This window comes from Epargyreus clarus, unplaced genomic scaffold (assembly GCF_041222505.1).
Source record: "Epargyreus clarus isolate Ecla_fem2 unplaced genomic scaffold, WU_Ecla_fem_2.2 ptg000016l, whole genome shotgun sequence".
NCBI lineage: Eukaryota > Metazoa > Arthropoda > Insecta > Lepidoptera > Hesperiidae > Epargyreus > Epargyreus clarus.
The window spans coordinates 6,454,600-6,742,957 of NW_027332224.1; the positions used below are offsets into that span (position 1 = coordinate 6,454,600).

The following is a 288,358-nucleotide window of genomic DNA, read 5'->3' on the forward strand; positions in this document are numbered from 1 at the left end:
AAACCCCTGACGTTTTGATACGCAATCTTAAACTTTAAGTTGGCCATTTTTTGAAGTAGAAGTCATGTATTCGCCTACAATTTATGAGCTGTAATCCATTATTAGAACTTAAGTAATAATAATCAATAGTATAATTAAAATGTTGTTTGGCTGCTATAAAAACAAAACTTGATTCTAAACTTAATATTAAGTACACTATACTTCTATAACGAAAGTATCTCAAACAAAGGATTTTAATTAATGTTACTTCATACAAACATATAATTTTTAATCGTATAAGAAATAACTTAGTGCAGTAACAAGTTAGACCGTGGATAATACGAAGTGACTTGCATATTTTTTGCGCCTCACAGTGAAACTTAACTACACTAGATATATAAGTGTTATAACCATTACACAGATAAGCTGCATATGAATTACAGGATAGTCACTTTATCTTGGGTATATCACTCTCATTAGAAATATGAATTATTTTGCTTGTTTCACTTTTACGAAGAAAAATTTTGCAGTCTTTTACCCAAACGAACTTATAACCCATTTTCTTACTTGCATCTCTAACGTTCTTCAAAAGTAATTTGTTGCGTGGTGTTAGGTGTTCGTTGATAAAGACAGGCTTAGACGGTCCGTTGAGTCCTAAGTCCGTGGTGTTAATTATACCTCGTTTTTTGTAAGCGGCGAGAAATTCATTTTTACGCCTACGGCTGGTGAGGTGTAAAACAATATTAGGTGGAAGGCTAGCGTTATTCTGTGTGGTGGACGTCGGAAATTTACGGACTCTGTGAATGTGGTCAATGTCTTCTGGGGCTAGGTTCACACCAAGTTTTATAGTCATGGATTCGAGAATTGTATATAGGTTTTCACTCTTACTTATAGGTATACCAATAATTTCCAGATTGTTCAACCGGTCGCGTTGTTCCTTTATGGCAGACTGGTGTTGCAAATAGTGTATGTCGACGGTTGAGTCCTTAAGCTGATTTTCCAACTGCAAGTTCTTGTGTATCAGATCCTTTAATTTATTTTCTTGTTTCCTAATACTATCCGATAAGTCTTGTTGATTCTGATTCAAATCCATAAATTTTGTGCTAATGTCCTCGATAATTTTTTCGAATTCCAAATTTTTTATTTTCACTTCCAAAATGTCACTTTTGATTTCACCTATATCAGATTTTATGTTAACGTAATTATTTTCCTGTTCCTCCTTCATTGCGCTTAATAAACTGTGAATAGATTTTAACTCGTCACGAAATACGTTTAACGTTTCATGTATGCTGTTAAAAGGCGAGCCTTGAGGGGTTTTATAACGGCTCGTAGTTTGCGAGGTGTCACTATCCGAGTCTTTCATCATTTCGCGTTTCTTTTCGTTCTTTTTGTTCCGTGAGCTAACCCAGGTTTTTTCAGGTGCAGGCTGAAGTTTGGGGTCTATCCTAGTTTGAGAGGAATCGCCGGGTAAACGTTGCATGATATATATTGCGCAGTAAAAAATATATTATAAAATAAGCCATGTAACTTTTAAAACTTATAAAAATACCTAACATGGGTAGTTTTATTTAGTATAAAAGCAAAAATCTTCAATATAGATCGCAATACGATCATTGTTTTAGTATTTTCAGCTATATTTTAGTGTTTTCAGCTACTAAAGATAAACATTTATTGCAAGAGTTATCTACTGCAATTATTCCCACGCAGTTTTAACACTTATTCTTGTCACGAAACAATAAAAGGCCAGCAAAGGTATTTAAGGAGTTCAAAGGCAATATTAAACAATAAATTCATGTATAAATAATTATTTTTATTCATATTATTTATTTACAAAAATTTTATACAGCTTTCTTCTTTGACTCGCTTGAGATATCCATTTCACAATCTTCTATGTCTTTATGTTTTCTTTTTTTCTTGGGTTTTTTAGTAACTGTACTCAACTCGCTTCCTTCCTCTGCATCTTTTTTTAACTTTTTCTTTTTCTTTTTAGATACTCCATTTTCATCTATGGCAACACTGTTAGATGTCATTTCCGTATCTTCAAGCAAAGATCTCACATCTTCTAAGTCCAAACTATCATCTACATCTTCCATAAAACAATTTTTATTTTTCTTCTTTTTAACAAATTCTTCTGCATTAACCTCTGAATTATTCTCATTATTTTCTTGTGCAAAACAATGTTTTCTTTTCTTTTTCTTCTTTTTAGATACTGTAGGACCTTCATCACAAGTTAAGCTGGCTTCTTCGACAATTTCATTATCATTTTCTGTCTTCTGTTTCAACTTCTTAGCATGACTGTACCCACTAAACTGTGGTTGCTGGAGCAATAATTGTTCCTGTTGTTCTATTCTTGCTAGTTTCCCCAACGCCTTGAGTCCGTGGCGGGCTCCCCTGTAAATAGAAACATCATTCTGAATTTATAAAGAAAAAATAATTATAGTCCAAAAACTAAGAACCATACTAAAATTGCACAAGGAAAATCGTTAATCCTGATTCCTGATGATCCTGATCAGGAGAATGGGATGAAATTATTAAAATTGCGTATTGTCATTGGTTCTTGATAATTGTTCAAAATTTTAAATTAATTGCATCATTCAAAGTGGGTAAAAATCGATTTCATAGATTCCTTTACATACATACATGTATAGATACAACCCAAGCTAATAAAAGCGAAAGCGAAAAGCAACTCTCTATTTCTTCTTTCCTGTCATTTAAGGAAAAAATCATTGAATCTGTAAAAATATTTTCTAAACACCTTCGATATGATATAGTTTATAAATATTTTTTTATTAATTGGCATAACAGACAAACATGCAATGCACCTGATGGTAAGTGGCTACTGACCCCATGGACATCTATAATCAACCCCAGAAAACATTAGATTCCTATCAGAGTTCAGGCACAGATGCGCCGTTATCCCTTACTACGCTGGACTCCCTCAAAAAAATATGTCTCCCTTACCACACCCTTCAAACCAGAACACAGCAGCTTAACACTGCTGTTATACCGAAATAGGTGTGGAGGTGGTGCCGTCCGAACCACAAAAGTCCCGAACCTTCAGTTTCTTTTTTTTAATTTAACCTTATGGGAGCTCTTTTTACACCTCTCTTGAGTTATACTTACTTATGCGCGGTCCGTCCACCGCACGCCGCAAACAGCTCTTCATCTGTCATTTTGACCACATTCTTGTCTTCACAATCCTCCTCATCCTCCGAAGCCCTCACCCTCTCAACCCTACTCCCTCCGCTCCCCAGCACCGCGGTTCTCACAAAGAAGTCCTTATACTGCTCCTGCGATTCTGATTTATGTTTCTTGTGCAATTTCCAGGTACTGTTGGTGATTTGGAAGTTCGTGCTATCTTTTGCTTTTATCTTTTTTGTGCTGCCGTCTTTTTCTTTGACCTGCAATCATTAAGGGAATATAGCACGACCAGAGATGAACTGAGCAAAAAATCAACGAGTTGCACTCACGGAGAGCTGGCAGAAGTGAAAACTTTCGAAACCTAACCTGAATAATAAAATATCTACACTAATATTATAAAGAGGAAAACTTTGTTTGTTTGTTTGGTTGTAATGAATAGGCTCAAAAACTACTGGACCGATTTTAAAAATTCTTTCAACATTCGAAAGCTACATTATCCATGAGTAACATAGGCTATATTTTATATGAAATATATTTGATAAATAGATTTCGAGGCGGTACAAAGTTTGCCGGGTCAGCTAGTAATAAATAAAAATGGAACTGACATCCATTGACATATTTTTTCTATGCAGACACCGGATGACACCTTGTCATTTGCAGTTTATTTTGCCGTCTTACAAATTTTGGTCTGGATAATGGAGTTTCTACTGTTTTAAGAATTATATTTACTTAACTATAAAAGCATGTTTTAGTTTTTTTAAACTATTTTGTATAGATAAATAGATAAGACTACTAACCTCTATATTGCTAGCAGCCTTATCGTACAAGGCACTCCACCAATGCTCAGTGAAGTCAGCGGCTGCGTCATGACCTATACCGGTCATGCTCCGTTTCAACTTCGGTTTTAATGCCTCCGACATACCTGTCTCGTATTTACCCAGGCCTTTACCTGGAGACAAATAAATTATATATGTTAGATTATGGTTATAGGTGGTTTATGTCCGTAATTCGCGCCAAACTGCTAGTCCGCTCTGAAGTTGTTGCGAGCAGGTGTAGTCATACAATTTGCTATGGCGACGCGATTCATTCCTATATTCAGAGCGGACTAGCAGTTTTACGCGGACTATACCTGACGCACTTGTTGCTGTGTTGTGGTTTGAAGAGTGTGGTAAGGGTTCTTGCTTAGTCCTCAGGGATACCGACTAGTGGCGCATCTGTGGTGTGAGTGTAGTTGTGTGGTCGACTTCGGGTAGGAATCTATTCTTATCTGGGATTGATTACAGACATCCATGCCACTTATCATCAGGTGGACTGCATGCTGGTCTACTACTTTTATTAAAAAAAAACCGGAACTCTAAAACATATTCTACATCCTATGATGAAACGTTGACCATCTCGGATAAAAATTAAGATAAATAACTTTGTCCATAAAATATGTAAACACTACACACTTTCAGAAAACAAATTTTAACATAATTACCGTCAGTCCAGCCATATTTCTCCAGTTGTTTCCTAGCGAAATCCATGATTATTTAATATAATTTAATAACAAAACAATATTTCTAAACATAACCTACAAAATACACATTGTATTTAAGTTCGCAATTCGCACAAAACTTTAAAACGTCAACGTCAATATGATATTGACAAGTTTCGTCGTTTATATAAGAAATAATAACAAAGGTATAACCACAGTATAAGGATATACAGTATTTTATCTTCATACAAACGCACGAAACGCAAGCCACGCCTACTCGCCTCGGGCCGGTACTAACTCGGTACACGAACATTCGTGAATGTGCCACGGTGACGAGCGGGTGATGTGACGGTTTTGTAAGATATTTTGTTGTTTCAAGAATAATATGGCGAAGAAAAGTTATAGATTATATTGTGTTGTTTTTGGTTGCTTCAATTCGTCAATAACACATCCAGATATAACATTTTTTAAACTGCCTGGAAACTCCGAAAGGTAAGACAATTACAATGATTTTTATGTTAATACTAGATACTTAATCTACTAGGTACTACTACTACTAAATTAGATTAGTTTTTAATTAATACAATTTGATATTTTAAAAAAATACGTATGATTGTTGTAATTTTGGTTCAGTAGACAGATGTCAGAGCTTGTTATTTGAGGTTATCCCTCTTCTGAATTAATAGAATAAAACTATTTCTTCGACCAATTTACAACTTTTATTATTCCCGCGCAAAATAAAACTCGAAACTGTTGATAAACGAAGGGCTTGCTTGCACAACGCACGCGTCGTATTTATTCGTCGTCGCGCGGCGCAACAAAGGCTGAGGGCGTGGCCTAGCGGCCTTTCGGCACCCGTTTGTTCGCGCGATATGCCGCCGAGGGACTATTCTGAATGAGGTAATATAAATATTAGAAAATGAGAATTGATCTTAATTTATTTAGATCAATATTTTATTATTGTTGTATTATTTTAAGATCGTCAAAAATAAGAAACTACCATTTGAAAGGTATTTTCTTGATAGGTCAACACCTTTGTTTACATTTTGGATACCCAATTATGAATCGGAGTATAGATTATAATTAGAGATGCGCCGAATATTCGTTTGGTATTCTGTGAGTGTGAGCTGTGCCCCGCGGTTTCACCCGCGTTAAAAGTGTAAATACTCTGAAGTTTTCATGGGATTTAACTTTTTTGCGCTTATCCCTAATTCTTTTTCCAAAATTAATGTAGCCTATGTTACTGTCTATAACATCAGCTAATTGCCAGTGAAAGTCTTAAAGATTAGCCGGAACAAACCAAATTTGAAATAATATTTTTTTCGTTATAAGTACCGTATGTACCGTATATTTTATATTTTCCTTTTATGTTATATGGTCTTAGTAAAATGTGTTATTTTGACATTACAAACAGACACTTAAATTTTAACTATTTGTATAGATTCTAAAGTTAGTATAGTTAACATTTATTTTAAACCTCAAATCAGTATTTCTTTTTACAACTTAAATCAAAGTTTTAATGAACACAGGTAACTGGCAAATTGACAATAATGGACACTATACAAGAAATATTAGAACCTGTTTACGCGGCAAAACAATGAATTGGTAAACCGAATCATTCGGCCGAATATCCAGTTCGGTGAAAGTTAAACCGAATAATATTCGGTATTCGGTTATTTGGTGAAACCACTATTCGGCGCATCTCTAATTAAAATTATTATTAAATATTGTATTAAATATTTAAACTAAATTTTGCATAATTTATGTTAATTTATAAGCTATCATGTCGAACATATTTCATATTTTATTGTTGTAACTGTCAAGTACCCAATTATAAGAATAGTTTTTATTACGTAATATATACATATTAAAAAACATAACATGCATTTTCATTCAACACTTTCTATATAATTAACTATAGCATTCATTTGTATAAATAAAAAAATACAACATTTACAATCAAAAAATTAAAAAGAAAGTCAAGTATGCAGATGTAATTAAAAAACTGTAGGCAGGCAGCCCTAACGCGTTACCGTGCCCAGCGCAACCGTAGGTATCTAATTCAAGGACAGGGCCGAGTTAAATTACTGTATATCCTTATACTGTGGTATAACTGATTATGTCTACTTTACAGATCGTAAAACGGAATGATACCTATCACTAAAATATTTGAATAAACTACTTGTCGTCCATTACTTTTAGAAGTAATAACGCGTTAATAAATTATTTATTTCCATAATAAAGTTGCAAATATTGAAACATTATAAAGTGTAAATATAATGTTTAGTAATAGATCGATTCAGTAAATCGATATTTCATCCTAAAAATCGAAATTCAATTTTTAAATAAATATTACATTCTTTTACAAATGTATTAAACATTTTTTGCTGACAGATACGTATTTGTAGCGATTGTTTAGTTAAAGGATAGCCTTTTTTTTATAATAAACGAGTAGCAGACGAGCATGCCGTCCACCTGATGGTAAATGGCTACTGCCGCCCATGGACATCTGTAATCAACCCCAGATAGGATTAGATATTCCTAAGCTGGAACGACTCTGAAAAGTCTGTCTCCCTTGCCACGTCCTTCAAACCGGAACACAGCAGCGGCTAACACTGCTGTTATTAAGTAGAAATAGGTGTGGCGGTGGTGCCTAGGGATAGCCTACAAGAGATAGGTTACTATACTCTTTGCACAAGAGCTTGCTCTCCCGTGGAAGCTCTACTACGCCCTTCTCCAACCTTTATAAGGTCTTGGAGGAGGATACAGGATCCTCAGTTGAAGAGGTTTATAAACCACATCAGTCTTGCCCACGCACAAAAAAGAGATTAATGCCGCAACCATAGATTAGTAAAGATACTTCGCCGCCTTGAAATTGAATGAAGCCACAAATGGCTTATTATCGTAAGTTCTTTTTTGAATTCTTGACAAATAAAAACATTTTTAGAGAAAATTTACGAATAAATAACTAATCCTGCGTAATTCACATGAATTTACATAATAAATAAATAATTATTTCAAATATTTTAGGGATATTTTAGCACGGAGACGGCAAAACTTTTTTACACAAGTATTTCAATTCTCAAAACTGGGCACATTTTCTAGTTAGGAGTGAGTAATCTTTACTAATCTATGACCGCAACAATAAAAAAAAATACATCTTAGTCATTTATTCCAAATAACTAAAATTTATAAAGAACCAACAGGAATGATAAAATATCACAAAATATTTAAATATTAGATATAAATATTATTTACAAAAAGTATATTCAATTGAATTAGTCAATTAGGTATTAGGTACATTGGTATTTGCACTATGGTAGCATTTTAAAATTAACGCGCGAATTGATGTTGAAAATTTATTTTTTAAAAACATCATCCTCATCCAAATCGTCTAGAGTAGATTCGTTGTTACTGTAAAAAAAGAAAAAAACTTTAAAATAATAATTATTCGATAAAACTTTTAAAAATAAATGCATTCGCGTGCCTATTAGTGCATAGTATGTATAGGATCTTTTTAATTATATATTATACTAGTGGTGCCCGCGGCTTCGCCCGCATTTTATAGAAATAATATGACATACATAAAACGGAAAAATTGTACCTGCATTGGAATGACAGTGGTGCCATCTGTCGAAAATTGGTCTTACCAACTCCCAAACCCTCGTGGGCTCTTGGACAACAACTTTGCTAAAGATCATCACTTGATCAAATGCATAGTTTCCGATTCTATAACTACTTACGAATTAAAAATTAAAAAACCTTTTCCCACGGACTAAATTGTGAATCTAAACCATTCTCAAGTTCCCTTGAACACACACAACAAATTTCATCAAATCAGTTCAGTCGTTTAGGAGGAGTTCAGTGACATACACACGCACATAAGAAATATATGTATGCAGATAATACACATATTATTTGCAAATAAATGATTACAACTTACAATTAATCTTGTTGAGTACAATACCAATTCATATAGTCTTTGGATTGTTTTTTAATGGTAATACACCAGGGTAAATCCTGGGGTACCGCTGCCACACCTATTTCTAGGGTGAAGTAGTTCTGCGTTTCGATGGAAAAGTGTGGATAACTGACCTATGAGCCAACTACCTTAGTCCTCACGAATGGCAATGCATATGATCGGCTTTAGGTAGAACCTGTTCTATATGGAGTTGGTTACAGTCCATACAGCACCACTTATCATCAGGTGGACTGTATTTTGAAGGGTATGAATGGTGTGGAAGGGAGACATACTTATCTGAAGCTTTCCAACTTAGTCCTCAAAGGTAACAATACATTTACAGTCAACTTAGGTACATTCCTCAAGGAATGCATCTAATGCCAACTTAACAACGGAATCTAATCTTATCTGGGATTGGGCGACAGTAGCCACTTACCATCAGGTGGACTGCATGCTCATTCACTTCTGTAAAACAAAAAAATAATATAAAAAAATGCCTTATAAAAATCCATGCCTGATAAAATCTGTCTATATCACATCAAACCTTAACTTCAGGATAGTAATTGTAAGTAGGATCTCGTTTAGACCTTTCCATGTAAGGCAGGCCGTGGGTGTCGGAGGAGGAATAGTTCTCAAACTGCTGTTTGTTGAGTAACTCGGGCTTGAAGTTCATCAGGAAGTATACCCAGCAGCATACTACTTCCTTCTCCAAGGACCTACTGTAAATTTAAAATGAAATTTGATTAATATTCGCGCTTGACGACCCGCGTGGCGGAGCGGACACCATACCGGTCTGACGCGCAAAGGGTCCCGGGCTCGATCCCCGGCCAGACAGATATCTAAATGATGAATTTAAATTTCTGTTCCTGGGTCTGGGTGTTTGTGTATTTGTCTATGTGTGTGTCCATGGCAACCACGACACAGGGAATCCTAGTGTGGGGCTGTGAGTGTAGAAAGCGTTTATTCGTTATTAATAATCTATCTATCTTTGGGGAGGGGAGATCTCCTGCTGTACTGCCGTACTGCAGTACTGCCAGTGATCGTGTCTGGACAGCGGCTGTGCTCCGACAGTTTCAGTTCGGAGCCTATATATATGCAAGATGATGAGAAAACTTCGATTGCGTGATTCAGAATACGTGTAGCGCCATCTCTTGACGAGTAGCGGGAAGTCACCAAATGACTGTGGTTTTTTTAAAGTTCTGTGTGTATTAGAAATAAATTATCATAATGTAGAAAAACATAATTACCAAAATTTCATCCAAATTGGTTCAGTAGTTTTTGAGAAAATCGCAGGCATGCATATTTACATACATAAGGGTTGAATAAAGAACCTCCTTTTTGAGAGTTCTCAAAAATATGTGAAGTCTACCAATTGGCCCGGCCAGTATTATGGTCAATGACCTATATACCTCACTCTGAGTAAAAACCAGAGGCCAGCAACGGGATCCTAATGAACAACGAAATAACTGTATCCTCATTTATCACACTTACTTTCTCTCAATAATGATATCATCCATAGTTCTAATATAGTAGTTGGGGTGGTCCTCCAATATATCCAGTTTACTCAGCATCACATCATCAACTTCGTACACCTCACCTGCCAAGAACACACACAATTTTTATAACACTATAAGTATGTAGAGAATTTTGAAGGTGGTAAAATTCTCTGTGGTTCGACTCTGGCGGCATCACCGCCACACCTATTTCTGCCTAGTCACAGCAGTGTGAAACGCTGCTGTGTTCGTTTTAAGGGAGTGGACCACACCTATTTCTGCCTAGTCACAGCAGTGTTAAGCGCTGCTGTGTTCTGGTTTGAAGGGTGTGGTAAGGGAGATATACTTATCCGAGGCATTCCAGCGTAGTCCTCCGGAGTAGCGGCACATTTGTAACCGAACTCAGAAAGATATTTAGTTTTATTTTATTTTATTTTTGACGACCCGCGTGGCGGAGCGGGCACCATACCGGTCTGACGCGCAAAGGGTTCGATTCCCGGCCAGACATATATCTAAATGATGAATTTAACTTTCTGTTTCTGGGTCTGGGTGTTTGTGTATTTGTCTATGTGTGTGTCCATGGCACCCACGGCACAGGGAATCCTAGTGTGGGGCTGTGAGTGTAAAAAGCGTTTATTTATTATTTATTATCTGGCATTGATAACGGATATCCATTGGAGGCAGTAGCCACTTATCATCAGGTGGACTGCATGCTCATCTGCTACTCCTATGTTATAAAAAAAAGATTACAGCTGTCCATCAGCAGCAATAAGCACTTACCATCAAATTGATTGCTTGACTGTTACTCCTGTTAAAAATAAAAATAAGAAAAATCAAGATGAATCACCTTTAACATTACATCCATTCCCAGGACTGAACAGCAGGAACGGTATATTATATCTCGTAGCAATGATCAGTGGGTATTTAGTCTTCGTGACTCCTGGGGCTACGAACCTGGCCACACCGTGATTGGGGTTCGTGAGCCAGTGGTGATTAGGCTCATGTTGCTTTAGCGTGCCGTAAACGAAGACTTTGTGAGCCATCTAGGTGTAGCATAAGAGTTAATATATAAGTTAATAATTAATTATCACATACTTTAATCGTTAAAGTGAATTTTGAAGAAAGCTATAATCCTCGCCAAACTGCAAGTCCGCTCTGAATATAGAAATGAATCGCGTCGCCATAGCAGTTTGTTTGACTACACCTGCTTGCAACAACTTAAGAGCGGACTAGCAGTTTGGCGCAGACTATACATCTCTAAGCTGGGCTATTTGGAGGAATGCCTGCCCACTCAGAACACAAGAATTTGGGGGTCCAAGGGAGTAGTAGAAATAATATATTGAAAAGTAAAACACGATTAATGAAAGATCACCATTTAAATTTAGTAATATTGAACATATAACTTGGCGTGTTGTGTAAACGAATATATCGGCTTTCCGGTAATTTGGCTTTAAGGTAAAGATGGAATAACTTTTGTGAGTCCTTTTTATCTCGAACCTCGAACCTCCCGATTAAGGGTCGTATTTTTAACCACTATCATTACTTTAACTATCTACCCTGCTATCTACTTCGAGTGGTAATCCCTATAGTCCGCGTAAAACTGCTAGTCCGCTCTGAATATAGAAATGAATCGCGTCGCCATAGCAAATTGTATTACTACACCTGCTCGCAACAACTTCAGAGCGGACTAGCAGTTTGGCGAAGACTATACTTTTAAATATACATACTGAATAAGTGCTTCGGACATTGTACCGTTTTGGATTCCGAACAATAAATTCTGCCAATTTAAACATTAATCTGAAATATATATCTCTGATTAGTATTTAAAAAAATATATTATCACATACTTCACAATTAAAGTTGTTCAAAAAATCCGCCTTTCGCAAAATATTTATAAAAAAATCAATTTTGACACAAAAGAATTTTGACCCCAATTGACATTGACAGTAGTGACACGAGTAATTACGTTCGAAAAATAAAAGAGAAGACACGATCGAATACTTTGATCAATTCAGCAGACATTACTTCTGAAATTAAAAAAATAACTGAACTATACCCAAAAACTGAAGCTAGATATAAAATAATAAAATTTACATAAGAAACTTTACTTTATGCTACAAAATTTTGAAGTTCATTTATGAGACATTAATCGAAAAAAAGTCACTCGATATGATTAGGTTTCCCATGGCACCATTAATGTTGTAAAGAATACTAAAAATATTAAAGTTTAATTAAATATTTTACGCTTTATCTATTGCAATAGGCATTTCCGATAACTACTTTCAATCAAAATCAACATACAACGAAAATGATAAATCGTTTTTCATTTTCCCTCGGGTATGATCGAGCTGTTATTAATCATTCGAGTTATTCGAGTGAAGTTAATTTCACTGACGCTTGATGACGCTGTTTAATTATTTGTCAAAGCAAAGTCACTGTTACTGTTGTCAGTTGAACGTTTTGCGCACTTATGAGGGGTTATCGCGTCCGTGCAAATAAATATTTTGTTGATAGTATGGTTTATCGCTATGTTTGCTAATATCTAGTGACTTGTTGAATATAGTGGTCGCCGTTTTACGTTTTTGTTGTGTAAAGATTTATCGAAAAATCACCAAAATGAGGCTCGCAGGGACAATTTTCACCAATGTGACCAAAATGCTGGACTTCTACTCACAATTCAACCCTTCACCGCTGTCTATAAAGCAGTTTATAGATTTTGGTAAGTGTACATTTGAATTTCGAACACGTTTTAAAAAAATAGTGTCGATACATACTGCTGCCAAATTAGATACAGCAATAAAACATAGTAGGCACATACCATATAAATACACGATAAACAAATATATTATATTTCATATTGGAACATATTTATTTTATAAAAATAATAAAATCGATTTCAGTATTCGCTAAATAATTCTCAAGGCCGATTGGTCAACCCTTTTGGTTTTTATTCCACTTACGCAACATATCCGACCTTATATCGTAAGACATCGCAAGGCGGGAAATGCATTGTGTAAATGTGGAACACTTGTATGTGGCATTTGGACATTAATTTATGTAATTATATTGGCTGCATTTTGAAACCAGTCTTTGTACAACATTAAGAAAGATTAAAAGAAAAAATGTGATATAAACTTTATTTTTTGTGAATAATTCTTGGCATCCAATAATTAGAATTTAAATTAGAACAAAAATTAATAATCATAATACTTTAAGTTCATGGAAATAAAATTAGTCTTACATCTAAACAACAAAAAACCTTTAAAAGGAATATGTAATATTTTTCAAAATGATACTAAAGTAATAAAGTGTTTGTTAATTATTTATATTATACCTTTTATAGTTCCAATTGGATCCATATATTGTAATATAAATAAAAAAATCCTAACATAAAATATTTCATTTAAGTATTTATATGTTATATAAAATAATTATTACTCTTTTCCCATAAGTTTGTTGTTATTCTTTCATAAGATTCAAAAAAATATATGTTTTTTTGTTTTTTTTTGAAAGCTGATGCACCAGAGCTACAAAATAATGGCAAACATACATTGACAAAGTAAAAAGAGCAAGTCACTTAAATTTTTTGGACTTAGTCACCTTTTTCTGTTTAAATAGTTAAATTAGTAAATGATAACATAATCACTAACAATTAAATAATTTTTCACAAACATTGTAGATAATTTATAAATTATAGCTAATGATAATTAAATAGATATTTATACCACTGCCTTATCTTAGTATGAAGGATCAGAAATATGTGGATGTCTTGAAAAAGTAGATTTCATCACAGATTTTTAAATAATACAAAAAAAAATTGCAAAAAAATATCCATCCTATTTTTTTATAAAAAAAATGCATATGTGTTCTTATGTATGTATTTTTGGAAGTGTGAAAATGTGTGTATCAATGTGTAATTTAATCCTTACTAATCCTTACTAATATTATAAATCTGAAAGTAACTCTGTCTGTCTGTGTCTGTCTGTTTAATGAAATTCTGTACAAAGATAGTCTGAGACCCGAGAACGGACATAGGATAGTTTTTATCCCAGAAATCCCACGGGAACTAGGGATGGCGATCTAAGATCTATTACTTAATCAGAGAATCGATCTTTTGGACCAAAAAAAAACGATTATTTTAATCAATATTAGTAAGGATTGAATCGTAAACTATGCATTTGATCAAGTAATGATCTATAGCAAAGTTGTCATCCATGAGCCCACGAAGGTTCCAGAGTTGATACGACCAATTTTCGCCAGATGGCGCCACTGTCGTTCCAGTGAGGGTACGAATTTTCAGTTTTATGTATGTTAGTATGTCATATTATTTTCTTTTAGACACGGGCGAAGCCGCGGGCAAAAACTAGTAAAAAATAAATTTACTGTTTTATAAAACACTTTTAAAACAATTCAGTAGTGGCAATCCCTACAACACTGTTTTTTGGTGGAAATCAAGTCTTGAAGAATATTAAAAGCTAGAAAGAAAAAGTTAAAAAAAGAAAGAAAATAAATATAGTATAAAAAACTAAAAACCACACTTATAAGATAAAATCAACTAAAAATTATAAAATAATTTTCAATCTAGGAATTAATTAAGGAACAGTAAATAGTATAATTGTGAAAAAAGCATGGGTGATCCATTTAACAGTTTTCAAAAAGCGCCTCACACTTTTTCCTATTGATAATTCTTCAAAATTTTGTATTAAATTGAACGTTCAAAGTGGATAGAAATCGGGTTCAAAGATTCCATTACGTAGTTACATACATACATACATACATACTAGTCAAGCTAATAAAAGCGTGTTAAAAATAATCACACTCCAATTCTTTACTTTTTTTTTTTATATAATATAATAGTAGCAGACGAGCATACAGTCCACCTGATGGTAAGTGGCTACTGCCGCCCATGGACATCTGTAATCAACCCCAGATAGCATTAGATATTGCTACATGAGGTTGGCCGCAGATGCGCCGCTACCCCTGAGGACTAAGCTGGAACGCCTCGGAAAAGCCTGTCTCCCTTACCACACCCTTCAAACCGGAACACAGCAGCGCCTAACACTGCTGTTGTTAGGTAGAAATAGGTGTGGCGGTGGTGCCGCCGGAGTCGAACCACAAAGGGTTCTACCACCTTCAAAATAATTACTAATACAATACTATACTGTAAGATAAGAAAGTATTGCATCATAGTGTCTTGTTTACATAACTAAGGCTAAGTTCATAATACTGTAGCAATGTATAATACTGGCTATTGTCTTAGATGAGTAAAGTACGTAGATTGATCACTCCTAACAAGAAAGAGTAACTAATTTTGAGAATTGAAATTATTGCGTAAAGTGTTGCCATGTCTCCGTTCTAAAATGTCTCTAAAATGTTTGAAATACTTATTTATTGTTACGTAAATTACGTAGTATTAGTTATTAATATGTAAATGTTCTTTATTTGTCAAGAACTAAAACAATAAATGATAAAATCATATGTTTGTGCCTTTATACTATTTTAAAGCGGTGAAATACCTTTCTAACACAGAGAATTGGGAATATTATACCTTTAGGTCTATAATATGCAGAGCTGCTTTACGCTAGAAGTAGGTGTAGCTATAATACCTTCTTGATTGAACTATATTGTTCCTACCACCATTAAAAATATATATAGTCTACCATATATCCGCGTCGTCATCTACCCAGAACACCGCCTCGAATCATTAATCCCGATGATCCTAATAAGGCCAATGGGACAATATTATTAAAAACATCTATTTTCATCAGTTTTCGATAATTGTTCAAAATTTTCCATTAAAGTAAAAATCGAGTTCAAAGATTCCAATACATACCTAGATACATATAAGTAATTAATAATTACTTTATGTGTAAATCAAAAAATGAAAAAGTACTTAATCTTTGAGTATTTTAACGACGTAATTTATAATGATATCTAATGTTGATAATAAATTGCATAATTCATATTACATAATGGTCTATCTATTACGTTAATTAATATTTTTTTCTACCTTATTACATTACCTAACATTAAAAAACAATTATGTTTACTTGCAGATTTTTTTAACTAATTAATTAATATATTTTTAATGAGATACCAAAATGCCTTACAATATTACATAATTAAAAAAAAACTAGCAATTATTATAAAAATAAAAATCCGACTACTTTAAAATATAACCTATGGTTACTCCCATAATTTAGATTTTCCATATAATAGAGATTTTCCACATATTAATTAACATGTCGTTGAATCCAACGACACCTCAAATGTAAAAATCCGTCTGACTGCAGGGCGGGCCATTATTTTTTTGTTTACGAGGGGGAAACCTTCAAAAAGTACCCTATGCCGTGGGAGCGAAAGAATGAGATATACATATATACGCTCGCATTGAACATTACATTACCCTCCGCAGACGTTAATTGTTATAAAATAAATTATGTTTAAGATTTAGGCTTAGAACACACGGGACGTTTTTCACCGCGCGCGAGGAAACGCATCACGTGATAGTTCCTTTCATGGCGCGATTATTTCCGATGTGTGCGCAGTTGTCTCTGGTTTCCGATGCAATATTTTAATAAGGCTGAAAGCCAAAAAGCCAAGGCCGTAAAACACCATTTAAAAAAATATATATTTTAATATAATATCAATATCAATACTTGAATATAATAGGAAATAGGAATAGAAGACGAGCTTGCAGTCCACCTTATGGTAAGTGGCTACTGCCGCCCATGGACTTCCGTAATCAACCCCAGATAAGATAAGATTCCTACCTGATGTCGACTACAAATGCGCCGATACCCGTGAGGACTAAGCTAAGCTGTGAACGACACGGAACAGTATGTCTCCTTACCACACCTTTCAAACCAGAACACAGCAGCGCTTAACACTGCTGTTGTTAAGCAGAAATAGGTGTGGCGGTGTCACCGCCGAAGTCGAACCACAGTAGGTTCTACCACCTTCAGAACCACTTACTTAATTGGTACCATTTTACCGCTTACGATAAAAAATACACTCAAACTAAATTTACATAGTAAATATACAACGTAGGTGCGTGCCTTCATTCATGTCAATTGGATCAAATGATTTTCGCGTGACAATTCTTTCGTCATAGGTTACAGACATGTTAATATATTTGTTTACATTAATAATGCATCTTGTCTGGAGTGTAAATGACGTAATTTTTTATAAGATTGAAGTCGCAAACGATTGCAGTCCACCTGGTAGTCTGCGCCAAACTGCTAGTACGCTCTGAAGTTGTTGCGAGCAGGTGTAGTCATACAATTTGCTACGGCAACGCGATTCATTTCTATATTCAGGACTAGTAGTTTCATGCGGACTAGAAGTGGCTACTGCCGCCCATGAACAACTGTAATCAACCCAAGATAGGACAAGATATTCCTACCAGAGGTCAGCGACAGATGCGTCGCTAACCCTGAGGACTAAGCTGGAACGCCTCGGAAAAGTATGTCTCCCTTACCACACCCTTCAAACCAGAACACAGCAGCGCTACACTGCTGTTATAAGCATAAATAGGTGTGGCGGTGGTGCCACTCGTGTCAATCCACAGAGGGTTCTACTTAAAAACTGACCTTCAAATACTACAACAATTTGCTTTATAGTGTAAATACGTCTGATTTATTTGGCATTGATCGCAATATTACGAAGGATATTATTGATAAAATACTGCATGCAATTTTTACTCTTAAACCAATACAAAGTATGGTAACATTTGCTCATCAACTCTCAATATAAAATCAATTTATGAGCTATTACGGTAGGCACGACTTGTAAGTATGTCATTACAATGGCGTCGTGCATTACTGTCCCACTGCTGGGCAAGACTTCTCTCAGAGTGTGGGGTATAGGCCATAGTCCACCGGTGTGGTAAGAGAGACACTTTTCCGAGGCGTTCCAGCTTTGTCCTCAGGGGTAGCGGCGCATCTGTGACCGACCTCAGGTAGGAATATCTAATCTTATCTGGGGTTGATTACAGATGTCCATGGGCGGCAGTAGCCACTTACCATCAGGTGGACTGCGTGTTTCCTATTTCCATTAAAATATTTAGTTTATTTTTATCATAGCATATGTATTTTACGATTTTACATATATGTTATTTTACGATTCACAATTCTACCTTGACTGTAGGTAAATGTGACCACAGAATATATAACACCCGTATATACCCGTATATAATACTGTTATTATGATATTATTTATATTATGTTTAGTATGTGTCGTTAGGTTAGGTGTGAAGTTACTAGTACAGTTCTAAAGAAAAGTGTTTGACAAATAAATAAAATATGATTTGTACACAGTAGCTTAACATATGGAATTATCCTTTGTCATGGATGCCATCATCATCAACCCATTGCTGTCCCACTGCTGGGCACGGGTTTCCTCTCAGAATGAGGATTAGGCCATAGTCCACCGCGCTGGCCAAGTGCGAATTGGTATACTTCACATACCTTTGAAAACTTTTTTTAAAGATTTCTAAGGTACGCAGGTTTCTTCACGATGTTTTCCTTGAAGTTCCTTGAAATACCTTTGAAGCAAGTGATAATTAGTTTTTGATGGTGCCATGGTTCCAAAATTTCAAGTGTAAATCTAGTACGGTTCCAGAGATGAGCTTTGTGACAGACGGACAGACAGCGAAGTCATAATAATAGGGTTCCGTTTTTACCCTTTGGGCACGGAACCCTAATAAAAACAAATAAAAATATAAAGCACTTTCGTAAACAACAGTACGTAATACAATAGCGGCCTAGTTTCAGACAGACAGATAAAACTGTTTGTGGCCGGCTCCAGTATAACAGCACAACGATGTATACAGTAATAATAAATGTTTGTTTGTTTGTGCTTATTTACCATACAGGCGCTGGTTTTGATACCTAACGATTACGGTGTGAGGCTTTATTTAAGTAGTGACGTCACACATTTTTCTTTTGTTATCAATATATATATATCAATATGTATAGGTGCGAATCCGTCATATAAACGCGTTAAAAAATGTCAATTACTAGTATGAAGAAATTATCAAATGTATACGTATGATCTTTAGCAGGCAAAACAATGGATAGATTGATTATCAAAAACGAATTTCTACTGTTTGGGTGGGTTGTTAGATGACTAAGGACCCCTGAGGGCGATGTTAGGAAGCCTCGGAAAACTATGTCTCCCTTACCACGCCCTTCAAACCTGAACACAGCGCTTAACACTGCTGTTATGACAGAAATAGGTGTGGCGGTGGTGCCGTCGGAGTCGCACAAATAGTTATATCTCAACATATGTTTATTAAATGTCATTTCATTAAATTAAACTTAGTATTTCCATCACGATGGTTGCAAAAGGTAACGTACCGACCTTACCCAATTTAAGAAGTGGTTAATGGTTGTACGTGCCGAATTAGTTAAATGTGGTACTGACGTCACACTCATCGATAAGAGGCATACAGAAGAAATATTTCTATACATTGTTATATGTAAAATATTCTACGTATGGTTTGATACCTTCGCGACACTTATTTCTTCTACCTTGTAAGAGTAGTGCAGCTAGGGTTGCCACCTTTATAGGGCTACGGTATCCCCTGCCTGTCGTAAGAGGCGACTAAAAGGGGGCTTCCGGGGTTGCGGGCGGCAAGAGTGGGTAAGCGACCCCGGGAAGGGCGGCGGTATGTGTGGTCGCATACCGTCGTACGCACCAGACGGTGTGGCGAGCGTCAAGCTCACCTGGGCAGAGCCCGACGGGGCAACGCGCTAAGAGGACTCCGGTTGCGTTCCTTTGGAGATCCCGGAGCCCTCTACGCAGCGCCGAGGACGGCCACCGGGGGGGTTTTAGTGCGGTAAAAATCCCACATAACCCTGCGTCGCTCCCACGGCGCCGGGTACTTTTTGAAGGTTTCCCCCTCGTAAAAAAAAAAAAAGGTTGCCACCTTTTTTTCTACAGATAAAGTATATTGATTATTATAGGTAAGAAAAAAAAGTACATAATATCAAAATAAAGTACACTTTGTTTTTCTTTATTAATATATTTAAGGTAAGGGATGTCGCGCTGGCGAGTGACGACATCGATTCAGCACCAATCAATAAATTTCGTTTAAAGAAAAATACTTACAACTAAACTTTTAAATCAAATCATGCGAATTAAAGTATTTTCGTGTACTTTATTGTTCTCATAAAGTATAGAGTACAATTACCTGAAATAACGTACAATACTTTATTATAAAGTACGGGTGGCAACCCTAAGTGTAGCGCTGCTGTTTTCTGGTTTGTTATGTGGTAAGGGCTCGCCCTTTGTATCGACATTTATTCGTGGTATTCCGATTTAATCTTCAAGGGCAGTAATACATGTGTGGCTGCATCTTTACCACAACACAGCTGCCCTACTGCTGTTATAAGGTAGTTTAGCGGTGGTGCCTCCTGATTCGAACCACGAAGGGTTTTGCCATGTTTTAATTCATGTGGATCCCTATAAATAACCCATTACTGTCCAAAAGGATTAGGCCATAGTCTACCGCGCTGGCCAAATGCCAATTGGTAAACTTTACATGCCTTTTGAAAACTTTTTTAACTCCTCTAAGTTGCAGGTTTTCTCGCGACGTTTTCTTTATTATTTAATTAAAAATTAATTAAAATACATTAATAATTAATTTAAGTAGTTAATAATTAATTCAAAAATCTGAAGTGTATGCCTGGGATGCGAACCTTGGATCCCTCGGTCGAGAGGCCGCGTTTTAACCACTACCTAGTGCTTTTTTGCTCCAATTCAAATGGGTCGATATGAGATAAAAATCCGTGTAAAAAACCGGACGTCCACATGCAGTTCAAAGCACCTGTCGCATTGATAGCATCTCAGTCCAAAGTCCAAACAGGTTTCGAAGTAAACAACCCGCGATAACCACGTTCTTGCACTGTATGAGATAGTAAGCATTCTGTTTTTGTTCGGTTAGATTCTGCAGCTGTTTTCAAATGATTCATTAAAGTGAGTAGTTTATTTCATTTCATTAAAGTTAGTAGTTATTAAATGAGCTTCCTCTTTGATTTTAAAAGCGTTTATTTAACTGGTTAGGGAGATATACTTTTCCGAGGCGTTCCAGCTTAGTCCTTAAATGTAGCGGCATGTTTTTGGCCGACCTCAGGTAGGAATATCTAAACCTATCTGGGGTTGATTGCAGATGTCCATGGGCGGCAGTAGTCACTTACTATCAGGTGGACTGCATGCTCGCCTGCTACTCCCATATACAAAAACACAAAGCTTGACTTGTTAGTTCGTTTGTACTGAAGGTCAAATCTTGCGACTGAATTAAACCAATTAATTTCAATCGAATAAGTTGAAAAGTTAATAAGGATAATTGAAGTCTACCAACGTAAAGTCTGCCAATTCGCACTTGTCCAGCGCGGTGGACTATGGCTTAATCCTTCTCACTCTGAGAGGAAACCCGTGCCCAGCAGTGGGACAGTATTAGGTTGATGAAGGATGTGGTAAGGGAGACATACTCTTCCGAGGCGTTTCAACTTAGCCCTCAAGGATGACAACGCATCTGTGGCTCACCTCAAGTAGAACTATAATCTTATCCAGGGTTGTTACAGATGTCCATGTGCAAAAGTAATAACAAAATAAAGAATAATCTTAAAAAAGGCACGGACGAACCGTCAGTGGAAAAAACGTTTTATTAATAAAAAAAAAAGTAATTACCATCAGGTGAACTGCATGATCATGAGCTCCTTTTGTATTATAAGCTCAACTGAATTCTCGTAAAGCGCACATTTGGCAAATCGCTCCAGAAATACCACCCGGAAAACCAAGATCTAGTCATCACAAATGACTGGTCCGAATGACCGGATGTTTCATCTTACGGTGTAAGACTGGACGTATAAATCTACAAGTCAATTAGTTTTGTCGGTACTTGGTTATGTCATGAACTATGACTGCCGTACAACCGCATTTATCAGATGTACTTCATCAGATGTAGAGTAGACTATATAATCTTTACCTCGGAAGGTAGGTAGTCGGTAGAACCTTTTGTGGTTCGACTCCGGCGGCACCACCGCCACACCTATTTCTGCTTAATAACAGCAGTGTTAAGCGCTGCTGTGTTCCGTTTTGAAGGGTGTGGTAAGGGAGACATACTTTTCCGAGGCGTTCCAGCTTAGTCCTCAGGGGTAGTGGCGCATCTGTGGCCGACCTCAGGTAGGAATATCTAATCCTATCTGGGGTTGATTACAGATGTCCATGGACGGCAGTTATCACTTACCATCAGGTGGACTGCATGCTCGTCTACTACTTCTATAAAAAAAAATGTATATATTTCTTATGTGCGTGTGTATGTCACTGAACTCCTCCTAAACGACTGGATTGATTTTGATGAAATTTGTTGTGTGTGTTCAAGGGGACTTGAGAATGGTTTAGATTCACAATTTAGTCCGTGGGAAAAGGATTTCTTAATTAAACAATTCTCGTGTCACAATGTTAGTTACCGTACTCCCCCGAAACGGCTTTAACGATTTTCACCAAATTTGATATGCATATTCAGTAGGTCTGAGAATCGGCTACTCTCTATTTTTCATACCCCTAAGTGATAAGGGTTTTTCACCCTTAACATTTTTTTATTTATATGGCAACACAACGTTTGCCTGATATTTAAAAATATAGATAGGCTACGTGCCCACTAAACGCCAAGTAGTCCATCTCGCGCTTGGACTCGTATAGTTCCCGCCAAACTGCTAGTCCGCTCTGAAGTTGTTGCGAGCAGATGCAGTCATACAATTTGCTATGGCGACGCGATTCATTTCTATATTCAGAGCGGACTAGCAGTTTAACGCGGACTATACTCGTTACTCGAGTAAGACATGGGGTGCCAAGACGATTATGATCCAGATCTAAACTGTAGTTTTCTAGAGAGCCCTTACCGTAGCTCCGATTAAAGAAAATGTTGTTGGATTGTTTAAAGATCAATTTTTTATCGTTTTTTTTTAATTAGGGTTCCGTACCTAAGCTCAAAACGGAATTATATATTATTTGCTGTCTTTTAAACCGTCATAAAACGCACTTGATTTTTTACAGGGTATATAACGGTGGCGGCTATAACAACAAATTTAATAGTGGAAAAAAAACTTGAATATAAATGGGGGTCGTCATACAAAAAACCGGTACTCCGTGTTCGAGTTCGACTCGAACTTGGCTATTTCTTTTAATTTCTCTACTCTTCTTCACTAATACTTATCTCGTAAGTAGTTTACCATCAAACACCTATTCCCGCGACGTAGAAATATATAAACAACTAGCTGACCCGGCAAACTTTGTACCGCCTCAAAATCTATTTATCAAATATATTTCATATAGAATATAGCCTATGTTACTCGTGGATAATGTAGCTTTCGAATGGTGAAAGAATTTTTAAAATCGGCCCAGTAGTTTTTGAGCCTATTCATTACAACCAAACAAACAAACAAAGCTTTCGTCTTTATAATATTAGTATAGATTCGCCATAATTCGCGCGGCGACGTGTTTATATTTAGTACGCTGTACCGACATTGACCTAGAGGAGAGTGGCGACTCGCCAGATTTAGATGTTCCGTATGGAAGATTTTAGTTTTCCAGGTTTAGCTGGTTTTGAAGGTGAAACCCTTTGTCCGATTGTCAACTATTTAGTTTTTACTCTAAGGGCACAGGGCCCCGATGTACTAGAGGCTTCAAAAAGCCCATAAAATCACTTACACCTAACATTTCGAAATGTAAATGATGATCATTGACCAAATTAGTTTTTTATTGGAATTCTGAATGTCGGGTATAGTTTTCTTTTAAGGATTAGGCCATAGTCCACCGCGTTAGCCAAGTGCGTATTAGTAGTCTTCACATACCTTTGAAAACTTTTTTTCTCAGACATGGTGTCCTCACGATGTTTTCCTTCACCGTTTAAGCGAGTGATAATAAATTTTTAATACGCACATAACTTTGAAAAATCAGAGGCCTGGGATTTGAACCTCGGACCTCGATCGAGAGGTTCAACCACCAGACTATCAAGGCTTTAGCGATCACATCACACCGGCATATTACGCAGTTTCAACATAATATTTATTTTAAATACGACACGGTTACGTATGCCCTAACTATAAATAATTACGTTCTTTATAATATTATCGTTTCATTACGACGAATCTTGAATTTTCCATTCTCTTATACGTTTTGTTATCGAATTTTCGAAACATATTATAAACATACTAGCTAACCCAGCAAACGTTGTGTTGCCATATAAATAAAAAAAAATTAGGGTTGTACTACCCCTAACATTTAGGGGGATGAAAAATAGATGTTGGCCGATTCTCATAGATACCGGATAAGCACAAAAAATTTCATCAAAATCGGTCAAGCCGTTTCGGAGGAGTATGGCAACGAAAACTGTGACACGAGAATTTTATATAAACATTTAGGATCCCAGCTTACTCCTCGGGAGTAGCGGCGCATTTGTGGTCGACCTCGTCTTATCCTGTCTGGGGTCGATTCCAGATGTCCATGGTCGTAAGTAGCTACCAACAAGTGGACTGCATGCTCGTCTGCTACTCCTACGAGTATATTATAAGAAATACTTATCCGAGGTAGTCCAGCTTAGTCCTCAGGGGTAGCGGCATTTGTGGGCGACCTCAGGTAGGAATCTAACTCTATCTAGGTTGATTACAGATGTCCATGGGCGGCAGTAACCTTACCATCAGGACTGCTCGTCTGCTACTCCTATATTATAAATGTCCCCACTGCTGGGCACACGTCTGATAGATAAATAAAAGTTAAAAATAGTATATTATTCTATACAAAAACAAGATCGCCTGATGACGTCGCTAAATTAATTTTGCAAACCGGTCTATATGTTATTTGATGCCTACAATCTACATATAATGACAGTAACACACGTTTATATGTCTCGTGTGCGAAATTTAATTAGGCTGTTGGGCCGGAAATATCTTTGTTTTTATTTTATTACTTGTAGGGCCCGTGGCTTCGACTGCGTTTTAAAAAAATAACATGACATACAATAAGTGAAAATTTGTACGTTCATTAGAATGACAGTGGCGCCATCTGTCGAAAATTTGTCGTACCACCTCAGATACCTTTGTGGGCTCATGCCTAACAACTTTGTTAAAGATCGTCATATGATCAAATGCATAGTTTACGATTATATACAGGACATATAGACAAACATTCATTTTTTATATATAATATATAGATGTAGAAGCAGCAAACGAGCAATATATTACAAAGTTAAAAAAACAGTTGAATAACATCTGTAGTCAATTCAAGGTAGGATTAGAGTCCTACCTGAGATCGGCCACAAATGCGTTCCTATCCCTGATTACTAAGTTGCAACGCCTCGAATAAGTATATCTTCCTTAGCATACTTCAAACCAGAACACAGCAATGCTACACTGCTGTTATAAGATGTGGTTGTGTCTCCAGAGTCGAACCATGAAAGGTTCTATCACACAAAAAGCGAAATATGTTTACCATTTGCAGGTGGTATTTTTGAAGGTGGTAGAACCCTTTGTGGTTCGACTCCGGCGGCACCACCGCCGCACCTATTTCTACCTAATAACAGCAGTGTTAAGCGCTGCTGTGTTCCGGTTTGAAGGGTGTGGTAAGGGAGACAGACTTTTCCGAGGCGTTCCAGCTTAGTCCTCAGGGGTAGCGGCGCATCTGTGGCCGACCTCAGGTAGGAATATCTAATCCTATCTGGGGTTGATTACAGATGTCCATGGGCGGCAGTAGCCACTTACCATCAGGTGGACTGCATGCTCGTCTGCTACTCTTATATTATAAAAAAAAAAAAAAAATTAACGCTAATTAACGTTCTAAAAAAAGGTTTTCCTCATAACTTCTCAATTTACTCGAAAGTGTCTTCAAAACAGCAGTTTCCAGGATTATTACGTTCGGAATTGCGTTAATGTGTTCTCCGTATCACAAAGATGACTGTACCCAAATCCAGGTCATTGTCTGGTGCCTACGTGTGGTCTGTCGTGTCGCTGTTTATTGGACCAACTGTACTATTTATTTATACTATAGATACGAGTACTAGCTTTTGCCCGCGGCTTCGTTCGCGGTCAGAGTTTTCCTATCCTTCGGGAAAGGTATGAAAGGTATCCTATGTCCTTTGCTGGACCCCTGATATCGTGTGTACAAAATTTAATGATAATTGGTTGTGTCTAAGACAAGAATGTGTTACAAACAAACAAAGTCACATTCGCATTTATAATATTAGTAAGGATAAGTAGCAAACGAGCATAGAGTATCTGAGCATATACTATCTTTTGCACGACTCATGATGCGAAGCATCAGAGAGTGCTTTACGATCGAAAAATTTTTTTCGCTTCATTTTGGCGGCTATTTTTATTATTATAGCCTTGATAGTTCACGGAATCAAGATATTTTGCATACTATTGTCGAGATAATTTAATGGAGATTAATTCCATACTTTTTAAAAATTGATTTACTGCAATAGAATTGGAAAAAAACACCAAAATAGGTCAAAAAATTTTCCTGTCCGTCATGTGTGAAACCTGAAAACACTGTAACTTGTGAAAAAATCCATCATTTGAGTTAATTTTTTTTTAAAAAATTCTAATCGACGATTGTAGGTCACTGAATGCGAATGATTAATTAATTCAGTGTCGTTTAATTGCAAATAATAAAAAACGAAAACTACAAGACTGTATGTATATCTATAGATATTATGTACATTTATTCCACCAGGGGCGCTTGTGCAGTACCTTCTTCCTATTACAGCTGTTTTTTCGGCAATTAATTTTGAACGACTTAAGTTTTTTTTTTTTTTTTTTTTTTTTTTTATATATTTCATAATTAAATAAGCATTATGAGACGTGCACTTTTGGATTTTCCAAACTTTTTTTTTTTTTTATCTTACTATAGGCTTGCGTTTGGCTGCAACGTTACCTGATGTTAAGTGAGACGCAGGCTTGGGTAAAACACGCTTGCCTAGAAGTAGCCTATTCACCCTTGACTTGAACAATGCCAGGTCGTATGTATCGGGATACAACGAAGGCGGGAGTGTGTTCCATTCTTTGGCGGTTCGCTTATCTGATGGTAAGTGGCTACCGCCGGCCATGGACATCTGTAATCAACCCCAGATAGGATTAGATATTCTTACGTGAGGTCGGTCACAGATGCGCCGCTACTCCTGAGGACTAAGCTGGAACGCCTCGGAAAAGTCTGTCTCCCTTACCACACCCTTCAAAACGGAACACAGCAGCACCTAACACTGCAGTTATTAGGCAGAAATAGGTGTGGCGGTGGTGCCGCCGGAGTCGAACCACAGAGGGTTCTACCACCTTCTAAATCGTCCATAAGCGGCCACTTACCATCAGGCGACTTGCATGTTAGTTTCTTTGTTTGCCACTTAAATTAAATATCTTAAAATCGCACGGGGCCGCGCGGCGTGGGGTTAAAACATTAAGATACGAGTAGTAGATAAATAAGTTATTTACTCGTACAATTATTATTGTAGTATGTTATCAGGCGGGCATATTTTTTTATGATAACAACTGACGTGCCTCCAATGATAGCGAATATTCAATGACAATGATAAACTTGTTGTTGAGAACAATCTGTATAAATAAAAAAGAAATAATCGAAAAGAAAATTTAAGTGCTTACAATATGAAACTAAAATTTAATATAATTGGCCAAGTGCGAGTCGAACTTGTACTAGGAGGGTTCCGTAACAACAAAACTCTTGTTTGGCGATTGGCCACCAATTTTTTTTTATTGTTAGTACATATTTGTTACTGTAACCATTGTTATTCATACTCTAAAGAAACAAGTCTTAGTGTCTATCTATTACGTTTAAAGAGAGGGAGAAAGAAAAAAGAGCCCTATGACAGATAGACATCAGAGGCTTAGTAATAGGATTAAGGTAAAGGTAAAGGTAAGGATAAAGGTGGTAGAACCCTTTGTGGTTCGACTCCGGCGGCACCACCGTCACACCTATTTCTACCTAATAACAGCAGTGTTAGGCGCTGCTGTGTTCCGTTTTGAAGGGTGTGGTAAGGGAGACAGACTTTTCGGAGGCGTTTCAGCCTAGTCCTCAGGAGAAGCGGCGCATCTGTGGCCGACCTCAGGTAGGAATATGTAATCCTATCTGGGGTTGATTACAGATGTCCATGGGCGGCAGTAGCCACTTACCATCAGGTGGACTGCATGCCCGTCCGCTACTCCTATATTACAAAAAATAAAGGATTCCGTTTTTACCCTTTGGGTACGGAACCCTAAAAAGGCAACAGAACAAATTTAGTGTGCGTTTCGGATTAGGTCCTATCGAAATCCCATTGCGCTTATCAACGTATCTAAAATGTCTATATCGAAATTATCAAACTCAATAAGTGACAACATTATCCACTTTAGTTGTCCAAAGTCCATACATATGACAAATAAGTATTGTATCCAGGTTTTACTATATTACATGTACTGCTTTTATTTACTGGTTCTTTAATAATATATGAGTAACAGAGAAGCATGCAGTCCACCTGATGGTAAAACTACTGCTGCCCATGGACATCTGTAATCAACCCCAGATAAGATACTTCCTACCTAAGGTCGACCACAGATGCGCCGCTACCCCTGAGGTCTAAGCTGCAATGTCCCAGATAAATGTCTTTCTTATTACATCAAAGCGGAACACAGCAGTGCTTTAACACTGCCGCTATTAGGCAGAAATAGGTGTGGCGGTGGTGCCGACGGAGTCGAGTCACAAAGGATTCTCTACCATTTATTTATTATTTTTTCTTTGTTTGCCATTTCATTCAAATAGACAGACAAATATCAAGATTTTAAATAGATTGATAAATATTTATCTAGAGCTGAGACAAAACTCGTTGGACTTCGGTCTTTGGGGGTATAAACCACTCGTTGTAGATACAATTTTCGATAATGCCGAGTAATGCTGACGTCACATCTCATGAGACATTTCTTTGTCGAAAATATTTATCTAGAGTAGATAGTTACGTAGACTTTGGACTGAGAGGTGTTTATATATAAATTTGATGTTGGTATATACGGGGTCGTTAAACTATTTATTATTAAATAGTAGCCGACATATGCCCAACTGTTAGTAAGCGGTAGGTTTTGAAAGTAAAACCTCGGTGGTTCGACTCCGGCGGCACCACCGCCACACCTATTTCTGTTATAACAGCAGTGTTAAGCGCTGCTGTGTTACGGTTTGACACCCTCCAAACCGTAACACAGACAGACTTTTTCGAGGCGTTCCAGCTTAGTCCTCAGGGGTAGCGGCGCATCTATGGCCGACCTCAGGTAGGAATATCTAATCCTGTCTGGGGTTGATTACAGATGTCCATGGGCGGCTGCATAGCAACTAACCGTCATGTGGTCCTCCTCTGTTGCTTATATTATTGAGTACAAAAGTATCGGTACATAAAGTACTCAATACTTAACCGTATCGATACTTTTTCGTGTCTAGGATGGTACCACGCGTTGCATACGACGTCCTACCATTCGCGTCTAAGAAGACATATAGACATAATATAGGTACATACGCCTTATTATATTATGCACTGTGACCTTCAGATTATTTAAATAGTTGTGCAATTGATAGTTATACTAAAAATAAAAATAAAAATGAAAAAAAAACAAAAGAAAATTTGGTGGCATAGAACAATCTGTGTGCGATCGACTTGCACTTTGCCAATTATTTCGTGTCTAGTAGGAACGTATCATCATCAATCTTCATCATCATCAACAACCCACTACTGTCCCACTGCTGGGCGCGGGTCTCCTCTCAGAATGAGAAGGATTAGGCCATAGTCCACCGCGCTGGCCAAGTGCATCAATATGCACTACCAATGTAGACTTCACATATCTTTGAGATTTTTTTTGAATCAAAAGGAACGTATAGTCCGCGCCAAACTGCTAGTCCGTTCTGAAGTTGTTGCGAGCAGGTGTAGTCATACAATTTGCTATGGCGACGCGATTCATTTCTATATTCAGAGCGGACTAGCAGTTTGGCGCGGACTCTACTGCGCGTTGCATACGATGTAGGCCATTCGCGACTAAGTAGGCATATAGACATACATACGCCTTTGTTATTATGCACTGTGACCTTCAGGTCATTTAAATGGCCGTGTAATTGATCACGTATGCACTAATGATTGACGTCCGAATGAGGAGACTGTTCTGTCACAGTCTAAAGTAGGTTTAGGATAATCTTTCTGGAATAATCTTAGGGTCGTAATCTTAACATCATTCAAGTCTTAGTCGACAAATCTAGCCAGGGATGCAATCTTCAAATATAGCCAGCGGCGTAACATAATAATCTTGGTAGGATTACAATATTTAAATCTGACTATAAAAGCCTAGCCAAATCTAGCCAGAGAAGCAATCTCCAAATCTTGCTGGAGGTGCAATCTTCGAATCTAGCTGGGGCAGCAATCTTTAAATCTTACTAAAAGAGCAATCTTCGAATTTAGGCAAGGACAAGCACCTTGCCACGAGCTCTTGCCACGAGCACAATCTCCAAACTTGCTAAAAAGGCAACCTACAAATTCCAGGAGCGTAATCTTTAGATCATACCAGGGAAGTAATCTTCAAATTTTACCACGGGCGCAATCTTCAAATATTGCCAGGCGTAATTTAAGATTTTTTTAAGCTCAATCTAAAATTATTGTCATGCCGTCATCTACAAATCTTGTCAGGGGCAATTTTCAAATCTAGTCAAGGAGGCAATCTTAAAATATTGCCGGGTCGGCAATCTTCAAATCTTGCCAGGGGCGCACTTGACCCTATCTGCTACTGATAGCGAATAACAAAAGCGTGTAAAGATTAGCGAAAAGGCGATTTATTATCACTTAACATTATCAATAGCCTTGATACTTAGCCTTTTGTTTCAAAGATAGATTAAATAACAAGATAGCTGTCGATATCTATATCGAATCTTCGGATACTACGCAAGATAATGTAGGTGGTGTATTAGTATTGCTGCGTTGGGTTTATCCAAGGATAACGTAAGATATAAATATGTTGGGTGTCCACCCATTTATAGGTGATTTTCATTTTTACAATTTTTTGGCCGACGGCGAGGGTAATGTTTTTGAGCATATGCATGTTTATTTCTTTATTAGGCATGCTATGCAGGCAAAACGGCTTGATGAATTTTAAAAAGTGGTGTCGTTGGATTCTTGTCAATTATGAGATTGACATAGACTGAAGTTTTAAGCAGTCGGACTTTTTTTTAACAACAATTATTTGTTTGATTTGTAATACTAGACACCATGGACTTACAAGGAGACAAATTGGAAAACCATTTAGTAGGGGAAAAGTATGCACACTTTAGAGTTCTCCAAAAAAATTTATCTCAAAGATTTGACAGGTCTACGAAATCTTGGTCAAATTTAGATCATAACATAGAGTCTAAACCTCTCTTATTTTAGGAGATCTGTGCCCAGAAATAATGATGAGTTGATGATAAATGAGGTGAATCCCTAAATGAGTGTGAATTGTAGCGCGTAGAATATGACACGATGCGCAAATAACAAACATCGTTGTTGTCAAGTTATTGTAGGACGATCAACAGAGTGAAGTGTTTACTACAATAGTTATAGATGATCTTGAGAACTTAATATGATGGTTTAGTCTATACTAATATTATAAAGAGGAAAACTTTGTTTGTTTGGTTGTAATGAATAGGCTCAAAAACTACTGGACCGATTTTAAAAATTCTTTCACTATTCGAAAGCTACATTATCCACGAGTAACATAGGCTATATTTTATATGAAATATGTTTGATAAATAGATTTTGAGGCGGTACAAAGTTTGCCGGGTCAGCTAGTATGTAATAAATCGAATCAAAAATATTTTATTGAAAGTTTTTTGAACGTCAATTAGTCATGGAGAAGAAGTGGCGAAAGAAACTCCATATCACACATCTTTTAAAAAAAATGTTATCTACAGGCATAAATTTAACGTAATGGGACATGTGGACATGGAGCTACTTCAGACCACACCGTTTTATCAGTCAAATAATCGAGTTTATAGCGTTTGTTTAACGACTTGTTTAAACTAACGAATCTAATGATAAAAGAATCTGACGACACCGTGTATGTTAAAATTTGTGAAGTGTTTGGGTGGTATAAAAACAATGTGAGCCGTCACGGGACGCCTGGCAGATGTGAAACATCGACATTATTTTGTAAAAGTAATATGCAGAAAAGAACATATTGTGATAGGAATTAAATATGTCATAATGATAAAAAAAAATATAACCAATTAAAAAATAAATAAATAAATAATAAAATATTACGATTTTTGCGCGTGGCGTCGCCACACCGTACACACTACTGCATATAGACTGTATATATATACCGTCGCCGCGGCATGCGTCGCCTCGCCAGAAATCGGTTTAACGTGCGGCTATAGATGTTTCACATCAAAAAACCCGACAGCCTAAAGATAATTTGACGGAAAAGGAAACTTATGTAGCATATGTCACTTCCACAATTTAGACGAATCCAACGACACTTCATATTAAAATCCGTCAAATCGTTTGGGCGTATAGCGTGTCAAAGATCATGTATTATCATACATACTCAAGCACGAAAAACATTACTCTCCGCAGTCGGGTTTAAAGTGATGTGAATCTCAAAATGTATGCGAAGTATACCGCGTATATGATGTGCAAATAACAAACATTCTTGTTGTCAAGTTATTAGGACGGTGAACAAAGCGTGAAGTGTTTACTACAGAGGCTACATATGATCTTGAGCTTAGTGTGATGGACATATGAATCACGAGTGGAGATAAACACATCTAAGATTAGAAAAGATTTACTGAATAAATCCATGTCCCAGAATTGGATCCTTATAAGCAACACTATCAGATAGGGAAATAATATAGAGGGTGATTTCTTTTTTCAAAATGACCTCGTTCGAGTCCCGGCTAGGAAAAAAATATTTTAAAAAGTAATCAGTTTTAGTTTTTATCAAAATCGGCCTCGTAACTTGTTACAGCATTTTTCGCTAATCCTTATAGTTTCGGATTTGGCCCTGAAGGCCTATTTGAATAATTCACCCTGTGTATTTATACCTAACGATAAGGCAGACGGACTACCTGATGGAAAGCAGTCAACGTCGCCTCTGGACATTTACAACACCAGAGGAGTCGCCAGCATCGCCAGGGCTTCGGAGGAGAACTCTTTTTGCACCCGTCTTAAAGAGCCTCATGTCATACCAACTCCATGCTAGCAACTTAGATCATATAAGGAAATTGTGTATTTGACACGTTGAAACAAAAATAATATTGTGAAATGGTAGAACCAGCTCATTTGAAATAATATCTATTGCGTTACTTTTATCCTTCTCATTCTGAGAGGAGACCCGTGCCCAGCAGTGGGACAGTAATGGGTTGATGATGATGATGATGATGATGCTTTACTGTTTAAAAAAAGTTATAAATGAAATGAATAAATAAGCCTTTGTGTTCCGACTATGGAGGCACCACCGCTACCTACCTAATAACAGCAGTGTTAAGCGCTGCTGTGTTCTGGTTTGAAGTGTGGTAAGGGGACTTATCTAAGCCTAAGATTCTAAGGTGTTCAAACTTAGTCATCAGGTGCAGCAATCCATCAGTGATTGACCTTAGGTAGGGCTCTAGTCTTATTTGGGATTGATTATAGATTTCCATAGGCGACAGCGGCCATTTACCATAAAGTGGATTACATACTTGTTATACTCGTACATTTAATAAAAAGTGAGGTAAATCCCTAATTATAACATAATATGGAATGTGGTAGAACCCTTTGTGGTTCGGCTCCGGCGGCACCACCGCCACACCTATTTCTACCTAACAACAGCAGTGTTAGGCGCTGCTGTGTTCCGGTTTGAGGTGTGGTAAGGGAGACAGACTTTTCCGAGGCGTTCCAGCTTAGTCCTCAGGGGTAGCGGCGCATCTGTGGCCGACCTCAGGTAGGAATATTTAGAATCCTATCTGGGGTTGATTACAGATGTCCATGGGCGGAGTAGCCACTTACCATCAGGTGGACTGCATGCTCGTCTGCTACTCTTATATTATAATAAAAAAATGTAGATTATTATGAGTAAATAATAAACATCGTTGTTGTCAACACTGTACCTATACTATACCGTTCTCTTCTCTCGCCCGAGCGTACCCTTGAAGCCGGCGAAATACCGACACCGATTGTAGGGCTCCGGGGGCTCGCAGCGATGCTTAGGTGAAGGTTTGTCGAATTAAACGAGGTTTTATTACTTATATTGGGAATCGGAGAAAAACAACGTTCCTTTATTTTCTTAGTAGTCAGAAGTAGTGACATATATTTTCTTTTTAAATATACAATAAAGTATAAAAATCGTAAAAATATATAAAAACCTGTCTATTGTCAGCCAGCAGCCTGCATCGCCAACACCGATCGTAGAACAGGCGAGCGCGAGAACGAGAAGTCTAGAAAGCTATCACATTCACGCTTCTCGGGTGTTCTCGGCGTGATTGTGTAGCCGGTGTAAGATAATCGTGAGATCCTTCAATGGACATATGAATCACGAGTGGATTAGATATTTGGATAGATAGACATCTCAGGGTAAAACAGATAGGCTGTTGATATGTCGGCAAAAATTTCTTTGTACTTACTTATAGGGACAAATTTGATTTATCGTTCATTCTAATCCGTACCAAAATGGTAGAAACGGAACTATTATTACAATTACTAAGCTGTCTGTCCGTCCATCACATACCGTTTTTAGGGTTCGGTACCCAAAGGGTAAAAATGGAACCATATTACTAAGACTCCTATGTCTGTCCGTCTGTCACAGGGCTCTATCTCGTGAACCGTAATAGATAGACACTTGAAATTTACAGAGTATGTATAAAGGTGGCCGCTATAACAACAAATACTAAAAATAAAAAAAAAGATGAAAACAAATTGGGGTCTCCATACAGGAAACCGCTATTTCCCGACTTTTTCGCTTTATCTATTGAACCGAACAATGTATTTACTTCAGTGGCTGCTATAATAAGAAATATTGAAAATTAAAAAATAAACTGTTGGCGGTACGGAACACTCCGTTTGCGAGTTTGACTTGCACTTGGCCAATTATTACTTCAATAACGACCCGCGTGGCGGAGCAGTCCTGGAGCCGCGCGAAGGGTCCCGGGTTCGATCCCCGGCCAGACAGATATCTGAATGATGAATTTAGATTTCTGTTTCTGGGTCTGGGTGTTTGTGTATTTGTCTATGTGTGTGTTCATGGCACCCACGACACAGGGAATCCTAGTGTGGGGCTGTGAGTGTAGAAAGCGTTTATTTATTTATTTATAATACGGAACCCTATAAAATGCAAGTATGGATGATAATTTACAATGTGTTTAAGAGAAGGGTAATTAAAAAAAATTGTGAGCCGTCACGGGACGCCTGGCAGATGTGAAACATCGACATTATTTTGTAAAAGTAATATGCAGAAAAGAACATATTGTGATAGGAACTAAATATGTCATAATGATAAAATAAAATATTACGATTGCGCATGGCGACGCGTCGCCACACCGTACACACTACTGCATAGAGACTGTATATATATACCATCGTATAGCGTGGCGACGCCACGGCATGCGTCGCCACGCCAGAAATCGGTTTTACGTGCGGCTATAGATGTTTCACATCAAAAGTCGTGTGTCGTGTTAGTTTTTAATTAATTTATTATTAATTTTGTTCTCAATTAGAACATCCGTAATTCTGTAATATTCACGGGATGTAAACAATTACCTCAATTTGTTTAATCAACGCATTAATTATATTTTAACCTTTAAACAGATGTGTTTAAATACTAAAATTAATATAAATATAGTAGTATAGTCCGCGTAAAACTGCTAGTCCGCTCTGAATATAGAAATGAATCGCGTCGCCATAGCAAACTGTGGCTACACCTGCTCGCAACAACTTCAGAGCGGACTAGCAGTTTGACGCGGATTATACGGAACTCGACGGAGGACGATTGTTTTGTAAGATTGAAGTGGCAAACGAGCATGCAGTCCCTCTAATGGTAAGGCCATTGTATGGACATCTGTGACCAAGTCCATATAGACCAGGTTCTACCTGAAGCCGACCACATGCGTTGCTACTGAGGGCTAAGGTCACCTCATATATATTCAGGTATATCTATTAACGAGCTTCGATAAACCTCCTACATAGAAGGTGGTAGAACCCTTTGTGGTTCGACTCCGGCGGCACCACCGCCACACCTATTTCTACCTAATAACAGCAGTGTTAGGCGCTGCTGTGTTCCGGTTTGAAGGGTGTGGTAAGGGAGACAGACTTTTCGGAGGCGTTCCAGCTTAGTCCTCAGGGGTAGCGGCGCATCTGTGGCTGACCTCAGGTAGGAATATCTTATCTTATCTGGGGTTGATTACAGATGTCCATGGGCGGCAGTAGCCACTTACCATCAGGTGGACTGCAAGCTCGTCTGCTACTCATACATTATAAAAAAAAAATACACGATATTCTATACAAATAAATAAAATCGCAAAATCTGTCTGTAATATCAAAATAACAGCTTTTTCATAATTGCATATCAATGTATATGGATGTTTAAGGAATGTTTGACTAATTTGAATTTTGTATGTAATTTTAATTTATTAACAATTAATATTAAATTTGATTATCAATTTTAATTAATTTGTTTTCACTACACTAACGCCTTAGGTTAGCCTGTAATGTTATATATAAGTTTTGAGTAAATAAATAAATAAATGTATACGATATTATAACATAAAAGAAAACAAAAATAAAATTCTTGTCTAATTATGTGTCTGTTTGTTCTGGCTAATCTGCGAAACGGCTGTTCCGATTTTCACGGGATTTTCACTGAAAGTTAGATGATCTTATAAGGAGTGACTTAGGCTACTTTTATTGTAGAAAAAGCATTAGGGATCCCCGCCCTAAAAATAACATAAAACCCATGGAATCTTAAGTATTTAAAAAAAATAAACGCGGGGAAAACCGCGGGGCATAACTTGTCTACCATATAACTCAAACTTACTTAAACTATAGTTAATTAGGTAACTATCTTGAACTACTTAATACCACAATCCAATCATGTAAGAAACTCGATCCGTCGTTCAACCTTGGCACCTTCTATGCTAACGATAGGTACCAACCTATCTATATATTACCTACGCTAGTAGCTTTTAGGTCAAGGAGAGGTTTAACATATACGAGTAAGATTGAAGTTTATGGTCCCTCGAGCCGGATATAAGAGAGCCGGATAGAAGAGAGGGATGATTTTTTTTATGATATAGGAGTAGAAGACGAGCATGCAGTCCACCTGACGGTAAGTGGCTACTGCCCATGGTCAAGTAATCAACCCCAGATAAGATTATATTCCTCCCTGAGGTCGACGTTAGTTGCGCCGGAACCTAGGACTAAGCTGGATCGCTTCAGAAAAGTATGTCTCCCTTACCAAACCCTTCAAACCAGAACACAGCAGCGCTTAACACTGCTGTTATAACGGAAATAGGTTTTGCTGTGGTGCCACCGGAGTCGAACCTCAGAGAGTTCTAACACCCTCGTTTTGTAGTTTTGGAAAGGGGTTGGGGAAAGGAGCTTGAGCTCCATTAGTTGGTGCCTCAATAGGTGAAAAACAAATTTCTATATCCTCGTTACATAATTATTTCATTTAATTAACCCACTTTATAATCGAACAATAATTAACATTAATTTTAAGTTTAAATTAAATGCTTTCATTATTATGTGTCCTTCTTTCAAGTGCAGTATAAATTACATGAAATAATTATAATGTTATAAAGATAGACGTACTACTTAAAGGTCGAACCCTTCGTTCGACTCCGGCGGCACCACCGTCACTCCTATTTCTGTTATAGCAGCAGTGTTAAGCTGATGTGTTCTGGCTTGAAGGGTGTGGTAAGGGAGATATACTTTTCCGAGACGTTCCAGCTTAGTCCTCAAGGGTAGCGGCGCATCTGTGGCCGACCTCGGGTAGGAATCTAATCTTATCTCGGGTCGATTACAGATGTCCATGAGCGACAGTAGCCACTTTGTATATGGCGGCTTGCATGCTCGTTTGCTAAAGAAATAATGAGTTGCAAATTAAGATTGCAAAAAAGATATTTGAAATTCTTTTCACACAGTAAGTGGAAATTTTGTGTATCATTGATGGAAATCTGCCAACATTCAGGGAAAAATGTTAAATGAATTTAAAGGTGAATAACTTTTTCAAACAATGATCTGATAGACCTTCGATAAGGTCAAGTTCTTTTGAGTTTTGTGTAAGTAACTAGTATAATACAAAGTCATTGAATTATAAATGAAGGTGGTGGACCCTCTGTGGTTCGACTCCGGCGGCACCACCGCCACACCTATTTCTGTTATAACAGCATCGTTAAGCGCAGCAGCGGTAGATTTTAATATAGTTTACTTTCTCCGCCCTGAAACGTTTCTGATTTTAAATAGTATTAATGATAATTGGCCAAGTGTGAGCCGGACTTGCACACGGTGGGTTCCGTATCAACAAATTTTCATTTATTTTTAATATTTATTGTTATAGCGGCCACCATTATAAATCCGAAAGTAACTCCGTCTGTCTGTCTATCTGGTTGTCTCTTCTTCACGCCTAAACCACTGAACCGATTTTAATGAAATTTTGTACAAAGATAGTCTGAGACCCGAGAAGGGTCATAGGATAGTTTTTATCCCGGAAATCCCACGGGAACTAGGGATGGCGATCTAAGATCGATTTATCGGAGAATTGATCTTTTGGACCAAAGAAATCGATTATGTTAATCGATATTAGTAAGGATTGAATCGTAAACTATGCATTTGATCTTTAGCAAAGTTGTTGTCCACAAAGGTTTGAGAGTTGGTGCGACCAATTTTCGCCAGATGGCGCCACTGTCATTCCAATGAAGGTACGAATGTTCAGTTTTATGTATGTTAGTATGTCATATTATTTTCTTTTAAACGCGGGCGAAGCCACGGGCAAAAACTAGTTTGTAATAATAGGGTTCCGTTTTTACCTTTAAATACTATATTGTAAAAAAACATCAAATTTTAACTGTTTCTGAGGACTTCTTAGAATGCCTGTTTAACGTATTCATTGACGCGACTAAAATTTCGATCGGCTATTACTGTAAATTATTAGCGGGCCATAAGACATTTACGTTTACGTCAAAAGTGTAATAAAATAAACCAAATCCTGTGAGAACTTCTATATTCGTAGTTCTAAGGCAATATCTGTTGAACTGATATTGATTTTAGGATAAAAATATCGCGAAGACGGCTTTAGCCGACTGACGATAAAAATATCATCGCATACTAAGAGGCCAAACCCGGAAATCGAAACATTTTGATAAAATATGACGACTAACTTTACTACGCAATATTTATATTTATATGTCATTTATTTTTAAATTAAAATATTCTAAAACGGTACGTGTATCCGAACGCGAAATTGGCGCGAAGTCAACGACATTTAATTTATAATACAGATAAAACAAACGGAGTTGACGTGCAATAAACAAAATTGTATAGAATGTGTTTTGTTTTTATTTTTGTTCGATTGTAGCGAGGGAATTACGTTATCATCGGAGCACATTAAAATTTTAATAGAGTCTAGATTTTTGGCTCACGATTCGAGGTGACCTCTATTGGATACAAGACACGTTTTGTAGTTTTACTCGTCAAATGGATGTCTAAAATTTAAGTATAAAAATATGTGCATACATTTTGCATACAATGCACACTAAGACAGTCTTTAAAAATGTCATCCAAAAGTTAAAATCAATAGGGAATTATTTAATATTGCATATAATTTTTATTATTTTTTAATTTCACTATATGTTCACGTTTTATAAAAATAAATAATGTTAATTGATGAAAGCGTTAGTATTATTTAAAAAATAAAACAAGTAAAATATTGTTTTAAAGGACAATGCCCATGAAAGTATGGACCGCCGTCCAGAGTTGCATCAATATTGAAACTTGTTGTGGACGATGTATAATTAACCAAATACTACCACCAATAATTATTTTTTAGATCAGCACCCGGGCTCTGAAGTTATTTACCGAAATGTTACATAACCTCAAAATCGAAATTATCCGACGATAGATTGATGGTCGGTTTTAACTGATAGTAGGTATCTATAATGTAGTTCGACTAACATATTCCATTTACTTTTAAAGGTAGTAGGTAAAAAACCTAAAATAATCCTAAAAACCTAAAATAATGAATTCCGAGTATAAAATACCGCCATTTTAATGTTTAAGAACAACAATCAACATTTCATCTTATTTTTTCTTAAATGGAATCCCCTGTTCAAAGAAACTATTTTGATCGACAAATTATGTAAAAAAATCAAAAAATAATTTTAATATTACTTTCATTTTGACGCATGAGAAAAATCAGTACCAAGAATGGGCATTCTCCTTTGACATGTTTCAACGCCTCCATGGATTGCGCGCTTTAGGTGACGTCACAGGGTGCTTATAATCGGGGATGACCGAATAAAAAACATGCCAAGTGCTAGTCTAACTCGCACACAGTGGGTTCCGTTCTACCAAATTTTAATTTGTTTTTAGTATTTGATGCTTTGTGAATTTTTAAACTGAATTTCATCCACAATTTCTTAACATTTTTTTTACGAAACATTTCCTGCTCAAAATCAGTTTTTGATACATATTGAGTTACATACACACAAAAATATATATTTTTCTATAGATTGTCCCACCTTCAACATACTAACGATAAACATAAATGATGACTAAAATATTTAGAACATTCAAAGCAGTCGTCCTTATTGCGAAATCGATTTAAATTCGCGCGGTTTTCGCATTCGCAACATGGGGCCATCATGTTTCGTAAGGCCAGACACATATTGGTGTGGTAAAGGACAAATCTGTTTATAAACACGAGGAAGTACAAAGTCCAATGGAATTTACAATGAACGACGTTAGTATTTATGTACGTTTAAAATTGAGGAATGACTGGTCGAATTTTCGGACTTTGTCATATAAGTACGAAAATTTCTAATTATAAACTTAGAAACTTTCGCAGATGACAAAGTCCGAAAATTCGACCCGTCATTCCTCAATTTTAAACTTATTAATATACGTTTAAAATTTACGTGAATTTTTCGGACTTTGTCATCTATGAAAATTTCTACATGTATAATTTTTGCGCATAAAATGAACGCCTTTTCAGCCGGGATACATATTATTCGCTATAACAACGCTATAACAAACTATTCCATTATAATCTTGCACAAAAAATTGTTAGAACTATTATCTTATGTCCCAAACATAGATTAGTAAAGATACTTCGCCGCCTTGAAATTGAATGAAGCCACAAACGGCTTATTTTAGTAAGTTCTTTTTTTTGAATTCTTGACAAATAAAAACATTTTTAGAGAAAATTTACGAATAAATAACTAATGCTGCGTAATTTTCATGATAATTAAATAATTTATAATAATAATTTCAAATATTTTAAGGACACTTTAGCACGGAGACGTAGCAAAACTTTTTTACGCAACTATTTCAATTCTCAAAACTGGGTACATTTTCTTGTTAGGAGTGAGTAATCTTTACTAATCTATGGTCCCAAATTGGACTATCTACCATTGTGGATTGTATTTTTACACGCTTTTTATTAGCTTCACCTGTATGTTTGTATGTTTGTTTGTATGTTTGTTTGTATGTTTGTAACCGACTTCTTTGGGCGCGATTTTGACCCACTTTAAACGGCCAGATTTCGTTCAAACTTTGTAGATTTATTTCACAATTATACTATTTACTGTTCCTTAATTGATTCCTAGATTCATTTAGATTTTCTACCGTTTAGTTAATTTTATCATAAAAGCGTGTTTTTTAGTTTTTTGAACTATATTTATTTATTGTAGACTAAAATTAACAATGTTAATAATGAAAAAAGATTAAAATTTGGGAACAAACTTTCTTTTATATAATAACTATTTTCTGGTCATTTTAACATAGGGTTATTAAGGGAATTATTTCTTTGCATTATTTTTTAATTTAATTTAGAAAATGTACAGCTTCCTCCACTCCTCCAAACTGCATAATATTCCATTATGGAGTTTGTTTTATTGATACAACAAACGAGCATGTAGTCCACCTGAAAGTAAGTGGCCCCTGTTATTATCATCACTGTACTATAATCAAACATAAAGAACTATGGGTGGTCTATCGGAGAATGGCTACAAAGACGCTGTTATAGTTCGCGCCAAGCTGCTAGTCCGCTCTGAAGTTGTTGCAAGTAGGTGTAGTCATACAATTTGCTATGGCGACGCGATTCATTTCTATATTTAGAGCGGACTAGGAGTTTTACGCGAACTATATACACTAAAGTACTTATTCGTGATCGAACTTCTTAGGGCCCCAATGAACTTTTCACGGGTCATACGATTAAATTGGAAATTGTTCTCCCTTACCCTTCAAATGTACACATCGCGATGCGGCTATTAAAAGGCAGAAATAGGGGAAATTCCTTATTTAATTCCCAATCCCGTCATAACGCGATCTCGTGTAACTCGTGGAAATTTCACACGTTGGCAACGGTACGATGGACGTCACACAGCTGTTTCAGTGTTTAGCGTGAAATGTATTAATCTAGCTTTTTATAGAAATGCCTAAAGGGTATGCGGTCTGTCTGATTAGAGGTCACTCCCGCTCGTAGACGCTATAACAACGAATACCAAAAGAAATAAAATAAAATAAATGAAGGTCGGCGACCCGACCGCAATATTCGGTCGTTGTTCGCTTTATCTCATCATCAAACACATTATTGTCCCACTGCTGGGCACGGGTCTCCTCTCAAAATGAGAAGGATTAGGCCATAGTCCACCGCGCTGGCCAAGTGCGAATTGGAAGACTTCACATATCTTTGAAACCTTGTTTTTTAAGTTTTCTCAGGTATGCAGGTTTCCTCACGATGTTTTTCTTCACCGTTTAAGCAAGTGATAATTAATTTCTAATACGCACATAACATTGAAAAATCAGAGTTGCGTGCCTATAATTTGAACCTCGGACCCCTCGACCGTGAGTTATAGGTAGACAATTAAAATGTTCACACTTCATTGCTCTTCATCTCCGCTTGACATAAAGATTGACTGGTAGAAAATGATCAAGCATTAAGTCAGTCGTTGTACTATCTTCTAGGTATATGAATAATTGTCCCTGTAGTCCCGGGACCAGAATAGGGCTATGGTATCCCCTGCCTGGTGGCAGCTCAAATCGCCCAGCAAGCGACCCCGAGAAGGACAGCGGTTTGTGTGGTCGCATATCGCTGTAATCACCAGGGGATGTGAGAGGAGCGTAAAATGCTCTCCCCAGGGCAGCTACTGCTAACCCCTTGCTTGCTAGCCCACATGGCAGAGCCCGATTTAAGGGCATCGCGTTAGGAGGACTCCGATTTTGTTCCGTTGGAGATCCCGGAGATTTCCACCAAACGCCGAGGACGGCCACCGGAGGTGTTTAAGTGCGGTAAAAGTCCCACATAACCCGGCGTCGCTACCATGGCGTCGGGTACCTTTTGAAGGTTTCCCTCTCGTCAACAAAAAAAATGTATATGAATAATAAATAAATCCATTTGTTTCTACGGCTGATGATAATATTTTTTTTATAATATAGGAGTAGTAGACGAGCATACAGTCCACCTGATGGTAAGTGGCTAATGCCGCCCATGGACATATGTAATCAACCCCAGATAGGATTAGATATTCCTACCTGAGGTCGGCCACAGATGCGCCGCTACCCTCGAGGACTAAGCTGGAACGCCTCGGAAAAGTATGTCTCCCTTACCACACCCATCAAAACAGAACACAGCAGCGCCAGTCACTCCTGTTATTAGGCAGAAATAGGTGTGGTGGTGGTGCCACCGGAGTCGAACCACAAAGGGTTCTACCACCTTCCAACACCTTCCAAAGTATAACAAATACTAAACAATACATTAAAATTCGGTGGTACGGAACCCTCCGTATGCGTGTTCGTCTCGCACTTGGCAAATCATCGGATAACGTATTTCTATTTTCCGAATCGACGGCTCGGAAAACAGCTGGTTTATTGTTTAAAGCCATAATCCATTGTCTGTTTAGGGCGATGAATTATAGGGTAATAGATTCTACGTTATTCAATCTGTTTTATGGAAGAGTGTCAGATTGTGGGACTAAATTGAATCTATGAGACCATGATATACGAAGTACGAAGGTGGTAGAATCCTTTGTGGTTCGACTCCGGCGGCACCACCGCCACACCTATTTCTACCTAATAACAGCAGTGTTAGGCGCTGCTGTGTTCCGGTTTGTAGGATGTGGTAAGGGAGACACTTTTCCGAGGGGTTCCAGCTTAGTCCTCAGGGGTAGCGGCGCATCTGTGGCCGACCTCAGGTAGGAATACCTAATCCTGTCTGGGGTTGATTACAGATGTCCATGGGCGGTAGTAGCCACTTACCATCAGGTGGACTGCATGCTCGTCTGCTACTCTTATATTATGAAAAATATAATAGAGAGACTGAAGGAAACGGTTTTATTTTATTGAAAGGTAGAAGTGTAGAACCAAGATGGTCTGACTAGGCAGGTACCCATATTTCTAGCGTGAAACAGCTCTTGCGTTGCAGTGGAAGGGTGTGGATATCGGTTTACACATGAAGGGTGGTTTGAAGGGTGTGGGAAGGATACATACTTTTCAGAGGCGTTCCAGCTTAGTTCTCAGGGGTAGGGCCGTATCTGTGGACGACCTTAGGTAGGAATAGGTATTTAATATTATCCGGGGTTGAATACAGATGACCATGAGCGGCAGTAGCCACTTACCATCAGGTGGACTGCATCTTCTGCTCCTATGTTAAAAAAAAAATGTGAGCCGTCACGGGACGCCTGGCAGATGTGAAACATCGACATTATTTTTTAAAAGTAATATGCAGAAAAGAACATATTGTGATAGGAACTAAATATGTCATAATGATAAAATAAAATATTACGATTTTTTTTTCCAGATAACGATGACTATTTATTGAATAAACATTTATTTTCATTAAATACAAAAATTTACGAATTTATTTCAAATCGTGACTACTTAATTATCGCACAGTCGATTGCGCATGGCGACGCGTCGCCACACCGTACACACTACTGCATATAGACTGTATATATATACCATCGTATAGCGTCGCCACGGCATGCGTCGCCACGCCAGAAATCGGTTTTACGTGCGGCTATAGATGTTTCACATCAAAAATGAAGCGACCATCTTATTCCCCAGAAGTGATAACGCCTTTGTCATCGGCTACACGTTTAACCACGGACCTTGTCATGGACGTGCAAGATGTAAAATGAACTTCCTCCTGAGGTATTCCCAACGCGCTATGACATGGGGCTCTTCAAAAAAGGTGCAAAAAGAGCTCTCATACAAAGCCGGCGATGCATTGGCAACTCCTCTGGTGTTGCAAATGTTCATAGGCGACGTTGATACTTTTCATCAGGTAGCACGTCTGATTTATCGTTAGGCTCAAATATAAAAAAAAATGTGAGCCGTCACGGGACGCCTGGCAGATGTGAAACATCGACATTATTTTGTAAAAGTAATATGCAGAAAAGAACATATTGTGATAGGAACTAAATATGTCATAATGATAAAATAAAATATTACGATTTTTTTCCAGATAACGATGACTATTTATTGAATAAACATTTATTTTCATAAAATACAAAAATTTACGAATTTATTTCAAATCGTGACTACTTAATTATCGCACAGTCGATTGCGCATGGCGACGCGTCGCCACACCGTACACACTACTGCATATAGACTATACTATACTAGACTATACTATATACCATCGTATAGCGTGGCGACGCCACGGCATGCGTCGCCACGCTAGAAATCGGTTTTTCGTGCGGCTATAGATGTTTCACATCAAAAATGAAGCGACCATCTTATTCCCCAGAAGTGATAACGCATTTGTCATCGGCTACACGTATGATCACGGACCTTCTTGTCATGGACGTGCAAAATGTAAAATGAACTTCCTCCTGAGGTATTCCCAATGCGCTATGACATGGGGCTCTTCAAAAAAGGTGCAAAAAGAACTCTCATACAAAGCCGGCGATGCATTGACGACTCCTCTGGTGTTGCAAATGTTCATAGGCGACGGTGACTGCTTTCCATCAGGTAGCGCGTCTGCTTTATCGTGAAAAACGTGTTCAATATGAAGTTAGTTACCTTTATATGTCCACTTAGCAACTTAGCTTAGTCCACTTAGCTTATAAAAAGCAGTGATAGCCTAGTGGTTAAGAAACGCGGCCTCTCAATCGAGTGGTCCGAGGTTCAAATCCCAGGCACGGACCTCTGATTTTCAAATTTATGTGCGTATTACAATTAATTATCATTGCTTAAACGGTGAAGGAAAACATCGTGAGGAAACCTGCATACCATGAGAGATTTATAAAAAAAAATCTTAAAGGTATGTGAAGTCTACCCATACGCACTTGTCCAGCGCGGTGGACTATGGCCTAATCCTTCTCATTCTGAGAGGAGACCCGTGCCCAGCAGTGGGACAGTAATGGGTTGATGATGATGATGATGATGATATGTCCACTTACCATCAGGTGGACTGCAAGATCGCTGCCTACGTTAGTCTAACTATAAAAACGTTACCGGTAACTGTAATTAAACAGTTAGCTGTCCGTGGTTGTATAACATCATGTCTAGGTATCATGTTAATTAGCTAATGACAGTATTGACTATTGATAGTGCGGGTCAGTGCATAATGAGTTGTGACGTCACACGAATTGTTTACCAATGGTATAGGGCTGGCGATTGATTGGTTATGACTAAACAATTTTTTTTTTATGAGCGTTATATAGTTCGTCTATTAAAATAGTTGGCAAATTGCCGACAAATTTCAATTTATTTTTTATTTTCAGTTATCATAGCAACTATAAAAGTAAACGCATTGTGAATATTTTAACTGTTTACTTATAATGGTTTATTGTATGTTGACCCCCACTTATTATCGACATTTTTGATGTGAAACATCTATAGCCGCACGTAAAACCGATTTCTGGCGTGGCGACGTATGCCGTGGCGATACGATACGATGGTGTATATTATTATATACAGTCTATATGCAGATAACTATTACCGAAGTCACTGATTAAACGAATTAAGTAGTCACGATTTGAAATAAATTCGTAAATTTTTGTATTTAATGAAAATAAATGTTTATTCAATAAATAGTCATCGTTATCTGGAAAAAAATCGTATTATATTTTATCATTATGACATATTTAGTTCCTATCACAATATGTTCTTTTCTGCATATTACTCTTACAAAATAATGTCGATGTTTCACATCTGCCAGGCGTCCCGTGACGGCTCACATTTTTTATTTTTAGTATTTGTTGTTGTTGTTGTTAGTCTGACGCGCTGAGGGTCCCGGGTTCGATTCCCGGCCAGACAGATATCTAAATGATGAATTTAGAGTTCTGTTTCTGGGTTGGTTGGGGGTGGTTGGGGTGTTTGTGTATTCGTCTTTGTGTGTGCATGGCACCCACGACACAGGGAATCCTAGTGTGGGGCTGTGAGTGTAGACAGTGTGTGTGTGTGTGTAAACGTTATACAAACTGTAAGAAAACAAGTTTTTATCTATTAAGGTTCAAGATATAGAGCCCTGTGGCAGACGGAGACAGCGGAGGCTTAGTATTAGGATTCCGTTTTTACTCTGGTCACGGAGCCCTTAAAAACCTTGTAATTATCTGTACTACCCATAGATTAGTAAAGATACTTCGCCGCCTTGAAATTGAATGAAGCCACAAAAGGCTTATTAGTAAGTTCTTTTTTTTAATTCTTGACAAATAAAATCATTTTTTGAGAAAATTTACGAATAAATAACTAATACTGCGTAATTTACATAATAAATAAATCAGTATTTCAAATATTTTAGGGACATTTTAGCACGGAGACGTGGCAAACCTTTTTTACGCAACTATTTCAATTCTCAAAACTGGGTACATTTTCTTGTTAGGTGTGAGTAATCTTTACTAATCTATGGTACTACCTATGTATGTATATACCTAACAAACATAGCCAACCTTTGGATACGGACCCCTCATAAAACTTGTAATTAAACAGCAATACATCTAACGTGGCCCTTACGAAGGTTATTTTATTCTCCGGTCGATACCGTGAGCCGTCCCGTTTTGGCGGTAAAAGGCCCTTGACCTTGTGACGGCTTATAAATGTCAGTCAGACTTATACACTTCTAGCTAATTTTGTATATAAGTACCCTTTGATATACCACTAGTAGAAATATACTTTTTTTAAAATATAGGAGTAGCAGTCGAGCATGCAGTCCACCTGATGGTAAGTGGCTTCTGCCGTATGGACATCTGTAATCAACCCCAGATAGGATTAGGTATCCTACCTGAGATCGGCCACAGATACGCCGCTACCCCTTAGGACTAAGCTGGAATGCCTCGGATAAGTATGTCTCCCTTACCACACCATTCAAACCAGAACACAGCAGCGCTACACTGCTGTTGCAAAGCAGAAATAGGTGTGGCGATGGTGCCTGTAAAATCTAACCATGAAGGACTAACAAAAGGGTATAGTTATTACCCGACCGTGGAGGGTCATGTCTTTCGAGCGTACCCATAGATTAGTAAAGATTACTCACTCCTAACAAGAAAATGTACCCAGTTTTGAGAATTGAAATAGTTGCGTAAAAAAGTTTTGCCACGTCTCCGTGCTAAAATGTCCCTAAAATATTTGAAATAATTATTTATTTATTATGTAAATTGTACATTGTAATTGTAAATTACGCAGAAAATTTACGAATAAATTTTTATTCGTAAATTTTCTCCAAAACTGTTTTTATTTGTCAAGAATTCAAAAAAAGAACTTACTATAACAAGCCGTTTGTGGCTTCATTCAATTTCAAGGCGGCGAAGTATCTTTACTAATCTATGAGCGTACCTATGTATGTAAATATAAGTCAAATAAAAACAATTTATTTTTTTGTCTCATTCTTTCACACGACCTACAGCGCAAACTGCTTGACGGATTAACATGTAAGGTGTAATTTCTTCTAAGTTGTGGGAGTGACATACGACTACGAGTAAGCTATACCTATTTTTAAGCTGTCGTGTATTTCTTTTTTTGATGTGAAACATCTATAGCCGCACGTAAAACCGATTTCTGGCGTGGCGACGCTTACCTTTAACTACATAGACAAATGTTCTATAAGGGACAGAGCTATTAGAACAATGTGATAAAACAAGTAATTAATTTAAAAAATCAAAAACCCGACTGCACCAAAAAGGCTAAAATAGAATTTCCAAAAGCAGTGAAATAGGCATTTCATTATTTTTATCCAGAAAGCCAAATACAAAGTTTCATAGTAGGTGTCTGCTTCAAAAACAAAAGATGTTCAAAAAATATTATCCTATTTTATCCTCGTAGTGTTCATTTACGCTATATACAGAACCTATGTGTAAAATTCCAGCACGCTTACGTTCAGCGGTTTCCCTTTGCGTTGATCTCTGGCACAGCAACTCTCTCATTTAGTCAGACAGTCATCTCGATGTGTATATACGAGTATATATGTACTAGCTGACCCGGCAAACGTTGTGTTGCCATATAAATAAAAAAAATGTTAAGGATGAACAACCCTTATCACTTAGGTGTAAAAAAAAAGATAGTGGCCGATTCTCAGACCTACTGAACATGTATATAAAATTTGGTGAAAATCGGTGAAGCCGTTTCGGAGGAGTACGGTAACTAACATGAGAATTTTATATATAAGATATATTATATAATGTATCTGTAATCTCCTCTTAATTTCCTTTATTTTGACACCCTACTCGATAGGTTTAGTTAACTTTTTTTAAAACGTGTTACTATTTTGCGAAAAAATTCACCATTTACGGTCTATAAAATATATAACTTCAGTAAATCAAAGTTTCGGTCATTATTTTACCTCGTTAGAGGTAGTATTTCATTATTTTTATCCAAAAAGCCTGATACAACATGTCATAGTGTTTGCTTCAAAATTGACGATTGTTCAAATGAACTTTTAACCCTTATTTTACCCTCTACGGGGTTGATTTTTCGGAGGGGGATAAATAAGTGCGTCCTTGTTCCTGTCCAGAAAGCCAAATACAATTTTTTATAGTAGTTGCTTCAAAATTAAAGGATTTCAAAAAAAACTGTTTTCCCCTATTTTACCCTCTTAAGGGTAGAATTTCCAAAAGGCCTTTCTTAGTACTTATTCAAGCTATATAGAGAACCTGTGTGCAAAATTTCAGAACTGTAAGGTCCTTGGTTTAGGCTGTACGTTGATTTCTGAAAAATGAAAAAGTCATTTAGTTAGTCAGTCAGTCAGTCATCTTACTGTTTTATATATATACAAATATGTTTTTATAATCTCCGTTTAATTTCCTTTCATTTGATACCCTACTCGATAGGTTTGGTTAACTTTTTTTTTTAAATGTTTTACTATTTCGCGCCAAAAATCCGCCATTTTGATTTTTTTTTACTAACACCTATCTAAGGACACTCGGGTCGTTGAGACAAATATAATGACACTTTAACTGTTGAAATTGATCCAGCCATTTGTTAGATCGGATCAAATAAAGAAAGACAAACATACAAGATACGCGCGAAAAACATAACCCTTCCTTGGCAGTCGGGTAAAAAGACAACTAGTGTTTGACCTTGCGTTTCAAGTGTACGCAAACGTAAATATTGACCATGGAATATAGTGACCAATGATTTATTTTATTTTATCATTATGACATATTTAGTTCCTATCACAATATGTTCTTTTCTGCATACTTTCTTTTACAAAATAATGTCGATGTTTCACATCTGCCAGGCGTCCCGTGACGGCTCACATTTTTTTTTTAAATTTTAACATGTTTTTTTCTAAACTATGCGAGAGTGAGATATACACTATATTTTAAATAATTAGCCTTTTTTTGTTTTTATAATAATTTTGGAAATATCCTTGTTTCAGGATTGAACGCGTGCGAAAGGAAATCATACCTCTTCTTGCGGAAGGAACTTCCTGTCAGGTTAATAGTTTATTTTTTCCTCGTTACTTATAATTCTTTAACAGCTGGCCGGTCACATGAGTAGTATGTATGTGTAAGTAGTAGGCATTTGGCGAAATCGGGTTTTTAATTAATTGCCTAGACATATGATTAAAAGCCGGATAGTGATAAATCTTTACTCTATTTTATCTTATGTATAACATAACGTTTTGTTCATAATATGAAATAATAGTCATAAACGTTACAATGGAATTAATAGGTGAATTTCATAAAAGATTTTTGTAAAAAAAACCTGTTTAAAGCTTTTGCAAAGAAAAATATGTTAACCATATTAGTAATAAATTTAACTGATAATTTTGTAACTACTCGTATAAACCAATCTAAGGATTTGATTATATGATTGGATATTTTATGTGGGTAAATAACAATATAATATTAAAAACAGGTAAATAACCCTCAATAATATTAATGACAAAATTGAATAGATATGTAATTTATTTATTTATTTTAAAATGGCAAACCAACTAAATACACAAACGATTAAAAATAGACACTACACAAAGATAGTTATTATATTATGCGTGCACAGCATTACAAGATACATGTCAATCACAAAAATTAATTAATAATCACAATAAGTGGTAGAACCCTTTGTGGTTCGACTCCGGCGGCACCACCGCCACACCTATTTCTACCTAATAACAGCAGTGTTAGGCGCTGCTGTGTTCCGGTTTGAAGGGTGTGGTAAGGGAAACATTCTTTTCCAAGGCGTTCCAGCTTAGTCCTCAGGGGTAACGGCGCATCTGTGGCCGACAAGTAGAAATATCTAATCCTATCTGGGGTTGATTACAGATGTCCATGGGCGGTAGTAGCCACTTACCATCAGGTGGACTGCATGGTCGTCTGCTACTCCTATATTATATAACAAGAAGTATTTTTGTCATACTTCTCATATAATACCAGATTGTGACATATACCTGCAACATAGAGGTACATTATATGTATGGTCACGGCTAAGAGTGACTCAGTATTAAGGACTCGCACAAGGTTGATTACTGTTGATTATTAACGAATCTTAGATAGGAAAACATAGACAAAGCACCAAAAATTGTATTAAAGCATCTACACTACAACTTGCACTTGTGTGAGTGAGCGCAATAAAAAAAAAAAAAAAGTTTTCAAAGGTATGTGTAGTCTACCAATACGCACTTGGCCAGCGCGGTGGACTATGTCCTAATCCTTCTCACTCTGAGAGGAGACCCGTGCCCAGCAGTGGGACATTAATGGGTTGATGATGAGTGAGCGCAATACTGTATATAGTGTGCCTTGCGAATAGGAACTTTTTATGTGACGTCCTAATATATTTACACTGTAACGACTCACTATATATTTTTTAAATCCTTCTTTAATGTCATCGTCACCGTCATCCAAGATATTGCTTGTATCTGCAATCTACAATATTTACATGATTTATATTGTGCCTATGTATAGTCCGCTCTGAAGTTGTTGCGAGCAGGTGTAGTCATACAATTTGCTATGACGACGCGACTCATTTCTATATTCAGAGCGGACTAGCAGTATTACGCGGACTATGTTTACCTATTTCTGCTGAGTTCCTGTACATTAAATACGCAAATCAGCCTATATTTTCATTAGGATTGTCTACTATTTTAGTCTGAGAAGGAATATAATAAAATTAAAGTACTAAGTCGTGACAACTTAGTAGTACGAATTTAGGTCATTTTCATTACGGTAACAGAATTTAAAAACATTTTCTAAATTTAGTTGAACTCTACGTGGTTATCTCCGGAGGTACCGCCGTTGTGCCTGTTCTTGCCTAATAACAGCAAAGTAGCGCTGCTGTGTTCTGCTTGTAAGTGTTTTAAGGGAGACGTACTAATTCAAGGTGGTCCAACTTGGTCCGCAGTTTAGCAATGCTTTGACTGACCTTTTTTTTTTATAATATCGGAGTAGCAGACGAGCATGCAGGCCACCTGATGGTAAGTGGCTACTGCCGCCCATGGACATCTGTAATCAACCCCAGATAGCATTAGGTATTCCTACCTGAGGTCGGCCAGGTGCGCCGCTACCCCTGAGGACTAAGCTGGAACGCCTCGGAAAAGTCTGTCTCCCTTACCACACCCTTCAAACCGGAACACAGCAGCGCCTAACACTGCTGTTATTAAACCACCACCTGAGATCACCAAAACATTAATTATATTTGGAGTCGATTATAGGTGTCCATGTTATACGAGTAGATGACCACTTACCTTCAGGAGGACGGCATACTCGTTAGCTGCTTCTTCATAAAAAATATCTATTAAATTATTACGAAGTAGTTTTTAACACGCTTTTATTTGCTTGGGTTGTATCTATGTATGTATGTATGTAACGAAATCTTTAATCTCGATTTTTACCCACTTTGAACAGTCCGATTAATTTAAAAATTTGAACACTTATGAAGAACAGATGACAATACACGATTTTAATAATTTTATTCCATTCAACTTATTAGGATCGTCAGGAATCAGGCTTAACGATTTTCCTTGTGCGATTTTAGCGTGGGTTTTAGTTTTTAAACTATAATTATTACCCTAACTTTAACATACGTACTCCAAAGATTGTTTATTAGAAAGAGTGTTTATTAGAAATTCATTATCATTTATCACTTTAACAATGAAAATAACTCAAAAATAATCTTATTCAAAATATTATCATTCGCTAATTCAAAAACATTGTGCCTTTTTATCATTGAATTGCCAACAAAAACTTTATTACGTGAACATAAAAACACCGCTTCATAACAAAACAATACAGAAATAACTCCGGACTTTGTTTTATAAACAAAAACTTTATTCAGTTTTGAACCATTGATTTAAGTTTATAGATGTGGCTTCGAGCTGACTTACAAATGTTGAAACCTTAAAGAATAAAACTATTTTAATCTTCGATCACTAATAAGAACTAGATACACAATCCCATACAAAAATGAACTTAAAAAGTGGCGTCAAATTGACGGTAAAAAAAAAGAAAAAAAAAATTGACGACCGTGGTTTGTCACTTGGACAAGGAATTAGTGGAGACGAACTGTCATTACTTTTAATATTTTTATTAGGTCGAAGTAATTAATTTTAGTGAACATAATAATAATTTATCAATGAAAGTAAGTAATATGCAGTCACAATTTATTATAATAAAAATATAATAAGTTTAAAATTAAAATATAACCGAATACAAGTAATTTAATTAAAAAATCAACAAGCTGTTTACGCCGTTATCCAACGAAATATATTGCCCACGACTAAATAAATATGTAGTAAACCAACATTTATTTCAATTATTTTTACCTGACTGCCAAGGAAGGGTTATGTTTTTCGCGCGTATCTTGTATGTTTGTCTTTATTTATTTGATCGGATCTAACAAACGGCTGGATGAATGTCGACAATTAAGGTGTCATTATATTCGTCTCATGACCCGAGTGTCCTTAGATAGGTGTTAGAAAAAAAATCAAGATGGCGGATTTTCGGCGCGAAATAGTAATATTTCAAAAAAAGTTAACCGAACCTATCGAGTATGATATCAAATGAAAGGAAATTAAACGGAGATTATAAAAACATATAATTTGTATATATATAAAATAGCAAGGTGACTGACTGATTGACTGACTAAATGATTTTTTCATTTTTCAGAAATCAACGTACAGCCAAAACCGCTTAATTTAGAGTTCTGAAATTTTGCACATGGGTTCGCTATATAGCGTAAATAAGTACTAAGAAAGGCCTTTTGGAAATTCTACCCCTAAGAGGGTAAAACAGGGGATGACAGTTTTTTCAAATCCTTTAATTTTGAAGCAACTACTGTAAAATTTAGTATTTGGCTTTCTGGATAGGAATAAAGACACACCTATTTATCCCTTTCCGAAAAATCAACCCCATAGAGGGCAAAATAAGGGTTAAAAGTTAATTTGAACAACCGTCAATTTTGACGCAAACACTATGAAATTTTGTATCTGGCTTGTTGGATAAAAATAATGAAATTCTACCCCTAACGATATAAAATAATTACTAGAACTTTGAATTACTGAAGTTAGATATTCTATAAATCGTAAATGGTGGATGTTTTTCCGAAATAGTAACACGTTTTAAAAAAAGTTAACCAAAACTATGGAGTGGGGTATCAAAATAAAGGAAATTAAAAGGTGATTACACACATATTATATGATATATACATGTGTATAACACATCGAGGTGACTGTCTGACTAAATGCGTAAGTTGCTGCGCCAGACACCAACGTAAAGGGAAACCGCGGATCTTTAGCGTGCTGGAATTTTACACATAGGTTCTTTATATAGCGTAAATGAGCCCTACGAAGATAAAATAGGATAATATTGTTTGAACATCTTTTGTTTTTGAAGCAGATACCTATTATAAAACTTTTTTTTGGCTTTCTTGCTAAAAAATGATGAAACGCCTATTTCACTGTTTTTGAAAATTCTACTTCAGCCTTTATAGTGCAGTCGGGTTTATTATTATTTTAATTAAATTACTTGCTTACTTTGTAGTGACAGAAATCCGTTGTATATTTCTTCTTAAATTTAGAGTTTTTTCCAACACCTATCTAAGGACATTTGGATATTTGAGACGAATATAATGACACCTTAACTGTCGAAATTCACCCAGCCGTATGTTAGATCCGAGGGAATAAAATGCAGTGCAGCTAAAGTCCGCTTATAAAGATACATACAAGATACGTGCAAAAAACATAACCCTTCCTTGGCAGTCGAGTAAAAATAAAAATATGGAATCAACAGGATGCCATTAATTCCCTTGAATAAAGTGAGTTTATTGGAAAACAGTCTTTTCGATGGATTTTTATTTTTTTTCCGTATCTTTTTTGGCTATGTTAAGCAATCTTATTTTAGTGTATCTTTCGACAATAGACTTTATTATAATAATTCTATGACTATTGTCGCGGCAGTTGGATGAAAAGACATCATAAAATATATTAAATAATAATTTAATTTCACTCATTTACTATTTACTCATTGCCTATGTTTAATTATTATACAAAACAAATATTTTTATATAACAAAAAAAAGAAAAAAAAATAATTAAATTAAAGAAAAAAATATAAAACAATAGCGTCTCCATTCAAGTTAGAACAGAGTCACCATGTAACCCGAACAAATCAAGTGGGCTTGCAATAGTAAGAATTGTACGTTTAGTAACAGACTTTACAATTTAAATGGTTTATACATTCTGTTGATTTTTGTTGATAATTTTTAAAACTTAAAAATAAATTATTTACGAACGAAATAGCAGTATTTATAATTGAGTGATAGCAATTACCTACTTATATAATACTTACCGAAAATACGATATTCCATCATTTGTTAGCGTACTAGACGTGTGATTTTTGCAGTTTTGAACGAGCACTGAGGCATGTTTATTCTCCGAACGTTCAAACACTACTAACCTAAAAGCGCACCCAAATGTCTATTTGGGTGCTCTTTTCGTCGCGCCATTTTTTGTCGCTGATTGTGTATCTAGTTCTTATTAGTGATCGAAGATTTTAATCCAATTATTTTCTTTTTTATTCCCACGCGAAATACAACTTAAACGTCAAGAGCTTTTTTTTCTTTTTTTATGCTAACTCATACAATCGTACCTGCCAGTGATTATATAAATAAGAACTTAATATTATAAAAAATAGCACATCACGAAAATAACACGAAATAATTTGAATGAATTTCTAACACTATATAGAAGAAAAATAGTTTTTTCTGAAAAGTCTAAAAATTTAGTTGGTATTTTTTTTAAAGACAATAAAAACAATAGCACACTTTTTATCATATATTTTATGTGTTTTGTATTCGTAGTTTGGTCATGCATTTTCTACGTTTTTTCTTTATCTATTCTTTTAAAAAAAAATTGGGAGCCAGATCATATTAATCTTAAAAGAAAAGTTCTGAAAGATGTGTGAAATTTACCAATCATATCTTTGCGGGGTTATGGCCTAAATATCTCATTCTGAGGTTTTCCTTCACCTTAACGGTGAAGCAAGTAATAATTAATTTTAAAAATCAGAGGCTTTTGGGATCGAACCTCGGACTTCCTTATTGACTGCAAAATGTCTATGTCTACTTCTTACCACTAGGTTATCACTGCTTTTTGCAGTAATTAGTAATCAATTTATCTAATACCTTTAAACGAGCAATTCTTGTATATAAATTTATACCAACGATCTCGGAAACGGCTCTAACGATTTTCTTGAAATTTTGTATTTAGGGGGTTTCGGGGGCGATAAATCGATCTAGCTAGGTTTTATTTTCAGGAAGTGCCGTTTAAAAAAACATATACAGTCGAATTGAGAAACCTCCTGCTTTTTTGAAGCAGGTTAAAAAATCCCGAGCAAAGCTCGGTCATCCAGGTACTAATTAATTAATTAAGCTACTTATCTTTGATAATTCATGTATAATAATTTCGTTGTGTCATTCAAGGCTTATCCATTTATTTATATCAATGATAATATGTCAGTATAGTTATTATCTACGGAGTTGCGTCTTACGTAATAATAACAATGTAATTATCCATCTCCTGTATAAAATTTGCATCTTGTTTATATCTTGTTATTGTAATGCATGTTGATGTTTTAACACGTTTCGTGTCTTCACATGCATTATACATATTATATAGTTATATATTTTGCATATTATATATTTAAATGTACTTAAAATAATAACAATAGTTCGAAACTTTTTTTATAATATAGGAGTAGCAGACGAGCATGCAGTTCACCTGATGGTAAGTGGCTACTGTCGCCCATGGACAGCTAATCAACCCCAGATAGGATTATATTCCTACCGGAGGTTGCCACAGATGCGTTTCTTCAAATAGAACTTCAAAAAAGACGCGATCCTTCAAATCATAACACAGCAGCGCTTAACACTGCTGTTATGACAGAAATAGGTGTGATGGTTGTGCCGTTGGAGTCGAACCACAAAGCGTTCTACCTTAAGTATGATCCTTCGAGCATATGTGTGTGGGCGCGCCGGTAGGTAAATCTACAATGGTATTTCGATTCAACTAATTTAACCAATATTTATAAAAATATAGTTAAAATAATGAAATGAATAAGCGTTAATGCCACCATAGTAACAATAACACCCAAGCAAAACACCAAACAGTTCAGAGCACCACCGTGCCGTGCCCACTATTGGACAACTTCTGATCTGTTGACAGTTGCGCGCCCCTTTTTTATACCATGATACAGGTAGCCAATTGTTAATACGGAGCGGTAGTTCGAAATTAATATCATGTGATTTTAAAAACGGAATATTTATATATGAAATGAAGCATTCTCCCACATGTGCCAGAGTGTTTATTTTTTTATTCAACTGCGTAGGTTTGTTAAAGTTTTTTGTATGTATGTCTCATTCTTTGTCACGCTGCAGCCCAAACGGCTTGACGGATTAACACATGAGTCGTTGGATTCGTATAAGTTGTCGGAGTGACATGGCTATATTTTTAAGCAGGCGGTTTTTTTGTTACTCAAATAAAACCTTATCAATGTACTATCTTAGTATTAAATGTTATCGATGCGTTTAAAGAATGGCGACTTGCGAAAATCGTGAAAATGATTGATCATAATCTTCTTCATAATAATACATGTAAAATTGAATTTTGCTTGTTCATTGTGTGACATTTTTTGTTCAGACTTAAATAAGATAGACTTCTCCAACAACGTAATACAAACAAGATACGAACGAATAAGAACATAATACAAACAAGATAACAACACAAATATTATCAATAGTGTGTAAAGTCTACCAATTCACTTGGCCTAATGTGGACTAGAGCCTGATACTTTTTAGGCTTCCGTATGTAAAGGGTAAAAACCTATTACTAAGTATCCGCTCTCTGTCCGTCTGTCACAGGGCTCTATCTGTTTAACAGCAACAGATAAACAATAGTTTTTTGTAAAGATTATGAATAACGGTGACCGCTAAAACAGCTAGAAGATGGTAGAACCCTTTGTGGTTCGACTCCGGCGGTACCACCGCCACACCTATTTCTACCTAATAACAGCAGTGTTAGGCGCTGCTGTGTTCCAGTTTGAAGGGTGTGGTAAGGGAGACAGACTTTTCGGAGACGTTCCAGCTTAGTCCTCAGGGGTAGCGGCGCATCTGTGCCGACCTCAGGTGGGAATATCTAATCCTATCTGGGGTTGATTACAAATGTCCATGGGCGGCAGTAGCCACTTACCATCAGGTGGACTGCATGCTCGTCTGCTACTCCTATATTATAAAAAAAAATACTAAATAAAAAGTTCGTGGTAACGGAACCTTTTGTGTACGAGTTCGACTGGCACTCGGCCAATTTATTTTTCTTGTTAAATCTCCCAAAAAATTATAACTCCTAACATGCCTTCATAAGTAAACCCATGATTTTTTGACAACCATTACCCCAACTTTTCTACTTTACGCCAGAACATGCGTTACGTTTAACAGACCTTTATTACTAACCTTGCCGGGAAGTGAAATTAAACTATTTATAGACGCGTATCGGACGCGTCCGTGGTCGGCACTAGCGGTGGGTCGTTGAAGTTTTTTCCGTCAACGAAACGTCAACGTTAATTTCCGTTGATCAACTAGTTAATTTCGTCAACGAGTTAACGTGTTACTAATTTCAACTTGCATCAATAATAAACGGTTTTTAACCATGCTGCAACGATCAACGCTTCTCTACTGAAGTGCGGTAAATGTTATTTTAGAAACAATTTGACATAGTGCGTGTTATTAAATATCAATATCAAGAATTGATATAAATATCAATTCTTGATATTTATGACTATTAGGAAATACTTCGATATGTTCTACATAATTGGAGTTCAAATTATGCTATTATACCGACAATCAAGCTTGTCTGCTACTCTTATATTATAAAAAAAAAATTAACGTAAGTTTAATTCTAAACAAAATACAATTTTACGTTGAAAATAACGAAACGTTCCGTTTACGTCGTTGACGTAACGTTGATCCGTTGAACGGTTGATTTAACTTGTTTGTTGATTCAACGACCACCGTTACAAAATACAATTTACGTTGAAAATAACGAAACGTTCCGTTCAACGTCGTTGACGTATTTAACTAGTTAATTTCTATTGGATTAACGTTGATTCGTTGAAAGTGAATCAACGGTTGATTTAACTAGTTCGTTGATTCAACGACCACCGCTAGTCGGCGCAAACGTGTGTGCTATGGCGGTGGCCACCCATTCTGTTTTTTTGGGATATTTCCAAAAATGATTTATTATAGACCTTGTTGAAACATGAAATAGAAGTATCAAAACGAATTCATTAATTCTGAAGGTAAGAAAGTAGTCACTGCTGCTCATTGTTATAAATTTCAGGGTTAGTGTCTTATCTGAGGACCCAGGGAGGATTCTATAAATGTTGCGTATGTGATTTTTTTTATCATATCAATTCATAATCTTGAAGGTGGTAGAACCTTTTGTTGAACAACTTTGGAGACACTACCGTCACGACAATTTCTACCTAATAACTGCAGTGTTAGGAGCTAACGTGTTTCGTTTGTAGAGCGTGGTAAGAGTGATAGACTTTTCCATTCCAGCTTAGTCCTCAGGGGTAGCAGCTAATGATGTGCCGAGTCGGCCATTTTTGGTATTCGAGTACTTTAGTACTCATATAAAAAAGAATCGAGTCAGTACTCGAGTCCAAAGTGTTCACAAAGTACTCGAGTACTTTGCACAACACACAGTCCAATAGCACGGAAGAGCAAAAAAAAAAAAAAAAACGCCACTCACTACACAAAATTAAACAAGTTTTTACTTGTACGAGTAGTAGTTGTAGTGTACGAGTATCGTCAGTATTCGAGTATTACTGGTACTCGAGTATCACTATTGGTACTCGAGTATGCGAGTTTATGTAAGTACTCGAGTACTGATTCGAGACTCGGCACATCTCTAGTAGCAGCACATCCGTGACGAACCTCAGAAATCAAATCATATTTGGGATTTATTACAGATGTCCATGGGCGGCTGTAGCCAATTACTATGATAGTTGGTTGCACACTCGCTGGCCACTTCAAAATTATTATAAGTACAAAAAATATATCGGCAGAATTAGGTCTCAGCATTTTGTCCGAGTGACTAATTTTATATTTTTGTTTGAGCTCGGTGATAATTGTCAAAAAAAATCTGTCAGGATCTGAGACAGTCCCCCATTTGAAGTAATCATGGTAACCCTACACGGAGGTCCGTATTGTAATTGTTGCCAGGATGACGCATACGCGAGCAAGTGCGTTGTGTTAGTATGTGTGTAGGTTTGTTTTGATTTCTTGTTTGTATTGTGACGTCATTTGTTTATATTGTAATGCCGCGTGCACTTGCCAAACCAAAACAAACCGTTTAATATTCGAATGTTCGGAATGTTTGACTTGGTTTGTGTATATTTGCAAGCGCTTGTAGCTGACCCAAAGCAGTTTTTTTTAGCAAATTGTATTTCATTGTCATTCGCTTTACGTATGCAGATGTATGCAGAGATTCAGCTTAATTGGATACCGGGAACTGGGTTAAACTCTATTATTATGAATCAGATCTATTATTTATTACCTCGCTTTTATCAGCTTGGCCTGTAAGTATAGGTATATGTATGTATCGGACTCTTTGAACTCGATTTTTACCCACTTTTAACGGTCCGAAAAATTTAAAATTTTGAACAATTATGAAGAACCGATGACAAAGATTTTCATATATCTTTTTTTAAAAACCATAATTATATTTCAATTATGTATATCAAATACATTAAAAACATAGGTACATCATATACATACATATTATGGAATAATGCTATCTTAATTATTAAAATATATCTAAAATTATATATCTGGCTTTTTATTATTCACAAGTTAGCGAATATAATGAAAGAGAGCGCTGTTGCAACAGAACCTGCTGCAATTTTCGTTACCTCACTTTTCTAATTCATACATCTCTTTCTGATCCCCAGGTTAGCGAACATTATGAAAGAGATAGCGCTGTTGCCAGAGAACCTGCTCCGAATGCCGTCCGTCGGCCTCGTGAACCAGTGGTACGAGAGGTCGTTCGAAGAGATCATACAGTTTGAGAAGATGGAGCCTGAACCAACTGTGTTGACTCAGTAAGTATCTGTTAAGATAATATCATCAACCTATCACTGTCCCACTGGTGGGCTCCTCTCAGAATGAGAAAGATTACGCAATAGTCCATCGCGCTTGACAAGTGCGTATTGGTAGACTTCACACATCCTTGAGTTTTATTTGTATAAATTTCAGGTGTGCAGGTTTCCTCACAAGGTTTTCTTCACTAACGAGTGATCATTTGTAATACACATATAACTTTTAAAATCTAAGGTATTGGGTTTTAACCTAGGACCCACGGACCCCTCGACCAAGAGGCCGAGTTTACTTAACCACTAGGCTACTAGTTCTGAAACACAATCAGCTGTTGCTTCCAAATAGCTTCAAACCCCCTTTTTTGCCTTATTAGTCTTAGCTGCCCTGCAGGCTTCCTGCTCCCTCAAAGCTTATCCTCTCAATGAAACACTGCTCTAAATACATTTTAAACATTAATTCCTTCCTTCCCATTAAACATTAATTTCTGCCTTCAAAAACTCTTCAAACACCTTTGGTTACTTCGCCCTTCACAGATCCCCTGCAGGACTTCAGAATTATGTACTAAAACAACATATATTTGAATTATTTTTACTTTGTAGTGACATAGAAGTCGGTTGTATTCTTTGTTAACTTTTTTATTATGTTTTTTTTTTAATCCGCAGGTTCTGCCAAAGACTGGTCCACATCCGCAACCGCCACGCCGACGTGGTGCAGACGATGGCGCAGGGTGTGCTGGAGCTGAAGGAGTCCCACGAGGTCGACACCGGCACCGAGAACTCCATACAGTACTTCCTGGATAGATTCTACATGAGCCGCATCTCGATACGGATGCTTATAAATCAACATAGTGAGTATTTATATATACAGGGCGAAGTTTTCAAATGGGCCTTTCAAATTTATTAAAAATGAGACTTCCTTTGCTTTGTCATTTATTATTACTTCCCAGATTTTGATCCTTATAAGCGACACTATCCGATTGTGGAATTTCGGCTTTCAGCATTTTCGATAATCCTTATAGATTAGGATTTGGTCCTGAAAGCCCATTATCCTGTATAGTGTATACCGTTTACACATTCAGAAGGGATACCAAAATTTTCTGAATCATGCGAAGGAAGTTTTCATAATATTTTGTACATAATTAGATGTACGAGCTCCGAATTGAGACTTTTGGAGCACGGCCGCTGCCTGGACATGTATAAGATTTTGAGAAAACTTCGATAGCGTGATTCAGAAACGTGTAGCGCCATCTGTTAACGAGTTGTTGTGACTCGCCACAACTAATACTTTTATTTTCATCTTACAGCATTACTCTTCGGCGAGCAGCTGGGTGCTAAACAGGCATCACTTAACGGCATAGGGAACGGCGGTAGACACATAGGGTCGATAGACCCGGCGTGCGACATCGCGGCGGTGGTGCGCGATGCGTACGAGAACGCGAGGTTCCTCTGCGATAGGTACTACCTCGCCTCGCCCGAGCTGGAGCTGCTGCAGAATGGAGGTGAGTTGGTGTATTCATTATTTAACATCGAGTATATTCATTTGTATGGTCCGCGGCAAATTGCTAGTCCGCTCTGAATATAGAAACGAGTCGCGTCGAATAGCAAATTGTAGATATGAGCGTGACGTAGATAGCGCGGGACCCCTCCCGGCACCCCCCGCTGCCCGCTCTCGCCGGCGGGGACATAGCTGCGTTAATGTGCCTTTACGGAGTATATGCTAACATTGCTAACTAACTTCAGAGCGGACTAGAAGTTTGGCGCGGATTATACTTACTCTCGTGCATGCACGTACACGAACACACACATACACACACTCGCACACACACACCTTTTCCTGAGTCACAAGCGTCGCTGAATGGCATAGGGAACGGTGGTAGACACATAGGTTCGATAGATCCGGCGTGCGACTCAACGCATTTGTTGCCGACCTCAGGTAGGCCGCATCTATATGCAATAATAAAGATTTATTTGTGTCTAAATGGACTCATTTGATTTCTGGTTAGAGAAATAGATTTTTAAAATGTAATGAAGCCAATATTTTTCGCTGAGCCTAATAGTTTTTGATATTGCCATCCATGCACACTTGATTTTTTTTTTTTTCTTATTTTTTTTATTTTATTCTTTCTTTTATTTTATTTTGTTCTTTTTTTCCCAGTACCAAGCGGCCGGCCAATGCCAGTGGTGTACGTACCGTCACATCTCTACCACATGCTGTTCGAGCTATTCAAGAACGCCATGCGAGCTGTGATGGAGAGCCATGAGGGTAGCCCGCCGCCTATCCAGGTCAACCTGGTACTGGGTAGGGAGGATGTATCTGTTAAGGTAAGGAGCCAGAAATCCTTGGAAGGTGCGTTAGGGATTATTCAATTACAAAGTAAATAAAGGAAGGGAGGGAAGGGGCTTATTCTCATTGATACGAGGTCTGGGGGAGGTCGAGGTTTCGTCTGCAATATTTATAAATGATTTAAAAAAATTGTGCAAAGTTTTGTAGGTTCTAATTCTAATGTTTACATGAGAGGGGGGGGGGGGAGATATAACTAAAATAAGTACCATACCATTACTAACAATTGAAAATGGGGGAAGTTCCGTTCCTTTATTTGACAACTCTATGCAATGACTCCACCGTGGTTAAAGATTTTGGCTTGGCATACGTTTTTGTTACGATATAGAATTAGCAGACGAACATGTAGTCCACCTGACGGTAAATGACTACTGCCGCCCTTGGATATATGTAATCAACCCCAGGTAGAATTAGACGCGTACTAGAGGTCGGGCAGAGATACGACGTTACCAAAGGACTAAGCTGGAACGCCTCGGAAAAGTCTGTCTCCCTTACCACACCCTTCAAACCGGAACACAGCAGCGCTTAACACTGCTGTTATTAGGTAGAAATAGGTGTGGCGGTGGTGCCGCCGGAGTCGAACCACAAAGGGTTCTACCACCTTCAAAAACTACAACTACAAATATATAACTAATATTACTATACGACTGCGGAGAGTAATGTATTTCGAGTGTATAAGCTTCATTCCGTGACATGCCTTCCAGTCCAAACATATGAAGTGTTGTTGGATCGATGGATTTATCTGAATACGAAAAACATTGCCTATAATTTTTAAGCTGTTGGATCTTTATAATCTAATATATAAAATTCTCGTGTCACAGTTTTCGTTGCCATACTCCTCCGAAACGGCTTGACCGATTTTGATGAAATTTTTTGTGCTTATCCGGTATCTATGAGAATCGGCCAACATCTATTTTTCATCCCCCTAAATGATAAGGGTTGTTCACCCTTAACATTTTTCGGGTCAGCTAGTAATGTGTATGTTCCACCCCCAGATGTCGGACCGGGGGGGCGGCATCCCCCGCAGCGTGACGGACCTGCTGTTCAAGTACATGTACAGCACCGCGCCGCAACCCTCCAAGTCGGATTCACATACTGTGCCTTTAGCTGGTGAGTTTATACACTTGAAGATACTTTATCATTTATTTGTTAATGTATACTAATATTATAAAGAGGAAAACTTTGCTTGTTTGTTTGATTGTAATGAATAGGCTCAAAAACTACTGGACCGATTTTAAAATTCTTTCACCATTCGAAAGCTACATTATCCACGAGTAACATAGGCTACATTTTATATGAAATATATTTGATAAATAGATTTTGAGGCGGTACAAAGTTTGCCGGGTCAGCTAGTATTTAATAATTTATTCAGTATAGTTCCCGCAAAACTGCTAGTCCGCTCTGAATATAATAGAAATGAATCGTGGCGCTATTAACGATTTGCTATTCAATTGTATGACTACACCTGCTCGCAACAACTTCAAAGCGGAGTAGCAGTTTGGCGCGGACTATACCTATACCTATTCAAGTGTTACAAATTTTAGATTATCATATTCTGCTATTAGTGCGATAAAATACAATGTTAATTAAATATTGCGTATAGAAAAACAACCATAAGAATTTTAAATAAAATTAGTTCTACAATTATTACTTAAAAAGACAATAATAATAAAAAATGTTTAATAATAAATATGTTCTTTCTTAAGTACATGTTTCTCATTCCATATAATGTTTTTCTTTACCGAAGTTGATGTATTCAGACCTTCTCAATTTGTTTTAAAGAACCATTAGGCTATTCTACATTTTACCGTGATACCCGAATATTGCTAAATCTAATTGAATTTTACAGATGAATAAATTATCGCAATCACCCAGGGCTTGACTAACAGATAATGCTATTATTAGGAATTAAGTTCAACCTTTGTAAAACTAAGTTACGGTCTTTGAAATTAAACCAATAAATATAAATTTCAGGTTACGGCTACGGTCTGCCAATATCTCGTTTATACGCACGATATTTCCACGGCGATCTGGTGCTGATGTCCTGCGAAGGGTATGGCACTGACGCTGTTATATACTTAAAGGTGAGTTTAAGGAGTACCATTTGATTCGATTCGATTATAAAGATGTAGTTTTTCCTCCCGTTGTTTTTATTCGACTGCTAAGGAAGGGTTTTGTGTTTCGCACATATATTGTATGTTTGCAAATTTCTTTATTACCTCGTATCTTCTAAACTGTATCATTATATTTGTTTTAAAAACCGAAAAGTGCTTAGATATATTAGATTATATTAGATAGATTAGAGGTTTTTAAAAACAAAATACATTTTTCTGCGTGAAATAGTAATATGTATGTTAAGAAAAAATAACCAGACCTATCAAGTAGGGTAGCAAAATAAAGAAAATAAAAAAGGATTACAAAAATATAAGTCTTTTAATTAAAAATAAATTGATTTAAAAAGTTATTGATAACTTAAAAATTGTCTCTTTTTCAATTTTTTTATTCAAAATAGAACCTATTTACAGAATTACAAAAAGTGCTTTGAATGTCAATACATCTACCACCACTTCACAAGGTGTTTCTGCAATCGGGTTTTTGATTTCTAAACTATTATTTGTATTGTAATTCATTTCATTACCACACCCTACATTATAATCTAGTCTACAGCCTACCAAAATAGACTATAACTTACCATTTTATTTACAGGCTCTCTCCAACGAAGCGAATGAGTTGCTACCAATATTCAATCGCACATCATCGAAATTCTACCGCCCGGTACCACAGATAGCTGATTGGTCTGGCTCTTTGAACACAGCGACCATATCACAGTGCAAGAACAAGGATAAGAATAAGGATAATATGTCCCCATCTGTCTCTCATACGCTTTAATGAGTGGCCACCCTTCTCCCAGTTCGGTAGGTAGGTAGGTAATGGGTGCTTTGAAGTTGTGTTGGGGTGAGTAGGAGTGGGGGTTTAAGTGTTGGATACATAAAGTGTAATGAGAATGTGTTGAGTGGGGGAGGGGGTAACCTATTCAATGTAATGAGAGTGGGGGAAAAGGGGGTAAGGAGTTGGAGCTATGGGGGAAGGAGTTGTTGGAGCAGTGTTCTGTTATACTGAGTGGGGGAGTGTGGGGTTCAGAAGTGTGTTGGATACACATATATTGTATAATGAGAGTGGGGGAAAGGGGGGTAAGGAGTTGAAGCTATGGGGGAAGGAGTTGTTGGAGCGGTGTTCTGTTATACTGGGTGGGGGAGTTTGGGGTTCAGAAGTGTGTTGGATACACATATATTGTATAATGAGAGTGGGGGAAAGGGGGGTAAGGAGTTGGAGCTATGGGGGAAGGAGTTGTTGGAGCAGTGTTCTGTTATACTGAGTGGGGGAGTGTGGGGTTTCTAAGTGTCTTGGATACTCATACAGTGTAATGAGAGTAGGGGAGAGAGGGTAAGGAGCTGTTGGAGTTATACTGGGAGTGATCATAGTGAGATTGGAGATGCAGAAGTGTGTTAGACACCTACACACCGTATTGAAAGTGGGGGTGTGGCGGTAAGGAGTTCTTGGAGCTGTGTTGAGTTATACTGTGTTATTATGTGTGTTTGGAGCGATCAGATTAAGATTGGGGCGTTCGGAAACAAGATTGGTTGTAAGCATTGTATATCACAGTGTGATGGATGTGTATGGTGGGTGATATCTGAAATTATTGGGCAGTTTCAACAGAAAGAGTTACTTTCTACTGTTGGTATCTATCACATGTGATACATATGTTTTGTATGTTGTTTATTTGGATGAAGTGTCAGTTATAATACTGATCGGCGAAACAAAGGGTCGGCTAGGCTCTATAATTGATGAACGATTTGCTAAGGGTGTCCAAAATAAATATTTTCGTAAAAAAAAGCTCCTCTTAAATGAATAAAGGCTTTGCTCGCCTAAGTAAAAGGGGTGGGGGGGGGGGGGGGCGGTCGCATAAATAAACATTGAATTGCCCAATGATTTTGGAATAGTCGGGATTTATTATAAGTACTAAATATAACTATGTAACTGTAGTGTAACTTTGTCAGTTTTATTTTTGGTAGTTAAGGTGGGTACTGGGGTACTTGGGTGCGGTTATATTAATATAATTTAATGGCGGTAATATTTTTTGTAGAAAAACTGCTGTTATAAAGTTTTCTCCGTTTTCACCCTACGGAGAACCGAATGCGCGCATCGTAGAGTGCTGAATACATACAAATAGGTTGTTTACATATTCGTGTTCGGCTATTCGTCTATACTCGACGAGGAAGTAACGTTGCATTTTAATTCGGCTAACTTTTAAAAACAAATACTGTGTCTATCGTAGTTCAACGGTTCACAGTTCATAAATGTCAAGAAACGTCATAAAATGTTCCCAGTCAGTACCCACCTTAAAAATGTAATTTAATGGTAAGAATAAGTTTGAATATCGAGTCAAGGCTGTGTTTCTCTTTCGTGCGTGTAAAGAGTAAGTGAGATAGAAGTATATTGGAGATCATGATGAATTCAAATGTATTTGATTAGGTCGCGTCTTAAAAAAATATTTCAAATTTATTTATAATTAGTATACACCCTGTATATTGAAACCTGTACGTGTGTTAGTATTGCTATCCTTTTCAGACATATAATGTAAGAGTGAGATAGAACCCATTCGTGGGGGCGGAGTACAATATTAAATTTAAGGTCGAAATATTATAGTTTTTCAACAAATATTAAATAATTGCACAAAAAATAAAATGTAAATTTTTAACACCCTTTAATATGTAATGCATACTCACGATACGCGGTTTTTAATTCATTAAAAATACAAGAGGAGTTCAAAAAGAGCTCTTCTTCAAAGCCGGCTATGCATTGGCGACTCCTCTGGTGTTGCAAATGTCCATAGGCGACGGTGACTGCTTTCCATCAGGTACCCCGTCTGCCTTATCGCTAGGTATAGTCAGCGCCAAACTGCTAGTCCGCTCTGAAGTTGTTGTACCAGGTTTAGTAATACAGTTTGCTATGGTAACGCGATTCATGCGTTTTTCTTTTTTCAGACGAAAAAGCAATTAGACAAAATGAAATAAAAAATCACGTATCGGGAGTACTCATTATATATAAAATGTTTTAGCACCCTGTATTGTTAGTGAGTACAGAGTGTGTTTTATTGTACATACTGATCATGTGATACTCGATTTAGGTGGTGTTTTGTGATATGCAACGAATGTTACGTACGAATAGATCTAGTAACGCATATTTTATGAAAAGGGCCGAAAAGTAATCAAAATTTTGTTTCTAGGCCAAAAAAAGTTGTTTATAATATTTTTATGCTTATCAATAAAATAATAACCATCATTTTCTAACAAGCAATTTTATTTAGAAAAAGATGGAAATTGATGTTGTGAAAATGGACTGTTTTTCGTCAGCAAACAACGTCTGATTATTTTTTTTTATTATTAATTACTTAGATACCAATATACAGGTTGTTCAATTATTTGAAATTTTAAAATACGATAATTAAAATTTAGTCAACAATTATTGACATTAATCTTTAATTAATTAAGAAACCCATATACGTTTCTTCTATTTTCTTCAATTTGAAGTATATTTTCTTGAATAATTTTCAAAGATATGATTTAACTAGATCTATTAAATGATGGTAGCCAATAAAATAACGAAAAAATAGAGAATATCAAAATTATTCTAAATATTATATAAGTTATGTAATAATTAGTTATATATTTTATAACATAATATAAGACACCATGTATCTTAATCCCAAGAGTCCAAATAACCTTATCAATGAATTTATGAATGAAATTATGAAATGATTTATTGATTGTTTTTTATATGATTTGAGTAGCCAACGAGCTTGCAATCGACTTAAATGGTAACCTAACTGTGGAAACGTATAACCAACTCCATATTGAAAGGTGGTAGAACCCTTTGTGGTTCGACTCCGGCGGCACCACCGCCACACCTATTTCTGCCTTATAACAGCAGTGTTAGGCGCTGCTGTGTTCCGGTTTGAAGGGTGTGGTAAGGGGGACAGACTTTTCCAAGGCGTTCCAGCTTAGTCCTCAGGGGTAGCGGCGCATCTGCGGCCGACCTCAGGTAGGAATATTTAATCCTATCTGGGGTTGATTACAGATGTCCATAGGCGGCAGTAGCCACTTACCATCAGGTGGACTGCATGCTCGTGTGCCACTCTTATATTATAAAAAAAAGACCCGTCTACCGAAATGCAAGACCTGCTTCATGGTAGATATACGTGTGACGGTGTTACCTCCCTGGTCGAACTATATTGGCTCTATCACCTTTCAAATTCTACTAATAGTAAAAATTACAGTAACTATACAGTTAAAAGATATCTGTATACCTTTGAGGGTGTTTGGATCTTTCAGTAGAGTTCTACCGAAAACCCTAATTCTTGTTTGACTCCAGAGGCAACGCCGTCACACCTATTTCTGTAATAACAACAGTGTTAAGCGCTGCTGTGTTCTGGTTTGAAGAGTGTGGTAAGGTAGACATACATATCCGAGGCGTTCCAGCTTAGTCCTCAGGGGCAGCGGCACATACAAATACGCCGCTACCCCTATACAGGGTGAATTTTTAAAACGGGCCTTCAGGGCCAAATCCGAAACTATAAGGATTAGCGAAAAATGCTGAAAGGAGTTACGAGACCGATTTTGATAAAAACTAAAACTGCATCATCAGTTTTTTAAAATATTTTTTTTCTTAGCCGGGAATCGAACGAGTTAATTTTGAAAAAAATTACACCTCTATATTATTCCACTATCTGATAGTGTCGCTTATAAGGATCAAATTCTAGGAAGTAATGTTATGTGACAAATTAAAGGAAAAGGAAAATTTTGAAGAAAATACGTATTTTTCCATACATTGGCATACTAATCCTTAAGGATTATACATAACAAATGATTTATGTATAATTCTTTAGAAACAGACATAAGTCATACCCTTGAAGAATTTGTTGGTTAATCAACTAATTATTCGATGTTATGACTATGACATACGGCTTAGTATGAGAAAGTAATAGTTTGGCAAATAAGTTACCGCCGTTTTTGGGATTTATTTTTTAATGTCTTATCGTTTGTTGTTTTTCAACTTCGTTTCAACGTTAAATATGATTTTCTATATCTCTTTTTTTAGTAAACACTCGGATTTGACTCTAAAAAGTAATTCTCGCAAATTGTCAACTTTACATCTGTATTAAACGAAACTCCGCCCATAGCAAGTAAATTTATTTTAATGGTCCTAAAAATAACATTAGCTAAGTCGAACATAAAAATATAAATTATTGGGAAACAAAACGTCCATTTCGAATGATTAGAAACATTGAGCCAAAAAAAATGTTACTACACGAAATGTTTAAATTGATGAATGGAGGGAACTTAACTGCCAAATTAATATGAAAAAATATGTATTTTCTTAAAATTGAGGCTTTTCCTTTAGTTTGTCATTTATCATTACTTTCCAGATTTTGATCCTTATAAGCAACACTATCAGATAGTGGAATAATATAGAGGATGCATTTTTTTTCAAAATGAACTCGTTCGATTCCCGGCTAGGGAAAAAGTTATTTAAAAAAAGTAATGATGCAATTTTAGTTTTTATCAAAATCGGCCTCGTAACTCCTTTCAGCATTTTTTGCTAATCCTTATAGTTTCGGATTTGGCCCTGAGGGCCCGTTTTAAAAATTCACCCTGTATATTCCTACCTGAGGTCGGCCACAGGGCCGATGTTACTCGTTTGTTATTTTAAAATTTATATTAGTCAATCATACTCATTGGAAAATACTTTGTGTTCAATTGATAATACAAAAAGATGCTACGGCTATTTACATTAGGGAATATATAATGTGTATTTATTTACTTTGAATTGAATAAGTAATATTGCTTTAAACCACTTACTTTAGGATGGTAGACACTTCGAATGCGTGACGATACTGTTTATAAGTAAAATGTAATGTAATATTGTCAAAGTTATGTATAATTATGTATATGTTTTTTTTTTTCGAAAATACTGCAATAATACGCTTTCTACACTCACAGCCCCACACTAGGATTCCCTGTGTCGTGGGTGCCATGGACACACACACAGACAAATACACAAACACCCAGACCCAGAAACAAAAATCTAAATTCATCATTTAAATATCTGTCTGGCCGGGGATCGAACCCGGGACCCTTTGCGCGTCAGGCCGATATGGTGACCGCTCCGCCACGCGGGTCGGTATGTATCTGTGCAGTGGCGTAACTATAGGGTTAGGGTTTGGGAGCCCCAAAAGCTCAAAATTGACCAGAATATATTTCCATTTAATTCAGACATAGTCCGTATTTTGTTAGTATTGATATAGCACTTAAAAACCTATGTACATGTAAATATAAATCAGCGAAAAATTATTTTTCTTGAAATGTTTATAGGTATACTCCGCGCCAAACTTCTAGTCCGCTCTGAAGTTGTTGCGAGCAAGTGTAGTCATACAATTTGCTATGGCGACGCGATTCATTTCTATATTCAGAGCGGACTGGCAGTTTTACGCGGTATACATGTGCATGAAAAAAAAGCCAGGGGGGTTACTACCATCTCTTAAAACAATATTATTTTAAGCATACATTGAAATTTCGTACCAGACCTGTTTTAAGGAGGTCGTGGTACGACACAAAATAATGTTGATGCAATATTGAAATAAAACTTTCCTGAACTATGATGGTTTTTAAAAGATGGTGGTAGGCCCCCTGGACCAATCAATCTCTAATGTACGTATTCGTGATCGAACTTCTTAGGGCCCCAATGAACTTGCCACGGGTCATACAGTATAGTTACGCCACTGTTTGTATGGCCGATGGGCGACATCCCAACGGTACTATAAAATACTACTCATAATAGCAATGTAAGCTTCGTACATCGAATATATTAGTAGAGGATCCCAGTATAGGACCACCTTCACCGAGTAAGTTAATGGATGAAACGTTTTTATAACATTTTCTTTAATATAGGAGTAGCAGACGAACATGCAGTCCACCTGATGGTAAGTGGCTACTGCCGCCCATGGACATCTGTAATCAACCCCAGATAGGACTAGATATTCCTACCTGAGGTCGGCCACAGATGCGCCGCTACTTCCGAGGATTAAGCTGGAACGTCTCGGAAAAGTATATCTCCCTTAGCACACCCTTCAAACCGGAACACAGTAGCGCCTAACACTGCTGTTATGAGGCAGTAATAGGTGTTCACAAAGGGTTCTACCACCTTAAATATGACAAAAAGTATATTGCAAATGGGTTGACTAAAAAATTCAGTCCAGAATATGATTAATATTTTTTTCTCAAACATTTCACTGGTTTCGTTAATTGAAAAATTACATACTGAACAAAAGTATGAAGCCTATATAATATGCAAACGTTAGGTTGACTATTTTTTCCTGTCACAACCAACTTCTTTACCTGTCTATACCCGCTTACCCAAGGGTTGTGACAGGAAAAGAATAGTCAGCTTAACATTTGCATATTCTATAGGCTTCATACTTTCGATTGGTATGTAATTTGTCCATAAACCAGATCAGTGAAATGTTTAAGAATTTATTTTCCTTAAGTCTAAAGAAATCATATTCTGGACTGAATTTTTTTAGACAACCCATTTGCATTATATAATTATCGACATATTTAATTCGACTAAAAATACTTTTCATTCATCAACCAGCTCGGTGAAGGTCGTTTTATATAGGGATCTTAGACCATATTAAAAAAAAGTAGTTAGGAGAACAGAGAATAAGTAATAATAGAAATTTCTTACGTTTTTAGAATGTTGTCTATTTATCTTGTAAGCAAGTTTATAATATTCATTAGTTTCATTGATTTAAACTATTGGGTGATAATATTATTAATATTGTTAATAATTTCTATAATCCATTATAAAGTTGCAAATCAGTAGACTTAAGTTGCAAAGTACAATTTGTCTTAAGGGCTCACTTATGGAGGCATTACTTGGTCTTAAAATTACAGTAAAAATATACAAAGTCGGTATCAAAGTATAGGTAGAAATATCCAAATTAATTTTTATACCATATTTTTTATAGTATGACGTCACAGAATATTAACTTATTTTCTTGGAAACCGTTTTTTAAATAGATGTAGTTATAAAAAGGGTTTGAGTAAATACTCTTTTAAATAGTTTTAAATCCTTTTAAAATTAATCCAGACTAACGCCCGATATTAACAATCGATCTATCCAATGTTTAACCTACAAAAGAACAGCATAAGAAATTAGTTTATCCTAAATTTTATCTTCATACTAGATATACTCAAATTTCGTTATTTAGTAGGTGAAATTTGGATAGATTGAGTATTAATAACGGACCTAAGATTACAGTAGAATTATAAAATACTGCCACATTTTAATACCAAGTGTTGTCAAAATACTAAATATAAAATGGTGATTAATTTTCAGTGCACAATATTCCAATTTGATATTATTTTTATATTATTTTATACTCTGTAGGGATTGAAGTATATTTGATTTTGGATTTTAGTACTTATGCAGTTTTGTTCACGTTGTTTGTATGTTTCTATTTAGAAACTTAGTTCGACTACCGTACTGTAGATGTACCACTGACACATCTACAGCCATAAAACATCCGTGTAAACTACTGTACCCTTACCATGAGTTTTCAAAACATCCCACAATTTTTCGTTACGTTTACTCAATCCATTATTCTGTTCCGTTTGCTTCAGTAGACTGAGTAAACGTAACAATAAGTAAGTGCTCAAGTCTTTTTGTCTCCCTCACATGTTCGCTAAAAAGAGAGACAAAACATAAAGCGCCATTTTGTCAATTTAGACATTTAATGTTACGTTACTGACACTATAGTTCTGAGACAATCCGCTAGGGGCGCTGATTGGAATTTGTATGGGCAAATACGTAAACAAATACCAAAGCAGTCATATTTGTCAAAACGTAAAAACTCATGGTAAGGGTACTGGTCTTGTTTGAAGGGCGTGGTAAGGCAGTCAATAATGAGGTGTTCCAAATTAGTCTTTATAATATTTTATTAAAATGGGCGTGAACGGCCAAATGTAAACTGAAAGACCTAAAAGGAACCAAGGAAAACTGAAAAGTAATCTAAATTATGTTCCGATAACAGGTATTTTTTCGATAACAGTTATTTTTAAAGGAATCTTAGATGCTTATCAGCAAAATCATATGCATCAATTTCTAAAGTTTTTGCCATTGTTAAAAAAATGTGTTGATTAGCATTTAAGATTTTTAATAGATATTAGTTTTTGCTAGCAAACGAAATTTTATTTACTTTTCAGTGTTCCTAAAATAAGGAATAAGTACGTGCGTAAATAATAACCATAAGGTATAGCGAAACTGGTAAAAAAATCTATTTTTCTAACCGGGAATCGAATGCTTGTTTTTGAAAAAAATACACGCTGTATTAATAAAATCGGATAATATACATGACAATTTCTGATGCCAAGAATTATTTTTTGTAAAACTAAATAGTAAATAATAAAAACTTAAATCGACCCTACGACCTGTTCAAACATTTTGTGCTTGTCATTATTACTAGCTGTGCCCCGCGGTTTCACCCGCGTTAAAATGAAATTGGCACAGCTAGTTCTAAAATATAAGTAGCCTAAGTTACATCAGCTACCGTACATAAAGTCCCGTCATAATCGGTCCAGCCATTTCAGAAATTAGCCAGAATAAACACACAGACAGACAGACAAAAATTGTAAAAAATGTTATTTTGGTGTATGTACCATATGTATATTCATATGCATGTAGTAAAAAGCGGATATTTCAATGTTAAAAACAGACACTCCAATTTTATTTATATCTACACTATCTACACTAATATTATAAAGAGGAAAACTTTGTTTGGTGTAATGAATAGGCTCAAAAACTACTGGACCGATTTTAAAAATTCTTTCACCATTCGAAAGCTACATTATCCACGAGTAACATAGGCTATATTTTATATGAAATATACTTGATAAATAGATTTTGAGGCGGTACAAAGTTTGCCGGGTCAGCTAGTGTATAGATAAAGCCATCCACGCCCATTTAAAGAATCATCCTGTATAGTGATATAATTTAGAAGCACTATAAGTTCAAAATTTATGGCCTAAATGTAATTGATGAGCAATATTATTGTTTCTATTTGAAAAATAGTTTTAAAATACAATAATAAATATTAATAATGTAAATTTATTTGAATTAGTGGTAGCGTGTGGACCACGGTACTCCAGAGTAGATAATTAGAGTGAGAGCTGATGGAGCATTTTTCTTTTGTTTTTTTCCTTCCTGGCTGCAGAGGGTAATGTTGTGAGAATATGTCTTAGATAAGTAAAATACATAGATTGATCACTCCTAACAAGAAAGTGTAAACAGTTTAGAAAATTGAAAGTGTTGCCACGTCTCCATTCTAAAATGTCCCTAAAATCTTTGAAATACTTATTTATTACGTAAATTACGTAGTATTAGTCATTTATACTTATATTTTACAAAAAAAAAATCTTTATTTGTCAAGAATGCAAACAATATATGACATAATCATCATTTTGTGGCTTCATTCAATTTCAAGGCGGTGAAGTATCTTTCTATTTTACTTATCAAAGGCGTATGTAATATGTGTGTATGTCTCATTCTTTGTCACGCTGCAGCACAAACGGCTTGACGGATTTTAAGTAAGAGGTGTCGTTGGATTCGTCTTAATCGCGGGAGTGACATAGGCTATATTTTTAAGCAGTTGGGATTTCTCTTTTAATAATTATTGTCTATTTATGTTTTTCGAAAAATGCGTATGCGTGATGATAGTGAATCAAAAACGCTCCATGACGTCTCACCCTAAAGAAATAGATTTGATGTCAACTAAATGGCCCGATACAAGGTTTATAATGTGATGGGTTCGCTTTTAACGTATGTGAGTTATGTGTAGAGTAATAATGGGAGGAATGCCGACTAATCTTAGTTTTTTTTTATTTCTGCTATGGAAGAGCCTTTAATCTAGTGGTCAGATCATAGAAAAGATGGACAAAGCCTCTGTAAATAGATATTAAAGCTTTAATGACTTTCATACAAATTTCATACATGATTTTCATAGCGCACACATCCAAATAACGATAGCGTTTTGTATAAACAGAATCTTTGATAAATTATTTTGTGAAAAGCTTAAAGAAAAAAAGAATTAAAAATATTTGTATGCGTGAGTTTTGTAAAGTACGATAAATTGTATTTTATAAAAAGTTCATCATTCACAAAACAGCTGCTTATAATGCTTAGTCTATCTTTTTTGGTCTGTGATCTGGATATTTTCTCTGAATTATGTCTTATTTTACCGCTTACTTCATAAATTTGTTGTATGTAAATTATTTACATACATTTTTCATTATTTTTGTATGAATGAATGGACATTTTTGTTTATTTTATAATATTATATTGGGTTGAAAGATAAAATAATGCATGATTTATGTGTACATAATTATGTAATGCATTTTTGATAATTTTCTGTATTTTAAGTTGTTATTCCAAAATATTTATGTAATTTAATGGAATAGTATAGTGATGTAATCTAGGGAGAAATTGTTTACTTTTTATGAATAAACTTCTATAATAAAGTATTGTTTTTGATTTTAGTTTAATCAACGAATTATTATAGGAACCTTTAAAAAGTCATAGATTAGTAAAGATTACTCACTCCTAACAAGAAAACGTAACCAGTTTTGACTATTGTAATAGTTGCGTAAAAATTTTTGCCACGTCTCCGTGCTAAAATGTCCCTAAAATATTTGAAATAATTATTATTAAAATTATAATTATTATAATTATTATTATAATTATTCCTCTTCTAGCGGAAATTCAAAAAGAAATGCCTGAAATATTTGACTACATGTGGCAGTGTTATGGTACCCCATCAAAATTATTATTTGGCGATAAAGTTATTGAATCTTGTGTGGGATGTCAGCAAGGCGACCCTCTTGGCCCAGTTATGTTTAGTCTGGCAATACAACCAATTATTACACAACTAAATTCAAAATTTAATGTATGGTACCTTGATGATGGTTCTTTGGGAGGAAATGCATCAACTGTATTGGAGGACCTTCAATTTATAATTGATCGCTTTAACCAAATTGGTTTAAATGTGAAATTTTTTTTTCGGACAAATTATCAGTCGAAAGTTGTCATTATATTTACGAACAATTTAATTTATTATCTCCAAATATAACTATTGTAGATAAAGAAAATTTAACGTTATTAGGTGCTCCAATATTTGAAGATGCATTTTTGCCCATTATAAATTCTAAATTGACACACTTTGAATTAAATTCGGAACGACTTTACGACATAAAACCGCATATGGCTATCTACATTTTACGCCTTTGCCTATTCGCACCTAAATTCTTGTACTTACTTCGTTGTTGTCCTATTTGGAAATTTCCTACGTTTACTCACATTTTAGACTTATCATTAAAAAATTGTGTGTCCAAAATTCTAAATTTACAATTTGATGATCGTTCCTGGATGCAGGCAACTCTTCCGATTAAGTTCGGTGGCATAGGTATCCGCAGGACGGAAAGTTTGGCGCTCCCGGCTTTCCTGGCCTCTTGTCATAGTACGACTACCCTCATCGCCGACATCTTAAACATTTCTATGGATGATGTTCGGGTAGCGTACATGTCGGAGGCTACGGAGGCCTGGAGTGCTTTATTTCCGTCTGAAGATACCTCAATTATAGATAAATCTAAACAATACATTTGGGATATGCCAGCAATTAAATCTGTTTTTGCCTGCCTTCTTGAACGATGTTCGGATAACTTCGATAGGGCCCGTTTACTAGCTGTTGCCCAAAGCGAGTCAGGCTATTGGTTACATGCGCTACCGTCTAGTAATATTGGCACCGTGCTGGATCCAGTTACCTTAAGAATCTCTGTAGGTCTCCGGCTCGGTGCCAAGGTATGCGAGTCTCACTTTTGTCCGTGTGGGCAGGCGGTGGACACGTTGGGTCGGCATGGCTTGTCCTGTACCAGGAGTGCCGGTCGGCTTTATCGTCACGGGACTCTTAACGATCTTATTCGTCGTGCTCTTGCTACCGTTTCTGTACCAGCGACACTGGAACCTTCTGGTCTATTCAGAGACGATGGCAAGAGACCCGATGGTATCACTTTGGTGCCGTGGAGTCTCGGACGACCCCTGGTATGGGACGCGACCTGTGTCGACACTCTAGCCCCATCTCACGTTGGTAATACCTCTGTGAGCGCTGGGGCTGCAGCCGACCATGCCCAGATACTAAAGCGCCGCAAATATAGTAATATATTGGATAATTATTTGTTTGCGGCGCTTGCAGTAGAGACAATGGGTCCATGGTCACCTGACATGAAGAAATTCATGTCAGATATGTCGACCAGACTTGTCCTCGCTTCTGGTGACCAAAGAGCTGGCGGCTACTTCGCCCAAAGATTGAGCCTAGCAGTGCAGCAAGGGAACGCCGCCAGCGTTTTGGGAACCATGCCTCACACGGCAATTTTAGATGGTTTGTTTTATTTATAGTGATTATTGTTTTTATTCCCCTTTTTTGTATATATTATTATGTACATAAATATAGTTATAATATAGTTATTGTAATATGTTTTTTTTATAAATAATGTAATGTAGATATATTTAAAGTTTGTTGCAATAAAGATGTATCAGGTTTTTATTATTTATTTATTATATAAATTACGCAGTATTAGTTATTTATTCGTAAATTATCTCTAAAAATGTTTTTATTTGTAAAGAATTCAAAAAAAGAATTTACAAATAAGCCGTTTGTGGCTTCATTCAATTTCAAGGCGGCGAAGTATCTTTACTAATCTATGAAAAAAGTATGAAAAGTTAATTACGCACATCAATTCGGACACCTTTTGCATTTACTGAATTTTATCAGTTCAGAATTCAGTTGCAATCCATATTTTATTTTAATTATAGTGATCTGGAAGATAAGATTTAAACAGAAAATGGTATTTAAAATCCATAGTTAAAACTTGCAATTTTCTTACCAATATGAGTAGAATCTGTAAAGATTCTTGTTTTAATGCTCGTTGATCAGTTTTACCGCCAAATGCATCATTGCACGTATTATTATGCTATATCGTCTACCAGTGTTAATACCAGACTAGAATTCTTTTTCTATAAATATAATAATATTTTTATCTTACGTCTAAATATGTAATAAATAATATACAAATGTAGGTAATACGATTACGTATTTTCAATTATAACACATTACAAAATAAATCCTTTAGACACTTTGAGATACATAAGGGCTGTATGCTTAATTACTTGCGTCAATATTATTTGAACATGTGTCATTGTCGATCTGTCATTTATTCCACCTTGCGCTGCCAACGCCAGCCAGCTGTCATTCGGCGAAGTGATACTTAGCGAGGTTATGTTCGTAAAGGGAAAATAAATATATAAAGTGTTTGGAAGAAATATAAAAATGAAGATTTATACCAACGATAATAATACAGCAACGCTGAAGTTGCTAATTGCGGCTAACTTAGCGGGAAAGAAGATTGAGTTAGTGCGCTCATCTTTCGAAGGTATTTCAATATTTATTGTTATTATAACATAAATTGCCACATTTCTGGAGGTTTTCAGTCTATAAGGAAGCTTTCGTAGTTCTGTGTGATCTTTTCCTATTTGTTCCAATTTTGAAAGTGTTTTTCTCGTTATTTGAATTCCATTATGTTGCATCAGATCAAGCTTTACCATAATGCTAGTCATACAAAATTTTAATTTTCCTTATTTCTAGTTCCTGTATACAATATTCCCATGAACTAAATTAATTTTCCTGTTATTATTTAAAATTTACGTACATAATCAAATGTTAATCATATTTAAATTAAAATAATAAGTGTTATTTGTTGAAAATAAGTAAATATTATAATCTACATTTAAGTAAAATAGTAGTAATCTAAATTATAGAAAAATTATTGTCATAGGTTACTGAACTCATTGGTAATGTTTTCTTGTTGTTCTTCTTGTCAAATATTTGAAATAAAAAAGAGGTGTCTGAGCTAAGAAAATAAGATTTTATTATTTAAATAATTACACAATCCCATATTTTAACGTTATTAATTTATTGTTGGAATGGGTAATTAAAAATTAAACATCAAATATGAACACTTGAAGGGTAATCCTTTCCTTTTTGTAATGTCGTTAAGAACCTTAAGGGCTATTTACCATGCACTGGCTCACCACTACACCAGCTCCGAGCAGGGCTGCACGTCCGATCCGTATCTCGTACGTCACCAGACTGACTTTGACAGCTACCCTCTACAGCCGCGTTTCCCAACCTGTGGTCCGCGGACCCCTGGGGGTCCGTGAGTATATGTAAGGGGGTCCGCGGTGTCATCTCCGGACCACACATAAATTGCCCATTAAATGCAAAACAGTTGCTAAACGAAAAATCAGTAAACCAGTTTTATTAGAAAAATGTGATGTAAGCTCACGGTATTTTAAAAAATTAAAAAGAATGTATCCAATGATGTATAACACTATTATTAATCTAGAAAAAAAAAGAAAATACATAAATTGGTCTTTCAAATTATGTTTTGGCGGGAATTGCTTTTTTTATTTTTTTTGCTCTTCATTTTATTAAGGGAGTCCGTGAAAAATGTGCTTGATTTCCCAAGGGTCCGTGGACTGAAAAAGGATGGGAAACGCTGTATTAATGATTAGTTAATGAGTTATTTGTATTCCAGCAATGCCCCCTGGGCCCCGGAGCCTACCTCACCTGGAAGTGGACAGTGTACTCCATTTCTTCTCCAGCAACGCAGCAGTGCAGTACCTCTTTCCCATTCTAGATCTCTCTCAGGATGGCAAGTGGTGAGTAGGATTTTTGGATTAATCTAAGCTAGTAATTATGAATATTGTAAATGTTAATTATTGTCCGACTCATGGATTAGTAAAGATTACTCACTCCTAACAAGAAAATGTAACCAGTTTTGGCAATTGAAATTGTCACATTCATCTATTTTCGTGTTTGAAAAATATTAAAAAAATGTAGTTTTTAGATCATTTACGAATGAAACGATATTTCTCTGCACTTTTTCTTCGATTTCGTGTTTTTGCACGTCTTTACTGCACATGTCGGCATTGTTCCGTGTAAATAACACCATGACAGCCATTACACAACTGACAATGTGTCTATGCTCTATGTATTGAAGGTTGTAGAGCCCTTTGTGGTTCGACTCTGGCGGCTGGCGGCACCACCGCCACACCTATTTCAGCCTAATAACAGCAGTGTTAGGCGCTGCTGTGTTCTGTTCTGAAGGGTGTGGTAAGGGAGACATACTTTTCTGAGGAGTTCCAGCTTAGTCCTCAGGGGTAGCGGCGCATCTGTGGCCGACCTCAGGTAGGAATATCTAATCTTATCTGGGGTTGATTACAGAGGTCCATGGACGGCAGTAGCCACTTACCATCAGGTGGACTGCATGCTCGTCTGCTACTCCTATATTATAAATATACAGGGTGAATTTTTAAAACGGGCCTTCAGGGCCAAATCCGAAAGTATAAGGATTAGCGAAAAATGCTGAAAGGAGTTACGAGGCCGATTTTGATAAAAACGAAAACTGAATCATTAGTTTTTTAAATTATTTTTTTTCCCTAGCTGGAAATCGAACGAGTTCATTTTGGAAAAAATACACCCTGTAAGTCTGTATAATATAAAATAGCTGACATAAATCTAAACTACCTATAATTTGTCCCCCAGTAAGCAGATGCTAGAATGGGAAGCGACGCGCCTCCAACCAGCTGTGGCGGCGGTCCTCGCGGCCAAGACAGTGGCGTCTGATCTCAAACAGACTCTGCAGACCATGGTCATTGTCATCGAGAGTACCTTGAAGACCTATGAGTTTATACTTGGGGTGAGTATATAAGATAGTAATAAATCAATCTTAAAAGGCAGTGATAGCCTAGTGGTTAAGAAACTCGGCCTCTCGATCGAGGTGTCCGAGGCTCAAATCCTAGGCACGCACCTATGATTTTTCGAAATTATGTGCGTATTAGAATTAATTATAACTTGCTAAAACGGTGAAGGAAAACGTCGTGAGGAAACCTGCATACCTGAGAGATTTATAAAAAAAAATCTCAAAGCTATGTGAAGTCTACCAATACGCACTTGGCCAGCGTGGTGGACTATGGCCTAATCCTTCTCATTCTGAGAGACCCGTGCCCAGCAGTGGGACAGTAATGGGTTGATGACAAATCAATCTTAATTTTTGTCTACTAAAAGTAAAAATTGTTAAATTAACATTGTTATCTTTGGTTCTACAACAAAAATATATAGAAGCTAATTTATAGGTGAGATGGAAATTGTTCTTACCTATTTTCTGTGTGAAGAATAGTTCGACTGATAGGTTCGAATTCCTGGCATGCCCTCTGGTTATTTGCAGTTATATGCATATTACATAAATTTTTGACGACCCGCGTGGCGGAGCGGTCACCATACCGGTCTGACACGCAGAAGGTCTCGGGTTCCAGCCCCGGCCAGACGGATATCTAAATGATGAATTTAGATTTCTATTTCTGGGTCTGGGTGTTTGTGTATTTGTCTATGTGTGTGTCCATGGCACCCACGATACAGGGAATCCTAGTGTGGGACTGTGAGTGTAGAAAGCGTTCGTTTTTTCTATTCTTTTTATATTTAACCTAACGATAAGGTAGACGTGCTACCTGGTGGAAAGCAGTCAACGTCGCCTATGGACATTTGCAACACCAGAGGATTCGCTAATACATCGCCGGCTTTGTAGGAGAGCTCTTTTTGCACCTCTCTTTAAGAGCTCCATGTTATAGCGCTCCGGGAATACCTCAGGAGGAAGTTTATTCCACATTTTGCACGTACGCGGCAAAAATGACCGTGCAAACCGAAACGTCCCCAACTGGTCCAGTTGATGTGGATGGAACTTCATTCTTCGGCGAGTGGTGCGATGAAGGGAGGATGATGTCGGCACCAGATCAAACAGTTCCTCAGAACACCCACCATTGTATTAATTGTCACTTACTTTGATACTGAAGGAAAACATCGTGGGTAAACTTGCATACCTTCGAGAGATCATATAAAATGTTCACAAAGGTATATGAAGTCTACCAATACGCACTTGGCCAGCGCTGGTAACTATGTTCTAATACTTCTCATTGAGAGGTGACAGTGATTGGTTGATGATGATTATTAATATTGTATATATTTTATTTTTATTTGGGAAACATACAATATTTAATACACACAGTAACTTTCACATAGACATAACAATAACAGCCAAGTTTTTGTCACACAAATAAATTGTTAACTCATGACAAAGTTCTATTGGTCACTCATGAAACATCTGACCGTTTCCAGGACAAGCTCACAGCGGCCGATCTGTCAATATGGAGCACGCTCTACCCGCTGTATTACAATGAGGAGTTGCGGCAGAAATATCTGTACCACTGTAGCAGCATCGCCAGCTGGGCGGATAACATCGCCGCGGCTAAGGCTACTCAGGTCAGTTTTTTTATTGTATACGAGTAGCAGACGAGCATGCAGTCCACCTGATGGTAAGTGGATACTGCCGCCCATGGACATCCGTAATCAACCCCAGATAGGATTAGATATTCCTACCTGAGGTCGGCCACAGATGCGCCGCTACCCCTGAGGACTAAGCTGAAACGCCTCGGAGAAGTCTGTTTCCCTTACCATACCCTTCAAACCGGAACACAGCAGCGCCTAACACTGCTGTTATTAGGTAGAAATAGGTGTGGCGGTGGTGCCGCCGGAGTAGAACCACAAAGGGTTCTACCACCTTCATGTCCACCTACCCACTTCAGTTATTTAGTTTGTAGATTTAGCTGTAATAAATATTCAGTCTATCCAATATTTTGCCTACCAAAGTGAAGGTGGTAGAACTCTTTTTGAATCCACTCCGGCAGCACAAGTTATTAATTCTCGTTATTAATATAAGTGAAGGTGGTAGAACACTGTGTTCGACTCCGGCGGCACCACCGCCACACCTATTTCTGTTGTAACAGCAGTGTTAGGCGCTGCTGTGTTCTAGTTTGAAGGGTGTGGTAAAGGAGACAGACTTTTCTGAGACCTTTAAGCCTCCTCAAGAGTAGCAATGCATCTGTGGCCGACCACAAGTAGGATTCTAATATTATCCAGAGTTGATTACAGATGTCCATGGGCGGCGGTAGCCACTTACCATCAGTTGGACTGTATGCTTGTCTGCTACTCCTATAATATATAAAAAATTATATATTATAGGATATGAAATATAATTTTTTAGGAAGGATTTGAAAATAAATGTTTTAGCAACTTAAGCTTTAGCATAAAACTTAATTTATGTAATCTTATCTTGAATTTTCGTTACAGGAAGCCTTAGCACAATGGGGTGGGTCACCCAACGGTCCGTTCGGTCCCCAATCGATCCTCGGCGCCCCACAACTTGTGCATATGATGTCGCCTGTCATGTAAGTATTTTAGGATTATGTACTCCTAGTACTTTTGGGTTCATGCATAGATTAGTACAGATTACTAGAAAATAAATAATAGTTTAAAAAAACTAAAAAAATACACTTTTTATAGAAAATCCAACTAAAAAATTGAAAATATATTTTTTTTAATTTGAATTAAGAATAGTGTAAATACGATAAAAATATTTTTTATTGTAAAAAAAAGCGTGGGGTGCATGGTGTCAATAGTTATAAATATTTTATTGATAGATATTGAGTAGAAGGATTATCATTTTGATAATATCTTAAAAAGCACCCCATCAGATTCCTTTATTGGTCTTAACGCAGACCTTCCGGGTCTCAGGAAAACAAAAATCGCTGATCCCGATTATCCTAGTAAGGATAACGGGTCAGAATGTTTAAAATATTGAATTGTCATCGGTCCTTAATAAGTATGCCAAATTTCGAGTTAATTCGACGTTTTGAAGGGGGTTAAAATCATGTTGAAAGATTCCGTTACATACTAACATACCAACATACATACGTCTCAAGCTAATAAAGGTATTAATGAAACCAGTTTTGACAATTGAAACTGTCACTGGTTACGCCGCAACGCTTATTCGCTTGTGCATACAATCCCATCCGCAATCATCCAATCCCGACGCACGTACTCCGGTGACGTCTACGATGACGTACTGTATGCACATTGGCCACTAGTCCCAAGGACGGTTGAGTGGGCCTTGAGCTACGCGCACCGCGCCGCAATTGCGTACCTTCTGTTCGCGACCACGTGGCCCTATTTTTCCGCATTTTTCCGCTTTTCACATCGCGCACCGCAAACCGCATACCCGCCTAGAATTAGTGCACAGAATCCAGAGGACCTGCCGAGCTGCAACTACAAGACCACAAGTACGTGCGTTATTCCATAGGGAAAGCTACCCAATTCTTCTTTCTCCGCGCTTTCTCTATTTCGCCTACCTAGTTCCAGTGTGCACAAGTTATAGGCATCAAAACCGCCACCCCAGTCACTGTCATCTATTTTCGTGTTTGAAAAATATTAAAAAATGTAGTTTTTAGAGCATTTACGAATGAAACGATATCTCTTCGCACTTTTTCTTCGATTTCGTGTTGTTTTTGCACCACTTAACTGCAATGCCGATATGGCATTGTTCCGCGTAAATCACACCATGCAATCGGAGACGTAGTGGGAAAACAGTCAGCCATTTTAAGTATGTGTCAGCCATTTGTGACTTCCTTCAATTACAAGGCGGTGAGCTATCTATACTTATACTAGTGGTGCCCGCGGCTTCGCCCGCATTTTAAAGAAATAATATGACATACATAAAACGGAAAATTTGTTCCTTCATTGGAATCACAGTGGTGCCATCTGTCGAAAATTGGTCTTACCAACTCCCAAACCCTCGTGGGCTCTTGGACAACAACTTTGCAAAGGATCATCACTTGATCAAATGCATAGTTTCTGATTTTATAACTTACGAATTAAAAATTAATAAAAAAAAACCTTTTCCCACGGACTAAATTTTGAATCTAAACCATTCTCAAGTCCCCTTGAACACACACAACAAATTTCATCAAAATCAGTCCAGTCGTTTAGGAGGAGTTCAGTGACATACACACGCACATAAGAAATATATATATAAAGATATGTTTTGAACCCGTAAAAGTTAAGTCTTGGGTATTTTTTTAAGAATTCTGCTTAAATCTGTTCCAGGTCTCCAGACGAGGGTCCAGGTGAAGCGGGCCCCACTCCAGAGGAAGTGGACGCGGCCAAGGAAGCTTGGCTGACCGGGGTACAGAACCTGCAACCGCCGCTCAAGGAGGAGAAATTAGTGTTAGTATTATAACATAATGCAATGTGCAATTACCCTCTAAAGTGGCCGAAAAGGGTTACAAAATAGTAAAATAATAAAAAAAGATTTTGAAGGCGGTAGAACCCTTTGTGGTTCGACTCCGGCGGCACCACCGCCACACCTATTTCTACGGCTATGTGAACTTGGCACCCGACTTTGGAAAATTGAACTTTTTTTTTATGATTGTTATAGACTATGGTAAGTAGTTGTTTGTAGTAAAAAATAATTCCTTTGTAGTTGGTCCAAAAAAAATTGGTGACCTTGAAAAAAATTCGAACCCAACATAGAAAAATCGAACGTTTTTTTTATGATTCCTATAGACTATAGTGGGTAGTTCCTTAAAGTAACATTCTTTTGATAAAACTAACTCAGAAACACAACTAAAAGACTTTGAAAAGTAACCCATGACCCCTAGATTCGATCAAGATTCCAATAAAATTATTACAACTACAAACAAAATTATCGCCAATATGAACAAAAAACAAGTACTACAAACTAAACTAATATACTGCAAACAAAACAGAGTTACTACAAACGGAATTATCGCTACTACAAACGAAATAGGGGAACTACAAACAAAAATATCGCTACTACAAACGAAATAGAGCTACTACAAACGAGTTATCGCCAATATGAACAGAGTAGAGTTACTACAAACAGAATTATCGCTACTACAAACGAAATAGGGGAACTACAAACGAAATAGGGGAACTACAAACGAAAATATCGCTACTACAAACGAAATAGAACTACTACAAACAAGTTATCGCCAATATGAACAGAATAGAGTTACTACAAACAGAATTATCGCTACTACAAACGAAATAGATCAACTAAAAACGAAAATATCGCTACTACAAACGAAATAGAACTACTACAAACGAGTTATCGCCAATATGAACAGAATAGAGATACTACAAACAGAATTATCGCTACTACAAACGAAATAGGAGAACTACAAACGAAAATATCACTACTACAAACGAAATAGAACTACTACAAACGAGTTATCGCCAATATGAACAGAATAGAGTTACTACAAACAGAATTATCGCTACTACAAACGAACTCGTTTGTAGTAGTTATATTTCATTTGTAGTAGCGATATTTTCGTTTATAGTAGCTCTATTTCGTTTGTAGTAGCGATAATTCTGTTTGTAGTATTACTCTGTTCATATTGGCGATAACTCGTTTATAGTAGTTCTATTTCGTTTGTAGTAGCGATATTTTCGTTTGTAGTTCCCCTATTTCGTTTGTAGTAGCGATAATTCTGTTTGTAGTAACTCTATTCTGTTCATATTGGCGATAACTCGTTTGTAGTAGTTCTATTTCGTTTGTAGTAGCGATATTTTCGTTTGTAGTTCCCCTATTTCGTTTGTAGTAGCGATAATTCTGTTTGTAGTAACTCTATTCTGTTCATATTGGCGATAACTCGTTTTTAGTAGTTATATTTCGTTTGTAGTAGCGATATTTTCGTTTGTAGTTGATCTATTTCGTTTGTAGTAGCGATAATTCTGTTTGTAGTAACTCTATTCTGTTCATATTGGCGATAACTCGTTTGTAGTAGTTCTATTTCGTTTGTAGTAGCGATATTTTCGTTTGTAGTTCCCCTATTTCGTTTGTAGTAGCGATAATTTTGTTTGTAGTAAATCTATTCTGTCCATATTGACGATAACTCGTTTGTAGTAGTTATATTTCATTTGTATTAGCGATATTTTCGTTTGTAGTTGATCTATTTCGTTTGTAGTAGCGATAATTCTGTTTGTAGTAACTCTATTCTGTTCATATTGGCGATAACTCGTTTGTAGTAGTTCTATTTCGTTTGTAGTAGTGATATTTTCGTTTTTAGTTCTCCTATTTCGTTTGTAGTAGCGATAATTCTGTTTGTAGTAACTCTATTCTGTTCATATTGGCGATAACTCGTTTGTAGTAGTTCTATTTCGTTTGTAGTAGTGATATTTTCGTTTGTAGTTCTCCTATTTCGTTTGTAGTAGCGATAATTCTGTTTGTAGTAACTCTATTCTGTTCATATTGGCGATAACTCGTTTGTAGTAGTTCTATTTCGTTTGTAGTAGTGATATTTTCGTTTGTAGTTCTCCTATTTCGTTTGTAGTAGCGATAATTCTGTTTGTAGTAACTCTATTCTGTTCATATTGACGATAACTCGTTTGTAGTAGTTATATTTCATTTGTAGTAGCGATATTTTCGTTTGTAGTTGATCTATTTCGTTTGTAGTAGCGATAATTCTGTTTGTAGTAACTCTATTCTGTTCATATTGGCGATAACTCGTTTGTAGTAGTTCTATTTCGTTTGTAGTAGCGATATTTTCGTTTGTAGTTCCCCTATTTCGTTTGTAGTAGCGATAATTTTGTTTGTAGTAAATCTATTCTGTCCATATTGACGATAACTCGTTTGTAGTAGTTATATTTCATTTGTATTAGCGATATTTTCGTTTGTAGTTGATCTATTTCGTTTGTAGTAGCGATAATTCTGTTTGTAGTAACTCTATTCTGTTCATATTGGCGATAACTCGTTTGTAGTAGTTCTATTTCGTTTGTAGTAGTGATATTTTCGTTTGTAGTTCTCCTATTTCGTTTGTAGTAGCGATAATTCTGTTTGTAGTAACTCTATTCTGTTCATATTGGCGATAACTCGTTTGTAGTAGTTTTATTTCGTTTGTAGTAGTGATATTTTCGTTTGTAGTTCTCCTATTTCGTTTGTAGTAGCGATAATTCTGTTTGTAGTAACTCTATTCTGTTCATATTGGCGATAACTCGTTTGTAGTAGTTATATTTCGTTTGTAGTAGGGATATTTTCGTTTGTAGTTGATCTATTTCGTTTGTAGTAGCGATAATTTTGTTTGTAGTAAATCTATTCTGTTCATATTGGCGATAACTCGTTTGTAGTATCTCTATTTCGTTTGTAGTAGCGATATTTTCGTTAGTAGTTGATCTTTTTTGTTTGTAGTAGCGATAATTCTGTTTGTAGTAACTCTATTCTGTTCGTATTGGCAATAACTAGTTTGTAGTAGCTCTATTTCGTTTGTAGTAGCGATATTTTTGTTTGTAGTTCCCCTATTTCGTTTGTAGTAGCGATAATTCCGTTTGTAGTAACTCTATTTTGTTTGCAGTATATTAGTTTAGTTTGTAGTACTTGTTTTTTGTTAATATTGGCGATAATTTTGTTTGTAGTTGTAATAATTTTATTGGAATCTTGATCGAATCTAGGGGTCATGGGTTACTTTTCAAAGTCTTTTAGTTGTGTTTCTGAGTTAGTTTTATCAAAAGAATGTTACTTTAAGGAACTACCCACTATAGTCTATAGGAATCATAAAAAAAACGTTCGATTTTTCAATGTCGGGTTCGAATTTTTTCAAGGTCACCAATTTTTTTTGGGCCAACTACAAACGAATTTTTTTTTACTACAAACAACTACTTACCATAGTCTATAGGAATCACAAAAAAAAAGTTCGATTTTTCAAAGTCGGGTGCTGAGATTTTTTTCAAGGTCACCAATTTTTTTTTGGGGCAACTACAAACGAAATATTTTTTACTACAAACAACTACTTACCATAGTCTATAACAATCATAAAAAAAAAGTTCAATTTTCCAAAGTCGGGTGCCAAGTTCACATAGCCCTATTTCTACCTAATAACAGCAGTGTTAGGCGCTGCTGTGTTCCGGTTTGAAGGGTGTGGTAAGGGAGACATACTTTTCAGAGGCGTCCCAGCTTAGTCCTCAGGGGTAGCGGCGCATCTGTGACCGACCTCAGGTAGGAATATCTAATCCTATCTGGGGTTGATTACAGATGTCCATTAACGGCAGAAGCCACTTTATCAGGTGGACTGTATGCTCGTCTGCTACTCCAATATTATATTTAAAAAAATAAAGATAAGAAAACCTAGTCGGGTTTTTGTTGAAATTTGACGCTTTAAAACATTTTGAAGTCTAGTTATGACTTTTTATAGTTATCCGAGGCGTTCCAGCTTAGTTCTTAGGGGCAACGGCGCTTGTGGCCGAGCTCAGGTAGGAATCTAATCCTATCTAGGGTTGATTACAGATGTCCATACAGCAGTAATCTTACCATTAGGCGGACTGCATGCTCATCTGCTACTCCTATATTACATAAATAATTAAAGTTAATCACATCGTAACAATATTGCGCTGCTAACGAAATGCATTTTTATCAATCTGTAGTCTAAACTACTCTAAACCCTCATTCTGAGAGTAAGTCTATGCCCAGCAGTGGGACAATAATGACCTAATGTTATATTTACAGGTTACCAGTGAAAGGCAGGAAGAATGTGCTGATAACGTCAGCCCTACCGTACGTCAACAATGTGCCCCATTTGGGAAACATCATCGGATGTGTGCTGTCCGCTGATATATTTGCGAGGTATTGTTTATTTACCACTATCGATTGCGTCACACGAATATCTTGATATTTTGACCCCGACACAGTTGGCGATTTAAGTGAACCCCACCCTACCACCCCTTCCTAGCGTGACGTCACATATTTTGCAAATTTACATCTGGAAATTGTTAAATTAGAACAGCAGGTCCGAAATTATTTTAGAAAAAAAAATATAATAGAAATAAATATTTTTTCTATATTTTTTTTATTTTTGTAATATGGCTTAGGTATTAATTGTTGCTGAATGCTGAAAGTGTTTTTTTTTTTAGAAAATTACGAAAGACTAAATGACAACTTTAAAAAGTTCTTGTGTACTGAAATTTGTTTCTATAAAATAATTTTAAAATAAATTTTCAGGTACTGTCGAATATGTGACTACAACACGCTATACATATGTGGTACGGATGAATATGGTACCGCTACTGAAACTAAGGTGAGTATTTTTTTATAATAAAGGAGTAGCAGACGAGCATGCAGTCCACCTGATGGTAAGTGGCTACTGCCGCCCATGGACATCTGCAATCAACCCCAGATAGGATTAGATATTTCTACCTGAGGTCGGCCACAGATGCGCCGCTACTCCTGAGCACTAAGCTGGAACGCCTCGGAAAAGTCTGTCTCCCTTACTACACCCTTCAAACCAGAACACAGCAGCGCTATACTTCTGTTATTAGGCAGCAATAGGTGTGACGGTGGTGCCATCCTAGTCGAAACAGAGGGTTCTACCACCTATGCAAAGGCCATTGCAAATGTCATTCCTAATGGCAATCTACAGGTTCGCAACTATCATTTGCTATTTTAATTAATAAACTTATCCTTCTTAACTTAACTTAATCTTAACTTAAACTGATTCTTCCCAGAATTTGATCCTTACAAGCAACACTATCAAATAGTGGAATAATATACAGGGTGTATTTTTTTCCAAACGAGCTTCGATTCCCGGGAAGGGAAAAAGATATTTTAAAAAAGTAATGATGTAGTTTTAGTTTTTATCAAAATCGGCCTAGTAACTCCTTTCAGCATGTTTCGCTAATTCTTATGGTTTCGGATTTGGCCCTGAAGGCCTATTTGAAAAATTCACCCTGTATATTGAACCATAGGAGGTCAGTTCAAATTCTCAAAATGCATTCACTTCTGCGGCTACTGTGATAACAAATAGTAAAAATAAATAGAAATTTGATTGTACGGAACCCTCTGCGTGCGAGTTCGATTCGTACTTGATTCGTTTGTACCTTAGTTGGTTGGTTGGCTATCGTATGGTGACTTCCTTCATAGTCGAAACTAATTCACCCTTATTGTGTTCAGGCTTTAGAGGAGGGTCTAACCCCGCGTCAGATCTGCGACAAGTACTTCGACATCCACAACTCCGTGTACCGCTGGTTCAACATCGGCTTCGACTACTTCGGCAGGACCAGCACCGCGGAGCAAACTGAGTATGTATATGTCGTGTATAGTCCGCGCCAAACTGCTAGTCCGCTCTGAATATAGGAATGAATCGCATCGCCATAGCAAATTGTATGAATACACCTCCACGCAACAACTTCACAGCGGACTTGCAGTTTGGCGCGGACTATACTGTCTTACACACACATACACAGTCAGTCAAACATACACGCGTTAAATATACATTCACACATAAAACATCGTACATGTGGCGAGTTACGAGATGGCGCTACTACTACTACTCCGAATTACGGTATCGATTTTTTCTCAACATCGTCTACATATACAATATGTGTGTGTGGACATGGGCTCCTATTGCCAAACACACATATTGACACACACACGAACACACGTACACACATACACACATGAAAATACACACAGGCGCGCACGCTAATGCACGTACACATATTTAAACAATACACATTTACGAACAGTCAAAAAAATTCACGCATACACTAAAATATATTCAGGTAAACACAAAAAAAAAATGTGAGCCGTCACGGGATGCCTGGCAGATGTGAAACATCGACATTATTTTGTAAAAGTAATATGCAGAAAAGAACATATTGTGATAGGAACTAAATATGTCATAATGATAAAATAAAATATTACGATATTTTTCCAGATAACGATGACTATTTATTGAATTCGATTGCGCATGGCGACGCGTCGCCACACCGTACACACTACTGCATATAGACTGTATATATATACCATCGTATAGCGTCGCCACGGCATGCGTCGCCACGCCAGAAATCGGTTTTACGTGCGGCTATAGATGTTTCACATCAAAACCCAACCATGCTCTCTAAGGCAGTTTGCCAATGATACACACACACACACACACAAGCGCGCACTTACACGCGCACATAATACACATATAAATTGTTTAAGAATTTTTAATCTCACAAAAATACATTCTGACACACCTAAGACCTACTCAATACCTACTTACACACAAACACACATTAACATTGTGTCTTACGAATTCTATTTCACTCTCCTAACATAGTCTCAACGTATCGTAACGTTCTTTTCAATTTAAATTATATTTATTACGAATTTTATTTTTTTAACAGCAATGTAACTTTAATTTTTAATTTTTTAAGTTATTTTTACTTTTACAATTTTTTTTGCAATTGTTATAATTGTTAGTTTTCAAATTATTTAAGCTAATTTTAATTAAACTTTGTGTTTCAGAATCGCACAGAAAATGTTTCTCAAGTTGATGGACAACGGCTTCGTGTCGAAACAGGCGGTGGATCAGCTGTACTGTGAGAAATGCGAGCGGTTCCTGGCTGATAGGTATGTATTGTTTTATAAAACAAACAAGTGTGTTTTCTATGTCATAGTAAATCCTTGCTGTAGATGTCTGTTATTTGATATTTTTTTATAATATAGGAGTAGCAGACGCGTTCAGTTCACCTGATAGTAAGTGGCTACTGTCGCCTCTGGACATCTGTAATCAACCCCAGATAGGATTAGATATTCCTACCTGAGGTCGGCCACAGATGCGCCGCTACCCCTGAGCACTAAGCTGGAACGCCTCGGAAAAGTCTGTCTCCCTTACCACACCCTTCAAACCGGAACACAGCAGCGCCTAACACTGCTGTTATTAGGTAGAAATAGGTGTGGCGGTGGTGCCGCCGGAGTCGAATCAACAAAAATTTATAAAGTTAGGGAAGTTATCAACTTATCGAGGTTCTACTGTATTAGTTTGAGCAGTTTTTATTAGCTCGCAGACTGATTTGTTCAAACAGTTAAGCAGACTTTTAACTGACGTATAGTTCGCGCCAAACTGCTAGTCCGCTCTGAAGTTGTTGCGAGCAGGTGTAGTCATACAATCTGCTATGGCGACGCGATTCATTTCTATATTCAGAGCGGACTAGCAGTTTTACGAAGTATACTTAATCCAATCCAATCCAATGATGAATCAATGCTTCCGCCAATTTTTCCACTCACCCAGAATTATCTAGAATCTAGATTACTTTTAGTTCATCTACATTTAGTTCATCTACATTTAGTTCGTCTACATTTAGTTCATCTACATTTAGTTCATCTACATTTAGTTCATCTACATTTAGTTCGTCTACATTTAGTTCGTCTACATTTAGTTCATCTACATTTAGTTCATCTACATTTAGTTCATCTACATTTAGTTCATCTACATTTAGTTCATCTACATTTAGTCCATCTACATTTAGTTCATCTACATTTAGTTCGTCTACATTTAGTTCATCTACATTTAGTTCATCTACATTTAGTTCATCTACATTTAGTTCGTCTACATTTAGTTCATCTACATTTAGTTCATCTACATTTAGTTCATCTACATTTAGTTCATCTACATTTAGTTCGTCTACATTTAGTTCATCTACATTTAGTTCATCTACATTTAGTCCATCTACATTTAGTTCATCTACATTTAGTTCATCTACATTTAGTCCATCTACATTTAGTTCGTCTACATTTAGTTCATCTACATTTAGTTCATCTACATTTAGTCCATCTACATTTAGTTCATCTACATTTAGTTCATCTACATTTAGTTCGTCTACATTTAGTTCATCTACATTTAGTTCATCTACATTTAGTCCATCTACATTTAGTTCATCTACATTTAGTTCATCTACATTTAGTCCATCTACATTTAGTTCGTCTACATTTAGTTCATCTACATTTAGTTCATCTACATTTAGTCCATCTACATTTAGTTCGTCTACATTTAGTTCATCTAGATTAAAATTATTTCCCAGGTTCGTAGAAGGCACGTGTCCACACCCAGGCTGTCTCTACGACAGCGCCCGTGGAGACCAATGCGACAAATGTGGGAAACTGATCAACGCCATCGAGCTCATAACACCTCGCTGCAAAGTGTGCGCCAACAAACCCCGCGTGAGGCAGAGCGAACAGCTGTTCATAGAGCTGGGACAGGTTGGTGCCACGGATCGTGTATAGACACCGACAGGCGGCAGTGTGGCGAGCTGATCTAGCCATCGACAATAAGTAATCTTTTTTATAGCATAAGAGTAACAGATGAGCATGCAGTTCACCTGATGGTAAGTGGCTAGTGCCGCCCATGGACATCCGTAATCAACCCCAGATCAAATTAGATTGCTACCTGAGGTCGGCCATAGATGCGCCGCTACCCCTGAGGACTAAGCTGGAACGGAAAACTATGTCTCCCTTACCACACTTCAAATCAGAACACAGCAGCGCCTAACACTGCTGTTATAACAGAAATAGGTGTAGCGGTGTTGCCGGAGTCGAAACCCCAGAGGGTTCTACCATTTTCCAAATCTACTTAAATTCCACAAAATATACATTTTGCATAAATAAAATAATCGAAATTTTAAGATTCTATTTTAGCTCAAATACAGGGGGTATTTTAGCTCCATTTTAGCTCAAATACAGGGGGTTCAGTCACTAATTATTAAATTACTTTTAATTAATTATTTAATCCAATCCCATTCACCAGTTGGAACCATCCCTTCGTACTTGGATATCGTCAGCGGAGGGCGGCTGGTCTCCCCCGGCGCGGGCTGTCAGCCGGGCGTGGCTGAGGGACACCCTGCGAGCCAGGGCTGTCACCAGGGACCTTAAGTGGGGTGTGCCGGTGCCCGTGGATAATTATAGGAATAAGGTGAGTGAACTAGTTGTTCGTTCGTTCATTCATTCATTTAGTTATTTATTTATTTAACCCTAGACTACCACTTTATTTGCATGCTGTCTTCATCTATAATTGTAATGCCACTTAACTCTTTTCTCTTTATTTATGACTAGCTGACCCGGCAAACTTTGTACCGCCTCAAAATCTATTTATCAAATATATTTCATATAAAATATAGCCTATGTTACTCGTGGATAATAAAGCTTTCGAATGGAGAAAGAATGTTTAAAATCGGTGCAGTAGTTTTTGAGCCTATTCATTACAAACAAACAAACAAACATAGTTTTCCTCTTTATAATATTTGTGTAGATTACCGCTTTTATTTGGTGTACACTATGTTGCTGATCATGAATATATAAGTAAATTTTAATATATTGTGTTCAGGTATTCTACGTGTGGTTCGATGCGCCTATAGGCTACCTGAGCATAACTCAGTGCGCCACAAAACAGTACGAGAAGTGGTGGAAAGCCGACAAGGAGTATGATGTGAGTATTCGATCTTCAAAATAACGCTTTCTACACACACAGCCCCACACTAGGATTCCTTGTGTCGTGGGTGCCATGGACACATATAGACAAATACACAAACACTCAGACCCAGAAACAGAAATCTAAATTCATAATGTAGATATCTGTCTGGCCGGGGATCGAACCCGGGACCCTTTGCGCGTCAGACTGGTATGGTGTTAATGTTTTATACATAGTTCATCAACAAGGAACTAGATGGCGGTACAAAAAATCATTGTGAATCACAAGAAAAATATTCCTAAATAACATCTTCACAGTGAAGTGAATTGTTAGACAGGGAACCCTTTAAAAATAATTGCAAATTTGAACTGTATATCTTGGTGCTCAACAACTTTAAATTTGTGTTGTATATTGGAACTCTAGTAGTATGTTGAAATTGTAATTTACTTATATTCAAGACTTAGAATATTTTCTCTGAAACCAGGGGAATCCATGCCCGATTTTAAGTTATTTTTATTGTTCTAAAAGACTTGGGAAAATTTATGCTATAAATTAACTTAGATTATTTCGGCGTCATGGAGGCAATAGTTAACTTACAAGTAGATCTAAAGGCGCGTATCATTCGAGCGCAAACTAACTTTAAGAAGTCTCCGAAAGAAAGACTCACAAAAGAATATTTGGAAGGGAGGCTAGAGGCATTAGAGGCCTTATGGTTAGAATTTACCTCTGGTCATAACAAACTTATTTGTATGTATAATACGAAGGAACTAAAATCCATTGATTACAAAAAGGATGATATTTATGATACAACGGAGGATGTTTTCATAGAGTATAAGTCAGATATTAAAGAAAAATTATCTCATTTTAATGCTCCATCCGTTTTATCTAAATCTCATTGTAGCAGTAGCTTAAACGTAAAACTACCTAAAATTGATTTACCAAAATTTTCTGGCCATTATTCCGAGTGGTCATCTTTTCAGGATTTATTTAGTTCTTTAATAATATCAAACAGTTCTTTAAGCAACGTTCAGAAATTACACTACTTGAAAAGTTCTTTGACCGGTGAAGCGGAGCAATTGTTAAGGCATATTACAATACAAGACTGTAATTTTGAACGATGTTGGGAGCTATTAACCGAAAGATATAATAATAAAAGGTACATTTCACATCAGGTAATTAAAAGATTTTTGAGTCAACGAAATTTAACTGTTGAGTCCGCACAAGGTTTAAAAGATTTATTAGACACGACAAACGATTGTTTAGCGTCATTGAATAACGTAGGTATAGACACCAAAAGTTGGGACATTCTAGTTATTCATATTTTAAGTTTAAAATTAGACACTGAAACACGACGTCAGTGGGAATTCCACGTGGCAAGTCTCACTGACGATCTCCCAACTTACAAGAACTTTGAGGAATTTTTAACTACTAGATTTAGGGCTAACGAATTTCTCACTGCTAAAGAAACTACTAGGGTTAGTCAAGTTCGAAACAATACCAAAACATTACATGTTGCAAATATAACATGTCCATTTTGTATGGAAGCTCATAAATTAATATTTTGTAAAAGGTTTCACAAGGAATCTATAGAAAGCAGACGTAAATTCGTTCTGGAAAATAATTTATGTTTTGTCTGCATGGGTTACAATCATTCGGCCAGAGATTGTCGCATTAAAATTAAATGTAAGATTTGCAAGCGAGATCACCATTCTTTATTGCACCCCAATGGTAGGGCGGTCGGGACAACAAGTAACAATGCAATTGAAGAGAGTGTTGTCGCACCTTCAGATAGTGCAACTTTTTCTTCGGCTGGTCCAACTCCGGTTGTTTCGTGTTTCTCAACAGACAAAGTGCGCCAACAAGTCTTGCTCGCGACGGCGCTCGTCCAAGCGATCTCCAGAAACGGAGAAGGATATGACGTTAGGGCACTCCTAGATCAGGGATCACAATCGTCCTTCGTTACTGAATCCACAGTTCAGTATTTGGGTCTAGAGAAGGTTATGACAAGAAACAATATTACAGGTCTGGGTGGAGAGAAAAATATTGTCTCCAAGGCGGTAGTAAACATTGAAATTCGGTCCCGATTTGATCCAAGTGTGGCAATACAAGTAAGAGCACATGTGCTCAAAAGTATTACGTCTCTTCTCCCAACTAGAAGAGTTGAGGCAATAAAGTGGCCAGGAATAAATAGACTTGTGTTGGCCGACCCAAAATACTACGCCCCTAGTCGAATTGATCTTTTGTTAGGAGCCGAAGTATATGGAAAAATAATACAAGAGGGCTTGGTAAAGGGTCCGATTGGTACACCAATAGCGCAAGCAACCAGTTTGGGCTGGATATTGTCAGGAGTGGTTAATTCGTTAAACAAACCTCCTGTGAGCATTAATGTAATGCATTGCTGCACAGACAGCGATGTGTATTTGAAAAAATTCTGGGAGATTGAATCCGATGTTCCCCAACCGAAACGAATGATGTTCACAGATGAAGAGAAGCGGTGTGAACAGTATTTTGCAGAGACGACTAAGAGGGATATAAATGGGCGATATATTGTTCGCCTTCCTTACAAGAATGGCATCCCTGCAGTGACAGCTTCGAAGGAGATAGCTGAAAAACGATTCAAATCGTTAGAAAAAAGATTAGACAAAGATGAATCATTGAAGTATAAATATCAACAATGTATAGACGAATATTTAAATTTAGATCATATGGAAATTGTGCCTACCAGTGAAATCGAAAATCTAAAGGCAATCTACTTACCTCATCATGCGGTAGTCAAGGAAGATAGAGAAACAACAAAGGTAAGAATCGTATTTGATGCTTCCTGCAAGGGTGGGAATAATGTTTCATTAAATGACCAGTTATTGGTAGGACCTACCTTGCAACCCGAGTTACGGCACATCATCATGCAATGGAGAAGCTCGCCAATATGTATATCTGCGGATATTGTTAAAATGTATAGGCAAGTGAAGATTGATCAGCAAGATGCCGATTCTCAAAGAATTCTATGGAGGGAGCACAAAGATAAGAAAATGAAACATTACCGACATACCAGAGTAACATTTGGCACGGCGTCTGCTCCATACTTGGCGGTGAAGGCTCTTCAGCAGGTAGCACACGATCATGGCGCAGATTATCCGTCAGCATCTGAAAGAGTACTCAAACACTTCTATGTTGATGATTTGTTGACAGGAGTTCAAACTATTGAAGAAGGGATAACTGTTTATAAGGAACTTACCGAACTACTAAGCAAGGCTGGTTTTGAGTTGCAAAAATGGAATAGTAATAGCAACGAATTAAGAAAAGCAATGAAAGCATGGGATGGAAATGAAGATCTGAAAGAAAACCTGAAAATAAGAGAAGATGAATTAACAAAAATAATGGGACTTACCTGGAACCATACCGATGACACTTTCCGCTACGTAGTAAATCTTCCAACTCTGCAGGAACCTATAACAAAACGAAAAATTATTTCAGACATATCACGTTTATATGATCCACTGGGGTGGATAGGACCTAGCATGATTGTAGCAAAGACAATAATTCAAAAATTATGGTTAGCAGCACTAGATTGGGACGATGTAGTACCCGATAATTTATTAAAAGAATGGGTTACTTACCGCGAAGAACAACCAATGCTTGAAAAAATACGTATACCAAGATGGGTTGGCACTACAGCGACTGATGTTCATTACGAGCTACACGGCTTCTGCGACGCATCGAAGAGGGCGTATGCGGCGGTAGTATATATGCGTGTCGTTGATTCCTTAGAACAAGTCACAGTATCTTTAGTTACAGCAAGAACTAAAGTAGCACCTGTAAAACAAGTGTCAATTCCTAGACTAGAATTGTGTGGAGCTGTTTTACTTAGCAAGTTGTTGTTAGAAGTGTCACAGGTAATGAATGTCCAAAAATATGACATTCACGCGTGGACGGATTCAACCATCGTGCTGGCATGGCTAAATAGTCATCCAAGCAGATGGAACGTGTTTGTAGCGAATCGGGTGTCAGAGATCTTAACTACTTTAGAACCTACTAATTGGTGCCATGTAACATCCAGGCAGAATCCCGCTGATTGCGCGTCCCGAGGATTACGTCCTTCAGAACTCATAGATAATGAGTTATGGTTTCATGGACCAAAATTCATCTCCTGCCATCCTATCACTTACCTGAAACCTCTGGAAGTACATACTGATATAGAAGCAGTTAAAACACTAAAAAGTCATTGTGTAACCTTAGAAGATTCAGTATGGGACAAATATTCATCGTTAACAAAAACTATAAGAGTTATGGCATATTGCAGGCGGTTTATCATAAATTGTTACAAAACATCTGAAAATAAATTAACTACAAAATATTTAACAGCAACGGAATTAAATCAAGCTCTAATTATCCTAATAAAAAATTGTCAATCAAATTCATTTAACGTTGAAATAAAACTAATAAAGGATATAAAAAACTTACCCAAAACCAATAAATTGAGATCTTTGAATCCTTTTCTTGATGAAGATGGAATATTAAGAGTAGGAGGACGACTATCAAACGCAGTGTTGCCTTATAATAGGAAACACCCTATCTTAATTCCAAAACATTCACACTTAACGGAACTCATTATAACAGAAGCACACAAACAAACGCTTCATGGAGGACTGCAGTTGACTTTGACTTATATTCAAAATAAATATTGGGTAATAGGTGCCAAACAATTGGTCAAAGCATATTGCCGCAAATGCGTCACTTGTGTGAAAAACTCGGCTGTCACAAAAACACCTTTCATGGGGCAGATGCCAGCCGCTCGAGTAACACCGATGCGTCCTTTTTGTCACAGCGGTGTCGATTATGCAGGGCCGATTCAAATACGCACCAGTAAAGGAAGAGGTCACAAGTCCTATAAAGGATACATTTGTTTGTTTGTTTGCATGGCAACACGGGCCATACATTTGGAAATCGTCAGTGACCTAACTGCTGAAGGCTTTTTGCAGGCATTTAAACGATTTGTGGCTAGACGGGGCCATTGTTCACATTTGTGGAGTGACAATGGCACAAACTTTGTTCGGGCAGCCACTGAGTTGAAAAAGGGTTCTGCTGCCGAACGAAGACTCATACAGAACATAGCTGAAGCTTTGGCCAACAACTATTGCGAGTGGCATTTTATACCGCCTCATTCGCCAAACTTCGGAGGATTATGGGAGGCCGGTGTAAAATCGGTAAAACACCACCTGAAGAAAGTCATTGGTAACTCGACTCTAACATTCGAAGAAATGGCAACTGTATTGGCTCAAATAGAGGCATGCCTAAATTCACGGCCTATGTCAGTGCTCAGCAACGAGCCAGATTTCATATTGACACCGGGACACTTTCTTATAGGTGAAGCACCGTTAACCGTTCCGGACTTCGATATAGAACATGTAAAAGTCAACAATCTGAGGAGGTGGCAACATATGGTGACCGCTCCACCAAGCTCGTAACACTCGCTTCAGTTCTTTTACGACAAAAACAATAATAAAAATATAATTAAAATAAATAGACATGGAGGTTGAAACTGGGGCTCGCGTACAAGGGGTCCGAGGTTCAAATCCCACGCACATCTGATTTTTCAAAGTTATGTGCATATTAGAAATTAATTTTCACTTGCTTAAACGGCGAAGGAAAACATCGTGAGGAAACCTGCGTATTTGAGAGTTTAAAAAAGTTCTCAAAGGTATGTGAAGTCTACCAATACGCACTTGGCCAGCGCGGTGCACTATGGCCTAATCCTTCTCATTATGAGAGGAGACCCGTGCCCAGCAGTGGGACAGTAATGGGTTGATGATGATTTTTTACAATTTTTGCATATTTTTAAAATTAAATATTTCTTTCTTTCTTTCTTTCAGGTGAAACTCTACCAGTTCATGGCTAAGGACAACGTGCCCTTCCACGTGATAATGTTCCCTGCGACAGTCATAGGTGTCAATGAAGGGCATACCTTGGTCGACCATATATTTGCTACTGGTGAGTGGTGGGGGTGAAGGGTGTAAGAGGGGGGGAGGGCAATGACGTCACTTAATTCTAGAAGTAAGGGGGGGGATTGATGTTTGATTTTTAATTTATGCTGTGCCGAGTGGTGTAAGTGGAGGAAGAGGGGGGGGGGGGGTGACGTCATATTACATAGTTTACGGGACATAAGGGGAGTTGTGACGTCACATAAAGTTTACTTTGAGGTGAGACAAACAATGAGGGGGGACTGTGACGTCACATATGTGCCCTGCGATAGTCATCGGTGTCAATGAAGGGCATACCTTGGTGGACCATATTTTCGCTACTGGTGAGTGGTGGGGGTGACGGGTGTAAGAGGGGGGGGTGACGTTACGTAACTTTAGGGGGAGATGAACGGGGGGAAAAGGTTGACGTATGTGTTATTTTTGCTGTGTGGAGTGGTTTAAGGGAGACGGGGTGACGTCATGCGTGTTTAATTTAAGTGGAGACAAAGGATGGGGCTTGTGACGTCACATAACTCTAGTTTAAGGGAGACATACAAGGGGAACTGTGACGTCACTTATGTTTACTTTGAGGTGACACAAAGGATGGGGAAAGGTGACGTCACGAATGTTCCCTGCGACAGTTATAGGTGTGAATGAAGGGCATACCTTGGTCGACCATATCTTTGCTACTGGTGAGTGGTGGGGGTGAAGGGTGTAAGAAAGTGGGTGACGTCACGTCGTTAAGTGGGGATAGGGTTAAGGGGTTAGTGTGTGAGGGGGGATGACGTCACGTACTTTTCATTCACGCTGTGTGGAGTTGTGTAGTCCAGTTTATGGGAGACAAGACCAAAGGGGTTGTGACGTCACATAAGTTTAGTTTAAGGTAACATAGAGGTGAGGGTGTTGTGACGTTACGTATATTTCCTGCGAAAGTCGTCTGTGTCAACAAGGGACATACGTTAAGGGTTAAGAGGGTGGGGGATGTGGCGTTCCCTTATTTGCAAATAATATATAACTCGAAGGTGACTGACTGACATAGTGATCTATCAACGCACAGCCCAAACCACTGGACGGATCGGGCTGAAGTTTGGCATGTAGGTAGATGTTATGACGTAGGCATCCGCTAAGAAAGGATTTTGATCTATTCTACCCCCAAGGGGGAATGTTGAAATACGGGATGAAAGTTTGTATAAATCTTCTTAGTTAATAATATTACTTAGTTACGCGAGCGAAGCCGCGGGCAAAAGCTCGTTTGCAAATAAACACTGATGGTTTGGGAGATAGGGGGGATGGTAGAATTTATGACGTCATGAATTAGGGGAGAGTTAAAAGAAATACACTTCGAGAGGGAAATTGTGACGTCACGTGAAATAAATAGTAACATGATGTTTTGTTTTACAGAGTATCTCAATTACGAAGAAGGCAAATTTTCAAAATCGAGAGGCGTCGGAGTTTTCGGTACGGACGCACAGGTAAAAAAAGCAGCTGATTTTTACACTGGCAACTTTTGATGCTTATACGTCTGGCAAAGTTTAAATTTTGCATCTTTGAAAACATTTCCTTTTTACATCCCTGCCAAGATTTGATTTTTACACTCCTAGAAATATGGATTTTTTATACCCTTGCCAAGATTTAAAATTTTAAACCCCTGCCAAAATTTATATTTTATACCCCTGGCAAAATTTCATGTTTAATCCCTTGGTAAAATTATAATTCTATTCCCCGTGTCAACATTTCTGTTGAAAATAAGTAAATATTATAAACTTCATTAAGTAAAAATTAGTAGTAACCTACGATGATGAAAAAGTAGTATCATAGGTTACTAATACTAAACTCTTTGGTAATGTTTTCTGATTTATTCTTCTTGTCAAATTTTAAAGAAATAAAGATCCTATATTTTAACAATTTCTATTTGACTGCTTTGTGCAAGCCTTAAATTTGGCGCCTCTGGCAAGATTTGAATCTTATAGATTTAGCAAGACTTGAATAATAAACTCCTGACAACATTTGATTTCAACTCTTCTGGCAAGTTTTTAATTAAACCCTCTCGGCAATGTTGCAACTGATGTTTAAATGTCTAGTGTTGTTGTTGTTGTTGTAGGAAACGGGCATACCGTCGGACGTGTGGCGGTTCTACCTGGCCAGCATCAGGCCGGAGACCTCCGACTCCAGCTTCAGCTGGACAGAGCTCGGCACCAGGTACACACGCACACACACACACATTTACACCCACACAAACACGCACACAAACGCACACACACAGGCGCACACACACACATACAAACAAACACGCACGCACATGCACTCAGACACACACACACACACACACAAACGCTCTCACACAGACACACACATAATCACGCACGCACACACACACACACACACACACACACACACAAACGTGCATATGCACATACATACGTACACCCAAACTCAAACACACGCACGTTAGATCGCACACACGCGCAGCCACACCCACATACCCGAATACACTTACCCAGCTTCCTATTTTTTTTATGAACTCTCTTTGAATAAATGATAATTAATTTCAAATACGTATTTATCTTTCATGTTTTATTAAATAATACTTTTTATTTAATCAGAGATGCGCACTTGAGATAACAGCTTCGGATTTTTAACAAAATGCTCATGTCTACAATAAACAATAATTTGTTGTAACTACCTTCAATTTGTTTTACAGAAACAACTCCGAGCTCCTGAACAATCTGGGCAATTTCTGTCATCGCTCGCTGACGTTCTGCGCTAACAGCTTCAAGGGGAGAGTCCCGGATTTGAAGTTATCGAGGGAAGATTACGAGCTCATGGCGCTCATCAATAGGGAAGTCGCTGGTAAGGTTTTAATAATATAGGAGTAGCAGACGAGCATAAGCAAACGGTAAAGAAAAGCATCGTGAGGAAACCTGCATACCTGTGAAATAATAAAAAAATTGTGAGCCGTCACGGGACGCCTGGCAGATGTGAAACATCGACATTATTTTGTAAAAGTAATATGCAGAAAAGAACATATTGTGATAGGAACTAAATATGTCATAATGATAATATAAAATATTACGATTTTTTTCCTGATAACGATGACTATTTATTGAATAAACATTTATTTTCATTAAATACAAAAATTTACGAATTTATTTCAAATCGTGACTACTTAATTCGTTTAATCAGTGACTTCGGTAATAGTTATTGCGCATGGCGACGCGTCGCCACACCGTACACACTACTGCATATAGACTGTATATATATACCATCGTATAGCGTGGCGACGCGTCGCCACGCCAGAAATCGGTTTTACGTGCGGCTATAGATGTTTCACATCAAAAAGACTTCAAGGGTATGTAAAGTCTACCAAATCGCACTTGTCCAGCGCGGTAGACTATGGCCTAATCCTCATTCTGAGAGGAGAACAGTGCCCAGCAGTGAGACAATGGTGAGTTGATGATGATGATGAGACGAATATGCAGTCCATCTGACTTAAGGCTACTGCCGTGTGGACATCTGTAATCAACCCTAGATAAGGCAGAGTACTACCTGAGGTCGGCCACAGATGCGCGGCTACTGTACGCCGTAGGACTAAGCTGGAACGTATCGGTTAAGTATGTCTCTCTTACCGTCATCAACCCATTACTGTCCCACTGCTGGGCACGGGTCTCTTAGAATGAGAAGGATTAGGACATAGTCCACCGCGCTGGACAAGTGCGTATTGGTAGACTTCACATACTTGCAAAAGCAGTGATAGCCTAGTGGTTAAGAAACTTGGCCTCTTGATCGAGAGGTTCAAGATTCGAATCCCAGGCAGCTCTGATTTTTTATTAATATATGCGGGTTATTATTTAATTATCACTTGCATAAACGGTGAAGGAAAACATCGTGAGGAAACCTGCTGCACACCTGAGAGATTTTAAGGAACTCTGTGGTTCAACTCCGGCGACACTGGCACACCTATTTCTGTTATAAAAGCAGTGTTAAGCGCCGCTGTATTCTAGTTTGAAGAGTGGTAAGGGAGACATACTTTTCCGAGGCGTTCCAGCTTAGTCCTCAGGGGTAGCGGCGCATCTGTGGCCGACCTCAGATAGGAATTTAATCCTATCTGGAGTTGATTACAGCTATCCATACGACAGTAGCTTACCATCAGGTGGACTATATGCTAGTCTGCTACCCCCATATTATTAAAAAAACTCCTTTTTCCTTTTTGTTTATATTTATATTATCGTTTTTCTATATATTTTCTTAGACCATGCAAATAAAATCATGTCTCTTCCAGCATATGTCCACCACATGGAGAAGGGTCGTCTCCGGGAAGCATTGCGGCATGTGCTCAGCATATCGAAGCTGGGTAACCAGCATATGCAGAGCACGCAGCCCTGGGTGCTGCTGAAGGGCTCCGATGACGACAAGTGAGTGGGGGAAAGTTAAGAATCGATATTTTGAAAATGCAGTCGAAAAGTCGATTATTCCTAAAAAAATTTTTCAAAAAAAAATAATCGACGTTTTTAAAAAATATTTACTCGATTATTTCTGAAGCATCCGATTTGAAAAAAAACGATTATTTCTGAAAAAAAAAATATTTAAAAGAAAGAATTGAAGTTTTTATAAAAAAAAAACGAGATTATTTCTGTAACGCTCTATTTAAAAAATAAATTACTTAATCGATGATTTTATAAAAAAGGATTGTTTCTGAAACAAACGATTTTTCAAAATAAAATTAACAATAACTGTGATTTTTACAAAAAAAAACTATTATTTTTTAAATAATCTTTTTTTCAAAATAAAATTAAGAATAACCGACATTTTTTCCAAAAAAACTCGATTATTTTATTGAAACATATTGATTTTTGCTTTTGAATATTCTTTTGAACTGGTTTTGATTTTTTTCGAATTCGTGTCGATTTGTTATTTTCTTAAAGTATTCTATATATTTCTTTTGTGATCTGTCTTTGCCACAATGAGAATATATCGAGTGATATGAGAATCGATTCATTTAACAAAAAACATCGATTGTGTTTTCGAAAAATCGATTCAGCGATTGATATTTCGTAATAGAAATCAATTAATTCATATTTTTGACAAAAAAAAGTCGATTTTCTTATCGAAACAGATTAATTTTTGCTTTTTATATCGTCTTATTTTATTCCGATCGATATTATAAAGAATTATTGATTTTTTACAGGGAGAGAGGTGCAACAGCTGTGGGCATGTGTTGTCAGCTAGCGGCCCTTCTGTGTGCCCTACTGCAGCCCTATATGCCCGAGACCAGTCGTCGGTTACGCGACCAGCTTGGGTTGAACTCCACACCGCTTAGGATCAACCCACTGTGAGTGTCTTGTTATAATGGTTTAATGATCTAATTTTTTTGTATGACAGAGGGTTACCTCAAATTTAAATTTACAATGTCAATGTCGTTTCTCAAATCAGCACTGTAATCAGCACAGCAGCAGTCGAGCACACAGTTTGCTACTACAGATAAGGCTTTTTAATAATAATAATATAGGATTAGCAGACGAGCATGCAGTCCACCTGATGTTAAGTGACTACTGCCGCCCATGGGTATCTGTAATCAACCCCAGATAATATTAAGGATCCTACCTGAACTCGGTTATAGTGCTGCTACCCCTGAGGACTAAGTTGTTACGTCTCGGAAGAGTATGTCTCCCTTACCACACCCTTCAAACCGGAACAAAGCAGCGCTTAAACTTTACTTTGTCATATACATTACTTCCCAGAATTTGATCCTTATAAGCGACACTATCCGGTGATGGAATAATACAGGTGTATTTTTTTTTTCCAAAATGAACTCGTTCGATTCCCGGCTAGGGAAAAGATATTTTAAAAAACTAATATACAGTTTCAGTTTTTACCAAATTGACCACATGACTCCTGTTAGCATTTTTCTCTAATCATTATAAAATCCGATTTGGCCTCGAAGGCCCATTTGAAAAATTCACCCTGTATAAACAACATTCCTTACCCATGTACTGACTACTGATATATGTACTATGAATGAAAGAGTATTAAAATATGCAATAACGTCAATAGCGTTTTATGCATTTGCATATGCAAAAAGGCAATGGCATAATAATCCAATATCGAATTATAATTTTGTTCTGTTTTTTGGAGTTTACTCCTTAAGAAACGATTTGAGTTATAAGGCCCGGTACGGAAATTTTATGAGGAGTAAAATCAAGTGTAACACGAAAAGTTGAGGCGTTACGTAGAAAGAGACAAACATATATATCCACACTTTACGCGCAACACCAGTGAAGTCACTGAATAGAAATGTCATAATTTTATTTTTTTGTACTAGTGACGTGAAGGAATGCGTTGTATCGGTAAAATAGGTTCACAGACTACATATTAAAAGTATTTTTAGCCACAAATAAAACATAGATAATTTAAAATAAGCCAAATACGAAGGTGCTAAACTCGGACATGTATACATGTCGGACATGTGGACGGTTACGGTACATTTCGTTTCGGACATGTATACATGTCGCTGGGCGGCAACGTTTAATAATGATCCATTACAATCCCTCCTTTTTATTACAATCATCATATTCTCTCAAAAAGGAAGTAGCGCTTTTAACCAAAATATGAATCAAGAGTGCTTTTATTAATTTAAAATACAGTAAGTTCAAATCCCATATGAAAGTAATTATTACACTAAAAATAGTTAGCAATATATAAAACATTAAAACGTCATTAACTATTTTCTATTCGATATATATCATAATTATCGTTCGTAAGGAGTAAACTCCAATCGTGCGTCGTAGCTGACACACACACACTCTTTTTTTTACATATAACATTTTTTTAATAACGGTTTTGCTAAAATCACGTCACTATTGTAGTTATTTTTAATTTCAGAAACCCAACAATGATCCAGTACCTACCCTCCGGCCACGTGATCGGCAAGCCGGAGCCCTTGTTCGTGAAGATCGAACAGGACGTGTTGGACAAGCTGAGGGCTAAGTACGCGGGCACACAGAGCGAGAGAGCGAACAAGGTTAGAGGGAGATGGCGTGATGTTTGTCTTTTTGAGTTTTAATTTGGAGCATTTGGGAAAAATTATGGAGGTTTTTAGGAAAGTTATAGAGGGAGATAGCATGATATAGGAGATAGCTCTTTTTGAAGTTATTTTTTGAAGTGTTTGAGAAAATAATGAGTGTAAAATGATGGAGGGAGATAGTATGATATTGCCGTTTCGAGGTTTTCTTTTGGGGCGTTTACAAAACAAAATAGTTTTTACGAAAGTGATAGAGGGAGATAGCATGATATGTTGTCTTTTTGAAGTTTTCTTTTGGGGCGTTTAGAAAGAAATAGTTTTTACGAAAGTGATAGAGGGAGATAGCATGATATGTTGTCTTTTTGAAGTTTTCTTTTGGGGCGTTTAGAAAGAAATAGTTTTTACGAAAGTGATAGAGGGAGATAGCATGATATGTTGTCTTTTTGAAGTTTTCTTTTGGGGTGTTTAAAAAACTGATTTCCACAAAAGTGATAGAGGGAGATAGCATAATATGTTCTCTTTTTTACGTTATACGTATTTTAATATGTTTTTTAAAATAAAAAGAGACTTTTTATAAAAACTGACAGATAAAAATCGACATCTTAAAGTTGGCAAGTAAATATTGCAAATATTAAAAAAAAAAAGTTTTTAATTATTTTTTTATATCATACGATGTTATGCGTTACGTTACGTCAATGTCGTGTCGTGTCGTGCCGTGTCGTATCTTTTGGTTCCAAACGTTTATTTTTTGCGTTCGTATAGATGTATATATATATAATTATCTTATTTATTCAGAATGGTGAAGTGAAGTCGACAGGAAGCGTAAAGGAATTAGAAGCCGCTATCACAGCTCAAGTAAGTAATTATAATACTGTATATAGCAGACGAGCATGCAGTCCACCTGATGGTAGGTGGTTACTGCCGCCCATGGTCATCTGTAATCAACCCTAGATAGGATTAGAGTCCCACCTGAGATCGGCCACAGATGCGCCGCTACCCCTGAGGAATATCCCAGCAAATAAAATTTCAATGCCATTAATGTACTTATGGCGGTTTTATTTTATTTAATTAATTAAAATTTTATTATCGACTAGCTGACCCGGCAAACTTTGTACCGCCTCAAAATCTATTTATCAAATATATTTCATATAAAATATAGCCTATGTTGCTCGTGGATAATGTAGCTTTCGAATGGTGAAAGAATTTTTAAAATCGGTCCAGTGGTTTTTGAGCCTATTCATTACAATCAAAGAAACAAAATAAGTTTTTCTCTTTATAATATTAGTATAGATATGTCATAATCAAGGCACTGATAGACTTCTGATTAAACTGAAAGTTGATTTAACGGCGAAGGAATACATCGTGAGAAAATGTGCGTACCTGAGAGATGTTATAAAAAAATCTCAAAGGTATGTGAAGTCTACCAATACGCACTTGGCCAGCGCGGTGGACTATGGCCTAATCCTTCTCGTTCTGAGAGGAGACCCGTGCCCAGCAGTGGGACAGTAGTGGGTTGATGATGATATCATGAAACATGGAGACCTATTCGGTCAAAAATGTTATAATATATTTTGTAATTTTCTTTAATGCTATTGTGTTCACTGCATATTTTGCGCAAATAAACTTTCTTTCTTTCTTTATTTCCTTCCTTCTTTCTTTCTTTCTTTCTATGTTTAATTCATTTTATTGAAATAATATCAACCCACACAAAAAGAAAAAAAACTCACACAAATACTTTATTTAGCAAGTAACATTATTCCCCAGGGCGATTTAGTAAGAAAGCTCAAAGCGGAGAAGAAAGACAAGGCGATATGGCAACCCGAAGTCAACAAGCTGTTGGAGCTCAAAAAACAATTAGCGGCCGCGCAGGCTGGCAACACCGCTGGGAATAATAGTGCCAGTGTGGCCAGTGGTGCTAATGTTGCTAGTGTTGCTGATTTGGAGAAGGCTATTGCTGAACAGGTGAGAATGGAGTTAATAATAAAAGTAAATGGACAGTGATATATGAAATCAAATACATAACTTGTAAACATTCTGTCAGCTGTTTAATTATTATAATAGATAACAGATTTAGTTAAACAGCTGTCTGTCAATAATTATAATAGATTTATTTAAACGGCTGACAGAATGTCAGCCTAGCCAACATTATATTGTTTGCTTAATGTATTTAAAACTTCTCTACTGCCAATATTATACTCATATTTCTAACCAGTGATATTTTAACTATTATAACACTATTGGCCATAATACTATGTTTTATTTTAAGTTCTAAGTATTTTTAACCGACTTCAAAAAGGAGGTGGTTATCAATTCGGCCGGTATCTTTTTTATGTATGTACACAAATTACTCCGCCGTTAGAGGACCGATTTTAATAATTCTTTTTTTGTTGTGTAGAGACGAGCTGGAAGTTCGTCCCACTTAAATATGGTTAGGATCATCTGTCATCATCATCTATCAATTATTATAATAGATAATAGATTTAGTTAAACAGCTGACATTCTGTCTGTCAATAATTATAAAAGATTTATTTATTATATTATCTATTATAATGGTCTCAAAAATAACCTTAACTAAATCGGACATATATATATAAATTCTTGGAGAACAAAACGTCCGTTTCGAATGATTTGAAACATTGAGCCAAAAAAAATGTTAATACGCGAAATGTTTAAATTGATGAATGGCGAGAACTTAACTGCCAAATTAATATGAAAATATATGTTTTCTTAAAATTGAGGCTTTTCCTTTAGTTTGTCATTTATCATTACTTCCCGGAATTTGATCCTTATAAGCGACACTATCAGATATTAGAATAATATAGACGGTGTATTTTTTTCTCAAAATGAACTCGTTCGATTCCCGGCTTAGGAAAAAGATATTTTAAAAAACGAATGATGCTGTTTTAGTTTTTATCAAAATCGGCCTCGTAACTCCTTTCAGCATTTTTCGCTAATCCTTATAGTTTCGGATTTGGCCCTGAAGGACTATTTGAAAAATTCACCCTGTATACCGTACATTTAACAGAATATCATCTATTAAATTTTTGTCTGTCTGTTTGTTCCGGCCAATCTCCAAAATGGCTGGAACAATTTCGACGAGCCTTTTGAGCTAGATCTATTGTAGACATTTCTTTTTTATTTTATTACGTTTCATGATTTAAGATGATATTTTGCCTGCTACGACCTGTATCTGAAACATAACATAATTATCTATTAGATATAAATGCACTCTTAGGCACTAATATAACTATCTTCTTTCTTAACTTTTATTTTAATTTTTAAACAAACAGGGTGAAAAAGTGCGGCAACTCAAGGCGTCAACAAAAGACAAGGCGGTCTGGCAACCCGAAGTGAACAAGTTGCTAGAGTTGAAGAAACAACTCGCGAGCGCACAGACACAGGCGACTCCCGCGAACAGTGTTGCCAGCTTGGAGGACGCTGTTGCTAAACAGGTGGGCTTGTAAAGTTTTATCGAAATTTGTTTAGTTTTATGTAACATTACATTGAACAGACTTTTTTTTATAATATAGGAGTAGCAGACGAGCATGCTGTCCTGATGGTAAGTGGATACTGTCGCCCATGGACATCTGTAATCAACCACAGATAGGATAAGATATTCCTACCTGAGGTCGGCCACAGGTGCACCGCTACTTCTCTAAGATAAGTATGTCTACTCCCACACCCTTCAAACCGGAACACAGCAGCGCTTAACACTGCTGTTATGAGGCAGAAATAAGTGTTGCGGTGGTGTTCCGGTTTGAAGGGTGTGGTAAGGGAGACAGACTTTTCCGAGGCGTTCCAACTTAGTCCTGAGGAGAGCAACGCTGTGGCCGACGTCTAGTAGAAATCTAATCCTATCCGGGGTTGATTACAGATGTCCATACGGCAGTAGCCACTCACCATCAGATGGAGTGTTCGTCTGCTACTCCTATATAAAATAAAATTACCTAAAAAACTTACAATATTCGCTAGCCAACGCTGTATTGATTTCTGTAAAAATCCCTTTTTTCCCAACCGCCCTAAAATAGGTATTTTTTTAATTTTTTATTGCTTAACCTAAAGATTTGGCAGACGTGCTACCTGATGGAAAGTTATTAATCAACGTCGCCTATGGACATTTGCAACACCAGAGGAGTAGCCAATGTATCGTCGGCTTTGTATGAGAGCTCTTTTTGCACCTTTATTGAAGAGCCCCATGTCATAGCGCTCCGGGAATACCTCAGAAGGAAGCTCATTCCACATCTTGCACGTCCGTGGCAATTTATATTTTGTACCAACATATCTTTAATATTTTTTTTACTTTCACAGGGCGATCTAGTGAGACAGCTAAAGGCCTCGACCAAAGACAAGACGGTATGGCAACCGGAGGTCAATAAGCTATTGGAGTTGAAGAAACAGCTCGCGGCATTGCAACTCAAATAAATATACAACTTTTGTAAAGAAATGAGACTTAGTATTGAGTTATTTTGTACCTCTGTCACAATTTTTAAGTCATGTTGATTATGTTACATATTTAGGGGTTTTATGGTCAACGTTAGCCCACTGTCCCACTGCTGGGCATAGTCATCCTACAGTGAGGTTTAAGGCCATTAGGCCCGACTTTATGTACCTTTGAGAACTTTTTTAAAAGAAATCGTGTAGTATATTAAATTTCTAATATGCATATAACTGAAAAATCAGAGGTAATACGTACCTGGGACTAAACCCTGGAACGTGTGGTTAAGTTTCCACCTTCTTTTTTCTTTTTTTTTATAATATAAGAGTAGCAGACGAGCATGCAGTCCACCTGATGGTAAGTGGCTACTGCCGCCCATGGACATCTGCAATCAACCCCAGATAGGATCAGATATTCCTACCCGAGGTCGGTCACAGATGCGCCGCTACCCCTGAGGACTAAGCTGGAACGCCTCGGAAAAGTCTGTCTCCCTTACCACACCCTTCAAACCGGAACACAGCAGCGCCTAACCATTAGGATATAACTGATTCTAAATCTGTGTATTATTTTCTAATGAATTATCACTTGCTATAACGGTGCAGGAAAACATCGTGAGGAAACCCACATACCTGAGAGATTTTAATAAAGTTTTCAAAGGTATGTGAAGTCTACCAATACGCACTTGTCCAGCGCGGTGGACTATGGCCTAATCCTTCTCACTCTGAGAGGACACCCGTGCCCAGCAGTGGGACAGTGATGGGTTGATGATAAATATAGACAAAAAAAGAAATCTGTGGTGCGTGGTATGCAAACCTCGAATCTCTCAATTGAGAATTTTAACCAATAGACTGTCTACTTATGTAACCTAATTTATCAATGACTTTACTCTTTATATTCTAAAGTATCAATAAAATTTTGTCGATCAGAATATAGTAACTGTCTTAGTAGAACCCTTTGTGGTTCGACTCCGGCGGCACCTCCGCGACACCTATATATGTTATAACAGCAGTGTTAAGCGCTGCTGTTCTGATTTGAAGGGTGCGATAAGCGAGACATACTTTTCCGTGGCGTTCCAGCTTAGTCCTCAGGTAGCGGCGCATCTGTGGCCGACCTCAGGTAGGAATATAATCCTATCTGGGGTTGATTACAGATGTCCATACGGCAGTAGCTACTTACCTTCAAGTGGACTGTATACTGGTTAGCTACTAAATCTCGGAATAATAATTATATTCGATCGTCTTTAAACAATTTTTACTACAATTTTTCTGAAAAGGTATTTTTAATGCATTTACCTAAGAGCATAAACCTTAAGTAAAAATATGTTCAATAATATAAGATTTTTATTCTCAAAATAATCTTAAAAGTTGTTTTATAGTCCGTGCCAAACTGCTAGTCCACTCTGAATATAGAAATGAGTAGCGTCGCCATAGCAAATTGTATGACTTCTGCTCGCAACAACTTCAGAGCGGACTAGCAGTTTGGCGTCGACTATACCTCCTTTAAATACAGTAAAACTAATTTTATAATACTTTAGTCACACAGAAAATCACATTTTTATTATATTTTCAAAATTATTTTATCTATAATGACATTCAACTATACATATACTAGCAATACCCCGGACATGGGAAGGAAATATCATGACCAATGATAATAAGTTCAAGCTGAAAGCAAGTTTGTGTATGAAAATCTTGTAAATGTCCGCTCTATAGTCTATATTTACGTTTTGTATAGTAAGAACTATTTATTTTATTTATGGTCAGATGTTATTTCCTTGGAAATGGCTTAATAAATTATTTGCAGACATTTTGTTGTATTATTTCATCATACTTTTTTTTTTTTATAATATAGGAGTAGCAGACGAGCATGCAGTCCACCTGATGGTGAGTGGCTACTGCCGCCCATGGACATCTGTAATCAACCCCAGATAGGATTAGATATTCCTACCTGAGGTCGGCCACAGATGCGCCGCTACCCCTGAGGACTAAGCTGGAACGCCTCGGAAAAGTATGTCTCCCTTACCACACCCTTCAAACCGGAACACAGCAGCGCTACACTGCTGTTATGAGGTAGAAATAGATGTGACGGTGGTGCCGCCGGAGTCGAGCCACAAAGGGTTCTACCACCTTCAAAAATACTTAATTACATATTCATACCGTTTAGGGTTCCGGACGCAAAGGGTAAAAACGGGACCCGATTACTAAGACTTCGCTGTCTGTCCGTCTGTCACAGGGCTCTATCTCCGGAACCGTAATAGATAGACACATGAAATTAATTCTTCTTTTGTTACAAATCTGAAATTAATTATTCTAACTACAACTTGGCTGTATCATCAGGAGACATATTTTTCCGCGTCCCTTCTTAGTTCTAAGGAGTAGCGGCGTATCTGTGAACGATCTCAGATAGGAATCTTATCCTATCTTGGGTTGATTACAGATGTCCATACGGCAGCAGCCACTTACGATCAGCTGATTGCATGCTCGTCTGCTACTGCTATATTATAAAAAAGTATAAAAAAAATAAATGGTTCACCACAAGTCGTCCGCCATATTGAATTTAGAATTCTGCATTAAGTTATGTATTTCAACCAAACTGAATTAACTGGTTTAAAATTCAGTTGCAGGATTTACTAATGAACTAACAAAGCATTTTTATTTCCACACATGCGTTGCTCTACACTTGAGGACTAAGCTGGAATGCCTGGGATAAGTATGTTTGAAACCGGAACAGCAGCGTTTAACCACAGTATAAGGATCTAGATTATACTGTGTGTGTGTGTGTGTGTGTGTAAGGATTAAAGGTGGTAGACCCTTTGTGGTTCGACTCCGGCGGCGCCACCGCCACACCTATTTCTACCTAATAACAGCAGTGCTAGGCGCTGCTGTGTTCCGGTTTGAAGGGTGTGGTAAGGGAGACAGACTTTTCCGAGGCGTTCCAGCTTAGTCCTCAGGGGTAGCGGCGCATCTGTGGCCGACCTCAGGTAGGAATATCTAATCCTATCTGAGGTTAATTACAGTTGTCCATGGGCGGCAGTAGCCACTTACCATCAGGTGGACTGCATGCTCGGCTGCTACTCCTATAATATAAAAAAAAAACTTGTTTAACACTGTTATAAGGCAGAAATAGGTGTGGCGGTGGTGCTGCCGGAGTCGAACCACAAAGAGTATAACCGCCTTAAAAAAGTTAACTAAAAGCTTGTAATAATAATTGTAATTGCCTCCTTTCCGCTTCACGCTGCTTCAATATTTCTCTGTTCTTCTCCCTGTATTTTCTTTGGCGATCTCTTTTTTTCTTTTCGAGTGACTTCTTTTCTTTGGTTTCATAATTTTGTAATGTAAGTACATAGATTAGTAAAGATACTTCGCCGCCTTGGAATTGAATGAAGCCACAAACGGCTTATTAGTAAGTTCTTTTTTTGAATTCTTGACAAATAAAAACATTTTTAGAGAAAATTTACGAATAAATAACTAACACTGCGTAATTTACATAATAAATAAATAATTACTTCAAATATTTTAGGGACATTTTAGCACGGAGACGAGGCAAAACTTTTTTACGCAACTATTTCAATTCTCAAAACTGGGTACATTTTCTTGTTAGGAGTGAGTAATCTTTACTTATCTATGTGTAAGTATTGTAAATAAATACTTTTCAAGATATTACAGTTGTATAGATTTGCACTATATAAAATTAAAAATAAAACAATTATTTAATGGCAAATAATTTAATTATAATGCTTTAATTGTAAAATGCTACTTAACTAATATCTTAAATCATTAGGAAAGGCATTAAAAATAAAACAATTGGTTTTTATTCAACATAATATATCTCCAATATATTTAATATTTTATTTATTTATGTATGTATTTCCATAATTTACACGGAATATATGTCTAATTATTTATTATAACATCTACAGACATATATCGTTTCAGACACGTAACGTGGCAGACAAATGTTCTCTTATACAATGTGTATTTACGTACTTTGATTTACTGTAACAGCGTAACACATAAAATATTGTAAAAAATAACATTTTGTCTGATTCGGCCCTTGTCTGACACGTTCCACGTCTGAAGTTAAACGAGGCCTAGATAAGAGTAAAATTTCAGTATTCACTTAATTTTCTATATAATTAATAATTTTCATATAAGACAATCACTGAATCTAAAAATTCCGATAGTGATTCAGTCAATCTTGATATAAATAATTCAACACTAAATGCATTATTATTTTTATAACTTATTACTATGATTGACATATTTCATCAATGGCTGCCGAAATATACACATATTTAAATTGCAATTTTCTGATACGACCTCCTGGTATAGTCCGCGCCAAACCGCTAGTCCGCTCTGAAGTCGTTGCGAGCAGGTGTAGTCATACAATTTGCTATGGCGACGCGATTCATTTCTATATTCAGAGCGGACTAGCAGTTTTACGCGGACTATACTGTAATCAAACTCAGATAACATTCAACCTGAAGTTGTCAACGGATGCGTTGCTACCTATGAAGAATGTCTTCCTTACGACATCCTTCAAACCAGAACACAGCAGCGCTTAACACTGCTGTTATAACAGTAATAGGTGTGGCGGTGGTGCCGCCGGAGTCGAACCACGAATGTTCTACCACCTATGTTTATATCATTTTAATCCATTAATTCGGTGGGTATAGAGAATTTATTTTTTAATATTTCAATCTTCAAATCAATATAATAAAGTTTATGTAATATCATTTAATAAGTTATGCCTTTCAAGCGTCATGCAATATTGAGAAAACTTCGATAGCATCAGAAACATTAGACTAGCTAATGTTTCATACAAGTCTACTGTATTCCTAATATGTAGTGTACTACATAGGGTTGCCAACCTTACTATTTTTTTTTTTTTTTTTAATAATATAAGGGTATCAGACGAGCATGCAGTCCACCTGATGGTAAGTGCCTACTGCCGCCCATGGACATCTGTAATGAACCCCACTTAGGATTAGATATTCCTACCTGAGGTTGGCCACAGATGCGCCGCTACCCCTGAGGACCAAGCTGGAACGCCTCGGAAAAGTCTGTCTCCCTTACCACACCCTTCAAACCGGAACATAGCAGCGCCTAACACTGCTGTTATTAGGTGGATATTATATAGTATCGTACTATATTTTAGTCAATTGTCTATACTAATATTATAAAGAGGAAAACTTTGTTTGTTTGATTGTAATGAATAGGATCAAAAACTACAGGACCGATTAAAAAAAATCTTTCACCATTCGATAGCTACATTATCCACAAGTAACATAGGCTATATTTTATATGAAATATATTTGATAAATAGATTTTGAGGCGGTACAAAGTTTGCCGGGTCAGCTCGTACTATATATTATAGAAAAACAATATAGGACGAAAAATACTATATTTTTATCGCTAATTCAATATTGCTCAGATGCCTATAGTAAATTATTTTAAAAATAATAGAATCTTGATGGCCAAAGCGAAAACTAATAATAAATACTCATGAAAAAAAATAATGATTGAAAATAGACGTGTACTATTTTTTTTCCTGAATTTCCCAAAAGTAGTATATTTTTTTGATTAAAAAAAAAATATATTGTTCTTCAAAAAAAAAGCTGGCAACTCTAGTACTACACCAGAATTTGGCTTAATGCCAAAAATCTAAAAACCATTTTTCCTCTTACATACTTTAACATGCCTGAACAGCGAACCAGAATTACCACACTCCCGACCACAGTATTCACACACATCATGAGTAATCTTATCATGCACCTTCATATGCCGTTTCAAGTTATACGCATCGTTGTACCTGAAGGAACATAGTCCACATTTGAACGGTTTCTCGTCTTTGTGTATGTTCGCGTGTCTTATTAGATACTTGTTTGTGGCGAAGCTTTTGTCGCAATGTATACATGTGAACGGTTTGTTCGTGCTGTGTTTGCAGTAGAAATGCTCCTCTAATTCACCTTTTGTTATGAATCTGGAATTAAAAGAAAATATTGTATAAACTCAATCGAAGGGTTTGAATTTCAAACTCAATTTTTTCATTTATATGTTAATTATCTATCACTTGCTATAATGGTGTAAGAAAACATTACATGTACTTAAAAGTTCTCTCCCAAAGTTTTCTCCCTTAGCTTCATTTCAAACCAGAACACAGCAGGGTTTAACGCTGCTGTTATTAGGCAAAAATAGGTGTGGCAATGGGGAGTCTTCAACCATGGAGACTTCTGCCATCTACAAATCAGGTGGACTGGCAGTTTGTATTTTAATCTAGATAATTTGACGACCTACATATTAAGGCAGTCACAATATCGGTCTGGCACACAGGGTGTTCAGGGTTTGATTGACTTGTGGGTGTAGAAAATGTATTAAATCTTATCAAATTCAAATATATTAAATCTTATTAAAATAACAAAATGATACTTACGAGGCTTTACAAGAATTACATTTGAATAACTTCAGCCCTTCATGTCGTTTAAGATGCAAGTTCAGAACACTCCGTCGTAAGAATCTCATGTTACATGTTGGACATTCAAAGGGTTTTATTCCCGTGTGAATTTTCTTGTGTCCGTGCAGCGTCGATTTCCATTTAAATTCTTTGAAACAAACATTACATTTATGCTTAGATTCCTGTGGTGTACAATTTTGTAATGTTTCGGTGAAAGTGTTACATTGTTGGTTGGAATCTAGTGTAGTGTGGTTACAATCTTGTAATGTTTCGGTGCAAACATTACAAGTTTGCTTAGAAGCCTCTGTGGTAGGATGGGTTTCTGTAATATTGTTTTTATCAGATCCATTGTCATCTATTCCTATATAATCTACGCCCAAATCTGTACACTCCTGTTTTAGAACATACAGTTGTGTCGTAGAAGTCTCTTTTCCGATTTCAAAATCTGTTCCCAAATTAGTCTCTTCTTTTATTTTGTAGGAGTTAGTTAAGTTATTTTCAAAGTCAGATAGAGTATTATTATAAACTTCTTTGGAACCATAAAAATTTTCCAATTTGATTTCTGTGTAGTTTGTGTTCAAATTTTCTTGTTTTACTTCGTCAAAATCAATTTTAGGAATATTTACGACTGTTAGAGGTATGATGTCGGTATTTTCATTTGGTTCACTACTTTTTTCGGTCATTCTGTCTGTTTCTGAATCTAGATTTATTTGTTTTACTGTATAAGTACTATTGGTATGTTTGCAGCTTGCTGTATTTTCCAAATTTGAAAGTTCATGGCTTTCTTTTAACAGTAAGGCTTCTACTCTCTCTTGTTTTATTTCATTAGGTTTTAGAAATGTGGCATCGTCGCATGTAAAGCTAAAGGCCATAATGCTTTTCAAAAACCTTATAAGATTTTTTGGTACTTTATATTCGTCAACTTCTAATGAGAGTTGTGAATTTTTAAAAAACGAAGCCTAGGACGAATTTCTTACATCTTTTCATTCAAGTTAGGTCCAATTGAGTTAGTATTTTCATTTTTACTTATTCTAATAATATTTTTCAAAATGTTCCATTTACAAATGTATTTCGAATAATTTTGTAAACCAACATTTATTTATATTTATGGTAGACTTTGTTTATTTTCTTCAATTGTTGTTGAAGTTATATTATCGTGGACAATTTTCAAAGTTATTATTTTAATATTTTGTTATCAATTTTATCAAATATCAACAATTGTTGAATTTATAGATACGTCAAACTGACATAGATAGATGTCATGTTAAAATATTATTTTTTATAATTCTTTTCATTGTAGCCTTGGATTCCCTATTTTCAGCCAAAGTTCATTAAAATGATATTGCAAATTAATAAATAATTCGATTATAAAAAATATTTTTAAGGATGGACTCTCAGAGATTCCGTGAAAGTGCATATTTTATTGAACATTCATCTTTTCGAATGACTTATCGCGTTTTGGTATATTTGAAAATTATTTTTTTTATTAAAGTTTAAAAAGTGTTTGGCAGCTAACGGCTAAATGTCTGTTTTAAATAACAAAGAAAGTACTCAATAGCTTTAATTGGCTACTTGACACTTTTTGGGAAACTGTTTTAATGAATTCATATACGTATTATATATGCCTTTCATTGATCATTTTTTCGAAAAAATGGCTATTTATTAATAAAAAACATATTTTTATTACGGTAAACGGAACGTTACGCCAAAACAGGCGGTCAAGTGTCATTTCGTAGCGTGACGTCAACACATTGAAAATATAGAAATAAACTTCGACGCTACACATACTTCAGGGGAAATCTTGGGAATTATTTAACTTTTATTAGTACAATTGCAAGAATGTCAAATTACAAGGCGTGTGCAGTGACGATGTGTACAAGTACGATCGCTAAATATCCTAACCAATGACATTTTATACTAGACACGTTATACGCCCGCTAACTTAAGAGAAAATTTGAGCGAAACTGCTTTGATAGCACACATGCACGTTTTTTATTTTACTTACCTTTACTACATAGACAAATGTTCTATAAGGGACAGAGCTATTAGAACAATGTGATAAAAAAAGACAACTAGTGTTTGACCTTGCGTTTCAAGTCTACGCAAACGTAAATATTGACCATGGAATATAGTGACCAATGATTACTTCAGTCAAAACGGGACATCGATTTTTTTTATGTCAAATACTTTTTACTTGAAAAAATATAGTTAGATACTAAAAAACACGCTTTTATGATAAAATTAACTAAAAAGTAGAAAATAATTTTCAATCTATGAATCATTTAAGGAACAGTAAATATTATAATTGTGGAAAAAATGTGGGGCGCTTTTTACAAAACTGGTAAATGGAGCACCCCATGTTTTTTTTCATAATTATACTATATACTGTTACTTAATTGACAATGGCAACGGTTCATTTCGGAGACAACGGCACGAAGCATCGGAAAAAGGGACTGTCCCGTTAAAAACGGGACGTATGGTGGCTATCCCATTGATCCGCATGCTTGTCAAAGACAATGAAATAATGAAACAGAAGGTAAAAAATGTCCAAAACTGTCGATAATAGTTTTAGTACGTCGTTTACGTAGAAATGTTATAGTACAGTTTAACTAAATAAATAATTATTAAATAAAAATATAATTTGAAAGAATGTATCTATACAGATGTATCGACTGGTTTAAAATATACGATTTAAAAATTGTTTATATTTATTATCATAGATTAGTAAATATTACTCACTCCTAACAAGAAAATGTACCCAGTTTTGAGAATTGAAATAGTTGCGTAAAAAAGTTTTGCCACGTCTCCGTGCTAAAATGTCTCTAAAATATTTGAAATAATTATTTATTTATTATGTAAATTACGCAGTATTAGTTATTTATTCGTAAATTTTCTCTAAAAATGTTTTTATTTGTCAAGAATTCAAAAAAAGAACTTACTATTAAGGCGTTTGTGGCTTATTTCAATTTCAAGGCGGCGAAGTATCTTTACTAATCTATGTTTATTATTATCAGTTTTATTTTACACACGACCATTAATTGCAAAGTTGTGTAAATTTTATAAATGTACTAGCTGACCCAGCAAACATTGTGTTGCCATATAAATAAAAAAAATGTTAAGGGTGAACAACCCTTATCACTTAAGAGATATGAAAAATAGATAGTAGCCAATTCTCAGACTTACTGAATATGCATATAAATTTTAGTGAAAATCAGTAAAGCCGTTTCGCAGGAGTAGGTACAGTAACTAACATTGTGACATGAGAATTTTATATATAAGATTCTAATTTTACCGTGGTCTTTTTGAGGATTAATTTCTGGCTATACAAAGATTATTTATTAAATTATGTTTAGGTTAAGGAAGAAATACGACCTTAATGATTGAAATATTTATTCAATTAAAGAAATTTTAAAATACCGTATACTATCCTATATAAATTTTATGGTAATATTTTTTATTATTTACCACAGGTATCGAAGGAAATTTAAAGATTAGGATACAGAATTTCCCATATATCGATTTTATTTTATTAAAATAAACCATAAAATGTTATATTTTGACTAAAAACACACTAATATAAAAATTAAGCAGTGGGATCTTAAACTATAACATACGACATATGAACATCGTCAGATTCAATAAAATGTCACTTCTGTTCTGTTGATCTATGACCATGCATTTTGCGTCTTTATCACTTTCATTGACAAAAACATACTTTGTCTCTTTCTGGTTACTCACGTAATCATGGCGGATCGAACACGAAAAATAAACAAAATTTAATAATTTCTCTTCATTTACGTGTGATAGGTGATTCCATGAAGTTTGTTTCTTTTTCGAGCATAATTTTTGCATTTACGCATTGCACAAGAAGGCATTTTGAGGCTTTAAATTCAAAATAATGACGTTCAACGTGTTCAGTGACATTCGTGTGTATTACTACGCCGCGCGAGAGCGACTGGACTTGGCTGGAGTCGTTTTACACCACTTGCCGTATTTTGTATGTTTCAAGTTTTGCCCGCTTGTGGCGGATCTTTATATTTATAGATCAATGATCCTAACAAATTTGCTTACACAAGTTCCTAAACCCAAATCTCATAAACGTTAAAGAACTTGCAGATACTTATATGTTTAAATCCTCTGTTTGTAAGCAATGACATTTTATACTATTTATGTAAGAGAAGTATTATTGAGAAAAATGAATAAATTTAGTAAATCTCGAGTGATTCGTCAATTCCAAATCATTGGAACGGGACGTAATCAAAACAAAACAGCAAGTGGAAGTATTCATATATTAAATATAATATATAGATGTCTATGATAAGAATAGAATTATAAGACATCTTTGAGAATTCTATTTTAAGGGCCCATTCTGTAATTAATAGGACACAATTAAAATATTTCATGACTGTGTTATTATTGCTTGTGCATGTGCACTGATTAACTTACAGGACTGTATAATTAAAAATACATGATTTGCTAATATTAGTCTTTTATTTGTTTATTTGGTTTATATGGTTCTATTGAGTACACACAGTAGAACTTTTGTATATATTTATCGTCATATGTTACAGTTACAATAATTACTACAGATCACCTCAAAGCATTCTGAAGCTGTTATTTCCTTTGTTATATTGAAGCTCTTGCTAAGCTGAATTTGTGTGCTGCTTGCGTTAATGCTTTTCTTAATTCCTAAAATTATTTTCTGTAACAACTGAATATATTTTTTTATCACTGTCATTTTCATAATTAAATCTGTAGTCCAATAACAGCAACTGTATGGTAGTTTTCCTTCCTTCATCTTTTTGGGTAGTTTATGCAAGTAAAGAACTACTGTTTATACACTTCCGAAACTTTTGTTTCCTCACTTCTTCTACAACTCCACATTAAAAATGCTACTGCATGTTTGCAGCATCCTTGGGAGGCAGGACAGTAATCCCATTTAATACTTTCCTTTTCATATACAATCATAGACACTGTGCATGACATTTGATGTATCTTGTGTTCAGGACAACTTTTACTTTTCATGAAACACAAGCTTGCCTTCTTCTTAAACTGCACATACCCTATAGCGTCGTCACTATAATGCTGTCGCGAGGATCTGAAATTATAAATATAACCAATAAATAACCTTAAAGCAATTCACATAACAATATAAGTATACTTTAAAAAACCTTGATAATCACTTAAACGTAACCTTTCTTCTATCAGAAGTCGGCTAAGAAATGTTTTAACTGTCCGAAATGATTAAATGTAAAGAATATTTTACTTACGTTGTTTATTTGTGATTTCCATAGGTTATTTCGCGGAAGTTTTTGTATTCATTTTTATTTATTGCATTGTATATCTTCTTTAAGCAGATACACGCTATCAACTTTAATATAGTGTGGATTTATATCGGTTCACAACATAAATTCAACCAACTCTAACAGCAAACGATATAATTATTATTTGTCTTCTTTATTATGCGGATTTATGCGTGTGATGACGTCACATGACATTTCAAGCAGCACCGTCCCCGTTTTGGAATTTACAACCCACAGATAAAAAATCGAAAATTTCTTTTTAGAAATAAAAATACTTATAGTGTATTAAAAATTAAACTAAATATTGCATAATTTATGTTTACTTATAAGCTATCATATCGATAATATTTCATATTTTATTGTTATTAGTGTCAAGTACCCAATTAGCTTTTTTATTTTGTAAATAAATAACTTATAATTTGTCTATTATTTCATGGTCTGGCAACAATTTAGTCCAAACCATAGACATCCCAAACATAAAGTGACAGTCTGGCACTTCTGGCAGTGACTGCAGGACATAGAGTATTATTATATACATGTTATAGAGAGGAAACTCTACGTATTTTTTGTCTCCCCTAAAGCGCCCCTAGTGGCCTGCCCCAGAACTACTCATGGGTTTTACATACATATCTATAGATACCTATTATATATTAATTATTCATTATATGCATATTATATGTATTAAAATTAGGTAAATTATAAGTTGTATCTCTAAAACACGAACTATAAATGACTGTGTTCCAAAGATTCACATTTGCATTATACTTTTTTCTTTCCCAATTTTGATACAAGAACAAAACTACATTTACATACTTTATAAAATTTCAGAAAGATACAAAAATTTGTGACGATGTGAATCTTCGAATCACGCTCCTTTACAGTTGATGTCAAAGATACAACTTACGTGGGAGGCATCAAATATGTACAGTTGTCGCAACGGTGTCTCTCTAAAGTGCAAAAACAACTATTTAAATTAGAAACGACTTACGAAGTTGCGGACATTTGACAACAGACACATCATTGTGACGGTTAAGTGTTACTCCGTCGCCATTTTAATTTGAAGCTTCCGGGGCGAGTCGTTACGTGGCGCTAGTATCTACACAAAAAGTCATTTTGTATGGAAGTGTGCCCCCCCTGCTGCAGGAGTTTGTTGATTGTTGTTCAAAGAAACATAAAGATTGAACACAAACACAAACGGTTCTATCACCTATGTTTATATCATATTAATCCAACAATAAGCTTAGTTTAATTTAAATTAAATTTCAATCTCCAAATCAATAAATAAAGTTTATGTAATGTCACTTAATAAGTTTTACCTTTCAAGCGTCATGCAATATTAAGAAAACTTCGATAACATCAGAAATACTAGTTTAATGTTTCCAATAACAACAACAAGTCTTCTGTATTCCTAATATGTAGTGTACTACATAGGGTTGCTACCCGTACTATATTATATAGTATCGTATATTTTAGTCAATAATTGTACTCTATATTATAGAAAAACAATATAGGACGAAAAATACTTTACTTTTATCGCTAATTCAAAATTGCTCAGATGCCTATAATTATTTAAAAATATAATGATTGAAAATAGATGCATATAGTACAGTTTTTTTTCTGAATTTCCCAAAAGTGGTATATTTTTTTGATTAAAAAAAAATTATTGTTATTCAAAAAAGCGGTGGCAACCCTAGTACTACACCAGAAATTGGCTTAGCGCCCAAAATCTAAAAACCATTTTTCCTCTTACAAACTTTGATATGCCTGAACAGCGAACCAGAATTACTGCACTCTCGGCCACAGTATTCACACACATGAGTAATCTTATCATGCACCTTCATATGCCGTTTCAAGTTATACGCATCGTTATGCATGAAGGAACATAGCCCACATTTGAACGGTTCCTCGTCTTTGTGTATGTTCGCGTGTCTTATTAGATACTTGTTTGTTGTAAAACTCTTGTCGCAATCTCTACATTTGAACGGTTTGTTCGTGCTGTGTTTGCAGTAGAAATGCTCCTCTAATTCACCTTTTGTTACGAATCTGAAATAACAAGAAAATATTGTATTAGCTCAATCGAAGGGTAGGTGTAGGAAATGACGGACTATGACGGTGTAGGAAAACATTACATGTACTTGAAAGCTCTCTCCCTTACCTTCCCTTCAAACTAGAACACAGCAACGGTTAACGCTGCTGTTCATCATCATCATCAGCAACCCATTACTGTCCCACTGCTGGGCACGGGTCTCCTCTCAGAATGAGAAGGATTAGGCCATAGTCTACCGCGCTGGCCAAGTGCGTATTGGTAGACTTCAGAGATATTTTTTTTCTAAATCTCTCCGGTATGCAGGTTTCCTCACGATGTTTTCCTTCACCGTTTTTAATAAGTGATAATTAATTTCTAATATGCACATAATTTAGAAAAATCAGAGATGCGTGCCTGGGATTTGAATCTCAGACCCCTCAATCGAGAGGCTGAGTTTCTTAACCACTAGGCTGTTAAGCAAAAATAGGTGTGGCATCTACAAATCAGGTCACAATACTGGTCATAACACAGGGAATATTACTATCGGGCTGTGTGTGTAGAAAGTGTATTAAATCTTATTAAAATAACAAAATGATACTTACGAGGCTTTACAAGAGTTACATTTGAATAACACCAGCCCTTCATGTTGTTTAAGATGCAAGTTCAGAACACTCCGTCGTAGGAATCTCATATTACATGTCGGGCATTCAAAGGGTTTTATTCCTGTGTGAATTTTCTTGTGGCCGTGTAGCGTTGATTTCCATTTAAATTCTTTGAAACAAACATTACATTTATGCTTAGATTCCTGTGTTGTACAATTTTGTAATGTTTCGGTCGAAGTATTACATTCTTGTGTTGTGTGGTTACATTCTTGTGTTGTGTGGTTACAATCTTGTAATGTTTCGGTGCAAACGTTACAATTTTGCTTAGAAGCCTCTGTGATAGGATGGGTTTCTGCAATATTTTTTTTATCAGATCCATTGTCATGTATTCCTACATAATCTACGCCCAAATCGGTAGACTCCTGTTTTAGAACATAAAGTTGTGTCGTAGAAGTCTCATTTCCGACTTCAAAATCTGTTCCCAAATTAGTCTCTTCTTTTATTTTGTAGGAGTTAGTTAAGTTATTTTCAAAGCCAGATAGAGTATTATTGTAATTATAAACGTCTTTGGAACCATAAAAATTTTCCAATTTGATTTCTGTGTAGTTTGTGTTCAAATTTTCTTGTTTTACATTTTCGAAATCAATTTTAGGAATATTTTCGACTGTTAGAGGTATGATGTCGGAATTTTCATTTGGTTCACTGCTTTTATCGGTCATTCTGTCTGTTTCTGAATCTAGATTTATTTGTCTTATAATATAAGTACTATTGGTATTTTTGCAGCTTGCTGTATTTTCCAAATTTGCAAGTTCATGGCTTTCTTTTAACAGTAAGTTTTCTACTCTCTCTTGTTTTATTTCATTAGGTTTTAGAAATGTGGCATCGTCGCATGTAAAGCTAAAGGCCATAATGCGATTTTTCAAAACCTTATGAGATTTTTTGGTAGTTTATATTCGTCAACTTCTAATGAGAGTTGTGAATTTTTAAAAAACGAAGCCTAGGACGAATTTCTTACATCTTTTCATACAAGTTAGGTCCAATTGAGTTAGTATTTTCATTTTTACTTATTCTAATAACATTTTACAAAATGTTCCATTTACAAATGTATTTCGAATAATTTTGTTAACCAACATTTATTTATATTTATGGTAGACTTTGTTTATTTTCTTCAATTGTTGTTGAAGTTACCGTGGACAATTTTCAAAGTTATTATTTTGAATATTTTGTTATCAATTTTATCAAATATCAATAATTGTTGAATTTATAGACACGTCAAACTGACATAGATGATATGTCAAAATCATTTTTATACTTCTTTTCATTGTAGCCTTGGATTCCCTATTTTCAGCCAAAGTTAATTAAAATGATATTCTTCAAAAGTTCTACTGTGTGTACTCACTAATAGAACCATATAAACCAAATAAACAAAGAAATCGGTTAATAAAATACTAATATTTTTCAAATCATGTATTTTTAATTATACAGTCCTGTAACTTAATCAGTGCACATGCACCATCAATAATAACACAGTCATGAAATATTTTAATTGTGTCCTATTAATTACAGAATGGGCCCTTAAAATAGAATTCTCATAGACGTCTTATAATTCTATTCTTATCATAGACATCTATATAATATATTAAATATATGAATACTTCCACTTGCTGTTTTGTTTTGATTACGTCCCGTTCCAATGATTTGGAATTGACGAATCACTCGAGAGTTACTAAATTTATTCCTTTTTTTCAATAATACTTCTCTTACATAGATAGTATAAAATGTCATTGCTTGCAAACAGAGGATTTAAACATATAAGAATCTGCAAGTTCTTTAACGTTTATGAGATTTGGGTTTCGGAACTTGTATAAGCAAATTTGTTACGATCGTACTTGTACACATCGTCACTGCACACGTCATTTAACTTGTCATTTATTTAAATTTTAGTTATAATAACTAAATAACTCTCAATTTTCTTCTAAGCGTTGTTTGTTTACAGTGTAATAACGTTCCGCCACAAAATGACACTTGACCGCCTGATTTAACGCGACGTTCCGTTCACCGTAAAGAAAGTTCGATTTTTATTAATGAATAGCCCTTTTTTCGAAAAAGTGATCAATGAAAGGCATATATAATACGTATACTAATTCATTAAAACACTTTCCCAAAAAGTGTCAAGTAGCCAATTATGTAATAATTCGATTATAAAAAATATTTTTAAGGATGGACTTCTCTGAAAGTTCATATTTTATTGAACATTCATCTATTCGGATGAGTTATCGCGCGTTTTGTTTGATTTGAAAAAATTTTTTTATTAAGTTTAAAAAGTGTTTGGCAGCCAACGGCTAAATCAAAGAGTATAGTAACCATATAAGAAGGCTAAATGTCTGTTTTAAATAACAAAGAAGGCAATAAATAGCTTTAATTAGCTTTTTTATTTTGTAAATAAATAAATTATAATTTGTCTATTATTTCATGGTCTGGCAACAATTTAGTCCAAACCATAGACATCCCAAACATAAAGTGACAGTCTGACAGTGACTGCAGGAGTTTGTTGATTGTTGTTCAAAGAAACATAAAGATTGAAACATTAATAACATAACGCAATGGAAGCGAGCGTTAATTCGCGAGTGGATACCATTTGCCGCGCGTGTCTATCTGAAGGAAGCAATATGAAGTCGCTCTTAGACAGAATGGAGGGAGATTCTCGAAGTCTGTACGAAGTGTTGTCTTACGTCGCTAATATAAACGTATCCCCGAGCAATAAATATCCACAACAGGTTTGTTCTGAATGCTACTCTATTCTGTGCAAAACTTACGAGTTTAAGCAGCAATGTCTGAAGTCGGACAACGTTTTAAAAGTGATGATCGAGAAGGACGTATCGAATGGCGTTAAAGTTGAAATATCAGAAAAACCGACGTTACCATACCAATGTACGATTTGCTACGAGAAATTCATGACTTGTGCGCTTCTAGAAACTCATGTTATGTTCGGCCATTACTGCGTGAAGGACGCGTGTAAGGATTATGATAATTACAACGTACTGTCTGTAGAGATCACTGAAGCGAATGCTAGTTTGAAGCCGTATGAAGTTAAGGAGGAGGCTGTTGAACTAGGCGCAGAGTTCACGGACTACTTAGACGTTGATGATAGTTATACGGAGTTAACGGAATATAAGCAGGAGGACGATAAATTTGAATGCAGTTCGTGTGGTGACAGCTTCAACAACGATAAAGATTTTAAGATGCATATAGAGAACTGTAACAGTTGGAGCATATCCCGTATACCGATAACGAAGTTCAAGAAATCATTAAAACATGAAGTAACGAAGAAGGAAGCATGTTCGAAATGCGATAAGCGCTTCACGACAACGAAAGCCTTGAAATGCCACCAACGAGCAGTGCACAGGGACGAAACAGACGAAACATACCAATGCACGGTTTGCATGCGTAGCTTCTTACGGAAGAACTCGTTTCTATCGCATATGCGAATGCACCAAACTAAAGAGAACATGAAATTCATCTGTAATACATGCAAGCGAGAGTTCCAGCATCAGGCACATTTAGATAACCACATACTAGCCGTACACACTCGGGATAAGGGCTATAGTTGTGATATCTGCAATATTAATTTCACGACGCAAGAATGTCTAAACATCCACAAAGGGACCCATAAAGTTGAGAAAAAACATCAATGCGAGCTATGCAGTAAAGCGTTTCAGATGCTGTCGACGTTGAACGAGCATATGCGAACGCATACGGGGGAAAGGCCGCATCTATGCTCGATATGCGGTCGAGGTTTTACACAAAAGAATAATTTGGAACAGCACGTGAGGCGGCATAAAGGGTTGAAACCCTTCAAATGTGATACGTGTGATAGAGGGTGGGTTATATTTAAGTATTTACTATGTTATACATACAAACCCTTCTGTTGAATCACTGAGTCTATTAAAAAAAACTGCATCAAAATCCGTTTCATAGTTTTAAATATCTAAGCGAACATGGGGACAGGCAGCGGGAAGTGACTTTGTTTTATAATATGTAGTGATGTATGTGTAGAGATTATTAAACACAATTTTTTGCCTGTCTGTCTGTATTTGTGCTTATACATAGCTGATCCAATTTAATAATATGTTTTAGATTATATCTCTTATCAATATATTTTATTCAATGTAAATAACATACCATTGATTCATGGAAATGTCTTTTCCAAAAAATATATTTTTTACTTTGTTTATTATTAGTTCTAATACCCAGGTTATTACTTTACTGAGGCATTTTTTTGAAGGTGGTAGGACCCTTTGTGGTTCGACTCCGGCGACACCACCGCCACGTGGCGACGCCACACCTATTTCTACCCAATAACAGCAGTGTTATGTGCTGCTGTGTTCCGGATTGAAGGGTGTTGTGAGGGAGACAGACTTTTTCGAGGCGTTAGTCCTCAGGGGTAGCGGCGCATCTGTGGCCGACCTCAGGTGGGAAAATCTAATCCTATCTGGAGTTGATTACAGATGTCCATGGGTGGCAGTAGCCATTTACCATCAGGTGGACTGCATGCTCGTCTGCTACTCCTATAATATAAAAAAAAACCAGCTTAGACCTCAGGTAGGAGTCTAATCTTATCTGGAGTTGATTAGATGGCCATGGTAAGGTGCTATACCATCAGATGGACTGATTATCGTCTGATACTCATTTATTACAAAAAAAAAATGATTTGATTTTTGACTTAATTTTTATTCCTTTTCAAACCAGACCACATTACCTCTTAACAATTAATGTCTTTGCAAATTTTAAATTCCAGATTTGTTTCAAAGGGCGAGTTGGTAGCCCACACACGCAAACACAGCGGCGCTCATCCCTTCGTGTGTGACGACTGCGGTAAGGGCTTCACCACCTCCAGTTCCCTCGTCAAACACAGACGGATCCACACCGGCGAACGGCCCTATGGTTGTGACCTTTGCACCATGCGTTTCTCTGCATCAGGGACCTTGAAGAACCACAGACGGACCCATACAGGAGAAAAGCCCTATCAGTGCTCCCATTGTGAGAAGGCCTTTGTGCAACGTCAGGACCTAGTCTCACATATACGTTGCCATACTGGAGAAAGGCCCTATGTCTGTGCTAACTGTGGTCAGGCCTTCAGGAAAGCATCAGCGTTGAAGACACACGTGAAGATACATGTGAAGGACTCTGGTTTGTCGCTGTCGACGCTGCAAGATGTTAGTGCGTTGTTGACTGTACACCACGTAGCTAGCTAACCGGCGCTTATTTAGTTAAGTTTAGGTTAAGAACACTCCAGTGGTTAAGAAACTCAAGAGTTCTAGAGATTTTGAGGTTGCTATCATTAGTTTCGAAATATCTAGGAGTCTTGACTGCAACGTAAAATCTTTCATTGGGATGTATATGCAGCAATAGCTAAGTGCAGCTGTATGTATTATTATACAACTCTGTCAACTTAACTAGATAGGCTTTTTAATATAAAATCTAGCGATAAGGCAAACAGGCTATCTGAAGGACGGGTTATTTGTGTAGACACGTTGCCTATGAAGAATCGCAACCGTACACCATTCCTGGCACTAGCGGACTAGGCGGGGGGGCGTAGGCGGAAGGGGCTTCCGGCTCCGGGCCTCTAAACACAGTTGCTAACTCTCCCAATCTAAATAAATATAGTTCAAAAAACTAAAAAACACGCTTTTATGATAAAATTAACTAAAAAGTAGAAAATCTAAATGAATCTAGGAATCAATTAAGGAACAGTAAATAGTATAATTGTGAAATAAATCTACAAAGTTTGAACGAAATCTGGCCGTTTAAAGTGGGTCAAAATCGCGCCCAAAGAAGTCGGTTACAAACATACAAACATACAGGTGAAGCTAATAAAAAGCGTGTAAAAAAAGATGGTTGAAATGTTCATATAATGATGTCTAATATGAAATCTGTGACTGTAATGTCATCGGCTAAAAAAATGCTCGTCAGGACCAAAAAATCTGTAAAATGGTTTCGCCAGCATATAAGCGAAAAAAAAATCAACCTCAGTCTTATTATTAAACTCATTTTTGTTTTTAACTGGGGGCCTAATTTATCATTTCCGACCAGGGGGCCTACCACCATCTTTTAAAAATCATCATAGTTCAGGAAAGTTTTATTTCAATATTGTATTATTTTGTTTCATACCACAACCCCGTTAAAACAGTTTTGTTTTATTCCTGCCGCATATTCCTTATCCAAGGGAAAACGAGATATCGAAACTAGTGTCATCTCTTTCGCACTAAGGCCTTGATTGTGTTCTGTCATACGCAGTTGAACAAACTTAAGCCCTTATTCATTACCCATTGAATAAAACCCACTGAAATTGTTACATTTTGCTTTAAAAGTAAAATTTCCTGCAATAAAAAAAACAGAATTTCGAACGACATAATACAAAACTGCTTATTGTAATATTATAAAAACAATCTTACGGTCGTGGTACGAAATTTCAATGTATGTATGTATTGTCAATATTTTTTTATAATATAGGAGTAGCAGATGTGCCATATAGGAGTCCACTTGATGGTAAGTGGCTACTGCCAATCAATCCCAGATAGGATTAGATATTCCTACCTGAGGTCGGCCACAGATGCGCTACGCCTGAGGACTAAGCTGGAACGCCTCGGAAAAGTCTGTCTCCCTTACCACACCCTTCAAAACAGAACACAGCAGCGCTTAACACTGCTGTTATGAGGCAGAAATAGGTGTGGCGGTGGTGCCGCCGGAGTCGAACCACAAAGGGGTTCTACCACTTTCAAATGATGCTGATTAAAATAATATTGTTTTAAGAGATGGTAGTAACCCCTCAGGGCCTCCGACGACCTTAGTATGCCACTGCTGTCGCCTCCGAGCAACCAAAGGCATAAACAGTGCCAGCTAAGTGGTTTAAAATGTAACCTACTGAAAGTATCTGATTGTATTACGCATTTGATTTTTAGCATATCGATACCTTAATTCGCTAATCAGCCAACTCTACTTTTTGTTAAAATATTTTTTTATTTATTTTGATAGTAAATGGCGTTGAACGAAATCAAAATAAATAAAAAAAAAACATTTTGACAAAAAGTGGAGTTGGCTGATTTGCGAATTAAGTTATCGTATCGATATGCAAATTATTAATTTATTAACTCTTGATTAACATTGAAGGAAAATATATTTAGTAAACCTACATATCTGAGATTTCCATAAAAGATTTTTGAAGGGGTGTGAAGTCTATTAATCCGCAGTTGGTCAGTGCGGTGGGCTATAAAGCCTAAACCCTTTTCACTCAGAAAAGACCCGTGCCCAGCAGTAGGACAATGACGTTTGGTTTGCTAAAGTGTAAAAAACGTTAAATTAAATTGCTTTAATTTCGTAATTTTACAAATTGAACTTTTAATAGACTTTCAAAAACATTAGATTTGATTAGATATTTTTATTATCAAAAGCAAGATGACTAACAACGTTGCTACGCAGTCGCATATGTTGGCAAGTTTTTTTGGGTAATTCCTAAATTTCATTTCAATTTGCTATATGTCGGTTTTGGCAAAAAATGTAGAATAATTATTTCCATACATCGTCAGTGTAAAGTGTCTAGTTAAGTTGATTGAGTAATTATTAAGCTTTAAAATACTCTACTAATAAAACCATTATTTCATAATGCAGATTATTGTCCTAATTTTTAAATTTTGCTGTAATTATGTAAAAAATCTATCAATTTTTTAATCGACCAAACTATATTTAAGCCAGATTAAGATACTCGCGTATATTTGTCCGAATAACACGCTGAACAATGACGAGTATGTAAACGCTCGAGAACAGACGCGTAATCATTTGTTTCGTGCTGAAAAACATACACATTGAGCAAGGCGACAATTATGGCAAGTGTCGAATACTTGCCATAATTGTCAATATCATCACCCGAGTGAGTTATTTACATACTTGTACGCGCATATTCGTCTGTTCTCGGCGAGTATGTAAACCAGCATTATTAGATATAAAAATATAGTACAAAAATTTATATTAATCTATAGGCATTGTATTAACATTAATTATATCCATGGGCCAGTTAGGTATTGGAAGGGAATGGGTTTTGACGCAATTCCGTTCCAAACATTTTAATTTGTATTTATTACCAATTTGTATTAAAAATAATTTACTTAAAGATTCTGTTAGATGATTATGTTAGTCGATTCAGTAATGGTTGTAAACAAAATGGCATTTCTAATTATTTCATTGAAACAAATTTACTATGCTTACGTCAGTAACAGGACTATAGTCCAAGCATTTTAATGTACATAATAAAAACACTCTTTTACCTTTGTGTTTTATTTTCGTCTGCAAGCTTGCTAATCTTCGACAAATCGTCACAAATTCAAAGGTGTGGATAGAGCTTTTGATTAGGTTTGTGTATGTTTGCAAGCGCTTGTAGCCGATCCAATGGAGTGTCGGTTTTTTAGCAAATCAAAGAGTTTGCCACAAGCGTTTGCGACGAGTCCTAGTGTAGACAAGCACTTGCGATTTCAGAATAGGTGACTTTAAATTGGTTGATGTATCGATATTATTATGCCTCAATTATATCATCAGACATTTACCGTGTCAGACACGGGTCGTGGCAGCAAAATAGTATTTTTCTATTTGTGATTTCTATATCATTTGGTACTTGAAGGTGGTAGAACCCTTTGTGGTTCGACTCCGGCGGCACCACCGCCACACCTATTTGTACCTAATAACAGCAGTGTTAGGCGCTGCTGTGTTCCGGTTTGAAGGGTGTGGTAAGGGAGAAAGACTTTTCCGAGGCGTTCCAGCTTAGTCCTCAGGGGTAGCGGCGCATCTGTGGCCGACCTTAGGTAGGAATATTTAATCCTATCTGGGGTTTATTACAGATGTCCATGGGCGGCAGTAGCCACTTACCATCAGGTGGACTGCATGCTCGTCTGCTACTCTTATATTATAAAAAAAAAAAAAAACTTCGCTAGTATGACAACGCTAGCCATCCTATGGTCAGATTGGCCCTGAGAGAGTTACACAAGTTATGTAAATATTAGTGTAGTAGTGTATAGGGTAGGCAGGGCCTTAGCAAAAAAAAAATAATAAAAATAATTTTTTGTCTCCTTAACCGATTCAATGCGGCGGCCTTTTGGACAAACTTTAACGCCTGGCGGCGAACAAATATTTCGTGGCACAACTGTGGTGCCAAACGCCAGAGACTTTGATGGCACCGCTAATGTGCCATCCGCCATAAATTGTAACTTATCGTTTTTTTTGCTTTTTCCACATGCTGTAAGTTTAGTAGCCACCCAAAAGCGAAAGTGAATGGTTTAACAGTTCGATTAGTGTTTACAAAACTGACTATCTACGTGTTATAACGGAAATGGAAGGTAAGTGTCTTATTTCTATCAGGTGTTGTAAACATTTTTGTAAGTTTTTGATGAATTGATTATTTTAGTGTTACTATAGAATTAAATATGAACATTCGACGTGGAGAGCGCTATGATAGTTCTTTTCTGGTGTTTCGCTTAGAATAAAAATTCAAATTATTAATGGATAGGTTTCTAATAGAATATCGAAATTGATTGCGCTATTTATTCAGACAAAGATAAACACCAAAGTACGAATATTTTAATCCAGTTTCTATTGGCTTACTATTAACGAAAAGTAGGTACTATTATAGTAATACAATTACTATAATTTTCAAAATAATAAATTTTTTTGAAAGGTTTACAATCCCTGAAGTATGTGAAATCACGTGATCTGCTGAAACTGACATTCTAGGAAGGAACTACGTGATAAATAAAGACACTTTTGTTTTCAGAACAACTTTGATAAACTTCAATTTATCCGAGTTTTATGGCTTCAAATTTTGGCACCTCTCGGGTGCCACCCGCCATGTACAAAAGAAATGGCATGGCACAACTGTTGTGCCATCCGCACGGAATCGGTTAAATAGTAATTCTGTCTATTACCTTTTTGGAAATAAATCTGGAGTAGCTGACCTTATTTTCACCAAACCTTTTATTAGTGATTTTTGATACAAACAAATGATTACATAAATGATTATTTTTACTGGAGAGCCCAAATAATATTTGCAGAATTTCTCACTGTGAAAGAAATATAAATAAAATACACCGGAACAGAAAAATAAATTCTTTATTCAATATCAATAATATCCAATTTAATCAGATTAACATAATATTGTTCCAAAAAAATCTTCATAGAAAACGCAATTATACGTTTATCTCCTGTCTGTTATAAATTGCTGTAAAATTACATTTTATCTGTACTGAGATCTTAATAAAATACATCACAATAATGCTACTTGAAATATTAGCGGTCAGTGTTGCCAGTCTCGCGTACAACGGATTCGAGTATTTTTTTACCTTTCAGTTTTAAAAGACTTGCCTAATGCTAAAAATGTGCATCATTTTACTATTATTTTAAAATAAAAACACGTTTAAAATTATGAACATATTTCATTTGTTTTTAAAATATTATTGTGATATTTTAAAAATGGATAATACGCCATTTTGTTGATAATTGGCGCCAATTCAATATTTTTTTAAATAGACAATTTATTTTTTTCTCGGACATTCGCGCCATTTTTGGCGAGTCACAGATTAAAAAAAATTTCATTTTAGCATTAGGCCACAGATAAACACCAAAAACGGTGTTTACAGCTGACAACTACCAGTTTTTGCTCCAAACAAGTTGTTCATATATAAAAAGTTTTAAAAAATCTCGTCTTCACGATTACTCACTAATCCTACATATTTACAATACACTGTAAGTTGAGGTATCGACATTTCTCTAAATTGTTTTTGTACTGTTATTTATTAATCCATCCTACGTTTAATTTCTAGACTAACAATAATAATATCATACTGTCATCCAATTTCAATATTTCCTCCATAATTGTCTACATTTTACGTATTTTTTTATTTATTTTCATATCTTATAAATGTAACAACTATATATTTATGTAACAATGGTTTGTTGGCACGTGTTTGACTCGAAAAAATGGCGTCAGATGATGTAGTTCTTAAATAAAAGATACATTATTGTCATATTGTTTAAAAATATATTTTAAGTTTACATGTATAATATAAACATTAAAATATTACTTTTAGGGAAAAATACATTAAGGCAGTCCCGCACTGCATCGGAAAAATGCGTTAAAAAGTTATATCTAAGGATATATAAATCAAACGCCGATCGCAAAAAATACATAAAAAATACTGAGCCGTTTTGATGCAGTTTATAATGGAGACCACTTTTAAATTATTGCTCGATTACCAAAAAAATGAGTATTTTTTTTTACTTAATAACTACACCATCGTGTTTTATATAGAAAACTTATTGGACTAGTATTATTTTCACCTTAGCGTTTTAAAAAAAAAATCGACACTAATGTCAAACGTACGTTGACCCCAAAATCGGGACTTATATTAAAAAAAAAAATGAAAACTATTGCCCCCCTACAGGACCTTACTAAGTACTAGAAAAAGTTAAAAAAAAAAAAACTAACAGTAACTTTACAGGATATTCAATATTTGGCAGTTATCGTTTTAAATATACGAAAAAATGAAATCTGCCGTGTCGAAATCAAAAAAATACGATAATACTATAAAAAAAATAAAAATCCGCGTCCAAACGGACTAATTAAGCACATTACATGTACTAAAAACTAAAAAAAAAGTACAAAATAAGCTACGCAACGTAAATATTACAAAAATATAATTATTTATTATCTTTGATCACATATCGAAACCCATAGTTGGTACAATTTTGTGCGAAAAGAACCGACTTCGACTAAAAACTAGATACAATTATTACCAGCCTTAGTTTTTACGGCCGGAACGCCGTTTTCAACGGTACAAACGGAACGTAATCAGTCATACTGCTATAAAAATACTATTTTCTTTCACATTGTACCAAAAATACCTTAACATAATTTGACTTTCGTATAAGAAGCTGCCTATAAGCGATTAAAACTAAGCGTTCAATACAGATATTATTTCGAAAAAAATCGGGAAGTTATACTTCTCTGGCAAAAATAATTAAATATTAAATATATTTCATGCTTAGAAATAATTTTTAACCAAGCAATAGATAGTTACTATTATGTGTTACATCGGCGCTTAACTCCGACCCATGCTAAAAACACTTCCAAACGCCAAAAGAAGTATAACTTCAGGTCATAAATAAACAACTTTTAAAGTTTTAAATTTGAGTATGTATTTACAATATTATCTGTGACTCGAATATTATCTGTGCTGAACGCGGGTGCGTTTAAAAATTAAAAATAAAATGGCTCCTCCTCCGGTAACTACAACAAATAATGGCACAAAATGGACTATGCATTATTCAAAAATATATTATTATTTTTGCATTTCAAAATTGCATTTTGCAATTTGAATTTGCATTTTGCAATTTGCATTTTGAAATTTACAGTTTGCGTTCCAACTTAGGTCCATCTCTCATAGTTTCATATAGGACCTATTTAAAAACCTGATCCATTTCGGACCTACTAAGCTGAACTGATTCTCTTAGGACCTATATTAAGTTGCATTCATTTGGGATATGCTATAGCAGGATCTTTTCCGGACTTGTTATATGCTAGATTAATTCATTCTGGTCCTACTCAATATAAGTATCTCTCTCAATATAAGTAATCAATTTCGTGTATGGTTCAAGTTCAATTCAGGACGTAACGCAAACAATATAGATTCATTCAGGACCTATCTCGAGTTGACTGATTCTGTTAGGACCTACTGATACAGGTTTAATACATTTGGCATCCACCTCAAATTGGCCTGATTGAGACATACTGTAGTGGGATTGAATCATTTCGGACCTATTTCAAGTAGGATTGACTTAGGACCTTCCCTTAAAACTGATTCACGTAGGACCTTAACGAATTTAATCTACCTCATGTAGATGTACCTTGATTAAGACTGATAAAATACCAATCTCCTAAATATTTCCCACAGATCACAAGCTGTTTTAAAAAAAGAACGCACTCCCAAACACGAATTAAGGCCACAATTAAAACTGGCTCAAACGCCACGAATCCGCTGAAAACAAAGTTAGCAACCTTAAAACCATACCTCCCTTCTCATTCCCTCTCTTTCTTACGGCCGCGTGCGAGCGAGACAGCATCACTTCCCGCTCGCCTTTTCAAGGAAGTCCATTTTCAATCTCAACTCGATAAGAAACAGTTGTTTTTGGAGCGAGAATATCTCCTCCTTCTGTCTCAGTTCCATGTTCAATATCTTCATTTTCGCTTCATGCTCCCAAATCGCATGCTGCCGTTTCGCCGTGAAATATAACCTCTCTTCCTCCGTCGCTATTGAATCTTTCTCCTTGTCGTGTCTCTCACCATTCTTCTTATCATCCAAATGGCTCAGATTCAACGGCGTATTCGACAACTCATTCAACTTTTGTATGAAGTTCTGTTGCAAGCGAGCCTGTTCGATCGCCTGGAGCGGGTTCGGGAGGATCGGGATGTGTGGGAGGTTTAAGTGTTTGTGGGGGGGAGTGGGGGAGGACTGGGGGATGATTTGGACCTGGGGTTCCAGTACGTTCGGCATCGTGTCGTCGCTGTCGTTCGTACTCGATAGACGGCCGTTGGACATCTGTGGAGAATTATTAAGTAACTAAGTTTGAAGGTGGTAGAACCCTTTGTGGTTCGACTCCGGCGGCACCACCGCCACACCTATTTCTGTCTAATAACAGCAGTGTTAGGCGCTGCTGTGTTCTGGTTTGAAGGGTGTGGTAAGGGAAACATACTTTTTCGAGGCGTTCCAGCTTAGTCCTCAGGGGTAGCGGCGCATCTGTGGCCGACCTCAGGTAGAAATATCTAATTCTATCTGGGTTTGATTACAGATGTCCATGGGCGGCAGTATCCACTTACCATCAGGTGGACTGCATGCTCGTCTGCTACTGCTATATTATAAAATAAAATATATATAATATAACTCACATTAACGGGAACACAGTCGTCGTCCTTGACGCTGTGAGCGCCCTCCGCGCTAGTGGTCGCTTCGCCCTCGTCATCTGGAACACGGGGCGTTCCGATACATACAATACATACAATAGAGATCGTCTTCTCGAAAAATAACCAATTTTTAAATAGATTTCAATCTGAGTGTAAAGAATTCATAGAAACATCGAAAAGTTCGTTTTTCACTTTCACTAAATAGTCCATTCTTTGATAAAACATTTCTCAAAAATGGATCTTTTCGGTTTTTTTCGCTCGCCGTTCAGGTCAGTTAGGACATACTCATTCTACGGGACTCTTTTTTTTTAAAGCTGTCTTTAAATGTACCATGCTTGTAAGTGAACGTACCCATATTTGGTGACCCTTTTAGGGGGGAGGAAGGGTTTTTAAAAATACCACGCTTGGTCCACAGGGGCGGGAGTGGTTTTAGGCATTCGTTACGTAGTCAATGAGAAATAACTTTAGTAAATCAGGTTCGTAAGCAAGGCAAAATAATATTTCTTTTAATTTTCTGTTGGTAAAAAAAAATTAAGTCATACTTCGGAATTACTAATGAATTACGTGCAATCTCAAGGGGGGGGGGGACTTTGGTCTTAGCAAATAACCAAATACTAGGGATGGTCTCCAGGTTGGGGTTTAAAAATCGTAAAAACGGGTCACGTGATATGGGTACGTTCCGTTATAGACGCAATCTTTGTGTGTCCATGGTACCCACGCCATAGGGGTTCTTAGTGTGGAGCTGTGAGTGTAGAAAGCGAATTTGGTGCTAACTTCGAATAAAAAAGGAAAATAATCAAATTCATATCTCTATGGAAGTCTTACCTTTGACGTCAAGAGGATGTATATTCTGCCACAGCATCCCGTCCAGTAGACCGGGCGCGTCGGTCGTCGGTTGCTGAAACAGACATATTTACATTAATGAAGACATTGTTAGAACCTAATTGTTAGTCGAAGTCCTCTTGGTTATTGGATGTAAGTGAAATAAGGCAGAATATCCCCTTACACTACAAATATAAAAATCACCCCCCCCCCCCCGCCCCTACCTCAATTCCACCCTAAAAGTTTGCATCAAAGTGTACATTTACTGTTCCGCTCTCCCCTTGCAAGTGTAAGCTACGTCTCCTCCCATTTCGCCGCGCAAGTGTAGATCAAAGTGCACTCCTACAGAAGTATTATATTAAAAAAAAACACTACACCCTTTTCCACTTATAAGAGTAGCCCCCCCTACAGTCACTTTTATAAGTATAAAAAATCCCCCTCTCTTATATTTCACCATAGAAGTGTAGACTAATGTGTACACTTAGTGTGGTGTCGTCATAAAACCTTTCCTCCATAAGTGCGAAAAAGATCCTTCACACGTCCTTTTTACTTCTCTCTCTATAAGCGTGAACTAATCCACTTCTCCCTACAACCCCCCCTACCACATCTTGACCTGCGTTGCTCCCCCCCACTCCCCTACAAGTGTTACCCTCCTCCCCCTACAAGTGCACACTTACAGTGGTATCGTGAGCGCGCATTTTGCACTTCTTCTTGTAGTTCTCGTACCACATCTTGACCTGCGCTGTTCCCCCCACTCCCCTACAAGTGTTACCCTCTCTCCCCCTACAGGTGCACACTTACAGTGGTATCGTGAGCGCGCATCTTGCACTTCTTCTTGTAGTTCTCGTACCACATCTTGACCTGCGTTGCTCCCCCCTACTCCCCTACAAGTGTTCCCCCCTCCCCCTACAAGTGCACACTTACAGTGGTATCGTGAGCGCGCATCTTGCACTTCTTCTTGTAGTTCTCGTACCACATCTTGACCTGCGTTGCTCCCCACTACTCCCCTACAAGTGTTAACCCCCCCCCCCTACAAGTGCACACTTACAGTGGTATCGTGCGCGCGCATCTTGCACTTCTTCTTGTAGTTCTCGTACCACATCTTGACCTGCGCTGTTCCCCCCACTCCCCTACAAGTGTTACCCTCTCTCCCCCTACAGGTGCACACTTACAGTGGTATCGTGAGCGCGCATCTTGCACTTCTTCTTGTAGTTCTCGTACCACATCTTGACCTGCGTTGCTCCCCCCTACTCCCCTACAAGTGTTAACCCCCCCCCCCCTACAAGTGCACACTTACAGTGGTATCGTGAGCGCGCATCTTGCACTTCTTCTTGTAGTTCTCGTACCACATCTTGACCTGCGTTGCTCCCCACTACTCCCCTACAAGTGTTAACCCCCCCCCCCTACAAGTGCACACTTACAGTGGTATCGTGCGCGCGCATCTTGCACTTCTTCTTGTAGTTCTCGTACCACATCTTAACCTGCGCTGTTCCCCCCACTCCCCTACAAGTGTTACCCCCCTCCCCCTACAAGTGCACACTTACAGTGGTATCGTGCGCGCGCATCTTGCACTTCTTCTTGTAGTTCTCGTACCACATCTTGACCTGCGTTGCTCCCCCTTAGTCCCCTACAAGTGTTCCCCCCCTCCCCCTACAAGTACACACTTTCAGTGGTATCGTGCGCGCGCATCTTGCACTTCTTCTTGTAGTTCTCGTACCACATCTTGACCTGCGTTGCTCCCCCCTATTCCCCTACAAGTGTTCCCCCCCTCCCCCTACAAGTACACACTTACAGTGGTATCGTGCGCGCGCATCTTGCACTTCTTCTTGTAGTTCTCGTACCACATCTTGACCTGCGCGGGCGTGCGCGGCCGCTCGCCGCCGCACCGCTTGTTCACCTCCTCGCAGATCGTCGACCACACCAGCTGGAAAAAACATACCACGCTATAAGGGAACTTACCCATAAGAGCCTATTTTTACTATTTTTTAACCCTCTCCCTCCCTCTGGATAAACACCCGTTGCTAAAAAAAAAAGTTACAGGTCCTTATAAAGATTTCTATCGCTCAAAATCACGTTTTGTATTCAGTACAGTTAAGTTATTCAAAAACAAAATTGGATGATTAATTTTGTGCCACCTATATGTCGTCGTTATCCAATAACTGTCCCACTTCTGGGAACGGGTCTCTTCTCAGAGGGAGAAGGATTAAGCCATAATCCATCGCGCTGGCTAAGTGTGTATTGGTAGGCTTCACATACTTTTGAGTTTTTTTATAGGGTTCCGTACCCATAAGGTAAAAACGGTCGAGCATGTTGTGCACCTGATGTTTTTTTTTTATATTATAGGAGTAACAGACGAGCATGCAGTCCACCTGATGGTAAGTGGCTACTGCCGCCCATGAACATCTGTAAACAATCCCAGATAGGATTAGATATTCCTACCGGAGGTCGGTCACAGATGCGCCGCTACCCCTGAGGACTAAGCTGGAACGCCTCGGAAAAGTCTGTCTCCCTTACCACACCCTTCAAACCGGAACACACCAGCGCCTAACACTGCTGTTATTAGCTAGAAATAGGTGTGGCGGTGGTGCCCCCGAAATCGAACCACAAAGGGTTCTACTACCTTCGGCAGCAGTAGCTTACCATCAGGTGAATTGCATGCTCGTCTGCTACTCCTATATTATTAAAAAAAACTTAAAATATACATACGTAGTTATAAAGTTGACAGTTATTCATATCCATTTTTAAACTTCAAAATACTCAAAAATAACGTTCAGACACCTTCTCTTGATCTTCAACTTGAGAATTATAATTAATTGCTTGTTAGACATATTTTTATCGTTAGCTAGAAAAAACGCTGTCTAAATTATAAGAGTAAAGCGTTTAAAACAAACACATCTTTAATCAACTCCAAATAAGATTAAAAATATTAGATTAAGACATGAGGTCGGCCACAATTGCGTTGCTACGCCTAAAGACTAAATTGAAACGCCTCGGACATTATGTCTCCCTAATTATATTATTCAATCCAGAATATAGCAGCGCTTAACACTGTTGTTATAAGGTAGGAAATAGAAAAATAGACGTGGCAGTGCCGCCGCTGGATCCGAACCACAGACGGTTCTATCTGTCTATCAACTTTAAAGGTATATGTATTTGATCTCAATAACATTATTTTTATACATATTTGGTGTTAAAACATTCATGGAAAGTATTGATTTACCATAAGGTTGACTGTAAGCTCGTTTTGCTAAACTTTATAAACCAAAACGGAGCTAAGAAATAAATATCTCATTTCTTAATAAATACTTACTCAAATCGCCAATCGCTACCGCCTATGCCTTGCACCAGACCTCAAGCTTACACGAGCTAGAAACGGCGGACTAAGCGTAAAACCAAGTGTTACATTACACACATCTACTGACATATGAGTGCATAGCGCCTGCATTTTTAACTACACATATAGATCAATTCAAGTGTCTGTATGTATGTAATAATGATTATATTATATGTACTTACTTGAGAGATCTTAATACGAGTATAAGTGACCAAGTAGGAGTTACTGCATTTTTAACTACACATAAAGATCAATTCAAATGTCTGTATGTATGTAATAATTTTTATATTACAACTACATACTTGAGATCTTGAAGTAAAATACCAAGTACGAGATGAACTCGCACACGGAGGGGTTCCGTACCACCAATATTTCGATATATTTGTTACTTTTTAGTATTGCTTATAGCACCCATAGAATTAAATACATTTTGAAAATCAAGCAATCCGTATGGCGACCCCCATTTATTTTGAAAGATTTTTTTATTTTTAGTATTATTGCTATAGCGGCCAGCGTTATACATACTCTATAAAAAAATTAAGTGTTTATCTATTACGGTCCAAGAGGTAGAGCCCTGTGACAGGCGGACAGAGCGGAGAATTAGTAATAGGGTCTTGTTTTTACCCTGGTTACTTGGTTACTGTTTTGAAGGTGGTAGAACCCTTTGTGGTTCGACTCCGGCGGCACCACCGCCACACCTATTTCTACCTAATAACAGCAGTGTTAGGCGCTGCTGTGTTCCGGTTTGAAGGGTGTGGTAAGGGAGACATACTTATCCGAGGCGTTCCAGCTTAGTCCTCAGGGGTAGCGGCGCATCTGTGGCCGACCTCAGCTAGGAATATCTAATCCTATCTGGGGTTGATTACAGATGTCCATGGGCGGCAGTCGCCATTTACCATCAAGTGGACTGTATGCTCGTCTGCTACTCCTATATTATAAAAAAATCCTTTCGGTACAGAACTACAAAAGATCTGCCGAGCACGATATTACTCTTCCTTTTCAAAGTCGGTAAAAAAATCGTCAAAGTATGTGAAGTCCAATTTGCACATGGCCCCTGTCGCCCTGTTTGGGGACCCATGCCCAGCAGTGGGACAGCAATTTATCAGCCCCCCCCCTAACCCGCCCCCTCACATACATCCATACTCGAAAGTAAAAATCGCCAGTTAAATATTATCATTACAATATTAATTAATCCGATAACACATTTTATTAATCACATCAATTATTTAATTGTCAATTCGTTTCCTTGATTCTATATTTGTGTTTAAAATAAATCTAATCTCTATATATACAAAAAATATCATCTGTATGTTTGTGGTAATAAATTCGAAAAACAGTACATTTATTTGAATATGTTTTATTAGCTTTTGCCATAGATTAGTAAAGATACTTCGCCGCCTTGAAATTGAATGAAGCCACAAACGGCTTATTAAGTTCTTTTTTTGAATTCTTGACAAATAAAAACATTTTTAGAGAAAATTTACGAATAAATAACTAATACTGCGTAATTTACATAATAAATAAATAATTACTTCAAATATTTTAGGGACATTTTAGCACGGAGACGTGGCAAAACTTTTTTACGCAACTATTTCAATTCTCAAAACTGGGTACATTTTCTTGTTAGGAGTGAGTAATCTTTACTAATCTATGGCTTTTGCCATCGACTTAAATCCTACCTAATATTATAAATGCGAATGTGAGGTTGTTTGTTACACTTTCACGCTGTAACTACATAACTGATTGTCACGAAATTTTGTACACACGTTGTCAGGGGTCCAGATAGGGACATACCATTGGGTACCATTTATCCCTTAAAATTAATGATGTGCCGAGTCGGCCATTTTTGGTTATCGAGTACTTAAGTGTACTCATATAAAAAAGAATCGAGTCAGTACTCGAGTCCAAAGTATTCACAAAGTACTCGAATACTTTGCACAACATACAGTCCAATAGCACGGAAGAGCAAAAAAAAAAAAAAAAGCGCCACTCACTACACAAAATTAAACAAGTTTTTACTTCTACGAGTAGTAGTTGTAGTGTACGAGTATCGTCAGTATTCGAGTATCACTGGTACTCGAGTATCACTATTGGTACTCGAGTCGACCTGACTCGGCACATCTCTACTTAAAATACCGTTCTAGAGGGATAGATACAACCCTCTAATCGCGAGCGAAGCGGAAAGTAAAACCTAGTCTAAATATATATAACTCAAAGGTGACTGATTGACGTAGTGATCTATCAACGCACAGCCCAAACCACTGGATGGATCGGGCTGAAATTTGGCATGCAGGTAGATGTTATGACGTAGGCATCCGCTAAGAAAGGATTTTGATCAATTCTACCCCCAAGGGGACACAATAGGGGATGAAAATATAACTTAGTAACGCGAGCGAAGCCGCGGGCAAAAGCTCGTCATAACGAAAATAATACAAAATGTAAACCCTTAAAACCCTCTAAACCTTAGGGTTAATTTTCCAAAAACGATAAAAATACTATAATGAAAAAGGTGTTTCATTATTTTTAACCAGACAGAAACTAAATATCTTTGCGCTTACTTCAAAATTCACAAATTGTCGATCCCTGTATAATCCACTTAGTTGTGGAATATCAAAAAACCATTCCTAAGTACTCAATAATTACACGACACGAATCGTGCATTATCGTGGTAAAAAAATATTTTGTAATGTATAGTATAAAATTATGTTGCTAGTTTTTGAAATAAATATAGTTCACAAAACTACAAAACACGCTTTTATGATAAAATCAACAAAAAAGTAGAAAATAATTTTTAATCTAGGAATCAATTAAGGAACAGTAAATTGTATAATTGTGAAAAAAGCGTGGAGTGCTCCACTTATCAATTTTCGAAAAGCACCCCACACTTTTTTTTTCATCTTTCAAAACTAAAAATCAATCTAGTAACTTTGCCTCAACTCTCCCTCAGGCGCTGTCTCTCGCCTCGAAAATCGTTAATCCTGAGGATGTTGATAAGGACAATGGTACAAAATTATTAAAATCGTGTATTGTCATCGGTTTTTGATAATTTTTCAAAATTTTGAATTAAACTGAACGTTCAAAGTGGATAGAAATCGGGTTCAAAGATTCCGTTACTGTTACGTACATACATACATACATACATACATACATACATACATACATACATACAACCCAAGCTAATAAAAACGTGTTAAAAAATACAAAATTTTAGGAAATTATACACAAAACTCAGCAAGTTAATAAAAGGTTTTTAATTATTATCGAAAGATAAACGGATTATTCAACAAGGTTATTGTTACCGCGTATATAACATATCGTAATCGATTTAACTGTTATCTTTAATATTTTTTATTTATGTAACTGAAAACAATCGTGAATTTGCTAAAATACTTGAGTAGGGATGACTATGTGAATTTTAGGCCTACCACCTTGCGAGTCCAATATTGAAATAGAAATTAATTATCAACAGCTTTAACGTCGAAGGAAAACCTGATGAGGAAACCTTTTTTAAGTATCAGGTGGTGGACTATTTGGCGTGGAAGTTATCATTAATTGGGTGGCAGCCGATTTAATCGCTGGTGGAATGTCGAATTTCTAAGATTTCCGACTTGGTGGCGCTAATCCAACTAATGATGCGCTATCAAGTCATATACAATCACTCAACTCAAAGGGTGATACGGTAACGGGTGATTAGACAACCTTGACACAGTGGTAAGCGAAGAGATGACGGGTGACAGAGTGGCATGTAACCATGTAGCGGCTAACTACTTGCTTCGACACATAATCACCTTAATGGTGGGATGCTATAGTGTCATATCAATACCAATACGCACTTGGCCAGCGCGGTGGACTATGGCCTAATCCTTCTCATTCTGAGAGACCCGTGCCCGGAAGTGGGACAATAATGGGTTGATGATGATGATATAGTATCATATAGCGATGAGACTGGCGGGTGATCTGGTAGAGGGTGACGCTAGAAGGTGATATGGCGGCATGTAATCGTGTGACGGGTGACCGGGTGGCATGTGATCGTGTGTTGGGTAACAGGGTGGCGCGTGATCGTGAGATGGACGACAGGGTGGCGTGTGATCGTGTGCAGGGTAACAGGATGGTGTGTGAGCGCGTGTCGGGTGATAAGGTGGCGTGTGATCGTGTCGCGGGTGACGGAGTGGCGTGTGATCATGAGTCGGATGACAGGGTGGCGTGTGTCGGGTGTTGCTACCTGCTTGCTGCGGTTGGTCGCGTTGTTGGAGCGCCCCTGGCGGAGCACGTCGCGGTGTCGCGCGATCAGCTCGAGCACCGTCCGCTTCTCCAGCTCGGTGAAGTTCTTCGAGCGCTCCTTGTGACCGCGCCGCGCACGGATCGCGCTGGCGCCACTCCGCGTCGACATATCAGTCTGTGGAAAGGTATTTTGATTAAATATAACAAAAGGTCCTCTGTGGTTTTGCTCCGGCGGCACCACCGCTACATTTGTTTCTGACTTAAAGCCGCAGTCTAAAATAGCCCTAACTTATTTAAAAACACACTTTTTTTTTTTTGGAAATTTTACGAAGATAACTTGTGTAGATAACGCATCTAAATTGGACTAGTAATTTTGGAGATTCATGCTAACATTAGTTTGCACAAAAAATGTTTACTGCATAGCCCCCTGGTGAGTTGTTATAGTAACACCTATCTAAAAACATACACCAATCAAATCAAAACCCGTCCCTGAAAACCGCATAAAAATCGTATCCATGGTCTTGGAGATCAATTGTAATGTAACAGTGGTTTGTACAAACATACTCTCATCCCAAACGCATGTACCGTCTCCATTCTCTCGTCCAGTGAAAATCACTGCTGTGTTCTGGTTTGAAGGGTGTGGTACGGGAGATATACATTTCAGAGGCGTTCCAGCTCAGTCTTCAGCGGTAGCGGCGCATATGTAGTTGACCTCAGGTAGGAATATCTAATCCTGCCTGGGGCTGATGACAGATGTCCATGGGCGGCCGTAGCCACTTACCGTCAGGTGGACTGCATGCTCGTCTCCTATATTATAAAAAAAATAAAAATAAGAATATTTTTAATAACAACTATATACGCTTTCTAAACGTTAATTATAATTGGCGACTAATTATAAAGTTTACACAAGATTCGCCGGAAACCGTATATCTCGGGCGAGAAGCTCCTGCTAGATTTACATATCACTTGCATACCCGTCGTGATAACGAGATGGAGACACGTTCGAAGCTGTGCGAGTTGTTAAGCGGGAGCGGAAAGCGGAATACGCGTATGAATTTTAAAATTGGTTTAAAAGTTATACTTGTTTTTAGGTTGGGAATAGTGATTTCGGATTGAAATTATATTTGAAGGTATTCTTTTTACGCGTTTGGGAAAAATATTGATAACTATTTTTATTTTTTTTTTATTTTTTTATTTAATAAGTTTTTGTACACAAAAAAAAGAAATGAAGTACAAAGGATTGCTTATACCAAAATGGAATTTCTTCCAGCAACCCTGGGACAGGAATGTGCATGAGAAAGGCAAAATTAGAGTGCAAAAACAGAAAAAAAATATATAATTAAATTAACAGTTAAAATCGACACCAGTTGATCGAAGTTGGGGACTTAATACTGCGAGTTTTGCTTAAAAATATATTTAAGGTATACGATACGATGCGAGTTCAAATTACGACAATGAAGTATGATGTTCTTTTGTTTTTTACCCGACTGCCAAGGAAGGGTTATGTTTTTCGCGCGTATCTTGTATGTTTGTCTTTCTTTATTTGATCCGATCTTACAAATGGCTGGATAAATTTCGACAGTTAAGTTGTCCTTATATTCGTCTCAATGACCCGAGTGTCCTTAGATAGGTGTTAGAAAAAAAAAACGAAAAGGGCAAATATTTGGCGCGAAATAGTAACACATTTCAAAAAAAAAGTTAACCGAACCTATCGAGTGGGGTATCAAATGAAAGTAAATTAAACGTAGATTATAAAAACATATTTGTATATATATAAAACAGCAAGATGACTGACTGACTGATTAATTAAATGACTTTTTCATTTTTCAGAAATCAACGTACATCCAAAATGGTTCAACTTAGGGTTCTGAAATTTAGCACATACGCTTAATATATAGCGTAAATAAGTACTAAGAAAGGCCTTTTGGAAATTCCACCCCTAAGAGGGTAAAATAGGGATAAACTGTTTTCTTGAAATCCTTTAATTTTGAAGCAACTACTATAAAATTTAGTATTTGGCTTTCTGGATAGGAACAAGGACACACCTATCTATCCCCTTCCGAAAAATCAACCCCGTAGAGGGTAAAATAAGGCTTAAAAGTTAATTTGAACAACCGTCAATTTTGAAGCAAACACTATAAAATATTGTATCAGGCATGTTCGATAAAAATAACGAAATTCTACCCCTAACGAGGTAAAATAATCACCGGATAGATCTTTTATAGATCATAAATTGTGTTTTTTTTTGCGAAATAACATGTTTTAAAAAAATACCAAACCTATCGAGTAGGGTATCAAAACAAAGGAAATACTCATAGGTTATTTATATAGCGTAATTTCGCACTACGAGGATAAAATAGGATAATATTGTTTGAACATCTTTTGATTTTGAAGCAGATACCTACTATGAAACTTTGTATTTAAAATAATGAAACGCCTATTTCACCGTTTTTGGAAATTCTACTTCAGCCTGTTTAGTGCAGTCGGGTTTTTGATTTTTTAATTAAATTACTTGTTTGTTGACGTGGGGCATAGATTAGTAAAGATACTTCGTCGCCTTGAAATTGAATGAAGCCACAAACGGCTTATTAGTAAGTTCTTTTTTTGAATTCTTGACAAATAAATACATTTTTAAAGAAAATTTACGAATAAATAACTAATACTGCGTAATTTACATGATAAATAAATAATTATTTCAAATATTTTAGGGACATTTTAGCACGGAGACGTGGCAAATCTTTTTTTAAGCAACTATTTCAATTCTCAAAACTGGATACATTTTCTTGTTAGGAGTGAGTAATCTTTACTAATCTATGACGTGGGGGGCAATCTTCAAATTAACATGTACAATGTAAGCAAAACTGAGTTATGTGGAATTTTACAATATTAAAACCTCCCCAGTGGCCATCCTCAGCACTGTGTACAGATCTCTGATATATCTAAAAAAAACGCTACCGGAGGGTTCTGAGCTCGGTGCCCCTGACCGGCAATTCAGTAGCAAACCAGCCACTGATGGTAAGTACAACCATAGGTACATCGAAATTCATAATACTCACCTCACATATATCGACATATAGAGATATAGGTGCAGTTCTATCCCTGAGGACTAAGCTGCAACGCCTCGTATAGGTTCAACCCTTCAAACCCTTCAAACCAGAACATAGCAACGCTTAATACTGCTGTTATTAGGCAGAAATAGGCGTTGCCTCTGGAGTCGAAAATGATAGATTCTACCACTTTCACAGTATCTACCAACATAACCGCTTACATACACTTATATACAGTCCGCGCCAAACTGCTAGTCCGCTCCGAAGTAGTTGCGAGCAGGTGTAGTCATACAATTTGCTATGGCGACGCGATTCATTTCTATATTCAGGGCGAACTAGCAGTTTTACGCGGACTATACAGTCCGTTATATGTGTTATATTGTTATTATGCTATGTATCTTATATATAAAATTCCCGTGTCACAATGTTAGTTACCGTACTCCTCCGAAACTGCTTTACCGATTTTCACCAAATTTTCAGCATATTCAGTAGGTCTGAGAATCGGCTACTACCTATGTTTCATACCCCTAAATGATAAGGGTTGTTCACCCTTAATAAGTTTTTATTTATATGGCAACACAACGTTTGCCGGGTCAGCTAGTAATATATAATATAATGAATAAAACATTATAAGTTACAAGATGACATTTGATAGTTACATACAGACATTTCAATTTAATTTATCAAAACCTACTCTTAAGACAAAAACGAACTACATATTAATATAAAAAAACGTGCATAGTTACCGGTCTTGATATTATGGTGAATATAAAAGATGCGTTTAAATTAACACGTGTTAGGAGCGGGAGCGGTTTTTAGACAAGCATTTTTTATAATCCACTTGATCTGTGGTCAATCCGACATAAGATTAGTCTTACCGCATCTGTGACCCTTCGCGCACGAGTTATTTACAAGGAATACATAGGTATAAATGAATACCATACGAATACGTACATAGGGTACGAATTAATAGGGTAGCATTAGTAGGCGAGCTATGGTTCGCAAGTTGTCGCATTGCTTGTAAATATCTCCGTGTGCGAAGAGCCTAAGCAGGAACGCCTCTGATAAGTGCGTCTCTTATGAATATAAGTTACAATAATATTGTTCATTTATTGTTTTTAATAGTTTGTAATGAACTCACTTTTTTTTTGTTTACGAGGGGGAAACCTTCAAAAGGTACCCGGTGCCGTGGGCGCGACGCAAGGTTATGTGGGATTCTTACCGCACTTAAACCCCCCGGTGGCCGTCCTCGGCGCTTGGTGGAGAACTTCGGAAGAATACAACCGGAGTCCGATACACGTGGAGGACTCCGGGATCTCCAAAGGAACGCAACCGGAGTCCTCTTAGCGCGGTGCCCCGTCGGGCTCCGCGCAGGTGAGCTTGGCGGTCGCCACACCGTCTGGTGTGCACGACGGTATGCGACACACACAGATACCACCGTCCATCCCGGGGTCGTTGGCCGGGCGGTTCGAGCTCCCACTCTTGCCGCCCGCAACCCCGGAAGCCCCCTTTTAGCCGCCTCTTACGACAGGCAGGGGATACCGTAGCCCTATTCTGGTCCCGGAACTACAGGGACTGATTACAGTCCCTACAACAGTGATAACTTACCATCAGATGGACTGCAAGCTCATTTGATACTTCAATCACATAAAAGGGGTTTCAGACCTTCTGTGGGGCAGATATTCGTGTCCAGCAATTCAGACAAAGTGATTCTATAAATACCAATTAAACAATGTATTTTATGAATTAATCAATCTTACAAACGTTTTGTCCAAAGTTACAAACCGCCGTAACCAAACCCGTTAGTTTGAACGCGTCCTTATCTAACCAAAACTCGCTTATAGTTATCGTTTTTGGCTCCACGCTAAGAATGCCAGCAAATGTCAAATGTGAGTTCGCTTACCGGCCAAATAATAAAATCGGTTTGCACGTGGTACATTTGCCTAACTGGTATCTCTAATAGATATGTGTGGTTGCCATCCCCAAATTAAATCGTACATACATGAAGGAACGTGGTAGAACCCTTTGCGGTTCGACTCCGGCGGCACCACCGCCACACCTATTTCTACCTAATAACAGCAGTAGTTAGGCGCTGCTGTGTTCCGGTTTGAAGGTTATGGTAAGGGAGGACTTTTCCGAGGCGTTCCAGCCTAGTCCTCAGGGGTAGCGGCGCATCTGTGGCCGACCTCAGGTAGGAATATCTAATCCTATCTGGGGTTGATTACAGATGTCCATGGGCGGCAGTAGCCACTTACCATCAGGTGGACTGCATGCTCGTCTGCTACTCCTATAATATAAAAAAAAATCTCAAAGTCCCGTGCCCAGCAGTGGGACAGTAATAGGTTCACGACGTTACATTATAAATCTTACTTAAATAAAATAAGTCATTACATAACTATTTAAAGTATTCGGTAACTATGTGCAAAATTACATAAATGATTGATAATTAAATTATTTTATCGATTACATAGATATACTGCGATAGATATATTATACAGATAGTGTTCTAACGTTCAACTTGTATTTATAAATTGGGAATTTGACTGTGATAACGTGCGTTGTTAATAACCTATCCAATGTTCTTACTACAGATTGACATGTGACAATTATGTCATATTAGAAATTATTAAATTTTCATCTTTAGTATGTAACAATTGGATAGATGAGTTATTAATATAGAAGTGGAGTCCACCTGATGGTAAGTGGTTACTGCCGCCCATGGACATCTGTAATCAATCCCAGATACGATTAGAGTCCTATCTGAAGTCGGCCACAGACGCCGCTAACCCTGAGAACTAAGCTGGAACGCCTCGGAAAAATATGTCTCCCTTACTTACTTCAAACCAGAACACAGCAGCGCTACACTGCTGTTATAACAGAAATAGGTGTGGCGGTGGAGCCGGAGTCGAACCGCAAAGGGTTCTACCTTCAGGGACACTTGAGAAACACTGATTCAGATTACGAGTATCATATCCGAAACATCAGGGCCGGATTTAAGGGAGGGCAACCGGGGCGGCAGCCCCGGGGCCTCCACAAAAGGGGGGCTCCCACAATAGAGACGTCGAATTTTTTTTTTAATTCCGACTAGTAAACACTAGTAAAAATATACAGGGTGAATTTTTAAAACGGGCCTTCAGGGCCAAATCCGAAACTATAAGGATTAGCGGAAAATGCTGAAAGGAGTTACGAGGCCGATTTTGGTAAAAACTAAAACTGCATCATTAGTTTTTTAAAATATCTTTTTCCCTAGCCGGGAATCGAACGAGTTCATTTTTAAAAAAATTACACCCTCTTTATTATTCCACCATCTGATAGTATCGCTTATAAGGATCAAATTCTGGGAAGTAATGTTATGTGACAAATTAAAGGAAAAGGAAAATTTTGAAAAAAATACATATTTTTCCATACATTGCCATACTAATCCTTAAGGATTATACATAACAAATGATTTATGTGTAACACTTTAGAAACATACGTAAGTCATACCATTGAAGAATTTGTTGGTTAATCAACTAATTATTCGATGTTATAACCGTGACATACGGCTTAGTATGAGAAAGTAATAGTTTGGCAAGTAAATTACCGCCGTTTTTAGGATTTATATTTTAATAAGAATAGATAAGTGATTAAATAGTAAATTGTTATTGTTTGTTGTTTATAACTACGTTTCAACAGTAAATATATTATTCTATATCTCTTTGTTTAGTTATCACTCGGATTTGACTCGAAAAAGTCATTCTAGCAAATTGTCAATTTTACATCTGTATTAAACGAAACTCCGCCCATAGCAAGTTAAATCTATTATAATGGTCCTAAAAGTAACCTGAACTAAGTCGGACATAAAAATATAAATTCTTGAAGAACAAAACGTCCATTTCGAATGATTTGAAACATTGAGCCAAAAAATTGTTAATACGCGAAATGTTTAAGTTGATGAATGGCGGGAACTTAATTGCCAAATTAATATAAAAAATATGTATTTTCTTAAAATTGAGGCTTTTCCTTTTGTTTGTCATTTATCATTGCTTCCCAGAATTTGATCCTTATAAGCAACACTATCCGATAGTGGAATAATATAGAGGGTGTATTTTCTTGCAAAATGAACTCGTTCGATTCCCGGCTAAGGAAATAGGTATTTTAAAAAACTAATGATGCAGTTTTAGTTTTTACCAAAATCGGCCTCGTAACTCCTTTCAGCATTTTCCGCTAATCCTTATAGTTTCGGATTTGGCCCTGAAGGCCCGTTTTAAAAATTCACCCTGTATATATATATTTTCCTTTGATATTCTTTTTCGCTGTTTTACCTTTATTTACAGTACTTTGTACAAACATGAATACTAGAATAATCTACCTGCGTTTCACAATAAAATATTTATTGAAAAACTCAACTGAAAAAATTATTAATTTTATTCGGAAAATAATTTGGGGCCAGGGGGCCTCCACTCTTTTGTTGCCCCAAGGCCTCTAGACCTCTAAATCCCCTGCGAAACATGTTTTCTAAACGCGACAAAGTAACAGTAAAGCCGTCGAAAATATATCGGTGCGATAATTAACTATGCCTTGGTTAATTAATTATTTATCAGAAAGCAGTTAATGTTCCATAGCTTTTTAGGGTTCCGTATACAAACGAAACCCTATTACTAAGCCTCCGCTGTCTGCCCGTCTGTCGTAGGGCTCTCTCTGGAATCGTAATAGACAGACACTGGAATTTTCACAGAATATCTAAATATATATAACTCAAAGGTGACTGACTGACGTAGTGAACTATCAACGCACAGCCCAAACCACTGGACGGATCGGGCTGAAATTTGGCATGCAGGTAGATGTTATGACGTAGGCATCCGTTAAGAAAGAATTTTGATCAATTCTATCCCCAAGGGGATAAAATAGGGGATGAAAATACTACTTCGTAACGCGAACGAAGCCGCGGGCAAAAGCTCATGTATACATATAATGGTGACCGCTATAACAGCGAATACTAAAAATAAAAAATCTTTAAAATAAATAGGGCTTGCCATACAAGAAACCGCTATTTCAACATTTTTCGCTTTATCTATTGAACCGTAATAGATACACAGTTTAAAATTTCACAGTTCATTCATTCTTATATAGCTGCTATGATAACAAATACTAAAAATAAAAAAATAATAAAAATTTGGTAGTACGGAACCTTGAATGTACGAGTTCCACTCATCCTATCCTATCATTTAATCCTATCTGAAGTTGTTTACAGATGTCCTTGGGCGGCAGTAGCGTAAATCTGGTGGACTGCATGCTCGTCTACAACTCCTATATTATAAAACTACTATCAACGCTTCTAACATTCGACTCATACTTAAATAGCGAGTTAATAAAAAAACTTGTAATAAAAAGCTCAGGACAAAATCTGGGTTCTACTAGTATAGTTATAAAGATAACAGAATATGTTAATAGTGTTTTTACTACATTGACATCCAAACAGGCCGACCTCAATGTAGCATTTATAACTGGTTTGCTTTGGGAAACATTTATTTATCACCACGCAAAAATATTTGATCCATTTAATCTAGTTTCATTTCACCGAACTTGAATCTGATCACTTTTTTATAATATAGGAGTAGCAGACGAGCATGCAGCCCACCTGATTTACGCTACTGCCGCCCAAGGACATCTGTAATCAACTGTAGGATTAGATATTCCTAACTGAAGTCGGCCACAGATGCGCCGCTACCGATGGACTAAGCTGGAACGCCTCGGAAAAGTATGTCTCCCTTACCACATTTCAAACCAGAACACAGCAGCGCTCAACACTGCTGTTATAACAGAAATATATGTGGCGGTGGTGCCGCCGGAGTCGAACCACAGAGGGTTCTACCACCTTCGAACTCTTCAAACTACTTTTAAAAGATCTTTAATATATTTTGTAATAAAACTTTATTTCCCTAACTATTTCTCACGGGTAACGGACGTCGATTAAAGACATGTTTCTATAATAATATATGTTAAGTTTGATTACATGTGAAATATCCTGTGTTTTATAGATCAAGTTCATATCTACGGTGACAGTGGTCCCACGGTATTAGATTGTACAAATCAATAATTGATCCATTAAGAATAAACTTGGTTTGCGCTCAAATACCCAACTTATGCTCGTTTTAGGGTTCCGTACCCAAAGGGTAAAAATGGAACCCCGTTACTAAGACTTCGCTGTCTGTCCGTCTGTCACAGGGCTCTATCTCCTGAACCGTAATAAATAGACACTTGAATTTTTCATAGAGTATGTATAATGGTGGCCGCTATAACAAGAAATACTAAAAATAAAAAAATAAAAAAATGTGAGCCGTCACGGGACACCTGGCAGATGTGAAACATCGACATTATTTTGTAAAAGTAATATGCAGAAAAGAACATATTGTGATAGGAACTAAATATGTCATAATGATAAAATAAAATATTACGATTTTTTCCTATTAACTACTACTATTACTATTTATTGAATTCGATTGCGCATGGCGACGCGTCGCCACACCGTACACACTACTGCATATAGACTGTATATATATACCATCGTATAGCGTGGCGGCATGCGTCGCCACGCCAGAAATCGGTTTTACGTGCGGCTATAGATGTTTCACATCAAAACGTTGAAAATAAATGGGGTTCGCCATACAATAAAGCGTTATTTTTCGACGATTTTCGCTTTATCCATTTAACTATAATAGGTAAACCTTTGAGATTTTCACAATGTATTTACTTCAATGGCTGCATAATAACAAATACTAAAAATAAAAAAAATGTTAATGGTACGGAACCCTCAGTGTGCGACTTGCACTTGGCCAATTATTTATAATCAATCTATGTAATTGTTGCTCATCAAAGTTTTTTTTTTTTTTTATAATATACGAGTAGCAGACGAGCATACAGTCCACCTGATGGTAAGTGGCTACTGCTGCCCATGGACATCTGTAATCAACCCCAGATAGGATTAGATATTCCCACCTAAGGTCGGTCACAGATGCGCCGCTACCTCTGAGGACTAAGCTGGAACGCCTCGGAAAAGTCTGTCTCCCTTACCACATCCTTCTAACCGGAACACAGCAGCGACTAACACTGCTGTTAGGTAGTAATAGGTGTGGCGGTGGTGCCGCTGGAGTCGAACCACAAAGGGTTCTACCACCTTCAAAATTTAAATTTGAAAATCATGACTTACTAGAATTGTCAAATGTAGTTAGGCACCAGGCTGCTGCTCCAGGGCCTCCACAAGACAGGGGCCCGAATAGTAGAAACAATCTAAATTTCGACGGCTCAACACATTCTTGTTTTTTGTACAATACATAATTTAAAAAAAATGTTTTTTTTCATTAAGCTAAGCAAAACAAAGTGTTAATTAATTTCTAATACACGTAATTTTGAAAAAAATGTGCGTTGAGATTTTAACTTCGGTCCTCTCCGATTTGAGAGGCTAATTTTAGAACCACTGCTTCTTGATAGCTTCTTAAGGTAAATTAACATAATTATTAATTATTTATAAGAAACTAACTAAATAAACTTAATGTATTATTCGTCGATAACTCATTACTGTCCCACTGCTGGGCACGGGTCTCCTCGCAGAATGAGAAGGATTAGGCCATAGTCCACCGCGCTGGACAAGTGCGTATTGGTAGACTTCACATACCTTTGAGATTTTTCTTTTTTAAATAATTAAGTGAAGTTTCCTTACGATGTGTTAAAAAATGGTTGCGTGGGATTCGAACCTCGGACCCAGATCGAGGCCAAGTTTCAATCCCTATCACTGTTTCAGTAGCAAATGTAAAGGTGGTAGAACCCTTTGTGGTTCGACTCCGGCTGCACCACCGCCACATCTATTTCTGATATAACAGCAGTGTTAGGCGCTGCTGTATTCTGGTTTGAAGTGTGGTAAGGGAGACATACTTTTCCGAGGCGTTCCAGCTTAGATCTCAGGGGTAGCGGCGCGGCGCCGACCTCAAGTAGGAATAACTAATCCTATCTGGGATTGAATACAGATGAGATTGGATCTCACAAAAAAAAGTTTAAACATATCGTTAAACAAACGCTATGTAGAAAAGCGTACTATAAACTAAGTGATTATTTGACTGACAAAACGGTGCGGTCTGAAGTAGTTCCAGCTCCACATGTACCAGGTTAAGTTTAACATTGTAAAAGACATATTTTTTTTAAAAGATGTGTGTTATGGAGTTTCTTACGCCGCTTCTTCTCCATAACGAAACACCTTTTGAAGTGGTGGTGGTTGTATTGACATTCAAAAAGTGCTCTGTAAAGAAGCTATTTTGAATTAAAAAAAATGATTTGATTTGATGTTCATGGGCGGCAGTAGCTTAACATTAGGTGGACCGCATGCTCGTCTACTTATCCTATACTAGTTTTTGCCCGCGGCTTCACCCGCGTTTAAAAGAAAATAATATAACATATTAACATACATAAAACTGAAAATTCGTACCTTCAACTTTGCTAAAGATCATCACTTGATCAAATGCATAGTTTACGATTCAATCCTTACTAATATCGATTAAAATAATAGATTTTTTGGGTCCAAAATATCGATTCTCCGATTAATCGATCTTAGATCGCCATCCCTAGTTCCCGTGGAATTTCCGGGATAAAAACTATCCTATGTCCTTTCTCGGGTCTCAGACTATCTTTGTACAAAATTTCATTAAAATCGGTTCAGTGGTTTGGGCGTGAAGAAGAGACAACCAGACAGACAGACAGAGTTACTTTCGGATTTATAATATTAGTAAGGAAGTAAGGATTATAAGGGTTTAAAATATAGAGCCCTGTGACAGACGAACAAACAGTAACAGGGTTCGTTTATAGGCTATGGGTACGGAACCCTAAAACCATAGCTGGGATTCGAACTCCGGACCCCAGATACTTGCACATATCTTATTAGGCAGTGCCTACTATAAAACTTAGGCTACCTACATCCTAAGTCGATACAATCTTCGAAAACAAGTTTCGTTAAATTATTCATCTGTACTTGTAATTCTGGTCTAAGATCTTATGGTATGGTCTTAGATGAGTAACATACATAGATTGATCACTCCTAACAAGAAAGTATACCTGAGATATTTATAAAAATAAAAACATTTCACAGGTATGTGAAGTCTACCAATACGCACTTGTCCAGCGCGGTGGACTATGGCCTAATCCTTCTCACTCTGAGAAGAGACCCGTGCTCAGCAGTGGGATGATAATAGGTTGATGATAATGATAATGAACAAGAAAGTGTTCAGTTTTGAGAATTGAAATTATATAAATAAAGTGCTGTCACGTCCCCGTTCTAAAATGTCCCTAAAATGTTTAAAATGCTTATTTATTTATTATGTAAATACCGTAGTATTTGTTATTTATACGTAAATTTTCTCTAAGAATGTTTTTCATTTGTCAAATATTCAAACAATAAATGATAAAATCATACTTTTGTGGCTGCACTAAATTTCAAGGCGGTGAAGTATCTTTCTATTTCACTTATCAAATATTATGGTTTAGTAAGTTTTTTAGCATCGAATGGTTGATGATTTGTATTACTAGCTTTCTGCGGCTTCGACGGTCAGATTTTATCTTTTTTCATAATATAGGAGTAGCAGACCAAAAGCTTAGCAAGCATCCCAAATGATGTAAGTGGCTACTGCCCATGGATATCTGTAATCAACCCCAGATAAGATAAGATACTCCTACCTGAAGTCGGTCACGGATGCGCCACTACCCTGAGGACTAAGCTGGAAAGCCTCGGAAAAGTCTCTCTCCCTTACCACACCCCTCAAACCAGAACACAGCAGCGCTTAACACTGCTGTTATAAATAGGTGTGGCGGTGATGCCGCCGGAGTCGAACCATACTGGGTTCTACCTTCTAGTCTTGACTTGCGTAACGTAACTTTTTTGATACACCAGTGCTACGAAGCAATGAGCGTTGCGTTCCTATTAGCATCGCGTTCCCAATAATATTCTATAATTGTTAATAAATCGTTTAATTGACTTTATTGGTTCACTCTGCCTCAATATTGCTTCGTTTGATATTGCTATCCCACAGCTGGGCACGGGTCTTATCACAAAGAAACGTCGAGATATTGTTTTATAAGATGCCCATATACTGCCGTTCTGCCGTATATGGGCATCTGTGATCGACCTCGGATAAGATTTAATTCCTACCTGAAGTCGGCCACAGATTCACCGCTACCCCTGAGGACTAAGCTGTCTGCCTTACCACACCTTTCAAACCACATAAGAACACAGCAGCATTTAACACTGCTATTATAAGACAGAAATAAATGCGGCGTACTTTTACCGCATTAAAACCCCGCCGGTGGCCATCCTCGACGCTGCGTAGAGGACTCCGGGATCGCACACCCAGAGTCCTCCAAGCGCAATGCCCCGATCGGGCTCTGCCCTAGGGGAGCATTCACTCTTGCCACACCATCTGGTGTTCACGACGGTATGTGACCACACATACCGCCGTCCTACCCGTGGTCGCTGGCCGGGGGGTTCAAGCTCCCACTCTTGCCGCCCGCAACCCCGAAAGCAAGTTTCTACTTACTAGAGACAGAGGATACCGAAGCCCTATTGTAGTCAGAACAACGTCTGAGCTTCGAATTCCAGGAATGCCTCTGAGTTTTCAAATTGTGCGTATTAGCAATTAATTATCACTTGCTTGGTGAAGGAAAACATAGTAAGGAAACCTGCATACCTAAGGGATCTTTAGAAATAGTTCTCAAAGGTATGTGAAGTCTACCAATACGCACTTGGCCAGCACTATGGACTATGGTCTAATCCTTGTCATTCCGAGAGGAGACCCGTGCCCAGCAGTGGGACAGTAATGGGTTGTTGGAGATGGCAATTGGTATGATCATTATTTTTCTTCTCGAGGGGGAAACCTCCAAAAGGTACCCAACGACGTGGCAGCGACGCCGTGTTATGTGGGATTTTTACCGCACCAAAACCCCCCGGTGGCCGTCCTCAGCGCTTGTAGGAGAACTCCGGGATCTCCAACGGAACACAACCGGAGCCCTCCAAGCGTGATGCCCAACGGGCTCTACCCTGGGGGAGCAGTTTTCGCACCTCCCACACCATGTAGTGTTTACGACGGTACCACACCATGTAGTGTTTACAACGGACCACACATACTGCCGTCCTTTCCGGGGTCGCTTGCTGGACGGTTCGAGCTCCCACTCTTGCCGCCAGCAACCCCGGAAGCCCCCTTTTAGTCGCCTCTTACGACAAGCAGGGGATACCGTAGCCCTATTCTAGTCCCGGAACTACAGGGACAAACCGGAGTTCAAACCTAGAATCCTCTGTGTATCAGACTGGTATGGTGACTACTACTCAGGTCATCGACGATTTATATTATTAGCATAGAGCTTAGCAGCAAACTGTTTTATGTTCCTAAAAATGTGGGAATGACTGGCTCATATGCATATAGGTTTAGTAGTCAAGATTTTGTTCTCAAACTATACATCATCATCATCAACCCATTACTGTCTCACTGCTGAGCACGGGTCTCCTCTCAGAATGAGAAGGATTAGGCCATAGTCTACCGCGCTGGACAAGTGCGTATTGGTAGACTTCACATACCTTTGAGATTTTTTTTTTAAATCTCCCAGGTATGCTGGTTTCCTTACGATGTTTTCCTTCACCGTTTAGCAAGTGATAATTAATTCCTAATACGCACATAAGTTTGAATAATCAGAGGTGCCTGGGATTCGAACCTCGGACCCCTCGATCAAGAGGCCGAGTTTCTTAACCACTAGGCTATCACTGCTTCCCACACTATACATAAGGCTGATTATATTATTCCTTTTTTCTATAGAAACTTAATTACTTCTTCAATCATATAAGATTGAAGAAGTAATCGAGGTAACCACCTGATGGTAAGTGGTCACTGTATGGTCATCTATAATCAACTCCATAAGGAACAGGTTCTACCTGAAGCCTATCTATCATAGATGCGGAGTCACACCTAGGGAGTGAGATTGTCCTCTCACATGTACTTTAAAGGTTCTAGAACCCTTAGTGGTTCAGCTCATTCGTTTGTTAGCAAGATATAGTTATCGCCAAACTGCTAGTCCGCTCTGAAGTTGTTGCGGGCAGGTGTAATCATACAATTTGCTATAGTGACGCGAATCATTTCTATATTCAGAGGACTAGCAGTTTTATGCGAACTATATATGTGGCCAACCTAAGGTTAGAATTTAATCTCAGCTGGGGTTTATTACAGATATCCATGGGCAGCATAGCCACTTACCACCATGTGAACTGCAGCCTCATTTCCTATTTCAATGTTTAAAAAGAAATATCAACAATATCTTTAACATATTATTAACCACATATTCTAAGAAGTTATTCCACTTAACTACTGTTTAGTTTGCACTTCATAAAGTGTGCGGTCTCAATAGGTATTAAGTGGATAATCCTACCAATAACTTCTAAAGGTGATAATAATGTTTGACTAGTTAAAGTTCAGTATTAAATAATATTTGTACAAATGGTGCGAAGGTAAGAACAGGTGTTAAAAAATATTGCATTTACCACGGTTTAGTAATTACAAAGTTAAATTTGAAACACTTTAAGTAAATGGAATTATAGTTTTTATCTGCGAAGCACACTAAAATTAAATATTAGAGCATACAATGTCAATTCAAAGATAAAGCGGAGTTAATTTAAAAATAGAATAATAAATAATAAGTTGTTCTATAAAGTAACATTTACTTTTAAAAATAAAACATTTTAGCAACATTCCAATTAATTTTAAGTAGGTACAATTCGAAATTTAAAATTATACATTAAAAATTGTTTATCCTCATTATTGTAAATATAGAGAACTTTTATATATTCCTATTTAAAAAAATAGATAACAAGGGCATTCTATTGATAAATATTTGAAAAGTACATAGTTTATTATATATTAGAGTAAATAAAAGCGATCAGAATTTGGTTACTGGCAGGTAGATAACACTATCATTCTAAAAATGTAACAGATTACATACCATGGCATCTTATAGTAAAAAACTATTATCATTTGATTAGATAGAACAAAAAAATAACGAACCTGTATTTTTTCAAAACCGATGAGATCCAGTCGCCTTATTTACATACACCGGTTGCACAATTAAAAAAAAACATCCGAATCAGCCAACCAATTTTGGTAAAAATAGATAAAAATATGTAAGTGTATTAGTTTTATCACACGGTTTAGAGCCAATCAAAGGTTCAAATGTGAATTTTGTCCTAATTGAGATAACAACACAATTATGTACGATAAGTAACCGATTGGTTCTATGTTGATTTTGAATGCCGAACACAGCTCTTGTTCTGTTCAGGAACGCAGCTAATATATGCGGTGTCGAGACGGCCAGTAATAAAATTATACACGGCATAGCGTCAAATTACGCGTATCTCGCCTTTAGTTAAAAGGTTAACAGCCAATTGACTACAGTTTTTTTTAATCAGTTAAAAATAAGGACATTTAGCGTGTTATTCCACGTTTAGAACACTCACCAATACTAGCGAGCCGCATTCCACCGTTCTCGAAGTGCGTGGGATCTTATTTTCATCGTGTTCACGTAATACCACTTCACGAATTACTAATATTTTGTATCAAAATGCTGGGAGATATAAAAAATAAGATGACCACTGTTACATTACAACTGTCAAAGTAGTCAAAGTTTGAACTTCATTCGCTGTGCCAATTGCTATGGCAAGGTTACCTCGTAAAAATAGAACGGTGCCGCTACTCGACGCTAGATGGCGTTAGTAGGGTGTATGTGATTGATTTGTTACGCATTTTTTAATTAAAGTAAATAAATAAAACTTATGATTATTATATTATGTAAGCCCTTGGATATTTCAATATTTTATACATAAACGGATGTGTGAAGTAGTGTCGAACACGCAACCATAGAATTAAAGCACGGCAGAGTACCTACCTATTTGTTAATATTTAATAAAAGATTATAATTGAACTTTGTTGGTTGGTTAATGTACCTACTTATTTTATAGGATTTAATACTACAAAAGTTCGATTAGTTAATTATATACCTAATTACAGTAAAAAGGTATTGTTTTCTATCGTCTATCTATCTTTCTATGAATTACTAGCTGACTCGGCAAACTTTGTACCGCCTCAAAATCTATTTATCAAATATATTTCATATAAAATATAGCCTATGTTACTCGTGGATAATGTAGCTTTCGAATGGTGAAAGAATTTTTAAAATCGATCCAGTAGTTTTTGAGCCTATTCATTACAACCAAACAAAAAAACAAAGTTTTTCTCTTTATAATATTAGTGTTGATATAAAATAGGTCAAAAATCTTTTATTAGATAGTGGCAAGCTTGTTGTCTCCATACGCTGTATTGCGTGCTACAAATACTTTTAACGTAGGTATAGTCCGCGCCAAACAGCTAGTCCGCTCTGAAGTTGTTGCGAGCGGATGTAGTCATACAATTTGCTATGGCGACGCGATTCATTTCTATATTCAGAGCGGACTAGCACTTTTACGCGAACTATACCTACTAGTCTTTTTTTTCAATTTTATAATACGGGAAAAATTACCCCTTAAACGATTTGTAACGAATCATTTTAAATTTTCAACTGAAAACGCTAGACTGTTTTTTATAATATTGAAGTAGCAGACGAGCATGCAGTCCACCTGATGGTAAGTGGCTACTGCCGTATGGACATCTGTAATCAACCCCAGATAAGATTAGATTCCCACCTGAAGTCGCCCACAAATGCCCGGCTACCCGTAAGGACTAAGCAAGAACGCCTCGGATAAGTATGTCTCCCTTACCACACCCTTCAAACCAGAACACAGCTCCGTTACATTGCTGTTATTATGCAGAAATAGCGATGGTGCCGCCGGAGTCGTACCACAGAGGGTTCTACCTTCAAATCAATTCAGATAGAATTATATAAAAAAAACAAAGCTAAAGCTAAACCAAACTATTAAGCTAAATAATAAAGAGGAAAGTGACAAAACAATATGTAAATATCATTATTTGGCGGCCGCCTGCAGCGTCATCGAACCAATTTGTTGTTTAGACGACGAGCCGCCATCTTGTGGGTCCTTTTTAGGAACAGGGGAGGTGTGGAGTAAATTGTTCTTCTAGTAATCCGTGTAGAGTAATTTCTTCGAGCAGTACATATTTCTGAAGTCGGCGCTCATATTAGACACGCTGTTTACATCGTTATCCAACATTATTGAGCGCCGACTTCAGAAATATGTACTAAACCAACATTTATTTCAATTATTTTTTACTTTGTAGTGACATAGAAGTCGGTTGTTTTTTTTGTTAACATTTGTTTGTGATAATTAGGTGCCAAGTTTATTCCTGTTGCCCATGGACATCGATAATCAATCCCAAATAAGATTCAGCCACGGATGCGTTGCTTTTGATACCTTTGAAGAATAAGTGAGAACGCCTTAAATAAGTTTGTATCCTGTACCTATAGATAAGTATAAATATCTCACCGCCTTGTAATTGAATGAAGCCATTAGATAGCCGACACATGTAAAATGGCTGACTGTTTTCCCATTACGTCTCCGACTGTCATGGTGTAATTTACGCGGAACAATGCCGGCATGTGCAGTTAAGTGGTGCAAAAATAAAACGAAATCGGAGAAAGAGTGCAGATAAATATTTCATATGTGAATGCTCTAAAAACTAGATTTAATATTTGTCAAACACGAAAATAGATGACAGTGACAATTTCAATAGTCAAAACTGGTTACATTTTCTTGTTAGGAGTGAGTAATCTTTACTAATCTATGTACCACACCTTTTAAACTAGACCATAACAGTCCTATACTTTACTAGATACTGTTATAATAGGGGTGGCGGTGGTGCCTCCGGACTCGAAGGGTTCTACCACCAAAAAACTAAAACTTAGTAACTCAACTATTACTTAAGGTTAAGTCATCACATTAACTTATTATCGTCATCATTTTCGTTATGTAGATGTAAATAGAAGAAATTTTGGACTAATTTTATTTAACAACAACTTTATCTTATATAATTTACTTAAGTATGTTAGTATTTATGAAGTCCCTTTAGCTACTTTTAAGGAATATCATCACAACGTTATTATTAGATAATTACTATTTTTTGAATGCGACAATAGGATTAAGTGTTATTAATTAACACGCTTTTATTAGCTTGGGTTGTACGTTTGTATGTATGTACGTAACAGTAACGGAATCTTTGAGCCCGATTTCTATCCACTTTGAACGTTCAGCTTAATTCAAAATTTTGAAGAATTATCAAAAACCGATGACAATACACGATTTTAATAATTTTGTACCATTGTCCTTATCAATATCCTCAGGATTAACGATTTTCGAGGCGAGAGAAAGCGCCTTATGGAGTGTTCAGGCAAAGTTACTAGATTGATTTTTAGCTTTGGAAAATAATAATTTTATTTCCCTATAACTCAAATGTACTGAAACATATCTATAATGCCATCTTGTAGAATGATTTTTAGGATTCCGTACTCAAAGGATAAAACGAAACCCTCCACTGTCTGTTCGTGAGTCACAGGGCTTTATCTCTTAAACCGTAATAGATAGACACTTGATTTTTTTTACAGACGATGCATAATGATGGTCGCTATAACAACAAATACTAAAAATTGTGGGGTGCTTTTCGAAAATTGATAAGTGGAGCACTCTACGCCTTTTTTACAATTATACAAATTACTGTTCCTTAATTGATTCCTAGATTGAAAATTAATTTCTACTTTTTAGTTGATTTAATCATAAAAGCGTGTTTTTTAGTTTTTTTGAACTATATTTATTTTTAAGAGTAAATTCTGAAAAGAAATTAGTATGAATACGTCTCTACGATCCCCCTGTCATCGATCTGCATTTTGAAATTGGAACGTGCGAGTCATAGACAATAATGATGGTATCGTTGGTCGTTTAGCATAGAACACGGCGTTTGGCAACAGAAACCTGTTCCATAGTGCCAGTGTTGCTTCATTTCAATTACAATGCTTTTGTTTTTAAATCATCGAGGCTTTAGTTGCTAACAATGTAATCTTGAGAGTGACTTTTACAAGTGACAAGTAGGTAAGTAGTAAGTACGTTTTCAATACAATTTGTAATTAAGGTAGTAGAACCCTTTGTGGTTCGACTCCGGCGGCACCACCGCTACACCTATTTCTACCTAATAACAGCAGTGTTAAGCGCTGCTGTGTTCTGGTTTGAAGGGTGTGGTAAGGGAGACATACTTTTCCGAGGCGTTTCAGCTTAGTCCTCAGGGGTAGCGGCGCATCTGTGGCCGACCTCAGGTAGGAATATCTAATCCTATCTGCAGTTGATTACAGATGTCCATGGGCGGCAGTAGCCACTTACCATCAGGTGGACTGCATGCTCGTCTGCTACTCCTATATTATAAAAAAACATCTATTACACGCGTCAAGCAGTTCTTGTGTTGGTGAAGTCATTCACATATCGGTCATTATTTTATTGAATTCAGAATGGTAATGATACACAATGTATTATAAAATAATGCTTATAGCCCTTATGTAGTATTTCATGCCCTGGATACGCTATGACTAATAGACAAACATACACAACTCTGTATATCTGCTTGGCCAGGATTCGAACCCAAAACTATTATCGATACTAATATTATAAAGAGGAAAACTTTGTTTGTTTGTTGGATTGTAATGAATAGGCTCAAAAACTACTGGACCGATTTTAAAAATTCTTTCACCATTCGAAAGCTACATTATCTACGAGTAACATAGGCTATATTTTATATGAAATATATTTGATGAATAGATTTTGAGGCGGTACAAAGTTTGCCGGGTCAGCTAGTAAGTAATATATTTGCAAAATACCTCAAGGAGAGTCCGTTGTATTCTTGTTATGAGATTCAAAAAGTACCATTTAATAATTTATTTGGACCATTTTCCGACAGATGAATTATTTGTCCTTTAGTCTACATCACACTACCTCCGTTGCACAAGTGAGGTTCCATGCATATGTACTGGCAGTCATGCATCATTTGGCTTTATATGAAATGAACTTCCTCCCGAGGTATTCCCGGAGCGCTATGACAAGGAGTTCTATAAGAAAGATTTTTTTAATAATATTGGAGTAGCAGACGAGCGTGCAATCTGATAGTAAGTGGCTACTGCCGCCCATGGACATCGGTAAAAATCCCGAATAGGATTAAATATTCCTACCTGAGGTCGGGCACAGATGTGCCGCTACCCCTGAGGACTAAGCTGGAACGCCTCGGAAAAGTATGTCTCCCTTACCACACCCTTCAAACCGGAACACAGCAGCGCTTAACACTGCTGTTATTAAGCAGAAATAGGTGTGGCGGTGGTGCCGCCGGAGTCGAACCACAGGGTTCTACTACCTTCAAAGATGCAAAAATAGTGATTTTTTTCAACGCCAGCGATGTATTGACGTATAACGATGTAAGTATTGGTGTTAAAATTGTCCTTGTTAAAATAAAACTGCGTTTTTATAGTTAGATTTAAGTATAAAATAACCAATAAAAAAACAATGGCGAACAGACCCAATTACTTTGATCAAATTCAAAAAGTATTTACAAAAAGTCAATAAATTCATAATTCATAAGCAATCTGTGGCTTTGATTTTTTGTAACAGATAATATCTGTAGTTTGTTTGGAAATTTGGCGCGATTGTCTATGGGTATTGTTTTGTTTTTCGCCAGTCATCGCGATGTTTAAGCGATGAGGATTATACAGCCTTGTTGGGAGATGTTCTTATTAGATAATTGGTTTTAGTTTCACTTCCGCTAAGGATTGTAGTTTTTAGTTTTTAAACTTGTTCATTCATGAGGTTCGTTTTATGAATGAGTAGCGCGCACAAATCTATATTTATTGCTATATTTCTTTGAAGGGAACAATACGTTGCTTCCAAGTAGAGTAGAACAATAGACTCTTAAACGTAATACGTAGCGTCATTAGGTTAATTTGGTTCTGTTTTATTTCGTGGATAGGTAACCATAAGTATTAATAACCTGTGCGTGCTTATAATAAAAACAATTACATAATTTTACCTATTTTTTACTTTACTTTCCTTATATTTTTTATCTATGCTACTTCGATATACATAGTAGGTACAGATTATATTTTTTGTTAAAAAATAAAATGTAAAAAATTTGATAAACGTTTGAACAGCTTCTAAAATTATTATTTAAATGCATATTTATTCATATAATGCAAATGAAATAGACCATTACTATTGAAATAAAACGTCAGAGCGAAGTTTCGAATAATAAAAATAATTCTTTTTAACTTTACATTGGGAGAGATATGTCTGTTACCAGCCACTATAAAAGAACACAACAAACTAAAATAGGTTGTATACGTATTGATTAATTTTTGCAAATACAAATGGAGTAAACCAACAATTACTTTAATAATTTCAGATATAATTTCCCGATTTCCCGCCATAATGATATTGTTTTTTTTTAATCCACAAAACGTAAGGCAAAAGCATCGGCATTTAGCATTAGCATTTAGTAAGCCACCATATTATTGTTTTCCGATTTCCCGCCATATTGATTTTTTTAAATCCACAATGACGTAAGGCAAAAGTATCGGCATTTAGTAAACCACAATATTAAATTTTCCGATTTTTCCGCCAACTCGCCATAATGATATTTTTTTTTTAACCCACATTGCCGTAAGGCAAAGACATCGGCATTAAACATTATTAGTAAACCACGATATTATAATTTTCCAATTTCCCGCCATAATGTTTTTTTTTTAAATCCACAATGACGTAAGGCAAAAGCATCGACGTTTAGCATTAGCATTCAGCCACCGTCGACGCTGATCGACTTTATTGACTTGACACGCCACCTGTTCGGGTTGGGATATTAATTTTTTATCCGTTAAAGTTTAAACAGTGGGCAATGATGTTGCTATGCGGATGCCATTAAAATAAAAAAATAAGTTATTATTTTTGTTTTTTGATAGGGTTCCATAGAAACAGTTGTAGGTAACTGGGACCAAAATACTAATGTTGTCAACTCTAAAACTAATTTAGAGCATTTACAAATGAAACGATATTTCTCGGCAGCTTTTCTTCGATTTCGTGTTGTTTTTGCACCACTTATTACAAATGAAACGATATTTCTCGGCAGCTTTTCTTCGATTTCGTGTTGTTTTTGCACCACTTAACCGCACATGTCGGCATTGTTCCGCGTAAATTACACCATGACAGTCGGAGACGTAATGGGGAAACAGTCAGCCATTTTACGTTTGTGTCAGCCATTTGTGGCTTCCTTCAATTACAAGGCGGTGAGATACTATACTAATCTATGGTTGTCAGCTTGACTATTACAAGGATCTATGGAACTCAAATAGATAGATAGACACCTGATTTTTTTGATGTGAAACATCTATAGCCGCACGTAAAACCGATTTCTGGCGTGGCGACACATGCCGTGGCGACACATCGCCACGCTATACGATGGTATATATATACACTGATTATTATACAGTCTATATGCAGTAGTGTGTACGGTGTGGCGACGCGTCGCCATGCGCAATAATTAATGAAAATAAATGTTTATTCAATAAATAGTCATCGTTATCTGGAAAAAAATCGTAATATTTTATTTAATCATTATGACATATTTAGTTCCTATCACAATATGTTCTTTTCTGCATATTACTTTTACAAAATAATGTCGATGTTTCACATCTGCCAGGCGTCCCGTGACGGCTCACATTTTTTTTCTTATTAGGTACTTTATTAGAGTTCCATGCAGAAAGTGAAAAACGGGATTAAAATACTTAGCCTCCGCTATGTGTCCGTCTGTCACAAGGATCTATTGAACAGTAATGGATAGATAGACACTTGATTTTTTTATTAGTTAACTGTTATAATAATAAATAGGTATTACACATAAAAAGGAAAAAAAAATAATCGAAGGATTTTTTCGGCATTTTTACGTTTATTAAAATAACTGTAACAGATAGACACTTTAAATTTTGCAAAATTGATGTACCCACTTGTACAGTTGCTGCGTTAAAAACATAAAAGTAACCCAAAACAATTATTTGTCGTAGTAAAAAATAACATGGTCAATATTCTTTTAAAATAATGGTTTTCACGCCATTTTCAATATGATATATTACAAACTCTATAGCCTTCTAACTTAATTTGAATTTTCTCTCAATCTTTATATATATATTTCTTATGTGCGTGTGTATGTCACTTAACTCCTCCTAAACGACTGGACTGATTTTGATGAAATTTGTTGAGTGTGTTCAAGGGGTTCGAGAATGGTTTAAATTCACAATTTAGTCCGTGGGAAATGGTTTTTTTAATTAATTTTTAATTCGTAAGTAGTTATAGAATCGGAAACTATTGATTTGATCAAGTGATGATCTTTAGCAAAGTTGTTGTCCAAGAGCCCACGAGGGTTTGGGAGTTGGTAAGACCAATTTTCGACAGATGGCACCACTGTCATTCCAATGCAGGTACAAATTTTCCGTTTTATGTATGTCATATTATTTCTTTCAAATGCGGGCGAAGCCGCGGGCACCACTAGTATTAATATAATTTTCCTTCAGTTTTAAACAAGCAACAATAAATTTAATAAATTCATTTTAATTTTCTCTCAATATCAATTTAATTTTTATCAAATTTATAGTTTTAATAGAAAGCCTATGATTCACCGATGACTAACAATAGAGCACGAATATTAATACTTATTAACGGAAGCATCTAAAGAGGTTTATGGTCGCATAATGATACTTCCTTCCTAATGGGGTCTATAAATGATATCATTCTGTGATGATTAACCTAACACTCTAACTGACCTACGCCTTATTCATATTTAATCTATACTTTTTTACCTATCCAAAGATCGAACTTTGACAATGACAATCTAGTATGAAGAAAATGTCAAATTTTGAATTTTGGTATCATGGATAGATTGATTATTAATAACGGGAGTGTTGGAACCTATCTTGTAGAATTCTTTCTGGTTCGACAGCCTCAGATAGGTCTGTCTCCGTTTGTCCCTGTAGTACCGGGACTAGAACAGGGCTACGGTATCTCCTGCCTGTCGTAAGAGGCGACTAAAAGGGGGCTTCCGAGGTTGCGGGCGGCAAGAGTGGGAGCTCGAACCATCCAGCAAGCGACCCCGGGAAGTTCTCCACCAAACGCCGAGGACGGTCACCGGCGGGGTTGTAGTGCGGTAAAAGTCCCACATAACCCAGCGTCACTCCCATGGCGTCGGGTACCTTTTGAAGGTTTCCCCCTTCACACCTGAGAGTTATTTTAAAAATAAAGAAAGAAAGTTCTCAAAAGTGTGTGAAGTCTACCAATTCTCACTTGGCCAGCGCGATAGACTATGACCTTATGCCTCCGAGAAAGGACCCATGGAACATTATCTGAGAGGAGACCCACACCCAACAGTGGGCCGACGAAGTAAGGCAACGTCGTGCAAAACCAACGTTGCTATAGCCATCAGGCCATAACGTTTCAATTACGAGCCTGTAAAGTTGATTTATGGCCGATTCATTAGAAACAAGGAGTCGCGCACGCTTCGCTTACTAATTCACCACGCCATAGACTAAATAAGAACGCTTGCCAGTGTTCTCGAACGAAAATTTAAATTTATGTATCATATTGTTTTTAAATTATTATTTTTTATATTTTGTTTTAGGTTTTCACGCTTTTATTAGCTTGGGTTGTATGTATGTACGTAACAGTAAGGGAATCTTTGAACCCGATTTTTTATCTACTTTGAACGTTCAGTTTAATTCAAAATTTTGAAAAATTATCAAAAACCGATGACAATACACGATTTTAATAATTCTGTACCATTGTCCTTATCAACATCCTCAGGATTAACGATAATGCGCCACTATTCTTGAGACCTGGAACGCCTCGGAAAAGTCTGTCTCCTTTACCACACCCTTCAAACCAGAACACAGCAGCGCCTAACACTGCAGTTATAACAGAAATAGGTGTGGCGGTGGTGCCGCCGGAGTCGAACCACAAAGGGTTGTACCACCTTCACAAGGTATATTATTTTTATACCTATTTTACCTTTTATAACAATCTACTCTATGACCGCAAATCACACGTTGCATCAAAATGGTCAAGCGTGAATTTTGTTATGTAATAATGGTTCCAATATTAGAAAAGTAACGCCATAGAAGAATTTGTGTGCCTATTTTTATGAAATGTAGCCTTAATACTGAAGTTCAATATTTGTAATAATTCAAATTCGTCAATTTTTTTTAATATCCTAAATAGGTATGTACCGTCCAAAATAATATTGTATTTTATTTCATGTACTCGTAGGTAATGTTTGCTACATAATTTAATGGTTTATAGAAATGGGACAAGAATACTTAAATAAATTTTGATTTTGTACAAATATTTTTCAGTTAGAGCAGTGATAGCCTAGTGATTAAGAAACGCGGCCTCTCGATCGAGGGGTCCGAGGTTCAAATCCCAGGCACACACCTCTGATTTTCAAATTTATGTGCGTATTAGAAATTAATTATCACTTGCTTAAACGGTGAAGGAAAACATCGTGAGGAAACCTGCATACCTGAGAGATTTATAAAAAAAAATCTTAAAGGTATGTGAAGTCTACCAATCCGCACTTGTCCAGCGCGGTGGACTATGGCCTAATCCTTCTCATTCTGAGAGAAGACCCGTGCCCAGCAGTGGGATAGTAATGGGTTGATGATGATGATGATGATGACAAATATTTTTTAATTAATATGTGAAAGAAGTATTAAACAAGCATGCAATCCTAATGGAAAGTGGCCACTGCCGCCCATGGACAGATATCCATGGGCGGCATGAATGCCGTCACAGTTACAGGAATCAAGTCCCCCCTCAAAACCGAGTCCGAATAGCACTAGACCAGATTTTTTTTCGAAAGAAACCCTGTATAGATTCGTCTCTGCCGCGAGGGTAACAGAGAGGATATGCCGGACTTTATAATAAATACTAAAATATATATTTAAAACGCATTAGAAAAAAGTGACCTAATTTAACCAAATTTCAAACATCATCATCCATGATGATCCATGAAAATCAGAGGTGCGTGCCTGGGATTTGAATCTCGGACCCCTCGATCGAGAGGCCGCGTTTCTTAACCACTAGGCTATCACTGCTGCTATTTAAATTTCAAACCTTTGAGCCAAAATCTTATGCTGCGATGGCGCCTGACTTACTTTGCTTATTAAAAAAAAAAGGATGGCAGTCGCGGAGTACCGATAGAAGTGAAAACTTTCCAAACCTAACCTGAATAACAAAATATCATCATCAACCCATTACTGTCCCACTGCTGGGCACAGGTCTCCTCTCAGGATGAGAAGGATTAGACCATAGTCCACCGTGCTGGACAAGTGCGTATTGGTAACAAAATATCTATATTAAATTCTGACATTGATTGACATTTGACCATTGACATATTTTTCTATGCTGACGCCGGATGACATCTTGATTTTTGCAGTTTGCTTTGCCGTCTTACGAATTTTCGATCAGGACACGTGATCCTGACGCGAATTTAACATTTTTTACCCATCACAAAATGTGCACAACGCCGCTTAAGACATATTCAAACATGCTTTGAACTCCGTGATCTAGTTTCTTTACGAAAGAAACCTTTATTTAATGGTGGTAGAATCCTCTATGGTTCGACTCCGTCGGCATCACCGCCACTCTTATTTCTGCCTCATAACAGCAGTGTAGGGTAGCGGCGCATCTGTGGACGACCTCAGGTAGGAATCTTATCTTATCTGGGGAAGATCACAGAGGTCCATGGGCGGCAGTAGCCACTTACCATCAGGTGGACTGCATGTCTGCTACTCTTATATAAAAAAATAAAAACATGGTTTAAACCCCTTGAAATATGCCCCTCATCCCCAAATACCAAAGCACTTAACACCAAATTATTTCTAGAAATCGATCAGCGCTAATGATGTCGTTAGGATGCGCCTCGCACGCCAATCCAATCAGCATTGCAATATTATTGGATTTTTGCATACAATCGGTGCCGGAATGTTTTGTGAGCGGCGTTAGGTGCTCCACGCGTTGTGGGGGCGTGGGATAATTATATTGATATTCGTACACAAAGGTGAATGCCCATTCTTGGTACTGATTTTTCTCATGCGTCAAAATGAAAGTAATATTAAAATATTTTTTTGATTTTTTTACATAATTTGTCGATCAGAATAGTGTCTTTGAACAGGGGATTCCAATTAAGATAAAATAAGACGAAATGTTGATTGTTGTTCTTAAAAATTAAAATGGCGGTATTTTATACTCGGAATTCATTACTTTCAGTTTTTAGGATTATTTTAGGTTTTTTACCTACTATCTTTAAAAGCAAATGGAATATGTTAATCGAACTACATTATAGGTACCTACTATCAGTTAAAACCGGTAAATAACTTCAGAACCATTTCGGTAAATAACTTCAGAACCCGGCTGCTGATCTAAAAAATAATTATTGGTGGTAGTATTTGGTTAATAATACAACGTCCACAACAAGTTTCAATTTGATGCAACTCTGGACGGCGGTCCATACTTTCATGGGCATTGTCCTTTGATAAGACGTTTCTAATCAGCGTGTGGTCACATTCCTTGGTCATATGATGGTGGTTTCTCTTATTAACAGTAGTGTTGTTACGCAAAAGAGCTGCTATGCAAGGGTTGCTCCGTAAGGGGTGCTGTTTTAAGGGGGACTTAGGTATCCACTCAAACGAGGCTTTCCAACTTACGCCGTTATTAATATTTCCAAAATATTCGAAGTTTATCTTCCCAAAATCGAAAATTGAGAATTTCTAGTATAACGATATCGTTAAATGTCGATTTTTGGTAGGAAGCACATAGAATAGATTCATTATTAATAATGGTTATTAGTTCTCAGGCAACGCACCAGTGGCCGACCTCGTAATCTCTCCTTAGAGACTCTCATCTTAGGTATCTGGGGTTATGGACGGCGGTATTTGTGGCCGCGTAGCGTCGTAATCACCAGATGTTGTGGGAGGAGCGAACGCTTCCCCAGGGCTGAGCCCGATCCGGGCATCGCGCTTGGAGGACTCCGGTTGTGTTCCGTCGGAGACCCCGGAGTTCTCCAACAAGCACTGAGGACGGCCTCCGGGGGGGTTTTAGTGCGGTAAAAATCCCACATAACCCGGCCACCCCACGTCGTCGGGTACCTTTTGAAGGTTTCCCCCTCGAAAAAAACAAAAGGTATGTGGGGTTGATTAGAAATGTCCTTCAATATCAGGTGAACATATAAAAAAGCAGTTAATTTCCGTTTTTTTTCCTTTACAAGTCCCACAGTTGGACCGAATGTATTATGATAGAAATAGATATGGCGGCGGTACCTCCAAAGTAGCAAATAAAATGGCACAAGCGGCATGCGTGTTGCAGCCGTCCGAGCAGCCCGGATGTAGGGGCAAACTGAAAATCAGCGCCATAACTCAGTCTACCTGCACGTGGCATATGCTGAGTTTGTCCCTTTTCGGTCGTTGCAACACATATAATAGTAAAAATTGAATGTACATTTTTATTGTCCTTTTCTTGATGTTTTTTTTTCTCTTTTGTTTTATGTTTTTTTTTGTCTTTCCGTTATATTTCATTTGTGTTGCAATTTATCCGAATAAAAATGTTTCTTTCTTTCAATATAAAAAAAAACAACAAAAAAAATATTTTTAGCTTAGGACGTCCTATAAAATTAAAATAGCTGGCAACACTATTCCCAAGTAATTGTCCACCATTTTGTGTGGGTGCCCGGAATGGCGGACAATGTCGTTCTAATTTGTCACAACAATGGCGCGCTTTGGCTAATTGGTTCATTATTTAATTTATTATCACGCGCATCCTGTTGTCATTGTCCTTGTTACTGACTATGTGTAATATTTACAAAAAAAATACTTGTATTTAGGTATAGTCCGCGTAAAACTGCTAGTCCGCCTTGAATATAGAAATGAATCGCGTCGCCATAGCAAATTGTATGACTATACTTGCTCGCAAAAACTTCAGAACGGACGAGCAGTTTGGTGCGAACTATATCTACTTAAGGTGTAAAGGTGGTAGAGCTCTGTGGTTCGACTCCGGCGGCCCCAACGCTACATTTATTTCTGCCTAATAAGCAGTGTTAAGCGCTGCTGTGTTCTGGTTTGAAGGATGTGGTAAGGGAGACATGTTTTTCCAGGCAGGCCAGCTTAGTACTCACGGGTAGCGGCGCATCTGTGGTCTACTTCGGATAGGACTTGGCGACAGAAGCCATTTACAATCTGGTGGACTGCATGCTCGTCTCTACTCTAATATTATAAAAAAAAAACTTATGTAAGTTACCTATGTAGTTAAAAAAAATCTTACGTAAGTAAGAGAATGAAACCAAGCGACTTTTCACCTTTTTTTTTTTCTTTTTTTGTTTTTTTTTTCTCGAGGGGGAAACCTTCAAAAGGTACCCGACGACGTGGGAGCGACGCCGGGTTATGTGGGATTTTTACCGCACTAAAACCCCCCCGGTGGCCGTCCTCAACGCTTGTTGGAGAACTCCGGGATCTCCAACGGAACACAACCGGAGCCCTCCAAGCGCGATGCCCAACGGGCTCTACCCTGGGGGAGCAGTTTTCGCTCCTCCCACACCACGTAGTGTTTACGACGGTATGCGACCACACATACCGTCGTCCTTCCCGGGGTCGCTTGCTGGACGGTTCGAGCTCCCACTCTTGCCGTCCGCAACCCCGGAAGCCCCCTTTTAGTCGCCTCCTACGACAGGCAGGGGATACCGTAGCCCTATTCTAGTCCCGGAACAACAGGCACAAAGCGATTTTTCACCTACTGTGACCTCACAAGTTATATCTAACTGAGTAAGTAATCGAAAATCGGTTTTACGACCAAAAATTTTAAATAGAATCGATCTAGTGAATTTTCAAATGCTTTATGGATATTTATATTTAAAAAATACGTAATAATTAACTCTACAATTTGTTATTTATAAGAGCATTGTTCGTCACTTCGCTTCTTCTTCTTGCTTCAACACACTTCAAACCAGAACACAGCAGCTTAACACTGCTGTTATAACAGAAATAGGTGTCGGTGCCGCCGGAGTCGAACCACCTCGACGCGACTAATGAAAAATTGATTCGAAAAATTCCATAAGGGCGATTAATGCATGTAAATAATATCCGTTTTCAAGTAGACAATGGATAGGAATCGATAATTAACATAATAAAGAGATTTGTTCACGCCTTGGGCTTAGGGACCGGACGCTGGCGCCCAGGGGGACTGTCGGCAAAAAATGAAAATATTAAAACAATTTAACGTTACTGTTTACTAATAAACTTTGTAAAAGATCTAAATTTCTCTTGGTAACTGCTTCTTCGTGTTTTTTAGATAAAGACATTCTGAAAGAAAAAAAATATTAGTCCACAATTATGTAATAGTTATCATTACGACTACTAACTCTAGTAGTAGGTAGGCTTAATGTACTAATAATATGTAGTTCAACGTGGAAAAATAACATTTTATTTTTAAAGGTCGAAATTATTCAAATTTAATGAAGTTTAGTGGTTCAATTCCGGCGGCATCACCGCCACACCTATTTCTGCCTAATAATAACATTGGTAAACGCTGCTGTGTTCTGGTTTGAAGTGTGGTAAGGGAGACATACTTTACTGAGGAATTCCATTTCAAGCCTTAGGGCTAGCGGCACATCTGTGGCGGACCTCAAGTAGGAATGTCTAATCCTACCTGGGGTTCATTACAGATGTCCATGGGCGGTAGTAGCCACTCACCATCAGGTGGACTGCATGCTAGTTTGTACTCCAACATTATTAATTACTAGGGATGCGCCGAATATTCGTTTAGTATTCGATATTCATGCTCAACTCTGCCATGGCCGGTCCCAAGCCCGGGTGAGAAAAGAGGAGGGTTGGTTCAGAGGAGACCTACCTGCCGTAAAATGTCAACGCCGAGCACCGGGCGGCGGTCAAATAACCTGGAAACTCTGCAAGGAGCGGTTCGCAATGGCCGTGAGAGACTAAATCCTCTCTAAAATATTGATACGGAAGGACGCGGGAGCCCACCGTGATTATTTTCCCAAGAAAACCACCTCATGAAATCACAACTAGCGCATATGGAGACGTCTGGCGACCCGACTGACAATCGGCGCTATCCGGTTACCGGGCTGGGTAGTGTGAAATTGGCTACCGAAGCTTCCGAAGGGGTTTCTCACCGGGCCCCTGCAGGAAGAAATGCTACTGGTGAAAAACTCAACATAGCCAAGAAAGCAGCAATACGTAACCATCTTCGTATTGGAGCCTGGAACGTCAGAGGACTTCTAAAACCAGGAAAACTGAACATCGTGGAGAAAGAAATGGAACAACACCAGCTAAGTATCCTGTGCGTCAGCGAGACACACATGCGTGACCAAGGCCATTTCACTACTGACGCAGGGAACACCATGTACTTCGCAGGTGCCGACAATTCCAGTGTGAATGGCGTGGGCATCATTGTACCACGCAAACTCAACGCGCACGTCCTCGCATACAACCCTGTTTCAGATCGAATCATAACTTTAAAGATGGACGCCAGACCGTGCAAACTTAACATCGTTGCAGTTTACGCGCCAACCTCAGAATCAACTGAAGAGGAAATCGATAGGTTCTATGGGATGCTGGAAAAAGTACTGGATCAACTACCCAACCGGGAGATCACAATGATTCTCGGCGATCTTAATGCTAAGATAGGCAACACAGATGCTGATACCCACATACGGCAAATAGTTGGAAGATACGGTCTCGGAGATAGAAACGATAGAGGGGAGAGATTTCTAGAGTTTTGCATTGAAAGGAGTCTCACCATTCTCAACTCCTGTTTTCAGCATCACCCAAGGCGCCTGTATACTTGGAAGTCTCCCGGAGATAGGTACAGGAACCAAATCGATTACATTCTCATCGGAGCACGTTGGAAGTCATCTGTCACAAACGCAAGGACATTCCCTGGAGCCGACTGCGGTTCTGACCACAACTTGCTCGTAGCTTTTCTCGCACTCCGTCTGAAGTCACCCAAATTAGCAGTGAGGAAACCAAGACAGCTAGAAGGCCCTGAAAGGGCAGTTTTTCGTACAGCTATGGAATCAAAGCTGAATGAACACCCACCAGAACAACACAACAGTGCTAATGAACAATGGGAGGTGTTCAAGTCACAAATTTCTGACACGCTAAGGGACATCACTCAGGCTAGGATAGCAGACCAGAAGAAAAAGACGTGGATTTCAGAGCACACGTGGGAGCTTATCCAACGCAGGAAAGAGCTTAAGGCAAGGTCCATGGAGCATCATGACTTCAACAGAGTCTACTCAGAGTTATCCGCCGAAATTGATAGTCGTTGCAAAGAAGACAAGAACAACTATCTTGGAAACATCTGCCGCGAGATTGAAGACCATTCCCTCAGATGTCACACAGCAGACCTTTTCAAAAAAGTCAGGCTGCTCACAAGGCAGTTCAAGCCCAAAGCCTGGTCAATTGAAGGGAATGATGGACATCTCATTCATGAGCTCGAGGGCGTAGCGGAAGCATGGCGTATCTACTGTTCCCAGTTGTACTCCAGCCCACGTAGCGACACCGAAAATGCAGATCTGGAATGGGGAGCACTCGAGTTGGAGCCAGAAATTATCCGCTCAGAAGTGGCAGATGCTCTAAAGCGACTAAAACCAATGAAGGCACCAGGGCCAGACGATATTACAGCGGAGGTCCTCATAGCTCTAGGTGAGAAAGGAGTAAGCATCTTGCACATGATTTGCAAATCCATCTGGCGCACCGGCGTATGGCCTAATGACTGGACAAAATCTATAATCATACCCCTACACAAAAAGGGAGCAACAACGAAATGTGACAACTACAGGACACTCTCTCTTATATCCCACGCCAGCAAAATCCTCTTGCACATTGTGAATAATCGCCTTCGCTACTACCTAGATTGGCAGATTCCACAGGAGCAAGCAGGATTTGTGAAGGGCAGAGGGACGCGCGAACAAATCCTGAACGTGAGACAGATCATAGAGAAGGCATACGAATTTGACACACCGGTGATATTATGCTTCGTCGATTATAGCAAGGCCTTTGATTGCGTAAACTGGCAACATCTATGGCGGGTACTTGGCGAGCTAGGCGTGCCACGACATCTTACAGCACTCCTCCAAACTCTGTACTACAACAGCCAAGGAGCCGTCAGAGTGGAAAAATGCTTGTCGAAACCCTTCAGTTTTGAAAAAGGTGTTCGTCAGGGCTGCATCTTATCTCCGATCCTCTTCAATGCATATGGAGAGTACATCATCCGTAAATCTTGTGATGACTGGGACGGTGGTGTCAGCGTGGGCGGGGTGAAAGTATCAAATCTCCGTTATGCAGACGACACGACCCTTCTCGCTGCAAATGAAGAGGAGCTAAAGACCATCTTGGAGAGGATAGAGCGAGTTAGCAACGACCTAGGCCTATCTATAAACAGATCCAAAACCAAAACCTTGGTGGTTGATCGCTTCAACAAACTACAACTCAGCGATACACTCAATTTAGAGGTAGTTGACAGTTTCACATACTTGGGATCAACCATCAGCAACAATGGATCCTGCGAAACAGAAGTGCGAAGACGCATAGGCATGTCCAAAAATGCCATGACACAATTGAAGCGAATCTGGAAGGACAGAAGCGTCTCACTTAAAACGAAACAAAGGCTGGTTCGCACTTTAGTGTTCTCCATATTTCTGTATGGCGCAGAATCTTGGACTCTCAGGACAGCAGACAGACGTCGCATTGATGCGTTTGAAATGTGGTGCTGGAGAAGAATGCTACGCATCCCTTGGACAGCCTACAGAACAAACGCATCCATACTGGAACAACTCGAAATAAAGACCAGGCTGTCCACTACGTGTCTTCAGAGGATCCTACAATATTTCGGTCACATCTCAAGGAAGCAAGGAGATAATCTCGAAAAGCTGATTGTGACCGGAAAAGTAGAAGGAAAAAGACCTCGTGGTCGCAACCCTATGCGATGGTCAGACCAGATTCGCGCTGCCCTTGAGTCAAAGAGGCTGTACGATGCTCTGCACACTGCTGAGGACAGAGCCCAGTGGCGCAATATTGTGAACTCAAGTGCAATTCATGGAGGAGGTCACGACCCTCAGTAATGAGGAATACGAAGCAAGGAGGAGGATTCGATATTCGGCGTATTCGGCATCTTTTTTGCTATTCGTATTCGGCCGAATTATTCGGTTTTAGTGCCGAATATATTCGGTTCGAGTATTTCTATTTTCTTATATACACGACATGGTACAGGACTAAAACACAAAACTTCTTATATAAGATTTACGTTATATTACAACTCAAACTCAAATCCTATGAAGAATATGTTGAATGAAACTAAAAAATAAAGTAATTAAACTTCAAATCCACATTTATTTTGAAATCTCAAGTCAACACATTTTTTACTTAATCTATAGTCAACATTTATTTTAAACCTAATATCAGTAATCATTTTTAAAACTCAAATCAAGATTTTAAAGTGTGAAAGAACACACATAACTGGCAAATTGACAATAAAGAAATGGTAAACCGAATAATTCGGCCGAATATTCGGTTCGGTAAAGGTTAAACCGAATATTATTCGGTATTCGGTAATTCGGTGAAACCACTATTCGGCGCATCTCTATTAATTACCATCAATGGACTGCATGCTCGTCTGCTACTCTTATGTTATAAAAAAAATTTTGCTAACCGTACCTAAAATGCGTGTGTCCAAAGTCCCAAATCAATTCGGATAGAATAATCACTCATGCTTCGGCATTCTCACATAGATTAAAGGAATGATAGAAGGCTCCATAGGCAGGAAATAGTCCGCGTAAAACTGCTAGTCCGATCTGAATATAGAAATTAATCGCGTCGCCATAGCAAATTGTATGACTACACCAGCTCGCAACAACTTCAGAGCGGACTAGCAGTTTGGCGAAGACTATACGAGTACTTTATTCTTATTTGCAATAGAATTCATATTTCTCACCTTTTTACAGCAGCAACACCCGCGGCTTATCTTTTTGTTCAATCATACTAAAATATAGCCTATATCACTCCCAAATAGTGAATCTTTTTGATTGTTAAAGAATTTTATTATCGGTTCAGTATTTCCGAAGATAAGCCCTTGCTTTACCTCTTTATAATAATACAGAAGTAGCAGACGAGCATGCAGGTCACCTGATGGTAAGTGGCTTCTGCCGCCCATTGACATATGATCAACCCCAGATAGAATTAGATATTCCTACCGGAGGTAAGGTCACAGATGCGCCGCTACCCCTGAGGACTAAGCTGGATCACCTCGGAGAAGTATGTCTCCCTTACCACACCCTTCAAACCAGAACACAGCAGCGCCACACTGCTGTTATAACAAAAATAGGTGGGGCGGTGGTGCGGCCGGGTTCTACCTTTATTTTGTGTAGACACTCTGTTAAATTTTTATTCTATGCTGCAATAGAAGTGTACGCCATTTTTCATTTTAATGGGGTATTAACATTGATATCGTAAATTCGATTGTACCTGTTACTATGTGGGTCCTGCACCTATGGTCTATGGTACTTTTGACAATTCTTGGTAAAAAGGTTATTTATAATCAAGGTACCAAATTAACACGTGGTCTACCATATTTTTATAAAATAGTAGTAGCAGACGAGCATGCAGTCCGCCTGATGGTAAGTGGCTACTGCCGCATATGGATATCTGTAATTAAACTCAGATAAGATTAAAGTTCTACCTGAGGCAGACCACAGATGCGTTGCTAATGAGGACTAAGCTGGAACGCTTCGGATAAGTATGTCTCCCTTACCACACCCTTCAAACCAGAACTGAGCAGCGCTACACTGTTTTATTAGGCAGAAATAGGTGTGGCGGTGGTGCCGCCGGAGTCGAACCACAAAGGGTTCACCTTCGAACGATCTCAATCTATTTTGTGTGCCAACTAAAGATTGAAATTTGACAATCAATACCACCCTTTAATTTACTTATTTATTAAATCTATTTAAATAGTGCCTAAGTACAAAGATTCAAATGTAATAATTTCTAGATCGCAAAAAAACAATCTACGCGCAGAACACTCCGGTTGCGTTCCTTTGGAGACCCCGGAGTGCTTTACGCAGGACGGCCACCGGGGGGGTTTTAGTGCGGTAAGGGTCCCAGTGGCGGACTAAGGTCATCGGAGGGTGGAAAGTTGAGGCCCCCAAAAGTGTAAAAACTTTATTTGATTTTACAAAATGACAAATGTGTTACAAAATGAAAAATGAATAATTCTATGACATATTTGTCATAGAATTATTCATTTTTCATATTTGTCATAGAATTATTCATTTTTCATATTCATAATTCTATGACATATTTGTCATAGAATTATTCCCCTGTGATTCGGTGGCCAATTTTTTTTTTCGCTGAGTATTTCATAAATATTTCATACATTGTAGTAACTGTATTTGGATTCTGTGTAGTAACTGTATTTGGAGGACCCCCAGGATCGGAGACTCGGGGCGGATTGCCACTTCTCTCTATTAAGGTGCTAGAGGGTCCCACAAGACCCTGTGTCGCTCCCACGGCACTGGGTACCTTTTCAAGGTTTTCCCTCGTCAAAAAAAGTATGTCTCCCTTACCACACCCTTCTAACCGACACTGGAGTACTTAACAATGCTGTTATAACAGACTAGCTGACCCGGAAAACTTTGTACCGTCTCAAAATCTATTTATCAAATATATTTCATATAAAATATAGCCTATGTTACTCGTGGATAATGTAGCTTTCGAATGGTGAAATAATTTTTTAAATCGGTCCAGTAGTTTCTGAGCCTATTCTTTACAATCAAACAAACAAACAAAGTTTTCTTCTTTATAATATTAGTATAGATAGGTGTGACGGTGCCGTCGTAGTCGAACCACAAAAGGCTCTATCACCTTCGAAGTTCCTCAATTTTGTACGAAGTATAGAAGTACCTAGTAAAACGATCTTTGTACGCAAATCATCGGATTGATTATTAATAAGCGGCAAGGTTGGATCGTCTCGTTTAAGTATGTCTCCCTTACCACACTATTATGACGGCGGTTCAAACGCTCGATAGCCATCGGATATCGTTGACTCATCGCATTCAACGTACTAAATAGATATGTAAACATTGACGAATAATTTTATAGACTCTTAATACTTTAAATACTATTATTCGTTCACTCACTAATTTACTTAAATTTATTGCAAGGGAAGAATGCCTGAGTCAGCTGGGACGTCATACCCTCCGGGTCTCTCATATGCTTAGGCAATGCTAAAGGGCGGTGGGCATGGAATTTCGGGTCTCGAGGATACCCTCTTTGCCAGGGCAGATTCTCAGGTGGTAAATACCACCCGGATTTTTTATATTTATTCATAATAATATAATGTTATTTAAAACATAATAGAATAATGAACAAATATAAAAAAATATATCATCCCACTGTTGAGTGGGTGATTCGGTACTTATGCGTCATTACCGAGCGGACGGTCGGCCTCTTGATGGTTGGAGGTCGCCAATGCCTGAGAGACTTTCGAAAAGTCTTCGAAGGTTCCAGTGAAAATATTTAAGGTCAAAAAAAGTTGGAAAAAACGTTTTGAAAGCGGTAGTAATTCGACTTTGGCGGTGTCCGGCCACGCCTTTTTTTGCCTAATAACAGCAATGCGCTGTTTGATTTGATTTCAAGGTTGTGGCAAGGGATATCTAGTTTTTCAGAAGCAGTCCAGATTATGGTCAGAGGTAGCGGCGCTACTGTAGTCGACATTAGGGAGAAATCTATTCTTATCTGGAGTTGATTACAGATGTCCATGGGCGGCAGTAGCCACTTATAGTCCGCACCAAACTTCTAGTCCGCTCTGAAGTTGTTGCGCGCAGGTTTAGTTAGCATATACTCCGTAACGTAAGGGCACACTAACGCAGCTATGTGCCCGCGTTGTCTTCGTCCCGCTAATATCTACAATTTGCTATTATGACGCGACTCGTTCCTATATTCGGAGCGGACTAGTAGTTTGCCGCGGACTATACCATCAAGTGGACTGCATGCTCGTCTTCTATTCCTAATAAAAAATAGGAGTCTTCCCTTACTACCTCCACGCCTACGAAGAAACATTCAAAAAATAATAAAACCATCGATGGTGCTACGTGAGCAGCATACCCAACGCATACCAGAGACCAATCAATTAAACGTGCATGTGCATCGCATATGCAGCCCGCACGCCGCTTGATGCCGCCGCCGTGCGTGCGTCGCATATGCTGTGCACCGCAATTAGAAGAAGCGGCGGATGTGGAGTTCGATTTTATATGATTTATTATAACGTTGACTAAATATTGATTATTAATTTGGAAGGTGGTAGCATAGTTAGAGGTAGTGGTATGACGATGGCGGCACCACGGTCACATCTACTTCTGCCGTTTAATAACAGTTTTGGCTTAATTTGAAGGTAGTAGAACCCTTTGTAGTTCGACTCTGGCGGCACCACCGCCACACCTATTTCTGCCTCAAACAGCAGTGTTAAGCGCTGCTGTGTTCTGACTTGAAGGGTGTGATAAAGGACACACACTTCTCCGAGGCGTTCCAGCTTAGTCCTCAGGAGTAGCGGCGCATCTGTGGCCGATCTCAGGTAGGAACATCTAATTCTATGTGATTACGGATGTACATGGGCGGCAGTGGCCACTTACTATCAGGTGGACTGCATGCTTGTCTGCTACTCGTATATTATAAAAAAAAGCAATAGATTGATGATGACATAAAATTCAATAAAGTAGGTTCCAAATAGGAATCATACTTTAAAATTTACTAGATACAAGTTTTTGCTAGTCGGCTCTAAAGTTGTTGCGAGCAGTTTTACGCGGAATACACCTACCTACCCATTTTAAAATAAATTATTTATTTGTTTATTCCCACTATTACTGGATAGTGAGCAAAATTAGATTATTTAATAAGATACACAGCATAGACTTAAATAATCTAGTCATAACTAATAAAGCAATCAAAGTTTGATTATAAATTCCACGCTCGCTCTCCTTGCATGTTGCCGCGCATTGTCTATGGCGTGCTCTATGCTCTATGTTTCTGTTATGTTTTAATTAGGAATATAACTTTATTAAGTATACAATAAAAATGTGTACCTTTAATTTTATTTCATTTCAAATTCAATGTATTATATGGATACAAAGGATAATCTGGAAGTACATAATATTTTCAAAGATTTTACGTTTTTATAAGAACAATCAGTAACCTACATATTTTTTAACTTCTATACTTAGTATGTGACTTCTTGTAAAATCATCCATATTCTCACATTGGTCCTGTGACTCGAAAAGCAGTCAAACGGACATTTTAATCAGTAATTAGTAATCAGTAATTTATTGCTAAAACAACAAGTACATAAATGATGGTATTTACAATAGTAATGGTTTCTCTGTGTATACCCTAAGGGCGTGCGATTATATAATATAATTTATATTTATAATTACCATTTGATTTTAATGAAAACCCACAATGTCTATTAACCACATAGAGATTAGTAAAGATACTTCGCCGCCTTGAAATTGAATGAAGCCACAAACGGCTTATTAGTAAGTTCTTTTTTTGAATTCTTGACAAATAAAAACATTTTTAGAGAAAATTTACGAATAAATAACTAATACTGCGTAATTTACATAATAAGTAAGTAATTATTTCAAATATTTTAGGGACATTTTAGCACGGAGACGTGGCAAAACTTTTTTACGCAACTATTTCAATTCTCAAAACTGGGTACATTTTCTTGTTAGGAGTGAGTAATCTTTACTAATCTATGACTTAGTATGTGACTTCTTGTAAAATCATCCATATTCTCACATTGGTCCTATGAGTCGAAAAGCCGACAAACGGACATTTTATAATTACCATTTGATTTTCAATGAAGACCCAATGTCCATCAAACAATTAATTATTTGAGATTTAAACTTAAATTAAATTGTAGTGTGGAGCTAAGTGAGTATTAGAGTAATATTAAGTTAGTCATAATAAAGCCTTCGTTCAATCAACACGCCTTTCAATAACACAAGAGCCTGCGACATCACTACATGGCGACCCTGGCAGGATCTACAAAATTTTCAATTAGTAACTTTGACTAAACCTAAAAGACTAAAGAATTAAAGATTACCTTAAAATGATTCATACAAAATTCGTATGTTAATTATAAATCATTAATAAAACAAGCAAGATATTGTAGTATGACGCAGTAATAAACCAATCAACCATAGATTACGCATTCAGTGCACTCCCCTCAAAGTTACCGCGCATTGTCTATGCGCGCTCTATGCTCTATGGCCCATTTCTTTTTAATTTCTTTACGATACCGCCAGCGTTCGACGAATATCGAGTATCGTATATTATCATATCGTGATCTAATAGTACGTGAAGGAGTTGATATTTATTATAAGATTGTGGTCGCAAATGAGTATGCAGTCCACCTAATAGTAAGTGGCTACTGCAGCCGATGGAAATCTGTAATAACAGATAGGATTAGAGTCCTATCTGAGGTCGAATGAGATGCGTTGCTTCCCCAAAATTGGAGGTTCATTATATTAGTGTCTCTCCCTTATCACCCTACAAACCAGAACACATTGAAGAAAACAGCGCTTAATACTTCTGTTACGAAGCAGAAATAAATGTGACGGTGGTGCCTAGTTTATAAACTACCGTCTTCAATATACGTACTTAATGTAATAATCCATACACGGCAACATCTATAATTGCAATGCCGTTAAGACGTTCTATCTTAGTCCTTAAAACTATGAATCTGTATTTAAACAATTTAATTACAACTTGGTAATTACACCTCAAATGAGGAAAACGAATCTATGGTGTCATTATTTTGCAAATTATAAATGCATGTATGTTTGGACTTCTAAGTGCTACGCATTTGCCTGCACGTTTTATAAGACATCAACGCAGCTGTCATATTGACAGCCATTTTATCTTGAGCTCCCTCTCCCCTCGTATCTCATACAAAACGGACGAAATCGGTGTAAAGTTTCTACTCCCATGGGTCAAGTTGTACTAACCTATTTGAAATGGCCAATGCATGCGTTATGGTAATGCAATAATTGGAAATGTCTTTTTGTCGGTGTGTTCAAAAGCGAAGTGATTTTTAGGTTTCTGTTCTATTAAGAATGGTAAAACGATATGCAATGATCGCATGAATAAATGAATAAATGAATGAATGGTCATGATAATATAGTATAAGTATTACTAGCTTTTACCCACGGCCCAAGCAGGAATAGCCTAGTGGTTCAGAAACTCGGCCTCTCGATCGAGGAGTCCAAGGTTCAAATCCCAACCTCTGATTTTCAAAGTTATGTGTGTATTAGAAATTAATTATCACTGGCTAAATGGTGAAGGAAAACATCGTCAGGAAACCTGCATACCTGAGAGATTTATAAAAAAAAAATCTCAAAGGTATGTAAAGTCTACCAACACGCTTGGCCAGCGCGTTGGACTATGGCCTAATCCTTCTCATTCTAAGATAAGACGTGTGCACAGCAGTGAGACAGTAATGGGTTGTTGATGATGATGATGATGATGATGACCTGCGATTAATCCTTCTCATTCTTAGAGGAGACGCGTGCCCAGCAGTGGGACAGTAATGGGTTGTTGATGATGATGATGATGATGATGACCTGCGATTAATCCTTCTCATTCTTAGAGGAGACGCGTGCCCAGCAGTGGGACAGTAATGGGTTGTTGATGATGATGATGATGATGATGACCTGCGATTAATCCTTCTCATTCTTAGAGGAGACGCGTGCCCAGCAGTGGGACAGTAATGGGTTGTTGATGATGATGACCCGCGGCTTCGCTTGCAGTCAGACGTTTTTATCTATTTCCGGGGGCGGTACTCTTTTTTGATAAAAGCTTATATCCTTTTCTGAAGCCCTGACAACGTGGGTACAAAATTTCATGACAATCAGTTATGTAGTTAAGGCGCGAAAGTGTACAAACAAACACATTCGCATTTATAATATTAGTAAGGATTAAGATTCTTATCTTCATAAGAGGAAAAACTTTTGTAAAGTCCGTAATGCTACAGCCATTTATACTCCCCGAATAAAGCCAAAAAGTGGCGAGTATGAAAATAACTTATTCGGGTGTAATCGGTACTCGCCAAAATAATCGTCCCTCCCGAGGATCTTTCCGTCGAAATCTTTCATACTCGTCATTATTCGCCGCGCTATTCGGCGGGCTGTTCGTGAGATAATGACATATTATTTTATATGATATGTAATGACATATTTATATGACATTACTGAAGTATTCTGTCATACGTCATCGTATGACAGCTACCTAACTCTCTACTAACAATAAATTAGTATTGTCCGTCCGTCGGTCCGTCAAAGCGATCCGACGGTCGATTAGGAGCGATTTTCTGAATGTCAAATCAAAATATCTTGAATTTCGTGGAAATGTGTGAGAACTGGAACTTATAAATTGTCATCAACTAAAGATATATGTCTGATATTAATAATCAAACTATCCAATGCCTACTAAAGGTGGATGTTGGACAATTTTTTCATAGACATTAAATTTCGATCTTTCGTGAGAAAAAATGGGATAGATTGGTTATTAATAACGAGAGATAACCAACCAACCATATAGTAGCATTAAACCTGATCTGGGCGAGAAAGTATCATTCACGAGTTATTACCCATTGGCATATATTAATAAAGATACTTCGCCGCCTCGAAATTGATTGAAGCCACAAACGGCTTATTAGTAAGTTCTTTTTTTGAATTCTTGAAAAATAAAAATATTTTTAGAGAAATTTTACGAATAAATAACTAATCCTGCGTAATTTACATAATAATTAAATATTTTTTTCAAATATTTTAGGGACATTTTAGCACGGAGACGTGGCAAAACTTTTTTACGCAACTATTTCAATTCTCAAAACTGGGTACATTTTCTTGTTAGGAGTGAGTAATCTTTACTAATCTAAGATTCTACCCTAAAATAAAATTTCAAGACACGTACCACGGCGCCATGTTTAAAAACAACTACAAATCCGGCGGATTAAGTAAAAAACAATAATAATATACCATAGACAAACGTTTTAATTAAAGACAGGCGCCATAGCCAAAAAAACACAACAGATAAAAAAGACAATGTCAAATTGTCTATTGATTTGATTCATAATTTAATGAGTTTTTTATATGCGTTTCGCGTGTGTCGGTACTATTGTAGAATGTTTTTAAAAATAGATTTTGAATTTATGTAAATATCCTTTGTTTCATATCTCCTTTATTAAGTCTTTAAGATTACATAAAATAGGATTTATTGACGAACGGTGGTAGAACCAAAGAATATAGTAACCGGTGGTAGAACCCTTTGTGGTTCGACTCCGGCGGCACCACCGCCACACCTATTTCTGTTACAACAGCAGTGTAGCGCTGCTGTGTTCTGATTTGAAGGGTGTGGTAAGGGAGACATACTTTTCTGAGGCGTTCCAACTTAGTCCTCAGGGGTAGCGCTGTGATCGACCTTAGGTAGGAATCAAACCTTTTCTGGGGTTATTTCAGCTTTCCATAGGCGGCCACTTACCATCAGGTGGACTGCATGCTTGTCTGCTACTCCTACATTATATGAAAAACTGCAAGCCCAATTGCCTCTTCAATAAAAAAGCAAAATAAATATGAAATTATACTGAACATTTTCGAAAAATGACAAAAACAATCAATTTACATCTTAAGGGTAGTTTACCCCACAACCCCCAACAACCCCATGAATGGAGACGGGAGTAGCTGTCAGATTTCAGACGAGGGTACTCCGCATAAATTTTATGCACCACTTATTGCGTAGTGAAGTCTACTGTCGATAATTCTTTATCGATATTATGAAATGTCGATAAAAATACTATCTACTAATATTATAAAGAGGAAAACTTTGTTTGTTTGTTTGGTTGTAATGAATAGGCTCAAAAACTACTGGACCGATTTTAAAAATCTTTCACCATTTGAAAGCTACATTATCTACGAGTAACATAGGCTATATATTATATGAAATATATTTGATAAATAGATTTTGAGGCGGTACAAAGTTTGCCGGGTCAGCTAGTTATTATATATTACTGTTGATAAATTTGTATCGAAATGTATAAATAAAATTGAAGTGAAAACTTGCTTTTAAAATGAAGGAAAATGTCGCGAGAAAATCTGAACACCTGAAAGTCATTTAAAAATAGTTCTCAAAAGTTTGTGAAGTCTACCAATTCGCAATTGGCTTGCGCGGTGAACTAAATCCTTTTCGCTGTCAAAGAAAATGGGGTGACGACGACGAATTTCATATTTTAAATCATGAAATGATGTATCTAAACATTTTCAGGGTGGAAGAGCTTTTATTAGATTGATATACTTATACGACACTTTTATCAGGGTGGGTTGCGTTAAAGTTAAATTTAACAGTAACTTTGACGGTAGCGATGGAATGTAAAAATTCTATGTTGCACCAATTGATTTGTCATTAACCTCATTTGTGTCGCTGTCACCGCAATTTTTAGTCGAAATTGACAGATAGGGAAGTTGACAAATACAGTAACTTTAACCAATCGAATTCGAGCGGTTAAAGTTAAGTATTAGTTATGACGTAATTTCAACCTCAACTAAAATGGTGCAACTAATTATTTTTAACCATGGATTTGACGGTTGGTTAAGCTTCTGTAAATGTTAAAGTTATATGATGCAACCCACCCTTACAATGACATGTGTGTAACGGAATCTTTGAACTCGATTTTCACCTACTTTAAACGGTCAGATTAATTCAAATTTTTTAAACAATCAAGAACCGTTGACCAAAACGATTCTCCTCTTTGGAACGTCAGGATTTATGATTTATTTGTGCGATTTTAGCGTGGTTTTTAATTTTTAAAACTATAATTTATTTATGTTTGTTTTGATTATACTTATTTTTGTTGATTACAGGTGTGCTGGCAGCAACAACTAACTTACTATTGGATGTGTAGAGACCTCTGGCTACTCGCCAAGAGATGGCGCCACGAGTATTCTGAATCACACTATCGAAGTTTTCTAAACATCTGGTATATATACAAGTTCCGAACTGAGACTGTCGGAGCACGGATGCTCCTCGGGCAATGAACACCTAGCCCGGCGGGAGATCTCCCTTTGCCAAGGGTGCTAGGCTGGTTTTCTAATAAGATTTAATACTTATCAAACTTATCGATAAAACAAGGCACATCACTATGCCATAATGGCGCTAAACGCACTTTGCATTAGCATTACAAATACAACGCGGAAATATATTTAAACGATTTGCAACATTGATATGAATGTTTGAATATATTTGATTTTCAACGCAGTCACTTGATTTTGTGGTTTTATTGAACTATAAGCACTTACTTGTTTATATATTTACTTATTACATCATCATCATCACCAACCCATTACTGTCCCACTGCTACACGGGTCTCCTCTCAGAATGAGAAGGATTAGGCCATAGTCCACCGCGCTGGCCAAGTGCGTATTGGTAAACTTTACACATAGATACATTTCAAAGACTTTTTTTTTAGATTCGTCCGGTATGCAACTTCCTCGATTCCCCGATCACGATGTTTTCCTTCACTGTTTTAGCAAGTGATAATTAATTTCCAATAAGCACATCACTTTGAAAAAGACCCTTAAAGGCTTACTTCTATATTTATTACGTAATAAGTAAATTAAATCCGTATTACGTAAATATTTAAATATTTACATTAGTAATACGTACTTATTTTTAACTTGAAATGTTAGTATTTGAAGGTGGTACGCCACACGTATTTCTGCCTAATAACAGCAGTGTAACGTTGCTGTGTTTCGGTTCGAAGCGTATGGTAAAAGAAACTTTTACGAGGTGTTCCAACTTTGTCTTCAGAGGTAACGGTGCATCTGTAGCCAATCTAATCTTATCTGTATTTGATTACAGATGCCCATGGGCGGTAATAACGACTTACCTTCAGGTGGATGGCATTCTCGTCTGCTACTTTAGTATTACATATAAAAACCACTTTATTCCTTAGAAATTGCAACGCATCTGTGATTGGCTTCAGGTAGAACCTGTTCTATATGGAGTTCTACAGATGTCCATACTGCAGTGACCATCATATGGACTACATACTCGCTTACAATTACCCAAATTGAACACCTATTATTATTCCATCCAACAATATCCCAAGATATCATACAGTGTTGCCAGATGTGCATTTAATTCGTGAATTTGCGCTAATCTGTGGGCGGAGATTTTTGACATACCCTTTGTGATAAATTGGCTTGCATTTGTGTCATTTATTTACGAAAATGATAAATAAGTGAATAAGCATCAACTTAATAAGGTTCTGAAGGTGGTAGAACCCTTTGTGGTTCGACTCCGGTGGCACCACCGCCACACCTATTTCTACCTAATAACAGCAGTGTTAGGCGCTGCTGTGTTCCGGTTTGAAGGGTGTGGTAAGGGAGACAGACTTTTCCGAGGCGTTCCAGCTTAGTCCTCAGGGGTAACAGCGCATCAGTGGCCGACCTGAGGTAGGAATATGTAATCCTACCTGGGGTTGAATAATGATGTCCATGGGCGGCAGTAGCCACTTAACACCAGGTGGACTGCATGCTTGAAAAATCAGACCGTAGCTGGGATTTGAACCTCGGACCCCTCGATCGAGTTTCGCTAAGCACGGCGTTATTAATCCAATATTCGTCACAAATAACACAATGGACCCGCCCATACACATTACAATAAGCCTTTGTTAATGTTCGTGCTAACACCTCATAATTGTTTGAGGGGATTTGTAAAGGGATTACGCTTTGACTTTAGACTAAATGCTTTTTTATAAAATTGTAGTACCGTGAAAGTCATCTGATAGTTATCCGTGTGGATTTTTATAAGATTGCAGTAGCAAACGTTTGTTCTTTAGCGCGTCCTACAGCCCAAAGCGATTGACGGATTTTAATAACTATACTAGTGGTGCCCGCGGCTTCGCCCGCATTTTAAAGAAATAATATGACATACATAAAACGGAAAATTTGTACCTGCATTGGAATGACAGTGGTGCCATCTGTCGAAAATTGGTCTTACCAACTCCCAAACCCTCGTGGGCTCTTGGACAACAACTTTGCTAAAGATCATCACTTGATCAAATGCATAGTTTCCGATTCTATAACTACTTACGAATTAAAAATCAATTAAAAAAACCTTTTCCACGGACTAAATTGTGAATTTAAACCATTCTCAAGTCCCCTTGAACACAAACAACAAATTTCATCAAAATCAGTCCAGTCGTTTAGGAGGAGTTCAGTGACATACACACGCACATAAGAAATATATATATAAAGATTAAACAAAACAGCCATAGGAAAAAGAGTATATATGTGTAAGCTAAGTACCTTCGCTTAATTTGCATGCATGTAGGTTATTTATAGGTATACAATGTTAATGTTTTTTTCATGTTAAAATTTAATAATGTTTATGTGGCATTTTATAGGGAAACTATTGATTACATAGTTTGTGAATTACTACAAAAACACATACGTTTTTGTAAAATGCGTGGTAGTGTTATTGTGTTATATGTGTTGATTTAATGTACTTTGTAAGCGTTATTTTAAAGAAATATTAACCTTCTGCTTTTCTTCTCTATATAAACTGTAAGTGTGGCAAATTTCATACTAGTCTGTCCGCGTAATTTTCGTAAAAAGGGGTACAAAGTTTTTGCTTCACGTATTAATATAAAGATTATGAAGTATTATTGGATTCGTCTAAATTACGGGATTGGATTCGTCTAAATGACAATGGCTATATTATCAAACAGTCAGTTGTTTTTTATAATAATTCTCTAGTCATTGATTGATGGATTCATGACGTTTCATCTACAACAACTGGACTCGTGGCGGTCCTCCACGCCTCGGTTTGCACGGACGTTCTTGCCACGAATGTGTTAGATGTGGAATGAGCTTCGTCATGAGGTATTCCCGGACCGCTATTACATGGGGATCTTCAAAAAAGGTGCAAAAAGAGCTCACATACAAAGACGGTGATGCATTGGCGACTCCTCTAGTGTTGCAAATGTACATGGGCGACGTTGACTACTTTCCATCAGGTAGATGTCCTCAGAACGTCTGCTTAATCGTTAAGTTAATCAATAAAACAAGAAGTAAATTCCCAAAGGCCCAACATTGCTAAAATGATGATTGGAATTATTTTTTATTTGTTTTTGACAACTCGTGCTACAAATGTCGCCTCCATTACAAATAATCCAATCTAATACACATAATACCAACTAAACACCCTACTTTACCCATTTTTTAGCAAAACCGCATACCTATGTAAGTATGTACTTACGTATAGTCCACGCCAAACTGCTAGTCCGCTGTGAAGTTGTTGCGAGCAGATGTAGTCGTACAATTTTCTGTGGCGACGCGATTCTTTTCTATGTTCAGAGCGGTCTAACAGTATTACGCCGACTATACCTATGTATGCTTTACAACAAGTATCTTTACATTCGATTTTGACAATTTATCGTAAAAATATCTTTATTCTACAAATATCGTGGTTTGAATTGTGTATTAATTTCTTTTTAACCGACTAGCCCAAAGAAGAGAGGTTATCTATTCGCCCGCGTAGGTATATTTTTTGCTAGAAAAGTCGCCTACATTAGAAATAATCCAATATAATACACATAACACCAATTAATCTTACCCATTTTGTGACAAGTATGTCTTTATAGGTATGCTCATAGATTAGTAAAGATTACTCACGCCTAACAAGAAAATGTACCCAGTTTTGAGAATTGAAAAAGTTGCGTAAAAAAGTTTTGCCACGTCTCCGTGCTAAAATGTCCCTAACATATTTGAAATAATTATTTATTTATTATGTAAATTACGCAGTATTAGTTATTTTCTCTAAAATGATTTTATTTGTCAAGAATTCAAAAAAAGAACTTACTAATAAGCCGTTTGTGGCTTCATTCAATTTCAAGGCGGCGAAGTATCTTTACTAATCTATGGCTCCACCAATGACGACTATATTTTTACGCAGCCGGGTTTCCTGTTTTTATAATCAAGTCTGTAATTATATTTCAAAACTCCTCCACATTGCTAAAATGGCGATTGGAATTATCTTTACATTTGTCTTTGACAATTTAATGGACAAATATCGTGGTTCTAATTACTTTTTGGCAATTTTTTCCACGTGGTTGGAATTGACAATTAATTTGTTTTTTCCCTACAAATGTCGCCTCCATTACAAATAATCCAATCTATTAGATTGTGTACAACACCAACTAATCACCCTACCTTACCCATTTGGTGACAAAAGTGAGCAAAACCGCGAATGTACCTATGCTATTCAACCGCTGAGCTATCTTTAAATTTGTTTTTACAATTTATCGTATAAATATCTTTATTCTACATATATGGCGGTTGGAACTGTTTTTTTATTTGTTTTTGGCAATTTATTTCACAAATATAGTCGTTTGAATTGTGCGTTAATTTGTTTTTAACCGAGTTCCCAAAAAAAGAGGTTATCTATTCGCCCGCGTATCTTTTGCTAGAAAAGCCGCCTACATTAGAAATAATCCAATGTAATACACATAACACCAACTAATCACCCTACCTTAGCCATTTGACAAAAGTGCAAAACAGGGCGTGGAGAGCAGCTGCGTTTAATAGCTGCGATCTGGAGGCGGGGCGCTTTGCTTTTGTCAGAATGGGAGTGATGTGTGTGGCGACAGCGCAATTATTCGTCATATATCGAGCAAAAAATATTATTTGTAATGGTAAGTAAGTAGGCCGATCATGGACTTCTGTTATCACAGATAAGATGTGAGATTAGCCATAGATGTGTTGGTACTCTTAAGGACTAATCTGGAATCCGAAAAGTATATTATTATAGTTCGCGCCAAACTGCTAGTCCGCTCTGAAGTTGTTGCGAGCTGTAGTCATACAATCTGCTATGGCGACGCGATTCATTTCTTTATTCAGAGCGGACTAGCAGTTTTACGTGGACTATAGGTATCTCTTCAAGCAAACACAGCAGCGCTAGTGCTGTTATGAGGCAGAAATAGGTGTAGGGGTGGTGATGTAGGAGTCAAACCATACAGAGTTCTAACACCTCTACCTTAGGCTTAGATTAGTAAAGATTACTCACTCCTAACAAGAAAATGTACCCAGTTTTGAGAATTGAAATAGTTGCGCAAAAAAGTTTTGCCACGTCTCCGTGCTAAAATGTCCCTAAAATATTTGAAATTATTATTATAAATTATTTAATTATCATGTAAATTACGCAGTATTCGTTATTTATTCGTAAATTTTCTCTAAAAATGTTTTTATTTGTCAAGAATTCAAAAAAAGAACTTACTATATTAAGCCATTTGTGGCTTCATTCAATTTCAAGGCGGCGAAGTATCTTTACTAATCTAAGACTTTAGGTAATTTCAGATCAAAAAAAAGATCTATAAGCCTCACGGGACTCGCCAAGACTAGTCGTTGGTTAAAATTAGGTAAGTTGAAAAGTACCTACCTATTAACAAAAATCTAGTTACAATTCCATTGTAACGATCTTTTCGTCAAATAATTTCAATTTTGGGACTAACTTTAGTTGAAAATCAACCTCATATTCTTGTAGTTAGACAGAGAATATTTGTAATTGTCATTGTTAGCAGATGAACAAAAAAAGAATGTTAAAGGTGGTAGAACCCTTTGTGGTTCGACTCCGGCGGCACCACCGCCACACCTATTTCTACCTAATAACAGCAGTGTTAGGCGCTGCTGTGTTCCGGTTTGAAGGGTGTGGTAAGGGAGACAGACTTTTCCGAGGCGTTCCAGCTTAGTCCTCAGGGGTAGCGGCGCATCTGTGGCCGACCTCAGGTAGGAATATCTAATCCTATCTGGGGTTGATTACAGATGTCCATGGGCGGCAGTAGCCACTTACCATCAGGTGGACTGCATGCTCGTCTGCTACTCTTATATTATATAAAAAAAAAAATGAAAATAATGTTTGGTTACGCCCCCAACGGTAATTTAGGGTGAGCTTTTTAAAAGAAAAAAAATGCAAAAACCGGATTTTAGAGACTGCATTAAATATTTTACCGGTTTATTAAAATCAAGTGTTAGATGTTCTGGTTTTAATTGTTATTTTAAATTAAGATAAATTTTATCCTCTTTTATTATGATACAGGAGCCCGATGGCAGACGAATAGACTGAGGAGACTAACGCTCCGTATCAATATTCAATCTTTCTTTTGCTTACCAAAAATCGATGACAATTTCTAGTCAACATTGTTAGTCTTTAGTAGATAAAACATTAGATAAATTGAGTGTTAGTAAAGCTAATAAGACGTACCACCGTAGGTAGCGTTTTTACCTTTTGGCTACGACTAAAAAGGGTTACAGTGTTCCTTAATTTAGTGTTAAGTGTAGGCATAGATTAGTAAAGATACTTCGCCGCCTTGAAATTAAATGAAGCCACAAATGGCTTATTAGTAAGTTCTTTTTTTGAATTCTTGACAAATAAAAACATTTTTAGAGAAAATTTATGAATAAATAACTAATACTGCGCAATTTATATAATAAATAAATAATTATTTCAAATATTTTAGGGACATTTTAGCACGGAGACGTGGTAAAACTTTTTTACGCAACTATTTCAGTTGTCAAAACTGGTTACATTTTCTTGTTAGGAGTGAGTAATCTTTACTAATCTATGAGTGTAGGGTGTCTTTTGAACCCTAGACTTAAGACTGAAACCTTAATTTCAAGATTAATAAATAATTAATTAGGACTAAAAAGAAGAAGTGTTGGCCTAGTGGATTAAACTCGGCTTCTCGATGGTCCTCTGACCAGAGGTTCAAATTCTAGGAACTCTCCTCTGATTTTCAAAAGTTATGTGCGTATTAGAAATAATTACTTGCTTTACCGGTTAAGTAAAACACCAATTTATAAAAAAAATCTTAAAATTATGTAAATTGTAAAGTCTTCTAACACACTTGGCCAGCGCGGTGGACTATGGCCTAATCCTTCTCATTCTGAGAGGAGACCCGTGCCCAGCAGTGGAACAGTAGGTAAATGGTTGACGAAGAAGAGGAATTTTACTATAATAAAACTAAACAAATAAATTTTATCACACTTTAATTAAAATAAATCTTATTACATATAATTTTAGGCAATCACTTAAATTTACATACGATAATTATATCTTTTACATACATCTATTTCTAACGTATTTAGCTGTGTCGGCCATTTTGGTTCGGATAGTGCCTTAAGTTGGCAGCGGGGTTCAGTGGTGCCAACCTAGCGTCATAAATAGTGTTGCGAGGAATCGGTAACAGCGACTCTTGCCGATTTTCAGTTTTAGTCGCGCTCAAAAACGCAGACGTTTGTGACTGTAATAAGCTCCCAGGTAGTGGCTGTGTTCTGTCTAAACGAAATTGTAGATTTTGCTTCTCCATCTGATGGTGTTGGGTTCGGACAGCGAAACGGTTCACGTGAACCGGTATTGGGACGACTATTTTGGTGCCGGATCCGTTTTTGCCGCCGGAATGGCTGCCGGACGCGAGGCCTGCTTTCACGCGTTTCCATTTCGCCCGGCGATTTTGGAACCAGATTTTCACCTGTAACAAAAGAACATATTATTCTTTTTTAATTTAGACTAGCTTATACAGTTTTGCCACAGCTCGTGTATGTTATTTACAAAAAAATGTAGCAATTGCGAGCTTTATGTGGCTGCAGTTTTGTCTAGTACCATGTAACTACATAATGACACAGAATACAAAAAAAATACAATACCGACCGAGGTCATAACCTATAAAGCGATTTTGTTGTTGTTACACACACAACACACACACACAACACACACACACACAACGCACACACACCCTCTCACACACTTTTATAACATACCTTAACTCCATTGTAACCATTCATTTTTTTTTCTCGACTAAAATTAGATTTCAAATTGTTAATATCGCCTTGTTTGGAAGAGCGGGGTACCCAGTAACACAAGTTTTTCAACCCAGTACAGGGACCCTTGCCACTTGTTTTGTAGACTCCATTTGAAATTAGATAATAAACTATTTTATTTTTTATTTTTTTTATTTTGTATATTAGTTTGATGCTACATAATGGTCGAATTACAGCCTATTTTATTTGTAACCGGCTTATTTTCTAACTACGTTGTTCACTCAGTGGTAAGTCCATGAATATCAGTAATCACTTCGAGGTGATTTACCACTCCTAACTTCGTCTAATATGAACCTAATTCCGACGTTAGGTACCTATATAATTTCACTATTTACAATTGCAGCAGCTCTATCGACTCACCTAGGCATAGGAGTATGAATACGAATAAGCTGGTAAGGAAATGCAATTTAAATGAAATGAAAATTGTCTGTCTTGTCACTGACAAATTTAGAATCCTTATTATTACTTGTGACATATTTGCATATCCTTTGGGTTAGGATAGGAGCACAGAACTAATGTATTTCACATAGATATGTGAAATACAGGATAAGGTGGAATAGATATTCCACCTTATCCTGCAATAAATGAATTGAATTGAAATTGTTAGTTATACTATTCTTGTACTACTACCAGATCGGTAGGTACTTTTGTTTTTGAAAACTAACCTGGGGGGTTACTTTCATCTCTTAACGCAATATTTATTTATTATTTTAATCATACTTTTACTTTTTTGCAGTTTTTGTTCGTGTATGACGAATGTGTATGACGGAATATTTTACTGTTTTAAGGTGGAAATAAAACTTTCCTGAACTATGATGGTTTTTAAAAGATGGTGGTAGGCCCCTTGCGTCCGTCGGCACCACGCTATATTCTCGCGCGAAGTTTTCATGACATCTTTTGTGTGTGTGTTGTGTGTGAATAATAACTTGCAAACTGACCTGAACTTCACTAAGCTTCAACGCAGACGCGATCTGCGACCTCTCCGTGAGGCTCAGGTACTTCTTGGCGTGGAACTCCCGCTCCAGCTCCAGCAGCTGCTCTGACGTGAACGCAGTCCGTCTCCGCCGCGCCTTGTTCTCGCGCGGTGTGTCTGTGCCGTCTTCTGTCTCTTGCTCGGAGTCGTTTCCTGTTAAGAAAGATAAAATTATAACTTCATATTACAATGTGTCTAAATACTTACAGATTGGGTACAAATCCCAGACCTATATCTAAAACAGGTCTGTGGAGGAGAAGTATAAATACTTCCTGAAAAACTATTCAATTGTAACTTGAATTAATACTTTAATCGCAGTAGTAACATGATGCATATATACACACGGAACTATGTTTTTTTTGTGTAAGAGGACATAACTACAGTATACCAAGCAGGAACTAAACTTAATAAAAGTTCAAATAACAAATATAGGTAATATGATGCAACATAAGTATCTATGAAAAGATTTAGACTCGATATTATGAATTAAGCATTACGAATCCATACCGAGGAGAATGCAATGGCGCTGTTTATCACCTGATTATCACCTTTTATCTAAATTTAACTTAACTGCTAAGAACAAAGCACGCAGTCCTGCCATAACCTATTTTATTCAAACGTGGTAAAACGCTATGTGATTCGAAACCGGAGCTACCACCGCCACGCCTATTTCTGCCTTGTAACAGCAGTGTTAAGCGCTGCTGTGTTCCGCTTTGAAGGATGTGGTAAGGAAGGCATACTTATACGAGGCATTACTACTTAATCCTTAAGTGTAGCAGTGTATCCGTGTCTGAACTCAGGTATAAATCTAATCTTATCTCAGATTGATTACAGATATCCATGTACGGCAGTAGCCACTTACTATCAGATGGACTACATGCTCGTTTTTTACTTCAAGACTAAAGTATAATAAAAAACAATAACAACAAAGTAAATAAACATCCTAAAGCCACAATTTCCTTTTCAGCTTCACATTTAGCAAAAACAAGATCAAATCAGGGAAACAGTAACGATGAGATCAGTAAAACTGACCCTTCGAAGGGACGATAAAGCGACGGCCGACGTCAGCGCCACGCCTACCCCCAGCCCTCGTAACAATTTAAAACATTAAGCTGAAGAAATAACAATTTGAATACATTTTGTAATAGATTTACTGATAATTTTAGTTGTAAAATTTTAAGAAATAAAGGGCAAGAATTTTAAATACTGTCGTTAGGGCTAATGTTTAAAAGTCATTATAAGTAATTTGTCCCAAAAAATACATTTTCTCACTGATCCTCAAAAAAATCTAGTCCTTATAAAATACATAATCAATGCCAAGTTTTGATTCGTAGACATATAATACTTTCGAATTTAAGCAACGAAAACAGCAATAGTACATTAAGAACTCAAAAAAATATATTAATAGGTATATTTTCTTTTTTATATTATTACTAGCTGTCCCGACAAACGTCGTGTTGCCATATAAATAAAAAAAAATGTTAAGGGTGAACAACCCTTATCACTTAGGGGTATAAAAATAGATAGTAGCCGATTCTCAGACCTACTGAATATGCATATAAAATTTGATGAAAATCGGTAAAGGCGTTTCGGAGTACGGTAACTAACATTGTGACACGAGAATTTTATAAATAAGAATATTTTTTGGTTGGACCTGTTCAGAAAAATTGTAGCTGTATTTTTTGCATAATACAAAGAATAAGAGCACAATGTTTTATATGCTCCAAAGTAATTTCGAACATGTAATAATATTATTCTGCACAAAAATGTAACTTTGTATTATCTAGGTATATTAATATTTTCTCTTCAAAAGAAATCGCAAAAATCAGACATTTCATAAGGCTAAATATTGCAATTTGCAAACAAATGAAAATACACAAATTATTTATTAAGTTACGTATATATTCAATGAGTGAAATATGTGATCTATACAAACATGAATTAGTACGATATGATTGTAACAGTAACTTTTGTATCATCATCAACTCATGAATGCCTTACAGTTGAGTTCGGATCTTCTCTCATAATCAAAAGTGTGTAGGCACACACATCAATCAGCGCAATTGGTCCAAGACAGTCCACGTCTAATTAAATGTGGGTTTGTGGGTGTTTGAATATCTAACCAGATACAACATATATTTATTTAAAACATTATGAAGAATTTTTGTACAATTAAATTTCCTTAAACGTTAAAGCTAGTCATAATCAATCCCTAATAGGCACACTAGTAACTTCGAAAAATCAAAGATAATCAAGACTCAAGATACAAGACAAGATAAGCAAGACTCCAATTCTGGTCTTTTAAATTAGGCACACTAGGTGTTTCAAAAAATCAAAGATATACCTAAGCCTCGATCCCAATCTTCAAGATTGAGAAGCAAAAAGTTGAAGCTACTCAACCCACTTCCTCGTTCATAGTACGAGCATGAACGCCAACGTCACCAACATGAGACCTCAATGACACATCGAAAGAATCCGTCACAGACAGTTTAAGAGAAACCCCAAGGGGTATGTTTACCGACCGACATCCCTCGGGATATGCTATACCCTCAGGACAAGCGTGACACGTAAGTTAGTTTTGATGTAGTTAGGATATTTAATATTGTCAAGCAGTGAAAATGATTTATAACGATTTACGTGTACTTATTGAATAAAAGAGTAATAACTCTTTTATCTTCTCAACATAAAAGAGTAACTCTTTAATTTCTTCAAAATTTTCAAATGGCAAAATTATTTGTAGGTTAATCTTTGATAAGTTAAATAGATATTTTACTCATCTAAGAATTTAATAATAGATTAATTTTACTAAGATTTAATAATCTTGCAAATTATATTAATTTTCTGTATTTTGTATAAATTGGTTGTTTTAAATATTATATAATCGGATTACACTAATATATTCAATTGGTTTACATGATATATTGCTATATACATAGATTAGTAAAGATTACTCACTCCCTAACTAGAAAATGTGCCCAGTTTTGAGAATTGAAATACTTGTGTAAAAAAGTTTTGCCACGTCTCCGTGCTAAAATATCCCTAAAATATTTGAAATAATTATTTATTTATTATGTAAATTCATGTAAATTACGCAGTATTAGTTATTTATTCGTAAATTTTCTCTAAAAATGTTTTTATTTGTCAAGAATTCAAAAAAAGAACTTACGATAATAAGCCATTTGTGGCTTCATTCAATTTCAAGGCGGCGAAGTATCTTTACTAATCTATGGCTATATATGAAATTACTTGCTGCAATAGAGTATTAAAATGATAATCGGCTACTTTAAGAATTGTGCAATAAAGAGAGTCGTAGAATTAATTAAATAAATAAGTTTTAAGTTAAATATAACAAGAACATGTAACTTAAGATTTCTACTGGATTGACATAGTTATATGTACAAAATAAAACCTATATAGTATTAAATTTACTTCAATGTTTTTAAAAAGCTATCCATTAACACACATTATTTAAAAGATAGTTTAACGATCAAAATATCGGCATTAATTTGCTTATAAAAGATTTATATTTTCCCATAGATTAGTAAAGATACTTCGCCGCCTTGAAATTGAATGAAGCCGCAAATGGCTTATTATAGTAAGTTCTTTTTTTGAATTATTGACAAATAAAATCATTTTTAGAGAAAATTTACGAATAAATAACTAATACTGCTTAATTTACATAATAAATAAATAATTTATAATAATAATTTCAAATATTTTAGGGACTTTTTAGCACGGAGACGTGGCAAAACTTTTTTACACAACTATTTCAATTCTCAAAACTGGGTACATTTTCTTGTTAGGAGTGAGTAATCTTTACTAATCTATGTATTTTCCACAGACGTTATGAGACAAAGAGGATACGTCAAACAATAACTACTCGTATTTAGCAACCGCACAGCGTATTTCCCAAGAATTTTTAACCAAACAATACTAAGTGCCAAAACTAACACCGAATTTAGTATTCGCGCGTGCAATTGTGCAATTTCCATGAAAAACCGTCCATAAAACGATCCCTTAGCAAATAAATACTTTATTTCTTATGGCCGCGTCAACCACGATTGACAGTTATCGAGCGCGCCAAATGAATCGTAAAACCCGCGGAAACATCGACTTTGCAAGCCCTAAACTCCAAAATCACCTTTATTCCCACCAACATAGATGTCACTACATTCGAATGTAGATGTAAAATGATATTTGTAAACATAAAGCTCAGTTCCCGCCATAACGCTGCGTTCTGAATTTAAAATACGAATTCGTAAATAGTGCGTTCGAAAGCAAGCGGCGAGTTAAATGGTTCGAAAATGTTTTAATATGCAGTTTCGTTGAATCGGATATTTATCGGTAAATTTGGATAAGCGGACGTCACTAGCGATTGCAGTCACGTTCGCATCGGTTTAAATTTTTCACACTGCGCGCGGGAAAAGTGACGTAGAATGCTAAGAAGACAATATGGCGACTGACGGTTGAATTATTTGTTTTTCAGTTATGCAAAGTCGTATCATAGATACAACTTTAGAATATGGTTAATAGCTGGCCAGAGAAAGTATTTTATTGTGGTTCTGAAAACTCTGTTTTTCATATACCTATACATACCTATTGTAAGGTTACATTTATTATTATACCTTACTGCGTTAGTTCAAGATAAAACAAATAAAATTAAAATTAGTTTAAAACCTTTCACTCGAAAAATATTGCTGGCATATCTAATTGGCTGTATTCGTGATTTAAAAAAAAACAAAAGGGTATAATGGCGGGAAACGGCAGATGTCAAGGACGATATTTGTGGAGGTCTTGGAATTAATTAAAAATAACTAGCTGGATTCAAGTCTTTCATTGGAGATACCCCCATCAATATACATAAGGTATATTTATTGGCATCTTTTGCGCCTGTGCAAATATTTAGAAATTAATTCATGATCTTTCAGACGATGATAAAAGAGAGAAGGATGAATATGAGGATCTGAGCTCACAATTATTTTTAAAAGCCTACCTTTTTTTGTTAACGAGGGGGAAACCTTCAAAAGGTACCCGGTGTCGTGGGAGCGATACAGGGTTATGTGGGACTCTTACCGCACTAAAACCCCCCCTGTGGCCGTCCTCGGCGCTGCGTAGAGGACTCCGGGATCTAGAAAGGAACGCAACCGGAGTCCTCTTAGCGCGTTGCCCGTCGGGCTCCGCCCAGGTGAGCTTGACGCTAGCTACATTTCGCCAAATCTATTTTTTTAAAGCCTACCTTGCCGGGTTACTAAGCCTCGCAAAAAAAACTTATTTGCACTATTGTGTGATAGTCTAGCGATGGAAAGGCAACACCTTGATCGAGAGTCCGAGGTTCTAATTCTAATCCCAGACGCGCCGCTGAATTTTCAAAGTTATAAGCGTATTTGAAGGTGGTAGAACCCTTTGTGGTTCGACTCCGGCGGCACCACCGCCACACCTATTTCTACCTCATAACAGCAGTGTAGCGCTGCTGTGTTCCGGTTTGAAGGGTGTGGTTACGGAGACATACTTTTCCGAGGCGTTCCAGTTTAGTTCTCAGGGGGTAGCGGCGCAACTGTGGCCGACCTCACTAAACCAACATTTATTTGAATTATTTTTTACTTTGTAGTGACATAGAAGTCGGTGGTATTTTTTGTTAAAAAATTTTTTTCACCCTTTTTAGTGATGACATGATAACATTTATATTAATACAATATAAAATTGTATAAACGAGATCATGAATTAAGGTAAGGTCTGAATTTACATTGATTGGAACCGCCCGCTCGCAGGGCGCTGCCGCGCCCCGCTCGCTTAGTTTTATATTGTCTTATATGTTCCAACCTAACCTAACTAAATAGTCAATGATGAACTGGCTTTGCAATTTCGTTAGAACCTTCACCAAATATCTTCAAACACAACTCAATTATTCCCATCGGTTGAGGAGTTACATATTTTGTATCCGAGCCACATTATCAGACTCTTAAATAGTCAACGATGAACTGGCTTTGCAATTTTATTAGAACCTACACCAAATGTCTTCAAACACAACTCAATTATTCCCATCGGTGGAGGAATTACATATTTTGTCTCCGAGCCACATTAGCAGACCCTTAAATAGTCAATGATGAACTGGCTTTGTAATTTCATTAGAACCTACACCAAATATCTTCAAACAAAACCCAATTATACCCATCGGTTGAGGAGTTACATATTTTGTCTCCAGAACCCACTCTGATCCTCATCATATTTAAATGGGACCAACTTGTAGCAATTGTCCACATACGAAATTAAAGGCATTAAAATAGGTTCATAAACGGCGAAGTTATGGCTGTTATATTTACATGGGTGGAGGAGTTCCCCTCATTTTCTCCAGAACCCATCGATGGATCCTAACCATATTTAAATGGGACAAATTTCCAGCTCGTCTCTATACAATAAAAAAAGAATTATTAAAATCGGTCCACTAACGGCGGAGTAATTCGTGTACACACATAAAAAAAAAAAGATACCGGTCGAATTGATAACCACCTCCTTTTAGAAGTCGGTTAATGAAGGACTGTTTAGTGAATATACGGTCGTATCAAAACTGTATGTGGTTTCATTTTTGGCGCAATAGTGATTTAGTTTTCACACGAAGGGCTCAACCTTTAAAATCAATACTTCCAATTATTTGTCACTCGATAATAATGGCGATCTTACAAATCGATTAGTGCCGGCTCGTTCAAATAGCAAATGTCACGCCACTCGAACACATCTGTACCGTGAAATTATTCTGAAATGAATGCTTTTAGCGCGAAAATCACAGCTGGCATAGGTTCAAAGATTTAGTTATTGTTATTATGATCTTTTATACGCAAATATACACAACAAGCTGTAAGGTAGTACCAATTGTGGTTCGACTCCGGCGGCATCAAGGAGACAGCTATTTCTGCCTATAAAATAGTTATTATTATTATCATCTTTTATACAAACATTGAAGGAGACCTTTGTGGGTCGACTACGGCGGCACCGCCACACCTATTTCTGTCTAATAACAGCAGTGTTAAGCGCTGCTGTGTTCTGGATTGACTATTGAAGGTGGTAAAGCTCTTTGTGGTTCAACTCCAGCGACAACACCACACCTATTTCTGTTATAACAGCAGTGTAGCGCTGCTGTGTTCCGGTTTGAAGGGTGTGGTAAGGGAGACATACTTTTCCGAGGCGTTCCAGCTTAGTCCTCAGGGGTAGCAGCGCATCTGTAGCCGACCTCAGGTAGGAATCTTATCTTGTCTGGGGTTGATTTCACATGTGTCGTTCTCATACTTATTCATTCAATTTTGGTTCGCCTCCGGCGACACCACCGCTACTCCTATTTTTAAGCTACTTCGAAAAAAAGGAGGTTCTGTATTCGGCTGTATGTATTTTTTGCCTTATAAAAGCAAATAGCGCTGTTGTGTTGTGCTTTGAAGGGTAATATGGGAGACATACTTTGCCGGTGCTTTGCAACGAAACGCGTCTGTTACTAATCTATGTTACTATCTTATGGAGTTACGCGTCTGATATTGATTACCAAAGTCTACCACTTATTACTTACCATCAGATCGACTGCATGCTCATTGCTGTTTCAATCATATCGACGACCCCACCGAATAAAGAGCTCTTACACAAACATTTTTACTACATTTTTCGGTTATTTAGGCTTTCCTGTACCACCTCAATTTTTATGAATAAATTATTGCACAGAAATACGAATGATTATTATTACACACATGTTGCTTCTATTTATTCATCGTATAAGAAACATGTTAAAACTTAAGCCACATATCTTATTAACACTAATACACATGCATTGTACCTTTACAATTAATAAATTGCAGAACAGAATTAATAAATGTATAAAGGTGGCCGCTACAACAGAGACTAAAAATAAAAATGGTTGAAAATAAAATTATTTATTTAAGTATTTATTAAATCATATTTTTATTTATTTAGTAATAAATGGAAGTCACCTTACAAGAAACCGCTATTTTTCGGTGTATTTCGCTTTATCTATAAAGCCGAATAGGTAGGCAGTTCAAATTTTCAAAATTACTTCTATCGCTTTTATGATAACAAATACTTAACTTAATAAATAAGAAACAAATCAAAACTTGATGGTCCGGAACCTCCATGTGGAAGTTCGACTTTACTTGTCCATTTATTTTTAAAACTGCTTCCAGAGATTTTAGAAACATTTACTTAATCACGATGACCATTAAATCTGTTTGCAACTAATAAATCAGAATAAAAGCTACTGCGCTACACACAGAAACACATACGTTAATTTTTTTTAACAAAAAATTACAACCAACTTCTATGTCACTACAAAGAAAAAAATAATTCAAATAAATGTTGGTTTAGTACATAGTTCTGAAGTCGGCGCTCAATATAGTTCGTTGGATAACGGCGTAAACAGCGTGTCCAGTGTGAGCACACATAAAAAACATATATACGGTCGAATTGAGAAACCTCCTCCTTTTTTGAAGTCGGCTAAAAATACGTAAAACTTTCAGATGAATCTCAGCCTCTGTCAGGGGGTCCGAGGTTTGAATCCCAGGCACGCACCTCTCTTCGTTGTAGTAAAAGCTATGGTCGGGTAGTATCGGTAAGCATCTCGCATATTGGAAACCCGAGAAATCCTTCTGCGAGGGTGTCATCTGCGGTGAGGGAGAAAGTGAAAATATCGTACTTTCTAATCCGCAGCCGGAAAACCAAGTATAGTAGATGGGTTCCTCACGCCCATTTCCTATATGTCCTACCCCCATAACAGAGGCACTGACGTAGGAGGCGGAGATGTCCTTCGTCGAACCAGCAAGCCTCGAGATGGCGCTCCTCAAAGATGACGGCATGGAGTAGTTCCAGCTTGATCCACAACCGAGATGGGGATGCGTACCCGTGGTCGCGACAAAGGGTGTACAGAGGAACACAGTGTTGTTATAGCAGGTAGGAGTCCGGCATATCCTCTCCGCTGTCCCCGCGGCTGAGAGGAACCCATAAAGGGTTTCTCTACGAAAAAAAGATCCTCTGATTTGTCAAAGGTATGTGCGTATTAGAAATATGTTATCTGCTATAACGGCGAAGCAAACATCGTGAGGACATGTCTGAGAGTGTTTTACAAAGAACAATATGAAAGGTGTGTAAAGTCTACCAATTCGCACTTGGCCAGCGCGGTGGACTATGGCCTGAATCCCTTTCATTGTAAGAGATCCGTGCCCAGCAGTGGGACAGTAATGGGATGACGATGAAACTTTTAGAAGTCGCCTTGTAATGAGGAAAATAAAATAATAAAGTAAGATTTAAGTAACACTAGTTTTAAGTTATGGTGTCTTGTTTTGAAAGTTCTAGACAGCTCTACCGGGCTAAAGGGGGGGTCCGTCCCGGGCCCCTATACCTGGGGGCCCCTCAAACATAGTTGCTAACTAGCTAAAAAACAAATCTGAAAAATGTCTAAGTCAGCGAAAAATAAAATCCGCCGGAATCATTCGTATTTCTCAACGAATAAATATGACACAATGTTAATTTTTAAAATCAATTTACACTGGGGGCCTCGCGAAACAGAAAAAACAAAGGGGCCTCCAACGACCTTAGGCCGGCACTGCTAGATATATAGACATTATCACAGGATGTTCTAACTTAATTATAAAAGTAACAGTCTCAGGCAAGGTTTCAATTTTGCGCTACTGGCAAGTTTTACTTTGCACAGAATGTTTCTAATAAGAGAATTAACAAATATTAAATTTGAAAACTTGACGACATTCTTTCGCCAAATTGTCAAATATTACTAGGACTTTCGCAGACTATTGTAATGGAATGTATCAGGCATGTACCTGATGGTAAGTGGCTACTGTCGCCTAAGGAAATCTGTAATCAACCCCAGATTACATCAACAGATGCCTCGCTACTCCCGAGGACTAAGTTGGAAAATCTCGGATAAGTATTCCCCCTTCAAACCAGAATACGGCGCTAAGCGCTGCTGATATTATTCTGAAATAAATGTGCCGGTAGTGTCGAAGCACAGAGGGCTCTATCACATTTCTATTTCTTTCAATACAACAAGAACTAAAGGTACTGCCACCGTTCGGTTTACACGATAATTTTTCGACCACGACTTCCTCCCGAGGTATTCCCATAGCGATATGACATGGGTCTCTTCAAGAAAAGTCCTAAAAAGAACTTTCTTCCAAATTCCGCGATGTATTAGCGACTCTTCTGGTGTTTCAAATGTCCATAGGTGCAGCGCCGAATAATAACGCTTTCTTGTATGACGACCTCTATTTATTTTAAAGCTTTTTTATTTTTAGTATGCTGTATATATAGCGTCAAAGCTTTTTCATGGGCTGAAAAATCAAGTGTCTATCTATTACAATTCAAAAGATATAGCCATGACTTTTTTTATACTATAGGAGTAGCAGACGAGCGTGCAGTCCACCTGATGGTAAGTGGCTACTGCCACCACAGATAAGATTAGATATTCGTACCCGAGGTCGGCCACGGATGCGCCGCTACCCCTGAGGACTAAGCTGGAACGCCTCGGAAAAGTCTGTCTCCCTTACCACACCCTTCAAACCAGAACACAGCAGCCCTTAACACTGCTGTTGTAAGGCAGAAATAGGTGTGGCGGTGGTGCCGCCGGAGTTGGGTCACAAAGGGTTCTACCACCTTCAAAACACAGACAGACGGACAGACAGCGGAGACTTAGTAATAGGATTCCGTTTTTACCATTTGGATACGGAACCTTAAAAGCTATAAAACATTTGGACAAAAACACAAACCTTGAGCATTATCGTCGCCTCCATCGCTCTCCACTTCACTTCCAACACTGACAGGACTCTCCCTCTTCTCATCTCTGCTCTCTTGCGTACTGGGCGCCTGGTTCAGCATCCGTAACCACGGCTCAGGGTAACCAAGTAGAAACGGAAAATTGACACCATTTTGTAAAAATGGCGCGTTTAAATAATAACGCATCCGGTTCAATCCATCCAATCGCTCGCTCTCGTCATCCTCCGAGTTTCTAGAATGTTCCGAAATGTTATTCTCTATGTCGATTTCTGGTGATTTTCTATCCGTTCCAATAAGAGACTCTATTGTGAACGGTTTTGGGGATTTCTTCTTCGTTTGTGTCTCTATTTCCTCCATTGCACTCACAATTTAAACAGATACAAAAGAATGTCACTTTAAACAGATTAAAAAAATGTTTTTTTGTCTAAAACACTAGGATAGCAGCACTTGCGAGTTATTAACACGATTACGGCAGCACGGTACAAGCGTGTACTCGACTCGACGTCAACGATACCCACTGATACTCTGATACATCGTCCGAACCACGCCCACATACGGGGTGTTGTCGAAAAGTAATTTTATTTTATTACCGACTTCGGCCGCGGGAACATAAGCTTTATTACTACCAGCGTAATAGCACTGTCGTTTTTTCGACCATTTTCCTTTAAACGTCCAATGTATTCGTCGCTTGATTTAAAAAACAACCTTTTTGTATGAAAACAAAGTCGTTTTTCACACAGACAACAGCAAAACGATTTGTAAGTCGCTATTTTTGGAATTTCTACTCAATTTTGAATACAGAAGGTTGAATTTCCTTAACCAGCGTCATCTTCTTAAGTTACTTTGGTTTTAGTTAAGAAATGATTAAGAACACTTAACGACATCGCCAGAAAGAGACAGAGTAGGGTTAGATAAATGCGTAGAAAAGAGATAGAAGACGGATTGTGGCTAGAATACACTGGTAATTGGTGGTGATCAAAATGTTTTGCTTGTGTCAGCGTTTCTGTAGTCCGTTTTATGCTTCGTTTACTGTGATTTCTTTTTCTCTCTTGTAAGTGACTGAAATAATATTGAATGTAAATTATATTGATATCTAATTCTTTTATATTTTCTATATCGCTTAGAATTTGGCACGTTATTTCTTTAACCCTATTAAAACTGGGAGAAGTCTACTTGGTTCGATGGCGACGGAATTATAACTACTTTTTGCTATACTAGTCTGTTGTGTAGCTCTGCTATGTAGAAATATTGTTTAAATTGGGCATTATAATCATTATTGAATAAATATTTTTTTAATTGAGCATTGAAGGACTTATCAAAAGATTCTTGCAGATGTAGATAGATAAATTAGAAGATAGATAGGTATGCTGAAACACTTTGCAGGTGAAGTAGCCTATTGGTAGATAATTTTAGTCTCTAACGATTAAAAATCAAGTTCAGACTTATTTCGTTGATTAAATTAAGTACCCAGAGCTGGGCGGGGATCTCCTTTCAGAGAGGAGTTTAGGTTTAGGTTTGGTGGCAAGTGCGAATTGTGAAACTTCTCTGAAACTTTTTTTAAGAACTCTCAAATTTCCTCACGATATTTTCCTTCAGTATTATAATGCTAACAAGTGATAATTATTTTTAATACATACCTAACCCCTCAGTTGAGAGGCCGACTCACAACCTCTAGGCTATCACTGTCAATTTTATTTGGGGAAAAAAAATCTTGTATTAATTATATTTGAGATTTATGTTGTAGGTACCTATATATTATTTTATATCCCTACTGTTTAGCACTTGTATAATATTTTCAGGAAAGTAAAAACTATGCTTATGAGTTTGGACTACTTGCATAATTAAATTGAATGCATCTTCTCCATAACGAAAACCCTTGTGAAGTGATGATAGATGTAATGACATTCAAAAAAAACTCTGTGAAGAATCTATTTTGAACAAAAAAAATGATTTGATTTGAATGAAGTGTATCAAGCCGAATTTAGCCAGAATTGTATACTATAATCCAAAAACGTTCTATTCTGAGATGAGACTTACTTTCAGCAGTAAAATTTTAATAATTTGGAGATATAATAAAAGGATCATTTGATCAATTATAAAAATACCACTCTTCATAAAGTTACGGTAAAACTATTTTACAATACCATTTTATTTCCACAAATGTTGTTCGTGGATTATTTATTTATTTATTTAATTAAGGCTCACCAACGCAGAAAACACAATAACAATTCACAAAGATAACAGCAGAGAATAAAAGGTCGTGTCCCCACAATTATAGGTGAGCACGGCATACGTAATAAATAGACGCCTTAAAAGATTACACAATACTAGATCAATTTACAAATATTTATTACAAGGTTATTTTATAGCAGTTTCAAGAATTGAATATACTTAATGATACCCAAGATTAGGTAAATTATTCATACAAGCGAGACCTAGAATATTTATCTCTTAATCCACTTTACTCTCCCGATAAAACAAACCATCCCCCGTCCCGCTCACCCCGGTCATTAGGGAGCAATTTGGCTCCTTCACCCCCCACCCTACAGACTTGTCTGGATCCTGGGTAATCGCATAGTTAGGTTTTGTTACAATATCTCATGTAATTGAGATTATGTATACCAGACAATAAGAAAGCTTACTAATAAATTATAAATATAAATGTATTTTTATCAATTTAACTACATTCGATTTCACAAAGTAAATCAGTTTAGTTAACTTATAATTTAATAATAGAATAATAGGTACTTTTTAATAGCGATAATATATGTATTAGCTGTAATTTCTTTAAATACCTACCCAATACTTCAGTACGCAGTTGTTTTAACCCGTTTCATAAATATACCTGCCTTTTTTATATATTTTTTTTCGAGGGGGAAACCTTCAAAAGGTACCCGACGACGTGGCAGCGACGCCGGGTTATGTGGGATTTTTACCACACTAAAACCCCCCCGGTGGCCGTCCTCAGCGCTTGGTATACCTACAAATATACCTACCTATTACAAAGCCTAAATACTAACTGAAGCATACTTACAATGTTCTCTAACTTAGAAAGCTCATGCATAAGAGCTTATGGAGTTACTGATTTATACATGACAATCATTCTAATGTAACATATGAATAGCACGTCTGTTTATTCCTTTTGGTTAAATATTCCTAAATTATCGTAATAGGTGTTTTCTCTATATGTTTACTCTATTTTTACGACCATTTATATGTAAATGGTCGTAAAAATAGAGTACGTAATATGTTACGTATTACTATCATTTATTGATTCAAATCCTTTACAATTTTTCAATTTACATACTAATTTTAGATAATAACCTTAATAACACTGTTTCATTTTTTGTATCTTAGCAATGCTCCTCTTGCTACTTCTCTCGATATTAAATTTCGGTCAATTGTGTCAACTCTCGGATATATTTCAAGGGTCTTTACTCCCCCGCTTTATCACTTAGCGACCCCTGTCGTTCCGAATTTATCGTGGCTGTTCATTTTGGATTACAACTATTTTGTTGGCGATACTTTGATGGTTTATTGTTTTATAATAGGTATACTTAGTCTATAATGTAGGTATATTCTTCATTTCTATAATTTACTTAAAGTGAGAATAGGATCAATGAGAGTAAGATTTAATATAATAAATAAAATAAAACAAGCCTTTATTTCTGTTACAATAATATCTAGGCACAAATATTTTCCAATTATTTTGTTCCATTTCAATGGCATATCCTTCAACAGAGGTCTCCTCTAATGATTTGGGCCAGCCACTTCTTTAATGTTCCCAGCGTTTTCTTTGACGCCCTTTATTTCTTTTACCATCCCTAGGGTACCAAAAATGAATATAGAGTAGATAAATAAATTGATGAAACTTATAGCTGTGCTAAGTAAAAAATCTATATAATTAATTTAAATAATCGATGATTTCGAAATTATTATTTTGACATGCATTTTTTTAATATGTAATTGTAAAAATAGGTTTTTGGTTGTATGTTTGCAAACCTGTATAAAAAGCAATAACAGCCAAACTTGTTATAATTTATTTTTTATAAAATTTTCAAACATTGATATTATTGGGTCTGGCAGCTCCTTAAAAATACTTATTTAAATTCCATAAGCGTTTTGTTGGATCAGGGAGCAATATGTTGAATCTATAAGGCTTTTTAAACCAAGCTTATATGTAGGTACTTATAACTCCTCTATGTTCTTGTTCAGCTGTTTAAGTTGTTAACGAGGGAGAAACCTACAAAAGGTACCTACCCGGTGCCGTGGGAGCGACACAGGGTTATTTAGGACTTTTACCGCACTAAAATTTCCCGGTGGCCGTCCTCAGCGCTGCGTAGAGGACTCCGGAATCTCCAAATGAACGCAACCGGAGTCCTTTTAGCGCGGTGCCCCGTCGGGCTCTGCCCAGGTGAGCTTGATGCTCGCTACACCGTCTGGTGTACACGACGGTATGCGACCACACATACCGCCGTCCTTCCCGGGGCCGCTGGCCGGGCGGTTTGAGCTCCCACTTTCGAATTCCGCAATCCCGGATGCCCCCTTATAGTCGCCTCTTACGACAGGCAGGGGATACCGTAGCCCTATTCTGGCCCCGGAACTACAGGAACAATGCATTGCTACCCTAAGGACTAAGTTAACAGTGTCTTTTCATTTGCCACACCCATCAAAACAAAATGCAACAAGCGTGAATCGCTGCTGTTGTAAGGTAAAAATATCTCTATTACCTTCAATACCATGTTACCTTCAATAATATTATTAACGTAATTGTAATTGTTTCAGTTTATTAAGGTACAGTGAGTATGTAAGTACATTTAGTAATCAACAATACAATGTAGGTACATGACATTACAGCGAAATAGACGAAGATATCTTTATAATAAAGGCAGCATGGTTTAAACGAAGTTTCACTTTGTAAATGATATTCTTATTTTATTCTAACAAAAAAAACGACATACGAGCACCGACTACCTATTCTTATATTGACACCAATAGCCAACTCTTTTCCTTAAACAATTTCCTTAAGCCGAGAAAACAATAGCTCTAATGACAGCGTCTAGACTGCATTACAGTGTTAGTCTAGACATTTTGCAAGTCCGGTCTCGTGGCCAGTTCTCACATAACAGAATTAGCCTCCCAAATGGCCTCCACGAATAGAATCCATTACGATACGCTAGAACAATAGGCAGTAACGCAATAAAAATATGTCTAAACACCTATTCAAGTCAATCTGACGAAGCAGGCTTGGTTTCCGATAAGTTGAAACTGTAAATTTACCTTTTTTTGTATATATATAGATATATATATATATATATACTCATTAGTCTGCAATTAGGCTATATATATATATATATATATATATATATGTATATATATATATATATATAATATATATATATATATTGTAAGTACCAAGTATAAGGTACTTTATATTAATTAGAATATAGCCTAATTGCAGACTAATGAGTAATTCTACGCTGCTACTGCTAAATAATCATATAATGAAGGCGGCGTCCTCTGACACTGCACTTCTTTGCCTTATCAAATATTTTTTTATGATTTTAATATAATTTTTAATTAAAAAAAAACCTAAGTAGTTATCGATTTTTTATTTTGAGTACCTATATTTAGAGAAGATAAAAAGGTAGAACGTGAATTAATGAGTGAATCATAGCTGCATAGATTGGTGGGTACTTCTGCTTATTGGTTTAAATTTTATAATGTTAAGGTCAGCGGTAGCGACGCATCTAAGTCCCATAATCTATGTTACACCTGCCTGCGTCTGTCTGTCAATATTTGATCTTATGTGGGTAAAATTAGATAGATTAATTATTAATACGGGGCGTTCATGTAGAGTTCTTGTTACAAATAACAATAAGCGATAGCGGTTACCTACTGATAAATTATATTGATTGTTATATGGTGGACTATAGAAGAAACGTTACTGCTTCTACCTATTTCTTCAAAAACTAGTTATACTTAAAAGTAGAGCCTTGTCTGGCAGTTGTGACAAGAAAACAAGTTTTTTTTTATAATATAAGAGTAGCAGACGAACATGCAGTCCACCTGACGGTAAGTGACTACTGCCGCCCATGGACATCTGTAATCAACCCCAGATAGGATTAGATATTCCTACCTGAGGTCGGCCACACATGCGCCGCTACCCCTGAGCACTAAGCTGGAACGCCTTGGTAAAGTATGTCTCCCTTACCACACCCTTCAAACCGGAACACAGCAGCGCCTATCACTGCTGTTATTAGGTAGAATTAAAATAATTATGTCCTTGCTTCCAAGTGGTACTCTAACTTAGGCCGATACTAATACGGTCTACTATTTTCTACTCATATGTTAAACGCTGCTGTGTTCTGGTTTGAAGGGTGTGGTACAGAGGACATACTTTTCCGAGGCATTCCAGCTTAGTTCTCAGGAGTAGCGGCGTACCTGTGACCACAGGTGAGTCTATGATTGATTAGGTACAGATGTACATGAGTGGCAGTAGGCACTTATCATCAGGTGGACTGAAAGCTCTTATGCCATTTCTATATAAAATTAATAAAAAAACTATATTCCAGGATACCTATAGATTTGGCAAGGCCAAAAAATTATTAGTACAAAGAATTAAAAGTAGGTAATCGCCGTAATCATCTTAAATCAATATTTAATACAACTACATATACTCGTAACAAAAATAAAAAGAAATCATCATTAAGACCACTATCCACACTAACAAAATGACTGAACGTACTATTCACAATTTCTTCTAAATTCCATTCCTAAAAAGTGAATTCTAATCCAATGAGATATCATAAATCACTACTAAAACTATTAGGCCTCCCGTTCCCATAACACAAACAGACCAAATTAATTGTGAACTCGTTAGAAGGGACCCTTACAATTCGCGATTCTCTTACCCGCCATTACTCGCCCACATAAATCCAAAATAATCAACTTATTCATAACAATGTTAATATGACCATAAAATTAAATATTAAAACACGCTGTATCTGTAACGATTTCGTCTATTCAAATATTTCCATCCCACTCTAATCTTACCAAAATGCGTACGTGTGACAGAGATAGGTATACTTATCTTATTGCGCCTAAATCAGTCTACCGTGAGTAATGTTCACGGTCACGCCCCCCAATCAACTCTCAGCGTCCTGATTGGTCGGATGTAATGAGGCCTGAGTTTGAAATGTTCTTTTTTTGAACAATTTTCTTTCATTATAATTCGAGCGTTTCATGAACCCCTAGTTATGTTAAATTTAATTATACTCCCTAAGGACGATTTTATTTTGATTTTTGGCTTAATGGTTATGGGAATGGTTACCATGAGTTTTTACGTTATGACAAATATGACTGTTTTGGTATTTGTTTACGTATTTGCCCATACTATTTCCAATCAGCGCCCCTAGCGGATTGTGTCAGAACTTGAAAATTGTATAGACTTATCTTGCGTTACGGTGAAAATGTGCAATTTATATACTCATATAGAGTGAATGTAGTCCTCAGGAGATCTAGGTATAAACGCATCTGTGACTGACTTCAGGTAGAACCTATTCTATATGGAGTTTGTTACAGATGGCCATAGACAGCAGTGACCGCCCAGCCATGGGAAACAAAAGCTTTTTCTACTTTATTTAAAAAAGAGCATTTAAAAATAGAGGTAGCTACATGGTCATTATATTTTAATAGACCTAACTTGAAAAAAAAGTGTCGAAGAGATAACCTCTCTTCCTTGGGAAGTCGGTTAAAAAGTACCTTAAATTTTAACAAATTGAAGACTGTGATTTCAAAATGCATTTTTCACTTTTTTCCTCATGTTCACAACATAGATTAGTAAAGATACTTCGCCGCCTTGAAATTGAATGAAGCCACAAACGGCTTATTAGTAAGTTCTTTTTTTGAATTCTTGACAAATATAAACATTTTTAGAAAAAAATTACGAATAAATAAGTATCTAATACTGCGTAATTTACATAGTAAGTAAATAATTATTTCAAATATTATGGGACATTTTAGCACGGAGACGTGGCAAAACTTTTTACGCAACTATTTCAATTCTCAAAACTGGGTACATTTTCTTGTTAGGAGTGAGTAATGCGAAAAAATTCTAAGTCTATGTCTTTACTAATCTATGGTTCACAAACTTTCAACTTTGAATCGATTGAAGTAATTTTGTAAGAACTATGCAGAAGTAGACTTGGTATGAATCCATTTAGATTTAGATCGAACATAGGTAGATAATTTAAGAAAGATTGTAAGTTATTTTATTTAAAATACGTTTTATTTACATAACTTACAAACATAACTTAAAAAATCTTTTCTGAGAAACTAACGGTCAATATAATTTTATTTTCCTAGAAAATATATTTTTGAAATTAGAACACTTAACTTTCTCCTTTCACACTTTGCGCTTAGTATTGAATATCGTCATTCCCTAAATCCCTGGCCATTATACATTTGAATTACGAACGTCAAATACGCATCACTACAGATGACAGTAAAAAGCGAAACTGAGTTCCAAATTCAAATGCACCCCACGTGACGAATGACACGTCACACCACTACTTGAGTAGGGTTGTCAAACGTAGTATGAGGTAATACTAGAGAGCTGAATAAAAAATATTGGGTGTTATAAAAATTTAATTATAATTATTAATTAGGTATCAATATTTCTTTAATTGTCAAGTCAAAAATGGTGTATGTTAAAGATTTTGACTAGGATACTATACCTAGTTAAAAATAATTCAGGTCACTAATGGGTCACTTGGAAGGTAACTATTACGACAAAAAATAAAAAATGATTTAAATTTGATAAACTACATTTAACAAAAATCTGTAGAGTCGTATTTCAAACAACCAAATACACGGGATTTTATAGGTATATGTTTTGAGATTGGCGTAATCCACGCTTCATTGTCACGCAATCTATAACATAAATAAAAAAGTATATAGACTACTCTCTTATCAAAATTATGGTCCAATCCAAAATCCATCGATTACGTTTTGCAAACAGACATACAGTAGTTGTATTTTATATGTACATATATACTAGGAGACCATATTCCCAAGATAAATGTACCTATATAGAAAAAGTCGCGTTAAAGTTTCATGGCGTTGAATAAATGATAAAATAACATATGTACAGGACATATATTCTTTTTTACATATCGATACCTTAATTCGCAAATCAGCCAACTCTACCTTTTTTTCAAAATGTTTTTTTTATTTATTTTGATTTCGTTCAACTGCATTTATTATCAAAATGAATAAAAAAAAACATTTTGAAAAAAAATGGAGTTGGCTGATTTGCGAATTAAGGTATCGATATTATACTAACGCAAGAAGATTCTGAAACATGCTGCAATCGTATGAAAAATTGGCATCCCTATACTACTCGTAAGTGCGTAACACGCTATTATCACAAAATTATAAAATACATTCCAAATTAATTTGAACTTCTTTAAGTTCAAAGCAATAAGACTTATATTCGTTCTATAATACAATATTAACAGCAAACAAAGTTTGTCAGTAATAAATATTATATCATGCGGTTTTATTATGAATATATCATCTTTATTTCAAATCAATAAGAGTTATTTTCACAAAACTTTAGTTTACCAATGTCAAAGTTATAGAATTAATATATCAAAAGATCTATTTAATCCCGTAACATAATTTGAGTCTTGTATCTATATCAAAATAAAGCTCAATTTCTACTAAAGGGTATTGTTAACAAATTAAATTTGGCACGGATATCAGAAGCGTTCGCGCGTTTGAAAATGGAATGTCTTTTGACGTTTTTGACAGTTCGTGGAGAGGGCGCGAAATTATCGTTTTACTATACCATCGACATTATTGTAGTTTTTAATTTACGTGTTACTTGTCAACGAGTTTATCTTATATATAAAATTCTCGTGTCACAATGTTAGTTACCGTACTCCTCCGAAACGGCTTTACCGATTTTCACCAAATTTTATATGCATATTCAGTAGGTCTGAGAATCGGCTACTATCTATTTTTCATACCCCTAAGTGATGTGTTCACCCTTAACATTGTTTTATTTATATGGCGCTTGGGCAAATAGATCAAATAGATCAGTTTATTTTTAGCCGTCGATGTAAATCATATTAGTTTTCTTAATTGTTATTAATTTTTAGGCTTATTGTGTGCATCATACGTACCTGTTTTGTTTTATTAAGTTATTGTATTTTTATTACTTTATTATTAGTTTTTGTATTTTCAGAGAGTTAAATAATTTCGCTCCTTTTATAAAAATAGTGTACAAGGTCCATAGTACTGAATTTAATCATCTTAAGATCAAAAAGTATACTTATGTATACTTTTCAATCTTTATAACACTTTTAGGAAAACATGTGATTCGGTAGCGAGCTATATTAAATTAGTATCCTTATTGCTAGATTTTATTACAAAATTAGCAAAGTTTAGGTACAAAAAAATATTAATGGCTTCCACTCGTTTCAATATTCTATAAAAACATAATATTTTAAAATTATTAAAGGGGCTTCTACATATTCCAATATTCTCTGAAAGTATATTTAGACATGTCTAATTATATCAATGTGTCATCGAGAACCTAAATTAGTTTTCGTTAAACAAGCAGTGAACGTAATTGGCACCGAATTAATGAGAATGTTGACAGACGATACATTTTAAGATAATACTAATATATCATCATAGATCTATTGTCCCACTGCTGCAGTCTGTTTATCTACACTAACATTATAAAGAGGAAAACTTTGTTTGTTTGTTTGGTTGTAATGAATAGGCTCAAAAACTAATGGACTGATTTTAAAAATTCTTTCACCATTCGAAAGCTACATTATCCACGAGTAACATAGGCTATATTTTATATGAAATATATTTGATAAATAGATTTTGAGGTGGTACAAAGTTGGCCGGGTCAGCTAGTTATAATATATAAGTAGCAAATGTTCCACTATGCACCAGGCAATCCACCTTTTTCATATACCTAATATAGAAGTAGACGAGCATGCAGTCCATTTGATGGTAAGTGGCTACTACCGCCCATGGACATCTGTAATCAACCCCAAATAGGATTAGATATTCCTACCTGAGGTCGACCACAGTTGCGCCGATATAACTGAGCTGAGAACTAAGCTGGAACGCCTCGGAAAAATATGTCTCCCTTACCACACCCTTTAAACCGGAACACAGCAGCGCCTAACACTGCTGTTATAACAGAAATAGTTGTGGCGGTGGTGCCGCCGGTGTCGAACCACTAAGTCGTTGGATTTGTCTAAATTGTGGGAGTGATATAAGTAAGTACCAACCTTTTCAAGAAGTCTGACTTTTTGTTTTGTAATAATCAACTAATTACAAATTTTCATTTATTTTATCTGCCCCAGTGTTTATAATCATCTTGTCAGTTAATTTATAATAGAAAGGTGCAAGTGCGAGCATGCGGTCCTGTTTCTTTGCCATCCATTTTATAAATAATAAACTTTGGAGATCACACATTATTGTAATAGTAAGTAATATCATCATTTAAGTTATAATAACACTTAACGCTTTCTATAGTCACAGCCCCGCAATATGATTTCCGTGGATAGGATGCACACACATAGACAAATACACAAACACCCAGACCCAGAAACAGAAATCTAAATTCATCATTTAGTCTGTCGGGACGGGGATCGAACCCGGGACCCTCTGCGCGTCAGATTGGTATGGTGACCGCTCCGCCACGCAGTAAAGTCCGCGCCAAACTGCTAGTCCACTCTGAAGTTGTTGCGAGCAGGTGTAGTTATGCAATTTACTATGACGACGCGATTCATTTCTATATTCAGAGCGGACTAGCAGTGTTACGTGGACTATACTTAAGTGACTGATATAAAGCATTTTCGTAAATAACCTTATCAACCATCATAAATCATCACAAAAGAACGACATACCATCCATTAGACGCACCAAACCAAAATACCAGAAGCCACATTCAACAAGCAAAAGCAATAATTTGTCTATACCCACAATTGCGATTTCCTACATAATCTGTGGCCATTTCCCGCGTTTCAGCGGAAGGGGCGTGGCTTCCGGTCGCGTTCCGTTTTACTCACATGATCCATTAAGCTACACCATAATAATTTAAGCTCCCCCTGTGCTTGTTTTGATCTTTAAATAAATAAGTACGTAGGTATTATAGAAATAAATAAAATTGCGTGCAATTTTCATATTATTTTTCTTTTTAGCTTATAAAACATTATTTGCTACAAGCACAGATTAGTAAAGATACTTCACGCCTTGAAATTGAATGAAGCCACAAACAGCTTATTAGTAAGTTCTTTTTTTGAATTCTTGACAAATAAAAACATTTTTAGAGAAAATTTACGAATAAGTAACTATGTAATTACATAATAAATAAATAATTATTTCAAATATTTTAGGGACATTTTAGCACGGAGACTTTTTTACGCAACTATTTCAATTGTCAAAACTGGTTACGTTTTCTTGTTAGGAGTGAGTAATCTTTACTAATCTATGGGCTACAAGTACCTAGTTAATCGAAGTACATAAAAAAGATGTTGAAATTTCTCCTCTGTTTGTCTACGTGCATGTTGTCCGCTCTTTTGTCTTTTATGTTTGATCTCGAGATCTTAAGAAAAATCGTAGAATATAATATATATATTTTTATAATATAAGAGCAGCAAACGAGCATGCAGTCCACCTGATGGTAAGTGGCTACTGCCGCCCATGGACATCTGTAATCAACCCAGATACGATTAGATATTCCTACCTGAGGTCGGCCACAGATGCGCCGCTAGCCCTGAGGATTAAGCTGGAACGCCTCGGAAAAGTATGTCTCCCTTACCACACCCTTCAAAACGGAACACAGCAGCGCTTAACACTGCTGTTATTAGGCAGAAATAGGTGTGGCGGTGGTGCCGCCGGATGCAACCACGAAGGGTTCTACCACCTTGAAATATCATAGTCCGCGTGAAACTGCTAGTCCGCTCGCAGCAACTTCAGAGCGGACTAGTAGCTTAGCGTCGACTACTCTTAAATGTCTATCAATGTTCTCCTAATAACAGACCTCCTCTTAAATTATTCTGTAGATTTTGATTCTTAACAAAACCTATTGATATTGTATTTTTGTAAAAAATGTTTGTAATGTCATTATGAATCTTAGCTTTAATTACACCTCATGATTGTTTAAGATCAAATCGAACCTCTATAGAAAAGAAAATAAATAAGTAGTTTCATTGCATAATATCTACAAAATCATAAAATATCAAAAACCACGAATAGTTCTTTTAAATTTCAAATACTTCAATTATTTATATTTATGCTATACAAAATTAATAAAGTTTACCGCACATTTCTCCCTAATTCGATTGCCGAGACCTATAATTTACAAAGCACACAACACAAATGCTCAAATTAGAATTGTTACCTACTGTGTAATTTTAATCGCATTATCGAATAAATATTGATTCGAAATTATTGTTCCTGACAAATATTTGAACAAATGTTGGTGCTTAAACAATATTTACATTATTTGGCCAATGCTGTTTAAATACGTTTATAGAAGTAGCTAACATTAAAAATATGTTCCTAATTTTAAAGAATGTGTTGTTCATTTTCTCAATCCATTACTGTCCCACAGCTGGGCACGGGTCTCCTTTCAGAATGAGAAGGATTAGGCCATAGTCCTAATTGCGTATTGGTAGACTTTATACATCCTTAAGAACTTTTAACTTTCCTTTTAATATTTGCCTTCACCGTTTAATCAAGCGATAATTAATTCCTAATACGCACATATTTTTGAAAAAATCGAGGTGCATACATGCATATTTTTATATCACCATTATTCTATTACATAATAATTATATCAATAATATATAATTATTGCCTAGGTACCATATACCCAACATTTGATCAAACAATTGCAATAAATTTTAAACAACGGTGGAAAGCGTAATTACTGGTTTCAAATACATTGTAATTGAACGTTTCTATTTGTAGAGTTCATCAGTTTTAGATATGGCATTGTTTGCGTTACCATGTTTTTCTTACACCACTTTATGAGGCCTAGACGAGATCTTTAAGCAAGAAAATATGACGGTTTATTTTTAATACGATTTAACCGGAGGACTGACTTAGATATTGACATTCCTGTACTTAATTAAATACAATTTACATTAATATTAATTTTATATAATTGATAAATTTGACTTTATATAAATATTGACATTATATTGATATGAACTTATTAAAATGTAATAATAATGTATTTTCCATTTTATATAAACAATGACGATTCTAAGTTAAGATAAATATAAGCTAATGTGAATGTATTATATTGCAATGCCCTAGCAGGGTACATGCATGTTCGAATACCCTATTTGTAACACCATTATTATGTACTGTATGCATGAGCAATAAAAAATTGAATTTGAAATTTGATATGATGCGCCCTTTTTATCTTCAGGAGATATGACCTGGAACTTCTCAAAAACCTTCAATTGTCTAGAAATGTCATAAACAAAATCTATTATATGTAGATTATTTTGTGGTTTAATAAAAATATATGGATTCTTTCAATGATACCAAAACTTAAAAAAGTGCATTATTTAACTTGTTTCTTAATAACAACTAATAACATAAACTATTTTCTTGGTCCAATCATAGATTAGTAAAGATTACTCATTCCTAACTAGAAAATGTACCCAGTTTTGAGAATTGAAATAGTTGCGTAAAAAAGTTTTGCCACGTCTCCGTGCTAAAATATACCTAAAATATTTGAAATAATTATTTATTTATTATGTAAATTCATGTAAATTACGCAGTATTAGTTATTTATTCGTAAATTTTCTCTAAAAATGTTTTTATTTGTCAAGAATTCAAAAAAGAACTTACGATAATAAGCCATTTGTGGCTTCATTCAATTTCAAGGCGGCGAAGTATCTTTACTAATCTATGGGTCCAATTTACAACTTTTATTCATCCCGCGTAAAATACAAGTCTCGCGCCAAGCGCGTTCTTTTTCTTTTTTTATGCTAATGCACACAATCGTATAACCCATACAGCCAGTGACTATATAAATGGGCATTTATTATTATAAAAATAACACATCATGAAAATAACACAAAATAATACTATACGCAATTAAATAATTTGAATATATTGCTAACATAACTAGTAAAAAAAAGAGATAGATATTAGAAAATATGATATACAGACCACAATTTATAAAACAGTATTTTATTAAAAAATCACTTAAAGAGACATTTCTACCCATTACCAACTCTACACCCACCACACATATAATTTGTTAATACGTGGTTCCGTCCAAATTAGGGTTCAGTGGCACTGACCCTCACCCTCGTCACGTGATCGATTGCCACTCAATGAGTTTCAATGGAGATTTCGGCTTTTGTCATATTTGCAGATATGTCAGTTATGTCAGTTTGTCAAGTTTTGACAGATTTGCTTTTTTCTGTCTAGTGAGCAATTATTTCGATGAGCACCCATAGATTAGTAAAGATTACTCACTCCTAACAAAAAAATGTAGATACTCAGTTTTGAGAATTGAAATAGTTGCGTAAAAATGTTTTGAAACGTCTCCGTGCTAAAATGTCCCTAAAATATTTGAAATTATTATTATAAATTATTTAATTATCATGTAAATTACGCAGTATTAGTTATTTATTCGTAAATTTTCTCTAAAAATGTTTTTATTTGTCAAGAATTCAAAAAAAGAATTTACTATAAGTAATAAGCCATTTGCGGCTTCATTCAATTTCAAGGCGGCAAAGTATCTTTACTAATCTATGTGAGTAGATAACAATATTGTTTTTTTTGATGTGAAACATCTATAGCCGCACGTAAAAAAGATTTCTGGCGTGGCGACGCTTACCTTTAACTACATAGACAAATGTTCTATAAGGGACAGAGCTATTAGAACAATGTGATAAAAAAAGACAACTAGTGTTTGACCTTGCGTTTCAAGTGTACGCAAACGTAAATATTGACAATGGAATATAGTGACCAATGATTACTTCAGTCAAAACGGGACATCGATTTTTTTTTACTATAGAAGTAGCAAACGAGCAGGCAGTCTTTTTGATTGTAAGTGGCTACTGTCGTCAATGGACATTTATAATTAATCTCAGTTAGCATTGAGTTCTACCTAAGTTGAATTTTGTTGTTGTTACCCCTGAAGACTAAATTGGAACGCCGCGTAGGTATAATTGTGTCTCCCTTATCATCATACCTCACAAACTAAAACGCAGCAGTGTTTAACACTACTGTTATTAACTTATTAGACAGAAATAGGAGTTATTTTTTTTATAATATAGGAGTAGCAGACGAGCATGCAGTCCACCTGATGATAAGTGGCTACTGCCGCTCATGGACATCTGTAATCAACCCTTACTTTACCTTACCCAACCTTAGGTCAGCCATGATGCGCCGCTACTCCTAAGGACTAAGCTGGAACGCCTCGGAAAAGTATGTCTCCCTTCAAAACGGAACGCAGCAGCACACTGCTGTTATTAGGCAGAAGTAGGTGTGGCGGTGATGACTTGGAATCGAACCACAAAGGATTACCCTAACTTCAAAATATTTAAATTAAAGACCATTTACGAACAACCAACTTCACATTGTTAAAACTATTATATCTAATAGAAATTAATACAATTTAAGGAGTCATTTAGAATAGCTTAATTTTTAAAAACAAAACATTATAATAATAAGTCACAAAATGCTTCATTTATCTACAATCTTAACAATGAATAAAAAGTCTTTAAGCACGCACTTCAATAAACGACATTTAAACTAATCATTAACAAAAGACAGTCAAACCGTTACATCCTCGAGAATTCAAATTAGCATACCACTCAGACCACGCATAATCAATCCGGATGCCTTTCAAATCTAATTTGGTGCCAAATAACAATTAACAAAGTCATCAATGCCTAACGATTTACCGTTAAAAAAAAACACTTACTGTCACTTAGTTTTTATTTTGTGCTGTCACTTTGACGTATCGAAATGGGCGGGCTTTTTGACGTTCTTTTGCGCGGGGACGCGTTCACGCGTGCACAAATTGTACCGATTTTAGCTGCGAGCTCATTTTGTTTTTGCGCTGTACGGCTGCTTTTTAACGCGCTTTTATTAGCTTAGCTTGTATGTATGTATGTATGTACGTATGTATGCAACTATGTAACGGAATTTGAACCCGATTTCTATCCACTTCTAACGTTCATTTTAATTCAAAATTTTGAAAAATTATCAAAAACCGATGACAATACACGATTTTAATAATTTTGTACCATTGTCTTTATCAACATCCTCAGGATTAACGATTTTCGAGGCGAGATTGTTCGAGCGCCTTAGAGAAAGTTCATCGCAAAGTTACTAGATTGCAACAATTATAGCTTTTAAATAATAACTGTCATAGCCATAGATTAGTAAAGATTACTCACTCTTAACAAGAAAATGTACCCAGTTTTGAGAATTGAAATAGTTGCGTAAAAAAGTTTTGCCACGTCTCCGTGCTAAACTGTCCCTGAAATATTTGAAATAATTATTTATTTATTATGTAAATTGCGCAGTATTAGTTATTTTTTCGTAAATTTTCTCTAAAAATAATTTTATTTGTCAAGAATTCAAAAATAGAACTTACTAATAAGCCATTTGTGGCTTCATTCAATTTCAAGGCGGCGAAGTGTCTTTACTAATCTATGGTCATAGCGTGATTTTTAGTTTTGAAAACAATAATGTTATTATATTTATTTGCATTTTGTATGATTTTGTCTTTGTTATATTGGAAGTAATAAGTTTATTTTGTAACTTGTATTTAGCTGTTAGGGATGTGTGGTTATAATGATTCTTGTTAAAAGGATAAATGTTTAAAACAAAATAAATAAGTACAAGATATCACACGAAACATCATAAACTTATTTGGCTGTGAATACGTAATTTTAGCACTTAAAAACTGCAGCAGTTGACAGCAGACTTCCAAACTTGCTAGAAAGTAAATAAATCTACTTCTCGGAAAATATTTGTGTTTCTTAAAAGTCGAAAATTACTAATTGTGATTTATGGTCAGGATGTCTGTTATAAGCATAGATTAGTAAAAATACTTCGCCGCCTTGAAATTGAATGAAGCCACAAACGGCTTATTTTAAGGCATCTTTCTAGTAGGAGCGTGTTTCCACGTTCTTCCTTTGTTTGGTCGATTCTTGCAAAAAACTGTTGCAGGTGATTTTTGACCTCTTTATTTCAAGTAAAGGTTTTACTCTCCAAAAAATATTGCAGGGATCGGAATCATTCAATGGAAAAAAATGGATCATTTTCGTGACGTTTCGGGAGCAGATCATAGACGTCAACGCGACGACGCAAATTTTTCATCGTAAGAAATCGGGGGACTCATATTATATCGAACTTCAAGCTTAAATTTAGGCCTTTCAAGTGGTCATAAACGGTTTATTTCCATAAATTTAAACTCTGGCCGATCTCACGTATTGTTATTGGCCGGTTTGCATTAACTAATGCCTTTATCAGCCTTAATCGGCCTACCAGAACGTGGTGCATCTTCGACTTCAAAATTGCCGGATCTAAATTTTGTAAACCAGTTCTGCCACTGGCGTACTGATAACACATCTTTTCCATACGCATTAATTTTTTTTTTCTGACTTGAACAGTATTTTTACCTTTTCTATAGGAAAAAAGTAAAATATGACGAAAGTGCTGCTTATTGCTCTCCATATTTAAAATGGCATCCACCAAAAACTATTGCATAAAATCAATTTAACTTATTCACACACAAGTCTTGCTATATCAGTTGTAAAAACTTATGACAATGCGACTTAAGTGTGAAGTTAGCTCTGAAAAAATACAATTAAATCCTCTATCGGGAAAAAACGAAATGACTTTCCGAACAACCTAATAGTTTATTACCTAATACTTTTAGTTAAAATTATAGACACCACACCAGTTTTTCGTCATTTCATAGTTAAGGAATATGACAAATGTATTATGGATTGAAGCAGGAATCTAGTTATTATCATTTATATCTTGATATTAATCTAGTTCTTCAAGATAGATTAATAAAGATACTTCGCCGCCTTGAAATTGAATGAAGCCACAAATGGCTTATTAGTAAGTTCTTTTTTGACTTCTTGACAAAAACATTTTTAGATAAAATTTACGAATAAATAACTAATACTGCGTAATTTACATAATAATAACTAATACTGCGTAATTTACATAATAAATAAATGATTATTTCAAATATTTTAGGGACATTTTAGCACGGAGACGTGGCAAAACGTTTTTACGCAACTATTTCAATTCTCAAAACTGGGTACATTTTCTTATTAGGAGTGAATAATCTTTAGTAATCTATGTTCTTCAAGTAATGTTTAATACCCAAGCATCACCAAATCAGAATCTACAACGACAAATCGTTTATTATGATTCTTATTTGAATCCCACAAATAGGGTGATACGGTCTGAGAAGTCCTATTCAATGGCTTCGTAACTCCATTAGACGTTGGGGTGAGGATAATGTGTCTTCCATTTGTCATAGAAATAATGGTTAATGGACTACGGACTTCGGTCGGATAAAAGATTCAATATAGTTATGGGTAGCTACATAGATAGGTAAAGATTACTCACTCCTAACAAGAAAATGTACCCAGTTTTTAGAATTGAAATAGTTGCGTAAAATAGTTTTGCCACGTCTCTGTGCTAAAATGTCCCCAAAATATTTGAAATAATCATTTATTTATTATGTAAATTACGCAGTATTAGTTATTTATTCGTAAATATTCTCTAAAAATGTTTTTTTTTGTCAAGAATTCAAAAAAAGAACTTACTAATAAGCCGTATGTGGCTTCATTCAATTTCAAGGCGGCGAAGTATCTTTACTAATCGATGGGTAGTTATGATAAATTGGGGTAAATAGGTAGGTATAATTGTATTAGTTGGTTCCATAGATTAGTGAAGATTACTCACTCCTAACAAGAAAATGTAACTAGTTTTGACAATTGAATTGTCACTGTCATCTATTCTCATCATCATCATCATCATCTAACTGTCGTATTTGAAAAATGTTAAGAAAATGTAGTTTTTAGATCATTTACGAATGAAAGGATATTTCTCCGCACTCTTCGATTTCGTGTTTGTGCACCACTTAACTGCGCATGTCGGTATTGTTCCGCGTACCTAAACCACACCATGACAGCCATTAAATGACTAAATTGTTAGCCGTTTAAGCCATTTAATGGCTTTCTTCAATTACAAGGCGGTGAGATATCTATACTTATCTATGATTGGTTCGTATAGGCATATAGGAAGCGGTAATAGTAGGAATAGCCTAGTGCTTTGAAACTCGACCTCTTAATCGGGAGTTCAAGGTTTAAATCACAGACACACCTCTGATTTTATTTAAAGTTAGTGTGAGAAAAGTTTTATTTTATAGTGTAAACATAGATTAGTAAAGATACTTTGCCGCCTTGAAATTGAATGAAGCCACAAACGGCTGATTTGTCAGTCATTTTTAGAGAAAATTTACAAATAAACAAATAATTATTTAAAATATTTTAGGGATATTTTAGCACGGAGACGTGGCAAAACTTTTTTACGCAACTATTTCAATTCTCAAAACTGGGTACATTTTCTTGTTAGGCACTCATAGATTAGTAATCTTTACTAATCTATGAGTGTAAAGTATTATAAAGCGTTTTATAAATTAATTAGCACTTTTTATTTAAGTAAGTTTTAATTTTTTTATACGTATCTAATTATAATCGCGGGTGAAACTGCGGGGCACAGTAATGTTTTTTTATAATATAGGAGTAGCAGACGAGCATGCAGTCCACCTGATGGTAAGTAGCTACTGCCGCCCATGGACATCTGTAATCAACCCCAGATAGGATTAGATATTCCTACATGAGGTTGGCCACAGATGCGCCGCTACCTTGAGAACTAAGCTGGAACGCCTCGGAAAAGTATGTCTCTCTTACCACACCCTTCAAACCAGAACACAGCAGGACTTAACACTGCTGTTATGAGGCTGAAATAGAAATTAAAGTGCCGCCGGAGTCTAAACACAAAGGGTTCTACCAACTGGTTCAAAATTAACTCGTTCGATTCCCGAAAAAGATATTTTAAAAACTAATGATGCAGTTTTAGTTTCTATCAAAATCGGCCTCGTAACTCCTTTCAGCATTTATCGCTAATCCTTGATAATCCGGATTTGGCCCTGAAGGCCTATTTGAATAATTCACCCTGTATACCTACTGGTACTTATAGGCTAAAAATTTGGATGATTAGTAATTGGACCTAGGGTGGACCAATGTATAGAGATGATGCTTTAAACAAACACATCAAAAAAACAAAACATCGCACCTCATCCGTACAAACCAGCTGTCAAAGCGGCCATTTTTAGAATCAAAAGGCGCGAAACCGTCGCATTTCGCGGTTCATTACGTTTTTAAGACGCAATTTTCGGTTCCATTTTCAAAGAGACACTAAAATGTTGCCAGAGCAATAAAATATGGCAAGTCGAGCGTAATGTTGTCAGCCTATTCGAAAACAAATTGGTTAATTGCCTCCTGAGTTATTTATGTGTTGTCGTTGGCGGAGGATGAGGATGCGTGCGTGAGGTTGGTTCTAATTAGAGATATGTTGACACGTGATTATCTTGTTACAATGTCTTTTTAGGATATTACGGATATTGTATGAGCTTGCTTTTGGACTGGATCACTTAGATTATACTTTGAAGAACTATAATTTTATTTTCATAATATGAGCTTGCATTTATACATTTTTTTTAATAAAAAATAAACAGTAGATAAAATGAAATAGTGAACATGCATCAAGAGATTCAAAAATTATCTATTTAACAAAATTATAAGGAATTTTGACACTTCAAAAGATTTTTTCTTTATAGCTACAAGCAATGCTATAATTATATAGTTAATATATCATTGGCTATATGCAATTTATAATAAGAAACAAATACGTTTTTTTTCAAAGAGACACATGAAAACATCTATATGTTTACTTGGCTAATTTGATTTGAGCGAGAAATAAAGTAGTAGCGAACTTTATTATAATTATTAGTTAGTCAAAATTTGTTTCAACGAAAAAAAATCCGCCGTATTTTTTTTTCTAAAAATTCCACCGTATTTTTTGTCTAAGTGTTTCTTTTTTGCCTTTCAGCGGGTTATCTTCGGGTATCTTCTTATCTTATCTTCGGTATCTTCGGGTTGGCTTCTCCTACTCTATATAAGTATGACAAGACTCTCGTCTCCGAAAATACTTATGAAACAAATACATCTATAAATTCAAAGTGTCTTAAAAGTTATGTGGATAGCTTAATATACTTATTAATATATACAGCTTCGTCGAGTTTTATTTATATGGCAAAATGAGGCAAAATGTTACACCTAGACTTTGTCAGAAACTTTAAAATAGTTTAAAAACAATTATAATTTTAATAATTTTGGACTATAATAAAGATTCAAATATGTAAGTGTATGAATTAAATATTAACTACAAAACAATTCGTTCCATTTCACATTTTCGATTTATATAACGACATCTAGTGGTAAGTAGCAAACATTAAATAATTGCGCCATCTAGTGTGCAGTAGAGGTATTTTACAAGGTCACATGTCATAGAGCCAAAATTCGCACTTTGTACAGATAAAACATACATACAAGTAATTTAATAGATTCCCAAAATATTGATGATGTGACATTTTTGTAAAATACTATTTGTCCTTATCTCCTTTTTTACTTAAATAATCTTATAAAATTAACTGTACTTTTAAAGTCAAGAACTTGAAGAATGTAATTTGACTAGTAGTTCTTTTGTTCTTTCTTTCTTTGTTCCTGAAAATAAATACATTTTATTGTAAAAGATATATTATTATGTTAATTTTGTTTTATTATAATTAAGATATTGGAATGATTTTAATAATTTAACCTAATGTTATTAGTTTCCTGAATGTCAATAAATCAATAGCCACCATAGACAATATAGAAAACGAAATAAAAACCACACGTCAACACTGTCAGAAGTCAAATTCGTTGTGTCATGTCCTAATATTTTTGTTGAATAACATCGGTAAAATCTCGAAAAAATAGGGCAGTGAGGGTGGATAGTGGCGAATTGCAACCAAAACCGCAACCATGCATTGGTACGGAGGGAATATGGCGGAGGCGGTGACCTTATCGAAGCAAAGAAATGCAATATTCGTCGTTTTCATCGAAGGTACGAAAAAACCTATTTACTTGAATATTCGTGTGAAGAAGTCGATGTATTACGTTTACATGCTAATCTTTCGCGGACAATGACTCATGTTTCAGTTGCTTAGTCTATAATTAACTTAAATCTAAGTATATGACACATTTAAATAAAGGTATGAAGATGACGAAATATTTCATGAACTCATTTTATAATTTATTCTATATATATACTTCTATACGAAAGTAAAGCCGAAATATGTTTGTTTATTTGTAACCAATAAACTGAAACTACTAAACCTATTATATTTTTCTTTTACTACTAAAAACTAAAAAAAAACAAACTTATGGGATTTACTCACCATGACCATACAAGATATCGAGACCACTTACTAACAAATTCAAATCAGCAATAAGCAAGACATTCTACCTAATGATCTGTTACCATCGAATATCAATATATTTTCCACATGCGAGGAGTCACCACTGCTTCCCTGACGTAGATGAGCTCATTTATCACCTGCTTTGAAGACCACTAATTTGTAAAATATTATTGTAGTACTTTTTTACTTATGGTCACATAAGCCTTACTTTGGCAAAACTCATCTTATGTTTTGACTTAGGTCATAATCTACCTTTTTTTTGTCACCTGATGGTAAGTGGCTACTGCCGCCCATGGACATCTGTAATCAACCCCAGATAGGATTAGATATTCCCACCTAAGGTCGGCACCAGATGTGCCGCTACTCCTGAGGACTAAGCTGGAATGCCTTGGAAAAATATGTCTCCCTTACCACACCATTCAAACCGGAACACAGCAGCGCCTAACACTGCTGTTATTAGGTAGAAATAGGTGTGGCGGTGGTGCCGCTGGAGTCGAACCACAAAGGGTTCTACCTCTTTGCCATATTTCATTCAAAACAGATCATTAGTTTGTATGTGAAATAGGAACATATATGCATCCATATCACAAACTCTCTTTTATATTAATAGTACACCTCAACATTCAAAAGGCTAAAAAGAAAGTCCCTTAGACATTTATAGGGATTGATAAACACAAGGGGCATACATCGCTGGACTGACTGCCCCCCAAGACAAACATATAAATCCATAACCCTATGCTGAATGTTCATAAGAAATAGATTGCATAAAGAACATATAAAAAAATAATAGTAAGAAGAACTATGACAGATCGGAAATAACATGATAAGCTGATGCGAAATGAGGCGATAATGTTTTCCAAGTATGAAGAGATGTTTTTGAACATTTCGTCATAGTCGTAGAACAAAGTCAGATTTGACAAAAAAAACGAAATTCACTTTTTATCATATGTGAATAACATATTGTCTAAATATTATTACGGAACTAGTTTTTGCCCGCGGCTTCGCCCGCGTTTAAAAGAAAATAATATGACATACTAACATACATAAAACTGAAAATTCGTACCTTCATTGGAATGTCAGTGGCGTGGCATCTGGCGAAAATTGGTCGTACCAACTCTGAAACCTTCGTGGGCTCATGGACAACAACTTTGCAGCAAAGATCATCACTTGATCAAATGAATAGTTTACGATTCAATTATCACTAATATCGATTAAAATAATCGATTTTTTTGGTCCAAAAGATCGATTCTCCGATTAATCGATCTTAGATCGCCATCCCTAGTTCCCGTAGGATTTCCGGGATACAAACTATCCTATGTCCTTTCTCGGGTCTCAGACTATTCTTGTACGAAATTTCATTAAAATCGGTTCAGTGGTTTGGGCGTGAAGAAGAGACAACCAGACAGACAGAGTTACTTTCGGATTTATAATATTAGTAAGGATTACAAAAAAAAAATCCTATGTATTTTAGTTTCCAAATTAATCAGTCAGATTTGCAATGCGCTCATAGTAAATGACGTTTGCGAATAACTTGAAATGGCTGCCCTGTAAAATCTGGTATTTGTTAAATCCAACTTTGTTCTACGACTATGACGATATATTCATTCATTTCACAAACTCTCATTTATATTAATAGTAATAAGATCTATGTCGGATCAAAAATACCATGATAAGCTGACTGCGGAATGTGGCAATGTTTTCCAATTATGGGTAATGTTTTTGAACATACTTATGTTTCATTCTATAGTGAAAACTGCTGGACAGCAGTAGCCGCGTAAGACCTAAATTTAATGTGGGAAAAATAAATTTTACAGAGCTCTTTGCCACAATACAACGTAAACAGTGACGGACTAAAGTCGTGGAAGCTGAAATGGAAGCCCCTAATCTAAATAGTTGATATGCTGTTACAAAATTACAAATATCACATATCTGAAGGTGGTAGAACCCTTTGTGGTTCGACTCCGGCGGCACCACCGCCACACCTATTTCTACCTAATAACAGCAGTGCAGGCGCTGCTGTGTTCCGGTTTGATGGGTGTGGTAAGGGAGACAGACTTTTCCGAGGCGTTCCAGCTTAGTCCTCAGGGGTAGCGGCGCATCTGTGGCCGACCTCAGGTAGGAATATCTAATCCTATCTGGGGTTGATTACAGATGTCCATGGGCGGCAGTAGCCACTTACCATCAGGTGGACTGCATGCTCGTCTGCTACTCTTATATTATAAAAAAAAAGACTTATTTGCCTACAAATACGTATTTCAATGATGGGTTCATTCTGGTGTTCGTTGACCGCTACAGGCACGAAGACGTGGGCAGGGCAGTGACCCAAGTTGCCCACGTCTTACGCCGCGTCTGCTAGATAGAACAACATATGAGGTGTCATCGGATTAGTCTAAATTGTGGGTACATAAGCTCCACTACTAACCATTTTGAATTAATTATTTTTAAGTCCGATTTTCCTTTTCATGATAACTAATTGATATTAAATATTAATTCCCAGGAGAGAATGATCTTTCCACGGAGCTAGCAGCGACGATCGAGAACCAGGTGGTAGTGAAGAAACTCTCCGATGAAGCTAACTTCCTCGCGGTGAAGCTGAAGAGTGGCTCGGAGAACTACACGCACTTCGCTAAGATCTGTATCCTTTATGACAATGTGTGATTCGAAGGTGGTAGAACCCTTTGTGATTCGACTCCGGCGGCACCACCGACACACCTATTTCTGTCTAACAGCAGTGTAAAGTGCCTCAAAAGTAAAAATGTATCTGTAACCGACCTCAGGTAAGAATCTACTCTTATCTGGGGTTTGTTTTGATTAATTATGCTATAAAAGTATTATTATGTGAGTATATTTCTTACCAAATGGTTAGTCCGCTCTGAAGTTGTTGCGTGCAGGTGTAGTCATACAATTCGCTATGGCGACGCGATTCATTTCTATATTCAGAACGGACTAGCAGTTTTACGCGAACTATACATACACATAGGTTTTTTATGTATGAAAATGCCATGTTAGTCCTTGGGTTTAATGATAATTACGCATTAAAGCAAAGCCTGCAGCAGACAGACTTTTAAAAAGATAATTAAATTATATTTTCTACAGAAATCATAGTGCTTATATTTACGGTTCATCATTTTTCTTATAGTGTACCCTATTGTATGTATAATTATATATATTATATTATGTGTGTGTTTGTTATGTAACCTATTGATTGTATAGTTATTGTATATACTTACATATATAATTATATACGTATACTCTTCCTAAACATTTGAATACCGCCTTGCACGTTTTCTGCTTAGCCTAAAGGTATAGTCTGATTCATAATTAGGTGTCCAAAATGTAAACAAAGGTGTTGACCTATCAAGAAAATACGTTTGAAATGGTAGTTTCTTATTTTTAACAATATTAAATTAATTCAACAATAATATAATAATAATCTAAATAAATTAAGATCAATTCACGTGTTCTAATATTTATATTACCTCAATTTCGTTCAATACAGTAATAATAATAAAAAACCATGGTAGAAAATTAAAATGTGATAATGGTAACACAATCGGAACCAAGAACATTTCTTGTGCCGTCATTTTTAAGTTTCGTAGCTGATGTAATTCATTTTCGTGATTGTAGTTGAACTGGAATGAATTAACGTTTTCATAGCGCGTTTGTTAAATTGTAAATAATTGTAAAGTTTTCGTTTCTTGTTGAGTTTGTTAAAGTTTTGGTTTCTTGTTAATTTTGACAGTGACATTTGTTTGTTTACATTTTGGACACCTAATTATGAATCAGACTATAGACTGGCAGAGAATGCTTCTAGCATTAAGTCCGCCTTTTATACCAGTGTTAGTTAAGGTATAATAAAGTAAATGAATAAATAAATAAATAAATAATTAAGTATACTTCCTGAACGGCCACCCAGACCAGTTTGTCCCAGTGCCATCATTATTCTTCATTGGTCGTAACGGTACACCCCTGGAGGTAGTGTGTGCTGGTGTGGAGCCACAGAACTTGGCTGAGAGGATCGATAGGATACTGGATGAGCACTGTAAGTAGAATTAAATTTGTTATTATTATAGAATCAATTGAGCATGCATTCCAGCTGATTTGCTCGATACTGCTACCCATACTCAGATAAGTAAGTCTCCCTTACCACACCCTGGAAACCAGAACACAGCAGCTCTTAATACTGCTGTTATTAGGTACAGATATGTGAGATGGTGGTGTCGCATTGCAGAGGATTAAACTCCTCTCCTTAATCTTGGAACATATTATGTCAATGTTCTATGAGTACGTTATTATTTATCTATGAGTACTATGTTATCGACCCTTTTGGTGACATGGTTTACAGATGGTACAACCAATTCGGTTCGATTAGGGGAGGTATAGTCAGCGCCAAACTTCTAGTTCCCTCTGAAGTTGCTGCGCGCAGGTGTAGTCAGAGAGCCAATGCGGTCGAATACAACTACAAGCATATACTCCGTAGTAACACTAAGTGCACACTAACACAACTATGTACCCGCGGGCGAGATCAGCGGGGGGTGCCGGGGGAGGCTTCGTCCCGCTAATATCTACAATTTGCTGTAGCGACGCGACTCGTTTCTATACTCGGAGCGGACTAGAAGTTTGGCGCGGACTCTACCATTGCCACACCTATTTCTAACGTGATTCAGTTCTGCGTTTCGGTAGTAGGGTGTTGATTGCTGACTCACATATGACTGGACCTTAGTCCTCGTGATCGGCTTCAGGTAGACTCTGTTCTATATGGAGTTGCTTACAGATGTCCATATGGCAGTCAACACTTACCATCACATGGACTGCATGCTTCTTTGTTACTTAATTAGCAGTGGTAAGCAGTTTCGTCATCAACCCATTACTGTCTCACTGCTGGGCACGGGTCTGTCAGAATGAGAAGGATTAGACCATAGTCCACTGCGCTGGACAAGTGCGGATTGGTAGACTTCACATACCTTTGAGATTTTTTCTTATATTTCTCTCATGTATGCAGGTTTCCTCACGATGTTTTCCTTCACTGTTTAGCAAGTGATAATTAATTTAGACATAATACTCACATAACTAAGCAAGTGATTATAAATTTCTCTCTTTCAGATAAAGAGAAACGCGTCCAGCCATCAACATCAGGACAGAACATACGCACTCAAACAGTCAACCTGCTGCAAACTGAGGCCACTACGATCCCTCCTGCGACCAACCAGCTACCAACGACAGCGAAGCCAGAAACAGCGAAGGCAGTAGAAACAGCGAAGACAGAAACAGCAAAGCCGGTAGAAATACAGAAGCCAGTGGAAGTACCAAGGCCTGTAGAAACAGCGAAGGTAGTAGAAACAGCGAAGGCAGTAGAAATAGAAAAGCCTGTAGAAACGAAAGTTACGAAGACTCCAGAGCCTTTACAACCTGGTAAGTAATTAAATATTTTTTTAGCTTTTTTTTATATTGAAGCAGCATATGTCGATTTGATGGTAAGAGGCTACTCTCTCTCATGGACATTTGTAATTAAACTCAGATAAGATTAGAGTCATACCTAAAGTCGGCCACAGATGTGCCAATACCCTTTTTAAAATTAAACCTGCCTATATAGTCAGAAGTTTATCATTAAAAGACCTTATCAACTCGATCGATGATTATAATATTTTTTATTCATTGTCATTCAATTCATGCTCAGATACATATTCTTAAGTAAATTATATTGGAGCACTTAAAAAAGTATTTTAGCACAATTTTTTCACTAATATTCACAAATAGTAAATAATATTAATCCAAATATTCAATTTAAATCACTACTGAATATATTTTATGAAAATAAAACACGTGTTGTGACTGTAAAAACTAAAACCATGTGGATAAATATTATAAATAAATATGAAAACAGTGATCAGAGGCGAGAAGCGTACCAACATGCGCGACTAAGAGAGGTTTTATTTCTATTTCGTTGGTAGCTTTTTTCCGAGACTTAATGAATTCGGTTGAGTGGGCAACGTCATCCTGTTAATTTTGTGTTACAGTGATGCGCGCGCATCTTGAAATTTCACTCTCATCAGTTTTTCATAACGCGCCTAAAGAAGTATAACTTCAACAATAAATCCTTACCGTCCACAGAGCCATCGGAGCCACCACCCAAAGTGGCAAAAACAGAACACGTGGAGGTAACAAAGTCCGGTAAGGAGTATACAGTGGTGTGCGACGGCGATGTGTGCGTGAGGAGGCCGAGCAGCCCCAACGAGCCCGGACCCAGCCAGAAGAGTGACTCCCCTGTCACACCGGTGGGTACCTACATAGTACATATATATCTTAAATATGTTTTTTTTTTTTATAATTATACCTAAACGATTAGGCAGACGTGCTACCTGATGGAAAGTAGTCAACGTCGCCTATGGACATTTGCAACACCAGAGGAGTCGCCAATGCATCGCCGGCTTTGAAGGAGAGCTCTTTTTGCACCTTTTTTGAAGAGCCCCATGTCATAGCGCTCTGGGAATACCTCATGATGTGGGGTCGTAATCGATTTGTCGTAAAAATCGGTTTCTTTGGTCATCGATTTGTATGTCACATGCTTAGAGCCTAACGATGGCATGTGTCAAAATGGGCCTATTAGATTGTGACGACTTATAGAGTCCTGTGACAGACGGACAGACAGTGAAGTCTTAGTAATAAGATTCCGTTTTTACCCTTTGAGTACGGAACCCTTCGATCACAAATAAGAACTAGATACACAATCCCATACAAAAATGAACTTCAAAAGTGGCGTCAAACGTGTTTATAAAATTCTAAGCGACAGAATCTAAAATTAATGCAAAATCAACCTTATCACTATTATTTAAAGGTGTTAAAAACTGCTTACCAAAAGCAATAAATTTTTACGACATAAGCTAGCTGTCACAAGCTATCACTTTGACAGGTTTGTGCACCCAAATGTCTATTTGGGTGCTCTTTTCGTCGCGCCGTTTTTTTGTCGCTGATTGTGTATCTAGTTCTTATTAGTGATCGAAGACGGAACCCTAATAAATGAGACGGGATGTTGACTTTTGTTTAATTATCTATGTGAACAGAGTACGCCGCCGGAGTCCTCTAGCTCGGCGAGTATGGAAGATAAGTTGGAGCATGCGAAGGAGGTTCTAGAGGCCCGGCGCAGGGAGAAGGCTGATAAGGAAAAAGAGGTATGTTTTGATGCTAAAAATATGTTTTTTTTTTTTATTAAAAGTGTTCATTAATTATATGTGAAGTGATTTTAGGAATAGTGACTTTTTTGTCATCGCCAGTCTTTAATCTAGGCAAGCTGGTAAAAATGGATTTTAAAAATAGACGCTTATTGTTTAATGTCGTTGGCGATCGAATTAAGAACGAAATTTATCAATTTTTGCATTATAAATTTTCAAATTTCGATACTGGACTATTATTTTCATAAAAATATCCTGGAAATGTCGTATTTAGATACGTTTTTTTAATTTTTTTTATATAATGTAAGAGTAGCAGACGAGCATGCAGTCCACCTGATGGTAAGTGGCTACTGCCGCCCATGGACATCTGTAATCAACCCCAGATAGGATTAGATATTCCTACCTGAGGTCGGCCACAGATGCGCCGCTACCCCTGAGGACTAAGCTGGAACACCTCGGAAAAGTGTCTCCCTTACCACACCCTTCAAACCGGAACACAGCAGCGCCTAACACTGCTGTTATTAGGCAGAAATAGGTGTGGCGGTGGTGCAGCTGGAGTCGAACCGCAAAGGGTTCTACCACCTTCAAAGCCTGAAGGTAATTGGACATTGCTGTGATCAATTGACTTCCTCTGAAGCTGGACTGTGACCGACCTTAAGTAAGAATCTAATCCTATCTGAGGTTCCTATCGGCCGTATAGAAGTAGCAAAAAAGGTGCCGAATACCGAATACCAAACGAATATTCGGCGCATCTCTAATTAATCTAAAATCGTAATATTTTGTTGTAGTTGGAGAAACAGAAGGAGAAAGAGCGTCGTGCGACTGGTCAGGGAGTCGCTGAGCTGAAGAGGTGGCAGGCTGAGCAGGAGATGAAGCAGATACAGGTCGGTTATAACATGAAAATTTAAATTTGATATTCAAATATCCGATTGTGAATTACAATCAATGAGAACTCAAAATTCTGAAACATGAAATGCAAGTTCTAAAATATAAATGCAGAATAAAATTATTTAATTACGCAGTGATAGCCTAGTGGTTAAAAAACTCGGCCTCTCGATCGAGGGGTCTGGGGTTCAAATCCCAGGCACGCACCTCTGATTTTTCAAAGTTGTGTGTATTATAAATTAATTATCACTTGCTTAAACGGTGAAGGAAAACATCGTGAGGAAACCTGCATACCTGAGAGATTTATAAAGTTATGTGTGTATTAGAAATTAATTATCACTTGTATAAGTGGTGAAGGAAAAACATCGTGAGGAAACCGGCATACCTTAAAGATCTTAAAAAAAGTTCTCGAAGTAATGTAAGACCAGACCATATGACCAGAGTGATGGACTATGGCGTAATCCTTCTCATTCCAAGAGGGGTCCTGTGTCCAGCAGTGGGACAATAATGAGATGATGATGAATATGGTTATATTTGGTTAAATATCATTCCCCAGGAGGAGCGCAAACGTGAGAAACTCGAGAACGACTTGGCTAGACAGCGTATACTGCAGCAGATAGCACAGGATCGTGCAGAGAGGAGGGCCAGAGATCAACCTACCCCCAGCCCTGCGCCCTTAGCGCCGCAGCCTGAACACGCTGCTAGTAAGACTTTATTAAATCTTACAATCTATATGTAGAGAATCGGCTTCTATCTATTTTTCACACCCCTAAGTGGTAAGGGTTGTTCACCCTTAACATTTTTTTATTTATATGGCAACACGCTGTTCAAATTCAAATTCAATTTTTTATTGCTCATGCATACAGCACATAATTATGGTGTTACAAACAGGGTATTCGAACATGCATGTACCCTGCTAGGGCATTGCAATGTAATACATTCACATTAGCTTATATTTATCTTAACTTAGAACCACCATTGTTTACAGAAAATGGAAAATACATTATTATTACATTTTAATAAGTTCATATCAATATAATGTCAATATTTATATAAAGTCAAATTAATCAATTATATAAAATTAATATTAATGTATGTAAATTGTATTTAATAAAGTACATGAATGTCAACATGAGAATAATATTTTTTTAGGTTAAAGGTGAAATTTTATTTGATGTAGATTGTAGGTATAGTCATTCAAAAAATTCTTGTAGTGAATAGTAGCATTTACTTATTAATAGTTTCCTTGGTTAACTTTTAAATGTAATTGAGTCTTCATCTTGGATTTCTTTCGGAATTTTATTATATATTTTGACGCACATAGAATAGGGTCCGGAGCCATACATTGCTAGTCTAGATTGTGGTATTGCGAGTTTGTTCGGATTTCGTGAACTATATTTTTTTTGTTTCATTGGAGTAGACAAATATGTAGATTATTATGTTTTTTTACGTTTGCCGGGTCAGCTAAATGGTATATGTTTCTTCCTTCTCATAGCGAGTGGCGATGCAGTCCCCCGTGCCCGGGTACAGTTCAAACTACCCGATGGTTCGGCGCATACGGCGCACTTCGACGCCGGAGCACCACTGGCCGAGGTGCGGAGATATGTAGCCGATAATCTGCAGGTATGACTGTTTTGGGGCTTTCTAAGTTTAAGTTACACAAACGAACGTACAGGGATAGAGAGCAAGATAGACAGACAGACAAACAGATAGACGGACACACACACAGACACACACGCACTGACACACACACAGACAAATACACACACACAGACAAACACAAACGCAGACAAACACACACAGACACACACACACACATACACGCACACACACAGAGACACCCACACACAGACACACACACACACACAGACACAGAGACAGACAGACAGACAGACCCACGTTATAATATACGCTAAAGGACCAACTAACTAAAGTTAAGTGCGCAGATACGTCGCCGATAATCCGCAGGTATGATGCTGCAGGTTTTGTGACTTTCTGGTTAGGTTACATACACGGACGCACAGAGATGGACAGAGACACACACGTACAGATACACGTACATACACACACACGTGCACACGTACACACATAGACACACACAGAGGTAGAGAAGGAGAAATATGCAAACAAAAAGAGAGAGAGAAAGAAAGACACACACACACACACACCCTTTTATACACGTATTCAAACACATATAGCATTACAAGAATCAAATGAATATCTTAACTAACAGAAATATAAATATAATTTTGCATTCACGTCTGTCTGTTAGTAATTTTGTCTCATGTATGTATGCCTATTCGTCAGTAATATTGATTTCATATATCGCACCCTCAGTAATATAGGGGCACAATCCAAAAAAGTAGATTTTTGGGAAATCGCAATCAAAGATTTCTTGTAGCACGCAGAGCGGGTGGCGGGCGGAGGGAATGTGAGAGAGACACATATATAATAATAGGGTCATTGTTGTCCTTTTTCTCTCTCTGTCAGCGCTAACTGGTAGAGAATTTCATTTTATGCCCATATCATTTAAAATCGCGGTTAACAAAAATTTCGAGTTAGTCCCTTATATTACTGAGGGTGCGATATGTCTTTTTATTTATTTTATTTATTTACTCAAAACTTACATCTAACATTACAGGCCAACCTAATGCGTTAGTGTAGTGAAATTAATTAAAATATTTATAATTATATTAAATATTGTCTGTCTGTTTGTCTGTCTGTCACTAATTATTTTCATGTCTGTCTATCTGTCCCTCAGCTGTCAGCATCGGCCTTCGCCCTGTGGACGGCGTTTCCACGTTGCGAGCTGACCGATACTGATGCAACTCTGCGAGAGCTGCAGTTGGCGCCCTCCGCTGCCCTTCTGGTACTCCCGCGACGATCCCAACCGGCTGTGGCGAGCCCTTCGGCGTTCAGCACTTTTATCAGTGAGTTATTAGTTTATGTGTGTGTGTGAGAGTGAAATGGATTATTAAGGAATTAAAAGTAAAAAATAATTAATCATCGAAATATAGATTGTTGTAGAATCGTTGAAATAATGGATTTTCGGAAACAGAATTCAAAATTGGTCGAGGAAAAAAATGATCGTTAATAATCCTTAATTTTGATGGTAGAAATAGAAATTTTTGGATCGCGGATCGTGCGTTTCTAGCCACTCGCATAAAACAGTGTTTATTAAAAAAAACGTTTATTCCACATAAATACTAGATTATTTGTTATTATTTAAAAATGTGCACATCGTTCATTTATATTAATAAAATTCTGGAAAGTAATGATACTTGATTAACTAGAGGAAGGGATTAATAAAAAAATACATTGGTTTCTTATATTTTCGCACAAATTCTTAATAATTGACCATTGGGATACTACGGCCCGTTTCACATAATTCTCAATAGTGGTAATAAAAGTACCAAAAGTTTAATTTCAATTTTATAGAACCCAAATTGGCTACTTACCGAATACAGAATAGGTACTTAAAGAATTTAGTTATTTACCTTTAAAAAATCATCCTGTATCAAAGCTCAAAATCAGCTCAAAATTTTAAAATCCTTTTTTCACTCCCACAGACCTAATCACTCCTATATATGAAAAACTTATCAAACAGTTACAATTGAAATGTTAAGTATTAATAATGTTGGAAAAAAAAATGATTTCAAAGCTATGTGAAGTCTACCAATACGCACTTGTCCAGCGCGGTGGACTATGGCCTAATCCTCATTCTGAGAGGAGACCCGTGCCCAGCAGTGGGACAGTAGTGGGTTGATGATGATGATGATGTTTTTATATGCCTAGTTATAAGCATTTCTTAAATAAATTATTATCTCATTTATTTAAAACGAGATTTTGCCCGCGGCTTCGCTCGTGTTACGAAGTAATATTTTCATCCCCTATTTTATCCCCTTGGGGATAGAATTGATCAAAATCCTTTCTTAGCGGATGTCTACGTCATAACATCTACCTGCATGCCAAATTTCAGCCCGATCCGTCCAGTGGTTCGGGCTGTGCGTTGATAGATCACTATGTCGGTCAGTTACCTTTGAGTTATATATATTTAGGAAAAATCTCATTTTCATCCCCAACAGCTCTAATCACGCAACTCTTCACCACAATGATAATGGATCCCGCGTACACCGCGTACACCTGGCTCCGCGCCCGCTTCGCCCCCGGCCGGCGACCCCCCGCACCCCCCGCACCCCGCACCCCCCCGGCACCCCCCGCACCCCCCGGCCCGACCCCCCCGGGGGGTGCTGGGGGTGCGCTGAGACGCCGGGGGAACGTCCACCGCCTGACCGGGGACCGGGGGAACGATGATGATAATAATACGTGGAATGGAAACTCTACGCAACAGATGTGAGTAAGCTATAATTTTAAGTTAAATCTTTATATATATATATATATATATATATATATATATATATATATATATATATATATATATATATATGTGCGTGTGTATGTCACTGAGCTCCTCCTAAACGACTGGACTGATTTTGATGAAATTTGTTGTGTATGTGTGGGACTTGAGAATGGTTTAGATTCACAATTTAGTCCGTGTGAAAAGGTGTTTTTAATTAATTTTAATTCGTAAGTATAGTTGTCACAATTTAATAGCCCCATTTTGACACATGCCATTCTAATGTCATTAATGTTTTAAACTAACTTTATAGTAGGCAGCTTACAACCACGTGACGGCTAGAGCTTGCCGCTTCAAAGCATTCGCAAGAAACCGTAATCGATTAACTCTCAAATAATCGAAACTAAGAAATTACCAATAATTCATTATTTATACCTTTTTCATCATTGTGAATGATTATCATCATTAGTGAATGTTCATCATTAGTGAATGAAAAAAGAAATACAGGTTACGATAGCACGAGCGATGCTTTATTTAATCTTCTAAACATGATTAATTTTTTAATTTACACTAGAATGTATTTTATTTACCCTTTTTATTAAATCTTTAGATGATTTAGAAAAATATTAAATAAATATTATATTTTCAAAATGTTAAGTAATCTATACAATACTATATGGAGTTGTAATCGATTTGTCGTAAAAATCGGCGTTTTTGGTTATCGATTTGTATATCACATACTTAGAGCCTAGCGATGACATGTGTCAAAATGGGCTTATTAAATTGTGACGACTATTATACTAGATTTAAGTTCTTACTAACACACATGGATCAATGTAATCTATTAAATTAATTGAAGGCGGTACAGAATAACAGTGATAGCTTAGTGGTTAAGAAACTCGACCTCTTGATCGTGGGGTCGTAAGTTCAAATCCCAGGCACCTGTGATTTTAAATTCATGTGCGTATTAGAAATTAATTATCACTTGCTTAAACGGTGAAGGAAAACATCGTGAGGAAACCTGCATACCTGAGAGATTTATAAAAAAAAATCTCAAAGGTATGTAAAGTCTACCAATACGCACTTGGCCAGCGCGGTGGACTATGGCCTAACCCTTTTCATTCTGAGAGACCTGTGCCCAGCAGTGGACAGTAGTGGTTGATGATGATGAAGGTGGTAGAACCTTTTGTGGTTCGACTCCGGCGGCACCACCGCCACACCTATTTCTGTTATAACAGTAGTGTTCAGCGCTGCTGTGTTCTGGTTTGAAGGGTGTAGTAAGGGAGACATAATTTTCCGAGGCGTTCCAGCTTAGACCTCAGGGGTAGTGGTGCATCTGTAGCCGACCTCAGGTAGGAATGTCTAATCCTATCTGGGGTTGACTGCTGATATCCATACGGCAGTAGCCTTGCCATCAAGTGGGCTGCATGCTCGTCTGCTCCTATATAAATATGTTTTATTAATTATTTTTTTAAACTGCTATGAAATTGAAATATTTTTTAACTATTTTTTTCAGGTGATCAGAAGGTGTGGGGCAGATTCATTATATTTATATACATGTTTATATTTAAATAATAATAATAATATAACAAGCCATTCAGGCGCATCGGTACTACTCGGTTGAAATACCTGTAGACGGTAATAATTATAGTTTTAAAACTAAAAACCACGCTAAAATCGCACAAGGAAAATCGTTAATCCTGATTCCTGACGATCCTGATGAGGAGAATGGAATGAAATTATTATAATCTTGTATTGTCATCGGTTCTTCATAATTGTTCAATATTTTAAATTAATCGGACCATTCAAAGTGGGTAAAAATCGAGTTCAAATATTCCATTACATACAATATACATACAGGCCAAGCTAATAAAAGCGTGGTAAAAACTTGATATCTTTAACATATACTTTTATACGGATAGATAGGAAGACGTATAGTAACGCCGATTGTTAATAATTAATCCATTTGCCTACTATAGATTGATAATCTTCAAACAAGATATTGTCAAATTTTAATCTATGATAATTTATCTTATATATAGAATTCTCGTGTCACAATGTTAGTTACCGTACTCCTCCGAAACGGCTTTACCGATTTTCACCAAATTATATATGCATATTCAGTAGGTCTGAGAATCGGCTACTATCTATTTTTCATACCCCTTAGTGATAAGGGTTGTTCACCCTTAACATTTTTTTAAATTTATATGGCAACACAACGTTTGCCGGGTCAGCTAGTTATATATTTGATAATTTTCCTTGTGCGATTTTAGCATGGTTTTTAGTTTTTAAAGTATCTTTGACTACAGATGTTTCGATCGAATATAATATTGTTAACTTTTAGACAATCATGTATCCTATAAATAATCGATTAGCATTTAGTATCGGGACACAATTGTATAAATTCAAATGATTCGTTAAGTTTGTAAGTTGATTATTTGAGAAATAAAAAGTATTTTTATGTTTCATCACACTTTTTTTGGTTATTTTTGTGTTTTTTTCTTTAATATGGGTTTTCGGTTATTTTTTGTTTACTTCAGAATATGTATATAAAAGGTGCTTCATCTATTTCATATTACATAAATATTACATACAGCACTGTATGTGTGATAAAGTAATATTGCAAAATTAGATTAAATCTATAGAATTTTGTACAAAAAAGAAATCTACATAGATTTTCGGTATAAAATCAGAGGCAATACTTTGAAATAAAATTGTTTTCAAATAAAATTATAGCATGTACGTATTAAAATCATTAACTGTACTTAAAGCTGTAATAACGTCATCTATATTTAATAGAAAGAACCCACATCCGGTTTGAAACCGTTCATCCAATATTATTTCCTTTAATTGCTGAGTCTTTACGCTACTCACCAATAGATGGCGCTAAATCCATCAGATTCTGAATAATGGTATTAATTTCTTTACCATCTTTCATGTATCACAAATTTTAATTTAAAATTAAAGAATAGGCACTCTCTTCGACATAATATTATTCAGAACTACAAGAATTTTCTTCAATCACTTAACAAATTGATTATTAAGGACAGTTATAATAAAATAATTACTTTTATTTTATTTAAACTTATATAAAATATCATAAGTATATTTTTTATATATTTCATCAAAAAAACTTCCATAGAACTCCGTGCTTCCGTTATATGTCTATAATAGCTTCTGTTAGAGGAAAATATATTTAAACATGTTTTTGTCATCTATAAACTCTGTCGTTAGAAATGATGTGATATTACAAAATATATAAAAATCGTGTGTACTTTTATTTGCACGTAAAGTATAGTCCGCGTAAAACTGCTAGTCCGCTCTGAATATAGAAATGAATCGCGTTGCCATAGCTAATGGTATGATTACACCTGCTAGCAACAACTTCAGAGCGGACTATCAGTTTGGCGCGGACTATACCTCTTGCGGTGATTAATACTCGTATGTTTTTATCAAAACAAATTTTAACTGAGCAGGAAAGTAGTAGACGAAAGTAAATACTACAAATATGTGTTACATCGACGCATAGATTAGTAAAGATTACTCACTCCTAACAAGAAAATGTACCCAGTTTTGAGAATTGAAATAGTTGCGTAAAAAAGTTTTGCCACGTCTCCGTGCTAAAATGTCCCTAAAATATTTGAAATAATTATTTATTTATTATGTAAATTACGCAGTATTAGTTATTTATTCGTAAATTTTCTCTAACAATGTTTTTGTTTGTCAAGAATTAAAAAAAAGAACTTACTAATAAGCCGTTTGTGGCTTCATTCAATTTCAAGGCGGCGAAGTATCTTTACTAATCTATGCATCGACGTTATAACTTCGTCCTACTAAAAAGGCACTTTCGTTTTCAAACGCGTCAAAAAGTATGTGTTACATCGGCGCGCACAACTTCGTCTTACTACAAATGCCCTCTTTTGTTTCCAAACGCGCTAAAGGATATGTGTGTTACATCGGTGCGTAATTCCGCTCCACGTTAAATACTATTCCATTTTCAAACTCTAAAAGAAGTATTTCTTCAAAAAAGTATTATTTAAAAAAAATAGAATTTCTTTATCATTTTTTATTTTGATTATTTTCAATTAATAAGTATATATATGTGCAATAACTCATTATGTACTATTCAATATTTCCATATTTTTAGCTTAAGTCTGTATAAGCTATTGTAAAATTTAAATAAATAAATTGTCAAAATTGAATTATTCTTTTATTCACAAACTTCTTCACTAAAATTTATTTCAAATTATAATAATAACAACAATGTTAGGCGCTGCTGTGTTCTGGTTTGAAGGGTGTGGTAAGGGAGACAGACTTTTCCGAGGCGTTCCAGCTTAGTCCTCAGGGGTAGCGGCGCATCTGTGGCCGACCTCAGGTAGGAATATCTAATCCTATCTGGGGTTGATTACAGATGTCCATAGGCGGCAGTAACCACTTACCATCAGGTGGACTGCATGCTCGTCTGCTACTCTTATATTATAAAAAAAAAAAAACTCAAAACTGACAGTAGAAACTAACGCCTTAAATTCATGCAATGGTATAATTAATCAAAAAATAATTAGATACGCACGAGCGGCCAATAGGGTAACCATGCTTGGAGATCGTAGCGGACTCAACATTTTATTTATATAGTGGTATATAAAATGGTTAGAAATAGGTGGTAAGGTGACAATGTTAGTGCTTATATTTGTGTAAATTTAGTTCATAAGTTATTTCATTTGTGTTTGTATGTCCAACTGTAACTCCTGAAAAGATATAATTGTAGAGAAAATGATATGGCATTTCTGTAGTCGATCGCAGGTAAGACTAATTGTGGGGCTAAGTATAGATCTCCATACGGAATTGATTTTACCATCAGGTGGACTACTTTGGACGAAAAGGACAATGCCCATGAAAGTATGGACCGCCGTCCAGAGTTGCGTCAAATTGAAACTTGTTGTGGACGATGTATAATTAACCAAATACTACCACCAATAATTATTTTTTAGATCAGCACCCGGGTTCTGAAGTTATTTACCGAAATGTTACATAACCTCAAAATCGAAAATATCCGACGATAGATTTATGGTCGGTTTTAACTGATAGTAGGTATCTATAATGTAGTTCGACTAACATATTCCATTTACTTTTAAAGGTAGTAGGTAAAAAAAACCTAAAATAATCCTAAAAACCTAAAATAATGAAATCCGAGTATAAAATACCGCCTCATATATTATTTTACTCTTTGATACCGCCATTTTAATTTTTAAGAACAACAATCAACATTTCGTCTTATTTTATCTTAAATGGAACCCCCTTGTTCAAAGAAACTATTCTGATCGACAAACTATGTAAAAAAAACAAAAAATAATTTTAATATTACTTTCATTTTGATGCCTGAGAAAAATCATTAATCAAAACACTAATAGATCTTATTGAATTCCGAGTATAAAATTCCGCCATTTTAATTTTTAAGAACAACAATCAAGATTTCGTCTTATTTTATCTTAAATGGAATCCCCTGTTCAAAGAAACTATTCTGATCGACAAATTATGTAAAAAAATCAAAAAATAATTTTAATATTACTTTCATTATGACGCATGAGAAAAATCAGTACCAAGAATGGGCATTCTCCTTTGCAAAAATATTTGATCTTAATTGTCACACACAAAAAGGTTTGGTAATTATGCAGTTTAGTTACTTTTGCGAAAAACGATGGTAAAATTTTTTTTTCTCCGTGAAGCCGTTAATTGCATCATAGTAAGTGATATTCCATGGGGGGAGGGTGATATTTCCCATAAACTCCATGAGTTATGGGGTTTTGAAGTTCTCATAAATATTCGCTATTTTGGCGTTCATTTCACCCTTTTTAGTGATAACATTTATATTAATACAATATAAAATTGCAAAAACGTGATCATGAATGAAGGTAAGGTCTGAATTTACATTGATTGGAACCGCCCGCTCGCAGGGCGCTGCCGCGCCCTGCTCGCTTAGTTTTATATTATCTTATATGTTCCAACCTAACCTAACTAAATAGTCAATGATGAACTGACTTTGCAATTCCATTCGAACCTACACCAAATATCTTCAAACACAACTCAATTATTCCCATCGGTTGAGGAGTTACATATTTTGACTCCGAGCCACATTATCAGACCCTTAAATAGTCAATGATGAACTGGCTTTGCAATTTCTGAACGCCAAAATAGCGAATATTTATGAGAACTTCAAAACCCCATAACTCATGGAGTTTATGGGAAATATCACCCTCCCCCCATGGAATATCACTTACTATGATGCATTTAACGGCTTCACGGAGAAAAAAAAAAATTACCATCGTTTTTCGCAAAAGTAACCAAACTGCATAATTACCAAAGGTTTTTGTGGAATGGTAATATATTTATTTTTAATTCATAATTTAAATCTATTAGCATTTTTTGAAAAAAAAAATACAGTAAACGAGCACGCAGTCTGTCTCATGGTTTCAACTGCCGCCCATGAATATCTTTAATCAAACCTAGACATTATTGCAGTTCTACCTAAGATCGGCCATAGGTGAGGTCCTATATTTCAGTACTAAATTTGAATGAATCGTTAAAAAAAACTAAGAATATTACTATAAAAAATAAATTACTGTCCTGAAAATCAACTAAGAACCCCTATGCTATAAAATATTTGTCCTAATAAAAGCCAGATCCCTGGCCACACTAGTCACGCTACAAAAAACCCAATCAAGTGCTGTGGCTCAACTTCCTACATTAACATGATACGCAATCACTTTCACTCCACTAACACACTGAAATTGGGGTTCTTTGGTTATTTGTACGAAACTTTATTACCAAACTAGTTTTTGCCCGCGGCTTCGCCCGCGTTTAAAAGAAGATAATATAACATAATTACTAACATACATAAAACTGTAAATTCGTACCTTCAACTTTGCTAAAGATCATCATTTGATCAAATGCATAGTTTACGATCTTCATCTGGTTTAATCCTTACTAATATCGATTAAAATAATAATCGATGTTTTGCGTCCAAGAAAGAGGTCGATTCTCCGATGAATCGATCTTAGATCGCCATCCCTAGTTCCCGTGGGATTTCCGGGATAAAAACTATCCTACGTCGTTTCTCGGGTCTCAGACTATCTTTGTACAAAATTTCATTAAAATCGGTTCAGTGGTTTAGGCGTGAAGAAGAGACAACCAGACAGACAGACAGAGTTACTATCGGATTTATAATATTAGTAGGGATTGATTTAGCAAACTACCATGCAGAGTAACTGATGGTAAGTAGTCACTGCTCTGGGGGCCTACCACCATCTTTTAAAAACCATCATAGTTCAGGAAAGTTTTATTTCCTCCTTAAACAGTAAAATATTCCATCATACACAGTTGAACAAACTTAAACCCTTATTAATTTTTGCTTATCCATTGTATATAACCAAGTGAAATTGTCATATTTTGCTTAAAAAGTTAAATTTCCTGCAAAAAAAGTAAAAGTATGATTAAAATAATATTGTGTTAAGAGATGGTAGTAACCCCGTAGTAAGAATGAGAGTTCTATTAGAGGTTGGTCGCATTGGCGTTGTGTGCTACCTCTCTAAAGTGGATCTAAGACGCTCGTTGTCAACCCACTACTGTCCCTCTGCTGGACACGGGTCTCCTCTTATAGTGGGAGGGATTTAGGCTATAGTCCACCATACTAATCAAGTGCGAATTGGTAGACATCACACACCTTTGAGATTTTTTTATAATGAACTCTCAAGAGAGTAGGTGTCCCCACGGAGTTTTCCTTCACCGTTGAAGCAAGCGATAATTATTTTTAATAAATACATAACTTTGAAAAATGAGAGGTTTATGATTTAAAATTTAAACTTGAGATTTAAACCCGTGATTGAGTGGCCTAGTTTTAAGCACTAGGTTATCACTGTTTTTAAAGCATTTATTTACTTATTATGATGATGAGTATTAAAATTACTTTAATGTAAATACATATACGGAACCATTCTTATAAGTATTGGCAGTATATTCTTATAAGTATTCGCTTTAACGCCTCATTTATCTATCATGAGATTCCTCGAGCGGGAATTTCCCTACTTTAGTTCCCTTTTATTGTGTTCAGTTTCCGTGATATCCGGTAAAATTTATTATGCTATAATTAAGTAATGTTGAAGGCAAAATTAATGAAGTGATAGCTTAATGCCAAGTGATTGAAACTCACGTCTTTCGATTGGTAGATTCCAAGTTCGGAACCCAGCCACACTTATTTCTGCCTAATAATAGCAGTGTTAAGCGCTGCTGTGTTCTGGTGAAGTGTGTGGTAAGGGAGATATACTTGGAGGCATTCCAACAACAATCTTCAAGGTAGTGGCGCATTTTGGACCCATATCAGGTAGGAAACCAATATTATCTAGGGTTGATTACAAATATCCATGGACGACAGTAGCCACTTACCATCGGATGGACTACGCATTTTCTACTCCCGTATTATACATAAATACAAAAACGAAATAAGCACCAATAACAATAAAAAGTTACTTAAAAGTGGTCCTCAATAACAATAAGTTTACGAAAACCGGAATACTGAACAGTTCCGGTAAATATGCATGACTGGGCTCCTTGGAAGTGAACCGTACTTTCTAATTCCCTTGTTTTAAAACAAACTTTACCGAAATCGCCAACTATTGTTACAAGTTTGAGTTTAAGCATTTGACTAATATATTGGTTAACGGAAAACGGGGCGAGAATACCAATGGAAAATGAAAGTTCACGAATACAGGGTTGTCAAAATGAAAAATGGGTGTATATCATAGATTAGTAAAGATACTTCGCCGCCTTGAAATTGAATGAAGCCACAAACGGCTTATTAGTAAGTTCTTTTTTTTTAATCCTTGACAAATAAAAACATTTTTAGAGAAAATTTACGAATAAATAACTAATACTGCGTAATTTATATAATAAATAAATGATTATATCAAATATTTTAGGGACATTTTAGCACGGAGACGTGGCAAAACTTTTTTACGTAACTATTTCAATTTTCAAAACTGGGTACATTTTCTTGTTAGTAGTGAGTAATCTTTACTAATCTATGGTGTATATGGATAGATTGACGGTAAGCCCGTTAACAATACTCAATCTATCCAAATTTTGCCTACCAACGATCGAAATTTGAGAATTTCGTGTATGACAATATTATCAAATGTCGACCATTGGTAGGTGTTGACAAGCAAAACATTGCATAAGTATATTGATTATTTATTACTATGATTTTTTTTTATAATATAGGAGTTGCAGACGAGCATGCAGTCCACCTGATGGTAAGTGGCTACTGCCGCCCATCGACATCTGTAATCAACCCCAGATAGCATTAAATATTCCTACCTGAGGTCGGGCACAGATGCGCCGCTACCCCTAAGGACTAAGCTGGAACGCCTCGGTAAAGTCTGTTTCCCTTACCACACCCTTCAAACCGGAACACAGCAGCGCCTAACACTGCTGTTATTAGGTAGAAATATTTATCTATCTATCGTTTATAGATGCGTTGTCGCTCCTGCGAAGTACGATAGACGGTTTACCACCATTTAATCTTTTTCTATAGAGTCCCGAACCCCCGCTAAACAGCAGGGTTGGTATAATTTATGTTGTCTCATTATATTATACCTAATATTATTTAATAATATTATATTATTATGAAAGGATATTAAAAATTCGGGGGGTATTCACCCCTTTGAGAATTTGCCCGGGCACCCTCTTTGTTCCAGGATACCCATCCTCGAGACCCGAATAAGCCCTACCCACCCCCATATTGCAAACGCAGACGCGGCATATGAGAGATCGGTGGGTATGAAGTGCCATCTTGCTTGCTAGAATCTTTTTCTACATTTGTATCTACATACAATCCGACAGCCCTAGTAGACTGAACGAGCTCTAGGTAAGTAACGGTTCAGTGAAAGAAGAAATGGCACGGCGGCCATTACTCCAGCCAGTTTTGACACCGCGGTTGGCGCGAAATGACGTCCGCAAGACTTTTTTTACTTCCGCGTCCGTATTCCAAAACAAATCGTACTTAAATTACCATAACAAATCATGATGGATTTAAAAGAGATTATAAAATGGTTCATACCCTGTTTCCACGTCTTAGTGACTGGACGTTTAGTAAAAATGGATTGTCGTTTGACTATTTTATTCCTATTTTTACTTTTTAATTTGTGTGCCAGTTTCGCGGCAAACGTAAACAGTGTTAGTGATTATAGATTAAGGCATAGTTTAGTAAATAATACCAAAAAGTTAAATGTGGATTATGATAATGTTAGTTTTGTAAATAGCGAGCCTCGTAATGATCCAGACGTAGGATCTACGGAATTGGAAGATGGTTCTGTAGGTAAGAATATTTAGACGTTTTCTTACAAAAAAGTAATACAATATTAAGCTGAAAGCTTAAGGCATGTCCGCATGTTGATAAAATTAAATTGGAACAGGAGTTACTTATACTTCTTCCATTAGAAGTCTATTTGATTTCTCCGTCTGTGGTTGCAGACAATCGTAAGTGAATCCTTTTATTTATGAATGATATAGCATATATTGCACGATATTTTTTTATCGACAGTATAGAAATGTCCTAATTCTACTCACATTATGGGTATTGATTATATCCATGGCATTAATTAAAATAATAAATGAGGTCCAATTTTGCCGCTCTTAACATTGAACTTTTTTAACATATTTTAGACGCTACGGTGATCACGTTTAGTGCCAGTTAGCATACATTAATAAATTTTATTTATAATCTGCCCATGACTTTCAGGAGTATTTGAATACGGCCCCTTAGGGTCTGTCCTTTTAGGAGCTCCTTGCACCAGCCCCTAATTGCCATGATGTATAATAGAAATTATGACGTATTTAATTAAAAACCCGATAGTAACGCATATGGAATGGATGGTAAGCAATACTTAATATTTTTCGTAACGGAAGTGATTACGTTTTAGCGTTACGTTAATGACATAGATATAATATGACAAGATACTCAGTCATCTTGCGCGCATTATTCATAAAAGGGGATTGGTTTTTTTTCATATAATATAGGAGTAGCAGACCTGATGGCAAGTGGCTACTGCCGCCCATGGATATTTGTGATCAACCTCAGAGAGGATTAGATATTTTTACCTGAGGTCGGCCACAGCGCCGTTACCTCTGAGGACTAAGTTGAAACGCCTCGAAAATGTATGTTTCCCTTACCACACCCTTGAAACCAAAACACACCAGCGTTTAACACTGCTGTTATGAGGTAGAAATAGGTGTGGCGGTGGTGCCGCTGGAGTCAAACCGCTAAGGGTTCTACCACCTTCGTTTCGTTTTATAAATAAGTGAATAATAATAAAGTAGCAATCATATGTAAAAATTATGGCATTAAAAACGAGAATAATTCATTATTGAAAAAAAGACAAACCCACTGAGTTTCTTACCGGATCTTCTCAGTAGAGGTCGCGTTCCGATCCGGTAGTAGTTTAATAAAATATTGTAACTGACAATTTGTAAGTGCCGCCGTTGGCCTATACAAATAAATATATTTCATTTCATTTCATTCCAGCAAACGTAGTGGTAAGTAGTATGTGGTCACACGGGCCACTGGATATCTGTAACTAACTTCACAGACATTCCTGTAGTCGGTCAAATGTAGCCGCCCCACATTTAGGTCGGTAGGTTAGGACATCCATACTCTCTGTGAGTAATAAGGCAGCTTCACGCTAGCACGTTTGTGTTGGTATTGTCCGCGCCAAACTTCTAGTCCGGTCTGAAGTTGCGCGCAGGAGTAGTCAGAGAGCCAATGCGGTCGAACACAACCACAAGCATATACTCCGTAGTAACGTAAGGGCACACTAATGCAGTTATGTATAGTCCGCGCCAAACTTCTAGTCCGCTCTGAAGTTGCGCGCAGGAGTAGTCAGAGAGCCATTGCTGTTGAACACAACTACAAGCATATACTCCGTAGCAGCGTAAGGGCACACTAACGCAGCATGTACTCGCGGGCGAGAGCGGGTAGCGGAGGGTACCGGGAGGACCGCGCTGTCTTCGTTCTACTAATATCTACAATCTGATGCGACGCGACTCGTTTCTATATTCAGAGCGGACTAGAAGTTTGACGCGGACTCTACATTTGATTTAAAATTACCTTAAAAGCTCCCGCAAGCAGCAACAACTTTAGAATCAAAAGCGTGACTCCTAAGGTCTCCTCTCCGAACTACTATGAAGCGGATAGAACAAATAAAATATATGTCGTATCCACTTGTTATACTATTATTCTAATATAGTCATGAGCAACAAACAATTACCTCTAGCAATCTAAAATAACAATCACAAACGTAGAAACTATTTCAATCCGCCAAGTCAGTCGGCCATCTTGTTTCCGGTCCGATTGTAGTAACGTTAAACAATTTATTTATTTTTTTAAATAAATTGGACGACACACTTTCGATAATTACGTCTAAGATTCAATCTAGATTTAAATGATTCCAGTTTTTGAATTTGGAATGTATTTAATCTGTGTAAGTAGAGCTTGGCAATAAGTCACAGATAAACGAAACCAGACTGTAAATACAATAAACTTGTTACCATCGATATGACGTCACATCTGCATCAAATATGGCGAATAGTTTTCGAAAACATTCATTTGTTTTCAGCTTGCATTGGAAAACTAAAAGTATTCATTATTAAAATGAAATTCTAGATATATATTCAGTTGTTATGAATAGATATTATGGTAATTTCTCTAAATTTTACAAAATCTTTCTACATGCATTTTTCATTTTCTCTATCATGGTTCGTGCGGCCCTATTAGAAACCGCCATTATATTTTTTTTAAATTATTGCAATGGAAATGTCTTACATAATTATTGATATAGACCGCGTAAAACTGCTAGTTCGCTCTGAATATAGGAATAATTCGCGTCATAGTAAATTGTATGACTACACCTGCTCGCAACAACTTCAGAGCGGACTAGCAGTTTGGAGAGGACTATAACCTCTTAAGGGAATAAAAAAAGTAAAAACTTGGAGTTTTATACCTAGGAGATTTCTAATAAAATATAATTTTGAAAGAAGACCCGCGTCCAGCAATGGGTCAGTAATGGATTCATAATGATGATGACTACCTTTTAAAAGTCTGAATTAAAACCACCAGTAGTTTCTAACATTAGTCCATAGGCTGTCAGATTTCACAAAAAAGTATTCTGGTCTGACATTGTGGAAAGAAAATTGAATTTAATTGGCATTTAAGTATTTTTACCACGCTTTTATTAGCTTGGGTTGTATGTATGTATGTATGTGTGTATGTAGGTATGTATGTAACGGAATCTTTGAACTCGATTTTTACCCATTTTTAATGGTCGGATTTATTTAAAATTTTGAACAATTATCAAGGACCAATGACAATACACAATTTTAATAATTTGATTTCATTTTCCTCATCAGGATCGTCAGGAATCAGTATTCCTTGTGCGATTTTAGCATGGTTGTTAGTTTTTAAACTTTAATTATTTCGTTTAATAACATACATACAAACATGCACACACACATATTTAGTGACTGTATCTATAACGTAAAATGTAAATCTACGTTGGCTATTACTCATAGATTAGTAAAGATTATTCACACCCAACAAGAAAATGTCAGTTTTAACAATTGAAATTGTCACCGTCAGCTATTCTAGTCTAGTCTACTTTTTAGAGCATTTACGAATGAAACGATATTTCTCCGCACTTTTTCTTCGATTTCATGTTGTTTTTGCACCACTTAACTGCACATGTCGGTATTGACCCGCTTAAATTACACCTTTAATAAACTGTAAAAAAACTCAATTTCTCATTACATTATACTCAGTATTATAATATTTTAATTCTAAAAGCGCACGTGGTCTGTCACGTGGTATAGAATGTCGATTAACCCGAATGGCGGGTGAAATCTACCGAATGTGTGACAGCCGGTAATGGTGAAGATCTAGAGCATTCAGACCTTGATGACGTCATATTACTCTACTGCTAACGATTATCTTCGTTAAACCCGCGTAAAAGAAAGGAGCCCCTAAAGAACCTGACCTGTATGATGTCACACGTTTGATCATATAGTCCGCGCCAAACTACTAGTCCGTTCTGAAGTTGTTTCAAGCAGGTGTAGTCATACAATTTGCTATGGCGACGCGATTCATATATATTCAGAGCGGACTAGCAGTTTTACGCGGACTATACCAAATGTGAGAGTCGGTAGTAATTTAAAGATCTAGTTATGGTACAGCCAACTGGTTTGAAGGTACTGGCCAACTGGTAAGGCGGCACCACCGCCACACCTAGTTCTGTTATAACAGCAGTGTGTGGCGCTGCTGTGTTCTGGTTTGAAGGGTGTGGTAAAGGAGACATACCTATCCGAGGCGTACCAGCTTACTCCAGCGGTAGTGGCGCACCTGTGGCCGACCTCTGGTAGGAATATCTGATCCGATCTGGGTTTGATAATAATTATGACGTAATTTGAACCTCGACTAAAATGGTGCAACTAATTAATTATTTAACCATGGATTTGGCGGTTGATTAGGCTTTTGTAGCCGTTAAAGTTACATGATGTTATATCACCTCTAAAAAGAAATGTACAAAAGGGCAAACATAATGCCTGATGGCATTCTCTACCAGTCAACCCTGGGTGGCCAACGACGGCACTTACAAATTGTCAGGTACAATATTTTTCTTAAACTACTACCGGATCGGAACGCGACATCTACTGAGAAGATCTGGTAAGAAACTCAGTGGGTTTGTCTTTTTTAATTTTAAAAATAATTATTTTTTAGGTCTTTAGGGTTTTTTTAGGTAAGAATCAGGTGTTATGCTAAAGTAACAAAAGCGATAGAAAATAATAAAAACATCAGACATATCAATATGTGTTAAAAATAACGAACTATACATATTTTAATAATAAAATAAATATAGATTATAATATACTTATATACAACTACATAAATAAACTCATACACAACATTTATAATATATATAAATATAAATAACTAAATAAACACAGGTAATCAACAGTCGATTAAGAGTTAGATGAGGAGTTCAGATCATGGTTATAGTTGACTTTAACACAAACTTTAAACGGGTTTACGGTAAATCCCCCCTAAGGTTTGGTTAAAGTTAACATCTGAATATTAAGGTTTCATGTTCGAAATTTATTAGAATTTGTTAGAAATTGTATCAAAAATTAGCTGTCTAACACATAGATTAGTAAAGATTACTCAAAGTTAACAAGAAAATGTACCCAGTTTTGAGAATTGAAATAGTTGCGTAAAAAAGTTTTGCCACGTCTCCGTGCTAAATTGTCCCTAAAACATTTGAAATAATTATTTATTTATTATGTAAATTACGCAGTATTAGTTATTTATTCGTAAATTTTCTCTAAAAATGTTTTTATTTGTCAAGAATTCAAAAAAAGAACTTACTAATAAGCCGTTTGTGACTTCATTCAATTTCAAGGCGGCGAAGTATCTTTACTAATCTGTGGTCTAACATAATATAGTTAATAACCACATACTTGTGCAAAAATAGAAAATGAAAATTCATTCTTCATAATTTGAAACAAATGCTAGGCATTGTCTAATTCCTAATCTTTATCTTACTGTATTTGAAAATCATGTTAGAGATGTTAATTAAAATAATGAAATTAAAACTTTCTATAACAGTTATGAGAGAAATGTGAAATTGTTAATGTAACGATAATTAAGATCGGCGTTTCTGTAAATATGGCGTGATAAAATGCATTTACGTTATGTTAATAGATCTTTTAAATGATTGAAGTAGTAGTCTACCGCGATGGTAGATCACCGTCGCCCTTGGCTCTGTAGTCCCGGGACCAGAATAGGGCTACGGTATCCCCTGCCTGTCGTAAGAGGCGACTAAAAGGGGGCTTCCTGGGATGCCGGCGGCAAGAGTGGGAGCTCGAACCGTTCGGAGAGCAACCCCGGGAAGAACGGCGGCATGTGTGGTCGCATGCCATCGTAAGCACCAGGTGTGCGAAAGAAGCGTATACTCTTCCAACCAGAGCAGAGCCTCGGAGGACTCCGGTAATGTTCCATCGGAGATCCCGGAGTTCTGCACGAAGCGCTGAGGACGGTCACCGGGGAATTTTAGTGCAGTAAAAATCCCACATAACCCGGCGTCGCTCACACGTCGTCGGGTACCTTTTGAAGGTTCCCCCCCGTGGATATTTGAAAACAACTCCATATAAAACAGATTCTACCTGAACCCGATCACAGATACATTGCCACTCGAGGACTAAGGTAACTGTGTAGTCAGCAGGGCGCACCGCAGTCACACCTATTTCTACCCAATACCCAACAGTGTAGGGACGTTTTAATTTGAAGGGTGTAATATACTTAGTCCTTCAGAGTAGCCACCCAGCTGTCATAAGTAAAGAGGTACCTTATGGTAGGTATTATTAATCTACACTAATATTACAAAGAGGAAAAGTTTGTTTGTTTGTTTGGTTGTAATGAATAGGCTCAATAACTACTGGACCGATTTTAAAAATTCTTTCACCATTCGAAAGCTACATTATCCACGAGTAACATAGGCTATATTTTATATGAAATATATTTGATAAATAGATTTTGAGGCGGTACGAAGTTTGCCGGGTCAGCTAGTATTTAATAAATATGAAAGTGAGTTTTCACTATTTAACTACCAAACCGATTGTCATAAAACTTTGTACACATGTTGTCAGAGGTTCAGAAAAGGACATAGGGTAGGTCCCTTTTATTCCTTACATGTAGATAGGTAAAAACAACTTTCATTCCGAACGAAGCCGGTAAAAGCTAATAACTGATATATGCCGATAAAAATAATGCAATTTCATTTATTATTTTGACACAAAAGTCATAATTTTGTGTACCATTATTAATGGAAACGAGTTATATATGTACGTATGTATGTATTTACAAAAAAATAAACATTTATAAGTTAAACAAATTGAACAGTGAGATGACCGAGTGACCTCCAAACCGAGGAATACTTATTTGTTTTCCTTCAACATCGGTAAAGTTCCTTCACCTCTCTTGGAGGCCGGACTGACATCATCGACACTGTCCCACTGCTGGGCATAGGTCTCTATATAAACTATGAAAACTTTTTAAAAATCTCTCAGGAAGGCTACGCCCATAGATTAGTAAAGATACTTCGCCGCCTTGAAATTGAATGAAGCCACAAACGGCTTATTAGTAAGTTTTTTTTGAATTCTTGACAAATAAAAACATTTTTAGAGAAAATTTAGGAATAAATGATTAATATTGCCTAATTTACGTAATAAATAAATAATTATTTCAAATATTTTAGGGACAATTTAGCACGGAGACGTGGTAAAACTTTTTTACGCAACTATTTCAATTCTCAAAACTGGGTACATTTTCTTGTTAGGAGTGAGTAATCTTTACTAATCTCGGGCTACGCCATGATATTTTCTTAATTGTTAGCAAGTCATTAGCAAGTGATAATTAATTTCTATTCACACTTAACTTTTAAAAATCAGAGATAGGTGCTTAGGATTTGTCCCTGTGGTTTCGGGACTAGAATAGGGCTACGGTATTCCCTGTCGTAAGAGGCGACTAAATGGGGGCTTCCGGGGTTGCGGGTGGCAAGAGTCGAACCGCCCGGACAGAAACCCCGTGAAGTACGGCTGTATGTGTGGTCCTATTAGAATCTCCGATTGAAAGGCAAAGTTTCAGCTTCTGTGACCACTGAACATCCACGGCTGGATATGATAGAAAGGTGCAGTAAATTAAAATTTATCAGTGACATTACCTGACCAAGGGTTGAACCCGGAGACTGTGTCTTACAATGAAACCACTACATGTGTCTGCTGAAATTACATAACTAACAAACGCTAGACGCTTTCGACAATAACCGCTTCACACTAGAATATCCATGTCGTGGGTGCCATGGACACACAAAGACAAATACACAAACACCCAGACCAGATGTCTAAATTCATCATTTAGTTCTGTCTGGCGGGAGATCGAACCCGGGACTCTGCGCGTCAGATCAGTATGGTGACCACACCACGCTAATCGTCATAAAGGTCACTTTAATTTTATTTTTTGTTTAAAATTTCTAATTACTAATGTTTCATATAATTGTGTCATATTACGTTCAAAAGAGAAATTTACCATTACAACATACTATTATAATACGATATTAAACTTTATAATAGCTTGCTTGTTCAGTTTTTGACGAAATAAAAGTAGTAGCACACAGGGCCAGATTTAAGGGAGGGCAATCGGGGCAGCAGCCCTGTGGCCTCCACAAAAGAGGGGCCTCCACAATAGAGACGTCGAATTCTTTTTTATTCCGACCAATAAATACTAGTAAAAAAAAATCTTTTCCTTTGATATTTTTTTTCGCTGTTGTATCTTTATCTACAGTACTTTGTACAAACTTGAATACTAGAAGAATCTACCTGCGTTTCACAATAAAATATTTATTGAAAAACTCAACTGAAAAAATTGTTCATTTTATTCGGAAAATAATTTGGGGCCAGGGGGCCTCCACTCCTTTGTTGCCCCAAGGCCTCTAGATCTCTAAATCCGGCCCTCGTAGCACATTTAATGGATACCCACGGACACTGAGGACTAAAATGGTTTTAGGTATAGATGAGTAACCTATATTTATAAAGTACCTATAAAATTTCATTGGTTTTAGGTATAAGAATAATAAGTTACTAAGCAAGATTTGCCCGAGACGCACCACGGTATTATATAATATAATCTATAATTTGAAGGTGGTAGAACACTTTCTGGTTCAAATACGACGGCACCACCGCCACAGCTATTTCTGCCTCATAACAGCTGTGTTAAGCGCTGCTGTGTTCTGGTTTGAAGGGTTTCCCTTACCAAATAAGGGAGACATTCCTTTCAAAGTTCCAGCTTAGTTGTCAGGGGTAGCGGCGCATCTGTGGTCGACCTCACGTAGGAATATCTAATCCTATCTGGGGGGCGGCAGTAGCACCATCAGGCGGAATGCATGCTCGTCTGCTACTCCTATATTATATAGTAGTAAACGGATTGTAAAAACTTCAACTGACTTCCTAGTACGATTTAACAGTTAGATCGAAAAATGTCGAAAAATACCGGTTTGTTGTATGAAGACCCCCTTTAATATTCAACTATATTTTATTTTTAGTATTAGTCATTATAGCGGCCACCGTTAGCGGCTTTAGCGGCCTCTATACAAATTTCAAGTGTCTATCTATTACGGTTCCGGAGATATAGCCCTGTGACAGACAATAGGGTTCCGTTTTTACCCTTTGAGTACGGAACCCTAAAAATGCTACTTCAGTTTCTAAAAAAAAAATAAAGAAGTAATATGTAGAAATTTTTATATACATACGTCTAGGAATCGATTTTTTATACTGATTTTCATTCGTATGTACCGCATATGTAAGTAGAATTGATATTAATTCTAAATTCCCCATCTTTCAGGAAGAACCTTCGGCCGGCCCTTCAAGAAGATGCTCCAAGCTCTAGTGCCACTCGCGTTCCAGATGGGAATGGCTGCCACCTGGGCGGTGGTGGCTGCTCTCGTTGGCATCAAGACCTTAGGAGTCACGCTTTTGATACTGAAGTTGTTGCTACTTGCGGGCGCTTTTAAGGTAAATTCGGTTTCGAAAATGTACAATTTATATTTGATTATTCACAAAATTAACCTAATAAAGGTATAGTCCGCACCAAGCTGCTAGTCCACTCTGAAGTTGTTGCGAGCAGGTGTAGTCATACAATTTGTTGTGGCGACGCGATTCATTTCTATATTCAGAGCGGACTAGCAGTTTCACGCGGACTATACAAAATAATAAATAAAACAGGTTTTTGAAATACTTATGATAAAAAGAAATTACAAGTTTTTGCTATTTTATCTAGTATAAAATAGCAAAAACTTGTAATTTTTTTTTTGACGTTAATTTTTTTTGAACGTTAAGCGAATATATTTAGGAATATTTTCTATTCGCTAATAGATGGCACTAAAATACTACGTATTTATATTCACCAGTAGATGGCGTTAAATGAATACATTTAGAAGACTTTGCTGTTTGATACTAGATGGCGCTAATCGAATACATGTAGCAGTATTTTTATTCATCAAGAGATGGCATTAAATTAATACATCAAGTAGTATTTTGCATTCGCCAAAAGATGGCAGTAAACTAATATATCTTGAAGTATTTTGCCTTGGCCAAATGATGGCGGTATTTGAATACTAATACTAAGTAATTCGAGACTTAGTACATTTTTTCGTCATGACTATTTTGATAATGTATAAATTGACTCACAGACCTGTATTTTTATTGTATCTAAATTTGACTGTATTTTGTTGTGTTTGCACAAACTTTATGCTTTAAATTTCTGTATTCAAAAACCCTTTACTTTGTTTAAATTTGATTCTTTTAGTCTATTAAAAAAATCGACCAGTTTATTTAATCGAGTATCAGAGTATCATATCGTATAGGTTTCGTTTAAGATTAATATCATAAAGATAAGACAAGAGCTAATAATAATAATACGAGGCCCTGATATAAGAGGGGCCCCAAAAATCCAATACATTCTCTCTCTAAGATTTACCTTTAACATTTCTAAACTGGAAAGTTGAAAAAAAAATTGAAATGATTTACTAAATTAGATTTCTGTTGCTTTTCTAGGTGTTAGGGTTTTTACTTTATATTTTTTTCCACCTGGGGCCCCGACTCTTGTGTGCTCAGGGGCCCCGGCATTCCTTAAGACAGCCCTATTTATATCTTTAAAAAAAGGCACGCGTAACATAGTTAGAAGTCACTCAACACTACCTTTTCTCAGTAAACCTACACTCTCTAAACTCTCTACTACTCTCTTTTTTCTACTTTACTTGCATGACTGTAACCTAAATATTTGACGATTTTATCTAAAAAAGAACCTATTTCTTAATTCTATATCTAAAACATCACGTGCATGTAATAGATAGAGTAGTGGACCTAAGACACTTCCTTGAGGAACCCCCTTTCTTATTAGATCAAAATAAATTACTCTTTCACTCCTTTGCTTCGGAACACGTAGTAAAAACCCTATAAGCAAAGCACCGAAGGTTAAAATGATTGAATGATGATTAAATCAAGCAAAATTCACAGATTATGACGTTTAGTTTCGGTGCGTTACCAACCAATGGTACGAGGTTGGTACAATCCACGGTCCCCATGGATACACGCCTGTCTCCGTTACAACAGGTATTACATCTTATGAAGCACGATATGGAACTTCTGTCACCTCAAAAATATCTCTTTGGCACATTTGAAATTTATGCCTTCAACTCAAAGAAAACTAGTTTCTTTCTTTGATTCTTTATTTTTTCTTTCTACTGAAGAAATGAAGTTCTTCAGATTGTCTGTGGGAGCACTTACAAATTGTCATTTGCAATATTTTTCTTATACTATTCTTGTATTACTCTAATTCGACTGAAAAGATTAGGCTCGCCAAAAGACGTACTGAGTTTATCAGTAAGTCCCTTAGTTCAATCCTTTCTCTGTTAACTATTAGTTCCTTTTTCATAATTATCAATATATTTGTTATCTTGTTTCTTGTTGTACTCAATCTCCAAAGGTATTAAGCACAAAACATGATTTAACTTTTTGAGCTCTGCTTGACACAATTATGACCCTCTTCCCCTTATGACGTCACATTTTCAGAATATTCAACGTGATTTTCAAAGATAGAGACAACCTCCTCAATATAATATATATTATTGGACTATCATCTTTGATTATTATTGTATTAATTATTATTATGTAACTACACTAACGAATTAGGCTATAAACCTGTAATGTTAGATGTAAGAATAATAAAAATTGTAATTTGTAGATTGCAAAGTAGCATTAAATTTTTTACAATGACTACATATTATCAGATGTGTATTGCCACAGTACAAATATCTATAATCCTTATACTGTGGTAATGCGTTGCAATACTTGCGTTTTCGTACATTTTATGTTTTTCATGGTAAACCATTTTTCATAAATTCGTACTACTATGCAAAAATAAAACATAAATAAAGTCTACGCTGCGCCTCCTGATTTTGTGAGTCAAAAAACACATAACTGTGAATACGACTCGGCAATTCGGTCGCGACCTTGACAGCATTCTGTCTCGCTCTAACGATCGTCCGTCCTTATCTTGTAGAAAGTTGCTTTCACTGCGACGAATTTTTGATTATAGAGATGACAAAACTCGTCATACCACGGTAGGGCGACGAAGAATATTCTTATAACTTTTGCAATTTCTGTATAAAGTTATTCAACAAATAAAGAGTTCTTCTCCAAAGCCGGCAATGTTTTGGCGACTCCTCTGGTGGTGCAAATGTCCATAGGCGACGGTGATTGCCTTCCATCTTCTTCCAGATTAGTAAAGATACTTCGCCGCTTTAAATTTAAATGAAGCTACAAACGGCTTATTAGTAAGTTCTTTTTTTTAATTCTTGACAAATAAAACATTTTTAAGAGAAAATTTACGAATAAATAAGTAATACTGCGTAATTTACATAATAAATAAATAATTATTTCAAATATTTTAGGGACATTATTGCACGGAGACGTGGCAAAACTTTTTTACGCAAGTATTTCAATTTTCAATCAAAACTGGGAACATTTTCTAGTTAGGAGTGAGTAATCTTTACTAATCTATGGTATAAACATAGATTAGTAAAGATTACTCACTCCTAACACGAAAATGTACCCAGTTTTGATTGAAAATTGAAATAGTTGCGTTAAATTGAAATAGTTAAAAAGATCTATGTCAAGAAAAAGTGTACTAAAGAAATGGGCCATTAGCAGAAAAGTTTAAAAACCTCTGTTATAGCGCAAAATATCGAAGTCAATGGTTAAACTCCTCAGTAATTATTTCCGTAAAATTCAAATTTAGAATTTTTAATACCCAATTCATAGATAAGTAAAGATACTTCGCCGCCTTGAAATTAAATGAATCCACAAACGGCTTATTTTAGTAAGTTCTTTTTTGAATTCATGACAAATAAAAACATTTTTAGAGAAAATTTACAAATAAATAACTAATACTGCGTAATTTACGTAACATATAAATAAAATTAAATAATTATTTCAAATATTTTAGGGTCATTTTAGCACGGAGACGTGGCAAAACTTTTTTACGCAACTATTTCAATTCTCAAAACTGGGTACATTTTCTTGTTAGGAGTGAGTAATCTTTACTAATCTATGACCCAATTGATGTTTTTATTTGAAAAATACATAATCTCCACATTGTTTATTTAGGGCTTACTCTAACTTTCAAAGGCTCATAGGCTCATTTATAATACCAAATTCTGCCGTATATTATACAAATAACATATACGAATGGAAGAATAAAACTATTTCTTGAACCAATTTACCACTTTTTTTATTATTCCCGCGCAAAATACAACATTTCTTTTTTACGCTAACTCATACAATCGTACCAGCCAGTGACTATATAAATGAGAACTTATTATTATAAAAATACTTCATAAAAATAACCCAAAATAATCAAATAATTAAAAAAAAACATTTCAATAGATTCCTAACACAAAGTATAGTCCGCGTAAAACTGCTAGTCCGCTCTGGATATAGAAATTAATCGCGTCGTCATAGCAAATTGTATACAAATTGTATACATTGTTTGGCGCTGATTATACTTACTTACTTACAATAAATTAAATTCTCGAAATATAATTTAAAAAGTAATCGTGTGTCGTTTGGAAAATATAATTTGATATGACATAAAAAGTTCAGTCATGCTTTCTGCAATTGTTTTATAATCTCGAAAGGTGTATTTGCGTGACATGTCAATCAAAATACAGCGCCGAAAGCACACTTTCTAGTAGAGATGTAATCTATAAAAAATGTCTTAGGCCCGTTTACTGATCTATGGGCCCGTTATTGATATCGAATCTATTATTTTATGTGTACCAAACATAGATTAGTAAAGATACTTCGCCGTCTTGAAATTAGTTATTTCAAATATTTTAGGGACATTTTAGCACGGAGACATGGCAAAACTTTTTTGCGCAACTATTTCAATTCTCAAAACTGGGTACATTTTCTTGTTAGGAGTGAGTAATCTTTACTAATCTATGATACCAAAGTTTGAAATTTGATAATGTCTAATATGCAGTCGTTGTTAATGTCGATCTTTAGGAAAGTCATTAGATTGGTTATTAGCATCGAACGTTATTCTATAACTTTGCTCTGTGCGTCTGAATAAAAATATAAGTTTTAGTTTTACTTTTATAAAGTTTATTGCTGATATTAACTTCTATATATGTAAAAGAAAGTCGTGTTAGTTATACTATTTATAACTCAAGAACGGCTGAACCGATTTGGCTGAAAATTGGCGGAGAGGTAGCTTAGGACCACGAGACGGACATAGGATATTTTTATCCCTTTCGACCGCGTTTCCGTGAAGTCATCATAAAACTTGGTGTTACAAAAACGCATATCACCTGAAATAACAAAACATTTTGGGGGCAAAAACAGCGTTTTTGTTTTATGTTACATATATATCCTAAAGGAAGACCTTGAAATTAAATAAGCACCGGGAGGCAAATTTCAAAGACCGTTTAGTCTTGACGATTTTTTTGTTTATGATATTGTTAGATTTCATTTTAACGCGGGTGAAACCGCGGGGCACCGCTAGTATATAATAAATGTTACCTCGATGATACAATGATTTTTACTTATACTGATAAAACTGTAATTAAATTTGATAGAAATTTAAATTTAATTTAAATAATTTATAAATGTATTGTTAGGTATGTGATAGATCTGATATTCATGTAAAAAATGTAATTGTTTCAGTTTATTTACTATTTTTTAATAGTACATACGTTGTGTTTTTATTTAATATCAAGATTACAAAAATAATAAAAATATAATAAGTATTAAGCAAATTAATATTGTTTCAGTTTGGTTCCTTCTTCGCCCACAAGAGCCACGGGCACGGCTGGGAGGCTCAGGCTCACAACAAGGAAATACATTTGCACATTCACAATGGTCAGCTGGGTCATGGAACAGAAGAACACATACCCATTTGTAAGGATTTATAGGCATAATAAATTATGTATTACAGCGCCATCTGTTGTTGAGTAGCAGTAATATTACGCCAACAAGATGTTTAGATTTTATTGTTTTGCAAATGTATCACTAGATGGCGCATTAACAAATAAAATTAAATCTTGTTTTTACTGTATATCTCTCAATTTTAAATGCTTTAAAATCATATTGTATTTTTATTATTTGGAATTATTTAACGGTATTTATATTCTTCAAATTAAATGATAAAATGTAGAAACCACATTTAGTTCACTGCTTCGCTACTCACCGCTAGATGGCGCTGTATTACATAAAGTGTACGTTCAAGTATATGAAACATAAGAAATTAATAATGTTATTTTCTAATGTTTTGTAGCTCCGTGGAGCAGAGAAGGGATCCAGAACGCTGACACAAAACAATTCAATATGGTCTACGACCCATATTCAAGAGGACCTCAGACCGTCAGCACGCCGTATGGCCACTATATGAAGATAGAACCTGACAATCCGGCACAAAATAATTAAAATTAGAATATTCATATTACGTAGAATGCGCATACTTTTGATTATAAATATCTATAATGTCAATAGTAAGTTATTACCAAAAATAAGTAGGTACTAAAAACGAGCTAACATAAGTGTGACGCATTCTGCATATTTTTATATTCTAAGAATTTAAATTAGGATAACTATAGCGATATTTTTATGCGCGCCAAAACTTTAGTATGTAATATAAAAAAACATACAGCCGAATACAGAACCTTTTCGAAGTCGGTTAAAAATATCGACTAACTTTGAACACATTGAGTAAAATATAATTTTATGTAACTTGTAAAAGAATTTTAGAAATTCATGTTATTTGTTTTTAAAAGCAATTTTTACCCTAACTGCTATGTTTAAGAGTTGATTGTAAAAACATTTTTAAATTAAATAAAACATTAATATTACGCGAATTCTGTATATTTTTAAAACATTTAAGTACGAGACATGTATGTATAGATTTGACTATAGACTATATTAAACCATAGACAAATTATTAGCCAACCAACTACGCAATATAATCAGATGACCAAGTTTATATGGTCTTTGGTTGGATACGACCAAATTGGATCTAAAATACCTTTGCCGAAGACAAAATTCCTTGTTGTAAAATTGTGGTTAAATTATAATTAATATTTTAGTTATTGTTTTAATAATTTATTATTTATTTTTGTTTTTAAAATAGATGCAGGGTAGTAATGATTTACTCTTTTCTTTCAAAAACAAGGAAAAGGGTAGAGCATTAAGGATTTAGGGAAATAAAAAGATGTTTATATTAATTTTTGATTTTATTTATTTACCTACTCCATACTATTACTATGTGTTTATGTAAAACTCCATATGGTTTGACTCCGGTGTCATCACCGTCACACTTCTGTTATAACAGCAGTGTTAAGCGCTGCTGTGTTCTGGTTTGAAGTGTGGTAAGGAAGACATACTTATCCGGGGCGTTCCAGCTTAGTTCTCAAGGGTAGCACATGGCCAACCTCAAATAGGAATCTAATCTTATCTATGGTTGGTTAAAGATATCCAATGTACTTACCATCAGGTGCACTGCATGCTCGTCTGTTTATATAAAAATACTTTATTTTAACTAGTTAAGATCTATATCTTAGACAAATTAAATTGCAACAGATAATCTAAGTTTATTCGCTATCATAAATCTAGCTAGAAGGTTGTTACGCGGTGTCAAGGGTAACAGGCTAGCGACTATAGCTGTTCTGATACTTAATAAAATTATTAGATTACTTAGTAACAATTTGTTTTTAGTATTTCGTACCCAAAGGGAAAGATTAGTAAAGATTACTCACTCCTAACAAGAAAATGTGACCAGTTTTGACAATTGAAATTGTCACTGTCATCTATTTTCGTGTTTGAAAAATATTAAAAAAATGTAGATTTTAGATCATTTACGAATGACACGGTATTTCTCCGCACTTTTTCTTCGATTTTGTGTTTTTGCACCACTTAACTGCGCATGTCGGCATTGTTGCGCGTAAGTGACAGCCATTAAGTGGCTGACAGAAATGTCAGCCGTTTAAGCCATTTAATGGCTTCCTTCAATTACAAGGCGGTGAGATATCTATACTTATCTATGCCAAAGGATAAAAAATCCTATTACTAAGCCTTAAATCATATCAAATCATTTTTTTATTCAAAATAGGTTCTTTACAGAGCACTTTTTGAATATCAATACAACTACCACCACTTCACAAGGTGTTTCGTTATGGAGAAAAAGCGGCAAAAGAAAGTCCATAACACATATCTTTAAAAAAAAAATGTTTTTTACAATGGTAAACTTAACCTAATGGTCCGTGTGGAGCTGGAGCTAAGTACTTATGTGACGTGCGTCTATCACAGGGCTCTATCTCTAAAACCGTAATATATAGACACTATTTTTACAAAGTATGCATAAATTAGTAAAGATACTTCGCCGTCTTGAAATTGAATGAAGCCGCAAATGGCTTATTATAGTAAGTTCTTTTTTTGAATTCTTGACAAATAAAAACATTTTTAGAGAAAATTTACGAATAAATAACCAATACTGCGTAATTTTCATGATAATTAAATAATTTATAATAATAATTTCAAATATTTTAGGGACATTTTAGCACTGAGACGTGGCAAAAATTTTTTACGCAACCGTTTCAATTCTCAAAACTGGGAACATTTTCTTGTTAGGAGTGAGTTATCTTTACTAATCTATGAGAGTATGTATAACGGTGGCCAATATAACAACAAATTAAAAAAAACATGTTTGAAAATCAATGGTGGTATATTTTTTGGCGTTTTTCGTTTTATCTATTGTATCGTAATTAATAGACATTTCAAAATTTTACAACGATCAAAACAAATAAAAAAATATAGTACGGAGCCCTCTGAATATAGAAATGAATCGCGTCGCCATAGCAAATTGTATGACTACACCTGCTCGCAACAACTTCAGAGCGGACTAGCGGCTTGGCGCGGACTATACCTTGAAATAAACCACCAACTCAACTCAACTCGCGGAATATTAGAACTTCAAGACTTACAAAACAGGTTCTAAAGATATTTCTTCAGATGACATCATGTATGACGATACCGGTCGATAATGTGAAGGCTCTATAAAATTTTCAATTCAAATATTATAGATTGAAACGAGTTTGTGTATTGATTCATTATTAATTTGGTTAAAAGGTCAATTTAATATATATAATAGGTTACTATGCCAAAGATGAGCCAGAATTTTGGTAATAATAATACTTATAGTTTAAAAACTAAACACCACGCTAAATTCGTACAAGGGAAATGGAACAAAATTATTAAAATCGTGTGTTGTCATCGGTTCTTGGTAAGTGTTCAAAATGTTAAATTAATCGGACCGTTCAAAGTGGGTAAAAATCGTGTTCAAAGATTCCGTTACATACATACAGGTCAAGCTAATGAAGCGTGTTTTAATTTGAAGGGTAGGATCGGATTTTGAAGGTGGTAGAACCCTTTGTGGTTCGACTCCGGCGGCACCACCGCCACACCTATTTCTACCTAATAACAGCAGTGTTAGGGTGACTACTCCTGCTCGCAACAACTTCAGAGCGGACTAGCAGTTTGGCGGACTATACCATCAGGTGGACTGCATACTCGTCTGCTACTCCTATATTATAAAGTGGTGGATGGAATGTTTTTATGACCCCTTCAGAACCACACTTCCTTAGCTTAGTTATGATTCAAGTTTCGTTTTTCCTGTAACTTTGAAACTATACCTAATGTTAATAATGTTTACGTTGAAGGAAAATAAAGTAAGAAATATTCTATTGCGTTGAATGGATATTCTTTTAATAAAGCGTCCAATCTAATCGTATTTTTTAGAGGTCTTACGTGGAAGCTAAAAAATGTGTAATATTTTTGAGGATTTCAGTATCTATACTAATATTATAAAGAGGAAAACTTTGTTTGTTTGTTTGGTTGTAATGAATAGGCTCAAAAACTACTGGACCGATTGTAAAAATTCTTTCACCATTCGAAAGCTACATTATCTACGAGTAACATAGGCTATATTTTATATGAAATATATTTGATAAATAGATTTTGAGGCGGTACAAAGTTTGCCGGGTCAGCTAGTATTTAATATTCGCGGTATTGTATATTTAGTCAATTAAGGAATTTTAATTTTCTTTTTTAATAAAATAAAGTTTTTATTTCATACCAAGGTATAGAAAAAAAATGTCCTTGGTGGCTATTTGACAGGCTGAAAATTCTCAATTAATTTTTTGACTGACAAAACGGTGTGGTCTGAAGTAGGTCCAGCTCCACATGTACCATTAGGTTAAGTTTAACATTGTATAAAACATTTTTTTAAAAGATGTGTGTTATGGAGTTTCTTTCGCCGCTTCTTCTCCATAACGAAACACCTTGTGAAGTGGTGGTAGTTGTATTGACATTTAAAAAGTGCTCTGTAAAGAACCTATTTTGAAAAAAAATGATTTGATTTTGATTTGATTTGACTACGACTTTAAACTACTAACGCCATCTATCGAGAAAGTACTGAACAACTTTCGCCGTGTCAGGTACAGATTAAATATAAAATACATCTTTAAACGCGGGTAAATGCATATACAGATAGAAAATACATCTTTCAAATTTAACGCGATTAAAACTAAACGGAATTTTAGTTATATAAGTTGTTTTCTACAAAATCGAACGAAAACGACAACAAAAAGGCGAAATCTTCCACCTATCGATGGAGCGACCTTCAAGGACGTTAGAGCGTGTTTGACTTTTAAATACCATTTCATAATCAAGTAACGCCCGGTCACACATGTTTTTATATTTCCTTAAGGCGTATCCACACTGCGTACTATTTTATATTCCACCCACGTCACATTTTTTTAACCAATTTTATTAACCAACCCTACCCTATAATCTTCTTTGGAAATAGTACACGATATTCTTCGTAAAAATATCTTCCTTTTTAAATAAATGCGCGGTAGAATGTTGTCTATAGTTGTAAAGAATATATAGGCTATTTTTCCATGCAATATCTTGTCTATCGGCATAGATTAGTAAAGATACTTCGCCGCCTTGAAATTGAATAAAGCCACAAACGGCTTATTAGTAAGTTCTTTTTTTTAATTCTTGACAAATAAAAACATTTTTAGAGAAAATTTACGAATAAATAACTAATACTGCGTAATTTACATAATAAATAAATAATTATTTCAAATATTATGGGACATTTTAGCACGGAGACGTGGCAAAACTTTTTTACGCAACTATTTCAATTCTCAAAACTGGGTACATTTTCTTGTTAGGAGTGAGTAATCTTTACTTATCTATGTCTATAGGGTTATACTAATAGAACAGAAAAGTATCCTGAGAACATGAAATTAATCACATGGGTATGTTCATTGGATTTTTAATTTAAACTTGAGTTTACGCGTGGAATCATACTATAATCTATGCGTGGAATAGGTATATAACTTTTATAGTCCGCGCCAAACTGCTAGTCCAGTCTGAACTTGTCGCGAGCAGGTGTAGTCGTACAATTTGCTATGGCGACACGATTCAGTACCATATTCAGAGCGGACTAGCAGTTTTACGTAGACTATACATTTTTAAACGATTAAAACATGAAATAAAACAATTCTTAAGCTTTAGGAACGCAATTTTAAGATTAGGAAATATTCTTCCCCGTATGACAGGAGTTTTAACGAGCTATTAAATTTATTACAGCATCTATTAAAATACTAATAATAACTTTATCGTCGTCTTTACCTTGTATTCTGGTTTAAATACGACGTGTTCCAATGGAACACTCTCATTTAAAACTTAATTTACTTAAAAATCCATGTAACGACATCTTAGCTACATGTCATCATTTTTTTAAACTAGATGGCGTTAATTACAATCAGTAAAACAAACATATTTCTTAGTAAATTAGGAATATTTATTTTAAGAAAAGAAACGTTTTATCACGCAGTACGGTTATATTATTGTCTCTTTTCCCGCCAATAATAATGCACAGATAATGAAGGAGACTAAAAACTATAGATAATAAATGAAATTTATAATCTGTGCGAGGTAAAACACTCTAACTTTTCCATTTTTTCCCAAATTCTTCGAACCGTCGTAGAGTCAACTTACCTTGATGATGCTCCGTTTTGGAGCGAAACAAATGTTGGTGGTATGTATGGAGGTGTATATTTTATTTTTTTTGCATCTGCACGCATCCTTTGTGGGAGAGGGTGGTACATACTGCATGGTTTAAGATATATACCATAATACATATTAGTAGCGGATTGTTGCGAAGTAGTTTTAATCATAGTAGCACTTATATCATAGTTAAATGGCACAGATCGAAACTAGTGGGCAACAGTTGCGGTTGTTTCATTATTACCATGCTCAGTCAGCATTATAATGGTTGCGTATGGTTCGATTTGTTCCATACAAATTAAAAATACAGACTAATATATAAACGTTGTTCATGCCTATAATTGGCACTCATACGAACCCATAGATTAGTAAAGATTACTCACTCCTAACAAGAAGATGTACCCAGTTTTGAGAATTGAAATAGTTGCGTAAAAAAGTTTTGCCACGTCTCCGTGCTAAAATGTCCCTAAAATATTTGAAATAATTATTTATTTATTATGTAACTTGTACATTGTAATTGTAAATTACGCAGTATTAGTGATTTATTTGTAAATTTTCTCTAAAAGTGTTTTTATTTGTCAAGAATTCAAAAAAGAACTTACTATAATAAGCCATTTGTGGCTTCATTCAATTTTAGGGCGGCGAAGTATCTTTACTAATCTATGACTACTATAGTGTACTTCTAAGTACTATATAATGTATTGTGTGTGTTGCTGTTGGCATGTAAATAAATAAATAAATCTTAACTTAATAATCATTGTGCTAGTGAACTTTACTAAAACAAAATAACAGTTGATTTTCGTATAACGTGGACTAAGCGTGGTGATGTCATTTCTAGGTATGTGTGGGTTTAGTTGCTCAACCGTTTAGAGCTATACAAATAAGTTTGAAGATCTGTTGTCAAACTAAGCTCTATTATGCTTAGGAGTATAGCGATCTATCCATTACAGTCCTACTTCTGTACCCTTCGTATGAGTTATAGCGCCCCAAGCGGAATGTATCAGAACTGATTGGAAATGTATGGGAAATACGTCAACAAATAGAAAAAACAGTCATTTTTTTAAAAACGTAATATCTCATACTAAGGGTACTGGTTAATAAAACGTAAAAACTCATGGTAAGGGTCCATGAGTTTTTACGTTTTGACAAATACGACTTTTTGGTATTTGTTTACGTATTTGCCCATACAAATTCCAATCAGCGCCCCTAGCGGATTGTATCAGAACTATAGTGTCAGTAACGTAACATTAAATGTCTAAATTGACAAAATGGCGCTTTATGTTTTGTCTCTCTTTTTTTCGAACATGTGAGGCAGACAAAAAGACTTGAGCACTTACTTATTGTTACGTTTGCTCAGTCTACTGAAGCAAACGGAACAGAATATTGGATTGAGTAAACGTAACGTAAAATTGTGGGATGTTTTAAAAACTCATGGTAAGGGTACTGGTTTAAAGAGCGTAATTACATGAGTCGTGTCAACTTAGTCCTTAGTCAATCAATCAATCAAGTCAATTTGTAACAAAGTTCCAAAAAAAGGTACCAAATCTATCTGGAGTTGATTACAGATGTCCATATGGTACACTTACCATCAGGTGCACTGCATGCTTAATAAGAATTTTGAAGGTAGAACCCTTTGTGGTTCGACTCCGGCGGCACCACCGCCACACCTATTTCTACCTAATAACAGCAGTGTTAGGCGCTGCTGTGTTCCGGTTTGAAGGGTGTGGTAAGGGAGACACACTTTTACGAGGCGTTCCAGCTTAGTCCTCAGGGATAGCGGCTCTGTGACTGAACTCAGGTAGGAATCTAATCCTATCTGGGATTGATTACAGATGTCCATTGGCGGAAGTAAACACTTATCATCTGGTGGACTGCATGCTCGTCTGCTACTCCTACAAAATAAAAAAAAAAGAAACACGTGAAGAGGGGACCATAAGGAGTTATTGGCAACACTGTCCCACAACTGGGCACGGGTCTCCTCTCATAATGAGAAGGATTAGGCCATAGTCCACCGCGCTGGACAAGTGCGTATTGGTAGACTTCACATACATTTGAGAACTTTTTTATCTGTCAAGCTTCTAAATTCTATTATTTTATATTTTTCACGATGTTTTCCTTCCGCTGTGAGAGTTATTTGCGCAAATTATTTGTTACTAAGTAATTTAAATGTAGGTTAATTACTTACAATAGGGGGAGTGATATTCTTATGCGGGATTGTAATTTCCCTGAAAATAAACATTTAACATAATTAATTATTTCCTAAATAGATTAAATCGTGGACGAAATAACCAAAAGACTCCAAGGTTTCGATAATTGGTATGACCCTTCTTGGTTCGACTCCGGAACACCGCTACACCTATTTCCACCTAACAGTAGTGTTAAGCGCTGCTGTGTTCTGGTTTGAAGTGTGGTAAGGGAGACATACTCTTCCGAGGCGTTCCAGCTTAGTGCTCAGGGGTAGCTGCGCATCCGTGGCCGACCTGAGGTAGGAATCTAATCCTTCCTGGGGTTGATTACAGATGTCCATGGGCGGCAGTAGCCACTTACCATGAGTTGGATTGTATGCTCGCCTGCTACTTCAATATTATAAAAAAATCTTATAATGTAAGTCTTACCAATTCTTTGACGACATAGCATCCGTACTGAGTTGAGGGTTCCAGATTCGATCTTCGTTTAGGTAAACATCTAAATAATATATTCTGTTCTGTTGCAAGTACTTACCTGTTATACACACACAAACTTTGAAAAATCAATGCGATGGGGTTCGAACCCTGGACCTTACGATAATGAAAGTCCAGGGGGGTTACTACCATCTCTTAAAACAATATTCTTTTAATCATACTTTTACTTTTTTGCAGGAAATTTAACTTTTTAAGCAAAATCTGACAATTTCAGTTAGTTTTATACAATGGATAAGCGAAAAATTAATAAGAGTTTACTTAAGTTTGTTGAACTGTGTATGATGAAATATTTTACTGTTTTAAGGAGGAAATAAAACTAT

The 288,358-nt window shown here is 36.5% G+C and overlaps 10 protein-coding genes and 1 long non-coding RNA gene across 21 annotated transcripts; 5 read left to right on the forward strand and 6 right to left on the reverse strand.

Moving 5' to 3' along the window:
* Window positions 1-1,768: 1,768 nt before the first annotated feature.
* Window positions 1,769-4,739, reverse strand: LOC140748686 (G patch domain-containing protein 4). The gene is made up of 4 exons (XM_073081539.1): window positions 4,601-4,739; window positions 3,918-4,069; window positions 3,103-3,380; window positions 1,769-2,370 (listed from the first exon to the last, which is right to left on the reverse strand). The coding sequence occupies exons 1-4, from the start codon at window positions 4,644-4,646 to the stop codon at window positions 1,818-1,820; spliced, it is 1,029 nt and encodes a 342-aa protein (XP_072937640.1). The 5' UTR covers window positions 4,647-4,739; the 3' UTR covers window positions 1,769-1,817.
* A 3,008-nt stretch (window positions 4,740-7,747) lies between these two features.
* LOC140748684 (putative gamma-glutamylcyclotransferase CG2811) lies at window positions 7,748-12,004 on the reverse strand. 6 transcript variants are annotated; one of them, XM_073081532.1, is made up of 6 exons: window positions 11,779-11,988; window positions 10,899-11,094; window positions 10,050-10,155; window positions 9,103-9,277; window positions 8,995-9,023; window positions 7,748-8,011 (listed from the first exon to the last, which is right to left on the reverse strand). In XM_073081532.1, the coding sequence occupies exons 1-5, from the start codon at window positions 11,842-11,844 to the stop codon at window positions 9,018-9,020; spliced, it is 549 nt and encodes a 182-aa protein (XP_072937633.1). In that variant the 5' UTR covers window positions 11,845-11,988; the 3' UTR covers window positions 7,748-8,011; window positions 8,995-9,017. The 6 variants fall into 6 exon arrangements, with proteins under 6 accessions (XP_072937633.1, XP_072937636.1, XP_072937635.1 ...); XM_073081535.1 differs by lacking the exon at window positions 8,995-9,023 and having other exon boundaries at window positions 9,146-9,277; window positions 11,779-11,828; window positions 11,899-11,972; XM_073081534.1 differs by lacking the exon at window positions 8,995-9,023 and having other exon boundaries at window positions 9,146-9,277; window positions 11,899-12,004.
* A 488-nt stretch (window positions 12,005-12,492) lies between these two features.
* Window positions 12,493-67,851, forward strand: Pdk (pyruvate dehydrogenase kinase). Its single transcript, XM_073081701.1, has 9 exons — window positions 12,493-12,770; window positions 51,109-51,166; window positions 62,173-62,322; window positions 62,980-63,164; window positions 63,621-63,815; window positions 64,472-64,638; window positions 65,653-65,767; window positions 66,632-66,741; window positions 67,364-67,851. Exons 1-9 carry the CDS (start codon window positions 12,668-12,670, stop codon window positions 67,544-67,546), a joined length of 1,266 nt encoding a protein of 421 aa, XP_072937802.1. The 5' UTR covers window positions 12,493-12,667; the 3' UTR covers window positions 67,547-67,851.
* A 13,199-nt stretch (window positions 67,852-81,050) lies between these two features.
* Window positions 81,051-115,416, forward strand: MetRS (methionyl-tRNA synthetase 1). The gene is made up of 24 exons (XM_073081699.1): window positions 81,051-81,255; window positions 82,420-82,543; window positions 83,430-83,583; window positions 85,056-85,199; window positions 86,067-86,164; window positions 87,879-87,998; window positions 92,296-92,412; window positions 92,788-92,863; window positions 93,736-93,863; window positions 95,077-95,181; window positions 96,633-96,810; window positions 97,355-97,519; window positions 97,931-98,032; window positions 103,885-104,002; window positions 105,373-105,443; window positions 106,073-106,170; window positions 106,673-106,821; window positions 108,251-108,383; window positions 109,157-109,300; window positions 110,851-110,989; window positions 111,785-111,844; window positions 112,754-112,951; window positions 114,280-114,441; window positions 115,298-115,416. The coding sequence occupies exons 1-24, from the start codon at window positions 81,153-81,155 to the stop codon at window positions 115,409-115,411; spliced, it is 3,000 nt and encodes a 999-aa protein (XP_072937800.1). The 5' UTR covers window positions 81,051-81,152; the 3' UTR covers window positions 115,412-115,416.
* Window positions 115,417-120,558: 5,142 nt separating this feature from the next.
* Window positions 120,559-131,086, reverse strand: LOC140748553 (uncharacterized). The gene is made up of 4 exons (XM_073081366.1): window positions 129,809-131,086; window positions 128,916-129,223; window positions 121,857-122,571; window positions 120,559-121,406 (listed from the first exon to the last, which is right to left on the reverse strand). Exons 1-4 carry the CDS (start codon window positions 130,714-130,716, stop codon window positions 121,088-121,090), a joined length of 2,250 nt encoding a protein of 749 aa, XP_072937467.1. The 5' UTR covers window positions 130,717-131,086; the 3' UTR covers window positions 120,559-121,087.
* Window positions 126,350-127,337, reverse strand: LOC140748801 (uncharacterized). The gene is made up of 2 exons (XR_012102975.1): window positions 127,148-127,337; window positions 126,350-126,975 (listed from the first exon to the last, which is right to left on the reverse strand). It is a non-coding gene; the product is annotated as an uncharacterized LOC140748801 (long non-coding RNA).
* Window positions 131,087-132,335: 1,249 nt separating the features above from the next.
* Window positions 132,336-135,475, forward strand: LOC140748786 (uncharacterized). Its single transcript, XM_073081678.1, has 2 exons — window positions 132,336-133,688; window positions 134,607-135,475. The coding sequence occupies exons 1-2, from the start codon at window positions 132,412-132,414 to the stop codon at window positions 135,061-135,063; spliced, it is 1,734 nt and encodes a 577-aa protein (XP_072937779.1). The 5' UTR covers window positions 132,336-132,411; the 3' UTR covers window positions 135,064-135,475.
* Window positions 135,476-139,942: 4,467 nt separating this feature from the next.
* LOC140748790 (uncharacterized) lies at window positions 139,943-168,908 on the reverse strand. Of its 4 annotated transcripts, none has more exons than XM_073081684.1 (7): window positions 168,745-168,908; window positions 152,186-152,359; window positions 146,482-146,553; window positions 145,431-145,490; window positions 144,633-144,705; window positions 143,793-143,866; window positions 139,943-143,445 (listed from the first exon to the last, which is right to left on the reverse strand). In XM_073081684.1, the coding sequence occupies exons 2-7, from the start codon at window positions 152,351-152,353 to the stop codon at window positions 142,969-142,971; spliced, it is 924 nt and encodes a 307-aa protein (XP_072937785.1). In that variant the 5' UTR covers window positions 152,354-152,359; window positions 168,745-168,908; the 3' UTR covers window positions 139,943-142,968. The 4 variants fall into 4 exon arrangements, with proteins under 4 accessions (XP_072937785.1, XP_072937786.1, XP_072937784.1 ...); XM_073081685.1 differs by lacking the exon at window positions 145,431-145,490 and adding an exon at window positions 145,927-145,986; XM_073081683.1 differs by lacking the exon at window positions 145,431-145,490 and having other exon boundaries at window positions 146,422-146,553.
* A 36,531-nt stretch (window positions 168,909-205,439) lies between these two features.
* Window positions 205,440-218,591, reverse strand: LOC140748789 (uncharacterized). The gene is made up of 3 exons (XM_073081681.1): window positions 218,030-218,591; window positions 207,226-207,413; window positions 205,440-205,938 (listed from the first exon to the last, which is right to left on the reverse strand). Exons 1-3 carry the CDS (start codon window positions 218,391-218,393, stop codon window positions 205,552-205,554), a joined length of 939 nt encoding a protein of 312 aa, XP_072937782.1. The 5' UTR covers window positions 218,394-218,591; the 3' UTR covers window positions 205,440-205,551.
* Window positions 218,592-241,092: 22,501 nt separating this feature from the next.
* On the forward strand, window positions 241,093-255,916 carry LOC140748785 (UBX domain-containing protein 4). Of its 2 annotated transcripts, XM_073081676.1 has the most exons (12): window positions 241,093-241,313; window positions 244,166-244,303; window positions 245,585-245,710; window positions 246,772-247,080; window positions 247,780-247,943; window positions 248,730-248,837; window positions 249,626-249,721; window positions 250,279-250,426; window positions 251,218-251,345; window positions 252,484-252,652; window positions 253,808-254,075; window positions 255,596-255,916. In XM_073081676.1, the coding sequence occupies exons 1-12, from the start codon at window positions 241,232-241,234 to the stop codon at window positions 255,597-255,599; spliced, it is 1,740 nt and encodes a 579-aa protein (XP_072937777.1). In that variant the 5' UTR covers window positions 241,093-241,231; the 3' UTR covers window positions 255,600-255,916. The 2 variants fall into 2 exon arrangements, with proteins under 2 accessions (XP_072937777.1, XP_072937778.1); XM_073081677.1 differs by lacking the exon at window positions 255,596-255,916 and having other exon boundaries at window positions 253,808-254,079.
* An 8,125-nt stretch (window positions 255,917-264,041) lies between these two features.
* Window positions 264,042-280,063, forward strand: LOC140748791 (uncharacterized). 2 transcript variants are annotated; one of them, XM_073081687.1, is made up of 5 exons: window positions 264,042-264,445; window positions 273,569-273,738; window positions 275,242-275,337; window positions 279,060-279,186; window positions 279,563-280,063. In XM_073081687.1, exons 1-5 carry the CDS (start codon window positions 264,151-264,153, stop codon window positions 279,709-279,711), a joined length of 837 nt encoding a protein of 278 aa, XP_072937788.1. In that variant the 5' UTR covers window positions 264,042-264,150; the 3' UTR covers window positions 279,712-280,063. The 2 variants fall into 2 exon arrangements, with proteins under 2 accessions (XP_072937788.1, XP_072937789.1); XM_073081688.1 differs by lacking the exon at window positions 275,242-275,337.
* Window positions 280,064-288,358: the final 8,295 nt, after the last annotated feature.

Bases quoted from the DNA above. Each gene is read 5' to 3' on its own strand.
- LOC140748790 (XM_073081684.1), bottom strand. From the start codon at position 152,353: ATGTCGACGCGGAGTGGCGCCAGCGCGATCCGTGCGCGGCGCGGTCAC. The intron at 145,491-146,481 runs GTCAAGATGTGG...GGAGCAACGCAG, and splicing joins GGCCGCGCACGCCCGCGCAG to GTCAAGATGTGGTACGAGAA. The intron at 143,867-144,632 runs GTAAGACTTCCA...CCCGTGTTCCAG, and splicing joins ACATCCTCTTGACGTCAAAG to ATGACGAGGGCGAAGCGACC.
- LOC140748684 (XM_073081531.1), bottom strand. From the start codon at position 11,844: ATGTTTAAATTGGCAGAATTTATTGTTCGGAATCCAAAACGGTACAAT. The intron at 10,156-10,898 runs GTGATTCATCTT...TGTTCTTGGCAG, and splicing joins GAATGGATGTAATGTTAAAG to GTGAGGTGTACGAAGTTGAT. The intron at 8,012-9,145 runs GTCTAAACGAGA...CTTTTTTTACAG, and splicing joins GGCCTGCCTTACATGGAAAG to TAACAACGAATCTACTCTAG.
- LOC140748791 (XM_073081687.1), top strand. From the start codon at position 264,151: ATGATGGATTTAAAAGAGATTATAAAATGGTTCATACCCTGTTTCCAC. The intron at 264,446-273,568 runs GTAAGAATATTT...CCCATCTTTCAG, and splicing joins ATTGGAAGATGGTTCTGTAG to GAAGAACCTTCGGCCGGCCC. The intron at 273,739-275,241 runs GTAAATTCGGTT...CAAAATTCACAG, and splicing joins TACTTGCGGGCGCTTTTAAG to ATTATGACGTTTAGTTTCGG.
- LOC140748786 (XM_073081678.1), top strand. From the start codon at position 132,412: ATGGAAGCGAGCGTTAATTCGCGAGTGGATACCATTTGCCGCGCGTGT. The intron at 133,689-134,606 runs GTGGGTTATATT...TTTAAATTCCAG, and splicing joins TGTGATACGTGTGATAGAGG to ATTTGTTTCAAAGGGCGAGT.
- LOC140748553 (XM_073081366.1), bottom strand. From the start codon at position 130,716: ATGGCCTTTAGCTTTACATGCGACGATGCCACATTTCTAAAACCTAAT. The intron at 129,224-129,808 runs GTAAGTATCATT...TTGTTATTTCAG, and splicing joins TGTAACTCTTGTAAAGCCTC to ATTCGTAACAAAAGGTGAAT. The intron at 121,407-121,856 runs GTAAGTATCATT...TTTTAATTCCAG, and splicing joins TGTAATTCTTGTAAAGCCTC to ATTCATAACAAAAGGTGAAT.
- LOC140748789 (XM_073081681.1), bottom strand. From the start codon at position 218,393: ATGGAGGAAATAGAGACACAAACGAAGAAGAAATCCCCAAAACCGTTC. The intron at 207,414-218,029 runs GTTTGTGTTTTT...CTTTCTTAACAG, and splicing joins AGGCGACGATAATGCTCAAG to GAAACGACTCCGAGCAAGAG. The intron at 205,939-207,225 runs GTCAGTTTGCAA...CTTTTGTTACAG, and splicing joins TGAAGCTTAGTGAAGTTCAG to GTGAAAATCTGGTTCCAAAA.
- MetRS (XM_073081699.1), top strand. From the start codon at position 81,153: ATGAAGATTTATACCAACGATAATAATACAGCAACGCTGAAGTTGCTA. The intron at 87,999-92,295 runs GTTAGTATTATA...TTATATTTACAG, and splicing joins CTCAAGGAGGAGAAATTAGT to GTTACCAGTGAAAGGCAGGA. The intron at 109,301-110,850 runs GTGAGTGTCTTG...TTTTAATTTCAG, and splicing joins CCGCTTAGGATCAACCCACT to AAACCCAACAATGATCCAGT.
- LOC140748686 (XM_073081539.1), bottom strand. From the start codon at position 4,646: ATGGATTTCGCTAGGAAACAACTGGAGAAATATGGCTGGACTGACG. The intron at 4,070-4,600 runs GTAATTATGTTA...ATTTGTCTCCAG, and splicing joins GAAATATGGCTGGACTGACG to GTAAAGGCCTGGGTAAATAC. The intron at 3,381-3,917 runs GTTAGTAGTCTT...TAATGATTGCAG, and splicing joins AGGCTGCTAGCAATATAGAG to GTCAAAGAAAAAGACGGCAG.
- Pdk (XM_073081701.1), top strand. From the start codon at position 12,668: ATGAGGCTCGCAGGGACAATTTTCACCAATGTGACCAAAATGCTGGAC. The intron at 12,771-51,108 runs GTAAGTGTACAT...TCCTTGTTTCAG, and splicing joins AAAGCAGTTTATAGATTTTG to GATTGAACGCGTGCGAAAGG. The intron at 64,639-65,652 runs GTAAGGAGCCAG...TTCCACCCCCAG, and splicing joins GGGAGGATGTATCTGTTAAG to ATGTCGGACCGGGGGGGCGG.
- LOC140748785 (XM_073081676.1), top strand. From the start codon at position 241,232: ATGCATTGGTACGGAGGGAATATGGCGGAGGCGGTGACCTTATCGAAG. The intron at 247,081-247,779 runs GTAAGTAATTAA...TACCGTCCACAG, and splicing joins TCCAGAGCCTTTACAACCTG to AGCCATCGGAGCCACCACCC. The intron at 251,346-252,483 runs GTATGACTGTTT...TCTGTCCCTCAG, and splicing joins ATGTAGCCGATAATCTGCAG to CTGTCAGCATCGGCCTTCGC.